The following is a 284068-nucleotide window of genomic DNA, read 5'->3' on the forward strand; positions in this document are numbered from 1 at the left end:
GTTGAACGAGGCGGGCTTTCGTTTCCCGCCTTGCTCTGTTGGCCCAATAGGAAGCTGCTTTTTGTCTCTACTCGAGCCAATCAGGAAGGAGAAGGCGGGAGTTATTGAAACAATGAAGTGACAGAGCAGGAAAAGATTGGATTAATTCCTGCTAGGCCGATTTCTAAAGGGATTAATGGCAGCAATCAAGGAATGTCCGGGTTTCTGTCACGTATACAGATTTTAGATATGCCTTGGGGTGTCAGGGGTGGAAGTAGTGATGGGTGGTGATGAGCCATAATTGACAGGCTCTGCAGGGCGCCTTCCTGAGGTGTTCTGGTTTTTCCTTTGGGTGAGATATGACAATGTTTGCCTTGGGGGCGAATCACCTTTAGGTCAATACTCCGAATTCGGCGACTCAAGCCCTATATTGTCCATGCAATCTGAATTTGATTGGGTTAAGCGGTGGCGGATTATCCTTTTGTTTTTGGGAAGGGAAGCCTGGGTCATAGGAACTGGGGTTCAGGTTGAGTTCAAAATATTTCCTATTTGATTTCATGACTTGGCAATTATATGAAATAAAATGAAAAATAAAATAAAGTTGGAATATAAACCCTGCTGGGAAAAATACATATTTTCCGGGGATCCCAAAGAGTACAAATACATATAGGCAGATAGATAGATTTCATGGAAATAAGGGAGAATCCATAAAAGTGAGTTACATTGCATAAGGGGGAATCATGAATGATATAAACAATTGAAAATATTTGATAAGAACGAAGTTCATAACATCTGGAGAACCCAGCATGGAAATTCATAAAAGTGGAGTTTTAGCAGCATGATTTTACAATTCATGAAGTTGTTATCTCTTGCCTCAGAGTGCAGGGATAATCCACAGTAAACTCCAGTAAAAAGTCTCAATCACCTTCTACTATAAATATATGGAATATAGAACATAAAGTCTTGATTTTTGAACTATCTTTTACAAAGTCCTGGGGGGGAGGGTGGTCACCTCGATCACAGTACCCTAGATAACCCAGCCCCAAATACAAAACACCTGAATGAGGTTTGCTATAGCTCCCCCTCACCTGGTTCCTTTCCAAATGTTAACCCCACACCTGGAGTAAATCCCCCTTTGCCCATTGAGTTACTCTACCTCCCACCCATCCTGAGCCAGGGCATTGGGCTACCGTACCTGCAAAGGTAGGCAGGTCTTTAACTTACCTGGGAAGGTAAGGTTTGAAGGGGCTTTATTGGGTGTGGGTTAGTTGGAGGGAGGGGGGCTCCAACCGAAAGAAGAGGAAGGAGCAACATTGGTTTTGACAGAGCTTAACTTCTTTGCTGCCTAAGTTTGGTACTTCTGGGGTGAAGTGGCACCCAAAGGAGCTCAGGAGTGTGACAAAAAGTACCATTGTTGGGGATATTTTGCAATCTCTTCTGCCCTTCTGTCAGAAGACAGAAGTTCAGCAGGTAGGTACAAATGATAGCTCCTGGTGTTTTATTAGGGCCAAATTATTGTTGTTCTTTGAATTCTCCTTCTCTGGAGGGTTTCTAACAGTGCTTGGATGGCCATCTGTTAAGAGTGCTTTGGTGGTGTCTTCTTGCCTGACAGAATAGGGTTGGACTGAATGGCTTCTTGGCATCTCTTCCAGCTCTAGCATTTCATGATTCTGTTTCACTTTGAAATGCTGTGATTCCACTTTTTGGAATCCTGCGATTTGCTGGGGTATGATGTTGAGAATTCTAGATGGCTTTCCCTGTCCTGCAATTCTAACACATTTTGGTGCTTTCTGCATTTATTTGTTTGGTTTTTGCCTGTGCACTCAAACCTGGGGTGTATCTATACTATAGAATAAATGCAGTCTGAAACCCCTTTAACTGCCATAGCTCAGTGTTATTCATCTTGGAAGCTGTGGCTTTAAAAGAGCTTTTTCTACCAAAGGGTGTTGGTGGCCCCCAAGACTACAGCTCTCAGGATTGCATTAGCAGTTAAAGTGGTGTCAAACTGCATTCATTCTACAGTGTAGATGCATCCCAAATTAGAGATAAACTATTGCTCTCTGTAACTGCCAAGGCTCAGTGCTGTGGAATTGTACGATTTGGTGAGGCACCAGCATCCCTTTGGCAGAGGAGGTTCTGGACCTTGCAAAAGTAGTACAACTCCCATATTTCGATAGCATGGAGCCTTAGCAGTTAAAGTGGTGTCAAACTGCATTAATTCAAAGGCAAGCTCACTATTAATGACTTATGCCCCACTTTCCCCCCCAGGACTGGGACCCAGAAGTGGCTCCCAATCTAAAACTATACAATTTTTAAAACCTGTGCAATATAAATGTTAAAGTAGAATTAAATTTTAAGTATTACTAAAAAGCTGTTAAAAACAATCTCTTAAACAGCACTACCTGGCCCATTCTTAAAAGCCTGTTTGAATGAAAAGGGTGCAAGAGCCGCTTTGACTTTCCTTGTGGAGAGAAAAACTGGGGTATTGTGAAGAAGTGTATAATTATATTTTGTTTATAGATGACATGTTTATTGGATTTTGTTTAAACAGTCAGGTTTGGCTAAAGTTTAAAATGGTGAGTATTTGAATTGATGATGTGTGGGGGAAAGTAGCCATCTTAGAATGCTAAGGCAGGTTACCATAGCAACAGGGGCGGAGCCAACCGCCGCCTGGAAAGGAAAAGGGGGAATATTTAAAAACCCAGGCAGTCTGTGATTTCCATTCACAGTGAAGGAACTGATTCTTGTGTAGAGGATCAGGGTGACTCAAAAGAATTTGAGTCAGGTCTAAAATAAAAAGAATTATTTTAGACAGTCTGTGATTTTCTAGTCACAGTGGAGGATCTGATTCTTGTGAGGAGAATTAGGTTGGCTCAAATAGAAGGATTTGAGTCAGATCTAAGTTGGACCAGACTAGGCAAGTTAGGTGACTTGTCTAGGGTCATTTATAGAGCCTGTGGATTAGGGAAAATTCATAGAATCATAGAATCATAGAATAGTAGAGTTGGAAGAGACCACATGGGCCATCTAGTCCAACCCCCTGCTAAGAAGCAGGAAATCGCATTCAAAGCACCCCCGACAGATGGCCATCCAGCCTCTGCTTAAAAGCCTCCAAGGAAGGAGCCTCCACCACGGCCCCGGGGAGAGAGTTCCACTGTCGAACAGCTCTCACAGTGAGGAAGTTCTTCCTGATGTTCAGGTGGAATCTCCTTTCCTGTAGTTTGAAGCCATTGTTCCGTGTCCTAGTCTGCAGGGCAGCAGAAAACAAGCTTGCTCCCTCTTCCCTATGACTTCCCTTCACATATTTGTACATGGCTATCATGTCTCCTCTCAGCCTTCTCTTCTGCAGGCTAAACATGCGCAGCTCTTTAAGCCGCTCCTCATAGGGCTTGTTCTCCAGACCCTTAATCATTTTAGTCGCCCTCCTCTGGACGCTTTCCAGCTTGTCAACATCTCCCTTCAACTGCGGTGCCCAAAATTGGACACAGTATTCCAGGTGTGGTCTGACCAAGGCAGAATAGAGGGGGAGCATAACTTCCCTGGATCTAGACGCTATTCCCCTATTGATGCAGGCCAGAATCCCATTGGCTTTTTTAGCAGCCGCATCACATTGTTGGCTCATGTTTAACCTGTTGTCCACGAGGACTCCAAGGTCTTTTTCGCACACACTGCTGTCAAGCCAGGCGTCCCCCATTCTGTATCTTTGATTTCCATTTTTTCTGCCGAAGTGAAGTATCTTGCATTTGTCCCTGTTGAACTTCATTTTGTTCGTTTTGGCCCATCTCTCTAGTCTGTCAAGATCGTTTTGAATTCTGCTCCTGTCTTCTGGAGTGTTAGCTATCCCTCCCAGTTTTGTGTCGTCTGCAAACTTGATGATCGTGCCTTCTAACCCTTCGTCTAAGTCGTTAATAAAGATGTTGAACAGAACCGGGCCCAGGACGGAGCCCTGCGGCACTCCACTTGTCACTTCTTTCCATGATGAAGACGACGCATTGGTGAGCACCCTTTGGGTTCGTTCGCTTAGCCAATTACAGATCCACCTAACCGTAGTTTTGTCTAGCCCACATTTTACTAGTTTGTTTGCCAGAAGGTCGTGGGGGACTTTGTCGAAGGCCTTACTGAAATCCAGGTACGCTACATCCACAGCATTCCCTGTATCGACCCAACTCGTAACTCTATCGAAAAAAGAGATCAGATTAGTCTGGCATGACTTGTTTTTGGTAAATCCGTGTTGACTATTAGCAATGACCGCATTTGTTTCTAAGTGTTCGCAGACCACTTCCTTAATGATCTTTTCCAGAATTTTGCCTGGTATTGATGTGAGGCTGACCGGACGGTAATTGTTTGGGTCGTTCTTTTTTCCCTTCTTGAAGATAGGGACCACATTCGCCCTCCTCCAATCTGCTGGGACTTCTCCCGTTCTCCAAGAACTCTCGAAGATAATTGCCAGTGGTTCTGAAATAACTTCCGCTAGTTCCTTCAGTACTCTTGGGATACATCCGGATTGAGATACATCCGAGAGCCCATTACTCTCCCAAGGATGTTCCTGTTGCTCCTGGTCTATGATTGGGGATGGAGCATTTGCATGATTACATAAGTGTGACTGTGGTGATGCACTGTCCCCGTCAGGGCTATCCCCTGCGCATTGATCCAGGGTGGTCCACTGAGTGGTATCTAAGAAACTGTGGTCCTCCACAAGATGTGTTTCCTGATTGTATGTTAATGATGTAAGAATTTCAAATCTGTTGTGTAAATGCAGCTGAGCAGAGGAGTTCTGCGGAGGCTGCTTGGTCCTGCGTCTCCTTCTATGGGTGACCTCCTTCCAAGCCTGAGGGTTGTCTACCTTTGAGTTGATCTCCCCATAAGGTTCCTGATCATGGTCTTGGTGGTGTTGGTGTGATGCAGGCTGCTGATCTACAGCAGCGTGTTGTGCAGTGTCCAAGAAGAGCTCGAGTGCCTGAATGTCCTTAAGGGTCTTAATACGGTGCTCGAGCTGTTGGATCCTCTGCTCCATCAGAGTCATCTGTTTGCATTTGGAGCAGAGGATCCAGGAGGATCAGGGTTTAGTGTAATCCAGAGAAAGAAATATTTTGAAAGTTTGACCACCTCATATCCGTTTGTAACCATTAAGCGAAGTGCCTTTAACAAGTTATATGAAACCATCAAGCTCTGTACCTGCAATAAACTTGTTTTGATTTTATTCTAACTAAGCCTCTGTCATACACTTATATTAAGTTAAGTAACAACAACATCTGGAGTGGAGCAAATAGAGAAAGCTTAAAAGAACCAGTGCCATCTGCCTGACGTCTCCTCCATTGGTGGCAGCGAAGAAGATAGTCAAACAAATAATTAATTAACATCATCTCTCATAAAACATCTTTATTAATTGGTGGTATCTGTGTGTGTGTGTAGGATCAGAGGGATTCCATCTCTGTCACACATTCCTGTCAGACACCTCACCTCTGTACATATTGGGGGCAAGCGGAGGGGATCAAAAGGATTCCATTCCCTGTCACCCTCAGTTCTGTACAGGTATAAATAAACAACAATAAGAGTCCTCGGAACAAAAAACCCTCCCCTCCATCCTATAGTGGCAGGTCCACTTCTGCTGTGACCAAAATAGTGTTTCTTGTTCTATATTTTAATAAAGTTGAGTTTACATAATGCATGTGTTGTCTCTGAAGTGTATTGAGAGAAGACTGCAGAAAATTTGGCTGCTTAATGGGGTCCATATTAACTGCAGGTTAATATGGTTAAGACACACACTCTCAGCCTCAGGGTTTTGTCACAAGTCCAGACTCAAAGCTAGACCTACTGGAGCTCTTATCATTACTGTGATCGATAGTATTTGTCTTCTCCTATATATGCAGCTGGTTTTACATTTTCCCCATCTGTTACTCCAAGGATATCAAATGTTGCGAGATACTTTCAGGACCTTTTATGTTTGGCATAAATGAGGCAAGTGAGACAAAGCATGTACTACCAAATGAGAAAATAAGCCCCTTCTACACAGCTGTATGAAATCCACATTATATGCTTTGAACTGGCTATGTAGGCTTAGGATCTCTTCACACGGGGCAAAAAATGACTTCTATGTATGGTTTTGGATGGGGCCTGCTGTGCTCCATCATGTGTAGCTAAGACTGAGTTATCCACAGTTTTCTCCCCATTTTGCCGTTTGATGGCAGAAAGGGTGGCAGGGCAACACGTGTTGCCACCCTTTTTGCCATCTGATGGAGGGAGGGAAAGGGGTGCCATGAGCTGCCCGGTGCTGCTTTCACCAGCAACTATAGGCACAACTGCATGGCACTTAAGAACCGTGTGAATAGGTCAAATCAGATAATGTGGATTTTCTGGTTTGATAACCCAAATTATCTGGCAGTGTAGAAGGGGCCAAAGAGCACACTGCACACCTTTATGTCAATCTCTTTCCTTCCTTTTCATTATTTTGGCCTTCACACAAAAATTGTCCAATCGAGACAACACAGAAAAAAAGCAAAAGCAACCCCCCTTTGAACATATCTTGAGAGGAAAATCCTTAAGGGTGTTAAGGTCACCATAAGTTAGAAAAAAAATTGAAGTACAAAAGGAGGAGAAGGAGGAGGAGATATAAATTAAAATTCCCATTAAGAAGAATTGTCCAATCAACACAACACAGAACAAAGCAAAAGCAACATATGTTAAGGTCACAATAAGTAAGAAAGAAATCGAAAGTACAGAAGGAGGAGAAGATTCAAATTCTCATTAAGAAAATTTATTTATTTATTTATTTATTTACAGCATTTATATTCCGCCCTTCTCACCCCGAAGGGGACTCAGGGCGGATCACATTACACATATAGGCAAACATTCAATGCCTTTTAACATAGAACAAAGACAAACAAACATAGGCTCCGAGCGGGGCTCGAACTCATGACCTCCTGATTCAAGATAATGTTTTGTCTCTTCCCTTCTACAGATACAGGAAAGCACTTCACACACTCCTTGGGGGCTTTGGGGTATTTGCTGTCTGCTAACACAGTGGTCATGCCGATGTGTCTGAAGCTTAGAGGATTCTTCAGATGTTGTCCTGCAGCTTTGCCATGATAGTAACTTGCAGAATTAGCTGGGATAGAAAAATGACTTTGCTGATAAAGGAGAAACTTTTAATATTTTCAACCCGTTCATTAACTTTCCACAACAGTGTCAGGGGCATTTTTCAACTGTAAGATTCATGAATTAGCAGAGTGTTGCCAAAAGTAGAAGCATGGCAGTATGATATCACAAAAGGGAACAGATATAAAAACCATCCTATAGGAAGCAGGAAATTTGTAGATCTATTTTTCTTTTTTTAAAATGTGAATATGTATGTGCCATGTATGTTGTTTTTAATAGTCATTTAGGTATAGTCTTGTAGTAGTGCGTAGAGGGTACTATTACATATACAAACTTGCTTGTGTGTTTTATTTTGGTTTTGTAACAAACCCTTAGAATACTCAACAAAGGAGGACCATCAAAGGCAGGGGTCCCCAAACTTTTTAAACAGGGGGGCCAGTTCACGGTTCCCCAGACCGTTGGAGGGCCGGACTATAGTTTTTTTTTTTTAAAAAAAACTATGAACAAATTTCTTTGAACACGGTACATATCTTACCTTGAAGTAAAAAACAACAACAAAACAAAATGGGAACAAATACAGCCTCAATGTTAATAATAATCATAATCATAATAAAAATAATACAGAGGGTTGGAAGAGACCCCTTGGGCCATTTAATCCATCCCCCTTCTGCCTTTGTGCACAAAAAGCACAAGCAAAACACCCCTGACAGATGGCCACCCAGCCTCAATGTTGTTGTTAATATTATAATATTATAAAATATATATAATATATTAATATGACAAAGTTCTGGAACACAACACACCAGACATTACAGTTGTGGAAAAGAACAAGGTTTGGATCATTGATGTCGCCATCCCAGGTGACAGTCGCATTGACGAAAAACAACAGGAAAAACTCAGCCGCTATCAGGACCTCAAGATTGAACTTCAAAGACTCTGGCAGAAACCAGTGCAGGTGGTCCCGGTGGTGATGGGCACACTGGGTGCCGTGCCAAAAGATCTCAGCCGGCATTTGGAAACAATAGACATTGACAAAATTACGATCTGCCAGCTGCAAAAGGCCACCCTGCTGGGATCTGCGCGCATCATCCGAAAATACATCACACAGTCCTAAACACTTGGGAAGTGTTCGACTTGTAATTTTGTGATATGAAATCCAGCATATCTATCTTGTTTGCTGTGTCATAATAAAATAATAAGCTGATGACCCAAAATGCAGACTGTGCAAGGAAACCAGCGAAACCTTAGCTGCTGTAAGAAAATCGCACAGACAGACTACAAACAGAGGCACAACTATGTGGCCCAAGGGATTCATTGGAACGTATGCCTCAAGTACCACCTCCCAGCAGAAAAGAACTGGTGGGATCACAGACCTGCAAAATTATTGGAAAATGAGCATGCAAAGATACTGTGGGACTTCCGAATCCAGACTGACAAAGTTCTGGAACACAACACACCAGATATCACAGTTGTGGAAAAGAAAAAGGTTTGGATCATTGATGTTGCCATCCCAGGTGACAGTCGCATTGAAGAAAAACAACAGGAAAAACTCAGCCACTATCAGGACCTCAAGATTGAACTGCAAAGACTCTGGCAGAAACCAGTGCAGGTGGTCCCGGTGGTGATGGGCACATTGGGTGCCATTCCAAAAGATCTCAGCCAGCATTTGGAAACAACAGACATTGACAAAATTACGATCTGCCAACTGCAAAAGGCCACCCTACTGGGATCTGCGCGCGTCATCCGAAAAAACATCACACAGTCCTAAACTCTTGGGAAGTGTTTGACTTGTGATTTTGTGATACGAAATCCAGCATATCTATCTCGTTTGCTGTGTTATACTGTGCCTTTGTGTCATTAATAATAATAATAATAATAATAATAATAATAATAATAATAATAATAATAATAATAATAAAAAAGAGGGTTGGAAGAGACCATTTAGTCCAACCCCCTTCTGCCTTTGTGCATCACCAGGGGCTTTGAGGCAAGAGGCAGCCCTTGTTTCTTTGTTGCCTCTGGCTCAGCTCCTGGAACTCAGTCCTCCAGAACTGAGGCCCAGGCCCTGTGACTCTGCAAAGCCAGGCCCAGCAAGAACATTTGCCTGTCTCCAGAGGCTGGGGCAGAAGAGGACCACGCCTGTGGGGGTCTCAGCCATCCAGGGCCTCCACCATCTTGCTCCCTGGGGGATATAAAGAAAGGTTGAAACTCTATGGAGAGGGAGATGGGTGGTGGTGGAGGAAAATAAGGGATCTATGTTCATTGCTGTAATAACATGTTTCATGCATATGTCTATGTTTGATGTTTTGGTAGTTTGAATTGAATTGAATTAAATCTACAGTTGCATGTTTTTGATTTAAATATGTGATAATATTTTTATATATATGTAAGGCATTGAATTTTGCCATTTATTATGTTGTAAACCGCTTTGAGTCCCCCCAGGGGTGAGAAAAGCGGTATAGAAATGCAGTTAATAATACAGTAGAGTCTCACTTATCCAACATAAACGGGCTGGCAGAATGTTGGATAAGCGAATATGTTGGATAATAAGGAGGGATTAAGGAAAAGCCTATTAAACATAAAATTAGGTTATGATTTTACAAATTAGGCACGAAAACATCATGTTATACAACAAATTTGACAGAAAAAGTAGTTCGATACACAGTAATGCTATGTAGTAATTATTGTATTTACGAATTTAGCACCAAAATATCACGATATATTGAAAACATTGACTACAAAAATGCGTTGGATAATCTAGAATGTTGGATAAGTGAGACTCTACTGTAATAATAATACAGTAGAGTCTCACTTATCCAAGCTACTGTATATACTCGAGTATAAGCCTAGTTTTTCATCCTTCTTTTTAAGATGGAAAAAGCCCCCCTCGGCTTATACTCAGGTGAAGGTCCTGGTTGTCTTATATTTCAGTCAGCTTATACTCGAGAATATATGGTACATGTATTATTTTTCTCTATTATTGGTATTATTACATTTATTATTTTTCTCTATTGTTGCTACTATTACATTTATTTTACTCTATATTTATTATTATTAATACATTATTTCACACTGATATTATTATTATTGCATTTATTATTTTACTCTATTTATTATTACATGTATTATTTTCCTGTATTTATTATTATTATATGTATTATTTTACTCTATTATTATTAAAAGGATACATAAGCACATTTACATTGAAGAAGATGAGAATAATGATTTGATCAAAGTTGGACAGTCTTATCTTAAATTTGAGCTTTATGTAAATATTCAAAAACATTTAACCTACTGATGCCTCAATTAATGTAATTTTATTGGTATCTGTTTTTATTTCTGAAATTTACCACCCTCGGCTTATACTGGAGTCAATGTTTTTCCAGTTTTTTTGTGGTAAAATTAGTTGCCTTGGCTTATATTCGGGTCAGCTTATACTCAAGTATATACGGTAAACTGGCCGGCAGAACCTTGGATAAGCAAATATCTTGGATAATAAAGAGGGATTAAGGAAAAACCTATTAAACATGAAATTACATTATGATTTTACAAATTAAGCACCAAAATATCATATTTTACAACCAATTGACAGAAAAAACAGTTCAATACACGGTAATGTTATGTTGTAATTACTGTATTTACAAATTTAGCACCAAAATATCATGTTATATTGAAAACATTGACTACAAAAATGCCTTGGATAATCCAGAACCTTGGATAAGCGAGTCTTGGATAAGTGAGACTCTACAATAATAATAATAATAATAATAATAACAACAACAACAACAACAACAACAACAACAACAACTGTGGGAGGACAAGAGCTTGTCCTGTGGAGTGCATGTTTCAAGAGGATTTGCACCAAACAGGAAACGGCTGGGAATCAGGACCAGGCTTTCCTCTAAAGCACCAATCTATGGTCCACCAGATACTGTAGGGTGCATCCCCAGTTGCTCAGTGGGTTAAACTGTTGAGCTGCTGAAGTTATTTATTATTTATTTATTTATTTAAAACATTTATATTCCACCCTTCTCACCTCGAAGGGGACTCAGGGCAGAGCACAACATATATACGGCAAACATTCAGTGACTGAGCATAAAATAAACCATAAATATTAACATAAACACTCCATGGGCAAACTCCTGATGCATTCCCCCAGAAGAAACCACTAGTCAGGTTTCAAGGGCCTTGTTCAAACTCTTCTCTCCTATCAGTGACAAATGCAAGGAAAATCTATGTCTCCAGCAACTCTCTCTGAATTATTTCTTGTTTGTGATTCCAGAAAAACCATGCCCAAAAGGAGAACCATTCCCACATTGGAGAATCTATGCCTGGATAATGTGGCTGAGAATATGAAAAGCCTATGGGTTAAGTTTTACTCGATGGAAGCCAAGCTAGCCAGAAATCATGACCACGACACCATCACAGGACCCTTCAGCATGCTGGGTGAGAAGTCACACCATACTCGTGCCCTCTGTTTTTCCCTCTTGCTTTAATCCCAACCACTTTTTTGATTGGCTCTTCTTGGAACAAGGACTTCATATGTAGTAAAAAAAAAAAAAAAAGAGCAACTAGCTTGTATTTTCAAGAGGGTGTAAAACCTATGAGCAGCTACTGCAAAGGTTCTCTCCCTTGTCTTGACCTGTCAAAATTAGTAGTCTCAACCAAATTATCACCCATTCCATATATCCTTGGGCCCTATATTTAACAGCCTAGTTTACCAAGTATAGAACTTGGGGAACATCTACACTGTAAAATTAATGCAATTTGACACCACTTTAACTCCGTATGGAGGCCCCATCTATACTGCCATATAAAATCCAGATTATCTGTTTTGAACTAGATTATATGGCAGTGTAGTCTCATATAATTCAGTTCAAAGAAGATAATGTGGATTATCTGCTTTGATAATCTAGATTGTATGGCAGTATAGAAGGGGCCAGAATCATGAGAATTTTACAAGGTCTTTACTGTAAGCCATTTTGAACAACCCCCATTGAAATGAGAGATACCCTGGAGGATCTTGAGGATCCCGAGAAATTTGCAAGGTCTCTGGGATGACACCATTATAATGCCTGGTGGATGGATACCATAAAATGGAGCTAGAGGACCTAGAAAATTCCTAGGGAGAATGAAACTACAGGTAAAGGTCCTTTTGACATGGGAGGGTGTAGTGTAACCTCTTTGTGGCAGTCCTAGTCTCTATGTTGTCTTTTGACTCCAACCTTCTGGGCCACTTAACATCTGAGTAAAGTCTCTCCCTTCCTCACCCCAGCTGGTTCCCTTCTCGAGGAATTGCTTGAGACCCTGCAAGAAAGTAGACTTCTGACCCCATCCATACTTCACATTCTCCTTTTGCCACAACTAAGGTCACTGGATTTGAATGACTGTGCATCTTATGTTGGCGACACTCTTACCCACACCATCACAGTACGCTGCAAGGTAAATGGGATGGGATGAACTGGAGAGAGAAATCTCTTGTGGACATACTGTCTCCAGGATTGGGGTTGGGAAGGTTCTGAGAAGTGTAGTTCTCTAAAGTAACATCTTTTAAACATCTGCATGAAACCGCTGGGCGAGGCCATCCAGAGTTTTGGAGTTCGGTGCCATCTGTACACAGATGACACCCAACTCTACTACTACTTTCCACCGAACTCCAAAGAAGCCTCCCGGACTCTAAACAGTGTCTGGCAGCTGTGATGGACTGGATGAAGGTTAACAAGTTGAAACTTAATCCAGACAAGACAGAGGTCCTCCAGGTCAGTTGTGGGCTCGATTGAGGTATTGGGTGGCAACCTGTTCTCGACGGGGTTACAGTCCCACTGAGGACACATGCTCTGAAGCTTGGGGATCCTCCTGGATTCAGCACTGATGCTTGGCCTGGAGGGCCTCTGCATAACTCAAGCCTGTGCACCAGCTGCGACTATACCTCGTGAAGTCTGGCTTGGCCCACACCTTGGTTACATCCAGATTGGATTTGTGCAACGTGCGCTATGTGGGGCTGCCTTTGAAGATGGCCCAGAAATTTCAATTGGTACAATTGGGAACGGACAGCACCCCTATTAAAACAGCTCCACTGGTTGCCGATAAGTTGCTGGGCTCAATTCAAAGTGCAGGTTATGACCTATAAAGCCCTAAATGGTTTGGGCCTTGCCTATCTCTGCGATTGCATCTCCCCCTATATACCAGCGTGATCTCTTTGATCTTCCAGGGAGGCCCTCCTCTTGCTCCCTCCACTGTCTCAAGCACGGTTGGTGGGGACGAGGGAGAGGGCCTTCTTGGTGGTGGTTCCCCCATCTTTGGAACATCCTATCCAAAGAGATAAGGCAAGCCCTGTCACTATCCTCCTTCCGGAGGGACCTGAAAACCTGGTAGTTCCATCGGGCCTTTGCAGATGATTAATTTCCAGTTTCTACCTTGGCTACCAGTTAGGACCCTGCTTGCAATTTGCCCACTTCCCTGCATTAGTCTAACCCTCTTATAGCTGCTAAACAGGCCTTGAGACTGAGTAACCCAGGCTCTATCCTGGCCACCAGTTTGCACTTTACCCACCCCCATCTCTATGTCACTTCGCTGCACTAGCCCAGGCCCATCCTGGAATTTGTCCATTGGTAGCTGAATCTCACCCAATAGCTTAGCACTGAAACTGGTTTTAATTTAAATGACGGGAGAATGTGTTGGGGAGAGCATACATTCAGGGATGACCAGTGTTGAAATCCAAATGAGCCTGTTTTTCCTCACTTCATGCTCTTTCTCTTTCTGGAGACAGAATCTTTCCTCGCTGACTCTTCGTTACTGCAACCAGATTCATGCGGATGCTTTGGTCGAGCTTGTGAAAGCTTTGCCGTTCCTCGCCAAACTAAATCTTTCATCCACTCAGTGCAACACACAAGTACTTTCCACCATTCGTTCTTTCTGTCCTGAAATTAAAGAACTGGATATCATGAAGTGTAAGAAACTATCCCCAGATTCCCTCCTTCACTTGGTCTATGACCCTGTTGCAGGATCATACTGTTGCCAGTCATTGCAGACGCTCAAAGCTGATGGACTGATGCCCACCACTGATGCGCAGAGCTTGCTTTCGGTTCTGGTCTTTGTGCTTCTAGCATTGCCCAGGCTGACATATTTGTATCATAAGTTTGTTCCACAGGCTGTATGTCTCATCTATGACCAGGAATTTCCTGGTGCCCGGATGCCTGCTGAGTTTCCATCCCTAGAGGAAGTTGCACAATACAGGACATCTACTCACCCAAATGAGGGAAGTGGCAGATTCACACTTCCACTCAGAGAAATTGAATTAGTTCCGTCTTCCTTGTTGCCTAAGATTGGTGCTGTGTGCCCTCACCTCTCGGTAATCTCCATGACTCTTAGAGATAGCTGGGACTTGGATCAGTATGTCTTGCCATGGCGCAATCTTACCTTTCTCAATCTTGGTACCGATGAAAGGATGGACTTGAAGGAGCTTTTACCTGTGACAGCTAACATTGGGACCCAGCTTAAATGTCTTTCACTTCGAGGATTTATCTTTAAAGATGAGCTGACCTTCCACACTTTGCTGAGCCAGTGCCCAAATCTCCTGAAATTTCAATTCCTCTTCCCCTCTCCCGGGAGGAATGGTTGTCAGAGTCAGCCATGGAATGAAGCCAGAGCACGAAACTTGCGCTTCCCTCCTCTCCAATTTCCTGACCTTGTTAACTTTTTCCTGATGTACCATGAGTTTGGTACTCCACTGCCTTCCCTATATAAAGTGGTTTTGGGAAATATCCTGGAATCAGTGTTCAAATATTCCCCATGCCTGGAGATCTTGCATCTTTTTTTCCTGCCATTCCCTCTGGATGAGGCATTTCAGAAAGCACTAAAACCACCTAGTACTGCCCTGCAAAGTCTTCAGGAGCTTGAACTGGTTCGGGCTCGGATATCAATTCGTACCATCGGTTTGCTGGTTTTCTCTGAGAATCAGCTGTGTATACTCTCCTTGAAGAAATGTTTCCACATAAGGCGGGCAGACTGCAATGAGCTCCTCCAAAGAGTCAAGGAGGAGAACTTGCAAGTAATTATTATGCAGGAATGAAAAAAAAACCCAACCCTCTCCACTTGCTCGGAATGGCAGTTCCATTGCTCATAGGGCCAGGACAGTATGTTTATTGTTTAATAAACCTTATGTTATATTACTCAAACTTTTGTCTCTGGATTCTGTTGTGATAAAAACACAGGAAGAATTGGGTGTTCTAGAGGGACTGGAACATTTGAGGGACAAAATGGGTATGTTAGGTACTCTCACCTAGATTCTTACCATCTGCTCCCCCGACATTAAAACAGGAAGAAAATCATGGCAAGTTCCTTTGGTCTACCACCTTATTCTGTTCATAAGTAGCACTACTCCCACCCCTAATAAACAAGGATTTTTTGGTTAGGGATTTAATAATTTTCCAATGGCTCCCAGGCCTCCCTCTCCCCTCTACAAACTATATGTTATTCCACTTTAATTCCTATAAATCTGTTTTAAATGTCCTGTTTTACTTCTGGGCGGTGATGGGATGACATCTTGCTCATGTGTCATCAACTTATAAATACAAAGAAGGTGACTTGCTTTTGTTCACTGGTGCTCTTTTTGTTCCTTGTCATAGAATTTTATCTTTGCTGAATCTCAGCGGCTGTACCCAGATCCCTGCAGATGCTCTAGTTGAAAATTTTGCCACAAAACTAGACCTCTCAAAGACTCAGTGCAATACAGAAGTATTATCAGCTGTGGGCTCCTGCTGTTGCGGGCTTCATGAGCTTGACATCTCTGTGTGTGAGGAGGTGACCCAGGAATCACTGCTTCATCTCATCTGTGATCCTGCCACTGGTGCTCTCTGTTGCCAAGAATTGCAAACCCTTCAGCTTTGTACCCTAAAGTCCACCACTAATGAACATGAGTTGGTTTGGGTCTTGGTCTTTGTGCTGTTTGCATTGCCCAGCCTGAAGTACCTGATTCACGATTCAGTGGTAGAAGCTGTGTGTCTGATCTACTACCAGCACTTGAGCAGTACCCTCATAATCCCTGGGTTTCTTTTTCTGGCAGAGTTAGCAAGATTCAGGGTGCCTGGCTGTATGAATGAGGGTGGTTCTAGCCTCTCACTAGTTATCAAGGAAGTCTCTGCACTGGATGAGTATTCCTGGCCTATGGCTTGTACTGTGTGCCCCCACTTGGAAGAAGTATCATTGTTCCTAAGAGACAGTCCTGATTTGGGTCAGAGTTTCACATCATGGGGCTCTCTTGTTCATCCCACTATCAAATGCAAGGAAAGGAGGGCCTTGAAGGAGCTTTGGCCTGTGACAGGAAACCTTGGGGGCCAGCTTCGTATTCTTGCCATCAAAGGATTCTCCTTGGATAATGAGGTGTTGGAGGATAAGAGCTTGTCCTGTGTAGCGCAGGTTTCAAGAGGATTCGCACCAAGCAGGGAGTGGCTGCGAATTAGGACCAGGCTTTCCTCTTACTTACTTACTTAGGTGATCCCTCGTACCTCAAGGATGATGGTCCTCCAATTGTAGTGTCTTGGCAGTGGATGCGTAGGTGTCTGTAGAGGCCTATTCTTGACCCACATGTTTTTCCGCAGTGAGGACATTGGTTTCCAGGTGAAAGGTGGGCCAAGTCAGGGTTGGCTGATCATGCCTTCCTCTTGGCATGTTTCTTCCTTAAGCCCTCCATTCGTGCCTCTTCGTGCCACTGTAAAATTAATGCAATTTGACACCACTTTAACTCCCTATCAGGGCCGGTCCAACGTGGAAGCGGATTAAGCCGCCACGTTGAGCGCACGTCAAGGGGGGCACTGTTGAGGCCTCGACAGCGCCCCCGTGTAAATTTAGCACCGGTGTTCGTCCAGGTGCCGCCGCCGGGGACCATCGCTCGCCAAAAGGCCGAACAAGGAAGGACAGGTTCCAGGAAAGCCTAGCTTTTCTAGGGAAGGTCTAGCTCTTCTAGAGAGACCTTGTATGTGTGTGTGTGGGGGGGGGGGGCAAAGATTTGGTTCGCCTACCCCACAAAATTACCTAGGGCCGGCTCTGTGTAAGGGAAATGTCTCATCTTGGAAACAAACACAAAAATAGCCCAGCGAGGGTTGAACATGCTCAGTAGGCTCACTATGGCACCTGTTTGGGGAGAGGGGCGACATTTATTTATTTATTTACAGCATTTATATTCCGCCCTTCTCACCCCGAAGGGGACTCAGGGCGGATCACATTTCACACATAAAGGCAAACATTCAATGCCATGACAGAGAACAGAGACAGAGACAAGACGCAGGCACCGGGCTGGCCTCGAACTCATGACCTCTTGGCCAGAGTGATTTGTTGATTTGTTGCAGCTGGATTGCTTTCCAGCCTGCGCCACAGCCTGGCCCTTTCCAGCCTGCGCCACAGCATGGAATAAGCTTTAAAAAGTACACTTCGTACTTTCTGAATACCCTTCAACTGGGGCCCTTTCACACACACATTTCAAAAATGGAACAAAACATAGCTTGGAAGTTCTGGAGAGAATGAAGCAATCACTTGAAAGGTTCTGATCCATTTAGAACTATTTTGTGATGGCAGTGTAAGACAATTACCTTCAAAGGGTACTGGCTCAGGAGTGAAATCAGGCAGAGAAACTCAGTCTTGTGAGAGATGCAAAAAGCAAAGTTTATTTTCACCACAGCTGTGAGAAGGCGGGACACCCGTACATATCCCAGAGGGCTGTATAATGCAAATGGCTGCTGCAAGGGCATGTCGCAGCAAACAAAGAATTTATACCTTTCGCTTATCTAAAATTGACCAATGGCTGAGGGTCTTCCTCACCTTTCACAGCCACTTGGCATTAATCATACCTGTGACCTCACTTGTTAATTTCAAGCTAACTTTTGGTCTTGGAGCTTTCTGGAGAAAGGTACCAGCTCACAGGAAGGGAGGGGCATATATCTATATAGGCAAAGCTACATAGGCAATAGTTTATTATTTTCTGGCTTATGGTCCCTTCAGCAGAAAGTGAGGTCCTTGAAAAGATAGCTGTAGAGCAACAGGTTTGCATCTGACAAAAGAGGCTGAAGGTGTGCATCTGAGAAAAGCAGCTATCGAATGATGAGAGCTGTAGCTTTACATGGTCCTTAGTCATCTCTGCTAGAGTATGGTCCCTCACCAAACTACAAATCCCAAAGCTCCATATCATAGACATGTTAAACTACATTAATTCTACAGTATAGTTGCGCCCCAAGACATCTTATGTGCACAAGGATACTGTATATACTCATATATAAGTAAATTAGCTATGCCCGGCCACGCGTTGCTGTGGCGAAGTATGGTGGTATGGGAAATAAAGTATTGAGGTATTGGTGGTAGTTAAGGTAAAGGGTAAAGGTTTTCCCCTGACGGAGCTTCGCCTTCTAACTGGCAGCAATTGGATAAAAACAATTACAGTAGAGTCTCACTTATCCAACATAAACAGGCCAGCAGAATGTTGGATAAGCGAATATGTTGGATAATAAGGATAATAAGGAGGGGTTAAGGAAAAGCCTATTAAACTTCAAATTAGGTTATGATTTTACAAATTAAGCAACAAAACATCATGTTATACAACACATTTGACAGAAAAAGTAGTTCAATACATAGTAATGCTATGTAGTATTTACTGTATTTACGAATTTAGCACCAAAATATCACAACATATTGAAAACATTGACTACAAAAATGCGTTGGATTATCCAGAACGTTGGATAAGCTGCACGGCCTCTGAGGATGCCTGCCATAGATGTGGGCGAAATGTCAGGAGAGAATACTTCTGGAACGTGGCCATACAGTCCTCCAGTTTTCCTTCAATGATTTCCACTTTGTTCCTTCTGAGTCCGTAATAACATTCATTAATTCAAGGAAGATCTGCAGCCTTTAGGCCAACACAACTCAGGGGGTCAAGGCATTTTACCACAAATTAAAACAGAATGTATCTATATGTGCATTTACACTGTAAAATAACAATACTACTACTACTACTACTACTACTACTAATAATAATAATAATAATAATAATAATAATAAAATTTATTTCTAGACCACCTTCTCTCCCGAAGGGACTCAGGGTGATTTACAGACAAAAAACGAAGCCAAACATTCAATGCCTCAAATGAGTACAAACACATCAAAATAATACAAGAAAATGTAACACTAAACAGTAACACTAAACTTACAACAAAAAATTAAGCATTGAGATGAAAATAATCAATTAAAATTAATTGGTATTTTTTAAAATTGTTGCATTCCCTCAAACTTCTTCTGACTTTTGGCAGTCCTAGTGTGAACTGCCACTTGACTGTTCTTTGGATTGGGGGAAGAGACTAACATAGCCATTGCGGCATTCACCAAAGCAGATTTTTGTGTGGCAGCTTCACTTGGCATGGATTCTCTGATGTAAAGTAAGGTTGTTACTTTGGCTGAAGCTCTTTCCGCACTCCAAACAGATGTATGGTTTCTCTCCGGTGTGGATTCTCTTATGTCTGATGAGGGTGGACTCGACTGTGAAACTCTTGCCACATTCGGGGCAAGTATACGGCTTCTCTCCCGTGTGTATCTGTTGATGAGTTCTAAGGTTTCTTGGGTGGCTGAAACTCTTTCCACGCTCTATACATTTCCAGGGCGTCTCCCCCATGTGCACTCTTTGGTGCTTCATGAAGCTCAACTTGTTTGAGACAGATCTAGCTGTCTATGTAATACTGTCTCTGAAGAAATAATGTCAATTTTACTTCGAACAATATATACTTCAAACATATATACAGTATTGTTTATTCATCAACTGTAGTATGATGTATTCAAATATAATGCTGTCTCATAGTCTTAACTGCACGTGTTTGGCTCTGCTACAATTCAATGTGTGTCAGTACTACTTGTATACTAAACATAAACACAAGCACATCATAAACACAACTGTAATCAGTTCACCAAAATAGATATGTATGAACACCCCATATGTTTTACAAACCCTCAGTCTATTACAACGAAAATTAATTAATTGGCTTACATGTCATCAAATATACATAGCTCTGTTTGTCCCTTCAGTTTGCAAGCACCATATGACTTACACCCTGTCTTAAAATACTCTGCTCATCTATAGATAACAGGTGAAGTCAAGTCTATCATTTAGTCCTTTGGGGAATAAAGAGTTCAACTTAAAGGTCTAGAAGATCTCCCTTTGTAAAAGCTTCTCCCCCTTTGGATCCTGTATACAGTGCACACTTTCAGGAAAAAACACATTCCTGTGATAGTTTTAAGTTTTTTGCAATCGAGAAAGTAAAGCCCCCTGCTGACATTAAAAGGTTGCTTTTATAAAGGGTAAATTGTCCTTGTTTTGGAAATTCTTCTTCTGGACCTTTGAGTTGAACTCTGCATTCCCCAAAGGACTAAATGATACACTTGACTTCACCTGTTATTTATAGATGAGCAGAGTATTTTAAGACAGGGTGTAAATGTAAGTCAATTAATTCATTTTCTTTGTAAGAGACTGAGGGTTTGTAAATCAGATAGGGTGTTCATACATATCTATTTTGGTGAACTGATTACAGTTGTGTTTATGATGTGTTTATGTTTAGAATACAAGTAGCACTGACACACATTGAATTGGAGCAGAGCCAAACATGCAATTAAGGCTATGAGACAGCATTACATTTGAATACATCATACTACAGTTGATGAATGAGAAAAATTATAGACTACTGCCAAAAGAAGAGAAAACTATATTTAAATGAACACAACCTGAAGGACTTCCCGAAACAAGGACAATTTACCTGGGATTACCTGTTATTGTGTTGTACTTATACTAGAGATTATGGACAATTTTGCCTTTTGACATCCATGTATGCTGTGCTACATGTGTTTATTATATAGACGAATGAGTACCCAGTTGGGTATGTAAGAGAGAGGTTCTCTAACATTTTGACTAACACAGCCTAGAAATATACATGTCTATATATCTTTTATGATAATATATATACCGTACTCATGTTTGAATTGTGAACTTGACATTATTTCTTCAGATACAGTATTACATAGACGGCTAGATCTATCTCAAACACAATAGTGGGAATTTACAAATCGTTTTGATATTTTATTTCTACTTTACACCATTAAAACATAGTTATTTCGATGTGCATTCGAATAAATAGTTCCGGTTAGTTATTAGTTGCCACAACTACTGCACTTTATCACACTCCACTCTTATTGATTGAACTCTGTAATGAGATCCTTCCAGTCTGCTGAATTTTAACTTATAGTTTGTATATTTGTTCAGATTCTAATGTTTTAATGTTGATGTTTTATGCTGGTTTGTATGTTTATACTATTTTACCGGGCTGTGGCGCAGGCTGATGAGCAGCCTGCTGCAATAAATCATTCTGACCATGAGGTCATGAGTTCGAGGCCAGTCCCTGGCGGGGGGAGCAGCCATCAATTAAAAAATAAAAAATAGCCCTTGCTGTTGCTGACCTAGCAACCCAAAAGATAGTTGCATCTATCAAGTAGGAAATAAGGTACCACTTATAAAGTGGGGAGGCAAATTTAACTAATTTACGACATTGGAATGAGGAAATGCGGTCACAGTGGATGAAGCAGCTGCTCCCCCCTGTGGCCAGAATCAAACATCCCCTCAGGAGAAGGTTAAATTGCCTCTGGGTCTGTCTCTGTCTGTGCATATGGGCATTGAATGTTTGCCCTATATGTATATAATGTGATCCGCCCTGAGTCCCCTATATAAATTTTATATTGGTTTAATTATGTTGTATTTTATTGTATGTTGAAACTGGGCTTGTCCCCATGTGAGCCGCCCCGAGTCCCCTCTGGGGAAATGGGAGCGGGATATAAAAATAAAGTTGTTGTTATTATTATTATTATTTTCCTTGGACGAGGCTTTAAATCTTGCGATTATATTGGGAGGCGTCTATTTTGTTTTAGGCCTCATGGAGAGGCAGAAGACTAGTACACCTTTATATATATTCTCGCCTAGATATTGAACACCAACTTCAGCCTGTGGAAATTGTGTGTGATGGGTTATAATATGTTTATTTAAGTTCAATTATGTATTGTTTTTATTTAGTTTAATAAGTTTATTTTGAGATTGTTTTATCCACTGTTTTGATTTGTCTGTTTTTGGCACTGAATATTTGTCATTTTGTTACTTTTGTTGGAAACTCATAGAATCATAGAATCATAGAATAGTAGAGTTGGAAGAGACCTCAAGGGCCATCTAGTCCAACCCCCCGCTAAGAAGCAGGAAATCGCATTCAAAGCACCCCCGACAGATGGCCATCCAGCCTCTGCTTAAAAGCCTCCAAAGAAGGAGCCTCCACCACGGCCCGGGGGAGAGAGTTCCACTGTCGAACAGCTCTCACAGTGAGGAAGTTCTTCCTGATGTTCAGGTGGAATCTCCTTTCCTGTAGTTTGAAGCCATTGTTCCGTGTCCTAGTCTGCAGGGCAGCAGAAAATAAGCTTGCTCCCTCCTCCCTATGACTTCCCCTCACATATTTGTACATGGCTATCATGTCTCCTCTCAGCCTTCTCTTCTGCAGGCTAAACATGCCCAGCTCTTTAAGCCTCTCCTCATAGGGCTTGTTCTCCAGACCCTTAATCATTTTAGTTGCCCTCCTCTGGACGCTTTCCAGCTTGTCAGCATCTCCCTTCATCTGCGGTGCCCAAAACTGGACACAGTATTCCAGGTGTGGTCTGACCAAGGCAGAATAGAGGGGGAGCATAACTTCCCTGGATCTAGACGTTATTCCCCTATTGATGCAGGCCAAAATCCCATTGGCTTTTTTAGCTGCCGCATCACATTGTAGGCTCATGTTTAACTTGTTGTCCACGAGGACTCCAAGATCTTTTTCGCACACACTGCTGTCAAGCCAGGCGTCCCCCATTCTGTATCTTTGATTTCCATTTTTTCTGCCGAAGTGAAGTATCTTGCATTTGTCCCTGTTGAACTTCATTTTGTTAGTTTCGGCCCATCTCTCTAGTCTGTCAAGATCGTTTTGAATTCTGCTCCTGTCTTCTGGAGTGTTAGCTATCCCTCCGAGTTTGGTGTCATCTGCAAACTTGATGATCGTGCCTTCTAACCCTTCGTCTAAGTCGTTAATAAAGATGTTGAACAGAACCGGGCCCAGGACGGAGCCCTGCGGCACTCCACTTGTCACTTCTTTCCATGATGAAGACGACGCATTGGTGAGCACCCTTTGGGTTCGTTCGCTTAGCCAATTACAGATCCACCTAACCGTAGTTTTGTCTAGCCCACATTTTACTAGTTTGTTTGCCAGAAGGTCGTGGGGGACTTTGTCGAAGGCCTTACTGAAATCTAGATATGCTACATCCACGGCATTCCCTGTATCGACCCAACTCGTAACTCTATCGAAAAAAGAGATCAGATTAGTCTGGCATGACTTGTTTTTGGTAAATCCGTGTTGACTATTAGCAATGACCGCATTTGTTTCTAAGTGTTTGCAGACCACTTCCTTAATGATCTTTTCCAGAATCTTGCCTGGTATTGATGTGAGGCTGACCGGACGGTAATTGTTTGGGTCGTTCTTTTTTCCCTTCTTGAAGATAGGGACCACATTCGCCCTCCTCCAATCTGCTGGGACTTCTCCTGTTCTCCAAGAACTCTCGAAGATGATTGCCAGTGGTTCTGAAATAACTTCCGCTAGTTCCTTCAATACTCTTGGATGTAGCTGATCTGGCCCTGGGGACTTGAATTCGTTTAGAGTGGCCAGGTGTTCCTGGACAACTTGTTTCCCTATTTGGGGTTGGATTTCCCCCAATCCTTCGTCCATTCCATGTTGCTGAGGTTGAAGATGGCTTTCTTTTTGTGAGAAGACCGAGGCAAAGAAGGCATTAAGCAGTTCTGCCTTTTCCCTATCCCCTGTCACCATCACCCCATCTACTCCTTGCAGTGGCCCTATCGCCTCCTTTTTCTTCCTTTTTCTACCAACATAAGCAAAAAAACCTTTTTTGTTGTTTTTTATGTCCCTGGCAAGCCTGAGCTCATTTTGCGCTTTAGCCTTGCGAACCTTTTCCCTACAGGAGTTGGCTATACGTTTGAATTCTTCTTTGGTGATTTCTCCCCTTTTCCACTTCTTGTGCATGTCACTTTTGAGCTTTAGCTCAGTTAGAAGTTCTTTGGACATCCATTCTGGCTTCTTTGCACTTGTCTTATTTTTCTTCTTTGTTGGCACTGTTTGCATTTGCGCCTTGAGTATTTCACTTTTGAAAAACTCCCATCCATCCTTAACTCCCTTGTTTTTTAATATCGGCGTCCATGGAATGCCGCTCAGTAATTCCTTCATTTTTTGGAAGTCAGCTCTCTTAAAGTCCAGAATGCGTGTTTGACTTGTCTTAGTTTCAGCATTCCTTTGTATTGCAAACTGCAGGAGCACATGGTCACTTGCCCCTAAGGATCCAACCACTTCAACTGTATTGATCAGGTCTTCCACATTTGTTAAGATTAGATCAAGAGTTGCTGATCCCCTTGTTGCCTCTTCTACCTTCTGGACCATAAAATTATCTGCAAGGCAAGTGAGGAATTTGTTGGACTTTGTACTCTTGGCTGAGTTTGTTTTCCAGCAGATATCGGGATAATTGAAATCGCCCATGACTACTATATCTCTTCTTTGTGCCTGTTTGGTCAGCTGTTGACAGAAGGCTTCATCAAGTCCTTCATCCTGACTCGGAGGTCTGTAGTAGACACCCACGACAAGATCTTTTTGAGTCCCGGTTCCCTTGATTCTTATCCAGATGCTTTCAAGCTGGTTTCCCGGATTACAGTCTTGTATTTCTTCTGCAACGTAACTGTTTTTGACATATAAAGCTACTCCCCCTCCTCTCCCCTTTGTTCTATTTATGTGAAAGAGGTTATAGCCCTCAATGGTTAAATTCCAGTGATGGGAGTCATCCCACCAGGTTTCAGTGATGCCTATGACATCGTATGTGTGGTGCTGTGCTAGGAGTTGGAGTTCGTCTTGCTTATTTCCCATGCTCTGAGCATTAGTGTAAAGACATGTAAGCCCCTGTGACCTCCCCTCGAACTGTTTATTTGGGATTATTGTGCTCTCTGTACTTGGTCCTTGCTGTGTTTGTGCAGCCCTCCGTTTAGCCTTACGGCGGTTCCCTGTGGTCGTGGGTAATATAGTGTTCGCCAGGCTGTTGTTCCCCTCCCCCAGTGGATTTAGTTTAAAGTGCGCCTGATGAGGTTTGTGAGTCTGTGTGCAAAAAGATGTTTTCCTACTTGTGTGAGATGCACCCCATCGCTTGCCAGTAGTCCATCCTCTTGGAAGAGTAGACCATGGTCAAGGAAGCCAAAATGCTCCTCTTGACACCATTTTCTGAGCCAGTTATTGACCTGTACTATTTTTCCGGCCCTTGTAGAGCCATGTCCTACAACGGGGAGGAGGGATGAAAAGATCACATGTACATTATACAGTTTTAGCTTTGTTCCCAGAGCTCGAAAATCATTTGTGATCTTTTGAAAAGTATGCCTAGCGGTGTCATTGGTACCTACATGAATCAACATAAGGTGGGGAGGGTGATGGGGCTTTAGGAGCCTGCTGAGCCTCTGAGTGATATGGTGTATTTTTGCCCCCGGGAGGCAGCATGTTTCTCGAGCCATCCCATCCGGTCTGGAAATGATGGCTTCCGTTCCTCTAAGGAGGGAGTCACCTACTACCAAGACCTGTTTCCTTTGAGGATTGACAGGGTCCCTTTTGTGCAAGACAGTGTGTATGTCCCCTGAAGAGTGTTCCTGTTGAAGTGAATCATGTAGGTGTAAAGTGTTGTCCTCCTCCTCAACATCCCCAGTGCATTCATCAATGACAATCCATTGAGATACATCCGAGAGCCCATTACTCTCCCAAGGATGTTCCTGTTGCTCCTGGTCTATGATTGGGGATGGAGCATTTGCATGATTACATAAGTGTGACTGTGGTGATGCACTGTCCCTGTCAGGGCTATCCCCTGCGCATTGATCCAGGATGGTCCACTGAGTGGTATCTAAGAAACTGTGGCCCTCCACAAGATGTGTTTCCTGATTGTATGTTAATGATGTAAGAATTTCAAATCTGTTGTGTAAATGCAGCTGAGCAGAGGAGTTCTGTGGAGGCTGCCTGGTCCTGCGTCTCCTTCTATGGGTGACCTCCTTCCAAGCCTGAGGGTTGTCTACCTTTGAGTTGATCTCCCCATAAGGTTCCTGATCATGGTCTTGGTGGTGTTGGTGTGATGCAGGCTGCTGATCTACAGCAGCGTGTTGTGCAGTGTCCAAGAAGAGCTCGAGTGCCTGAATGTCCTTAAGGGTCTTAATACGGTGCTCGAGCTGTTGGATCCTCTGCTCCATCAGAGTCATCTGTTTGCATTTGGAGCAGATGTAGTTGTCTAGTTTTTGTGTGAAAAAGCGGAACATGCCACAGCTGGTGCATGTGATGGGAATGTTTTGCTTTTGTTGCATCTCTTGGTGAGCGTGGTGGCCAAGTGGGATCTTTGTACAGTTAAGTAATATGCACGAACTTTATGTGCAGACTGCAACAAACCACGTCTTTGTGTATTTGTTTATGTTGCTTTGTTTCCTGTATGTACTGCAAAGGATAGTTAGTAAAGGTGCCAAGCCCAAACTCAGTTTAAAATCTTAGCCAAATCTTAGCCAAATCCTACCTGAAGCCAGGGAGCAAAAATGTCCTCCTGCTTCCTCTGCTTCTGCGAGAACCAACTGCCCTTCTGGGATCAGGCTCTGGCAGAAACTCACACTGGCAAATAAAGCTTTCCCAGAAACTCAATTAACAGGGGACAATGCCTGCTGTCAATCAACTTAAGTACCTGGCTCTCTTTCAACACAACAGTCACACAACAGTTAGACTTTGACCACAGGAGCCAAGCCCAAACTCAGTTTAAAATCTTAGCCAAATCTTAGCCAAATCCTACCTGAAGCCAGGGAGCAAAAATGTCCTCCTGCTTCCTCTGCTTCTGCGAGAACCAACTGCCCTTCTGGGATCAGGCTCTGGCAGAAACTCACACTGGCAAATAAAGCTTTCCCAGAAACTCAATTAACAGGGGACAATGCCTGCTGTCAATCAACTTAAGTACCTAGCTCTCTTTCAACACAACAGTCACACAACAGTTAGACTTTGACCACAGGAGCCAAGCCCAAACTCAGTTTAAAATCTTAGCCAAATCTTAGCCAAATCCTACCTGAAGCCAGGGAGCAAAAATGTCCTCCTGCTTCCTCTGCTTCTGCGAGAACCAACTGCCCTTCTGGGATCAGGCTCTGGCAGAAACTCACACTGGCAAATAAAGCTTTCCCAGAAACTCAATTAACAGGGGACAATGCCTGCTGTCAATCAACTTAAGTACCTGGCTCTCTTTCAACACAACAGTCACACAACAGTTAGACTTTGACCACAGGAGCCAAGCCCAAACTCAGTTTAAAATCTTAGCCAAATCTTAGCCAAATCCTACCTGAAGCCAGGGAGCAAAAATGTCCTCCTGCTTCCTCTGCTTCTGCGAGAACCAACTGCCCTTCTGGGATCAGGCTCTGGCAGAAACTCACACTGGCAAATAAAGCTTTCCCAGAAACTCAATTAACAGGGGACAATGCCTGCTGTCAATCAACTTAAGTACCTGGCTCTCTTTCAACACAACAGTCACACAACAGTTAGACTTTGACCACAGGAGCCAAGCCCAAACTCAGTTTAAAATCTTAGCCAAATCTTAGCCAAATCCTACCTGAAGCCAGGGAGCAAAAATGTCCTCCTGCTTCCTCTGCCCTGAGTCCCCCCCGGGGAGATAGAGCGGGGTACAAATAAAGTATGTTTATGTTCAGCCCTAACATATGCAGTCATGCCAGCCACATGACCTTGGCGGTGTCTACGGACAACGCCGGCTCTTCGGCTTAGAAATGGTCACAACTGGACTTAACGTCAGGGGAAAACCTTTACCTATGTTCAGCTTTATAGCCTTTGCCAATATATTAGGAAGCCTTCATTTGGAGGTCTCCATTTTGTTTAGACTTTATGTCGGGCTTCATGCCTTGGGCTGTTGTTGCCTCAGCCTGGGGCCATTCTGAAAGAGGCCACGCGGACTTCCTCTGTATCTGAGAGGCCTTCCAGCTTCCACCTGGTCAGGCTCATAGCCTAATAAACTAGAAGGCATCCGATCTGGTCTATTCTTGAAGCTGTGCAGTCATACTCTCTTGGCCTCAGAGAAAGACATGGAGACACTCTTGTAAGTATAAACCTTCATTATGTAGCTGACTGCCTGGTTCAGGGTGGGTATCCTAGCTGTGGCCTTCAGGCTTGTATTATCACCTCGTACTAGGACACATGTTGGGTTCTTCTTGGAAGAGGCTGTTTGGATTGCTGCCATGTGGGGTGACATTTTCTACAGAGTTTGAGAGGAGGTGCCAGGTCCTGCTTGCTCAGGCTCATAGTCTAGTCCCCTGAAAGGCACAGAAGTTAAGCAGTCACATTCTCTCAGCCATACACACTCAGATTAAATATAAATATTTATTACCATATTACTTATATTCATTATGGTGAGTATCCTGGCAGTGCCTTTTAGGGCTGTGTTTTTGTCTTATGCCAAGCCTCATTCGTTTGGTGGATTTTAATCCCAAAAAAAACTCCATAAGAAAAATGTATACACTTTATGTTGTTTCCAGGTACAGTAGAGTCTCACTTATCCAACATAAACGGGCCGGCAGAACATTGGATAAGCAAATATGTTGGATAGTAAGGAGGGATTAAGGAAAAGCCTATTAAACATCAAATTAGGTTATGATTTTACAAATTAAGCAGCAAAACATCATGTTATACAACAAATTTGACAGAAAAAGTAGTTAAATATGTAGTAATGTTATGTAGTACTTACTGTATTTACGAATTTAGCACCAAAATATCACGATGTATTGAAAACATTGACTACAAAAATGCATTGGATAATCCAGAACGTTGGATAAGCGAGTGTTGGATAAGTGAGACTCTACTGTATATAACAAGTGTGATAATTTGTGCTTGCTTTAAAAGTTTAGGTACCAAATTAAAGATATTTTATGTAGCTTCTAAAAATTTGATTTTTTTTTTCATGTCAGTCGCTTCTGGTGTGAGAGAATTGGCCGTCTGCAAGGACGTTGCCCAGGGGACGCCCAGATGTTTTGATGTTTTTACCATCCTTGTGGGAGGCTTTTCTCATGTCCCTAAAATATATATATAATAAATATTTGTCATTGATTTTTAGATATGCCAATTTAAAATGTGTGTGTGTATAGGTCATTCTGAACTCTTAAATGTTTGAAAACATACATAAGACACACAATGGGGCAAGAAAGACTGACTGGGCTTTCACTCTTGAGTCTCAAGTTTATCATTGGAGCCAGATTTCTGTCAAAATGTATTGACACAGTTTTCAAGTGTTTCCAACAGATGTGATATACATGACTATACATTACCAATTAACACTCATTTTCAGTTATTTTAAAACTTAAAACTGTGTAACTAAAATTGAAAATTGATTTAAATAAGTTTATATAAAAGTATAGAATGAACCATACTATTTAAATTATTTTGTGTTATGGAATTACTTTTATGGTTCACTAAAATAAGTGTCAAACCCACCCACCCCTGAAATTTATTTCTGGTACAGCCCTGCATCTATAGCAATGGTTCTCAACCTCTGAGTCCCCAGATGTTTTGGTCTACAACTCACAGAAATCCTAGCCAGTTTACCAGCCATTAGGATTTCTGGGAGTTGAAGGCCAAAACATCCGGGGACCCACAGGTTGAGAACCACTGATCTATAGAAAAGCAGTTGCAACTCTCCTGCTCTTTCTCATCCTGCTCCCAAAGGAGGAGGGGGTAATATTTCTCATTAGACCAGCCTTTCCTTCCCTTTCCTTCCTCTGTCTTCGTTCACGTTCATCCCTCCAGTTTCTTCCATCTAAATCCTCTGAGGATGCCTGCCATAGATGTGGGTGAAACGTCAGGAGAGAATGCTTCTGCAACATGGCCACACAGCCCGTAAAACTCACAGCAACTCAGTAATTCCGGCCATGAAAGTCTTCAACAACACATTAAATCCAAGAACTTCGGCTCAGATGTTTCTCCTTTTCCTCCAAAGAAAGAAAAGCAAAAGGCACGAGGTTCCCAAGAAGCCGCTTTTGTAGAAGAAGCCGAACCAGGAAGAGGAAGACACACTCCAAAACAAAACACTGTAGGAAGTCCTCTCTAGCCACCTGTATTTTGAGACCTTGGAAGTTTGCCTTCAAGCAGGAATTCCGAGAATTCCGAGAATTCCTGCTCCTTTTTCAAGGAAGCGGAGGCTTCTGGGAGTTGAAGTCCAAAAGGCTGGAGGACCAAAGGCTGTTTGAAGGCAAACCTTCGAGATCTGGAACTACAGCTGGCTAGAGAGGACTTCCGGCAGTGTTTGTTTTCAAGGATGTGGCCTGTGTCGTCCCCTTCCTGGTTCGGCTTCTCCTCCCAAAGCGGCTTCTTGGGAAACTTGTGCCTTTTGCTTTTCTGTCTTGGAGGTTTTGGAAGAAAAGGAGAAACACCTGAGGCGGAGTTCTTGGATTTAAAGGGAAGAAACTGGAGGGAGGAAGGTGAGGGAAGGAAGGCCTGGTCTGATGGGAAATGTTTCATCTCTTTTGGGAGCAGGATGAAGAAGAGCAGGAGGGCGGCAAGGGGAGTGTTGTGGGGTTCATCTCCACTGGAGAAGGAATGCACTTCACACCCCTGACTCTTCCCTGGCTCCATGCAGGGGATGCTGGGAATTGCAGTTTTCCAAGGTCTTTCCCTTCTCTGCCTCCTCAAACTACAGCTGCCCAGATCCTATAGCATTGAGACTGGCAGTTGAAAGGCGTAGCAAACTGCATTCATTCGGCAGTGGAGATATACCCACAGTTTTTGTGACCAGTTTCATTTCATTTTAAAATGTTCTTTTTGCCTGTTTTTAGTTGTCTGGCTTTTTCAAGTTGTGTCCCAATTATGGGAGGAAAAGAGGGATAATAAGTACACAAACAGAAAAGTGGATGTATTTGTCATCATTTGTCACCCGGGCTGTGGCGCAGGCAGGAGAGCAAGCCAGCAGCAATTAACTGCAGTGAATCACTCTGACCAGGAGGTCATGAGTTCGAGGCTGCTCGGAGCCTATGTTTGTTTGTCTTTGTTTTATGTTAAAAGGCATTGAATGTTTGCCTATATGTGTAATGTGATCCACCCTGAGTCCCCTTCGGGGTGAGAAGGGCGGAATATAAATACTGTAAATAAATAAACAAATGAATTAGACATCAGGACTAGAGCTGATGGGAGTTGAGATACAGTAACAGCTGGAAGGCTGCTGTTTGCTCAGTTTAGTCAGGATAATTGGGTTGGATTTAGCGAGAAGGCTTGTTGATATGATGACTGGCGTTACAATTCCCTGTAATCTTTTCCAAACCTCAGAGCCATAAATGCTCTTGGGCTTCTATTCCTACTGAGTGGTCAGTTTTGTCATTCAATAACATCTGGGGACCCAAACTAGATAAAAACTAAAGAGCAACTGATGCTCTGTAAAATAATTATGACAGCCCCTCTGTTTCCACAGATTCTCCATCCATGGTCCAATGGCCCTTTAAAAGTAACCATAAGGCTGGTATGGCCTTTGATTAAAATGGGCTTGACACTCCTGGTCACTTGATTTTGTAGCTCTTCCTCTTTAAAATGTGTATGTTGTGTAATCTTTTTTTCTTCCAGTTATCCAGATAAAAATCTCCACGTGGATGTTTAGACGGCTGCAGTATACTCTAGCATTCCTCACCATTTAAGGTTACTATCCAAGGATGGAAATGGAGACCCGAGAAGATGTTACAAGTCTTATACAAGGGCAGTTGTCACAGGAAGTGAGAGGGAGTTGTCATTTTGGGATGACAGAGGGATTCCTGCCAAGGAGACCAATGGAGGTGAAACAGGAGCCTGACAAAGACTCGCTTCAGCAGTGGGAAACCCAATGGCAGGAGTTCCTGAAGAGCCTGGAAGGCCCTCACCCAAACTGGGGCACCTCTCAGTCGAGGGAGGAGCCGTGGGACGACGCCAAAGCCTTCCTGACCTCCTTTGAGCAAGTGGCTCAAGCCTGCCGGTGGCCCAAGGAAGAGTGGGTGCCCCGGCTTCTGCCAGCATTGAGCGGAGAGGCCAAGCGGGCCTTCACCAGCCTGGAGGCCGAAGACAGAGAGGATTATGGGAAAGTAAAGGCTGCAATCTTGCACAGGAACAGCATGCAGCGGGAAGAGCAGAGGCAATGTTTCCAGCCTTCAGCTGAAAGACATTCGAAGAAGCAGATTCTGGAGCTGCTTGTCTTGGAGCAATTTTTGGCCGTCCTGCCTCCAGAGATAGAAGCCTGGGTCAAGGAATGTGGTCCAGAGACCTGCTCCCAGGCGGTGGCCTTAGCGGAGGACTTTCTTCAGAGGCAGCGAGAGGCCAGGAGGCAGGCAAACCAGGTGAGGAATGTTTATTGGGTTCCAGGTTTCCCAAAGGCCTGCTTTGTGCAAGGTGCCAGCAGATCCCCTTCATTTATCAATAATAATAATAATAATAATAATAATAATAATAATAATAAATTTATCCTTATATCCCGCCCCATCTCCCCGAGGGGACTCGGGGCGGCTCACAACAATAATAAAAACAGTGACAAATTACACATTGTCAAGCCAGGGCAGCAGTGTGTTTAGGTCTGGAGTAAGTAAAAAGTTGCCTTTATGAGGCTATTTTAAGCCTTCTGTCTCCCAGCATCCCTTCTGCCACAATGGTTAACCCTCGGTTTACATTTTGGTTTTAAAAAGACCTCTTTTGTGCCGGAAACAGCCATGGAAGAAGAAAAATATGGCAAAATTGCATCACAAATTCCCATAAGGAGATGAGGGATACTGAGATTTTAAGAAAAAGTTGAAATACGGAGAGGCTGAGGAGTGCCCTACAAAGAGAAAACACAGCCCCCATCACATTCCCAGGCAGTAGGTTTAATGCTGGATTGTGATTTGCAAGATGTTGCTTCAAGTCCGTTCTGGACTAAAAATGCATTCTGTGACCATGGGGCAGTCATTTTTTCCGGTCATGACCTACCTCACAAATACTTTGAGGACTTTGCAAAACAGAGGAAAGCTGTATACGTGAGATATACATTTGGCTAACATCTGATAAATATTTAAGGTGCTGTTAGAAGAGGAGGAGAATGAAGGTGGCCAAACCATGCATGAGATTGAGCAGAAGAAGCTTATTGTGGAGATCAAACAGGAAGATGACGGCGGGGATGCTGGACTCTTGGGTGAGAAAAATTAGCTGTTTGTGTCCTTGGATGTTGGGGACTGTTCTTCCTAGACTAAGCACAGAACTGTGGCTGCTTCTCCCCCTGAGTAGGGCCTTCCCTTCTTCTTTTGGATAGTCTAAGCCCAAGGATCTGCTAGGTACATGGGGTTCCCAGCTCCTGTAATGCTTTTTCAGAAGGGATTGAAAGTTGTAGTATCTAACAGACCAAAGATTCTCCTCCTCTGGGTTAAGTTAAGGGACTGCATGGGCAGATCCCTGGCCTGAAAATCCTCATCATCTCTGGTCAGTCCTCACCTGGTTTATTGTATCCAGTTCTGGCCATCAAAGTTCAAAAACATCCAGGAAAACATACCATAGAATCACAGTGTAAGATGTAGAAAATGCCTAATGAGAGATTTTCCCTTAATTATAAGTAAATTATAATTCAAATCCTGGGAGTGGAATGAGCACCCGCTGTTAGCCCCAGCTCCTGCCAACCTAGCAGTTCGAAAACATGCAAATGTGAGTAGATCAATAGCTACCGCTCCGGCGGGAAGGTAACGGCGCTCCATGCAGTCATGCTGGCCACATACCCTTGGAGGTGTCTACGGACAACGCCGGCTCTTCGGCTTAGAAATGGAGATGAGCACCAACCCCCAGAGTTGGTCACGACTGGACTTAACGTCAGGGGAAAACCTTTACCTTTACCTATAAGTAAATGAAATCAGACCCCTGAGTTCCGGAGGAAGATTCAGAAACCTTCTCATACTATGTAATTTTCATTGGTTAGTGAAAAGAAAGAAATATGAGACAATCCTAACTTCGCCAGGGAAGAATTTCCAAAAACCTGGGAGCCACCACTCTGTGTTTTTGCCCTTAAACTTTCCTGGTGGTATTGTGAGAATGAGTCTTAATTTTCCTTATCCTTTATTTCCAGCAGGTGATGAATGGAAAGGTGAGAATAAGGGGCAACTAGGTGATGATTCCTCAGAAAGAACAGAGTGTGAAGCATTGAAGCAGCATATGTGGAGCCAAGTTGGCCTAGCGAGTCAATATGGAAGCCTCTTGGAAGCCAAATCCTTCCCATTTCAGGAGGGAGGTTTTCAGACAATCTCAGTACAACAGGAAAGTGAGAAAGAAAAAAAGAGAATTGCTTTTCCCTGTGAGAACGAAACAGATGTAATGTTTGCAAAAACTTTCCATCAGAGTGGAAACCTCACTGAATGCGAAACGCTTTATGAAGGGATGAGTTCCAACATATACCTGAATCAAAGTATTTCTGCAGATGAGAGACAGTATATGAATTTGGATATCAGTAAGATGAAGCTTTCAAGGATCCAAAAGGAGAAGGTTTATAAATGTTTGGAGTGTGGGAAATGCTTTGGTTGTAAGACCCACCTCTCGACACACCAGGTAATCCACACTGGGGAGAAGCCGTATCAGTGTTTGGAGTGTGGGAAATGCTTTGCTTGGAAGACCCACCTCTCGAGACACCAGATAATCCACACTGGGGAGAAGCCGTATCAGTGCTTGGAGTGTGGGAAATGCTTTGGTCAGATTGCCTATCTCAAGTCACACCAGATAATCCACACTGGGGAGAAGCCATACCAATGCTCCGAATGTGGGAAAAGCTTCAACTCCAGCACCCACTTGCTTAGACATCAGAAGATTCACCAGGGAGAGAAGCCATACCATTGCCCGGATTGCAGCAAAAGTTTCGCTGATGAGTTGAGCTTCATGAAGCACCAAAGAGTGCACATGGGGGAGACGCCCTATAAATGTACAGAGTGCGGAAAGGGTTTCAGCCACCCAAGAAACCTTAGAACTCATCAACGGATACACACGGGAGAGAAGCCATATACTTGCCCCGAATGTGGCAAAAGTTTCACAGCTGAGTCCACCCTCATCAGACATAAGAGAATCCACACCGGAGAGAAACCATACATTTGTTCAGAGTGCGGAAAGAGCTTCAGTCAAAGTAACAGCCTGACTTTACATCAGAGAATCCATGCCAAGTGAAGCTGCCACACAAAAATCAGCTGTGTTAGTTTTTCCCCCCAATCCAAAGAACAGTCTAGTGGCAGTTCACACTAGGACTGCCAAAAGTCAGAAGCAATTTGAGGGAATACAACAATTTAAAAAATACTAATTAATTGTACAAGAGGAGGAGGGGGAAGACTAGGACACTTTAACCCATTGGAACGCTGGCTAATGTAATTGCATCTTAATTGCTTTTAGGATATGTGTTGTAATGTTGTGCTCATGTTTTAGTTGACTATGTCTTATTGGATTATTTTTTATTATTTTCATCCCCATGCTTAATTTTTTGTTGCAAGTTTACTATTGTTACTGTGCATTATCTTGTATAATTTTGATGTGTTGGTCCTCATTTGAGGCACTGAATGTCTTCCTTTTTGCTTTGTGCCTGTAAACAACCTGGAGAGAGAGGGTGGTCTAGAAATAAAGTTTTTAAATTATTATTATATTAAAGTATCCATACATGCAAAGATACTTTGTTTTAATTTGTGGTAAAATGCCTTGGGTCCCTGAATTCTGTAGGCCTAAAGGCTGTGGATCTTCCTTGAATTAATAAATGTTATTACGGCATTGGACCAGGGCTTTGGAAGGTGAAAATATCAAAATCAGAGGTTCTTACAACATTCTAAACAAAGGTTCAAAATATTTAAAGCAGAGAGTTTAGGATATGCTACCATCGCATTTGGCTTCATGTAGGACACTTTAATCTGTGAATATAGATATTAAAATGCATTATCCACTAAAATCATTTCCAATCTAACTCCTTAATTTTATAGTTGTCGCACAACGCTCTCTAATCCTGGGAGCTATGCTAGTTAATGCTTGGATGGGCGATGTACAACTAATCCCTCGTGCCGGAGGCTATGTAGTCCTTCAGAGGAAAGAAGTAGCCAAACCGCCCCAAGTATGTCCTGCCAAAGGAAACTACAAAATGACTGAGGCCAGCATAAGTTGACAGGTGATCTGAATGCACATTCACATACAAGTGCAGACTTGACAAGTAGTTGTTGATGATAATAATAATCCTTTATATATACCGCTCTATTTCCTCAAGAGGACTCAAGAGGTGGTTTCCAACATGTGTGCCAAAAATCAGTCAATAGTCAAAACATCAAACAAGCTAGTCAAATGTGGGCTAGACAGAACTATGGTTAGGTGGATCTGTAATTGGCTAAGCGAATGAACCCAAAGGGTGATTCTCCCCAATGCTTCCTCTTCATGGTGGAAAGAAGTGACAAGTGGAGTGCCATAAGCAGGGTTCCGCCCTGGGCCCGGTTCTGTTCAACTTCTTTATTAACGACTTAGACGAAGGGCTAGAAGGCAGGATCATCAAGTTTGCAGACGACACCAAACTGGGCAGGAGAGCTAACACTCCAGAAGACAAGAGCAGAATTCAAAACAATATTAACAGATTAGAGAGATGGGCTGAAACTAACAAAATGAAGTTCAACAGGGACAAATGCAAGAGACTCCACTTAGGCAGAAAAAATAAATGCAAAGATACAGAATGGGGGATGCCTGGCTCAACAACAGTACATGTGAAAAAGATCTTGGAGTCCTAATGGACAACAAGTTGAACATGAGCCAACAATGTGATGCTGCGGTGAAAAAACCCAATGGGATGTTGGCCTGCATACATAGGGGTATAGCATCTAGATCCAGGGAAGTCATGCTCCCCCTCTATTCTGCCTTGGTCAGACCACACCTGGAATCACACTGTGTCCAATTCTGGGCACTGCAACTGAAGGGAGATGTTGACAAGCTGGACAGTGTCTAGAGGAGGGCGACTAAAAGGATCAAGGGTCTGGAGAACAAACCTTATGAGGAGCGGCTTAAAGAGCTGGGTATGTTTAGCCTGCAGAAGAGAAGGCTAAGAGGAGACATGATAGCCATGTACAAATAAGTGAGGGAAAGTCATAGGGAGGAGGGAGCAAGCTTCCTTTCTGCTGCCCTGGAGACTAGGACGTGGAACAATGGCTTCAAACTACAGGAAAGGAGATTCCACCTGAACATGAGGAAGAACTTCCTCACTGTGAGAGCTATTTGGCAGTGGAACTCTCTGCCCCGGAGTGTGGTGGAGGCTCCTTCCTTGGAGGCTTTTAAGCAGAGGCAGGATGGCCATCTGTCGGGGGTGCTTTGAATGAGATTTTCCTGCTGCTTGCAGGGGGTTGGACTGGATGGCCCACGAGGATGCTTCCAACTCTATGATTCTATGATCACACAGCAGCATGGACATAACAAACATAGTAAAAACAACATAAGACAACAGTAAAAACAGTTCAATTAAAATGGACACAGTTACAGTTCCAATCAGTATATTCCATCAAGGAGCCAAATACCAGTAATCAGGGCTGTGAGTTAGACATAGTCAATTATAAGGGATAGATAAAGACTTGTACATCAGTGTATCATAAGGCCTGGGGGTGAATAGGGTGCAGAGCAGGGTCAGCATGTTAAACAATTGAACTCCTCTTGCTCAAAGACTTGCAGGAACCACCAGATGTGATCACGGAGACAGGCAGGGCCGGAGCCGTATAGGGCTTTATAGGTCAAAACCTGCACCTTGAATTGGGCCTGGTATTTATTTATTTATGGTATTTATATTCCGCCCTCCTCACCCTGAAGGGGACTCAGAGCGGATCACAATGTACACATACAAGGCAAACATTCAATGCCATATGAACATAGAGACAGAGACAGAGGCAATTTTACCTCCTCCAGCCTCCTGAGGGTATGCTAAATTCCAGCCACTGGGAACAGCTGGTTCATCATCCACTGTGTTGCTGAGTCCTTGGATACTTCCTTATTCCAAATGCTGCTAGATGATTTTTATGATTTAAATTGATTAAATTAGCCTCCCCACATAAGTGGTACCTACTTGATAGATGCAACTACCTTTCAGGTTGCTTAGGTCAACAACGAGTAGGGCTATTTTTTATTTTAATGGTTGGGTGCTCACTCCGCCACGGGCTGGCCTCAAACTCATGACCTAGCTGTGCCCGGCCACGCGTTGCTGTGGCTTATGCTTTCAGTGTGTTACTCTTTATTTACTGTCCTGATTTTAGAGATTATATTGTTCTGTATTATTATATGATAGTAATTACAGTAGAGTCTCACTTATCCAACATAAACGGGCCGGCAGAATGTTGGATAAGCGAATATGTTGGATAATAAGGATGCATTAAGGAAAAGCCTATTAAACATCAAATAAGGTTATGATTTTACAAATGAAGCACCAAAACATCATGTTAGACAACAAATTTGGCAGAAAAAGTAGTTCAATACACAGTAATGCTATGTAGTAATTACTGTATTTATGAATTTACGATATTTACGAATTCACGATATATTGAAAGCATTGACTACAAAAATGCGTTGGATAATCCAGAACGTTGGATAAGCGAGTCTTGGATAAGTGAGACTCTACTGTAAATACTACATAGCATTACTGCGCATGGAACTACTTTTTCTGTCAAATTTGTTGTATAATATGATGTTTTGGTGCTTAATTTGTATAACGATTACCTAATTTGATGTTTAATCGGCTTTTCCTTAATCCCTTCTTATTATCCAACATATTCACTTATCCTGCCGGCCTGTTTACGTTGGATAAGTGAGACTCTACTGTATATTTCTAATCTTATATTATCTGCTCAGAACTGGATTATCTGAGGCCCCTTCTTCACAGCTGTATAAAATGCACACTGAAGTGGATTATATGGTAGTGTGGAGTCAAGATAATCCAGTGCAAAGCAGATAATATAAGATTATAAATGGGTTATATAGCTGTGTGGAAGGGCCTTGAGTCTACACTGCCATATAATCCAGTTCAAATCTGATAATTTTATAGGCAGTGTGAAAGAGGCCTAAGTGAGGCCTAACTCTGCCTGTCACCTGGGCTGAGTGGCTTGCTAGGAGACCAAGTGGGCGGAGCTTAGCCTTCTAACTGGCAGCAATTGGATAAAAACAATTATTCCTCTCCCTCTAATTAGGACTTTATTTTTCTTTTCTTTTTGTTGTATGAACGTAGAGGCATGGATGAGGGGTTGTGATGCCAAGTTTAGTGTTTCTGGGGTGTGTAGTTTTGTCGTTTTGTCCTAGGCTGAAATTTCATTACCCTTTTATACATATAGATAGATAGATAAATAGATAGATGAGAACGATGATGTTAACAAAAATAAAAATGAAAAAAAAATAAATACAGTCATTTAAAAAAACAGTCCTTATTTGCACTTCTCATGGGTAAGATGGAAAAACGACTTTATTAAACATTTATCAGAGGAATTTCTTCCCCGTAAAGAAAAACATTTCCTCTCAGCTTTAAGCGCCAAGTACTTCCCAAGGCAGTTTGGGAAACGGCCCTTCCAGGCAGTTTGGGACTTCAGTTCCCAGAATTCCTGCTCCTTATCCAAGGAAGCGGAAGCTTCTGGGAGTTGGTCCTCCAGACCAACGGCGGATTGAAGGCAAAACCATCGAAATCTGGAACTCCAGGTGGCTAGAGGGGACTTCCTGCAGTGTATTTGTTTTGGGCGGATGTGTCCTGTGTCCTCCTCTTCCTGGTCCGGCTTCTCCTCCAAAAGCGGCTTCTTGGGAAACTCGTTTCTTTCTCGGAGGTTTTTGGAGGAAAAGGAGAAACGTCTGAGGCGGAGTTCTTGGGTTTAAGGTAAAGGTAAAGTTTTCCCTTGACGTTAAGTCCAGTCATGTTCGACTCTGGGGGTTGGTGCTCATCTCCATTTCTAAGCCGAAGAGCCGGCGTTGTCCGTAGACACCTCCAAGGTCACGTGGCCGGCATGACTGCATGCAGCGCCGTTACCTTCCCGCCGGAGCGGTACCTATTGATCTACTCACATTGGCATGTTTTCGAACTGCTAGGTTGGCAGGAGCTGGAGCTAACAGCGGCCACTCATTCCGCTCCCGGGGTTTGAACCTGGGACTGTTTGGTCCGCAAGTTCAGCAGCTCAGCACTTTAACACACTGTGCCATCAGGGGCCCCTGCAAAACTCTACTGTAGTTTAATTCCATATTAAAATTTATTTTTTGGCTTGTTTTTAGTTATCTGGTTTATTTAAGTTGTGGGCTGCTTTGGGTTCCAATTATGGGAGGAAAAGAGGGATAATAACAAAAACGTTGGTCTTTCGGCATCTTTGGAGACTGTTCTCAGTTCCGGCCACTGGGCAGTGCAGTCGCTCCATCTCCCTGCCGAAGAGCTTTCTTTCTTCATAAACTTCCTCCTGTTTTCTGATCAAATGCCAAGCCTAAACACCTCCCCTTTAATGCAGTTCCTATTTATCAACTTACATTTGTTTTCAAACTGCTAGATAGGCAGAAGCTGGGCTAAAGGTCAGGAGCTCACACTGACCTGGGCTTCGAACTCTCAACCTTCTAGTTGCAAAATGTATTGCAGCTTGCTGTGCTAAAGCCCGGCCCTATAGCAATTTTCTTCTCCATTTTGGAGGCATCACTTCTTAGCTCCAGTTTTCAAAGTGGCTACTTCTTTCAAAATGACAGTTGCTGCTCACTGGGAAGAGCTATCATTCATATATCAATGTTCTTCTCCATTTTGAAGGCCACTCCTCATGGCTCCAATTTTCAATGGCCATTTGACAGCAACCATGAAGCTAATGTGGCCCTTGATGGAAATCGGCTTGACATTCCTAGCCTAGCTTCTCCAGGACAGCTTTGTGCTGGCAGAGCCTTTCATTTCAATAAGGTTTGCTATAATCCATAATTTCCTGTTTTTGCAGTAAATTCAGGAAAGTATGCCCCATGGATACAGTAGTCAGAGTGTACTGTTTTAACCTTTTCATGATTCCCTATTTAAGGTACCAGTTCCATTCCAGCCCTGCATCTTTGCTTTCATAACTCTTCCTCTTTAAAAACTGAATGTTGTATAATAGTCTTTTTTCTTTCAGTTTTCCAGGCGGTAAGCTCCAGGCAGATGTTTCAACTCGTGCAGTAGACTCTAGAATTTCCCACCATTTCAGGCTGGTATTGTCTAAGGATGAAAATGGAGACCCGAGAAGACCTTACAAGTCATATACCAAAGCAGTTGTCACGGGAAGTGAGAGGGAGCTGCCATGTTGGGACGATGGAGGCATTCTTGCAAAGCACACCAAAGGAGGTGAAACAGGAACCTGACAAAGACTCGCTTCAGCAGTGGGAAACCCAATGGCAGGAGTTCCTGAAGAGCGTGGAAGGCCCTCACCCAAACTGGGGCCCCTCTCAGTCGAGGGAGGAGCCGTGGGACGACGCCAAAGCTTTCCTGGCCTCCTTTGAGCAAGTGGCCCAAGCCTGCCGGTGGCCCAAGGAAGAGTGGGTGCCCCGGCTCCTGCCAGCATTGAGCGGAGAGGCCAAGCGGGCCTTCACTGGCCTGGAGGCCGAAGGCAGGGAGGATTATGGGAAAGTGAAGGCCGCTATCTTGCACGGAGATGCCATGTGGAGGGAGGAGCAGCGGCAGTGTTTCCGGCGTTTCCGCTACCGGGAGGCTGAGGGTCCGAGAGGGGCTTACGGCCAGCTTCAGGAACTGTGTTGCCAGTGGCTGAAAGCTGAAAGGCATTCGAAGGAGCAGATCTTGGAGTTTCTGGTCTTGGAGCAGTTCTTGGCCGTCCTGCCTCCAGAGATAGAGGCCTGGGTCAAGGGATGTGGTCCAGAGACTTGCTCCCAGGCCGTGGCCTTGGCAGAGGACTTCCTCCAGAGGCAGGGAGAGGCCAAGATGCAGGCGAACCAGGTGAGGACCCTTCATTGGGTTCAGGCTTCCCAAAGGGCTGCTTTGTGCAAGGCTCCAACAGGTCTTCTTCACTTATCTAGCCAGGGTAGCAGTAACTGAATTTAGACTATATGGGGCTGTCTTTGAGCCTTCTTAGGTCTCCCAGCATCCCCTCTGCCCCAATAGTTAACTCTCAGTTTATTTTGTGATTCTGAAAAGGCCTCATTTTGTGCCCTAAACAATCATGGAAGGAGAAAAACATGAAAAAAATGCCTCACACATTCCCATGAGCGAGTGGGCATACTAAGATTTTAATTTAAGAAAAAGTTGAAATAGAGTGTGGGTGAGGAGTGCATTGCAAGGAGCAAATACAGCCCCCATCAAATGCCCAGGCAGTTGTGTTTAATGTGGGATTGTGACTTGTGAGATCTGGGTTCAGGTCCCTTCTGGACCGTTAAACTCATTGTGTGATCCTGGGCCAGTTATTTTCTCTGGCACTGACCTATCTCACAAATACTTTGAGGACTATGTAGAGCAGAGAAACGCCATATAGGTGAGATATACATTAGGTTAACAAGTGATCAATGTTTTAGGTGCCGTTAGAGGAAGAGGAGACGGTGGGTTCCCCTGAAGGTGTCCAAGCCCTGCCTGAGATGGAGCAGAAGGAGTTTAGTGTGGAGACCAAAGAGGAAGATGACGATGGGGATACTGGACCATTGGGTACAAAGAACGGTCTGTTTGTTTCCTTGGATGTTGGGGATGTTTTTCCTAGACTAACCACAGCACTGTGGCTGCTTCTCCCCCTGAGTAGGGCCTTCCCTTAGAATCATAGAGTTGGAAGTGACCTTGTGGGCCATCCAGTCTAACCCCCTGGCAAAAAGCAAGAAAATTGCATACAAAGCACCCCTGATAGATGGCTATCCAGCCTCTGTTTAAAGGCCCCCAAAGAAGGCTACTCCACCTTACTCTGGGGCAGAGAGTTCCACTGCTGAATAGCTCTCAAAGTTAGGAAGTTCTTCCTAATGTTCAGGTGGAATCTCCTTTCCTGTAATTTGAAGCTATGGTTCCTGGACCCCAAGATCTGTTGTGCCAAGTATCCCCCATTCTGTCTCTTTGCATTTCATTTTTTCTGCCTAAGTGGGGTCTCTTGCATTTTTCCCTGTTGAAGTTCATTTTGTTAGCTTTGGCCCATCCCTCTAATCTGTTCAGATTGTTTTGGATTCTGCTCCTCTCTAGTATTAGCTCCCCCTCCCAATTTGGTGTCATCTGCAAACATGATGACCATACCTTCATTTAAGTTATCAAGAAAGTTGTTGGACAGAACCGGGTCCAGGGCGGAACCCTGCTTATGGCACTCCACTTGTCACTTCTTTCCACCATGAAGAGGAAGCATTGGTGAGCACCCTTTGGGTTTGTTCACTTAACCTTAGACCAGTCGTTCTCAACCTGTGAGTCCCCAGATATTTTGGCCTTCATTTCCCAGAAATCCTAACAGCTGGTAAACTGGCTGGGATTTCTGGGAGTTGTAGGCCAAAACACCTGGGGACCAAAAGGTTGAGAACCACAGCCTTAGACCTTTAGATAGTCTAAGCCCCAGAGTCTGCCAGGTACATGGAGCTCCAAGCTGCTGTGCTACTTTGCTAGAAAAGATTGAAAGTTGTAGTATCTGGAAGGCCAAGGTTTCCCTTTCCTGAGGTAAGTCAAGGGACGGCATGGGCAGACCCCTGGCATGGAAATCCTCATCCTCAATGGTCAATCTTCACCTGAATGATTGTATCCAGTTCTGGGCATCAAAGTAAAAAATCTGAATAAATATAATGAAGCTTGTTGAACCACAGAATGTTATGTTGCGTGAGGAACAGAAGGAAATGAAAAATAGAAAATCGATATAGGTTTCAATTTTTCTTTTGACTCTTATTCAAAGTTCAGAAACTTTCTCAGGCTATGAAATTTTCATGGTGAAAATGGGCCTTAATTTGCCTTCTGCTCTATTTCCAACAGGCGATGAAAGGAAAAGTGAGAATGAGAGGCAACCAGGTGAGGATTCCCCAGAAAGAACAGAGTGTGAAGCATTGAAGGAGAATTTTTGGAGCCAAGACGGAAGTCTCACAGAAGAGCCGGAAGAAAAGTCCTTCCCCTTTCAGGTGGGAGACTCCCACGAAATCTCAATCCAGCAGGAAAGTGAAGAAGAAAAAAAGGGGACCGCTTTCTCCAGTGTTCGTAGTAGGAGAAAGTGTATGAATTCGAAACTTGGTGAGATGAACCATCCAAGGATCCCAAAAGGGAAGAAGAAGAGGGCCCATCTTAAGTCACACCAGATAATCCACACAGGGGAGAAGCCGTATCAGTGCTTGGAGTGTGGGAAATGCTTTGGTCAGAAGGCCAATCTCCATAAACACCAGAAAATTCACACTGGGGAGAAGCCGTATCAGTGCTTGGAGTGTGGGAAATGCTTTGGTTGGAGTTCACACCTTACTTCCCATAAGAGAATCCACACTGGGGAGAAGCCGTATCAGTGCTTGGAGTGTGGGAAATGCTTTGGTCAGAGTGCCCATCTCAAGAAACACCAGACGATTCACACTGCAGAGAAGCCGCATCAGTGCTTGGAGTGTGGGAAATGCTTTGGTCAGAAGGCCAATCTCCATAAACACCAGAAGATTCACACTGAGGAGAAGCCCTATAAATGTCTAGAGTGTGGAAAGAGTTTCATTGACCAGTCCACCTTTGTCAGACATAAGAGAATCCACACCAGAGAGAAGCCCTATCAGTGCTTGGAGTGTGGGAAATGCTTTGGTCGGAGTGAGTATCTCAAGAAACACCAGAACATTCACACTGGGGAGAAGCTTTAGAAATGTACAGAATGCAATAAGAGTTTCAGCAACGGGTCGACCTTTGTCAGACATAAGAGAATCCACACCAGAGGGAAACCGTACTCCTAATCAGATTGCGGGAAGGGCTTTAGCGAAACTACTAGCCTAACTTTACATCAGAGAATCCATGGAGAGAGAATATGCCAGACAAAAATCAACATTTGCTGGATGCTGGCATGGCTGTGTTAGTCCTTTCAATGAATGGAACGGACAGTCTAGTGGCATCTTAAAAAGGAACACCCTATACCAGCCATCCTCAAACCTTTTAAGCAGAGGGCCAGTTCATGGTCCCTCAGAGTGTTGGGAGGCTGCAACTACATTGGATTCACAAACAACAGTTAGATTGGCTAACAAACGAACGAAGGGAGAGGTTACATTTTCCCTCAGCATTCACACACAGGTACATGTATCCATCTTCATGCATACAAACCTTACAATCTCTTTTCTCCCTCCTTGGAGAAGCACCTGCTTAGGCCAGGCCCTGCTTTTCCTGCAGCTGCCAGCACAAAACTCCAAAATGGATCTTTTTTCCCTAAGAACAATGCCAAGGATCAGACCCCTATTTCCATACAGCAGAACTGACTCTCTGCAACGCATATCGTGACTCCAGAATGCACTCCTTCCTCTTCCCATGAGAAAAGGAGGCCCCAAAAGGGACCAGACTGCTTCCCTGGAAATCTGCCACTTTCCCATCATCTCCACTGAGCATGGCGAGTGAACAGCGTTGCTGTCTGTCACACTTTCTGGATCGTCATAAGGTCACCTATATAGCAATATTTTGCTGATGTTGTCCTAAGGTTGTAAATGAATGATCGACATCTTCCATCCTGGCTCCATCTCAGTTTCCTGCCCAGATGTTGACTCTTCTTCATTGGTGTTGGCCTTGTGTTGACTTCCTTCTTAATAGTTGTAAATGTTTCCTCAACTTGATGTAAACATTTCTCTTATCATTGTCACAGTTCTTATCACAGACGACCAGGCAGGTCAACTACTTCAGCTCTCATTAGCAGCAAGGCCAACACCAATGAAGAAGAGTCAACATCTGGGCAAGAAACTGAGATGGAGCCAGGATGGAAGATGTCGATCATTCATTTACAACCTTAATTGATGCCCAATAGCAAATCTAATATACCGAAAACGGGTGCCACATTTCAAATGAGGTGATTTGTAGTTCTTTTCTCACGCCTCAGTCTTTCAGCCGGAATGGAGATCCACCTCTCGTTCACCCCCTCCCGCCACAAATGCTCTTTGGTCTAAATGCCTCCGCCTGATGTAGTTCTCATAGGAAGTTCTGTCTTGAGCTGAGCATCAGTCTTGGCCGTAACCAGGGGCTGAGCATGAACTCCAAAGCTCTTGCCGAAAGCCTGGGGTAGGAAGTGTGTGATCTTAGGGAGCCTCCAGTTGGGACAAATGTGTGGGGAGTGAATATTTGGGAAGGATTTCAGAAGTGGGACCAGGGTTCAAATCTCCACTCAGCTGTGAAACTCAACTCAGTGACCTTGGGCAAGTCACACTCTCTCAGCCCCTGTAGAAGGCAGGGCAACTCCTCCCGCAAAACAAAGATTGCCAGGAAAACCTATGCTAGGTTCACTGTAGGACGGGCAAAAGTCATAAACAATTGGAGGGAACTAAAAGATTTTAAAAATACAAATGCCCTAAAGCACCAGATCCCATCTGCCCTGGAAAGCTAAGCAGGGTCAGCCCTGGTTGGTACTTGGATGGGAGACCCCAACACACCCCAAGTGTCCTGGGCTGTATCTCAGAGGAGGAACTGGGAAAGCCACCTTTGATTTCTTACTTTAAAAAGGCCCCTAGTAATTCATGTGGCCACAGAAACCCAACAGTGAATAGAAGGCAGAGGGTGCACCTTAAGACTACATAGCGTGAAGGCAGTTGATGCAATCTTGGAAGCTAAGCAGAGTCAGCCTTGGATAGCACTTGGATGGGAGACCGACAAGGGGTCCAAAGTGCTGGAGGCTTCACTGCAGAGGAAACCCCCATCTTTGCCCCAGAAACCCCTTTGCAATCCAGGAGGAACATCATCCATCTGCAGGCAAGTTCAGCAGCACACCTTGGATAACTTAGGCGATCCCTCGTAGCTCGAGGACGATTGTCTTCCATCCTTGGTGTCTTGGGGTGGGTTCTTAGGTGTCTGAAGAGACCTTTTCTTGACCCACATATTCTCCCGCTGTGAGGACATCAGTTTCCAGGTGGAAGGCGGGTCCCGGTCGGGGTTAGCTTGACGCTCCTTCCTCTTGGCACGTTTCTCCCTTAAGCCCTCCGTTCGTGCCTCTTCAAACTCCGCAGCACTGCTGGTCACAGCTGACCTCCAATTAGAGCGCTCAAGGGCCAGGGCTTCCCAGTTCTCAGTGTCTATGCCACAGTTTTTAAGGTTGGCTTTGAGCCCATCTTTAAATCTCTTTTCCTGCCCACCAACATTACGTTTCCCATTCTTGAGTTCGGAGTAGAGTAACTGCTTTGGGAGACGGTGATCGGGCATTTGGACAACGTGGCCAGTCCAGCGGAGTTGATGGCGTAGGAGCATCGCTTCAATGCTGGTGGTCTTTGCTTCCTAAAGCATGCTGACATTTGTCCGCCTGTCTTCCCAAGAGATTTGCAGGATTTTCCTGAGGCAACGCTGATGGAAACGCTCCAGGAGTTTGGTGTGACGTCTGTACACAGTCCACGTTTCGCAGGCATAGAGCACGGTTGGGAGGACAATGGCTTTGTAAACAAGCACCTTGGTATCTCTACGGATGTCTTGGTCATCAAACACTCTCTGCTTCATACGGAAAAATGCTGCACTCGCAGAGCTCAAGCGGTGTTGTATTTCAGTGTCGATGTTGACTTCTGTGGAGAGGTGGCTGCCAAGGTAGCAGAAATGGTCAAGGTTTTCTAATGTTACACCGTTAAGCTGTATTTCTGGCATTGCAGAGGGATTACCGTGTTTCCCCGAAAATAAGACCTCCCCAAAGAATAAGACCTAGCAGGGGTTTGGGGGGATTGCCAAATATAAGGCCTCCCCTGAAAGTAAGACCTAGCAACTAAGGCTGCAGCAGAGTTTCATTGGGAAGCATGGCTGCAGGGCTAAAGCAGCACTCATACACACACCGGAGGGAGGGAGGGAGAGAAGGAGGGAGAGAAAGTGCTTGCTTTCTGTGCCTCCCTCCCTGCCTTGCCTTTCCTGTCCCCCAGCCGCGGCTTGAAGAACCTTCCGTGGCTGCTGCTGTGCTGCCGTTTCTTCCTTCGGAGACAAGGCCACGCTGGCCATGCTCCCTTCTTCCCAGAGGCTTCTGATTGGCTCCTGGAGCCCGGGCAAGGGAGGGTGGGAGGGAAGGAAGAGGGCTTTCCACTCGTCCTGCTGCTTCAGCTCCTTAAAGGTACAGGACGCATTGGGATTCTCCTCTCATCCTTATTCCTATCCTATGCCCTGAAACATTGTTTTATACCATTATTCTATTGCCATATTATTATCATCATATTCTGTTACTATTATTATATCCCATTATTATATTATCCTATTAATATATTTTATATCATTATATTATATTTTTCTATTATTATTATTATATCATTATATTATTATTCTATTTTCATATTATATTATTATTCTGTTATTATAATATTCCATTTTATATTATCCTATTAATATATTTTATATCATTATATTCTATACTATGATTCTATTATATTATCATATTATTTTATCATTATTAGCATATTCTGTTATTATTATATTCCATTTTATATTATGCTATTAATATATTTTATATCATTATATTCTATACTATTATCCTATTATATTATCATATTATTATTTTATCATTATTAGCATATTCTGTTATTATTATATTCCATTTTATATTATCCTATTAATATATTTTATATCATTCTATTCCATTCTATTATTCTATTATATTATCCTATTATTATATTATTATGCTATTCTGTTATTATATCCCATTATTATATTATCCTATTAATACCTTATTATTATCATATTCTGTTATTATATCCTATTATTATATTATCTAATTAATATATTGTATATCATTATATTATTATTATATTATCATATTATTATTATAGTATATTATATTATTCCTCATTCATGACTACATTGAAACTAGAATAGAGAGAAATCAGCGTGGAAACCTTGTGAAACCTAAACTGCAAGAGGTACCATAGATTGTTGCACATGTAAATAATGGTAGTAACAAGAAATTCTTGATAGGATTCACAGTTTGTCTGGTTATGCTGGTTTGTGATGACAACTACTTTACAGTATATAATAAATGTTCATTTTGTTGTTCAACAATAAATGTGAGCTCTTCTTCATGGAAAAATAAGACATCCCCTGAAAATAAGACCTAGTGCATCTTTTCTTGGAGCTGTCGTGCAGTGAAGATCATGTCCACTGTTCCTCTGGAGGAGTGGAAGCCGTTCTGGGATTCTGGGAGGATGTCTTCTGAGACAGGGAGAAGGCGGTTTGCAAGGATTCTTGCGAGGATTTTCCCGGCAGAGGTTAGAAGGGAGATACCACGATAGTTCCCGCAGTCTGTTCTGTCCCCTTTCTTGAAAAGGGTGATGATGGTGGCATCCTTGAAGTCTGCTGGGATTTTCTCGGTCATCCACACCTTTTCAATGAGCTGGTGGAGTTGGTGTATCAGCTCAGGTCCACCCTCTTTGAAGATTTCAGCAGGAATCCCATCAGGTCTGCTGGCTTTGTTGGTTTTTTTTGTTGGCTGATGGCATTGCTGACTTCTTCCAAATTAGGCAGTGCTGCAAGCTCATCCCTGGTTTGTTGTTGCGGGATTTGTGAGAGGGTCTCTTCGGCCACATTGGAGTTGCGATTCAGCAGGCTCTGGTAGTGCTCTTTCCAATGTAGTGCAATCAATGTTTTGTCCTTCAGAATTTTGGTTCCATCTGATGAGCGTAGGGGCTGTATGCCATGGTTTCTTGGTCCGTAGATGATCTTTGTGGCATTGAAAAATCCCTGAGCGTCATGGGTATCTGCAAGGTGTTGGATTTCTTCAGCCTTCTTTGTCCACCAGATGTTCTTGAGTTCTCTGGTCCTTCTTTGGACCTCAGCTTTTGCACTGGCATAGATCTTTCTCTTGGCAGCACAGTTGGTGTCTCTCTGCCATGTTTGGAAGGCTTTCCTTTTGTTATCAATTAGCTGTTGGATCTCTTTGTCGTTATCATCAAACCAGTCTTGATGTTTCTTAGTTTGGTATCCAATGGTTTCTTCGCAGGCTGTGATGATGGAGGTCTTCAGTCTTCACCTTGGATAAAGAACAAGCTGACAGCCTGGGGACTGAAAGGACGATGAAAGAGGAATTTATAAAAGACTTTATAGAACATAAGAACGATGGAGAGTTTAATCAAAATACAAGAATAAATAAAACATAATAATAGATAAAAAGTCTAGAACACATAATTGGAAAAAACCAGTCCTGATTTGCACTTCTTCTTATGGATAACATGGGGAAAGTACTTTATTAAAACCTGGTCAGAGGAATTTTCTCCCCGTTAAAAAAGAGTTCCATCTCAGCTTCCAAACCCACGTGTTTCCCAGGCCCGGCTCTTCCAGGCATTCTTGTCCAAGGGAGCGGAGGCTTCTGGGAGTTGAAGTCCAAAGCCTGGAGGACCAGAGGCGACTTGAAGGCTAACCTCCGAGATCTGGAACTACAGGTGGCTAGAGAGGACTTCCTGCGGTGTTTTGTTTTGGGCGGATGTGGGCTGTGTCCTCCTCTTCCTGGTCCGGCTTCTCCTCCAAAAGCGGCTTCTTGGGAAACTCGTGCCTTTGGCTTTTCTTTCTGGGAGGATTTTGGAGGAAAAGGAGAAACACCTGAGGCGGAGTTCTTGGGTTTAAAGGGAAGAAACCGGAGGGAGGAAGGTGAGGGAAGGCAGGGGAAGGGAGGGCAGGCGGGTCTGGTGGGCCCTGTTTCCTTCTTTCCCGCCCCATGCAGGGGATCCTGGGAGTTGCAAAGGTCTTCCTCCCCAAACTACAGCTGCCCTGATTCCATAGCCTTGAGCCTGGCCGTTAAAAGGGGCACCAGACTGCATTCCCTCACCAGTGTAAACATACCCTCGATTATTGTGACTACAGGAGAGTCTCGCATATCCAGCCTTCGCTCATCCAACGTTCTGTATTATCCAACAGAGTCGGCCTCCTCCCCTGATCCACTGCTGTTTTTCTAGGCAGCAACGCGCAGTGCGCCAACACACCCAACAGCAACACAAGTGCGGCCACGCTCCCAAATAAGGGGCAGGCCTCTTGCAAAACATCATGTGCTGCTGCTTCATTTGTAAAATCATAACATAATTTGATGTTTAAAAGCTTTTCCTTAATCCCTCCTTATTATCCAACATTTTTGCATATCCAGTGTTCTGCTGCCCCGTTTATGTTGGATAAGTGAGACTCTACTGTAGTTTAATTCCATATTAAAATGTATTTTTGCTTCTTTTTAGTTGTCTGGGTTTTTTTAAGTCATGGGCTGCTTTGGGTTCCAATTATGGGAGGAAAAGAGGGATAATAACAAAAACGTAGATCTTTCAGCATCTTTGGAGATTGTGCTTGGATCCGGCCACTGGGCGGTTCTGTCACTCCATCTCCCTGCCGAAGAGCTTTCATTCTTCATAATCTTCCTCCTGTTTTCTGACCAAATGCAGAGCCTAAACACCTCCCTTTTAATGCAGTTCCTATTTATCAACTCACATTTGTTTTCAAATTGTTAAGTAGGCAGAAGCTGGGCTAAAGGTCAGGAGCTCACACTGACCTGGGCTTCGAACTCTCAACCTAGTTGCAAGATGTATTACAGCTTGCTGTGCTAAAGCCTGGTCCTATAGCAATGTTCTTCTCCATTTTGGAGGCATCACCTTTCGGCTCCAGTTTTCAAAATGGCTGCTACTTTCAAAATGACAGTTGCCGCTCACTGGGAGAGCTATCATTCCTATAGCAATGTTCATCTCCATTTTGGAGGCCACTCCTCATGGCTCCAGTTTTCAATGGCCATTTAAAGGCAACCATGAAGCTGATGTGTCCCTTGATGAAAATAGGCTTGACATTCCTGGCCTAGGTTCTCCAGGAGAGCTTTGGGCTGGCGGAGCCTTTCATTTCAATAAGGTTTGCTATTATCCATACTTTCCTGTTTTGCAGTACATTCAGGAAAGTTTGCCCCATGGATGCAGTAGTCAGAGTGTACTGTTTTAACCTTTTCATGGTTCCCTATTTAAAGACCAGTTCCATTCCAGCTCTGCATCTTCGCTTTCTTTATTCTTCCTCTTTAAAAACTGAATGTTGTATAATCTTTTTCTTTTTTCTTTCAGTTTTCCAGGCGGTAAGCTCCAGGTGTATGTTTAGATTGCCGCAGTAGACTCTACCATTTCCCAGCATTTCAGGCTAGTATTGTCCGAGGATGAAAATGGAGACCCGAGAAGACCTTACAAGTCTTATACCAAGGCAGGTGTCATGGGAAGTGAGAGGGAGCTGCCATGTTGGGACGACGGAGGCATTCCTGCCAAGGAGACCAATGGAGGTGAAACAGGAACCTGACAACTCGCTTCAGCAGTGGGAAACCCAATGGCAAGAGTTCCTGAAGGGTGTGGAAGGCCCTCACCCAAACTGGGGCACCTCTCAGTCGAGGGAGGAGCCGTGGGACGACGCCAAAGCCTTCCTGGCCTCCTTTGAGCAAGTGGCCCAAGCCTGCCGGTGGCCCAAGGAAGAGTGGGTGCCCTGGCTCCTGCCAGCATTGAGCGGAGAGGCCAAGCGGGCCTTCACCGGCCTGGAGGCCGAAGGCAGGGAGGATTATGGGAAAGTGAAGGCCGCCATCTTGCACAAGGATGCCATGCGGCGGGAAGAAGTGCGGCAGTGTTTCCGGCGTTTCCGCTACCGGGAGGCCGAGGGGCCGAGAGAGGCTTATGGACAGCTTCAGGAACTGTGTTGCCGGTGGCTGAAAGTTGAAAGGCATTCAAAGGAGCAGATCCTGGAGCTGCTGGTCTTGGAGCAGTTCTTGGACGTCCTGCCTCCAGAGATAGAGGCCTGGGTCAAGGAATGTGGTCCAGAGACTTGCTCCCAGGCAGTGGCCTTGGCGGAGGACTTCCTCCAGAAGCAGCGAGAGGCCAAGAGGCAGGCAAACCAGGTGAAGACCGTTCATTGGGTTCCAGGCTTCTCAAAGGGCTGCTTTGTGCAAGGCTTGACTCATCTAGCCAGGGTAGCAGTAACTGAATTTAGACTGTATGGAGCTGTCTTTGAGCCTTCTTAGGTCTCCCAGAATCCCCTCTGCCCTAATATTTAACTCTCAGTTTATTTAGTGATTCTGAAAAGGCCTCTTTTTTTTGTGCCCAAAACAGTAATGGAAGGAGAAAAACATGGCAAAATGGCCTCACAAATGCCCATGAGATTTTACTTTAAGAAAAGTTGAAATAGAGTGTGGGTGAGGAGTGCACTGCAAAGGGCAAATACACCCCTCATCAAATGCCCAGCCAGTAGGTTTAATGTAGGATTGTGACTTGTGAGGTCTGGGTTCAGGTCCCTTCTGGACCATTAAACTCATTGTGTGATCCTGGGCCAGTTATTTTCTCTGGCACTGACCTACCTCACAAATACTTTGAGGACTGTGTAGAGCAGAGGAAAGCCATATAGGTGAGATATACATTCGGTTAACAAGTGATCAATGTTTTAGGTGCCGTTAGAGGAAGAGGAGACGGTGGGTTCCCCTAAAGGTGTCCAAGCCCTGCCTGAGATGGAGCAGAAGGAGTTTAGTGTGGAGACCAAAGAGGAAGATGATGATGGGGATACTGGACACTTGGGTACGAAGAACGGGCTGTTTGTTTCCTTGGATGTTGGGGATGTTTTTCCTAGACTAACCACAGCACTGTGGCTGCTTCTCCCCCTGAGTAAGGTCTTCCCCTTAGAATCATAGAGTTGGAAGGGACCTCATGGGCCATCCAATCTAACCCCCTGGCAAGAAGCAGGAAAATTGCATACAAAGCACCCCTGATAGATGGCTATCCAGCCTCTGTTTAAAGGCCTCCAAAGAAGGCTACCCCACCTTACTCTGGGGCAGAGTGTTCCACTGCTGAACAGCTCTCAAAGTTAGGAATTTCTTCCTAATGTTCAGGTGGAATCTCCTTTCCTGTAATTTGAAGCTATGGTTCCTGGTCTCCAGAGCAGCAGAAAACAATCTTACTCCCTCCTCCTCCAGATTGTTTTGGATTCGGCTCCTGTCTTCTCTAGTATTAGTTCTCCCTCCCAATTTGGCGTCATCTGCAAACGTGATGGTCATTCCTTTATTTAAGTTATCAATAAAGATGTTGAACAGAACCAGACCCATAACAGGACCCTGATTATGGCACTCCACTTGTCACTTCTTTCCAGCACGAAGAGGAAGCATTGGTGAGCACCCTTTGGGTTTGTTCACTTAACCTTAGACTAGTGGTTCTCAACCTGTGAGTCCCCAGATATTTTGGCCTTCAGTTCCCAGAAATCCTAACAGCTGGTAAACTGGCTGGGATTTCTGGGAATTGTAGGCCAAAACACCTGGGGACCCAAAGGTTAAGAACCACAGCCTTAGACCTTTAGATAGTCTAAGCCCCAGAGTCTGCCAGGTACATGGGGCTCCAATCTGCTGTGCTACTTTGCTAGCAAAGATTGAAAGTTGTAGTATCTGGAAGGCCAATGTTTCCCTTCCTGAGGTAAGTCAAGGGACTGCATGGGCAGACCCCTGGCATGGAAATTCTCATCAACACTGGTCAATTTTCACCTGAATTATTATATCCAGTTCTGGGCATTGAAGTAAAAAATCTGAATATAATGAAGCTTGTTGAACCACAGAATTTTATGTTGTGTGAAGAACAGAAGGAAATGAAAAATAGAAAATCGATATAGGTTTCAATTTTTCTTTTGACTCTTATTCAAAGTTCAGAAACTCTCAGGCTATGAAATTTTCATGGTGAAAATGGGTCTTAATTTGCTTTCTGCTCTATTTCCAACAGGCGATGAAAGGAAAAGTGAGAATGAGAGGCAACCAGGTGAGGATTCCCCAGAAAGACCAGAGTGTGAAGCATTGAAGAAGAATTTTTGGAGCCAAGATGGAAGTCTCACAGAAGAGCCGGAAGAAAAGTCCTTCCCCTTTCAGGTGGGAGACTCCCACGAAATCTCAATCCAGCAGGAAAGTGAAGAAGAAAAAAAGGGGACTGCTTTCTCCAGTGTTCGTAGTAGGAGAAAGTCTATGAATTCGAAACTTGGTGAGATGAACCATCCAAGGATCCCAAAAGGGAAGAAGAAGAGGGCCCATCTTAAGTCACACCAGATAATCCACACAGGGGAGAAGCCGTATCAGTGCTTGGAGTGTGGGAAATGCTTTGGTCAGAAGGCCAATCTCTATAAACACCAGAAAATTCACACTGGGGAGAAGCCGTATCAGTGCTTGGAGTGTGGGAAATGCTTTGGTCGGAGTTCACACCTTACTTCCCATAAGAGAATCCACACTGGGGAGAAGCCGTATCAGTGCTTGGAGTGTGGGAAATGCTTTGGTCAGAAGGGCAACCTCACGTCACACCAGAATATTCACACTGGGGAGAAGCCGTATAAATGTCTAGAGTGTGGAAAGAGTTTCAATGACCGGTCCACCTTTGTCAGACATAAGAGAATCCACACCAGAGAGAAGCCCTATCAGTGCTTGGAGTGTGGGAAATGCTTTGGTCGGAGTGAGTATCTCAAGAAACACCAGAACATTCACACTGGGGGGAAGCTTTAGAAATGTACAGAATGCAATAAGAGTTTCAGCAACGGGTCGACCTTTGTCAGACATAAGAGAATCCACACCAGAGGGAAACCATACTCCTAATCAGATTGCAGGAAGGGCTTTAGCAAAACGACTAGCCCGACCTTACGTCAGAGAATCCATGGTGAGAGAAGATGCCACACAAAAATCAACATTTGCTGGATGCTGGCATGGCTGTGTTAGTCCTTTCAACGAATGGAACGGACAGTCTAGTGGCATCTTAAAAAGGAACACCCTATACCAGCCATCCTCAAACCTTTTAAGCAGAGGGCCAGTTCATGGTTCCTCAGAGTGTTGGGAGGCTGCAACTACATTGGATTCACAAACAACAGTTAGATTGGCTAACAAACGAACAAAGGGAGAGGTTACATTTTCCCTCAGCATTCACACACAGGTACATGTATCCATCTTCATGCATACAAATATTACCATCTCTTTCCTCCCTCCTTGGAGAAGCACATGCTTAGGCCAGGCCCTGCTTTTCCTGCAGCTGCCAACGCAAAACTCCAATATTGATCTTTTTTCCCTAAGAACAATGCCAAGGATCAGACCCCTATTTCCATACAGCAGAACTGCCTCTCTGCAACGCATATCGTGACTCCAGAATGCACTCCTTCCTCTTCCCATGAGAAAAGGAGGCCCCAAAAGGGACCAGACTGCTTCCCTGGAAATCTGCCACTTTCCCATACTCCATCTCCACTGAGCATGGCGAGTGAACAGCGCTGCTGTCTGTCACACTTTCTGGATCGTCATAAGGTCACCTATATAGCAATATTTTGCTGATGTTGTCCTAAGGTTGTAAATGAATGATCGACATCTTCCATCCTGGCTCCATCTCAGTTTCCTGCCCAGATGTTGACTCTTCTTCATTGGTGTTGGCCTTGTGTTGACTTCCTTCTTAATAGTTATAAATGTTTCCTCAACTTGATGTAAACATTGCTCTTATCATTGTCACAGTTCTTATCACAGACGACCAGGCAGGTCAACTACTTCAGCTCTCAAGAGCAGCTTTTAATCACAGTTCAGCAAGCAGGTAGTAAGTCATTGTAGGCCTTAATATTTTAGACTGGTGTCTCCAAAATGTAGCTCTCATTCATTCATCTTCCATTCGGTTCATTCATACCTACACATAATATCAAATCCACATTTATCAAATCTGCACTTCATGTTTTGTAACGTAGAAGGGCCCTTAGTCATGCGGCCTTCCCATTTTCCTCTCAACTTTCTATGCACCAAGTATAGCTGTCTTTTCCAGTGAATCGCCATCTCCATATTAGCCTTTGAGACTTCTAGTGATGGTTCACACTGGATTTGCTATTGATGCCCAATAGCAAATCTAATATACCGAAAACGGGTGCCACATTTCAAATTAGGTGATTTGTAGTTCTTTTCTCACGTCTCATTCTTTCAGCCACACTGGAGATCCACCTCCCGTTCACCCCCTCCCGCCACAAATGCTCTTTGGTCTAAATGCCTCCGCCTGATGTAGTTCTCATAGGAAGTTCTGTCTTGAGCTGAGCATCAGTCTTGGCCGTAACCAGGGGCTGAGCATGAACTCCAAAGCTCTTGCCGAAAGCCTGGGGTAGGAAGTGTGTGATCTTAGGGAGCCTCCAGTTGGGACAAATGTGTGGGGAGTGAATATTTGGGAAGGATTTCAGAAGTGGGACCAGGGTTCAAATCTCCACTCAGCTGTGAAACTCAACTCAGTGACCTTGGGCAAGTCACACTCTCTCAGCCCCTGTAGAAGGCAGGGCAACTCCTCCCGCAAAATAAAGATTGCCAGGAAAACCTATGCTAGGTTCACTGTAGGATGGGCAAAAGTCATAAACAATTGGAAGGGACTCAAAGATTTTAAAAATACAAATGCCCTAAAGCACCAGATGCCATCTGCCCTGGGAAGCTAAGCAGGGTCAGCCCTGGTTGGTACTTGGATGGGAGACCCCAACACACCCCAAGTGTCCTGGGCTGTATCTCAGAGGAGGAACTGTTGAGACCACCTCTGAGTTACTCCTGACCTAAGAAGACCCCTCGTGATTCATGGGGCCACAGAAACCCACCAGTGAACAGAAGAAGGCACATGAAGCACCTTAAGACTAAATACCCTGAAGGCAGTTGATGTGGTCTATCTTGGGAGTTAAGCAGGGTCAGCCTTGGTTTGCACTTGGATGGGAGACCGAGAAGGGGTCCAAAGTGCAGGAGGCTTCACGGCAGAGGAAACCCACCTTCTTTGCCCCAGAAACCCCTTTGCAATTCAGGGGAACAACATCCATCTCCAGGCAAGATCAGCAGGATAAAGAACAAGCTGAAAGCCTGGGGACTGAAAGGACGACGAAGGAGGAAGTTATAAAACATTTCATAGAACATAAGAACGATGGAGAGGTTAATCGAAATGCAAGAATAAATAAAACAAAATAATAGATAAAAAATCTAGAACACATAATTTGAAAAAAGCAGACCTGATTTGCACTACTTCTTATGGGTAACGTGGGGAAAGAACTTTATTAAAACTTTGTCAGAGGAATTTCCTCCCCGTTAAAAAAGCATTTCCTCTCAGCTTCAAAACCCACGTGTTTCCCAGGCTCGGCTCTTCCAGGCATTCTTGTCCAAGGGAGCGGAGGCTTCTGGGAGTTGAAGTCCAAACCCTGGAGGACCAGAGGCGTCTTGAAGGCAAACCTCCGAGATGTGGACCTACAGGTGGCTAGAGAGGACTTCCTGCGGTGTTTTGTTTTGGGCGGATGTGGCCCGTGTCCCCTCTTCCTGGTCCGGCTTCTCCTCCAAACGCGGCTTCTTGGGAAACTCGTGCCTTTGGCTTTTCTTTCTGGGAGGATTTTGGAGGAAAAGGAGAAACGCCTGAGGCGGAGTTCCTGGGTTTAGAGGGAAGAAACCGGAGGGAGGAAGGTGAGGGAAGGCAGGGGAAGGACAGGGAAGGTGAATCTGATGGGAAATGTTTCATCTCCTCCTTTGGAGCAGGATGAGGGAGAGCCGGAGGGCGGGAAGGGGAGGGTCCTGGGTTCATCTCCACTGGAGAAGGAATGCGGTTCACACCCCTGACCCTGCCTGGGGGATCCTGGGAGTTGCAGTTTTCCAAGGCCTTTCCCTTCTCTGCCAGAGAGTGCTGGTGCCTCCCCAAACTACAGCTGCCCTGATTCCATAGCCTTGAGCCTGGCAGTTAAAAGGGGCACCGAACTGCATTCACTCGCAGTGTAAACATACCCTCGATTGTTGTGACTACAGTAGAGTCTCGCTTATCCAGCCTTCACTCTTCCAACATTCTGTATTATCCAACGCAGTCGGCCTCCTCCCCTGATCCTCTGCTGTTTCTCTAGGCAGCAACGCGCAGTGCGCCAACACACCCAACAGCAACACAAGTGCGGCCACGCTCCCAAACAAGGGGCAGGCCTCTTGCAAAACATCATGTGCTGCTGCTTCATTTGTAAAATCATAACATAATTATATGTTTAATAGGCTTTTCCTTAATCTCTCCTTATTATCCAATGTTCTGCTGGCCTGTTTATGCTGGATAAGCGAGACTCTACTGTAGTTTAATTCTATATTAAAATGCATTTTTGCTTCTTTTTAGTTGTCTAGTTTTTTAAAGTCGTGGGCTGCTTTAGGTTCCAATTATGGGAGGAAAAGAGCAACAATAACAAAAACGTTGATCTTTCAGCATCTTTGGAGACTGTGCTTGGATCCGGCCACTGGGTGGTTCTGTCACTCCATCTCCCTGCCGAAGAGCTTTCTTTCTTCATAATCTTCCTCCTGTTTTCTGACCAAATGCAGAGCCTAAACACCTCCCTTTTAATGCAGTTCCTATTTATCAACTCACATTTGTTTTCAAATTGTTAAGTAGGCAGAAGCTGGGCTAAAGGTCAGGAGCTCACACTGACCCGGGCTTTCAAATATCAATCTTCTGGTTGCAAGGTTTATTGCAGTTTGCTGTGCTAAAGCCCGGCCCATTTTGGAGGCATCGCTTCTCAGCTCCAGTTTTCAAAATGGCTACTACCTTCAAAATGATTGGTGCCACTCACTGGGAGAGCTACCTTTGCTATAGCAATGTTCTCCTCCATTTTGGAGGCCACTCCTCAGAGCTCCAGTTTTCAATGGCCATTTGAAGGCAACCATGAAGCTGATGTGGCCCTTGATGAAAATGGGCTTGACATTCCTGGCCTAGGTTCTCCAGGACAGCTTTGTGCTGGCAGAGCCTTTCATTTCAATAAGGTTTGCTATAATCCATAATTTCCTGTTTTTGCAGTAAATTCAGGAAAGTATGCCCCATGGATACATTGGTCAGAGTGTACTGTTTTAACCTTTTCATGATTCCCTATTATTTATTTATTTATTTATTTACAGTATTTATATTCCGCCCTTCTCACCCCGAAGGGGACTCAGGGCGGATCACATTATAACACACATAGGGCAAACATTCAATGCCCATAAACACATCAAACAGAGACTGAGAGACACACACGCAGAGGCAAGTTAACCTTCTTCTGAGGGGATGTTCGATTCTGGCCACAGGGGGGAGCAGCTGCTTCATCATCCACACTGACGGCACTTCCTCATTCCAGGTCGTAAATTAGTTAATCTTGCCTCCCCACTTATAAGTGGTACCTTATCTCCTACTTGATAGATGCAACTATCTTTCGGGTTGCTAGGTCAGCAACGAGCAGGGGCTATTTTTTATTTTTAATTGACGGGTGCTCACCCCGCCACGGGCTGGCCTCGAACTCATGACCTCATGGTCAGAGTGATTTAAGGCAGCTGCTCAACAGCTGCGCCACAGCCCGGCCCCTATTCAATGACCAGTTCCATTCCAGCCCTGCATCTTTGCTTTCACAACTCTTCCTCTTTTAAAAACTGAATGTTGTATAATACTCTTTTTTCTTTCAGTTTTCCAGGTGGTAAGCTCCAGGCAGATGTTTAGACTGCTGCAGTAGACTCTAGAATTTCCCACCATTTCAGGCTGGTATTGTCCGAGGATGAAAATGGAGACCCGAGAAGACCTTACAAGTCATATACCAAAGCAGTTGTCACAGGAAGTGAGAGGGAGCTGTCAAGTTGGGACGACGGAGGCATTCTTGCAAAGCACACCAAAGGAGGTGAAACAGGAGCCTGAAAAAGACTCGCTTCAGCAATGGGAAACCCAATGGCAGGAGTTCCTGAAGAGCGTGGAAGGCCCTCACCCAAACTGGGGCACCTCTCAGTCGAGGGAGGAGCCGTGGGACGACGCCAAAGCCTTCTTGGCCTCCTTTGAGCAAGTGGCCCAAGCCTGCCGGTGGCCTAAGGAAGAGTGGGTGCCCCGGCTCCTGCCAGCATTGAGCGGAGAGGCCAAGCAGGCCTTCACCGGCCTGGAGACCGAAGGCAGGGAGGATTATGGGAAAGTGAAGGCCGCCATCTTGCACAAGGATGCCATGCGGCGGGAAGAAGTGCGGCAGTGTTTCCGGCGTTTCCGCTACCAAGAGGCCGAGGGGCCGAGAGGGGCTTATGGCCAGCTCCAGGAACTGTGTTGCCGGTGGCTGAAAGCTGAAAGGCATTCAAAGGAGCAGATCCTGGAGCTGCTGGTCTTGGAGCAGTTCTTGGCTGTCCTGCCTCCAGAGATAGAGTCCTGGGTCAAGGAATGTGGTCCAGAGACTTGCTCCCAGGCAGTGGCCTTGGCGGAGGACTTCCTCCAGAAGCAGCGAGAGGCCAAGAGGCAGGCAAACCAGGTGAAGACCGTTCATTGGGTTCCAGGCTTCCCGAAGGGCTGCTTTGTGCAAGGCTCCAATAGGTCTTCTTCACTTCTCTAGCCAGGGTAGCAGTAACTGAATTTAGACTGTATGGAGCTGTCTTTGAGCCTTCTTAGGTCTCCCAGAATCCCCTCTGCCCTAATATTTAACTCTCAGTTTATTTTGTGATTCTGAAAAGGCCGCTTTTGTGCCCAAAACAGTCATGGAATGAAAAAAACATGGCAAAATGGCCTCACAAATGCCCATGAGATTTTACTTTAAGAAAAGTTGAAATAGAGTGTGGGTGAGGAGTGCCCTGCAAAGAGCAAATACAGCCCCCATCAAATGCTCAGGCAGTAGGTTTAATGTGGGATTGTGACTTGTGAGGTCTGGGTTCAGGTCCCTTCTGGACCGTTAAACTCATTGTGTGATCCTGGGCCAGTTATTTTCTCTGGCACTGACCTACTTCACAAATATTTTGAGGACTATGTAGAGCAGAGGAAAGCCATATAGGTGAGATCTACATTAGGTTAACAAGTGATCCATGTTTTAGGTGCTGTTAAAGGAAGAGGAGACGGTGGGTTCCCCTGAAGGTGGCCAAGCCCTGCCTGAGACGGAGCAGAAGGAGTTTAGTGTGGAGACCAAAGAGGAAGATGATGATGGGGATACTGGACACTTGGGTACGAAGAACGGGCTGTTTGTTTCCTTGGATGTTGGGGATGTTTTTCCTAGACTAACCACAGCACTGTGGCTGCTTCTCCCCCTGAGTAAGGTCTTCCCTTAGAATCATAGAGTTGGAAGGGACCTTATGGGCTATCCAATCTAACCCCCTGGCAAGAAGCAGGAAAATTGCATACAAAGCACCCCTGATAGATGGCTATCCAGCCTCTGTTTAAAGGCCTCTAAAGAAGGCTACTCCACCTTACTCTGGGGCAGAGTGTTCCACTGCTGAACAGCTCTCAAAGTTAGGAAGTTCTTCCTAATGTTCAGGTGGAATCTCCTTTCCTGTAATTTGAAGCTATGGTTCCTGGTCTCCAGAGCAGCAGAAAACAATCTTACTCCCTCCTCCTCCAGATTGTTTTGGATTCGGCTCCTGTCTCCTCTAGTATTAGTTCTCCCTCCCAATTTGGCGTCATCTGCATACGTGATGATCATGCCTTTATTTAAGTTATCAATAAAGATGTTGAACAGAACCAGACCCATAACAGGACCCTGATTATGGCACTCCACTTATAACTTCTTTCCAGCACGAAGAGGAAGCATTGGTGAGCACCCTTTGGGTTTGTTCACTTAACCTTAGACTAGTGGTTCTCAACCTGTGAGTCCCCAGATATTTTGGCCTTCAGTTCCCAGAAATCCTAACAGCTGGTAAACTGGCCTGGGGACCCAAAGGTTAAGAACCACAGCCTTAGACCTTTAGATAGTCTAAGCCCCAGAGTCTGCCAGGTACATGGGGCTCCAATCTGCTGTGCTACTTTGCTAGCAAAGATTGAAAGTTGTAGTATCTGTAATTTGAAGCTATGGTTCCTGGACCCCAAGATCTGTTGTGCCAAGTATCCCCCATTCTGTCTCTTTGCATTTCATTTTTTCTGCCTAAGTGGGGTCTCTTGCATTTTTCCCTGTTGAAGTTCATTTTGTTAGCTTTGGCCCATCCCTCTAATCTGTTCAGATTGTTTTGGATTCTGCTCCTCTCTAGTATTAGCTCCCCCTCCCAATTTGGTGTCATCTGCAAACATGATGACCATACCTTCATTTAAGTTATCAAGAAAGTTGTTGGACAGAACCGGGTCCAGGGCGGAACCCTGCTTATGGCACTCCACTTGTCACTTCTTTCCACCATGAAGAGGAAGCATTGGTGAGCACCCTTTGGGTTTGTTCACTTAACCTTAGACCAGTCGTTCTCAACCTGTGAGTCCCCAGATATTTTGGCCTTCATTTCCCAGAAATCCTAACAGCTGGTAAATTGGCTGGGATTTCTGGGAGTTGTAGGCCAAAACACCTGGGGACCAAAAGGTTGAGAACCACAGCCTTAGATCTTTTGATAGTCTAAGCCCCAGAGTCTGCCAGGTACATGGGGCTCCAAGCTGCTGTGCTACTTTGCTAGAAAAGATTGAAAGTTGTAGTATCTGGAAGGCCAAGGTTTCCCTTTCCTGAGGTAAGTCAAGGGACTGCATGGGCAGACCCCTGGCATGGAAATCCTCATCCTCAATGGTCAATCTTCACCTGAATGATTGTATCCAGTTCTGGGCATCAAAGTAAAAAATCTGAATAAATATAATGAAGCTTGTTGAACCACAGAATGTTATGTTGCGTGAGGAACAGAAGGAAATGAAAAATAGAAAATCGATATAGGTTTCAATTTTTCTTTTGACTCTTATTCAAAGTTCAGAAACTTTCTCAGGCTATGAAATTTTCATGGTGAAAATGGGCCTTAATTTGCCTTCTGCTCTATTTCCAACAGGCGATGAAAGGAAAAGTGAGAATGAGAGGCAACCAGGTGAGGATTCCCCAGAAAGAACAGAGTGTGAAGCATTGAAGGAGAATTTTTGGAGCCAAGACGGAAGTCTCACAGAAGAGCCGGAAGAAAAGTCCTTCCCCTTTCAGGTGGGAGACTCCCACGAAATCTCAATCCAGCAGGAAAGTGAAGAAGAAAAAAAGGGGACCGCTTTCTCCAGTGTTCGTAGTAGGAGAAAATGTATGAATTCGAAACTTGGTGAGATGAACCATCCAAGGATCCCAAAAGGGAAGAAGAAGAGGGCCCATCTTAAGTCACACCAGATAATCCACACAGGGGAGAAGCCGTATCAGTGCTTGGAGTGTGGGAAATGCTTTGGTCAGAAGGCCAATCTCCATAAACACCAGAAAATTCACACTGGGGAGAAGCCGTATCAGTGCTTGGAGTGTGGGAAATGCTTTGGTCGGAGTTCACACCTTACTTCCCATAAGAGAATCCACACTGGGGAGAAGCCGTATCAGTGCTTGGAGTGTGGGAAATGCTTTGGTCAGAGTGCCCATCTCAAGAAACACCAGACGATTCACACTGCAGAGAAGCCGCATCAGTGCTTGGAGTGTGGGAAATGCTTTGGTCAGAAGGCCAATCTCCATAAACACCAGAAGATTCACACTGAGGAGAAGCCCTATAAATGTCTAGAGTGTGGAAAGAGTTTCATTGACCAGTCCACCTTTGTCAGACATAAGAGAATCCACACCAGAGAGAAGCCCTATCAGTGTTTGGAGTGTGGGAAATGCTTTGGTCGGAGTGAGTATCTCAAGAAACACCAGAACATTCACACTGGGGGGAAGCTTTAGAAATGTACAGAATGCAATAAGAGTTTCAGCAACGGGTCGACCTTTGTCAGACATAAGAGAATCCACACCAGAGGATTGCAGGAAGGGCTTTAGCTAAACTACTAGCCTAACTTTACATCAGAGAATCTATGGAGAGAGAATATGCCACACAAAAATCAACATTTGCTGAATGCTGGCATGGCTGTATTAGTCCTTTCAATGAATGGAATGGACAGTCTATTGGCATCTTAAAAAGGAACACCCTATACCAGCCATCCTCAAACCTTTTAAGCAGAGGGCCAGTTCATGGTCCCTCAGAGTGTTGGGAGGCTGCAACTACCTTGGATTCACAAACAACAGTTAGATTGGCTAACAAACGAACAAAGGGAGAGGTTACATTTTCCCTCAGCATTCACACACAGGTACATGTATCCATCTTCATGCATACAAATATTACTATCTCTTTTCTCCCTCCTTGGAGAAGCACCTGCTTAGGCCAGGCCCTGCTTTTCCTGCAGCTGCCAGCACAAAACTCCAAAATGGATCTTTTTTCCCTAAGAACAATGCCAAGGATCAGACCCCTATTTCCATACAGCAGAACTGACTCTCTGCAACGCATATCGTGACTCCAGAATGCACTCCTTCCTCTTCCCATGAGAAAAGGAGGCCCCAAAAGGGACCAGACTGCTTCCCTGGAAATCTGCCACTTTCCCATACTCCATCTCCACTGAGCATGGCGAGTGAACATCGTTGCTGTCTGTCACATTTTCTGGATTGTCATAAGGTCACCTATATAGCAATATTTTGCTGATGTTGTCCTAAGGTTGTAAATGAATGATAGACATCTTCCATCCTGGCTCCATCTCAGTTTCCTGCCCAGATGTTGACTCTTCTTCATTGGTGTTGGCCTTGTGTTGACTTCCTTCTTAATAGTTATAAATGTTTCCTCAACTTGATGTAAACATTTCTCTTATCATTGTCACTGTTCTTATCACAGATGACCAGGCAGGTCAACTACTTCAGCTCTCATTAGCAGCTTTTAATTACAGTTCAGCGAGCAGGTAGTTAGTCATTGTAGGCCTTAATATTTTAGACTGGTGTCTCCAAAATGTAGCTCTCATTCATTCATCTTCCATTTGGTTCATTCATACCCACACATAATATCAAATCCACATTTATCAAATCTGCACTTCATGTTTTGTAACGTAGAAGGGCCCTTAGTCATGCGGCCTTCCCATTTTCCTCTCAACTTTCTATGCACCAAGTATAGCTGTCTTTTCCAGTGAATCGCCATCTCCATATTAGCCTTTGAGACTTCTAGTGATGGTTCACACTGGATTTGCTATTGATGCCCAATAGCAAATCTAATATACCGAAAACGGGTGCCACATTTCAAATTAGGTGATTTGTAGTTCTTTTCTCACGCCTCAGTCTTTCAGCCACACTGGAGATCCACCTCTCGTTCACCCCCTCCCGCCACAAATGCTCTTTGGTCTAAATGCCTCCGCCTGATGTAGTTCTCATAGGAAGTTCTGTCTTGAGCTGAGCATCAGTCTTGGCCGTAACCAGGGGCTGAGCATGAACTCCAAAGCTCTTGCCGAAAGCCTGGGGTAGGAAGTGTGTGATCTTAGGGAGCCTCCAGTTGGGACAAATGTGTGGGGAGTGAATATTTGGGAAGGATTTCAGAAGTGGGACCAGGGTTCAAATCTCCACTCAGCTGTGAAACTCAAGTCAGTGACCTTGGGCAAATCACACTCTCTCAGCCCCTGTAGAAGGCAGGGCAACTCCTCCCGCAAAATAAAGATTGCCAGGAAAACCTATGCTAGGTTCACTGTAGGATGGGCAAAAGTCATAAACAATTGGAAGGGACTCAAAGATTTTAAAAATACAAATGCCCTAAAGCACCAGATGCCATCTGCCCTGGGAAGCTAAGCAGGGTCAGCCCTGGTTGGTACTTGGATGGGAGACCCCAACACACCCCAAGTGTCCTGGGCTGTATCTCAGAGGAGGAACTGTTGAGACCACCTCTGAGTTACTCCTGACCTAAGAAGACCCCTCGTGATTCATGGGGCCACAGAAACCCACCAGTGAACAGAAGAAGGCACATGAAGCACCTTAAGACTAAATACCCTGAAGGCAGTTGATGTGGTCTATCTTGGGAGTTAAGCAGGGTCAGCCTTGGTTTGCACTTGGATGGGAGACCGAGAAGGGGTCCAAAGTGCAGGAGGCTTCACGGCAGAGGAAACCCACCTTCGTTGCCCCAGAAACCCCTTTGCAATTCAGGGGAACAACATCCATCTCCAGGCAAGATCAGCAGGATAAAGAACAAGCTGAAAGCCTGGGGACTGAAAGGACGACGAAGGAGGAAGTTATAAAACATTTCATAGAACAAGAACGATGGAGAGGTTAATCGAAATGCAAGAATAAATAAAACAAAATAATAGATAAAAAATCTAGAACACATAATTTGAAAAAAGCAGACCTGATTTGCACTACTTCTTATGGGTAACGTGGGGAAAGAACTTTATTAAAACTTTGTCAGAGGAATTTCCTCCCCGTTAAAAAAGCATTTCCTCTCAGCTTCAAAACCCACGTGTTTCCCAGGCTCGGCTCTTCCAGGCATTCTTGTCCAAGGGAGCGGAGGCTTCTGGGAGTTGAAGTCCAAACCCTGGAGGACCAGAGGCGGCTTGAAGGCAAACCTCCGAGATGTGGACCTACAGGTGGCTAGAGAGGACTTCCTGCGGTGTTTTGTTTTGGGCGGATGTGACCCGTGTCGTACTCTTCCTGGTCCGGCTTCTCCTCCAAACGCGGCTTCTTGGGAAACTCGTGCCTTTGGCTTTTCTTTCTGGGAGGATTTTGGAGGAAAAGGAGAAACGCCTGAGGCGGAGTTCCTGGGTTTAGGGGGAATAAGCCGGAGGGAAGAAAGTGAGGGAAGGCAGGGGAAGGACAGGAAAGGTGAATCTGATGGGAAATGTTTCATCTCCTCCTTTGGAGCAGGATGAGGGAGAGCCGGAGGGCGGGAAGGGGAGGGTCCTGGGTTCATCTCCACTGGAGAAGGAATGCGGTTCACACCCCTGACCCTGCCTGGGGGATCCTGGGAGTTGCAGTTTTCCAAGGCCTTTCCCTTCTCTGCCAGAGAGTGCTGGTGCCTCCCCAAACTACAGCTGCCCTGATTCCATAGCCTTGAGCCTGGCAGTTAAAAGGGGCACCGAACTGCATTCACTCGCAGTGTAAACATACCCTCGATTATCGTGACTACAGGAGAGTCTCGCTTATCCAGACTTTGCTCATCCAACATTCTGTATTATCCAACGCAGTCGGCCTCCTCCCCGGATCCACCACTGTTTCTCTAGGCAGCAACGCGCAGTGCGCCAACACACCCAACAACAACACAAGTGCAGCCACGCTCCCAAACAAGGGGCAGGCCTCTTGCAAAACATCATGTGCTGCTGCTTCATTTGTAAAATCATAACATAATTTGATGTTTAATAGGCTTTTCCTTATTCTCTCCTTATTATCCAATGTTCTGCTGGCCTGTTTATGCTGGATAAGCGAGACTCTACTGTAGTTTAATTCTATATTAAAATGCATTTTTGCTTCTTTTTAGTTGTTTAGTTTTTTAAAGTCGTGGGCTGCTTTAGGTTCCAATTATGGGAGGAAAAGAGGGATAATAACAAAAACGTTGATCTTTCAGCATCTTTGGAGACTGTGCTTGGATCCGGCCACTGGGCGGTTCTGTCACTCCATCTCCCTGCCGAAGAGCTTTCTTTCTTCATAATCTTCCTCCTGTTTTCTGACCAAATGCAGAGCCTAAACACCTCCCTTTTAATGCAGTTCCTATTTATCAACTCACATTTGTTTTCAAATTGTTAAGTAGGCAGAAGCTGGGCTAAAGGTCAGGAGCTCACACTGACCTGGGCTTCGAACTCTCAACCTTCTAGTTGCAAGATGTATTACAGCTTGCTGTGCTAAAGCCTGGTCCTATAGCAATGTTCTTCTCCATTTTGGAGGCATCACCTTTCGGCTCCAGTTTTCAAAATGGCTGCTACTTTCAAAATGACAGTTGCCGCTCACTGGGAGAGCTATCATTCCTATAGCAATGTTCTTCTCCATTTTGGAGGCCACTCCTCATGGCTCCAGTTTTCAATGGCTATTTGAAGGCAACCATGAAGCTGATGTGGCCCTTGATGAAAATGGGCTTGACATTCCTGGCCTACGTTCTCCAGGACAGCTTTGTGCTGACAGAGCCTTTCATTTCAATAAGGTTTGCTATAATCCATACTTTCCTGTTTTGCAGTAAATTCAGGAAAGTTTGCCCCATGGATGCAGTAGTCAGAGTGTACTGTTTTAACCTTTTCATGGTTCCCTATTTAAAGACCAGTTCCATTCCAGCCCTGCATCTTTGCTTTCTTTACTCTTCCTCTTTAAAAACTGAATGTTGTATAATCTTCTTCTTTTTTCTTTCAGTTTTCCAGGCGGTAAGCTCCAGGTGTATGTTTAGATTGCCGCAGTAGACTCTACCATTTCCCAGCATTTCAGGCTAGTATTGTCCGAGGATGAAAATGGAGACCCGAGAAGACCTTACAAGTCTTATACCAAGGCAGGTGTCATGGGAAGTGAGAGGGAGCTGCCATGTTGGGACGACGGAGGCATTCCTGCAAAGGAGACAAATGGAGGTGAAACAGGAACCTGACAACTCGCTTCAGCAGTGGGAAACCCAATGGCAAGAGTTCCTGAAGAGCTTGGAAGGCCCTCACCCAAACTGGGGCACCTCTCAGTCGAGGGAGGAGCCGTGGGACGACGCCAAAGCCTTCCTGGCCTCCTTTGAGCAAGTGGCCCAAGCCTGCCGGTGGTCCAAGGAAGAGTGGGTGCCCCGGCTCCTGCCAGCATTGAGCGGAGAGGCCAAGCGGGCCTTCACCGGCCTGGAGGCCGAAGGCAGGGAGGATTATGGGAAAGTGAAGGCCGCCATCTTGCACAAGGATGCCATGCGGCGGGAAAAAGTGCGGCAGTGTTTCCGGCGTTTCCGCTACCGAGAGGCCGAGGGGCCGAGAGAGGCTTATCGACAGCTTCAGGAACTGTGTTGCCGGTGGCTGAAAGCTGAAAGGCATTCGAAGGAGCAGATCCTGGAGCTGCTGGTCTTGGAGCAGTTCTTGGCTGTCCTGCCTCCAGAGATAGAGGCCTGGGTCAAGGAATGTGGTCCAGAGACTTGCTCCCAGGCGGTGGCCTTGGCGGAGTACTTCCTCAAGAAGCAGCGAGAGGCCAAGAGGCAGGCAAACCAGGTGAAGACCGTTCATTGGGTTCCAGGCTGCCCAAAGGGCTGCTTTGTGCAAGGCTCCAGCAGGTCTTCTTGACTTATCTAGCCAGGGTAGCAGTAACTGAATTTAGACTGTATGGAGCTGTCTTTGAGCTTTCTTAGGTCTCCCAGAATCCCCTCTGCCCTAATATTTAACTCTCAGTTTATTTTGTGATTCTGAAAAGGCCTCTTTTGTGCCCAAAACAGTAATGGAAGGAGAAAAACATGGCAAAATGGCCTCACAAATGCCCATGAGATTTTACTTTAAGAAAAGTTGAAATAGAGTGTGGGTGAGGAGTGCACTGCAAAGAGCAAATACAGCCCTCATCAAATGCCCAGGTTTAATGTGGGATTGTGACTTGTGAGGTCTGAGTTCAGGTCCCTTCTGGACCATTAAACTCATTGTGTGATCCTGGGCCAGTTATTTTCTCTGGCACTGACCTACCTCACAAATACTTTGAGGACTGTGTAGAGCAGAGGAAAGCCATATAGGTGAGATCTACATTAGATTAACAAGTGATCAATGTTTTAGATGCCGTTAGAGGAAGAGGAGACGGTGGGTTCCCCTGAAGGTGTCCAAGCCCTGCCTGAGATGGAGCAGAAGGAGTTTAGTGTGGAGACCAAAGAGGAAGATGACGATGGGGATACTGGACCCTTGGGTACGAAGAACGGGCTGTTTGTTTCCTTGGATGTTGGGGATGTTTTTCCTAGACTAACCACAGCACTGTGGCTGCTTCTTCCCCTGAGTAGGGCCTTCCCTTAGAATCATAGAGTTGGAAGTGACCTCGTGTGCCATCCAGTCCAACACCTTGGCAAGAAGCAAGAAAATTGCATTCAAAGCACCCCTGACAGATGGCTACCCAGCCTCTTTTTAAAGGCCTCTAAAGAAGGCTACTCCACCTTACTCTGGGGCAGAGAGTTCCACTGCTGAACAGCTCTCAAAGTTAGGAAGTTCTTCCTAACGTTCAGGTGGAATCTCCTTTCCTGTAATTTGAAGCTATGGTTCCTGGTCTCCAGAGCAGCAGAAAACAATCTTACTCCCTCCTCCCTATGGCTTCCCCTCACATATTTATATGTGGCCCTGATCATGTCTCCTCTCAACCTTCTCTTCTGCAGGCTAAACATGTCCAGGTCTTTAAGCCACTCCTCTTAGGGCTTGTTCAACAGACCCTTGATCATTTTAGTCGACCTCCTCTGGAAACATCTCCCTTCAATTGTGGTACCAAGAACTGAAGACAGTGTGATTCCAGATCTGGTCTAACCAAGGCAGAATAGAGGGGGAGCATGACTTCCCTGGATCTAGACACTAGACTCCTATTTATGCAGGCCAAAATCCCATTGGCTTTTTAAGCAGCCACATCACATTGTTGGCTCACGAGGACCCCAAGATCTGTTGAGCCAAGTATCCCCCATTCTGTATCTTTGCATTTCATTTTTTCTGCCTAAATGGTGTCTCTTGCATTTGTCCCTGTTGAAATTCATTTTATTAGTTTTGGCCCATCCCTGTAATCTGCTCAGATTATTTTGGATTCGGCTCCTGTCTTCTCTAGTATTAGTTCTCTCCCCCCCCCCCCCCCCCCCATTTTGGTGTAATCTGCAAACGTGATGATCATGCCTTTATTTAAGTTATTAATAAAGATGTTGAACAGAACGAGACCCAGAACAGGACCCTGCTTATGGCACTCCACTTGTCACTTCTTTCCAGCATGAAGAGGAAGCATTGGTGAGCACCCTTTGGGTTAAGAACCACAGCCTTAGACCTTTAGATAGTCTAAGCCCCAGAGTCTGCCAGGTACATGGGGCTCCAAGCTGCTGTGCTACTTTGCTAGCAAAGATTGAAAGTTGTAGTATCTGGAAGGCCAACGTTTCCCTTTCTAGAGGTAAGTCAAGGGACTGCATGGGCAGACCCTGGCATGGAAATTCTCATCATCACTGGTCAATTTTCACCTGAATTATTATATCCAGTTCTGGGCATTGAAGTAAAAAATCTGAATATAATGAAGCTTGTTGAACCGCAGAATGTTATGTTGTGTGAGGAACAGAAGGAAATGAAAAATAGAAAATCGATATAGGTTTCAATTTTTCTTTTGACTCTTATTCAAAGTTCAGAAACTTTCTCAGGCTATGAAATTTTCATGGTCAAAATGGTCTTAATTTGCTTTCTGCTCTATTTCCAACAGGCGATGAAAGGAAAAGTGAGAATGAGAGGCAACCAGGTGAGGATTCCTCAGAGAGAACAGAGTGTGAAGCATTGAAGGAGAATTTTTGGAGCCAAGATGGAAGTCTCACAGAAGAGCCGGAAGAAAAGTCCTTCCCCTTTCAGGTGGGAGACTCCCACGAAATCTCAATCCAGCAGGAAAGCGAGGAAGAAAAAAAGGGGACCGCTTTCTCCAGTGTTCGTAGTAGGAGAAAGTGTATGAATTCGAAACTTGGTGAGATGAACCATCCAAGGATCCCAAAAGGGAAGAAGAAGAGGGCCCATCTTAAGTCACACCAGATAATCCACACAGGGGAGAAGCCGTATCAGTGCTTGGAGTGTGGGAAATGCTTTGGTCAGAAGGCCAATCTCTATAAACACCAGAAAATTCACACTGGGGAGAAGCCGTATCAGTGCTTGGAGTGTGGGAAATGCTTTGGTCGGAGTTCACACCTTACTTCCCATAAGAGAATCCACACTGGGGAGAAGCCGTATCAGTGCTTGGAGTGTGGGAAATGCTTTGGTCAGAAGGCCAGTCTCCATAAACACAAGAAGATTCACACTGGGGAGAAGCCCTATAAATGTCTAGAGTGTGGAAAGAGTTTCAATGACCGGTCCACCTTTGTCAGACATAAGAGAATCCACACCAGAGAGAAGCCCTATCAGTGCTTGGAGTGTGGGAAATGCTTTGGTCGGAGTGAGTATCTCAAAAAACACCAGAACATTCACACTGGGGGGAAGCTTTAGAAATGTACAGAATGCAATAAGAGTTTCAGCAACGGGTCGACCTTTGTCAGACATAAGAGAATCCACACCAGAGGGAAACCATACTCCTAATCAGATTGCAGGAAGGGCTTTAGCAAAACGACTAGCCCGACCTTACGTCAGAGAATCCATGGTGAGAGAAGATGCCACACAAAAATCAACATTTGCTGGATGCTGGCATGGCTGTTAGTCCTTTCAACGAATGGAACGGACAGTCTAGTGGCATCTTAAAAAGGAACACCCTATACCAGCCATCCTCAAACCTTTTAAGCAGAGGGCCAGTTCATGGTTCCTCAGAGTGTTGGGAGGCTGCAACTACATTGGATTCACAAACAACAGTTAGATTGGCTAACAAACGAACAAAGGGAGAGGTTACATTTTCCCTCAGCATTCACACACAGGTACATGTATCCATCTTCATGCATACAAATAGTACCATCTCTTTCCTCCCTCCTTGGAGAAGCACATGCTTAGGCCAGGCCCTGCTTTTCCTGCAGCTGCCAACGCAAAACTCCAATATTGATCTTTTTTCCCTAAGAACAATGCCAAGGATCAGACCCCTATTTCCATACAGCAGAACTGCCTCTCTGCAACGCATATCGTGACTCCAGAATGCACTCCTTCCTCTTCCCATGAGAAAAGGAGGCCCCAAAAGGGACCAGACTGCTTCCCTGGAAATCTGCCACTTTCCCATACTCCATCTCCACTGAGCATGGCGAGTGAACAGCGCTGCTGTCTGTCACACTTTCTGGATCGTCATAAGGTCACCTATATAGCAATATTTTGCTGATGTTGTCCTAAGGTTGTAAATGAATGATCGACATCTTCCATCCTGGCTCCATCTCAGTTTCCTGCCCAGATGTTGACTCTTCTTCATTGGTGTTGGCCTTGTGTTGACTTCCTTCTTAATAGTTATAAATGTTTCCTCAACTTGATGTAAACATTGCTCTTATCATTGTCACTGTTCTTATCACAGACGACCAGGCAGGTCAACTACTTCAGCTCTCAAGAGCAGCTTTTAATCACAGTTCAGCAAGCAGGTAGTAAGTCATTGTAGGCCTTAATATTTTAGACTGGTGTCTCCAAAATGTAGCTCTCATTCATTCATCTTCCATTCGGTTCATTCATACCCACACATAATATCAAATCCACATTTATCAAATCTGCACTTCATGTTTTGTAACGTAGAAGGGCCCTTAGTCATGCGGCCTTCCCCTTTTCCTCTCAACTTTCTATGCACCAAGTATAGCTGTCTTTTCCAGTGAATCATCTTCTCCATATTGGCCTTTGAGACTTCTAGTGATGGTTCACACTGGATTTGCTATTGATGCCCAATAGCAAATCTAATATACCGAAAACGGGTGCCACATTTCAAATTAGGTGATTTGTAGTTCTTTTCTCACGCCTCAGTCTTTCAGCCGGAATGGAGATCCACCTCTCGTTCACCCTCGTCCCGCCACAAATGCTCTTTGGTCTAAATGCCTCCGCCTGATGTAGTTCTCATAGGAAGTTCTGTCTTGAGCTGAGCATCAGTCTTGGCCGTAACCAGGGGCTGAGCATGAACTCCAAAGCTCTTGCCGAAAGCCTGGGGTAGGAAGTGTGTGATCTTAGGGAGCCTCCAGTTGGGACAAATGTGTGGGGAGTGAATATTTGGGAAGGATTTCAGAAGTGGGACCAGGGTTCAAATCTCCACTCAGCTGTGAAACTCAACTCAGTGACCTTGGGCACGTCACACTCTCTCAGCCCCTGTAGAAGGCAGGGCAACTCCTCCCGCAAAACAAAGATTGCCAGGAAAACCTATGCTAGGTTCACTGTAGGACGGGCAAAAGTCATAAACAATTGAAAGGGACTCAAAGATTTTAAAAATACAAATGCCCTAAAGCACCAGATGCCATCTGCCCTGGGAAGCTAAGTAGGGTCAGCCCTGGTTGGTACTTGGATGGGAGACCCCAACACACCCCAGGTGTCCTGGGCTCTGTTTCGGAGGAGGAACGGGTAAAGCCACCTTTGAGTTACTTTTTACTTTAAAAAGACCCCTTCCAATTCATGTGGCCACAGAAACCCAACAGTGAATGGGAGGCAGAGGGTGCACCTTAAGACTACATAGCGTGAAGGCAGTTGATGTAATCTATCTGGGGAGCTCAGCAGGGTCAGCCTTGGTTTGCACTTGGATGGGAGATCGACAATGGGCGCAAAGTGCAGGAGGCTTCACGGCAGAGGAAACCCACCTTCTTTGCCCCAAGAAAACCCTTTGTAATTCAGGGGGAACATCATCCATCTACAGGGAAGTTCAGCAGCACACCTTGGATAAATAAGAACAGGCAGAGAGAAAGCTTGGGGACTGAAAGGGGAATTCATAAAACACTTTATAGAACACTAGCTGTGCCCGGCCACGTGTTGCTGTGGCGAAGTCTGGTGGTATGGGAAATAAAGTATTGAGGAATTTGTGGTAGTTAAGGTAAAAGGTAAAGGTTTTCCCCAGACATTAAGTCCAGTCGTGTCTTACTCTGGAGGTTGGTGCTCATCTCCATTTCTAAGCCGAAGAGCCGGCGTTGTCCGTAAACTCCTCCAAGGTCATGTGGGATGACTACATGGAACGGCGTTACCTTCCCGCCGGAGCAGTACCTATTGATGCACTCACATTTGCATGTTTTCAAACTTCTGGGTTGGCAGTAGCTGAGGCTAACAGTGGGGGCTCTCTCCGCTCCCCCAATTCAAACCTGTGGCCTTTCGGTCCAGAAGTTCAGCAGCTCAGCGCTTTAACATGCTGCGCCATCAGGGGATATTATTTCCTAAAGGTTGTGAATATACAATATTTCTGATTGGTTTTTTTTGTTTGTTGGAGGCAAGTATGAATGCTGCAATTAGGAAAAATGATTAGGATGTAATGGCCTTGCAGCTTTAAAGCCTGGCTGTTTCCTCCCTGAGTGAATTTTTTGTTGGGAGGTGTTAGCTGGCCCTGATTGTTTCCTGTCTGGAATTCCCTTGTTTTCAGAGTGGTGTTGTTTGCGATATTTTATGTGCTTCTACTGTCTGTGGCCCTGAGAAAACAGAGGATTTTCCAGACTTTGATGATGGGAATACTTTGTTGGGAGGTGTTAGCTGGCCCTGATTGTTTCCTGTCTGGAATTCCCTTGTTTTCAGAGTGGTGTTGTTTGCGATATTTTATGTGCTTCTACTGTCTGTGGCCCTGAGAAAACAGGATTTGCCAGACTTTGATGATGGGAATACTTTGTTGGGAGGTGTTAGCTGGCCCTGATTGTTTCCTGTCTGGAATTCCCCTGTTTATTTACTGTCCTGGTTTTAGAGATTATATTGTTCTGCATTATTCTATCCCAGTAATTATTTCATATTAAAGAAAAATCTCACTTATCCAACATTCGCTTATACAATGTTCTGGATTATCCAACGCAGTCTGCCTTTTCATAATGTTTTTGTAGTCAGTGTTTTAAATTCATTGTGATATTTTAGTGGTAAATTTGTAAATACAGTACAGTAGAGTCTCACTCCAACATAAATGGGCCGGCAGAACGTTGGATAAGCGAATATGTTGGATAATGAGGAATTAAGGATAACCCTATTAAACATCAAATTAGGTTATGATTTTACAAATTAAGCACCAAAACATCATGTTATACAACAAATTTGACAGAAAAAGTAGTTCAGTACACAGTAATGCTATATAGTAATTACTGTATTTATGAATTTAGCACCAAAATATCACGATATATTGAAAGCATTGACTACAAAAATGTGTTGGATAATCCAGAACGTTGGATAAGCAAGTGTTGGATAAGTGAGACTCTACTGTAAATACTACATAGCATTACTGCGCAAGGAACTACTTTTTCTGTCAAATTTGTTGTATAACATGATGTTTTGGTGCTTAATTTGTATAACGATTACCTAATTTGATGTTTAATTGGCTTTTCCTGAATCCCTTCTTATTATCCAACATATTCACTTATCCTGCCGGCCTGTTTACATTGGATAAGTGAGACTCTACTGTATATTGATAATCTTATATTATCTGATCAGAACTGGATTATCTGAGGCCCCTTCTTCACAGCTGTATAAAATGCACACTGAAGTGGATTATATGGTAGTGTGGAGTCAAGATAATCCAGTGCAAAGCAGATAATATAAGATTATAAATGGGTTATATAGCTGTGTTGAAGGGCCTTGAGTCTACACTGCCATATAATCCAGTGCAAATTAGATAATCTGTGGAAGAAGCCTCAGTGAGGCCTAAATCTGCCTGTGCCCTAACTGAAACCTGGCTGTCCCTTGGTTGCTAGGCAACCAAGTGGGCAGAGATTAGCCCTCTAAACTGGCAGCAATTGGATAAAAAAAATTATTGCTCTCCCTCTAATTAGGACTTTATTTTTATTTTCTTTTTGTTGTATCAACCTTGAGGCGTGGATGATGGGTTGTGTTGTCAAATTTTGAGGTTGGGGGGCCTGTACTTTTGTTGTTTTGTGAATTGCCGTGATGCCATCACTCTTTTATATATATAGAAGAAGATAAGAACGGTGAAAAGGTTAATCGAAATACAAGAATAAATAAAATAAAATAATAAATTAAAATTCTAGAATACATCATTTGAAAAAAACAGTCCTGATTTGCACTACTTCTTATGGGTAATATGGGGAAAGGTACTTCATTAAAACTTTGTCAGAGGAATTTCCTCCCCGTTAAAAAAGCATTTCCTCTCAGCTTCAAAACCCACGTGTTTCCCAGGCTCGGCTCTTCCAGGCATTCTTGTCCAAGGGAGCGGAGGCTTCTGGGAGTTGAAGTCCAAAGCCTGGAGGACCAGAGGCGGCTTGAAGGCAAACCTCCGAGATGTGGACCTACAGGTGGCTAGAGAGGACTTCCTGCGGAGTTTTGATTTGGGCGGATGTGGCCCGTGTCCCCTCTTCCTGGTCCGGCTTCTCCTCCAAACGCGGCTTCTTGGGAAACTCGTGCCTTTGGCTTTTCTTTCTGGGAGGATTTTGGAGGAAAAGGAGAAACGCCTGAGGCGGAGTTCCTGGGTTTAGAGGGAAGGAACCGGAGGGAGGAAGGTGAGGGAAGGCGGGGGAAGGACAGGGAAGGTGAATCTGATGGGAAATGTTTCATCTCCTCCTTTGGAGCAGGATGAGGGAGGGCAGGAGGGCGGGAAGGGGAGGGTCCTGGGTTCATCTCCACTGGAAAAGGAATGCGGTTCACACCCCTGACCCTGCCTGGGGGATCCTGGGAGTTGCAGTTTTCCAAGGCCTTTCCCTTCTCTGCCAGAGAGTGCTGGTGCCTCCCCAAACTACAGCTGCCCTGATTCCATAGCCTTGAGCCTGGCAGTTAAAAGGGGCACCGAACTGCATTCACTCGCAGTGTAAACATACCCTCGATTGTTGTGACTACAGTAGAGTCTCGCTTATCCAGCCTTCACTCTTCCAACATTCTGTATTATCCAACGCAGTCGGCCTCCTCCCCTGATCCTCTGCTGTTTCTCTAGGCAGCAACGCGCAGTGCGCCAACACACCCAACAGCAACACAAGTGCGGCCACGCTCCCAAACAAGGGGCAGGCCTCTTGCAAAACATCATGTGCTGCTGCTTCATTTGTAAAATCATAACATAATTTGATGTTTAATAGGCTTTTCCTTAATCTCTCCTTATTATCCAATGTTCTGCTGGCCTGTTTATGCTGGATAAGCGAGACTCTACTGTAGTTTAATTCTATATTAAAATGCATTTTTGCTTCTTTTTAGTTGTCTAGTTTTTTAAAGTCGTGGGCTGCTTTAGGTTCCAATTATGGGAGGAAAAGAGCAACAATAACAAAAACGTTGATCTTTCAGCATCTTTGGAGACTCTGCTTGGATCCGGCCACTGGGCGGTTCTGTCACTCCATCTCCCTGCCGAAGAGCTTTCTTTCTTCATAATCTTCCTCCTGTTTTCTGACCAAATGCAGAGCCTAAACACCTCCCTTTTAACGCAGTTCCTATTTATCAACTCACATTTGTTTTCAAATTGTTAAGTAGGCAGATGCTGGGCTAAAGGTCAGGAGCTCACACTGACCCAGGCTTTCAAATATCAATCTTCTGGTTGCAAGGTTTATTGCAGCTTGCTGTGCTAAAGCCCGGCCCATTTTGGAGGCATCGCTTCTCAGCTCCAGTTTTCAAAATGGCTACTACCTTCAAAATGATTGGTGCCACTCACTGGGAGAGCTACCTTTGCTATAGCAATGTTTTTCTCCATTTTGGAGGCCACTCCTCAGAGCTCCAGTTTTCAATGGCCATTTGAAGGCAACCATGAAGCTGATGTGGCCCTTGATGAAAATGGGCTTGACATTCCTGGCCTAGGTTCTCCAGGACAGCTTTGTGCTGGCAGAGCCTTTCATTTCAATAAGGTTTGCTATAATCCATAATTTCCTGTTTTTGCAGTAAATTCAGGAAAGTATGCCCCATGGATACATTGGTCAGAGTGTACTGTTTTAACCTTTTCATGATTCCCTATTCAATGACCAGTTCCATTCCAGCCCTGCATCTTTGCTTTCACAACTCTTCCTCTTTTAAAAACTGAATGTTGTATAATACTCTTTTTTCTTTCAGTTTTCCAGGTGGTAAGCTCCAGGCAGATGTTTAGACTGCCGCAGTAGACTCTAGAATTTCCCACCATTTCAGGCTGGTATTGTCCGAGGATGAAAATGGAGACCCGAGAAGACCTTACAAGTCATATACCAAAGCAGTTGTCACAGGAAGTGAGAGGGAGCTGTCAAGTTGGGACGACGGAGGCATTCTTGCAAAGCACACCAAAGGAGGTGAAACAGGAGCCTGACAAAGACTCGCTTCAGCAATGGGAAACCCAATGGCAGGAGTTCCTGAAGAGCGTGGAAGGCCCTCACCCAAACTGGGGCACCTCTCAGTCGAGGGAGGAGCCGTGGGACGACGCCAAAGCCTTCTTGGCCTCCTTTGAGCAAGTGGCCCAAGCCTGCCGGTGGCCTAAGGAAGGGTGGGTGCACCGGCCAAGCGGAGCGGAGAGGCCAAGCAGGCCTTCACCGGCCTGGAGACCGAAGGCAGGGAGGATTATGGGAAAGTGAAGGCCGCCATCTTGCACAAGGATGCCATGCGGCGGGAAAAAGTGCGGCAGTGTTTCCGGCGTTTCCGCTACCAAGAGGCCGAGGGGCCGAGAGGGGCTTATGGCCAGCTCCAGGAACTGTGTTGCCGGTGGCTGAAAGCTGAAAGGCATTCAAAGGAGCAGATCCTGGAGCTGCTGGTCTTGGAGCAGTTCTTGGCCATCCTGCCTCCAGAGATAGAGTCCTGGGTCAAGGAATGTGGTCCAGAGACTTGCTCCCAGGCGGTGGCCTTGGCGGAGGACTTCCTCCAGAAGCAGCGAGAGGCCAAGAGGCAAGCAAACCAGGTGAGGACCCTTCATTGGGTTCCAGGCTTCCCGAAGGGCTGCTTTGTGCAAGGCTCCAATAGGTCTTCTTCACTTCTCTAGCCAGGGTAGCAGTAACTGAATTTAGACTGTATGGAGCTGTCTTTGAGTCTTCTTAGGTCTCTCAGAATCCCCTCTGCCCTAATATTTAACTCTCAGTTTATTTTGTGATTCTGAAAAGGCCGCTTTTGTGCCCAAAACAGTCATGGAATGAGAAAAACATGGCAAAATGGCCTCACAATTGCCCATGAGATTTTACTTTAAGAAAAGTTGAAATAGAGTGTGGGTGAGGAGTGCCCTGCAAAGAGCAAATACAGCCCCCATCAAATGCTCAGGCAGTAGGTTTAATGTGGGATTGTGACTTGTGAGGTCTGGGTTCAGGTCCCTTCTGGACCGTTAAACTCATTGTGTGATCCTGGGCCAGTTATTTTCTCTGGCACTGACCTACTTCACAAATACTTTGAGGACTATGTAGAGCAGAGGAAAGCCATATAGGTGAGATCTACATTAGGTTAACAAGTGATCCATGTTTTAGGTGCCGTTAAAGGAAGAGGAGACGGTGGGTTCCCCTGAAGGTGGCCAAGCCCTGCCTGACACGGAGCTTAGTGTGGAGACAAAACAGGAAGATGACGATGGGGATACTGGACCCTTGGGTACGAAGAACCGGCTGTTTGTTTCCTTGGATGGTGGGGATGTTTTTCCTAGACTAACCACAGCACTGCGGCTGCTTCTCCCTCCAAGTAGGGTGTTCCCTTAGAATCATAGAGTTGGAAGGGACCTTGTGGGCCATCCAGTCCAACCCCCTGGCAAGAAGCAGGAAAATCGCATTCAAAGCACCCCTGATAGATGGCTATCTAGCCTCTGTTTAAAAGCCTCCAAATGATACTCCACCTTACTCTGGGGTAGAGAGTGCCACTGCTGAACAGCTCTCCAGTTAGGAAGTTTTTCCTAATGTTCAGGTGGAATCTCCTTTCCTGTTATTTGAAGCTATTGTTCCTAGTCCCTAGAGCGGCAGAAAACGATTTTGCTCCCTCCTCCCTATGGCTTCCCCTCACATATTTATACATGGCCCTGATCATGTCTCCTCAGGCTTCTCTTCTGCAGACTGAACATGCCCAGGTCTTTAAGCCGCTCCTCGTAGGGCTTGTTCTCCAAACACTTGATTATTTTAGTCACCCTCCTCTGGACACATTCCAGCTTGTCAACATCTTCCTTCAATTGTGGTACTGAGAACTGGATACAGTGTGATTCAAGGTGTGGTCTGACCAAGGCAGAATAGAGGGGGAGCATGACTTCCCTGGATCTAGACACTAGACTCTTATTTATGCAGGCCAAAATCTCAATGGCTATTTAAGCTGCCGCATCACATTGTTGGCTCATGTTTAACTTGTCCACGAGGACTCCAAGATCATTTTCACACGTACAGCTGTCGGGTCAGGCATTGTCACCCATTCTGTCTCTTTGCATTTCATTTTTTCTGCCTTGCATTTGTCCCTGTTGAACTTCATTTTGTTAGTTTTGGCCCATCTCTCTTATCTGTTCAGATCGTTTTGGATTCTGCTCCTTTCTTCTCTGGTATTAGCTCTCCCTCCCAATTTGTTGTCGTCTGCAAACGTGATGATCATGCCTTCATTTAAGTCATGAATAAAGATGTTGAACAGAACCGGGCCCAGGGGGAAGCATTGGTGAGCACCCTTTGGGTTCGTTCACTTAACCTTAGACCAGTGGTTCTCAACCTGTGGGTCCCCAAATGTTTTGGCCTTCAACTCCCAGAAATCCGAACAGCTGATCAACTGGCTGGGATTTATGGGAGTTGTAGCCCAAAACACCTGGGGACCAAAAGGTTGAGAACCACAGCCTTAGACCTTTAGATAGTCTGAGCCCAAGAGTCTTCCAGGTACATGGGGCTCCAATCTGCTGTGCTACTTTGCTAGAAAAGATTGAAAGTTTTAGTATCTGGAAGGCCAACGTTTCCCTTTCCTGAGGTAAGTCAAAGGCTTCATGGGCAGACCCCTGGCATAATTTGCTTTCTGCTTTATTTCCAACAGGCGATGAAAGGAAAAGTGAGAATGAGAGGCAACCAGGTGAGGATTCCTCAGAAAGAACAGAGTGTGAAGCATTGAAGGAGAATGTTTGGGGCGAAGATGGGCCAGTGAGCCAAGATGGAAGTCTCACAGAAGAAAAATCCTTCCCCTTTCAGGTGGGATACTCCCACGAAATCACAATCCAGCAGGAAAGCGAGGAAGAAGAAAGGGGGACTGCTGTCTCCAGTGTTCATAGCAGATATTGCCCTGAGAATGAATCAGATTTAATGTTTGTAAATACATTAAATCAGAGTGGAAAGCTGAATGAATGTGAAAGGCCTCATGAAGGGACAAGTTCCAACATATACCTGAATCAAAGTATTTCTGCAGATAGGAGACAGTGTATGAATTTGGATCTTGGTAAGATGAACTATCCAAGAATCCCCAAAGGGAAGAAGCCGTATCGGTGCTTGGAGTGTGGGAAATGCTTTGGTCAGAGGGCCCATCTTAAGTCACACCAGATAATCCACACAGGGGAGAAGCCGTATAAATGTTTGGAGTGCGGGAAATGCTTTGGTCGGAATACACACCTTACTTTACATAAGAGAATCCACACAGGGGAGAAGCCGTATCAGTGTTTGGAGTGTGGGAAATGCTTTAGTCAGAAGGCCAATCTCCATAAACACCAGAAAATTCACACTGGGAAGAAGCCTTATCAGTGCTTGGAGTGTGGGAAATGCTTTGGTCAGAGTACACACATTACTTCACATCAGAGAATCCATGGAGAGAGAAGATGCCTCACGAAAATCAGCATTTGCTGAATGCCGGCATGGCTGTGTTAGTCTTTTTACCAAATGCAACGGACAGTCTAATGGCATTTTAAAAAGGAATACCCTATACCAGGCGTCCTCAAACATTTTAAGCAGAGGGCCAGTTCAGTCCCTCAGACTGTTGCGATGACACACTATAATTTGAAAAAATGATGACCAAATGAATGGAATAGAATAACTTTATTGTAAAACGAAATTAAATGCTTTCCCCAGCACACATCACAAGCACAACACACCCATCCATCCACCACCGCACAGACCCCAGTGCCACATCAATGCAAAACCATGGAGTTCAATGTCGTTACAGCTCTAGGATAAAAGCTGTCTCTCAGGCTGTTTGTCCTTGTTTTTGTCAACTTGTACCGTCTGCCAGATGGTAATAATACAAAAAGAGAGCGAATATGCCGGGTTAAATGGGTCCTTCAAAATGTTCTGAGCTCTCTTAAGGCTTCTAAATTTCTTTCAAAGAGGGGAGAGTCAAGTTAATTAGGATTGTTGTACTTGTGTACCTTCAAATCATTTCAGATTGAAGGTGGCCCTGAAACCAAAGTTTGGGGGCAGGGGCTGGGTAACTGACTTCGGAGAGCCTCATCCAGCCCCTGGGCCTTACTATGGGGACCCCTGCCCTATATAGTCGCATATAAGTAGAAATCCTGGTAAAAAAAACCAACCCCAAAACCTAGGTAGAGTATACGTAATCAAAGGTCAATGCAAGAAGTGTACCCTTATTCTTATTTTTTATAAAGGGCCTATCTCTGTATCTGAGTAGAGTGGCAAAAGACAACACCTTATCCATCTTGGAAGAACCTAAAAGAAACATTAACCCTTCTCTCAACCACAGCATTGCTAATGCCATTTGAATACTTGGGTCGGAGGCCTCTTAACCACAGAGAGGGTGTTAAAACCCAACATTTTGGCCCCAAAAGTTGCCCACAACGTATATATGATGTTGACCTGTATATGAGTTCTAGCTTGGCCTTGTTTGTTTTTGGATGTGAGATAATATCTATTTGGTCCTATGTTACACTGTTTCTTACAAAAAAAAAACCCCTCAGTCTTGGCTTTTGTTTTTTTATGAATGTTTCCATAAGATAATGCATAAGGATGTGGGTGAACTACAATTCCCAAAACTTTTGCGTCAATCCTCCAAAAATGCCCCCAGTCTTCACAGTTGGCCATGTTAGGTCTGTGGTCCAGATCTGACATTGGCTGGGTTCAGTGTTTTCTGAATATGGGTGAACTGTAACTCCCGGATGCCAAATTCAATCACCCCCAATCCTTGCCAGTAGACAAAGTAGGCAGTGTTAGGTCTGTGTGGCGTGTTTGGTCCAGATCCGTTATCAGCTGGGTTCAGTGCCCTCTGGATAAGGGCAAACTACAACTCCCCGATTCCCATGGCAATCTTCCTGAAATACCTGCCCGGATTCACAGTTGGCTATGTTGAGTCTGTGTGGCAAGTTGGTTGATATCCATCATCAGCTGGATTCAGTATTCTGTGAATATGGGTGAACTATAACTCCTGGATGTCAAGGTCAGTCAGCCCCAAAGTACACCAATGTTCCCAGTTGGCCATGTTGAATTGGTGTGCCAAGTTTGGTCCAGATCCGTCTTCAGGTGGGTTCAGTGTTCTTTGAATACAGGTGAACTATAACTCCTGGATGTCAAGGTCAATCACCCCCAAACCTGGTCTGTTTGCTATTTTGGCCATGTTGGGTCTCTGTGCCAAGTTAGTTCCAGGCCCATCGTTGGTACAGTTCAGATTGCAGGTGAACTCTTAGATTGCAGGTGAACTAAACTCCTGTATGTCATGGTGAATTCTCCCCAAACCTCTCCAGTATGTTCAGTTGCTGATCAATTCCTCTGCTTGCGGTGTGCCATAGGAAAGGGTTAAGAGAGAGGCAGTGGGCGGGGTCATGCAAATGAAAGAGAAAGGAACACTGGGATATGCTCGCTGTGACCTGCAGTGTCTTGGGAGAGAGTAACTTGGTGGCTCCTCAGCACTGGGAACTACAGCCTGTTTGTGGAGGCCTGGGGTTGTCTGTGTGAATGGATGCCTGTGCCACATACAGATTTTCTCTTTTATTATGGAGAGGCTAATCAAAATACAAGAATGAATAAAACAAAATAATAAATTAAAATTCTAGAACACATAATTTGAAAAAGCAGACCTGATTTGCACTTCTTCATATGAATAAGATGGGAAAAGGTACTTCATTAAAAACATTTGTCAGAGGAATTTCTTTCCCGTTAAAAAAGCATTTCCTCCCAGCTTCAAAACCCACGTGTTTCCCAGGCTCGGCTCTTCCAGGCATTCTTGTCCAAGGGAGCGGAGCCTTCTGGGAGTTGAAGTCCAAAAGCCTGGAGGACCAGAGGCGGCTTGAACGCAAACCTCCGAGATCTGGAACTACAAGTGGCTAGAGAGGACTTCCGGCGGTGCTTTGTTTTGGGCGGATGTGTCCTGTGTCCTCTTCCTGGTCCGGCTTCTCCTCCAAACGCGGCTTCTTGGGAAACTGATGCCTTTTGCTTTTCTTTCTGGGAGGATTTTGGAGGAAAATGAGAAACGCCTGAGGCGGAGTTCTTGGGTTTAGAGGGAAGAAACTGGATGAAGGTGAGTGAAGACTGAGAAAGGACAGGGAAGGAGAGAAGAGGTGGGTCTGATGGGATCTCCATGGAGAAGGAAAGCATTTAGCACTCTTGACACTGCGCTGGCTCCATGCTGGAGGATGCTGGGAATTGCAGTTTTACAAGGTTTTTTACTCCCCAAACTACAGCTGCTCAGATTCTATAGTATTGAGCCTGGCAGCTAAAAAGGGCACCAAACTTCATTCATTTGCCAGTATAGATGCACCCTCGATTGTTGTGACCAGTTCAATTCCATTTTAAAATGTACTTTCTGCATGTTTTTGGCTTGCTTTTTAAAGCTGTGATTAGCTTTGGGTCCCTATTACACAAGCCAACAAAACCAAATGTTTTGTAATCATCAGAAATGAAAGTACACAATTTCATTTAATAGCACAATTTAAATCATTTTTATGCTGATTTTTAAAAAAATTCCATCACATCAACTTTTTTTCAGTATGTCGAATGGTACATTACAGTGGACTACTGTAAAGTCTGCACATTTCGCATCGTATTTGTATAACACAAGCCAACAAGTATTTTTCATCAGATATCATTTTAGATCATTCTCGTAGTATTATTTGCACTGAATTCAGATCTGTGTTTATTTTTTCTCTATCGCGTGTAGTTTTTGCAATGAGGCTAATCAAATAATGCATTTACGCACAATATAATAATAATAATAATAATAATAATAATAATAATAATAATAATAATATAACTCAACCGCTATCAGGACCTCAAGATTGAACTTCAAAGACTCTGGCAGAAACCAGTGCAGGTGGTCCCGGTGGTGATCGGCACATTGGGTGCCATGCCAAAGGATCTCAGCCGGCATTTGGAAACAATAGGCATTGACAAAATTACGATCTGCCAACTGCAAAAGGTCACCCTACTGGGATCTGCGCACATCATCCGAAAATACATCACACAGTCCTAGACACTTGGAAGTGTTCAACTTGTGATTTTGTGAAACGAAATCCAGCATATCTATCTTGTTTGCTGTATCATACAATAATAATAATAACTTTATTCTTGTACCCTCCCTCCATCTCCCCGAAGGGACTCTGGGTGGCTTACATAAGAAAAACAATCCATAAATTTAAAACGCAATATAATATCATAGTTATAAAACAACATAATACAACAATTATTAAAACCAAGAACAATAGCTATGTACAGAGGGTGATTAGTGCAAAACTCTGAGTAAAGTCCATGAGTAAAATAGAGAGGGTTCACGGAAGTTTGGCCCAATTCTATCATTGATAGGCTTCAAGGGGCTCTTTGATTGTAAGTGAACTATAAATCCCAGCAACTACAACTCTCAAATGTCAAGGTCTGTTTTCCCCAAACTCAATTGAATTTAATTAGCTAATTACAATCCAAACAGAGTAATCAAATAGAAATGGTACAACTGCAATATGCTTGCAAGTTCTAATGTCGGTCAGTAGGCTTAAGCTATCTATGTTTGATCAGAAATGTTTTGCAATTGATTTTCTGGCATATATGATTTCCCGATTTTCATGGTACAACATCCAGCAGTAGTCTCCCATCATTCTTGCATTCCACGAATGTTGGTAGCGCCACTCCATCAACTGAATATCTTGGTGGGAGATATTCCTGCTCATCACACACCATGCCAAGATTTTCAGGAAAGAATTCAAGGTGGGAGTGCAAGAAATGCTTTTTCAGCGACATGTTACAACCTTGTTTCTGGTAAGCATTAAGTAGATTCTGGCCTCCTTCTTTATATGCTGGAGACCTGTGATTACCAAGAAAATTTTCTTTCACAAAGCCACTTGAATGTTGTCCAAGACTGAAGGTAAAGTATCTAGTCTGCAGCAAGTTATATAGAACTATAACTTCTTACTTAGCATTGCACCATCAGTAATAAGCTATTGTGCAGTCAAGTTCCTATTGGTCATTGGGTATTGCACAACAGGGATGCAATCATCTAGACCTACCCCTGGTTGGAGTAAGATAATATGCTGACATAGGCAACTTACTTAGGCAGGCATATAATTAATTAATTATGCAGGATTAATGACAGCCCTATATAACATGATATGGTACAAAACATAAGAGCAGTCATTGATATCAGTGTGTCAATGTATTAATTATTCGATTAGCCTCATTGCAAAAACTACACGTGATAGAGAAAAAATAAACACAGATCTGAATTCAGCGCAAAAATAACTCAATACAATGACCTAAAATTATATCTGATGAAAAATACTTGTTGGCTTGTGTTATGAGAGGAAAAGAGGGATAATAAATGAATTCCTATGCACACTGCACATATCCTATGGTGAAAAAACCCATGAAACAACATTACGATTTTTAAAATTAAGTACAATTTTAACCAACATAAACATATCAGTATTTCAATGGGAAGTGTAGGCTTACTTTTGGCTGATAAAGTAGTCAAGTGAATCAGGATTGCTGATGTGGTGGTTGTGTGTCTTTTCAGACTTAGGGTGACACTGAGACTATTGTTTTTACCTTTTTATGGTTACTTGTTCTATGGCCTGTTTCATTCAGGTCCTGTATCTTTGTTTTCGTAACTCTTACTCTTTAAAATGTGACTTCTGTGTAATATTCTTCATTTTTTTCTTCCAGTTTTCCAGGTAAAAAGCTTCATGCAGATATTTCAAATGCTGTGGTAGAGTCTAGCATTTACCACAGTGACAGGCAACTATCCAAGGATAAAAATGGAGACCCAAGAAGCCCTTACAAGTCTTATATCAGTGCAGGTGTCACGAGAAGGGAAAGGGAGCTGCCATGTTGGGACGACGGAGGCATTCCTGCCAAGGAGACCAACAGAGGTGCAACAGGAGCCCAACAAAGACTCGCTTCATCAGAGGGAAACCCAATGGCAGGAGTTCCTAAAGAACATGAAAGGTCCTCAAGCAAACTTGGGGAACTCTCAATCGAGGGAGGAGCCGTGGGATGATGCCAAAGCCTTCCTGGCCTCCTTTGAGCAAGTGGCCCAAGCCTGCCGGTGGCCCAAGGAAGAGTGGGTGCCCCGGCTCCTGCCAGCATTGAGCGGAGAGGCCAAGCGGGCCTTCACTGGCCTGGAGGCTGAAGGCAGGGAGGATTATGGGAAAGTGAAGGCCGCCATCTTGCACAGGGACGCCATGCGGCAAGAGGAACAGCGGCAGTGTTTCCGGCGTTTCCGCTACCGTGAGGCCGAGGGGCCGAGAGGGGCTTACGGGCAGCTTCAGGAACTGTGTTGCCGGTGGCTGAAAGTTGAAAGGCATTCGAAGGAGCAGATCCTGGAGCTGCTGATCTTGGAGCAGTTCTTGGCTGTCCTGCCTCCAGAGATAGAGGCCTGGGTCAAGGAACGTGGTCCAGAGACTTGCTCCCAGGCGGTGGCCTTGGCGGAGGACTTCCTTCTGAAGCAGCGAGAGTCCAGGAGGCAGGCAAACCAGGTGAGGACCATTCTTTGGGTTCCAGGCTTCCCAAAGGGCTGCCTTGCGCAAGGTGCCAACAGAGCTTCTTCATTTATTAAGCCAGGCTGGAAGTATGGTTTTGTCTGGAGTAAGTAAAATGTTGCCTTTATGAGGCTATCTTTCAGCCTTAGGTCTCCCAGCTCCTCTCTCCCCCAGTAGGTAATCCTCAGTTTACTTTTTGGTTTTAAAAAGGAAGGAGAAAAACATGGCAAAATTTCATCACAAATTCCCATAAGGAGATGAGGGATGAGTTTTTAATTTAATAAAAAGTTGAGAGGCTGAGGGGTGTCCTGCAAAGAACAAACACAGCCCCCATCAAATGCTCAGGCACTAGGTTTAATGTATGATTATGATTTGTGAGATATGGATTCAAGTCCCTACTGAACAATGGAGTGCATTTTGTGATAATGGGTCAGTTATTTCCTCTGGCTGTGACCTACTTGTCAAATATTTTGATGACAGTGTAGAGCAGAGGAAAGCCATATATGTTGAGATATACATTTGGGTAATAACTGGTAAATATTTTAGTTGCCATTAGAGGAAGAGGAGACAGTGGCTTCTCCTGAAGGTGTCCAAGCCCTGCCTGAGATTGAGCAGGAGAAGCTTCGTGCGGAGAACAAACAGGAAGATGACAACGGGGATGCTGGACTCTTGGGTAAGAAGAATGGCCTGTTTTTGTCCTTGGATGTTGGGATGTTCTTGCTAGACTAACCACAGCACTGTGGCTGCTTCTCCCCTGAGTAGGGAGTCTAAAGGTCTGGCTAGTCTAAAGGTCTGCCAGGTACATGGGGCTCCCAGCTCCTACAATGCTGTGCCAGAGGGGATTGAAAGTTGTAGTATTTGGAAGGCCAAAGTGTTTCCTTTTGTGGGGTAAGAGAAGGAACTGCATGGGCAGGCCCATGGCCTTGGAAATCCTCATAATCTCTGGTCAATCTTCTCTTGGATTATTGTATCGAGTTCTGGCCATCAAAGTTCAAGAACATTCAGGGGAAATATACCATAGAATCACACTGGAGGATCTAGAAAATGTCTAAAGAGATAAGTAAGTGAAATCGGACATATGGATTCAGCTGTTCTGGAAGCCATAAAATACTTCTAATATTGTGGGTCATAGGGGAGACTCCATATTTCCTGAAAAAGTTGTGTGGGCACAGTTGTTCTCTTAGTTTGTGACACAGTCTTGTACCCTTTACATAATCCATGTTGTGTGTGAGTCATTATTTGTTTTAGTTCATGAAAGAGCTGTATAAGGGAAATGATCTGAATAAATAAACATGAAGCTTCTTGAGCCACATAAATGGATTCTTAGCGAGGAACAGAAGGAAATGAAAAAAATAAAAAAACAGTATACAATCCCATTTCTCTTTTGGATTTTATTCAAGATTCAGAAACATTTTCAGACTCTATAATATTTATTGGTCAAAAGAAGAAAAGTAACAATGTGTCTTATTCTCCCTAAACCTTTCTGGGAATCTTCCTGGTGGCATTGTGAGAATGAGCCTTAATTTGTGTTCTGTTTTATTTCCAACAGGAGATGAATGGCAATCTGAGAATGAGTGGCATCTAGGTGAGGATTCCTCAGAAAGAACAGAGTGTGAAGCAGTGGAGGAGAATGTTTGGAGCCAAGATGGGCCATTAAACCAAGACGGAAACCATGCGGAAGAGCCAGAAGCCAAATCCTTCCCATTTCATGTGGGAGACGTCCACAAAATTTCAGTCCACCAGGAAAGGGAGAAAGAAAAAAAAGGAATTTGTTTCCCCCGTTTTCATTGGAGAATTCCCCCTGATGACGAATTAGATTTAATGTTTCAAAAGACCTTCAGCCAAAGTGGAAACCTCACTGAATGTGAAATGCTTTATGAAGGGACAGATTCCAACATATACCTGAATCAAAGTATTTCTGCAGATGAGAGACAGTTTATGAATTTGGATCTTGGTAAGATGAAGCATCCAAGGACCCAAACACGGGAGAAGCTGTTTAAATGTTTGGAGTGCGGGAAATGCTTTGGTCGGAGTACACACCTTATTTCTCACCAGATAATCCACACGGGAGAGAAGCCGTATCAGTGCTCCGAATGTGGGAAAAGCTTCATCCAGAGCGCTCACTTGCTTAAGCATCAAAATATTCACAAGGGGGAGAAACCACACTGCTGCCTGGATTGCGGCAAAAGTTTTGTCGACAAGCCGAGCCTCATTCAACACCAAAGAGTGCACACGGGGGAGAGGCCCTATCAATGTACGGAGTGCGGAAAGAGTTTCAGCTACCGAGGAAACCTTAGGGTCCATCAACGGATGCACACAGGGGAGAGGCCGTTTTCCTGCTCCGAATGTGGCAAGGCCTTCCGCGACCAGTCCAGCCTTGTCAGACATAAGAGAATCCACACCGGAGAGAAACCGTACACCTGTGCAGAGTGCGGGAAGGGCTTCAGTCAAAGTACCAACCTTACTTTACATCAGAGAATCCACACCGAGAGAGGCCGTCACACGATTCTCTGATGCATTTGCTGCATGCCAGCATGGGTGTGTTAGTCTTTTCTCCCTACCCATTGAACAGTAATGGCATCTTAAAAATAAATACTCTATATCAAGCATCCTCAAAATTTTTAAGCAGAGGGCTGGGTTCACGGTCCCTCAGACTGTTGGGGGGCCGGACTTTAGTTTGTAGTGCAAATAAATGAAAAAATACAATATTTAAAATGAAGAACCATATTAACCAACATAAACTTAGCAGTATTTTGATGGGATGTGTGGACCTATTTTGGGCTGATGAGATGGTTACATTAATTAGAGTTATTGTTGTGTATCTTCAACTCATTTCAGATTTAGGGCAGCCCTGAGACTAAAGTTTAGGCCGGGGGCCGTGTAATTGAACTTGGAGGGCCACATCCAGCCCCTGGGACTTAGTTTGGGGACCCCCGGCGTATCTATAAGACCAGAAATCATAGTAAAAAGAATTAACACAAAATTCTTGGTTTGAATTATCCGCGGGTCAATTTAAGAACTGCATCCTAATTCTTAATTTTTTTTAAAGGACCCATCTCTTTATCTGAGTAAAGTAGCATAAGGCAAGAGATTATCCATCCTGGGAAAACCTAAAAGAAGCACTCACCCTCCACTCTCAACAATGGCATTTCTTATGCCATTTTTAATGCTGTGTAGAAAATGCCTGTGGAGCCACAGAGAGGGTATTAAAATCCAAAGGTTTGGTCCTAAAATCTGCCCACAATGTTTACATGAAGTTGACATATATGAGTATATACAGTATCCTTCTTGTGCATATCAGTTATCTTAAGGCCCAACTACACTGCTGAATTAATGTAGTTTAACACAATGTCTCTGTGATATGGAGCCTTGGATTTGTAATTTGGCGAGGCACCAGACTCTGGCAGAGATGGCTGAGAACTATGTAAAACTACAACTCGCATTTTTCCATAGGTGTGAGCCAAAGTGGGGTCAAACAGTATTAATTCTACAGTGTAGCTGCACCCTTGTCCTTCAGCCCCTTTTGTCAGATGCACACCTGTTGCTCTACAGCTCTTTTTTACAAGGACCCCACTTTCTGCCATCACAAAATTGTTATAAACGTATCGGTACCTTTCAAGCGGTTGTGTCATTCTTTCCAGAACTTCTGGTCTCCTTTTTGTTCATGTGTGTTCCTATCTTGACTGTGTATTTCAGTGGGATGCTTTGCATATTTTAGTTATAACAATAACAATAATAATATTTTATTTATAAAGTCCCATCTCACTCGGGGCAGCTTACAACAAAATTTTATTTGTGTATGTCAAGGATCGGTGTAAAAAATAGTAAAATTATTAATAAAATAATAATAAAATTACATAAAGTAGCAGCATGGGAATGAAGGCCCCAATTGCAGCCATTGTGAAATGTTCATGAAGCCACAGAGGAGAAGCAAATGGATGCTGTAACAAAAATGTACCTAGGTAAGCTTCTTGCATGTCTCCTCTCTCCCCAAACATCCCTGCCTTAAACCCGTAGTTGTCTTCTTTAGCTCTGGACACAGGTCAAACTGATACAATAATCTCATCTGTTCCCCTTCCTTTTCAGTCTTTCACTGCCTCTGGACTTTTCTGATCTTTTGTTTGTCTTTTTTCCAGTTTTTTCTTTTCTTTTTTTTTTCTTTTTTTGCTTGTGGGTGATTTAAAACTCTGAAAAAGTGCTACATGTTTTGGCCAGCAAAACCATTTTCCTTCGTTTTTGGAAAAAGAGATGTTCTCCACTATATTCTATCCCTGTCTGTCCCACAGCAATTTTTTTTAACTCAGGAAGGAGGTGTGCTCTGCTATGATAGCTTTTAATTTTTTTATTTTTGCCTCTGTCTCTGCTAAATAAAAGTGTTTTTCTCCCTACCCCCTATTCCTTTGTCTTGGAAAACGAAGGTGGAAAAGTTCCCAAGTGACTTGGGGAAGGTTCCCAAATACCAACAAGAAAGGAATTCTCTTTCCATGGCCTGAGGGACCATCTGCAAATTTAAAGTTCCTCTGCCTTCTCCCAAACTTTTCAGTGTGTTGTTTCATTTTATAGAACTGCTCATAGACCTTACTATAACTAAAAAACATTTCCTCTCCTTTCCATGCAAAAGGATATTGTCATTCTCTCTCTTTCTCTCCTTTTCTTTTTTGCTACAGCCAGGCAGCTGAGATCCTTGTTTTTTTAAAATGTTCTTATACCTGTCTCCTCTCCAGGCTGAAAAAAAAAACTTTTAAACGTTTTCCCTAAGACCTCGTGTCAAAGGCACACTGAATTTCTCTGATAACATGTCTATTTCTGGTTTATTAAAACTTCCCTTCTTTTGGTGTGTGCATGTATGTCTGTGAAATTACTCCATGGTGGATGGGTTTTTCTTTTATACAGTAGAGTCTCACTTATCCAACATAAACGGGCCGGCAGAACGTTATATAAGCGAAAATGTTGTATAATAAGGAGGGATTAAGGAAAAGCCTATTAAATGTCAAATTACGTTATGATTTTACAAATTAAGCACCAAATCATGTTTTACAACAAGTCTGCCACTTGTATGGAAGTGTGGCTGCACTTGTGTTGTTGTTGGATGTGTTGGCCCACCGCACGCTGCTGCCTAGAGAAACAGCTGTGGATCCGGGCAGGAAGCAGACTGCGTTGGATAATACAGAATGTTGGATAAGCAAGACTACTGTAGTTGCATTAGCCCAGCTGCACACCAATAGCATCAGTATGAGGAGGGAGACTTCAAAGGGAGGGAGAAGTGTTGAAAACATAGGAAACACTGGTTGGCTTTGACCCTTTACATGTTTTCCCCTCTACACCCAATATAAAGCCCACCTTCTGCCTTAATGAATGACTAGGTGCCCCGAGGATTTGGGAGGATTTTTCTAGAATAGCAAAGAAAAGAGCATTGGGGCTGATCCTACCCCAAGGACCGCAGATTCACCATCCGGGCCCAGACCTCCCTTGCTAACAACACCAGACCAGACTGCAGGACCCATCCTCCACCCCAACCTTGGTGAACTGCTCTAAGATGTCAAAACTGGGTGATATTGAGCTGAGAGTGCCCGATGAGCCATTTCTCTTGGCAGCTGGAGCCCAGACAACATGGATGACCAGCAAGCGTAGTGGACACTGTGGTAAGCCAAGACTCAAGAAAGATGGCCCTCACACTGGTCTAAAGAAAGGTGGCCAACATCTTCAGGAACTCGGACTTACAGCAGTCTTTCTATCCAAGAGGCTGCCTGGATGGAGGAGACTCCTCATGACCAGAAAAATCCCAAGAAAGATAAGCAAAAACTCTGTTGGCTGTTACCATCCAAGGAAGGATTATTGGAGCCTCCGCTGCCATGCCTTAGCATGCTCATCAGCCAGCCCCCCACCCCACCACCACCACCAGAGCTGTGACAAGATTTTCCCAAATAACTGAAAGCCTTGCTACTGGGTGGCATAAAAAAGATAATTTTGCCTTCCCTAAAAGATACAAAATTCAAGGATATCAAGCCTTGGACCTATCATCCCAGGCTAGGTACATCAAAAACCCCTTGTGCCAATCACAACCAACAGAAGAAGATTGGTTCCCAGAATCAGGAAGACCCCCCAAAACCCTGTTCAGGAGGTGCCCACTTAAGCCTGCACAGACCTAACAGCAGAAGACACCTCTCCAGGACCAGCCCAGATCATGCCCTTCAGCTCCTGACCACACTTGATGTTGTCTCCCTGTCATTTTAAAATGGTGGCCACAACAAAAAAAATCAGCTCCTATAGCTCAGAAAAAAGACAACTTTGTTACAGCTATCTGCAATTAAGTTGAGGCAATAGAGAGATGAATTGCATCATATCCTTTTGCCTCAAAGAAGGGGGTAACGTTATTGAAAAATTGACTCCGATCTAATAATAACTATGAATTGCAGTAGAGTCTCGGTTATCTGACCTCTGCTTATCCGACACTCTGTACTATCCGATGCGCCAGTTGCATCTCGCCCCTCCTGGCGGGCGCCTGGCACTTGGAGAGGCCCGCTGCACATTGCTGAGAAACAGCTAGTTTTTTAGGCAGCAATGCAAAGCGGTCCTCTCCAAGTCGGGTGCTTGCTAGGAGGGATGAGACTCAGCCGGCGCAGACTTTTCCCTTCCAGCAAGCACCCAACGCTTGGAGAGGCCTGCTGTGAGTTGCTGCCTAGAAAAACAGCTGTTTTTCTAGGCAGAAACATGCAGTGGGCCTCTCCAAGAACTAGGTGATGGCTGGGAGGGATGAGACTTTTCTCTCCTGGCAAGCACCCAATGCTTGGAGAGGCCTGCTGTGTGTTTCTAGACAGCAACATGTAACGGGCCTCTCCAAGAGCCAGGTGATGGCCAGGAGGGACAAGACCTTTCCCTCCAGGCAAGCACCTGGCGCTTGGAGAGGCCCACTGCACATTGCTGAGAAACAGCTGTTTTTTTAGGCAGCAATGTGCAGCGATCCTCTCCAAGTCGGGTGCTTGCTGGGAGGGACGAGACATGGCTGGCACAGACTTTTCCCTTTTAGCAAGAACCCAGCACTTGGAGAGGCCTGCTGAGCGTTGCTGCCTAGAAAAACAGCTGTTTCTCAGCAATGCGCAGCTTTTCCTGAATCCCTCACTATCCAACATTTTTGCTTATCCAACATTCTGCCAGCCCCTTTATGTTGGATAAGCGAGACTCTACTGTAAAAATGTATTTTTACAGATCTTAGCTGGGTCTAAGCCCCAGCCCAGCCCTAAACATTCCTAGGAAGATTAAGCTAATCATTTACCAAGCCTGAAATTGGTTTGGCAGGAAACCCCTCAGGCTAACCCATGATCTGCTTCCTCTACCTCTTTTCCTCTTTTCCCTCTTAAGATTGCAACACCTCAGGATTGACCTTTTCCTCACCTCCTGAGCTCTACACTTGACCTCAAGATAAATAAAAAGATAACATTCCCTTATTCCTGTTGCCAAGGTTCTCAAATATCATAGTTTTAGATGATGTAGTGCTTATGTGACTTTGGACTATGTGATTGTCTTGAGAAACAACATTTCAGTTGACCCCCTGTTGAGAGATTGACTGCCAGAAACCTCCAGGACTCCTCAAGGACTTTGTCTACTCACTTGATTGACCTTCCAGTTTCCCAAGCCCCACTCTTTGTGTATAGATTATTTCAAGCTTCCAAAGTTGATTAGTGATAATATTATCCATTCTTTCTAAACTGAACAATGGGGCCCACACCCTCAGAAGTGGGCACAGCAACAAACTTTTAAATTTTCAACCTCACCCATACCAGCTGTTGTCTCTTCCTCTATGCTAGTCTGTGACATCAGGAGGAAGTTTCAACAAATGAGAAGGCGGATCCGCAAAATACAGGAAAGGAGATTCCACCTGAACATGAGGAAGAACTTCCTAACTTTGAGAGCCGTTCAGCAGTGGAACTCTCTGCCCCAGAGTGTGGTGGAGGCTCCTTTCTTGAAGGCTTTCAAGCAGAGGCTGGATGGCCATCTGTCAGGGGTGCTATGAATGTGATTTCCCTGCTTCTTGGAAGAATGGGGTTGGACTGGATAGCTCATGAGGTCTCTTCCAACTCTATGATTCTATGTGGCACATCTCTGAGCTTCATTTGTTTCTCCTCTGTGGCTTGATTCATACACATTTCTGAATAACCTTTCTCACACACCACATTTCAAGATAATTTAATTTTTTTACACAAATCCTTGACATACAAGAATACAATTACAACCAAAATACGTAAAACATCCCACTAAAACACACAGTCAAGGTAGGAACACAGAGCAACAAAAAGTAGATTGGACGTTCTGGAGATAATGAAACAACTGTTTGAAAGATTCTGATCAGTTTATAATTATTTTGTAATGGCAAAGTGGGGCCCTTGAAAAAAGAGCTGTAGACCAACAGGTGTGCATCTGACAAAAGCGGCTGAAGGTTATGGGCTATGGGTACATCCACACTGTAAAAGTAATGTTGTTTGGCTCACGGCCAGCTCCCTTTGGCTCACGGCTATGGAATAATGGGAGCCGTAGCGTTACATGGCCCCTAGCCATCTCTGCCAGAGTCTGGCGCCTCACCAAACTACAAATCCCAAGGCTCCATATCATTGAGCCATGGTGTTAAACTGAATTAATTCCACAGTGTAGTTGGACCCTAAGGCATCTTATATGCACAAGAAGGATGCTGTATACAGTAGAGTTCCGTTTAATCCAACCTACCGTATTATCCGATGTGTATTATCCAGGGTGCTTGCTGGAGGGATGGGATGCGGCTGGAGCAGACAACCAGTTTAGGCAAGCAATCGGTTTAGAAAAGCCCACATAAACATGCCGCAGGGTTTCTCTAAACCGGTTGCTTGCTTGCCAGGAGGGATGAGGCTCATCCTTCCCGGCAAGCAAGCACCCAGCCCTTTGGAGAAGCCCTGCTGCATGTTGATAGGCAGCAACATACAGCGGGGCTTCTCTAAACTGGTTCCTCCTGGCAAGCACCGGGCTTGTCGGGATGGATAATAGAGTCTCCCTATTATCCAAAGTTTCGGTTATCCGACTTTTGGCCCGCCCATTTATGTCCGATAACCAGAACTCTACTGTATATCAATATATAAGTCAACTTCATGTGTAAGTTGTGGGTACATTTTGGAGCCAAAATTGTGGGTTTTGATATGATCCATGGATAAGTTATTGTGCACAAAGGGTAAACACCCTCTCTGTGACTTTCACATATTCTACCCAAGAATTCAGAAAAGCCAGAACCAACGACATGGTCGGGAGTAGTAAGGGTCAGTGCTTCTTTTAGGTTCTCCTGCGATGAACTAAGCTCTTGCCTTTTGTTTTTTTGTTTTTAATATATATTTTTATTGAAGTTTTACCTTATAAGATAGAGTAAATTAACATTGAAAGAGTGAGAACATTTGATTGTATAGAAAGTGGGAAAACTGAGATTTAAAAAGGATCAAAAAGGGAGAGAGAGAAAACCAAAAACAAAGCTAAAATGTCCATATTTATATAAAAAAGAAAAAAAATCTGAACAAATGGCGATATAAAAATGCAAAGTACTTGGCAAAGAAATACACCAAAAAGCAAAAGCAAAAAGCTCACTGTTTCACAACCTGTTCACAAGCCACCAGCAATTGCTCTTGCCTTTTGATACTCTACACAGCGAAGGGTATGAATAAGAATTAGGTCAACCCAGGATATTTGGGCTGATTTTTTGACTAGTATTTCTAGACTTATTCATGAGTATGTAGGGTACAAGGGTTGAATGAAAAGTAATGCCTCCACCTTCGTAACTCAACAGATGGCAGCACTGGTATGCGGCAGGTACTGGCTTGTTTAGTAGACTCTCCTCTACATTTCCATTTAGCGGGAATCCTTAGCATTGAATGGCTGTGTTGTTAAAGTGTGAAGTATGGAACCCTGTGCAGACGGTCGGTCAATGCGACTTAAGCAACGTGCAGTCACTGAATTCTTGACAGCAGAAGGTGTCACCCCAAAGGAGATTCATCAGAGAAGGCAAGCTGTTTATGGAGATTGTGTTGATGTGAGTACTGTGTGTCATTGGGCGAGTAAGTTTAAAGATGTTGAGGTGGGAACATTTGACTTGCGTGACAAACAAAGAGTTGGACGTCCTGTGACAGCAACCACTGAGTTTCACAAGCAAAAGGTGGACAGATTCATTCAGGACGATCAGGCCTGTGGCGCAGGCTGGAGAGCAGCAGCAATAAATCACTGCAATGAATCACTCTGACCAGGAGGTCATGAGTTCGAGGCCCGCTCGGAGTCATGTTTGTCTTGTCTTTGTTCTATGTTAAAAGGCATTGAATGTTTGCCTATATGTGTAATGTGATCCGCCCTTCGGGGTGAGAAGGGCAGAATATAAATGCTGTAAATAAATAAAATAAATAAATTGTATCACTCAGAGAGAAATTTCAAGCATAATCGGCATTTCACAAGAACGTGTGGATCACATGATTGCTTTGCTTGGCTATCAGAAGATCTGTGCACAATGGGTATCCAGGATGTTGATGCTTGAAATGAAAGCACACAGACTTGAAATTTGCCAGGAACTCTTCTCGCATTACGAGAATGAAGGTGATGCCTTTCTCCTTTGGGGTGACACCTTCTGCTGTCAAGAATTCAATGACTGCACATTGCTTAAGTCACATTGACTGACCATCTGCGCAGGGTCCCATACTTTGCACTTTAACAACACAGCCATTGAATGCTAAGGCTTCCTGCTGAATGGAACTGTAGAGGAGAGTCTACTGAACATGCCAGGACCTGCCGCAGACCAGGACCGCCATCTGTTGAGGAGTTATGAAGGTGGAGCCATTACTTTTCATTCAACCCTCGTACTTATTTTTAAGATGCCACTAGACTGTTTGTTGTATTGGATGAAAAGACTAACACAGCCATCCCAGAATCCAGCACATGCTGAGGTTCGTGTGACAACTTCCCTTCGATGTGGATTCTCTGATGTAAAGTCAGGTTGGTACTTTGATTGAAGCTCTTCCCACACTCTGAACAGGTGTACGGTTTCTCTCCGGTGTGGATCCTCTTATGTCTGATAAGACTTGATTGGTCACGGAAGCTCTTGCCACATTCGGAGCAAGTGTACGGCCTCTCCCCGGTGTGCATCCGTTGATGGGCGCTGAAGCTTCCTCGGTGACTGAAACTCTTTCCGCACTCCGTACACTGATAGGGCTTCTCCCCAGTGTGCACTCTTTGGTGTTGAAGGAGGCTCTGCTTGTCAGCAAAGCTTTTGCTGCAATCCAGGCAGCGGTGTGGTTTCTCCCCCTTGTGGATCTTCTGATGCCTCAGGAAGTTGGTGCTCTTGTTGAAGCTCTTCCCACATTCAGAGCACTGGTATGGCTTCTCTCCCGTGTGGATGATTTGGTGTGACGTGAGGTGGGCGCTCTGGACGAAACCTTTCCCACACTCCAAGCACTGATACGGCTTCTCCCCAGTGTGGATTATCTGGTGTGAAGTAAGGTGTGAACTCCGACCAAAGCATTTCCCACACTCCAAACATTTATACAGCTTCTGCCCTTTTGGGATCCTTGCATGCTTCATCTTACCAAGATCCGAATTCATAAACTGTTTCTCATCTGCAGGAATACTTTGATTCAGGTATATGTTGGAACTTGTCCCTTCATAAAGCATTTCACATTCAGTGAGGTTTCCACTCTGGCTGAACGTCTTTTCAAACATTAAATCTGATTTGTCCTCAGGGTGAATTCTCCAATGAACACTGGGGAAAGCAATCCGCTTCTTTTCTTTTTCCTGTTGGACTGAGATTTTGTGGAAGTTTTCCACCTGAAACAGGAAAGATTTGGCTTCCGTCTCTTCCGTGTGGTTTCCGTCTTTGCTCGCTGGCCCATCTTGCCTCCAAACATTCTCCTTCAATGCTTCACACTCTGTTCTTTCTGAGGAATCCTCACACAATTGCCTCTCATTCTCATCTTTCCATTCATCATCTGTTGGAAACAAAAAAGAAGGAAAATTAAGACCCACTCCCCCAATGTTACCAACTTCCCAGGAAGACTTAGGAGGAGCAAGACACTACGTCTTCCCAATGGTTGCTTCCAAGTCTTTGGAAAAAGTTTATGAATCTTAAATAAGAGCCCAAAGAGAATATGAGTCAAACATTGTTCTTATTAACGTTTCATTTCCTTTTTCAAATCTTCTGTTTCTCTCACACATGTGTTTCTGTGGTGCAGGAAAAAGGCATCTTCTAGGCATGTCAACTTGAAAATATCATCAATTCACAGAGTTGGAAAGAACCATAAGAGCTATTGAGTACAACCCTTGTAATGCAAGAAAACAGTTAAACCACTCCTGTGATGTGGCCATCAAAACTGTGTCCAAATAGAGTTCACCACTTCTGAGGCAGTCTGTTCCACTGTCAAACAGCTCTGATCCTCAAAAACATCTTCCTATTATTACAGCTTTCAACTCCAGCTCTATCAAGTCAGCATTGTGAGGATTTGTAAAAGAGACACCATTATGCGATGAGTTGACTGGAAAGGGCATGTGTCGACAGCTGATTGGCTGAGCCAGTCAGGAGACAGAATTCCGATTGGCTGCTGTCTCTAGCTTGGTGCTGAGACAAACGGTTTTAACTGCCACTTCCATCTCGGAGAGGGAGGAGAGCAGCTGACTGGAAATGGTCAAGAAGGAAATGGTTGCTATACTCTCCAAAGCCTGATTGTTTATAAAGCAAATGAGGCATATTTAAAGACTGTTTAAAGGGACTATTTATTCCCTATCTTCTCTATGTGAATTCAGAAAGATTACTATATATATTGCTGCCCTGTTTGATCTTTTGAACTGAAATAAAGATACTGTTACTTGTTACACAAGCCTGATTGATACTTTATTATACTGCAGGGTTTATCTTGATTCAGAAGCTGTGATAAAGCTTCTATTTATTTATATGTACAACCCCCAACAAGCATGACCTCCAGCAAAGATGTGACCGCTACACTTAGACCAGGGATCACCAAACTTTTCAAGCGGAGGCCGATTCATGGTCCCTCAGACTGTTGGAGGGGATGAACTATAGTTTGAAAAAAAATGAACCAATTCTTATTGACACTGCCCATATCTTATTTGTAGTGTAAAAAACCATGAAAGCACAACATACTATTTAAAATGAAGAACCATTTTAACCAACACAAAATTATCAGTATTTCAATGAGAAGTGTGAGCCTGATTTGGGTGATGAGATGGTCAAGTTAGTGAGGATTGTTGTTGTGTGCCTTTGTTTCAGACTGAGGGCAACCTTAAGTCTAAGGTTTTGTGCGGAGGCCGGGGAAATGACCTTGGAGGACTGCATCTGCTCCATGGGCCTTAGTTTGAGAACCTCTGACTTAGACTATCCAAAGGACTAGAGAAGGCCCTACTCAGGGGAGAAGCAGCCACAGTGCTGTGGTTAGTCTAGCAAGAACATCCCCAACATCCAAGGAAACAAACAGCACAGTCTACTTACCCAAGGGTCCAATATCCCCGCTGTCATCTTCCTGTTTGGTCTCCACACTAAGTTTCTTCTGCTCGATCTCAGGCAGGGCTTGGTCATCTTCAGGGGAATCCACGGTCTCCTCTTCTCCCTCAGATTGCACCTATAATATTTATCACTTGTTAGCCAAATGTATATCCCATGTATATGGCCTTCCACTGCTCTACATTGTCCTCAAAATAATTGTAAGGTAGGAGAAAATGACAGTCACACAATCACTTGATGACCTTAGTAGCCCAATTTCCCAAATCATAATCCTACACTCAACTTGCTCACTGGCCACTTGATGGGGGTTGCATTAGCCATTTGCAGGACACTTCTCACCCCAACTATGTTCCAAGGTTTTATAAAATGAAAAGATAAGTATGCCCAACTCCTCATGGGGGTTTGGGAAGCAATTTTGCCATGTTTTTCTCCCCACTGGGCTGTTTCGGGCCTTTTCAAAAGCAAACTGAGAAAGATGTTATTGGGCCAAGGAGAAAGATGGGAGTCCTCAGAGGGTTCAAAAATAGCCACACACTAACTTTATTTTGCTCACTCAAAACTATGGTGCCACATTAGCTTGATAGTGAAAGGAGATCTTTAGATATAGGATTGTTTTGTGTTTTCCGGGCAGTATGGCCATGTTCCAAAAGTATTCTCTCCTGACGTTTTGCTCACATCTATGGCAGGTATCCTCAGAGGTTGTGAGGTATATACCTCACAACCTCTGAGGATGCCTGCCATAGATGTGGGCAAAACGTCAGGAGAGAATACTTTTGGAACATGGCCATACTGCCCGGAAAACACAAAACAACCCTGTGATCCTGGCCATGAAAGCATTCAACAACACATTGATCTTTAGAAACCTCACACTATCCCTTTGAGAAACCTGGGACCTAAGAACATATAGCAATGTTTTAGTATCTTTTAGAGTTGAAGCCAGATTAAAAACCCAAAGTTATTCTGGCTCAATGATTATACTAGATGTGGAAAAGGTCAACAAAAATTTAGAGTTGCCAAAATGAAAATTTTCAGCTGGTTCAAATCCCAGCCCATACTGAACCACAGGATCGAGACAGTGTGAGCTACACAACACTGAGACAATGAACGGTCCTCACCTGGCTTGCTTGACACCTGGACTCTTGCTTCTGGAGGAAGTCCTCCGCCAAGGCCACCGCCTGGGAGCAAGTTTCTGGACCACATTCCTTGACCCAGGCCTCTAACTCTGGAGGTAGGACGGCCAAGAACTGTTCCAAGACCAGCAGCTCCAGGATCTGCTCCTTTGAATGCCTTTCAGCTTTCAGCCACCGGCAACACAGTTCCTGAAGCTGCCCGTAAGCCCCTCTCGGCCCCTCGGCCACTCGGTAGCGGAAACGCCGGAAACACTGCCGCTGTTCCTCCCTCCACATGGCATCCCTGTGCAAGATGGCAGCCTTCACTTTCCCATAATCCTCCCTGCCTTCGGCCTCCAGGCTGGTGAAGGCCCGCTTGGCCTCTCCACTCAATGCTGGCAGGAGCCGGGGCACCCACTCTTCCTTGGGCCACCGGCAGGCTTGGGCCACTTGCTCAAAGGAGGCCAGGAAGGCTTTGGCGTCGTCCCACGGCTCCTCCCTCGACTGAGAGGTGCCCCAGTTTGGGTGAGGGCCTTCCACGCTCTTCAGGAACTCCTGCCATTGGGTTTCCCACCGCTGAAGTGAGTCTTTGTCGAGTTCCTGTTTCACCTCAGTTGGTCTCCTCTGCAGAAATGCTTCCATCATCCCAACATGGCAGCTCCCTCTCACTTCCCGTGACACCTGCCCTGGTATAGTACTTGTAAGGGCTTCTCGGGTCTCCATTTTCATCTTTAGACAATATTAGCCTGAAATGGTGGGAAATGCTAGACTCTACTGCAGCAGTCGAAACATCCACATGGAGCCTTCTGTTTGGAAAACTGGAAGGAAAAAAAGAAGAATTTTGCATGACATTCACATATTAAAGAGGAAGAGTGATGAAAGCAAATACGCAGGGCTGGAATGAACCTGGACATTGAACAACTAACCATGAAAGGGTAAAAACAGTACACTCTGACCCCTGTGTCCATGGAGGATACTTTCCCGAATTTACTGAAAAAACAGGAAACCATGGATAATAGTGAGAAGTATTGAAATGAATGACTCAGCCAACATACAGTTGCACTGGAGAACCTAGGCAAGGAGTATATTCTCCCTGACTATCAGTGCATGGACTACTCCAGCACCCTTTTTCCTCATTAGAGACTCTAATTCTTTACTAACTATGTTATCACACTTAGGCTTTATTGTGGTCAGACCTGCACTTTGGGCTACAATATGAAGCAGAAATTTAAAATTTTAAGGACCGTGGATACCGTGGATACCATGCCTGGTGAGGCCCTCTAACCGCCAAAGTTCAGCTACAGATGTCCTCGGCTTCTTAAACTACATTTCTCAGAATCTGGAGCCGCAGTGGCGCAATGGGTTAAACCCTTGTGCCATCTGGACTGCTGATCTGAAGGTTGGTTTGCTCGGCCTGACGGTTGCTGGTTTAAATCTGCGAGATGGAGTGAGCTTCCATCTATCAGCTCTAGCTTGTGGGGACATGCGAGAAGCCTCCTGGCAGGATGATAACACATCCCTGGGCAACGTCTCTGTAGATGGTCAATTCTCTCACACCAAAAGCAACTTGTAATATGTTGTCAAGTCCCGTCCCCTTGATCAGGTCATGTAAGTGTTATTTATTGCTATAATTGTATTATTTTACTTTGCTTAATCATGTGTTATTATGTTGCTATGTAATGTTTGTGTTGTTTTTATGATTGGAAACCGCCCTGAGTCCCATCTGGGAGATAGGGCGGTATATAAATAAAGTTTTATTAGTATTATTATAAGTCACTTCTGACACGATTTTAAAAATTCCCAGAATTTTACAGATGGTGGAAGACTTCCAAAATGCGGAGCTGCCTGCTTTAAAACCCTAAAGCAGTTTATCTCCTTAAACAACCATTTCTTTGTTCCTGATTAACTTTTAAAATTTCTTTATTATCCATCTTTTGCTCCCATAATTGGGATCCAAAGCAGCTCACAACTTTAAAAAGACAGATAACTAAAAGCATACAAAAAGTACATATTAAAATGGAATTAAATAACGGAGGGTGCATCTCCAACAGGCATGGGCAAACTTCGGCCCTCCGGGTGTTTTGGACTTCAACTCCCACAATTCCTAACAGCCATGATCTACACTGTCGAATGGATGCAGTTTAGTGCTGCTTTGTCAGAGAAGGGAAAAGACCTTGTAAAACTACAATTCCCAGGATCCTCCAGCATGGGGCCAGGGCAGTGTCAGGGGTGTGAAGTGCATTCTTTCTCCAGTGGAGATGCATCCTATACAGTAGAGTCTCACTTATCCAACATAAACGGGCCGGCAGAACATTGGATAAGCGAATATGTTGGATAATAAGGAGGGATTAAGGGAAAGCCTATTAAACATCAAATTAGGTTATGATTTTACAAATTAAGCACCAAAACATCATGTTTAACAACAAATATGACAGAAAAAGCAGTTCAATATGCAGTAATGCTATGTAGTAATTACTGTATTTATGAATTTAGCACCAAAATATCACAATATATTGAAAACATTGACTACAAAAATGCGTTGGATAATCCAGAATGTTGGATAAGTGAGACTCTACTGTAGTTGCAACCCTTCTGCTCTTTCCCATCCTGCTCCCAAAGGAGGAGCTGCAACATTTCCCATCACACCCACCTTGCCTTCCCTTTCTTTCCTCTGCCTTCCCTCACCTTCATCCTTCCAGTTTCTTCCATCTAAATCCAAGAACTCCGGCTCAGATGCTTCTCCTTTTCCTTCAGAAATCTCTAAGAATATATATAAATCAGTTTTCCAAAAAGACACTTCCTAGAGGAGGAGCCAAACCAGGAAGAGGATGACACAGTCCGCTCTAGCCACCTGTAGTTCCAGATCTCGGAGGTTTGCCTTCAAGCCGCCTTTGGTCCTCCAGGCTTTTGGACTTCAACTCCCATAAGCCTCGGCTTCTTTGGACAATAATCAGGAACTCTGGGAAATGAAGTCCAAAACTGCCTGGAAGACCATTGCTTGGGAAACACTGTTGCTTTTTAAAGCTTTTAGGAAATGATTTCCTTAAGGAGGAGGAAATTCCTCTGATGTTGCAAGGAGGTTTTTTAATAAAGTAATTTTTCCAGCTTATTCATAAGGAAAATTACAAATAAGGATTTGTTTATATACAGTAGAGCAGGGGTCCTCAAACTTTTAAAGCAGAGGGCCGGTCCACAATCCTTCAGACTGCTGAGGGGCCAAATTATCATTTGGGGGAAAAAATTCCCATGCACACTGCACATATCTTATTAGTAGTGCAAAACAACAACAATAACAATGAAAGAACAATACAATATTTAAAAATGAATATAATTTTAACCAACATAAACCTATCAGGATTTCAATAGGAAGTGTGGGCCTGCTTCTGGCCAATGAGATAGTCAGGTTAATTAGGATTGTTGTTGTTGTTGTGTGTCTTCAAGTCATTTCAGACTTTGGGCAAGCTTAAGTCCAAAATTATTTATTTATTCATTTACTACATTTATTTACTACATTTATATCCCACCCTTTTCACCCTGAAGGGAACTCAGAGCAGCTGTATGTACATACAGTATATTATATTATTAGCATAGCACAATATTAGCATTATATGTTACTATATTGAACTATATCACTATACTGTAATATTATATGTAATATATAACATATAATTAATATTATATGGTATTAGTATTATATTGTATAAAATAATATTATTATCAATATAATATGTATATACAATATATTATATTATTTAAACAGATATAAAAATATTATATTATAAATGAGGGCGGGGGCCAGGTAAATGACCTTGGAGGGCCGCATCCGGCCCCCGGGCCTTAGTTTGGGGACCCCTGCAGTAGAGTCTCACTTATCCAACATAAACGGGCCGGCAGAAGCTTGGATAAGCAAATATCTTGGATAATAAGGAGGGATTAAGGAAAAGCCTATTAAACATCAAAGTAGGTTATGATTTTACAAATTAAGCACCAAAACATCATGTTATACAACAAATTTGACAGAAAAAGCAGTTCAATACGCAGTAATGTTATGTTGTAATTACTGTATTTACGAATTTAGCACCAAAATATCACGATATATTGAAAACATTGGCTACAAAAATGGCTTGGATAATCCAGAAACTTGGATAAGCGAGGCTTGGATAAGTGAGACTCTACTGTATATATAATTGCATTGGTATTTATTTACAGTAGAGTCTTACTTATCCAACATTCTGGATTATCCAGCGCATTTTTGTGGTCAATGTTTTCAAAACATTGTGATATTTTGGTGCTAAATTCGTAAATACAGTAATTACTACATAGCATTACTGCGTATTGAACTACTTTTCTGTCAAATTTGTTGTATAACATGATGTTTTGGTGCTTAATTTATAAAATCATCACCTAATTTGATGTTTAATAGTCTTTTCCTTAATCCCTCCTTATTATCCAACATATTAACTTATCCAACGTTCTGGATTATCCAACGCATTTTTGTGGTCAATGTTTTCAAAACATCGTGATATTTTGGTGCCAAATTCATAAATACAGTAATTACTACATAGCATTACTGCGTTTTGAATTACTTTTTCTGTCAAATTTGTTTTATAACATGATTTGGTGCTTAATTTGTAAAATCATAACCTATTTTGATGTTTATTAGGCTTCTCCTTAATCTCTCCTTATTATCCAACATATTCGCTTATCCAACGTTCTGCCGGCCCGTTTACGTTGGATAAGTGAGATTCTACTGTAATTGCATTGGTACTGTATTTATTTATTTATTTTTCATGTCTCCATGAGAATCAATCGTTCTTATGTTCCATATAATGTTTCAAAAATGGCTTTTACATAGTTAACTCAATATCCAAGTTTTCTCTCTGCCAGTTCTTTATCAAACTGCTACTCAAATTGCCTGTGGATTGATGATGTCCCCCCTGAGTTGCAAAGAGTTTTTTCGGGCAAAGAAGGTGAGGTTCTGTTCTATTTTCCAGGCAGACTCCAAAAGAGGGTTTAGACAGAGAAGGATAATCCATTATGTTAGAATTGTCTAAACAGATAATACACAATATCTGCTTTGAACTGGATCATATGAGTCTACACTGCCATATAATCCAGTTCAGAGCAGATAATCCGGATTTTATATGGTAGTGTAGAGGGAATGCAGTCTGGCACCACCTTAGCTCCCATGGCTCAGTTGGGGAGTTGTTGTTTCACAAGTTTCTCTTCCTACAAAGAGTCTGGAGGCCCTTCCACACATAATAATAATAATAATAATAATAATAATAATAATAATAATACTTTATTTTTCTATCCCGCCACCATTTCCCCAAAGGGACTTGGGGCGGCTAACATGGGGCGATGCCCAAAACAAAACAGAATAAAGCAATTACAACGAATATCAAAACAAAAACTGTAATAACATAAATCAAATCAAATAAACAATTTAAACATTATAAAAATACAATAAAACACATAAAATCAGAACAAATGAGTAATAATAATATTAGGTAAAGGGTAAAGGTTTTCCCCTGATATTAAGTCCAGTCGTGTCTGACTCTGGGGGTTGGTGCTCATCTCCATTTCTAAGCCGAAGAGCCGCCGTTGTCCGTAGACACCTCCAAGGTCATGTGGCCGGCATGACTGCACAGCCATAAAACCCACAACACAGCCATTTTTTCTCCCGTGTCCGGAGCAACTTGAGTCGCTTCTGGAGTGAGAGAATTGGCCGTCTGCAAGGACATTGCCCAGGGGACGCCTGGATGTTTTGATGTTTTGACCATCCTTGTGGGAGGCTTCTCTCATGTCCCTGCATGGAGCTGGAGCTGCTAGAGGGAGCTCATCTGCACTCTCCCCAGGTGGGATTCGAACCTGGCAGCTTTCAGGTCAGTAACCCAACCTTCAAGTCACTTAGTCCACTATGCCATCTGGGGTGCAACACAGCCATAAAACCCAGAATATCAAGGCAACCCCCCCCCCCCCCACACAACAATATCTGCTTTGAACTGGGTTATCTGAGTCCACACTGCCATGTATTCCAGTTCAAAGCAGATAATGTGGGATTTTATTCAACTGTGTGGAAGGGACCTGGGTGCCTCATGAAACTACACAACTCCCAGGCGTTGAGCCACGAGCAGTTCCTGTTACAGCCTTATCTGCCTTTGGACAAAAGGCCAAGGCTGTGTATTTCAAGAGCTGGCCTTTTAAAAGCTTGGGACTTCATTTCCCAGAATGCCTAGCCATAGGACGAAGCGGCTGAGGCTTCTGGGAGATGAAGTCGGACAAAAAAAAATCTAGCGGTTGGAACGTCACGGGGTCTGTGCTCGGGAGACGGGAAAGAAGTGAGGCTTGCGCATGTGCGTGCGTTCGTGCGAGTGCTTCCGGATTGCCTGTTTTCCCGCGTGAGGGAGGTTGTGGGGCTCGTCATGCCGTGGTCAGAGATGGCTATCAGGCCTCACGGGCCCCTCGGGAAGGAGGACGCCATTACAGGAGCCGAGAGCGACAGGGAGGAGAAGGAGGAGGTGAGTATCCTCATAATGTAAACCACTATGGGGGCTTTGTTTCCCTAAGGAGGCCTCGAGGCCTTGACAAAGGGGCGGGCGGTGGCCCTTCTTTTGTTGAGAGAAGGGTTTGTAATGTATATTGTATTACAGGGAAAGGGCCTGAGAAAATGAATCATGTTCTACTTTCAACAGTGAAAGCTAGAAAGGATGCTATCACAATTTTTTCCTGCAACTTCCGAATTATAAAGTCTACTATTTAAACATATTTTGTTTTTTAAACTCATGCTATAACATAGAATCATAGAATCCTAGAGTTGGAAGTGACCTTGTGGGCCATCCAGTCCAACCCCATTTTGCCAAGCAGCAGGAATAAACAGCGTTTAAAGCATCCCCGACAGATGGCCATCCAGTCAAAGACAGAGGTCCTCCTGGTCAGTTGCAGGGTATAGGGTGGCAACCTGTGCTGGAAGGGGTCACACTCCCCCTGAAAACACTGCTCTGCAGTCTGGGGGGTCCTTCTGGACTTATCACTAAGCCTGGAGATCCAAGTGTCAGCGGTGGCCAGGAGGGCCCTTGCACAATTAAATCTTGTGTGCCAGCTGCACCTGTACCTTGAGGAACCAGACTTGGCCATGGTGGTCCATGCCTTGGTTACATCCCATCTAGATTACTGTAATGGGCTCCACATGGGGCTGCCCTTGAAGAATGCCCAGAAACTTCAGAGCTGCAGCCAGGCTACCAACAGGTTCTGGACCCCAGGGAGCACACAACTCCTCTGCTACAGCATCTACACTGGCTGACAATTTGTTTCCGAGCCCGATTCAAGGTCCTGGTTTTAACCTTCAAAGCCCTAAACCAGGGGTCCCCAAACTAAGGCCCGGGGGCCACATGCGGCCCATCGAAGCCATTTATCTGGCCCCCACGGCACAAAGGCAGAAGGGAGTTGGGCTAACCCAAGGGTTCTCTTCTTCTCTTCCAATTATTATTATTATTATTATTATTAACATTGAGGCTGGGGGCCATCTGTCAGGGGGTGCTTTGCTTGTGCTTTTGGTGCCCAAAAGCAGAAGGGGATTGGACTCAATGGCCCAAAGGGTCTCTTCCAATCCTTATTATTATTATTATTATTATTATTATTATTATTATTATTGCTTGGTGGCCAACTATAGTCCGGCCCTCCAACAGTCTGAAGAATCGTGACCTGGCCCCCAGTTTAAAAAGTTTGGGGACCCCTGCCCTAAATGGTTAGGGTCCAACTTACTTATCTGACTGCATCTCCTCTTACCAACTGATCTGTTCTTTAAGATCTTCAGGGGAGGCCCTGCTCTCACTCCCACCAGCGTCACAAACGCGGTGGACATCGACGAGGGAGAGGGCATTTTTGGTGGCTGCCCTGAATCTGTGGAACACCCTCCCAAAAGAAATTAAAACAGCTCCCTCCTTGCTTCTTTCAAGAACCAATTAAAAACTTTCCTGATTAGACAGGCTTTCAATGAGGGAAATTAATCTGAGTGATAAAACTGCCATGACGTGGAGCAGAGTGTAGTATAACTTGACATGATGCCACACAAATGTGACTGTATATTGTAGTTTGGTTTTTTAAAAGACTTATTTTATGATATTCATATTTAGTATGGATGTATTTGGTATTTTGTTTTTATGATTTTAAGATGTTGTAAGCTGCTTTGGGTCCCGTGAGGGAGAAAAGCAGGGTATAAAGATTTATATTATTACTAGCTGTGCCCGGCCACGCGTTGTTGTGGCGTTGTCTGGTGGTGTTGGTGAGAAATTGTTGAGGTAGTGGTGGTACTGAATGTCTGTTGTATGGTTGTCTTTATGTTTAGTATGCACACTGAAGTGGATTATATGGCAGTGTGGAGTCAAGATAATCCAGTTCAAAGCAGATAATATAAGATTATAAATGGGTTATATAGCTGTGTGGAAGGGCCTTGAGTCTACACTGCCATATAATTCAGTTAAAATCTGATAATCTGTGGAAGAGGCCTAAGTGAGGCCTAACTGTGCCTGTCCCCTGGGTGAGTGGGTTGCTAGGAGACCAAGTGGGCGGAGCTTAGCCTTCAAACTGGCAGCAATTGGATAAAAACTATTATTTCTCTCCCTGTAATTAGTACTTTATTTTTCTTTTCTTTTTGTTGTATCAACCTAGAGCCGTGAATGATGGGTTGTGTTGTCAAATTTCGAGGTTGAGGGGCCTGTAGTTTTGTTGTTTTGTCCGCTGCCCTGATGCCATCACTCTTTTATATATATAGATTAATATTATTATTATTATTATTATTAGGCAGGGGTGGGTAAGAAATAAAATATACTATGTATTATTTCTATTATTATTATTACTATTATTCCTTTGGAGGATTTTTTGACAGTGGAAGGGCAACCTTTTGCCCTTGAAGAGCTGCTGCTTATTCACCTAGGATGCAAACTGCAGTGTTCTAGCTATTGTAGAAGTGGAGTGCCCAGCATTCCCTTGCCATTATTTGTGCTACTTCTGAAAGAGACAACTTTGGATGGCTCTTTTTCAAGAGTAATTTCATTGTGCATTTCTGCATGCCCTGAGGTTGGACTAGATTTCTATTGTGGACTCATCCAACTATGGCTGCACAGGTCACTCCCCTGCCCTCCATACTAATCAATTCTGTAATCACAGACAGAAAATATTACAGGAAAAAAAATCCAAAAAAGCAAATGATGATCTTGCTATTTTATACAAGGATCACTATTTTACTACACTATTATATATAATGGAATTTGAGCATCCACAGATTTTAGTATCCATGAGGGGGGTGGTCCTGAATCCATAGATTCAAAAGTCCTGCTTTACAATTAACCGTTTAAAAAAGTGGTTCTATTAAAAGTTATTCAAAACATAGGAAGAAGGTTGAAATATTGCAGTTCCCCCATTAAAAGACCTTCCTGCCTCAGCCAGTCTTGCTGTCTTTCTTCTGCTCCATGGGTTGTAATCTAAAGAGAGCTACATATGCCACCTTGAAGATATTAGAGGAGAAGCAGGGCATGGATGTAAAAAAATAGTCTGTCTATTCCTAGGTCAACATTCTCTTAAAATGTTTCATTATTTGGTCACCCCCTCACTGGGTTTATAACTACAACTCCCATTATCCCCAAGCACCAAGGACCCATTAAACTTAGGCAGAAAAAGATCTTCCCTAGTAAGCTGTGGAAACATTCGCTGTGAATATATTTTCCTTCCCTTCTGCCCAAATAAATTCATTTGTTACTTTTTTGCTTTTTTTGGTTGTGTGTTTCCTCTTTTTCCAGGAAAGTAATCAAAAAGAACATCTCGCCAGCAGTGCCATTGAGAAAACGATGTCAGGTCAAAAAGGTGGGTCTCTTGCTGTTATTTAGATTCTTTCTCCCAATATGGGATTCAAGCAGTTTACAAGGATTAAATCAGATGTAGAATTCAAATGAATGTAGTTTGACACCATTTTAGCTGCTGTGGCCCAGTGGCATGGAATAATGGAATTGTAGTTTTACAAAATCTTTGACCTTTACTGCCCAAGAGTGCTGGTGCCTCACCACCTACAGTTCCCATTAGCCCATAGCATTGAGCTACGGCACTTAAAGTGGTTAAAAACTGCATTCATTCTGCAGTGTAGATATATCCTAAGGTTGCAGGAAATATATTTTTGTAGTGGCATGTCTTTATCCTTGGCAGTTTAAAGACATGGTTCTTCCGTTTAACAGCTGAGTTACCTGTGTGCCATTACATGAATGCTTATGAATATCACTTGTTCAAAAGGTTGACTTCTAACAAGGTCATCCTTTTCTTGACTAGTGGTTTTCAAAAGGTGGTCTCCATATGTTCATGGAGATTTACATTTGACAAGCAGATATGACATCATTTTTCTTTTTCAATAAGGTTATGATTACCATTTATTTCCAAAAGAATATGTGGCCAGAGGCTGGGTGCAGTTACTTCTGATATTCAGCAACTCAGGGAAGCATCTATGTACAGAGACAGTGTATCTAGATGTTAGGCCATATACTTTCTTACCTTCTGCTTGTAAACTCTCCAAAGGATTCTGGTTGGCGATTTGGGAATAACTGAACAATGTGGACTAAATTTAGCTGTGATGGGTATGTTTATATTCTTAGATACACTGATAGGAGAATCCCAGGATGAAGATAGTGGCAGTCCATTCCCCGCAGCAGCACAATCCAGGGGTCCTGAAGGAACCACCAAATATTTTGGAAATTGCCCCGTAGTGAAGGAAGAACCTGAAGAAGCCCCCGCCCAGCAATGGGAAACGCAGTGGCAGGAGTACCTGAGTTCAGTGGATGATTCTGCTTCCCTGCCAGAAGCTCCCCACTTTCCACAGGAGCCGGCCCCTTGGGATGACACGCCAGCCTTCCTGGCCTCCTTTGAACAAGTGGCCAAAGCCTACCAGTGGCCCGAGGAGGAGTGGGCGGGCCGCCTCCTCCCGACTCTCAAGGGGGAAGCCGAACTGGCTTTCAGCAGCCTGGAGGATGAAGAAAGAGAGGATTATTGGAAAGTGAAGGCAGCCATCCTGAGAGGAGACACCCTGAACCAAGAGAAGAGCCGCCAGTGCTTCCGGCGTTTCTGCTACCAGCAAGCGGACGGGCCAAGGGGCACTTACAACCAACTCCAGGAATTTTGCCGACAGTGGCTGAAGGCCGAGAGAAACTCCAAGGAGCAGATCCTGGAGCTGCTGATCCTGGAGCAGTTCCTGACAGTTCTTCCTGCAGAAATCCAGGGCTGGGTCAAGAAGCATCACCTGGAGAGCGGCGCCCAGGCCGTTTCCCTGGCAGAGGATTTCCTGCTCCAGCAAGGGTTGCCTCTGGTGAAGGAGGAACGGGTAAGCAAAAATATTGTTGTTGTTGCTGCTCTTCTATTTTAATCCTGGGCTGTGATCGGAAACAAACGGTTGCTTAGAATAGTGAGCAAATGAATCCATATTCTACAGAGAGCTCCCAAACAACCTCTGTTGCCTTTGGTCTTTCAGCTGCCAGAAGCTCCCCACTTTCCACAGGAAATTTTGAATGACTTTGACTGTCTTTGAAATGGGCAAAGTTCAGCCCTCCAGATGTTTTGGACTTCAACACCAACCATTCCTAACACCCGGTTGGCACTCACTCACGGCTTATCCTACTCATAGGATTTGTGGGAAAGCAGATTAGATGTGTCGGAAGAGAAGAATGTGTTTTGCCATCTTTGCTGGTTTGTGGCCCTTGTGGGAAATATGGGCTTTCTGAGGAAGGTACATACTGTTGGGCGAGTGGGCTTATCAAGAAAAGACCTTCCTCATAAATATATAGCAGAGTAACTTATTAGGAGCATCATGACCCAGCACCAGTAGCCAAAAGTGATAAAAAGAACAAAAACACACAGACCAATGTTATCTCTTCGTTAGGAGGCTTTTCTTTGTAGCAAAATAATATGGTTGCACAATTTACAAAAACAAGGTTTCCATAACACAAATAAAGTTTATTATACTTCCTTTTGTTTTCACTCTTCTCAGGGCAACGCTAGCTTATTTAACCCTTTCAGTGTTTGACTCACATTTTTGTAATTAAAAATACCTTGTTAAGTTTTAATATTCCTGACACATAATAATAAGAATACTTTATTTATATTCTGCCCTATCTCCCCGGAGGGGCTCAAGGCAGATTCCAAACATAAAAGGCAAATATTCAATGCCCAAACACAACAACAATACACCATAATAACAAAATTTGAGAACCCAACATATAAAAAAATATGACTTAACAGTTAAAATTAAATTAAAAATTCAACCTGTTATATTGGACAAAAAGCAAAACATTAAACAGAAGCCTTTGAAACATTTTTTTTTGCAAGGAGATCCCATTTGAGTGATCTGAAAACATAGAGATCTGGTGAGGTGTAACAGTTGGAACAGGACTGGGATGATACTAGTTTAAACCTTTACTGATGAAGTTTCCTCTCCCTCTTTTGTGGGGTTCATTGCTTCCTTTTGGATACATTTGTATCCAATTACAGTAAGAACCCCATCACCATGTATCTGTGGTTTCACTTACCCACACCAGAGAAAAATGGCCTCTAGGAATTTGCTACATCTTCCAGTTAAGGTTTCTGTATCTATGGGAGGTACGTTCCCAATTGGATTGTGATTACCTAAAACTGTATTCCTGTTACGTTTCCGTGGAAGTTTCTATAGAGTTGCCTTGGAGGACCTAAAACCTCACCAAATACTTCTAGGTCCTCCAGGGTAACTTTATGCTCACTGAAAGTCAGATTATTTCATGGTGTTCAGTCAGATACAGTTTTAGGTAATCATGGTCTACTTGATAATGTAGTTTTCCCATAGTTACGAGTGTCTTAACTGTCAGAAATAACATTAATAAAAACAGTAAAACCTAGTGATGTGGATTTTTTTCTGGATCATTACTAAAATTCAGGGCAACACACAGCCCATGTGCTGCATCTGCTTTAGGAGCCTTGCTTGTTCCTGTTTAACTGTTAAAATTGCATAATCAGTTTTTGTTTCAAAGGAGATGTGTGTCATGTTCTACAAGCCTAGCTCACAAGCTTCCTGTGCAGCTTGTTTTAAAGCCACGTTAACAAATGTGTTCTTAGATTAAACCCACACAAGTGTCAGGTCCCAGGCTGCAGAGCACCAATAACCATGCGCAGAGACCAGAATCTATCTAATATCTTTATTAAAGAAATATATAAAGTCAATAAAAACAAGTGAAGAATATAGTTCAGAAGCAGACCTTTCAGATGAGGTCAAATATAGTCCAGAAATATATTGTCCAATATAAGATATTAAAGTCCAAAGTTATAATCCACTTGACCGAAACACACACCTTGCCAAGCAATGGTGTGGGGAATGACAGGATCTTTAAAGTCCAAGGAAGCTTGACAACAAGGCTGGAAAATAGGCTTGAATCTTGGCTAGATCAAACTTGAAACAAGGCAAACATGAAACATGAACTGAGTCCATAGAAGTCTGTGAAACAAGGCAAGGCTGGAAACTTGATCCGTGAAACAAGGCTAGATTGGAAACTCGATCCGGGAAACAAGGAACTGGGGTTTGAAGTCCACACACGATCTCTCTCCTCAAACTGAACAAATTGACTCCGCAAGGTTCCCCTTGCGGCAAAACCCCTATATAGGGTCTTGTTTTCCTGCCAACAGTACACTTTCCCTGGAGAACAAGAAATGAAACCCAACTCTGTCCAGATGCATGACTCCTTAGAATTTCCCAAGGGAAGCAGACCTATTCAGCTAATTGTCTGGCAGCGATTCTGAGGCTCCGGCGATTAGCCTCCTTGGCTCCTCTATCTCTATTATAATTATCCTTTCGGGAAAACGGGGGAGAATTCTGCCCAAGGCTTGTTTGGTTAACTTCCTGAGGACAAACATCCTCCAGGTGGCGAGGCTCCGATTCAAGCTGAACCGGTGGAAATCCCAAATTTTCCTCCTCATCAGCCACAATAGCACTAGGAACGGGACTACAAGGCCCATGAGACATCACAACAAGGCTGCTTTTGCAGCCTTGACTTCCTGAATTATTCTCTTTATTTTGCAAGGGGGAAAAGGGTTTCTTCTGGAAGTCCCCAGGAGAGGCAATTTAAGCAGGTTGCAGGATTCTGTTCTTTAAAAAAATCATTTAGTGGTCATTCCCATTTTTTTTATTTCTATTGTACTTTTTGGCACATTTATTTTGAACATGTTCTGCTTCCTGTGGGAAGTTTCAGCTCCACGTGGGGGAGTTTCCTAGTCTTAAAAATCACTCTTGTCTCAGTTCTTGACTGTTGCACAAAATTATCTGCTGTGGGATATGGAACATTGTCTTACAGTTTTCTTTGTTAATAATAAAGGTTATTGATTCTAAACATAGTGTAATGTTTCTCATAATAATAATAATATCAATTTTGTTTTTAACTCACCCTCTCCCACAAGGGGACTCAGAGCAGCTTCCAAAATAAAAATGGCAAACATTCAATGCCATTACAAAACATAATAGACAATTAAAAGTAAATCAGTCAAAAATATCATAAAACATAGTTGCTAAACTAATTGATAGAATTCAAGGGTAAGCCAAAGTTTGCACAAATCACTTACCGGTAAGCCTTCTGTTGGATAAACTGGTCCCTTGCATCTCCACTTAGAGACAATTTCCCCTACAGATACTGTATATTGTAGTAATCTTCCATGTTTCCTTTCTAAGTGTTTGTCTAATATCCCCAAGAAATAATCTTCTGTTGTTCTTGTAGACAATTGAGTCCCAAGGGGAAGGATCTGTGATTTTGTCAGAGCTGGAGGAAAGCCTGTCGGATGCTGGGCCAAGGCCACAGCTGTGCAGGGTATCTGAAATGGAGGAAGACACAGACTTCTCTGATACTGACTTGTTGGGTAAGGATTCTTTAAAACTTAGAGATGTGATAGCCTTAAAGGCAGGGCCTTGCAATAGAATCTTGTACCATGGAGTACGTCTAATATGGCCACGTTGAGCGTTGGACCATGAGTCTGGACACCAGGGTTTCAATCCTTACTCTGCCACAGAAACCTAAATCATATGCTCTCTGCCTCAAAGAAAATCAATGGCAAACCTCCCATGTGATAAGATTGCCTTAATGTTAACCCTAAATCAGCAAGAGAAGAACACGGAGTGGGAGAGTACAAAAGTATATTTTGGCTGCAGCAAAAAGTGTCTGGGGATTCAAGCCCATCAAATAAACTGAACTAGATGAAAGGACTAATTTTCTATACATTTCTATAGTATGGAAATCACAAAACATACAGTAATACATCAGGTAGATCACATTTCTTGTTCCGTGTGTTATTTGCAGACCATGTAAGTACACTCCATGATGTTTATTTGTTTAATTACACTTGCTACATTATTATGGTAACTCTATATCTAGAGGTGTTCATTTTTTGAGGGTAATGACCATAGAAATCATAGAGCTGGAAGGAAATCCCCTCCTCACTGTGACATCGTTTCAATTATTTAATCATACACACAGGCTATCAGGACTCAGCATGATTTCTAGCCCAGAGGACAAACACATTCTAGCAGACACTGCTCTCCAAAAAGCTCTCCATCTTTTTATGCTGCTCTTTACAGCTGCATCCCATTTCACCAGGCCTCCCAAATGATCACTGTGAATAATTACTTGGAAGGGGAGGCCAACCTGACCACTTACAAACAGGAGGGAGATTAACCCCATCCGACAATTCTCTGGCAGCTATACTAAAACCACCAAACACTTAGTCATGGCAGCAAAGACCAGTGGGACTAATCTATACCTGTGTGTCACAAACTCTGGGCTTCCAGGTGTTTTGGTTTCCAAAATCCCCCATGATTGGCCAAAAGAAGCTGAGGATTCTGGGAACTGAAGTCCAGTGCACATGGAGGACTAGAGCAGTGGTTCTCAACCTGTGGGTCCCCAGATGTTTTGTTCTTCAACTCCCAGAAATCCTAAAAGCTGGTAAACTTGCTGGGATTTCTGGGAGTTGTAGGCCAAAGCATCAGGGGACCCATAGGTTGAGAACCACTGGACTAGAGTTTGGAAATCACACATTATTGTATTCCTATTGATTCATCCTAGAACCCCCTTACTTTTTAGCGTTCACAATTGGCATGCAGTTAGATTTGCTTAACTCATTGCTTATCTATATACTAGATCCAGTTGAGATTGATTCAGGCTGATTAGCTTTGTGGGTCATAACAATTAGATATTTGCCATAATAAAACATATAGACTTTGCCCCCTTTAAAAATGTACTGACAACTAATCACTAATGATTAAGACAAATTCTGAATTAGAGATCTGTTTGTCATTTCAGCAGATGGTGAGGATGAGGAGAATCACCTACAAGAATACCCTGAACACCGGAGAACCCACTCGGGAGAGCACCCATATCGATGTTCTGATTGTGGGGAAGGTTTCTTATCAAGACTCTCACTGGAGGCACACCAGAGGGTGCATATGGGACAGAAAGCGTCTTTGTCTCCTCCCGAAGTGACAGTTTATATTTGTGGCGAGTGTGGGGAAACCTTCAACAGTACTTTGGATCTTAACGCACATGAGAGAATCCATGCAGGACAGAAGTCTTGCACGTGTAAAGAGTGTGGGGAAAGTTTCTCCCAGATGTTGGACCTGAGGGAACATCAGAGAACCCATAGTGGCTTCAAAACGTCTGGCTCTGGAGAGAATAACTTGTGGGCTTCATCTCATAAAAACCACAGAGATATCCATAGCGGAAATACTAACACTCTGACTTTACGTGAAGAAACCCGAACAAAGAAGAAAACCCTTTCGTGCCCAAGGTGTGGGGAAGTCTGTACTTGCACATGGAAGCTTAGATGGCAACTAAAAAATAAATCCAGTTTGAATGTGAGCCGCACACGAAGGAATTCCTACAAGTGCTCCAAGTGTCAGAAATGTTTTGCCAGTGAGATCACCCTAAGCATACATCAGTGCATCTATATTGGGGAGAAAAGGAAGCAATTGAACACTCCTCTGCGAAGGGAGATTGTGCCAAAGAGGAAGGACTTTGCCAACCAGAGCCTCCGCAAAGAGAAACCTTACCGGTGCACTGACTGTGGGGAGAGTTTCCTGTGGGCAGTGTCTCTTAAAAGGCATAGAAAAAAGGCCCACAAAGGGAAGAAATCGGTTCCTGTTTTAGAAAAGGTGCCTGGTATCCAGGGGAAGCGCTACGCATGTCAAGAGTGTGGAGAAAGTTTTGAACGCCAGGGGCTTCTCAAAATCCATCAATGTGTTCGTGCTAAAAAGAAACCTTATTCGTGTGCTATCTGTGGGGATCGTTTCCAGTGGGGTGTATCCCTCTACAGGCACAGAAAGGAGGTCCACAAATGGAAAACATTTCCCCAGCATTTGCAAACGGTACCGGGTAGGAAGGAAAAAATCCACACGTGCAAAAAGTGCGGGAAGAACTTTAATCGACCCTGGCGCCTCATGGCCCATCGGTGCAACCCTGTGGCAGAGAATCCCCACCCCTCTCCAGAGCACGGACAGACCCTCCCACAAAATATATCTGGTGCTGGAACGAAATGTTTTTCATGTCCGGTGTGTAAGAAGAAGTTTGCCAGAGAAAATCACCTAAACGCACACCAGCACATCCACACGGGAGAGGAGCCCTACCAGTGCGGCAGCTGCGGAGAGCGTTTCATGTGGAGGCCCTCTTTTTACAGCCATAGGAGGAAGGTGCATAAAGGAATTGCGCGTCTTACAAGAGCGACGCCATGTGTGAAGGGGAAGTGCACTGTCTGTGGGAAGAGTTCCATGTGGGAGGCCACTTTTGAAAAACTCACAAAGAACCACAGGAGAGAGAATCCAACCTTCAGTCATAAGAAAAAGGGAACAAGACTCCAAGGTGACCCGAATACGTGTAAAGTGTGTGGGAAAACCTTTAGTGACCGATCCTATGTAGCAAAACATCAGCGCATCCACACTGGAAATCAACCCTATCAGTGCTCAGACTGTGAGCTAACCTTCAGGTGGCGTACATCTTTTATAAACCACAGAAAGATTCACAAACATCATAAGCCAAGCAAGTTAATTCAGAAATTATCTGGCACGGAAAAGACATCAATGAAATCTTATAAATGCTCGCACTGTGGAGAAAGTTTCTTGGGGCTCGCAGCTCTCGACTTGCATCAAATGACGGACCATATCGGAAAGAAACTGGTCCCTCTTTTGGAAAGGATCCCCAATACACAGTACGTGATGGCTTTTAAAACTGGCAAAAGGAGCCATAAGCAGACGGAAGGACTAATGCAGAAACCCACTCAAAAGGACAGCAAAAGCTACGCCTGTAGCCAGTGTGGGAAAAGCTTTGCGTATCCGTCAAGCCTTTGGAGGCACCAGTATGTCCATCTTCCGGTGAAGCTGTTTCAATGCCACCTGTGTGGGAAGAAGTTCATGCTCAAGGAATACCTTGCAAAACACATGAAGCGCCATGCTGGCCTCCAGTAGATCTGGTTAAGTCACAAAGAGCAGCGCGTGCCCAACATAGGCCAGCATAATGGGCACGTGAAAAATTGCATCATTATGGCTCGTGGAAGGGATCGCTGGGAACAATTTTGGCATTGATGGCTATGGGGAAACCCAGAGAAATCTCCATATGCAGCTCAGGAATCAAAAAAATTGAGATCTCAGGAGAGGAAGCTATCATTGGACTCCAGAGCGGGAAATAAATGTAGATGTTGTTTCAGAAAATGTGTATAATGTAGGGGGAGATTCAAAGAGTTGTTCATACTTGGCCTCAAGACAAAGACAAGGAAAGGAATCCCAGTGCTAGGCAGACCCTAAACAAGTTAACTTGAATATTATTAATTGACAATATGCTTTTCATCGAATATTTGTCCCCAAATATACCTCCAATGCCTTTTACAGGTGTGAGGAAATTTTGTGATGTTATACTCTCATTCATAGAATCATAGAATTGGAAGAGACCTCATGAGCCATCCAGTCCAACCCCATTCTGCCAAGAAGCAGGAAAGTCACATTCAAAGCACCCCTGACAGATGGCCATCCAGCCTCTGTTTAAAAGCCTCTACCACAGTCCGGGGCAGAGAGTTCCCCTGCTGAACAGCTCTCAGTGAGGAAGTTCTTCCTCATGTTCAGGTGGAATCTCCTTTCCTTTAGCTTGAAGCTGTAGTTCTGTGTCCTAGTCTCCAGGGCAGCAGAAAACAAGCTTGCTCCCTCCTCCCTATGACTTCCCTTCACATATTTATACATGTACCTCATTATACTCCTCTCAGCCTTCTCTTCTGCAGGCTAAATATGCCCAGCTCTTTAAGCCACTCCTCATAGGGCTTGTTCTCCAAACCCTTGATCATTTTAGTCGCCTCCCTCTGGACACATTCCAGCTTGTCAACATCTCCCTTCAATCACGGTGTCCAGAATTGGACACTGTGATTCCAGGTATCACATTTTTGGCTCATGTTTAATTTGTCCATGAGGACTCTCACACATATTGCCATCAAACCAGACATCCCTCATTCTGTATCTTTGAATTTCATTTTTTCTGCCTAAGTGGAGTATCTTGCATTTGTCCCTGTTGAACTTCATTTTGTTAGTTTCAGCCCATCTCTCTAATCTGTTAATATCATTCTGAATTCTGCTCCTGTCATCTGAAGTATTAGCTCTCCCTCCCAATTTGGTCCTGTCTGCAAACTTGATGATCATGCCTTCTAGCCCTTCATTTAAGTCATTAATAAAGATATTGAACAGAACCGGGCCCAGGACAGAACCTGCTTATGGCACTCCACTCATCACTTATTTCCAGAATGAAGAGGAAGCATTGGTGAGAATCACCCTCTGGGGTTCGTTCTCTTCACCAATTCCTTTTTTTTTTCTTTACTAACAAGAAGTGATTTGGAAATTGACCTGACAATTTCCTGGTGGAAAATGGCCTCCAAAGGGCCTGAAACATTATTAAATATCACCCCATATCCCTGAGTCAAATATTGGCTTGCATTTGGTGGAAATAAAATACTATTGTACCTGAAGGCCAAGGCAGCCCACCTCATTTAGAAAACACTGGATTGGATCCAAATATAGGTGCCTCCATCTCAGCTGGTAGAGGCAGATTTCTCCTTTCCTATATTTCTTCCAACAATAGATCTGCCGTTCCCTATAAATGGAATAGGGGACATTTTTGGCATGAGTATGAAACTCAAGACAGGTTTTTTGCAGGGAAAATATATGTAATGTGCTGTACTACTTTGAAAAGTTGTATGATGCCATTTTAGAGAGTGAGATGTAGGATTATATGTATCTGTAACCCCGGGAGACAATAATTGCAAGCCCCTTTCTATGTGTCATTTTCTATATTTCACTCGATTTTGTTATTCTTTCCTTCTTTTATATATTTTTTAATGGTTGTAACATTTATCGTTTTTGAGAAGTTCTCAATAAAAACCATTTGTTTGTTTTTTAAATGTAAATTCCTCCTTTAATCTTTGCTTGCCACCAGAAAAGACATTAAAACCAGCCTCAGGTAGTTATGCCCAGGAATGCATTTTGGTTGCTTTGGGGAAAGGTTCTAGGAATTAGTGGCCCAAAAGTATCAATTCCAGAGGATTCAGAGGGGCTAGTATTAGTAGGACTCCAAAATATATTTGTCTTGCATCAAGTCTTTTCTCTTTAGTGTCTCTCATGGAAGGACACATGAAGACACACTTCTGGGTATTTCAGGTAAAGGTAAAGGTTTTCCCCTGACGTTAAATCCAGTCGTGACCGACTCTGGGGGTTGGTGCTCATCTCCATTTCTAAGCCGAAGAGCCGGCATTGTCCGTAGACACCTCCAAGGTCATGTGGCCGGCATGACTGCATGGAGCGCTGTTACCTTCCCGCCGGAGCGGTACCTATTTATCTACTCACATTTGCATGTTTTCGAACTGCTCGGTTGGCAGGAGCTGGGGCTAACAGCAGGGGCTCATTCCACTCCTAGGATTTGAACCTAGGACCTTTTGGTCTGCAAGTTCAGCAGCTCAGCGCTTTAACACACTGCGCCACCACCAGGGGCCCAAGGTTGAAGGAAATTTTTTAAATCAGAAGCAACTTGAGAACATACTGCAAGTCGCTTCTGATGTGAGAAAATTGGCCATCTACAGAGACATTACCCAGGGGATGCCCAGATGTGTTACCATCCTGCTGGGAGACTTATCTCATGTTCCCACAAGCTAGAGATGACAGACAGGAGCTCACCCCGTCTTCCGGATTTGAACTGACAACCTTCAGGTCAGCAGTTCAGCCGGCACAAGGGTTTAACCCATTGTGTCACCATGGCTCCTTGGTAGAAGGAATGTAAAATAAATATGTGTATGTGATAATGTCATGATCACTCATGCCATGCAACTATCAGCTCCCTAGTACTGATATAGATTACATGGCAAGTGGCTGAAAGGGAGGACAGGATGCTGCAAGGACACATGAACCGGCCATAAAAGTCAATTGCCCTGGGCTCTGGTATGTGGGAAAGGGCAAGCACCAGAGATTTTGCGTGATTGACGACATTGTAGCTAAGGACAGTAGTGCTAGACTCCCGAACAATCAAGATGTATTTTCAGGTCCTGTGTGTCTTGGCGTATTCTTTCAAGAGATTAAACCCATAGCAATGCAGTTGGAGCAAATAACCCTTAAAGATAACAAGCATCTATTAATTCTTTGGAGAAGTCACATACTCTCAGCCCAGCAAATGTGAGGGACTGACTATATTAGAAATTAGGCCCGTTTTGCTTGGACAAGTGAGACTCTACTGTAGTCTCATTTAACAGGAAATTCTTCATTTCAAATGACCACATGGCGTAATTGCTGGCAATCAATCTTTCAAAAGGCAGTCCACTTGCTTGAAATGCTATTGCCATGTTTCTTCAGCCTCAATTTAGTCTGTACTGGGCTAGACTGGGTTATACTGTTCTATACTGTGGCCATCTTGGGCTCATAACCTTTGTTGGGTGAGTGGGCTTAACAACAAAAGACCCTCCTCATAAATGTATAGCAGGGCAACTCTTCAGCAGCGGCACGATCCAGCACCAGTAGCCCAAAGTGATGAAAGAAACATCCAATGGAAGATTTTTTTCCCCCGGTCTCAGAAACAGCCCTTCTGTTGGCTGAGAGGCCAGCTGAGATGTCGGTCAATCACAGCAGGAGGACGGCTTTTGGTGGGAGGATTTGCCGCCTGTTTCCAAAAAGGAAGGACAGGGGAGAGATCTTCAGCCTTCTCTGCCAAAGGGGTCCCTAAGACCATCAGAAATGTGTTTTCTCATGGGTCTTGGACACTGACCCCCAGGTTGAGAAACACTGGCTTGGAGGAAATCTTGCTTTTTAAGAGAGCTTCTTGGACATTCTGCCCAGAAAGGCCACAAACAACAGGATGTCTGGAAGGTAGAAAAGTCTCACATTTTCAAATCCTTGCAGTCGGGACTGGCTCTAAAGTTTATAATGTGTGCTTATTCTGTGTGCACTTTATTGCTTTTAGGCAAAGAACATGGGGGAAAAATACAACTTCCACAACCCTTATATACCTTGGTGCCATCAAATCATAGAGTGAAAAGGGTAACTTCATTACGACGCTCCTAGAAATTGTTAGATGGGAAATGCAGAGCCAGAGGTTTTGGGTTTTTTTGCTATCAAGTCAGCTTCCACTTATGGCAACCCTATGAATGCAAACTGTCATTGAGTCTCAGTCATCAGCAGCAAAAGTCAAAGGAAGCTGGACAGAATAGAAGTAGTCTGGTTAAATGGAAATGAAAGAAAAGAGCTGGTTTTTAATATACAGTAGAGTCTCACTTATCCAAGCTAAACGGGCCAGCAGAAACTTGGATAAGCGAATATCTTGGATAATAAGGAGGGATTAAGGAAAAGCCTATTAAACATCAAATTAGGTTATGATTTTACAAATTAAGCGTCAAAACATCATGTTATACAACAAATTTGACAGAAAAAGTAGTTCATTACGCAGTAATGTTACGTTGTAATTACTGTATTTACGAATTTAGCACCAAAATATCACGATCTATTGAAAACATTGACTACAAAAATCCAGAAGCTTGGATAAGCGAGACTTGGATAAGTGAGAGTCTACTGTACAGCAATGGTTTTTAACTTCTGGTCCTCCTAGTGTTTTGGACTTCAGCTCCCACAATTTCCATCAACTGCTAAGCATTTATCCTACTTTACCTCTCATAGTTGCATCCTGTGGAATCCTGGGATTTGTAGTTTGATGACAATGTTATAAAATGAATCACAGCAAAAAGCTTAGGGATGTATTCTACAACACTCAACATGTGTTGAAAACGAACATGGCACTTGTGGGGAAGGAAAGCCAAGAATGGTAAAAATGACACAGAGATCTTTGATGACTTAGAGCAAGCCAACTTGTCAGTGGAAAGGGGTCGAAATTAGGTTGGCTGCAAATAGGATTGTAGCACCTCATTTCCCAAGTAACCTTTAATTAATGACAAAGTAGGTTTGTTGTGTGTTTTCAACTCGTTCCAGATTTAGGGCAACCCTATCAGTTTACTTCTCAAGGTGTTGTCTAAGGCTTTCATGGCCAGAATCACTGGGTTGCTGTGAGTTTTCTGGGCTGTATAGCCATGTTCCGGAAGCATTCTCTCCTTGCATTTTGGCCACATCTATGGCAGACATCCTCAGAGGTTGTGAGATCTGTTGGAAACTAGGCAAGTGGGGTTTATATATCTGAGGAAGATGGGAGAAAGAACTCTTGTCTGCGGTCAGTGGTTCTCGGGATGTCTGGTAAGAACACTTTTCCTCTGGGTGGATCTTTGTCTTTACTTTGGTGGCTTGTTCTTGGCCTTGCAGCTCTTCCGATATCTGTGGTGGAGTCCCCATTGGCCTGGAGAGCGGTTTTCTTGTCAAGATTTATTCAAAGGGGATTTGCCTTTGTCTTCCTGAGGCTGAGTGTCACTTGCCTAGTCACCCAGTGGGTTCAGAGACACAGTCCAAGATTCAAACCACTACAACACGCTTTCTGAATTCTTTACCTCTTTGCTTTCTACCAGCCTTTCTTTTTCCTCTCTTCCCTCCATCCTTCCCTCTTCTTTGTCCTTTTCTCCTTCCTTCCCTTCCTCTATTCATTCCTTTCTTCTCTGGCATGGAGGAAGCAGCAAATAGGTGCACAAAGGTAGTGAACAGGCTCGTGGGCAAAAAGAGCAGCTGGGAGGCCTGTTAGACAGAAATGGCACAGCATTTCTAATCATATAAAAATACTGTTTGATGAACATGTGATTGAAAGCACCCTATGGGAATGTGGCAATGGTGGAGTCACCATGTGAGGTGAGGTATATTACAAAAGAGTTGCATCAGCCAGTGTCCCTCACTGATGACCTATCAGCAGGTGGCTATATAAGTTGAAAGAATCCATCTTTCTCTCTCCTGTGTGACTTGGTATGAGTATCTGCCTACGTTGTATGTGACCATTTGATGACTGTTTGCAAGTACAAGGAAAGCAGACCTGTGAATCCCGTTTGTACATCTGTATACAATGCAATGGCACAGATTAAAGCCTCTTGAGATATTGGATGAAAACGTGAATCCATGAGTTAACTAAAACAGTGTAGATAAGATCAGATGCTGACAATTGGACTCTGCTGATAAGATGGGGTGAAGTACATGTTTTTCCTATGAAAGGACTCTGCTGTATTTATGCTTGCTTCTGGGACATTTGCTATCCAGTTTGCAGCAGTTCGGGGTTATGATTTGGAGAATATAAATTACTTCACAACCAGCAAATCCTGCGACCAAGGGCTTTTGCAGGCCACATGTTGTGCAGGTCTGGCTTGGGAGAACCCTTTTCTTCCAGGTCCCCACTGGGGCATGAGATCACTGGGTGGGCTCAAGGATCCTGTTATACTATTTCAATTTTCAGTGTTGAGGATGTATAATGTTTTTCATTCACTCAAATATAAGTATACACCCCCATTATATACTTGGGTCTATCTTTTCAGGGTATACCACAAAATGGTTTTTCATGGGAGGGTTGTGTGTTGTGATCAGGGGCAAATCTCACCAATGGCCAAAGAGGGACTCGGTTTAATACTCACATTTAACCTCAGGATAAGTCCACCCAGGAGCTTTGGGCTCATTTTTTTTAAACTAAAAATTCTACACAAGTATACGGAATAAGTAAATGATAGTTTGAAAAATTAAGAGAAAATTCACCTTGGAGTACCAGGTTGCTTCTTGCAAGCTTTCAATAATCAACTTTTCCAGTTTGATTTTAGTCATGGACTGGGGTTGCAAAGAACAAATGGAACAAACTCTTTTGGATAAAATGCATTTTATTGGGGTTTCCCTTGTTGAACTACACTAAAACAGCAACTGATAATCATATCCATAAAAGAGGGGAAAACAGTACAGTACACTATTAAGTAAAACTTTGTAAGTAATCCCACCCATTGACTTTCCACACTATGTGGGAGGTTACTGACAATGATCAACAGCAATATGTAATATATCTTGATGAACACATTATTTCAAATTTATCTGGGATCAGATACATGTTGTTCTCCTGGAATTTTAAGTTTTAAACAAGCAATATAAAAAATGAAAGCTACAGACGTTCCTATCAAACTTTGGGGAAAATACGTACATCTATTTTAAATCATTACCTAATTTAATGCCAACTCTAAAGCAATAGTATTTGTATTTCTTAAAGGTATAAAAACTTTCAAATATTTTCCACAGCATAGATTCTGGAATCAATTTTTTTTTCGGCAAACAAGGTTTTCCTCAAACTTCTCCTGGGTCTTCAGGATTGATTGATTTCAGCTCGCCTTCATCCTGGTGACTCAAGGGTGTTAGAAAGGGTGTTAGAGACTCCTCTTCTGACATCTGCTCGCCTTCATCCTGGTGACTCAAGGGTGTTAGAAACTCCTCTTCAAACATCTGCTCGCCTTCATCCTGGTGACTCAAGGGTTGTAGAGATATCTCTTCAAACATCTCCTTGCCTTCATCCTGGTGACTCAAGGGTTGTAGAGACATCTCTTCGGACATCTGCTCGCCTTCATCCTGGTGACTCAAGGGTTGTAGAGATATCTCTTCAAACATCTCCTTGCCTTCATCCTGGTGACTCAAGGGTTGTAGAGACATCTCTTCGGACATCTGCTCACCTTCATCCTGGTGACTCAAGGGTTGTAGAGACATCTCTTCGGACATCTGCTCGCCTTCATCCTGGTGACTCAAGGGTTGTAGAGATATCTCTTCAAACATCTCCTTGCCTTCATCCTGGTGACTCAAGGGTTGTAGAGACATCTCTTCGGACATCTGCTCACCTTCATCCTGGTGACTCAAGGGTTGTAGAGACATCTCTTCAGACATCTGCTCGCCTTCATCCTGGTGACTCAAGGGTTGTAGAGACATCTCTTCGGACATCTGCTCGCCTTCATCCTGGTGACTCAAGGGTCCTAGAGACTCCTCTTCGGACATCTGCTCGCCTTCATCCTGGTGACTCAAGGGTCGTAGAGACTCCTCTTCAGATATCTGCTCGCCTTCATCCTGGTGACTCAAGATTTGTAGAGGCTTCTTTTCAGACATCTGTACAGACATCTGTTGCAGTTCAGAGTGAGGGCTCTCACCTTTCTCAAGACTTTCCTTAAGAATGGAACTGCTTTGATACTCGTATTTGCACATCTTTGCCCTGAGGTGGACTTGTCGGTGTCTTGTAAGATTTGCTTCCTTCCAGAAACATTTTCCACACTCAGAGCAAAGGTAGGATTTCTCCTGGTTACATATGCCCAGCTCCTTTAGTAGATACAACTGCCCTTTGTTGGGTTTTTCAGACCTGGAATCTTTCTGGGGTTCCTCCCCATCAGCTGATCCCCTTTGCAGAAGTGGCTGGGGTTTTGTTCTTTTATGGATCTTCATTGTATGTCGATAAAGACCCGAATTCCACATGAATCTTTCCCCACATTCAGAGCATTGAAATGGCTTATCTCCAGAGTGGAGGCGGCTGTGTGTTCTTAGTTTTGACGCTTTGTTGTAGCATTTCCCGCACTTGGCACATACATATTTTTGCACCTGCTTAACAGCGCCTCCTGCTTTCCCAGTGTCATGATCTTCAGACCTCTCTTCACTATTAGCAGACGGATTGGGTTTCTCTCTTGTGTGGGTTCGTTGGTGTTTTTTCAGTTGTGATGGATAGTCAAAGCTTTTCCCACACTCTGAACAGGCATTGGGTTTATTTCCAGTGTGAGCCTTCATTCTGTGGCTATCAAGCAATGAGCTCCATGTGAAACATTCCTCACAGTCGGGGCACTGAAAGGGCTTTTCTCCGCTGTGGACCCGCAGGTGTCGTCGCAGTTGTGAGGCCCACTCAAAACTCTTCTTGCACTCAGAACACGTGTGGGCTTCCTTCTTCTTATCAGCGCTCCTTGACAGCTCCGCTTTCTTTCTCTCACCGTCCTTTCCCAGAGACAAAGGTGATATGAAACTCTCCTCAGAGTCGGTGTGTTTATACGGTTTCTCTTTGATGCACCCATCTGAAGGTCTTGTTACGTGTTTTGCCTGGTTGACTTTTTCCCCCATCTCAGACCATAGAAGGAATTCCCCTGGAATTACGGTTATTCTTTGCAAAACAGGGACCAGTTTCTTCCCCTTATGGAAGTTTTTTCTATGCAGACCAAGAGACTTACTCCATGTGAATCGCTCCCCGCAATCAGTGCACTGATAGGGTTTTTCGCCTGTGTGGATGCGTTGGTGCTTTTTTAGGTCGGATAACTGATTAAAGTTCTTCCCACATGTGGGACATGTAGTGGAACCAATGTGGACTTGCTGGTGCTGGGCCAGATAGCTTGCCCCGCTGAATGTCTTCCCACACTCAGGAGACACAAAAGTATTCACCTTCTTATGAGACACTTTCTTTCGTTTATGGGTCTTCTTTCTGTGAGAATTAAGTGATGAAGTCCACATGAATCGCTCCCCACAGTCAGTGCATTGATAAGGTTTCTCGCCTGTGTGAAGTCGTTGGTGCTTCCTTAGGTTGGATCCCTGACTGAAGTTCCTCCCGCATATGTTACATGTAAAGGATTTCCTGTCCTTATGGCCCACTTCAGAGAGAGAAGGAACCAGTTCCTTCCCATCATGGACCTTCGTACTGTGCAAATCAAGTGACGAACCCCCCGTGGTACTTTCTCCGGGGTTGACATCTTGAGCGGGTTTCCCTCTGGTGTGGGCACGCTGGTGCTGGGACAGATAGGTTGGCCCGCTAAATGTCCTCCCACACTCAGAGCACATACAGGATTTTGACTTACTATAACTTTTATTTTGTTTATGGAATCTTTTTTTGTGAACATCAAGTGATGAAGTCCACAGGAACCTTTCTCCACAGTCAGTGCATTGATACGGTCTTTCTCCGGAATGGATGAATTGGTGTTGCTTTAAGCGTGAGGGCCGGTCAAACGTTCTTCCACACTCTAAGCACTTGTGCTTATGTGGGCTTTTCAGAAGAGGTCCTTGATTCTTTTCCTCACGATTTGTTCTTTGACTTTCAAAGGATAAACTCAACATGAAACTCTCCCCAATATTGACAGACCCACTCGGCATTTCTTGAGTGTGGACATGCTCATGCTGACTTAGATGTGATTGGAGAAGAGGTGCCGAGTTCTTTTTGTTATGGATCATCTTTTTATGTTCCTCAAGTGACAAACTGTCAGTGAACCTCTCTTCACAGATAGTGCACTGATGGGTTTTTTCTCCCCTGTGGATATTCTGAAGTGTTTTAAGTTTCTCTGGACTAGGGTAGGGATTTTTATTCATTTCTTTTTGGATACATGTATCTGAAAGCAGAGCACCAGTGCTGGTCTTATTCCCACAATGGTTCCTCCGATGTTTATTACATGATGTCATCCATACAAAACGCTTTCCACAGTCGATGCATTCAAAGGGCTTCTCTAGAGATTGTGTTTCCTGATGCTTTCTCAGGTCTGTCTCTTGACTGGAATTTTTTCCACGCTCAGAGGGGTTTTGTCCTTTGTGGATTCTCTGGTGTGCATCAAGATCCAAGGTGCTGTTGAAGCTTGCCTCACAAATACCACACAAATACACCGTTATTTCAGGGGGCGGCAGAGATAATTTGCCGTCTGCGTGGTTTTTCTGATGGGAAAATCTTGTCATGAAACCATCTCCAGAACCGATATTCGGCTTAGCTCCTGTATGGGTCTTCTGGTGCCTTCTGAGGTTCTTCTTGTTACAGAAAACCTTCTCACAAACCAAACATTTGAGGGTCTTCCCTGATGAACTAGACTGCCTAAACGGCACTGAGCCTTTTTGACACTGGGAGCATCTGTACAATTTTCCCCTTTTGTGGATTCTTTTATACAAGTGAAGTGGTAAGTTGTAAGTCTTCCCACATACATAACAGCTTTGACTCTGGTGTGTTTTCTGATTGTCCACGGTTTGATTAGCTTTCATGCTGTCCTTTTTGCTTTTCTCTCCATCCCAGCTCTCAGATACTTCTTCCTGATGAGAAAACCCATCGCCTGTTTCTGGAGACACATCTTGCAACTGCTTTTGTTTGGAAATCCCACCACCTGTAGAAAATAATTTTCCAATTTAGAATTTGCCTCGGTCAAACAAGTAAGTTTACCTTTACCAGCGGACAATTTGGGAGTAAGATAGGGGAAAGAAACAGTACATTTAATCAGTATCAAGAAAAGGTAAATTTTGCGATCCACCCAATTCAAGCTGTTAATTTTACACTACTGTAGTTGTCTGCATATTCATCGAGCAGCATACATAAATGCTCTTTTTAAATATGAGATTCCCTCCTCTCCTTTAAAGGACAGACGCCACAGTGGGCCCTTCAGATCTATAAGATGGCTGAGAGAGTGACACCTTTGGTCTCTGATGGTTCAATGGACACTAACCTTGTTTCATGTGAATCCAAACCTGTGATTTCCAGTGACCGGGGAGCACTGCATCTTCATATTAGTAAATTGTGGCGAACAAGGCCGTATTATAGTGCTCATTCACTCACTGCCAATTAATGGTGTGTGTGTGTGAGAGAGAGAGATTTTCCACCTTTTTTAAGTATCTGTGGTGGGTCCTGGATCCAAAATCCCAATGTTACAGCTAGCCCGTTGTACACTTTGAAATTCTTCTCGATGGACCTCTACCAAAGGCAAAAAACTTACCAGATTACACCATGTGTCAATGTATTTATATCTCTTGTTTTAAGGTTTAATAACTTGTCCTTTTTATTAAAAAGGTTAAAAATCTCAATTGTCCCTGAACATTTGAAGTTTTAACTTTTGCAAATTCGATTATTCACAGATTTGACTAAAAATGTTCCCACTAGGAATCTCTAAGTTCTCTAATGCGGTGCTATTGTAAGAGTCATGCTGGAAGATCTAGAAATACTCGAGAGGTTAAAAAATAGCCTCTTAAATATTTAAATTTTATTTTTTCACTTTCTTTGGGCTCTTGTGCTCCTAATTCCAGCAAATGTGGGCAGCTGGCTGTATAGTTAAAATAACGTTGTCTTGACAAAACTCCTGAAAAAGGACAATTCATTTGTGCATGGGCCAAAAGCTGTAGGGCTTTAAAAATTAATTTCATTTATCTAGAAGCATGTGAAGACGACTTTCCTTTTTTTGGTAGTGGACTCCAACACCCAACACTTCTTCCTATTAGGTATGCAAGCTAGGTCTGCTGTGAGATGTAGCCCTGCATCATTTAGAGCAGTAATTCCCAAAGTCTAATCCTCCAGAAATGTGGTGTCAGGATCATCATATCAGCTTGAAATTGGCTGCTTCATTTTTCCACCATAAATAAGGGAGGTAGGTGCGGGGAGGGAGGCTGGGAACAATTGGGGACAGTAATGTAAATAAGACATCTGTTTTGTGAGGGAAACTGAAACTGCAGTTAACAGACTGTGGGCACAGCCTTTACCCAGTAGGAGGCAGGATGGGAACTGGGGTCTGATATACACAGGAGGTTTGGGCAGGAAAGCTTTAGAACCGTCTTCTTAGGATCGTGGAAAGACTGAATAAACAACTTGTCTCTAGCAATTTATTGTTGTGAGCTTAATTTTAACTCCAAGATCTTCCAGAGTTTGACATTTGGGGCTTCAATTCCCAGAAGCCTCAAATGCCTTGGTGGATTATCAGGAATTAGGGGAACTCAAGGTCAAAACACTTGGAAGACTAGCCTTTGGAAAACACTGATCTAGAGCAGGGCCTCTAAAACTGTTTCCACTTACCCGATTCAGCCCCCACTTGCTCTCATATTACACATTCCCATTTCAAGGAATCCTTACCCGACCAGTCAGTATCAGAGAGGTCTGTATCTTCCTCCATCTCAGATTCCCAGGATGGAGGTAATCTCTGCCCAGCGTCCGATGGGGTTTTCTCCAGCTGTGACAAATGGGGGGATCCTTCTACTTGGGACACGGGTGTCTGCAAAGAAAGGAATGCAATCTCTTATTTATCCCTATCTGCTGGAAAGACTTTATACAATAATAATAATAATAATAACTTTATTTTTCTATCCCACTTCCATCTCCCCATGGGGACTCGGGGCGGCTAACACAGGGCGAAGCCCAAAAACAATAGAACAAATAAAACAGATAAAAACAGCATATTCAAGCAAGTAAAACACAATAAAATCAGACATGAATACAAATACAATACAATACACAGCTTTGAATCTTTAAGTTTAGAGAGCATTTCCCCCTCCAAAATCCATGCCACAGTAGCCAAGGGGTGAACTACACTGCTGTTAGAAATAGCAACCTTCCAAACCTTCACTATTTATTTGTTAATGTATATATTTGCTAATCTGTATTGTATGTATATGTTGCTTTGCCAGTTTGATGACCTCTTTGGTGTGGGAGGGGCTACAGAATGTGATTGTACTGAGCATGTTCCATTTTTGTTATAGGTTTTTTGGACTTCAATAGAAGCAGTTTGCATTTGGACTTATACAGGGACAGTTTACTATATGTTTGCTTTGAGTACAATTATACTTTGAACTATTGATTAAGAACGATATCCTGTGTTCACAACACAGAGAAACCACATCCTATCTATAACCGAACTTCAATAAGAAATGTGTCTGTATGGTGAATTGATACAAGTAAACAGATATGCTATTTTTGTAAAGAAGACTTTGTATTTTATCTCTTGAGTGAAATTTCAAGGGAAAGTATATCATTTTTGGTAACTGCAACTAAAATTTCAATTTCAAAGAAACAACTTTAAAACTCTGCTAGCCATATATAGTTTTGTAGTGGCATATCTTCGTCCTTGGCAGTTCAAAGACATGGTTCTTCAGTTTAACAGCGGAATTACCTGTATGCCATTACATGAATGCTTTTGAATATAACTTGTTCAAAGGGCTGACTTCTAACAAGGTCATGCCTTTTCTTTTGACTAGTGGTTTTCAAAAGGTGGTCTCCATATGTTCATGGAGATTCACATTTGCCAAATGGATATGACATCATTTTTCTTTTCCAATAAGGTTATGATTGCCATTTCCCCCCCAAAAATTGCTGCACTGAAAATGACATGTCTGGCGGACTGATGGGGCTTTTTCTGCCCGTAATGTGCCAGAGAATCACAGAAGTAAACCAGGACCCAAGGGCCATCCAGTGCAACCCTGTTCTGCCATGCAGGAAGACACAATCAAAGCCCTCCCGACAGATAGTCATCCTGCCTACGCTTAAAAACCTCCAGAGAAGGAGACTCCACCTCCACTCCGAAAAGGCAGAATATTTCACTGCCAAACAGCTCTTACCATTAGGAAGTCTTCCTAATGTTTAAGTGGAATATGTTTTCCTATAATTGGAATCCATTATGTCCTAGTCTCCGGAGCAGAAGAGAAGCTTCTCCTCTCCTTAATGGGACATCCTTTCAAAGACCCTTCAGAACAACTTTATGGTTCTTGCCAGAAGTAGTTTGTTCCTTCAGATTTGCTATAATATCTGATTTTTTGCTAAGAATGGGAATATATTCTCTGAGTCTGAGAATACAGGAGCCATGCTGTATTTCAATTGTAGGCGTTACCACCAAAAAGACCAGTTTTTCAATCACCCATTTCTGTTACACATCCCATATATAGACACAAACTCTGACAAGAAATAGTGAAAAACTGAATCTATATCCCAGAAAGCAGTAGCTCCTAACCTTTGGTTCTGATTCTTAGAAGCCTTAGCCAGTTTGGCCAAGACTCACAAACCCTAAGAGTTGAAATCGCAAACATCTGTGAAGTTCGGGAACCCCTGCTCTACAATCCGTTGCTCACTACTTCATACCATTCAAACCCATACCCATATTACTCTGGAATATCACTATGCATATTGGACTTGAAACATTTTAGAGTGCATCTAGACTGTAAATTAACACAGATTAACACTCCTTTATCTGCCATCTCCCAATGCTGTGGAATCCTGAGAGTTGTAGTTTGACGAAGCACCAGCACACTTCTTTTGGCAGAGAAGGCTAAAGACCTTGCAAAACTACAATTCCCATGATTTTATAGCACTGAGCTATAGCAGCTAGTAGTATCAAGTGCCAATTCTACAGTGTAGATCAGGCATGGGCAAACTTCGGTCCTCCAGGTGTTCTGGACTGCAACTCCCACAATTCCTAACAGCCTCAGGCCCCTTCCTTTCCCCCCTCAGGCACAGAAAATAAAGGGGCCTGAGGCTGTTAGGAATTGGGAGAGTTGCAGTCCAACACCTGGAGGTCTGAAGCTTGCCCTTGCCTACTAAAGAATCACTGTGTTGGAAGAGAACACAAGGACCATTCAGTCCAACCTCCACCTATACAGGATCAAAATCAAAGCACCCTCAACAGATGGTTTGTGCCTAAGACGGAAGTAAAGCTGGGTGGAAGATATTCCTTCTTACCTGCTCTTCTTTCACCGCAGGCTTCCAACTGAGCACGTAATCTTCCGCCAGGGAAACAGCTTGGGCGCCGCTCTGCAAATGATGCTTCTTGACCCAAGCCTGGATTTCTGGAGGCAGAACGGTCAGGAACTGCTCCAGGATCAACAGCTCCAAGATCTGCTCCTTGGAGTTTCTCTCAGCCTTCAGCCACTGCCGACAAAACTCCTGCAGCTGGTTGTAAGCGCTCCTCGGCCCGTCTGCTTGCTGGTAGCAAAAACGCCGGAAGCACTGACGGCTCTTCTCTTGGTTCAGGGTGTCGCCTCTCAGGATGGCTGCCTTCACTTTCCGATAATCCTCTCTTTCTTCATCCTCCAGGCTGCTGAAGGCCAGTTCGGCTTCCCCCTTAAGAGTCGGAAGGAGGCGACCCGCCCACTCTTCCTCTGGCCACTGATATGCTTTGGCCACTTGTTCAAAGGAGGCCAGGAAGGCCGGAGTGTCGTTCCAGGGGGCTGGCTCCTGCGGAAAGTGGGGGGCTTCTGGCAGCGAAGAAGAATCCTCCACTGAAGTCAGGAACTCCTGCCACCGCGTTTCCCATTGCTGGGCGGGGGCTTCTTCAGGTTCCTCCTTCACTACGGGGCAATTTCCGCAGTATTTAACTATTCCCTCAGGACCCCCAAAATGCACTACTGTGGGAGGTTGACCGCCACCATCTTCATCCTCGGATTGTACCACCAGTGTACCTAAGAACACAAACACATTTGCCCCTATTAGTTTTGTCCACATTTCACAGGGTGTCTGTCTGCTATGACAATTTTTCAAAATTAGAACTGGACTTCATGCCACTGCATTAGGGGATTTAGAAGAGTATTTGAAAACCCCCAAAGAGCTCAAGGAATACAAAATTTCTGCACTCTCCTACCACAGTGTAAGTTAGGTAAAGGTTTCCCCTGACGTTAAGTCCAGTCATGTCCGACTCTAGGGATTGGTGCTCATCTCCATTTCTAAGCCGAAGAGCTGGTGTTGTCCGTAGACACCTCCAAGGTCATGTGGCCAGCATGACTGCGTGGAGCGTCTTTACCTTCCCGCCAGAGCAGTACCTATTCCCTTTATCTTTCTCACCCAAGTTTTTATCTTTGTACTCATGCGGCCGGCCCTGTTTTTACTGTTTCTTTGATTTGCGATGCAGTGTATATTGTATATTATTACTTATTGTATTGTTTAATTGCTCTATGTTATGTTGTATTTATACTTGTTATATTGTTTGCTCTGGGCATGGCCCCATGTAAGCCGCCCCGAGTCCCCGTAGGGGAGATGGTGGCGGGGTATAAATAAAGTTTTATTATTATTATATTATTATTACCTATTGATCTACTCACACTGGCATGTTTTCGAACTGCTAGGTTGGCAGGAGCTGGAGCTAACAGCGGGCATTCACTCCGCTCACCGATTCGAACCCAAGACCTTTTGGTCCGCAAGTTCAGCAGCTCAACTCTTTAACACACTGTTCCACCGGCCTGAATTATATCAAATATACTCATATATAATTATAATTATTTTATTTGTAGACTGACATATCGTCCCTAAAGGACACAGGGTGGTTTCCAATGTAAATGGCAAACATTTAGTGCCAGCAAGGAGAAAACATAAAAACAAATAAAACAGAACACATCAAACAAAATAAGGAGCCTAATTTTAAACTAAATGACAAACAAAATTAACCAAAGATAAGATTTAATAGAACCCACACCGACATAATTTACCACAGGGTGAAGCAACTATATATAACATCTATATATAAGTTGATCTCATGTATAAATTGAGGGCAGGTTTGGGGCCAAAATGATGGATTTTGATATGCTCCATGGATAAGTCAAGAGAGGGGAAAGCACCAATGCTGCCACAGCAGGGAAGCTGTCCTTGGCCATTCTTGACACAGACATTCAGAAAGTCCAGAAGGCAATGCCACAATGGAGAGAGGGTCGGTGCTTCTTTAAGGACTTCCTAGGATGGACTGGCCTCTTGCCTTTCGCCACTCTATTCAGACAAGTATCTGGTTTGATTTTTAGTAAGAGTCAACGTAGAGCAGTGGTTGACAACCTCTGGGCCTCCAGGTGTTTTGGACTTCAACTCCCAGAACTCCCAGCCAGCTTACCAGCTGTTAGGAATTGTGGGAGCTGAAGTCCAAAACATCTGGAGGCCCAAAGGTTGGCAGCCACTATGAAGAGTATTCAAAATGACCTGTGGATAAATTGACTTTTTTTTTGAGGGGGGGGGGGTTATTGGTTCGGTTTTTTGATAAAATATCTAGACTTATAGATGAGTATATACCTGGCATGGGTAAGCTCCGTCCCTACAGGTGTTTTGGACTTCAACTTCCAGAAATATCAGCCGGCTGTTAGAAATTGTGGGAGTCCTAATAACCTTGAGTGCCCATGTCTGGTATATGCTGTAGTAGAGCTTTCCAAAAATTTCATTTTGATGACATACTTTTTAGACATGCATCATTCCACAACACAGTAACTCATTTACCAAAGATTATCAAAGTTCAGCCACTATACCATTCTAGATCTCCCATTTACAAGAATTCATGTTGGCTTGGATCCTAGGATTTACGATCCCCTCAAAATAATTTTTGCAAGCTATACCAGGCATGAACAAATTTTGGCCCTCTGGGTGTTTTGGACTTTAACTCCCACAATTCCTACCAGCCGGTAAGTTGGCTGGGATTTCTTTTTAAAGGGTTCCCAGACCTTCCCAAACTCCCATGGGACTTTTGACTGAAGAATAATAACTGCTGCGGGAATTGGAAACTGGAAGAAACACCAAAAGTGGAGGAATGGACTGCAAAAGTGGCGGAGGTGGCTGAGATGGACATTCAGATGGGATATCGTCAGTCAAAAGATACCTTCACCTCCCTCTCTATAAGTGGCTTTCCTCCTCTCCATTGTCACCAGCTGACTGTCCACCTGTACATTCTGATTTTACTTTTATGTATACACTGTACAGAAGGCCCCTAGAACTATAAGAAATGTAGAAAAGTCACTCTTAATAATTCATTCTCAAATTGTCCCCCTTAAAATCAAATTACTCCACATTGGGAATAAGGTACCTAGATTCTTAGAAGGAAGGTTTTTAATTGAATCTGCGAATAATCACATCTGTAGAGTCGGCTGTAGTCTGATGTTGCTCATGTTCACCAGGTAAAGCTTTAACTTCTTGACCAAATACCCACATGGGGAAAATATTACCTCTTATCGTTGGATCTGTCATGCACTCAGCACAAGGCCCCTTACAAGGTGATGTCAGGGTGCCGCCTTTTCCATTCAACACAGCCTTTCCAATTGCGATGCCACCGCAGGTAGAAATATGATTGTTTCCTTTCCTCACCTGGAAATTTTTGATTTGTGAAAAAAGTAATATGATTAAAATTAAATGATTTTTTTTAAGCGTGATGGCAGTTTTCATGATGGTCATTATAAATGGGGATTCTCAGGAGAAACGTTCTCATATGTAAAGACAAAAATTATTTTAATTCTACTTAGAATGTTATGGTGTGAAGCTTCCAAATAAGCAAATCAATTTACAATACACGTATCTGCAAGAATCTGCAATTCCAACAAAAAATGTCTCTGTTAGGCATTTCTAGGTTCTTCAGAAAGTGCCACTCTATATTATTCTTGGGCTAGAAGTCCTTTGTTTCAATAGGGTTCATTATCATCTGTGATTTCACGTATCCACACAAAATTTTAAAATACATCACCTGTTATTACATAGAATGGAATGCAGATTTTTTCCATATGTAACAGAGGGTACATCTACACTGTAAAAATCGTGTAGTTCGACACCACTTTGAATGCCATGGCTCAATTCTACAGAATTCTGGGATTTGTAATTTGGCGGGGCACCCATACTCTTTGGCAGAGAAGGCTTGGAAAACTACTACTCCTAGGATTCCATAGCATTGAAGCCATGGCAGTTAAAGTGGTGTCAAACTACATTATTTCTACAGGTTTAGATACACCTTAAGAATATCAATGATATGAGATACTTATGTGGTCTAAAGACTGCCCACTAGATTTGTGCAGAGGCATCCTAACAAGGTTTAGGAAGTAAATGCAAACTATTGTTGCTGATGTTACTATCATTTATTTATACCTCACTTTTTATCTAGTAAAGGAGACTCAAAGTGGTTGTACACATTAATTAAGTCTGTATGAAATTCCTTCAAATATGTTGCTTTAAAATGCCAATATTACTAGTAATCAAATTAGGTTATGATTTTACAAATTAAGCACCAAAACATCATGTTATACAACAAATTTGACAGAAAAAGTAGTTCAATACACAGTACTGTTATGTTGTAATTACTGTATTTACGGATTTAGCACCAAAATATCATAATATATTGAAAACATTGACTAAAAAAATGGCTTGGATAAGTGAGACTCTACTGTATATGCTGGATTTCATATTACAAAATCACAAGTCGAACACTTCCCAAGTGTTTAGTATTGTGTGATTTTTATTACTATTATTATTATCAACATTGAGGCTGGGTGGCCATCTATCAGGGGTGCTTTACTTGCGCTATTGGTGCACAAAGGTAGAAGGGGGTTGGACTAAATGGCCCAAGGGGTCTCTTCCAACCCTCTTTTTTATTATTATTATTATTATTATTATTATTATTATTATTATTATTAATAACATTGAGGCTGTATTTGTTCCCAGTTTGTTTTTTTACTTCAAAATAAAATATGTGCAGTGTGCATAGGAATTTGTTCATAGTTTTTAAAAAAACCTATAGTCCGGCCCTCCAACGGGCTGAGGGACCGTGAACTGGTCCCCTGTTTAAAAAGTTTGGGGACCCCTGAGTCAGTCCTACACATTCACTGGAGTTAGGGGAGCAGGACCTCTGCAAAGTGAAAGAAAAATTGCATTTTTTTTAAAAAAAACAAAAACAAACTTTTTTGACCTTTTTTGGGAACCTTATTTCAAAAATCACATTAAGGTAAAGGTTTTCTTCTGACATTAAGTCCAGTCGTGTCTGACTCTGGGGGTTGGTGCTCATCTCTATTTCTAAGCCAAAGAGCCAGCGTTGTCCGTAGACACCTCCAAGGTCATGTGGCCGGCATGACTGCATGGAGCGCTGTTACCTTCCCGCCGGAGCGGTACCTATTGATCTGGAGCTAACAGCGGGCGCTCATTCCGCTCCCGGGATTTGAACCTGGGACCTTTCAGTCCGCAAGTTCAGCAGCTTAGTGCTTTAACACGCTGCATCACTGGGGGCTCCAAAATCACATTAACCAATTTTTTAAAAATTAAAATTGTGTTCAAGTTTGGGTGAAATCATCTAACCATGCCAACAAAATCTGCTCCATCATTTCTATGTGCACGTGCCTTCAAAAGGCCTGTCCGCATGCAGCAATCTTTTGAATTTTTAAAGCTATCCTAGGCAAGAAACACCCACAGAGGGTTTTGCAAGTTCCTTCCTCCGAAATATAGCCCACGGTTCCTGGTGTTCCTTAGTGGTTCCCCCCTCCAAGCACTAACCGGGGCTGGCCCTGCTTGGTTTCCAAGATCAGATGGGACTGCATGTTTTTATTTTGCTTGCTCAAGTTTCCTTTGAGGTGAGAAAAAGCTGTTGTATTGTCATAGACTTTCACAGCCAGAATCACTGGGGTATTGTGTGGTTTCCAGGCTGTATAGTCATGTTTCTCCTTAAGATGCCAGCCATAGATGCACATGAAACAAGAACAAGGCCATATAGCATGGAAACCACACAACACCCTACTACCCTGTTTCCCTGAAAATAAGACATCCCCAGAAAATAAGACCTAGTAGAGGTTTTGCTGAATTGCTAAATAAAAGGCCTCCCCCGAAAGTAAGACCTAGAGAAGTTTTTGTTTGGAAGCATGCAGGATCGGTAAATGTACATACCATAGATTGTTGTACATGGACATAAAGGTAGTAACAAGAAATAATAATAATAATATTATAATAACTTTATTCTTGTATCCCACCTCCATCTCCTAGAAGGGACTCAGGGCAGCTAACACAGGGACAAGCCCAGCAGCAACATAAATTTACATATGAACAGAAATTCAAAAGCGTAATTTAAAAACAGTATACCAATAAAATATAATATAGAAATTCTTGAAAGGATTCACAGTTTGGCTATGCTGGTTTGTGATGACAACTACTGTACAGTAGATAATAAATTTTCATTTTTAAAAAATTCAACCATAAATGTGAATTCTTCTTTGTGGAAAAATAAGACATCCCCTGAAAATAAGACCTAGTGCATCTTTGGGAGCAAAAATTAATATAAGACACTGTCTTATTTTCGGGGAAACATGGTATTATTGTTGTTGTTTTTATTATTATAATAGGGTATTTAATCAGGCTGTGAAGTCATTTAGGGACTCAGAAACTCCCCCATAAAAATTCATAGCATAGCTTCAGATAGGAAATTTGCAATGCACTCCTATACATATTTATTCAGAAATGGGTCTTTATGGGACAGAACAATAAGTGTGTGTATATGTGCTTTAAAATTATATTGGTCCTTGAATTATTCATACGGTTTTTAGGCAAGGAATACAAGAGTTGGTTTTGCCCTTTCTCTGAAACAGACCCTGCAGCACCTGGCATTCATTGGTCTCCTATCCAAGTACTAGCCAGGGCTAATCTTGCTTAGTGTCCAAGGTCAGACTGAATCAGATGCCTTAAGGCAGTGGTTCTCAACCTTTGGTCCTGCAGTTATTCTGGACTTCAACTCACAGAAATCCCAGCCATCTTACCAGTTGTTAAGAATTGTGGGAGCTGGAGGACCAAAGGCCAAGAACCACTGCTTTAAGGTATTTAAGCTCCTTAGGGCTTTTTAAGAGTACATCTATGCTAACGGAGTAATACAAAATGAAAGCGGCAAACACAGCAGTGACATCTATATGATCACACAGAATGCCCTGAAACCTGGTTAAGGCAGTGCTTATCAGTGGCTTCACAGTTGTAATAGAGGATTCGGGATTTTTAAAACTGGATTACCCAACGCATTTTTGTAGTCAATGTTTTCAATACATTGTGATATTTTGGTGCTAAATTCATAAATACAGTAATTACTACATAGCATTACTGTGTATTGAATTACATTTTCGGTCAAATTTGTTGTTAAACATGATGTTTTGGTGCTTAATTTGTAAAATCATAACCTAATTTGATGTTCAAAGGGCCGGGCTGTGGCGCAGCTGGCTAGTAATCAGCTGCAATAAATCACTACTGACCGAGAGGTCATGGGTTCGAAGCTCGGGCCGGGTTAAACCCCCGACCATTAAATAGCCTGGCTTGCTGTTGACCTATGCAGCCCCGAAAGACAGTTGCATTTTTCAAGTAGGGAAATTTAGGTACTCTTTATGAGGGAGGCTAATTTAACTAATTTACAACATCATAAAACTGCCAGCAAAACACGAGGAAAGGAATGAGGAAGTACAGCCACTAGTGGACAGTGAAGCAACAGCTCCCCCTGTGGCCGGAATCGTGAAGCTGGAAATAGAAATGTTAAATGTCTCTGTGTCTGTCTATATATGTTGTTTGTCTGTTGGCATTGAATGTTTGCCATATATGTGTTCATTGTAATCCGCCCTGAGTCCCCTTCGAGGTGAGAAGGGCTTAATATAAATATTGTAAATAAATAAATAAATTTTCCTTAATCTCTCCTTATTATCCAACATATTCGCTTATCCAACATTCTGCCGGCCCGTTTACGTTGGATAAGCGAGACTCTACTGCAGGGATCCCCAAACTTTTTAAACGGGGCCAGTTCACGATCCTTCATACTGTTGGAGGGCTGGACTATAGTTGGCCACCAAGCAATAAATAATAATAATAATAATTTAAAAAGAGGGTTGGAAGAGACCATTTGGGCCATTGAGTCCAATCCCCTTCTGCCTTTGTTCACCAAAAGCACAAGCAAAGCACCCCTGACAGATGGCCACCCAGCCTCAATGTTAATTTTAATAATAATAATAATAAAGAGGGTTGGAAGAGACCCCTTGGGCCTTTTAATCCAACCCTCTTCTGCCTTTGTGCACCAAAAGCACAAGCAAAGCACCGCTGACAGATGGCCACCCAGCCTCAATGTTAATAATAATAATAATAATAATAATAATGGTTGTAAGAGAAGAAGAGACCCCTTGGGTCATTTATCCCAAACCCCTTCTGCCCTTGTGCCGTGGGGGGCCGGATAAATGGCTTCGATGGGCCGCATCCGGTTTTCAGTGTTTGCCACTTTTCAAGAGAAAAGGCAGAAAATAATAATGTTCATATGTCTTTTAGTGAGAAAAAAGAAGAAAATGGTAATAATGATAGTGATGCTGATTAGGTTCCTTGAGTTGTAAAGAAAGGAACGGTCAAGGGCGGCTTTCGCCAGCAATTTCCTCTGAAAAGGAGCCTCCAATATCGGGCCTCCCATTCAAATACTAACCAGGGCAGGCCCTACTTAACTCCGAAGGTCAGGCAAGACCAGAGGCCTTCACTGAGGCTGATTTCCCAGCAAATCTCTTCAGCATCCGCGCCTGGATGGGGCGCCCATTCTGAGGAAAATCGGGAAAGGTTTTGCGCGCGCAATGGCTGCGCCTCAGGAGAGGCCTGCTGTAATCCGGATTAAAAAAGCCTCCCTGGAAGGGAACCAAAAGCCTTTTCTGGACCCCATCCAGCAGAGAAAAGGTCCCTCTATGCTTTGACTATCGAATTTCCCAGTTTCTCCCCTCAGAATGGGCCTTTTCTCGGCCTTTGGACCAACTCACCCGCTCCTCCATCGTGACCTCCTTCCTCCCGCGATGGCGCACAAAAGCCAACCGCCCTTCCGGAAACCTGGCCTGAAGGGAGGGAAGAAGGATTCAAAATTGTGTGTGTGTTTTTTTAAAAACAGGAAATACGTCAGCGGAAGGAAGCTTTCCCCTTCCGACTTCTCTTTTTTTTCCCCCTACAACTCTATGACCTTTATGTATTTACACACACACACACATTATAAGTCAGAGGCGCTTTGGAGAGTTCAGGTACTAGAAGTGCAAAAAGAAGTTGAGATTTCATTGCAGTTCCCTTTCTTCCTAGGCTGCATCTGCACTGTACAGTTAATGCACTATTGGCACCCCTTTAATTGGCATGGCTTTATGCCAGGGATTGGTGGGAATTGTAGTTTGCTGAGGCTGTAGTACGAGCATGGGCAAACTTGGGCCCTCCAGGTGCTTTGGACTTCAACTCCCACAATTCCTAACAGCCGGTAGGCTGTTAGGAATTGTGGGAGTTGAAGTCCAAAACACCTGGAGGGCCCAAGTTTGCCCATGCCCGCCTTAGTACTTTTCAGCAGAAAAAAAGCTTATTATTATTATGTTTATTGGGTTGCTCTGACTTTTCCGGCCCGTATGGCCATGCTCCAGAAGCATTCTCTCCTGACGTTTCTCCCACATCTGTGGCAGGCATGCTCTGAGGTTGTGAGGTCTGTTGGAAACTAGGCAAGTGGAACGATGTCCAGGGTGGTAGAAAGGACTCTTTTGTCTGCTGGAGGAGGCAAGTGTGAATATTGCAATTGGCCAACTTGATTAGCACTGAATAGCTTTGCAGCTTGAAAGTCTGGCTGCTTACTGCCTGGGGGGAGCCCTTATTGGAAAGTTTTATATTTATGCCCTGCAGGTTTCTCTCCATAGGGAGAGTCAAAGCAGCTAACTTTAAAAAAAAATTACAATGCAATCTAATTTTTAAAACAGTACTGAATATCGTTAAAGGTAAAGGTTTTCCCCTGACGTTGAGTCCAGTCATGTCTGACTCTGGGGGTTGGTGCTCATCTCCATTTCTAAGCCGAAGAGCCGGCGTTGTCCGTAGACACCTCCAAGGTCATGTGGCCGGCATGACTGCATGGAGCACCGTTACCTTCCCGCCTGAGTGGTACCAATTGATCTACTCACATTGGCATGTTTTCGAACTGCTAGGCTGGCAGGAGCTGGAGCTAACAGCGGCCGCTCCTGGGGTTTGAACCTGGGACCTTTCGGTCTCCAGCTCAGTGCTTTAACGCACTTCGCCACCGGGGTTCCTGTATTGAATACCGTTAGTATTTAAAAAACAATTCAGATTAAATACTGTACATGAAAACATAGAAACCCACAACTCAGCAGCCCCTGTCATGATCTTAAAAGCCTTCTTTAAAAGCCTTCCTGGATAAAAAGGATTTGGTCTTTTTGTGTATTTATAGAATTTATACAATGTTTATGTCTTAATTATGCTATAATCCACCTCGAGCCACAAGGACAGGCAAGTAAGACTTACCATTGTTGTTGTTGTTCATATTATTATTAAGGACTTGGGAAATGACAGCTCCATGATTTCATAACATATGGCATTAAGACCGAGGTATTCTTGGTCCAGTGGTTCTCAACTTGTGAGTCCCCAGGTGTTTTGGCCTACAACTCCCAGAAATCTCAGCCAGTTTACCAGCTGGGAGTTGAAGGCCAAAAACATCTGGAGACTCCAGGTTAAGAACCACTGTAGTCAAAAGGCAAATCATGGTGTGGGGTTACAAGCTATGTTGGATGGGAGCAGCAGAAAACAAACACGAACAGAGGAAAATGAGACAATTTCACGTCAAATTATAATTTCTTTTTTTTAAAAAAGAGAGAAAGGGCAGAAGATACATTGAGTCCTCAATTTTCCAATTATATATATATGTGCATACATATATATTGGTTGTCATAAAGTAAGATCATTTAGTACAAGACCAACTAAGTGAGTTTTTACTGCTGGGAGAAAACAGGTGAGGAGCAAGGAAGGGGGGTCAAGGCGAAAGAAAGAGGGAGCAAGTGCTTCGAAATGCAATATATAAATATCATCTACATAGGTTTTACATACAGATAGCGCTATTCGGAATGCAGCGGAAAGGAAATAAGCCCAACTGTTATACAAAACAAGTCAAAATTTCAGATATTTTCTCAGCTTACAGTTAAAAGAAAGCGAGTTTGTAGAAGCTGGCCAAAGCCTTGGTTCTCGGGACTTGGAAAAGTTACTTTTTACAGGGTCAATATAATAACCTGAATCCATTCCAAGGGAGCATTCTGAATGTCAGAAATAGGAAGAATTTTATGCCATAGATGGCTAAACTTTTTAAAAAATGACTTTTCCAATGATGTATCTATACTGTAGAATTAATGCAGTTTAACTCCACTTTAAGTGCTATGGCTCAATGCTATGGAATCTAAGAGTTGTGGTTTTACAAGGTCTTTAGCTTTGGGTTGCTGTGAATTTTCCAGGCCGTATGGCCATGTTCTAGAAGCAATCTCTCCTGACGTTTCACCCGCATCTATGGCAGGCATCCTCAGAGGTTGTGAGGTCTGTTGAAATCTAGGCAATTGGGGTTTAGAAATTTGTGGAAAATCCAGGATGGGAGAAAGAACTCTTGTCTGTTTGGGGCAAGTGTGAATGTTGCAGTTGGCCAGGTTAATTAGCATTTAATGGCCCTGCAGATTCAAAGCCTGGCTGCTTCTTGCCTGAGGGAATCCTTTGTTGGGAGCTGTTAGCTTCCTCTGCCAGAGAGTGCTGGTGCTGAATTGCATTAATTCTACAGTGTAAGCCCTAAGTCCTGTACCTATTCCCTTGTCCATCTTTATGTCTTAGGCTGCTTCTACACTGCCATGTAATCCAGATTATCAAATCAGGTACAGTAGAGTCTCACTTATCCAAGACTCCCTTGTCCAAGGTTCTGGATTATCCAATGCATTTTTGTAGTCAATGTTTTCAATATATCGTGATCTTTTGGTGCTAAATTCGTAAATACAGTAATTACAACATAACATTACTTCGTATTGAACTACAGTAGAGTCTCACTTATCCAGCACTCACTTATCCAACGTTCTGGATTATCCAACGCATTTTTGTAGTCAATGTTTTCAATGCATTGTGATATTTTGGTGCTAAATTTGTAAATACAGTAATTACTACATAGCATTAATGTGTAATGAACTACTTTTTCTGACAAATTTGTTGTATAACATGATGTTTTGGTGCTTAATTTGTAAAATCATAACCTATTTTGATGTTTAATATGCTTTTTCTTAATCTCTCCTTATTATCCAACATATTCGCTTATCCAACATTCTGCCGGCCCATTTATGTTGGATAAGTGAGACTCTACTGTACTTTTTCTGTCAAATCTGTCGTATAACATGATGTTTTGGTGCTTAATTTGATGTTTAATAGGCTTTTCCTTAATCCCTCCTTATTATCCAAGATATTTGCTTATCCAATGTTCTGCCGGCCCGTTTATTTTGGATAAGTGAGATTCTACTGTAATTCACATTATCTGCTTTGAACTGGATTATAGGAGTCTACAATGTCATATAATACAGTTCAAAACAGATAATCTGGATATGATATGGCAGTGTAGAAGGCGCCTTAAACTGTAGAATTAATGCTGTCTGACACCACCTTAATGTTTTGGATTCTGGGATTTGTAGTTTGGTGAAGCACTTGCACTCTTGAGCAAAGAAGGCTAAAAGCCTTGTAGAAATACAGCTCCCAAGATTCCTTAGCACTGAGCCATGGCTGCTCAAGTGGGGTCAAACTACATCAATTCTATAATAGAGGCACCGTATTTCACAGCAAGGAAAACACAATAATAGGTGGAAATGAAGGCGTTTCCATTTCCCTTTAGTTCTCTTTTGGCCTGGCCCTTTTCCCTCTATAATTTAAATTTTAAGCGTTCCAAGTTTCTTGGGGCAGGGAAAACACCAAAATACTGTTATATCAGATCCAAAGCCTATCTCCGTTTCAAGAAAGTCCTTTTTATAACCAAACCGCCAAATCAGAAGTTACCCAATTGGACCTAGGTGGGAAAAGATATACATTTATAATGAAAGACGTCCGAATGGTGTAGTGGTTTGAGCAGTGGACCTAGGCCCCATCTACACTACCATCTAATCCAGTTTCTGAATCCAGATTATAATCTTCTTTGGACTGGATTATATGGCAGTGTAGACTCATATAATCCAGTTCAAAGGAGCTCCTGCTGATGCAATGGGTTAAACCCTTGCGCCGGTAGGACTGCTGGCGATTCGAATCCGGGGAGCGGGGTGAGCTCCCATCTGTCAACTCCAGCTTCCCATGTGGGGACATAACAGAAGCCTCCCACAGGATGGTAAAACATCCAGGTGTCCCCTGGGCAACGTCTTTGCAGACGGCCAATTGTCTCACACCAGAAGTGACTTGCAGTTTCTCAAGTCGCTCTTGACATAAAAAAAAATCCAGTTCAAAGCAGATAATCTGGATACAGAAACTGGACTTAATGGCAATGTAGATCCAGTCTTAGACACTGGAAAGTAGGATGCAAATTCCCCTTCAGCCATGAAAACCCACCGGGTAACCTTTGAGTGGTCGCATGCTCTCCGCCCCATAAAATCCCTTGATAAGGAAGCCTTGGATGGCTATTAAATCAGAAACACAAAAGTAGATTTTTTTAAAAAATGAGGATGGTTTGACTACAACTGTGGAGACCAGAGTTCGACTCAGCTGTGGAAACCCAGTGGGCGACTACGGGCAAGTCTCACACTTTCACCCTCAGAGGGAGGTTAAGGCAAACCTCTCTGAACCAATCTCGCCATGAAAACCCCATGACAGGATCACCATAAGCCGAGAATGACTTGACCGCATAGCACAGCAAAACAAAATTGAATTTGCAAGCTTTCCGTTTTAAAAACCAAATAATCCTATCCCTGAAAATCCCTGGATTTTGCTCCTTTCCAGCAGTACATCATTTTGGGCAGGATGCCGTTATTTATGTGAACCGGAAAGGCAGAAATCTTTGCCGATCTACGACAAATCACACCGAGACCGACTGGGAGAGCCAGAACCACCTGCCGCCGAACCCAGCAGGAAAGAGTTTTAGTATGAAGCGAAAGGAGACTGCGTCCATCCAGCGTGGTTGCTCTAATTCTGGTGCACTTCTTGCCTCTCTGAAGTGCAGACAAACACCGGGCGTAAACATCAGATCAGACGTTTCCAGTCTAGTCTCCTACATCTTCTTTGCAGCAACTGATCCAATGCTCCTGGAAAGCCCATAAGTGAGACATGAGAGATGTAACCTTTCCGAGCTACTGATTGTTGGGGAAATATAGTGGGCGCAGCTGGGATATCAAGAGATTTGATGTAGGCTCTACCCCAATCCCAAAAAGACCCAAATTGGAGAAGGCAATGGTCACAAACCAGGACATTCTTTACCCTCCCCTGCCCTCTCCAATTCTGCCGTTCCCCCATGCCAAGCATTGCCCTGTTCATTCCCCCATGATGTGGGTTTTCTTGTGGGCAACTAGGTAGAGGCCCCGGGTGAAGCTCTTCCCGCAATCCAAGCACTTGTAGGGCTTCTCCCCCCGATGAGTACGTTCATGCGCCGTCAGGTTAGAGCTGCGCCGGAAGGCCTTGCCACAGTCGGCGCAGCTGTAGGGCTTCTCCCCCGTGTGGGTCCGCTCGTGGACGATGAAATCCGAGCTCCAGCGGAAGCTCTTCCCGCAGTCAGCGCAAGTGTAGGGCTTCTCCCCCGTGTGGGTCCGCATGTGGGTGGTGAGGTTGGAGTTGCGGTTGAAGCTCTTGCCGCAGTCGGCGCACTGGAAGGGTTTCTCCCCCGTGTGGATCTTCTTGTGGCGGATGAAGTGGGAGCGGTGGTCGAAGCTCTTCCGGCAGTCCTGGCACTTGTAGAGCCGCTCCTCCGAGTGGATCCGCCGGCGGAGGACCACGCAACGCTTTGGGCGCTGTCCCTCCGGCATCCGCCCTTGGAAGAGGATCTCGCCAAGGTTCGCGTAGTCCACACGGCACGGCACGGGCTCCGGGGCTCTCTTTGAAGGGTGGATCCCCTGTGGACGCTCCACCCGGGACTGGTTTTCAGAGGGCTTGCTTAGATCCCGGTGCTGAGAGAGATTCTCCCGGGGTTTGGACAGCAACATCCTTCCAGGTGGCTCTCGTTCGAGATATTCCTGATGCCCCAAAACATGCCTCTCCGGGTCATTCAGAAGTCTGCTCCCTGCTGAAACAAGAGAATTATAGTTATTATTATGGTTGTTGTTGGAATTCAACCCCACACTACCCAAGTCTCCAGTCCTCAATGAGGAGTAATTAGTTAGCTTAGAATAGACTGAAGGTGCCCTTCCCGCCTTTCTCCTGAAAGACAGGTAGAATGTACATTAGAGTATTACTTATCCAACATAAATGGACCGGCAGAATGTTGGATAAGCGAATATGTTGGATAATATGGAGGGATTAAGGAAAAGCCTATTACACATCAAATTAGGTTATGATTTTACAAATTAAGCACCAAAACATCATGTTTAACAACAAATTTGACAGAAAAGTAGTTCAATACGCAGTAATGCTATGTAGGAATTACTGTATTTACAAATTTAGCACCAAAATATCATGATGTATTGAAAACATTGACTACAAAAATGCATTGGATAATACAGAATGTTGGATAAGCGAGACTCTACTGTATCTATTTCTTCTTTCCTCTATGTTCCTGCTTTCATTCTGACTGGTTATGTAAAATGCAAACTTTGCAGATGCATGCCTTTTCCTTCTGACTTTCTTAGTGTGTGCTGTGTTTATTGAGACTTCTCTCTGCTTGTGTGTCAGAAAGATGTGTGCTTTGAGATTTTCCCTCTCCTCTGAACCCTTAGAGAGATGGAGTTACACTGAAGCTAGGACCCAGTTATTTAGTATCAATAAATGTAGTTATTATTTTTGTAAATACAAACCTTTTGTAATTTGAAAGACTGAACTCTGGATCTTTGCCTCCTAAGCTCTAAATTCTTTACAGCAGTGATTCTCAACCTGGGGTCTCCAGATGTTTTTTGCCTTCAATTCCTAGAAATCCTAACAGCTGGTAAACTGGCTGGAATTTCTGGGAGTTGTAGGCCAAAAACATCTGGGGACCCCAGGTTGAGAATCACTGCTTTACAGCCACATGGCACTGCACATTCTGCTTGTTATGAGCTAAATGCTCAACTATAAGTATCTTGATTTTGCATATTTTGGATCCTACCAATTACTACTACTACTACTACTACTACTACTACTACTAACATCGTTATCATCATACATTATAACCAGCCTTAAGGGGACTAAAAGCAGCTAATAACAGATTTTCAAGTGATACAGGTTAAAAGCTATACACAAATTGCTAAAATAGTTGAAACTATTTAAAAAACCATCTATCTCAGAGGTGCCAAACTCATTTTCATTCAAGGCCACATCAGCCTTATAGTTTCCTTCAGAGGGCCACTAAATCTACGGAGGGATATGGATTGCGTGCATGTATATCAACAGATGTGAACAAGAGGTAGGTTGGCCTGGGTGCATTTCAGGCACATGGCTCCCTCTGCAACCCGGGAACCTTTTAAATGAGAGTTATGGATCTCAAAAACACCTCAATTCAGGGAAAAAAAGGGAGTCAAGAGAGTATATTCTGCTACTTGAAGCTGCAAGCCAATCATACCAGCATGAATGAGAAATATTGAATATTTAGCCAAGATTTAATTCTTTATGCAAAAATAAACAAGTACATCCATTTCATTAGTGTGCAAATTTGCTTTCATCTTTTTTTAAATGGTAAAATTAGATGTATACCAACACCGGTTCTTAAGTTAAAAGGTTCTTACAAGGATCATCAGGAACAGAAAACAGAAGCAATCCAATAACATTTGGAAAGCTATATGTTCCCTATCTCGGCATTACATCTAGATATATCTTCTGCAGAATCCTGAGTAATGTTGCTCTTCCCTGAAGAGGAGTGAATGCAAAAGGAGCAGACAAATCCACCGAGGCAATAAAAATACAACATAAGCTCTTCTTTACCTTGCTTCCGAGAAGCACCCAGGCAGGCCTGCTGCGCCCGGGGGAAATTCACCGCCATCTCTTTGAAGGAATCCAGAATCTGGAGCGGCAAAAGAAAAGTGTCAGTGTCATACAAAAATGCGTGAGATCAAATCAAAAGGAAAGATTGGATTACTTAATTTGAACACGAGAATTCTTTTCTTGAATGCTGTAAAAAAATCCTTTAGTGACAGACATACATACAGTACAATACTACAAGTTGAGCAGAAGGCAAAGGCCAATGTGATGCTAGGCTCTATCAAGAGGGAATGTAAATAAGCCTGCCTCACCAGCCAGCCCAGGCATGGGCAAACTTCATCTCTCCCTCCAGGTGTTTTGGACTGCAGCCCACACAATTTCTAACAGCCAGTAGGGTGTTAGGAATTGTGGGAGTTGGAGTCCAAAACACCCGGAGGGCCCACGTTGGCCCAGGCCAGAACCAGCCCTTCCAGGTTAAAAAAAACATACAGGAAAGATGGCAATGAATATATCATCATCATCATCTTATGTCTATATGTCTTAATGGTCTTTTGTATTTATCTATGTATTTTAACTGTTTTGCACCTGGCCTGAAGCCTTGAGAAGAGGTGGTAATGAATATAATTTATCATCATCATCATCATCATCATCATCATCATCATCATCATCACCAGAAGAGAGTAATCCCTCTCAGGTCCCGTCTCAGTGTCAATCTGTTTTTCTGATGCACTTTATTTCATCCCTCAGTTGAGCATAAATTTATTGTTTCCCACCCCGAGTCTCTTATTAAATGCAGCACTTTGTCTATCTACCTCATACCATGGGTTTTATTATTTTCACTCCATGCACTTTGGCCCAGTTCACTCTCGTTTATGTTTTGTACTGTTTTTATATTATGTTTTATCATGCTATTGTTACTAATTTATTGTTTTACTATGTTAGTCTTGTATGCATTTTATTTTGTTTTATTGTAATTTTTTGGGCCTGGCCCCATGTTAGCTGCCCCAAGTCCCTTTGGAGAGACAGAGGCAGGATACAAAAATAAAGTTGTTGTTGTTGTTATTAAGTACAGTAGTTCTCTTTAGGAATCTCTAAGGGCCCTACTACACTACCCTATAATCCAGAATATCAAGGCAGATAATCCATATTATCTGCTTTGAACTGAATCTACACTGCCACATAACCTAGATTTAATACATCTGTGTAGTCAGATGTCTAAGTCAGAAGGCAGCTTAAGCAAAGATCCCATAAATCCCAGGCCACAAAAGTTTAGACTTCAGCTTTCAAAACCCTCATACAGCACCTTTACGGATATTGTTGTTATTCCATCTCTAGGTTCTCCAGTGTGACTCTAAGGTAATTTTCCAGCAAATGTTGGTCATAGAAAAAAATAGTGATTTTATTTCCCCCTTTCCCCCTACTTTTGTGGGATCCTGCACCCCACAAAGGTGGAGGCAACACAGTAGTTTGAAAAAAGAAATCTGCAACTTACTGAACTGTTTTCTTTCTTTCTTTCTTTCTTTCTTTCTTTCTTTCTTTCTTTCTTTCTTTCTTTCTTTCTTTCTTTCTTTCTTTTGTGGTATAGGAACAAATCCCTATTCTTTCACATTATTCCTACCTCCGGTACCAATTTTTTGATTAAAGAGAGAATGTCCAGTAACACATTTATTGTGTTAACCAAGGAATTTTTTGTGTTAACCACAATGCCCTGCCTCATGCACGGAGGAGAAGTTGTTCAAAGCCACGGACAATGCGGTCGCTGTTGCCTACTTTTGGTCTAAAACTATTTAGCTGCGTGTGATTTCCTTTATTTTATCACTTTTAAACTTATTTATTATGCAATGCTTTTGACACGAAATAAATAAAATAACCAAGGAATATCTGTGTTGACAGACTAGAACTTGTCCAGAAGAAGTAAAATGATAACAAGTCCAGGAACCATAAATCCCTTTGAGGAACAGCTGAGGGATTGGGTATGTTTAGCCTGGAGAAAGGAAGCCTAAGAAGATACATGAGAGCTGTCTTTAAATATCTGAAGGGCTGTTATGAAGATCTGTTCACTGACAGTCCCTGAACTTCTGGCCGTTGGTCACTGGGAAGTTTTAGGAAAATAATAGTATCCAATGGACAGCGATAGGAATTCACTTTTTGGACTGGATAATTACTTGTCCCCAAGGAACGTATTAATCAAATCTGCAAAATTAAACCACCAAATGTGGAGGGCCAACTGAACAAGAAATAAGATTCCATCTCAACATTAGGAAGAAATTCCGAGTTTTGAACATATAATAGTTGGAATGCTTTAGCCCTGGATTCTAGCAAAGCAGGCAATCAGACTAGGTGGACTCAAAAATTATTCTATACCAGGCTTGGGCAAATTTCAGCTCTCCATGTTGATAGGAATTCTGGGAGTTCAAGTCCAAAACACCTGGAAAGCCCAGGTTTCCCCATGCCTGTTATATATAAGCAATATGATGCTTTCCAGGTATTTTGGAATACAACTCCACAATCTGCAGTTATTGGTCACTGGGAGTTGTAATCCAAGGCATCAAGGGAGCAGCGTGCAATCCCATCTCATACTTAGCATCCTCTTAGGGATAGCCGTTTCCAAATTAAAAGACGTTTGCCATCCATTTGAAAAGACATCTGTCTTGAGCAGCGTTTCTCAACCTGGGGATCAGGACCCCTGGGGGGGGGGTTGCGAGGAGGGTGTCAGAGGGGTCGCCAAAGACCATCAGAAAACATATATTGGCAAAGAAAATTGGATGTAGGTGAACTACAACTCCAAAACTCAAGGTCAAGGTCAAAGCCCACCAAAATCTTCCAGTATTTTCTGTTGGTCATGGGAGTTCTGTGTGCCAAGTTTGGTTCAATTCAATCGTTGGTGAAATTCAGAGTGCTCATTGATTAGATGTGAACTATACATTCCAGCAACTCCCAAATGAAAAAAATCAATCCCAACCTCACCAGTATTCAAATTTGGGCATATGGGGTAGGCCGGGCTGTGGCGCAGGCTGGAAAGCAAGCCAGCTGCAACAAATCACTCTGACCAAGAGGTCATGAGTTCAAGGCCAGCCCGTGCCTGTCTCTGTCTCTGTTCTATGTTATGGCATTGAATGTTTGCCTTTATGTGTGCAATGTGATCCGCCCTGAGTCCCCTTTGGGGTGAGAAGGGCGGAATATAAATGCTGTAAATAAATAAATAAATAAATAAATAAATAAATTTGGTCCAGTGAATGAAAACACATCCTGCTTATGAGATATTTACATTACGATTCATAACAGTAGCAAAATTACAATTAAGAAGGAGCGACAAAAATAATTTTATGGTTGGGGGGTCACCACAACGTGAGGAACTGTATTAAGGGATCACGACATTAAGGACTGTTGAGAACCACTGGTCTAGAGTGCTTTGATTGGCAGAATGGATGGCCTTTGGGGTCTCTTCCGACACTATGATTCTAAGCCGGAGGAACAAAGCAAACTACATAGTGTCCTTACCAATTGCCGTGGCCTCTCGGCCTCTTGCTGCCGGAGCAGAAAGCCCTCGGCCAGGGCCACCGCTTGGGCACAGGTCTCTGGGCCTCGCTCCCGGACGCAGCCCTGGATCTCTGGTGGCAAGATGGCCAGGAACTGCTCCAGGATCAACAGCTCCAGGATTTGCTCCTTGGTGTGTCTCTCGGGCTTGAGCCACCGGTGGCAGAGCTCTCGGAGCCGGCTACAGACCTCCCGGGGCCCCTCGGCCTCCTGGTAGCAGAAATGGCGGAAGCGCTGGCGCTGGGTCTCCGGGCCGGTGGCTTCTTCTTCCAGGGCCTCCTCCTTCACCTTCCAAGCCAAGGCTGGTGACTGAGCCGTCTTGCCCGAGATGTGGAGCCCCTTTGGGCTGTTGAAAGCCACCAACTCGGGGTTCCCCCAGCCGGCATGCGGGGACTGGACCACCTTCAGGAACTCCTGCCACTGGGTCTCCCAGCGCTGTGCCAAGCCTTCGTCCGGCTCCTGCTTAATCTGCTCCGGTGTCATCAGCCTCAGGATCTCCTTGGCACTGTCGGCCTGGACACCCCGCGGGACCTTCTTTGCCCCTTCAGATGATTTGGCACACATGGGGTTCTTCTCCTCCATTTTCAGCCTTGGTTCCCGGACGGCTTGGAAGTGGAGACGAAGGCTCGGTGGTGCACAGCCCTCTTTGAAAAGCGCTTTCTTAGAGGCCATAGAGTGTCCTTATCCCATCTCACTCCTGGATCCAAGTTTCTCCTTGGCCGGCTGGTTGTCACTCCAGCAGAATAAGTTCTGTTCAGTCTCCGGGTTGCAGGTGAAGTTCCGGTTGCGATCAATGCAAATGTTGCAGAGCGCAAATCTGGGAAGTTACAATTTTTTACAGGTGCCACAGGTCAGTGGGTGTTCGTCAAAGAGCTTCTCCAACAAACATGAAGATCTGTCCACTATGAAAAGAAAGAAATGACCATGCGGGAGGGAGGGAGAAAAGGAAAGAAGAAGGGAAGGAAGAGACGGAGGGAAGAAGGAATTATTTATTGATTTGCCACACTTGTACCCCACCTTTCTCACCCTGAAGGGGACTCAGAGTGGCTGTACAAAGGTAACAATTTGATGCTGCATATATATATAGATAGATAGATAGATAGATAGATAGATAGATAGATAGATAGATAGATAGATAAACAAAATCCAAACTAATTAAAACATAAACATTAAAACATCAATTAAAATCACACAATCCAGGTCATATTCCAGGGCCGATCCAAGTCGTCATTATATTATTTATAGTCTATTATTGCACTGTTCCCATTTACTGACCAAAAACTTGGTCCCAAAGCCATGTTTTTAGTTTACCTCTGTAGGGGTTTCAGCCTGACTCTCCCAGCCCCAATGATCACTACACCACACTGGTTTTCAGTAGGAGTGCCAAATCTGGATAGCCAGATGCTCCTAAAACATGGAAAACAGAATTTCAGTACGTGTCGTTGGCATAAAATGCTATTAACAGCATGGCAGCCCTGCCCTCTTTTGGATGCGTCAACCTGACTTTACCTGCACATTTATGCCTGTGTCAAATGCACACTTATTATGTAACCAGTTGGTCAGAATTATCCAGAACTATTCCTTATCCAGAATTCCAAAATCTGAAATACTTCAAAATTATCCACATTCTCTAATGAGATTGTAAAGCTGAGAGCGGGGAATTGTTTTGTTGTTCTTTAAAATAGTATAGTGATAACACTAGTAAATAGAAATTATTGTTGTTGTTGTTGTTATTATTATTATTATTATTTATATAGTGCTATTACTATAGCTGTGGTGGCGCAGCGGGTTAAATCGTTAAGCTGCAGATCTTGCTGACTGGAAGGTCAGCGGTTCGAATCCGTGGACAGAGTGAGCTCCCGTAGTTAGTCCCAGCTTCTACCAATCTAGCAGTTCAAAAACATGCAAATGTAAGTAGATCAATAAGTACTGCTTCGGCAGGAAGGTAATGGCACTCCATGCTATCATGACCTTGGAGGTGTCTACGGACAACGCCGGCTCTTCGGCTTAGAAATGGAGATGAGCACCAACCCCCAGAGATAGACTCAACTAGACTTAATGTCAAGGGAAAAAGTTACCTTTATTACTATAGCACTTGCCAGGTCTTAGCTATTATTTTCCCAGTAACAAAACCAACAACCTATCGATAACAAGAAACACACCAGACCTTCTCTAGTATTTCTCAAATAATAACAATAATTTTATTTCTTACCCACCTCTCATCGTAGCTCGAGGCAGGTTACAGAATAATTAAAACACATACACCTTGTAAAAAGTACACATATTAAATTGTATTTCTATAAAAGATATATATTATGCCTCAAATAGTAATAATTATTACTATTATTACATCTTCTAAACAAATCTTAACACAAAAATCCAGGGACAGAGTCACCATAAGTCTGAAACAACCTGGACGCACATACAAAAATATTATTATTGGGTTGCTGTGAGGTTTCCGGGATATATGGCAATGTTCCAGAAGCATTCTCTCTTGAAGTTTCGCCCACATCTATGGCAGGCATCCTCAGAGGTTGTGAGGTCTGTTGGAAACTAGACAAGTGGGGTTTATATATCTGTAGGCTCAGAGGCTGGATGACCATCTGTCAGGGGTGCTTTGAATGTGATTTCCTGCTTCTTGGCAGGGAGTTGGACTGGATGGCCCATGTGTTCTCTTGTAACTCTATGATTCTATGTACTGTATGTAAACAGAGGAATTCCAGGCATAAATCAATCAGGGCCAGCTAACACCTCCAAACAAAGAATTCCCCCAGGCAGGAAGCAGCCATTAAATGCCAATCAAGGTGATTAATTACAACATTCACACTTCCCTCCAACAGACAAGAGTTTTTTCTTCCACCTTGGAACTTCCATAGAGATATACTGTATAAGTCCAAAACACCCGGAGGGCCCAAGTTTGCAAATGCCTACTATAGAACGAATGCAGTCTGACACCACTTGAACTGCAATGTGTCAATACTATGGAATTCTAGGATTTGTAGTTTGGGAATACCTTGCAAAAAAAACAACAACAGGATTTCACAACACAAGAGTGTCAAACTGCATCTATTCTGCAGTGCAGATGCAACCCTTGGGAGCCTTGTTTTCCTTCTTTCCATCATTGGAATTGCATGCAATATATATTTTAAAAGAACCATCATCATCATCATCATCAAAACTCAGTACTATTTTGCATATTATTGTTGTTGTTGTTGTTGTTATTATTATATGGTATTAAGAACCATCATCATCATCATCATCATCAAAACTCAGTACTACTTTTGCATATTATTATTATTATTATTATTATATGGTATTAAGAACCATCATCATCATCATCATCATCAAAACTCAGTACTACTTTTGCATATTATTATTATTATTATTATTATTATTATTATTATATGGTATTAAGAACCATCATCCTCATCATCATCATCAAAACTCAGTACTATTTTTGCATATTATTATTATTATTATTATGGTATTAAGAACCATCATCATCATCATCAAAACTCACTACTATTTTTGCATATTATGATTATTATATGGTATTAAGAAACATCCTCATCATCAAAACTCAGTACTATTTTTGCACATTATTATTATCATTTTATTGTATGACACAGCAAACAAGATAGACATGCTGGATTTCAAATCACAAAATCACAAGTCAAACACTTCCCAAGTGTCTAGGACTGTGTGATGTATTTTCGGATGATGCGCGCAGATCCCAGTAGGGTGGCCTTTTTGTTGTTGTTGTTATTATTATTATTATTATTATTATTATTATTATTATTATTATTATATGGTATTAAGAACCATCATCATCATCATCATCATCATCAAAACTCAGTACTATTTTTGCATATTATTATTATTATTATTATTATTATTATATGGTATTAAGAAACATCCTCATTATCATCATCAAAACTAAGTACTATTTTTGCATTTTATTATTATTATTATTATTATTATTATTATTATTATTATTATTATTATTATTATTATTATATGGTATTAAGAACCATCATCATCATCATCAAAACTCAGTACTATTTTTGCACATTATTATTATCATTTTATTGTATGACACAGCAAACAAGATAGACATGCTGGATTTCAAATCACAAAATCACAAGTCGAACACTTCCCAAGTGTCTAGGACTGTGTGATGTATTTTCGGATGATGTGCGCAGATCCCAGTAGGGTGGCCTTTTATTTTTTTATTATTATTATTATTATTATTATTATTATTATTATTATTATTATTATATGGTATTAAGAACCATCATCATCATCAAAACTCAGTACTATTTTTGCATATTATTATTATTACAGTAGAGTCTCACTTATCCAACATAAATGGGCTGGCAGAACGTTGGATAAGCGAATATGTTGGATAATAAGGAGGGATTAAGGAAAAGCCTATTAAATATCAAATTAGGTTATGATTTTACAAATTAAGCATCAAAACATCATGTTACACAACAAATTTGACAGAAAAAGTAGTTCAATACGCAGTAATGCTGTGTAGTAATTACTGTATTTATGAATTTAGCACCAAAATATCACGATATATTGAAAACATCGACTACAAAAATGCGTTGGATAATCCAGAACGTTGGATAAGCGAGTGTTGGATAAGTGAGACTCTACTGTATTTTAAAAGAACCATCATCCTCATCATCATCACTCAGTACTATTTACAGCAGATTATTAATATTATTATTTTTAGTATTATATGGTATTAAGAACCATCATTATCATCAAAACTCAGTGCTATTTTTGCATTATTATTATTATTATTATTATTATTATGGTATTAAGAGTCATCATCATCATCACCATCATCAAAACTCAGTGCTATTTTTGGATTATTATTATTATTATTATTATTATTATTATGGTATTAAGAACCACCACCACCATCATCATCATCATCAAAACTCAGTGCTATTTTTGCATTATTATAATTATAATTATATTTTTGCAGTATTATTATTATATAGTATTAGGTTGGGAGTTATTTTCTACTCACTTGAGCAATGCAATCCCAGACTTGATGGGTCTCCTGCACCTCTGGATGCAGCTTCACCACCCAAAAAAAAAGGGGGGGCTATGGAAATGAAATGGGAAAGGAAGGAAGGAAAGAGCCCACTTTCTGCAAAAAGGGAGCAAAGGAATGGAAGGGGACTGAAGGCGGAAGAGGAAAGGAAGGGAGGAAGGAAAGGGGGGGACTTTGCTCCCTTGGCTGTCTCCCCCTGCTTTCCCCCTTCCTCTCCCCCAAAGGCCTCTCTATGCTCCAGCATCTCTATAGGCTTAACCCTTTGAGAGCCCCACATTCTCCCCAGATACATTTCCCTCGTCCTTTTGCAGGAAAGGGATGCCTTTGCAATTCAAGCAATGCTGTACTGCAGCTCCCACCATCCCCAGGCAACCCAGGAATATGATGGGAGTTGCAACCTTCATGCACCACTATGCTGCAATTTCACAGAGTCTTCTAGGTTGGTGCAGATTATAGGGGCATAGTGGTGCATGAAGGTTGCAACTCCCATCACCTTTCTGTGTTGCCTGGGGATGATGAGAGTTGCAGTCCAATAATACACGAAGGTTCCTATCATCTACACCCAACCTAGAAGGCTCAGTGGAATTGCAGCTTAGTGGTGCATGAGGGTTGCAACTCCCATCATATTTCTGTGTTACCTGGGGTTGATGGGAGTTGTAATCCAATAATGAAAAAATCTCCTATAATCTCCAGTCGACTTAGAAGCCTCAGTAGAATTGCAGCATAATGGTGCATGAAAGTTGCAATTCCCATCATATTTCTAGCTTGTCTGGGGATGATGGGAGCTGCAATCCAATAATGCACGAAGGCTCCTATAATTTGCACCTAATCTAGATGGGTCATTGGTGCTGCAGCACAGTGGTGCATGAAGGTTGCAACTCCCATCATATTTCTGTGTTGCCTGGGGATGATGGGAGCTGCAATCCAATAATGCACGAAGGCTCCTATAATTTGCACCTAATCTAGATGGGTCATTGGTGCTGCAGCACAGTGGTGCATGAAGGTTGCAACTCCCATCATATTTCTGTGTTGCCTGGGGATGATGGGAGCTGCAATCCAATAATGCACGAAGGCTCCTATAATTTGCACCTAATCTAGATGGGTCATTGGTGCTGCAGCACAGTGGTGCATGAAGGTTGCAACTCCCATCATATTTCTGTGTTGCCTGGGGATGATGGGAGTTGCAATCCAATAATGCACGAAGGCTCCTATAATTTGCACCTAATCAAGATGGCTCGTTGGTGCTGCAGCACAGTGGTGCATGAAGGTTGCAACTCCCATCATATTTCTGTGTTGCCTGGGGATGATGGGAGTTGCAATCCAATAATGCACGAAGGCTCCTATAATTTGCACCTAATCAAGATGGCTCGTTGGTGCTGCAGCACAGTGGTGCATGAAGGTTGCAACTCCCATCATATTTCTGTGTTGCCTGGGGATGATGGGAGTTGCAATCCAATAATGCACGAAGGCTCCTATAATTTGCACCTAATCTAGATGGGTCATTGGTGCTGCAGCACAGTGGTGCATGAAGGTTGCAACTCCCATCATATTTCTGTGTTGCCTGGGGATGATGGGAGTTGCAATCCAATAATGCACGAAGGCTCCTATAATTTGCACCTAATCAAGATGGCTCGTTGGTGCTGCAGCACAGTGGTGCATGAAGGTTGCAACTCCCATCATATTTCTGTGTTGCCTGGGGATGATGGGAGTTGCAGTCCAATAATACACAAAGGCTCCTATAATTTGCACCTAATCAAGATGGCTCGTTGGTGCTGCAGCACAGTGGTGCATGAAGGTTGCAACTCCCATCATATTTCTGTGTTGCCTGGGGATGATGGGAGTTGCAGTCCAATAATACACAAAGGCTCCTATAATTTGCACCTAATCAAGATGGCTCATTGGTACTGCAGCATGGTGGTGCATGAAGGTTGCAACTCCCATCATATTTCTGTGTTGCCTGGGGATGATGGGAGTTGCATTCCAATTATGCACAAAGGCTCCTATAATCTGCACCCAGTCTAGATGGCTCAATGAAATTGCTGCATAGTGGTGCATGAGGATTATAACTCCCATCATATTTCTAGCTTTTCTGCATTATTGGATTGCAACTCTCATCATCCCCAGACAAGCTAGAAATATGATGGGAGTTGCAGCCTTCATGCACCACTATGATACATTTCCACTGTGCCTTCTGGGTTAGGTGCAGATTCTAGGAGCCTTTGTGCATTATTGGATTGCAACTTCCATCATCCCCAGACAAAATAGAAATATGATGGGAGTTGCAACCCTCATGCACCACTATGCTACAATTCTACTGAGCCTTCTAGGCTGGGTGCAGATTATATCAACCTTTGTGCATTATTGGATTGCAGCTCCCATCATTCCCAGTCAACACATAAAGGTGATAGGAGTTGTAACCTTCATGCACCATTATGTTGCAATTCCACTGAGCCTTCTAGGTTGGGTGACTTTTATAGGGGCTTTTTTGCATTATTGGATTGCAACTCCCATCATCCCCAGACAAGCTAGAAATATTAAGGGAATTGCAACCTACATGCACCATTATGCTGCAATTCTACTGAGCCTTCTAGGTTGGCTGGAGATTACAGGTTTTTTTTTTGCATTATTGGATTGCAACTTCCATCATCCCCAGTCGACACAGAAAGGTGATGGGTCTTGTAACCTTCATGCACCACTATGCTGCAATTCCACTGAGAGTTCTAGGTTGGCTGGAGATTATAGGGGCTTTTGTGCATTATTGGACTGCAACTCACATCATCCCCAGACAAGCTAGAAATATGATGGGAGTTGTAACCTTCATGCACTATTATGTTACAATTCCACTGAGCCTTCTAGGTTGGGTGCAGATAATATAAGCCTTCGTGCATTATTGGACTGCAACTCACATCATCCCCAGACAAGCTAGAAAAATGATGGGAGTTGCAACTTTCATGCACCACTATGCTACAATTCCACCAAACTTTCTAGGTTGGCTGGAGAGTATAGAAGCCTGTGTGCCTTATTGGACTGCAACTTCCATTATCCCCAGACAAGATAGAAAAATGATGGTAGTGGCAGCCTTCATGCACAACTATGCTGCAATTCCTCTGTGCCTTCTAGGTTGGCTGGAGATTATCGAAGCCTGCGTGCATTATTGGATTGCAACTTCCAACATCCCCAGGCAAGCTAGAAATATGGGAGTTGCAGCCTTCATGCACCACTATGTTACAATTCTACCGAGCCTCCTAAATTGGCTGAAGATTATAGGGGCTTTTTGGCATTATTGGATTACAACTCCCATTATCCCTAAACAAGCTAGAAATATGATGGGAGTTGCAACTTTGATGCACCACTGTGCTGTAACTCCAATTAGCCTTCTAAGCTAGCTGGAGATGCGGGGAGCCTTAATGCATTACTGGACTGCAACTCCCATCATCCCTATGGGTTAATTAGGGGGTGATGGGGGTTGCAATTTGACCTGGTGGAAAAATCTACATAGAGATAAGAGCTTTTATGTATTGTCAAACTGCAACTCCCATCATCCCTCCGGGTCAGTTGTGGATGATGGGAGTTGCAATTCAACCCAGACAAGTGATTTGTTTACGTGTTTTTGCAAAGCATGCTGAAACTCAATATGGGCATCACTGGACTATGACTCCCATCATCTCTCTGGTTTAGCTGGGGATGATGGGCACTGCAGTTCAAACACAGAAGGGTCAGGTTAGGCTTTTTTAACAAAACAAAATCTGTTGTTGTTAAAAATTGCACACTGAATCCACATATTGCAAACATGATAATACACAGGTTGGGTATCCTATGTTTGTCTGGCATTCCAAAATATTTCAGCCCTCATCATCCCTAGGCAGCAAAGTCAATGGTTAAGCATGCTGGGAGTTGCAGTGCAATTGAACTAGGGAGAGCCATGTGAAGCCCAGCCCTTCCCACCCATAACCTGCTGTTAACATCCTTAGTAAATGTGAATGGATCAATTAATGAATGAATTAACCCACATGTGATAACCTCAGGGCAATGGCATTTAATCAGTCCAAGCAAGGGAAACTTAAGGCAAAAGAAAGGAAGCAAGTAAATGCAGAGGAGGCAGGAAAGAAGAGTTTATTGCCTTCCTAATTTGCATTGAAAAATTATTTTTGTAGCTACAGTAGAGTCTCACTTATCAAAAACTAATTATCTGTCAAATTTGTTGTATAACATGATGTTTTGGTGCTTAATTTGTAAAATCATAACCTAATTTGATGTTTAATAGGCTTCTCCTTAATCCCTCCTTATTATCCAACATATTTGCTTATCCAACATTCTGCCGGCCTGTTTATGTTGGATAAGTGTGACTCTACTGTATTTCATAAATGTAATTTTGCTATTGTTATGAATCGTAATGTAAATATCTGATGTGCAGAATGTATTTTCACTCAGTGGACCACATTTGGCACAAATCCCTGATGCACCCAAATACTGCTGGGATTGGAGTCGACAACTGGTTTTGTCATTTGGGAGTTGCAGTTGCTGGGATTTATAGTTCACCTACAATCAAAGAGCATTCTGAACTCCACCAAGGATGGAACTGAACCAAACTTGCGCACAGAACTCCCATGACCGACAAAAAATACTGGAAGGGTTTGATGGGCATTGACCTTGAGTTTTAAAGTTGTAGTTCACCTACATCCAGAGAACACTATGGACTCAAACAATGATGGATCTGGAGCAAACTTGCCACGAATACTTAATATGCCCAAATTTTAATACTGGTGGAGTTTGTGGAAAATAGACCTTGACATTTGGGAGTTGGACCTGATAAGTAAAGGTAAAGATTTTCCCCTGACATTAAGTCTAGTTGTGTCCGACTCTGGGGGCTGGTGTTCATCTCCATTTCTAAGCTGAAGAGCCAGCGTTGTCCATAGACACCTCCAAGGACATGTGGCTGGCTTGACCGCCGGGACAGTATCTATTGATCTACTCACATTTGCATGTTTTCGAACTGCTAGGTTGGCAGGAGCTGGGGCTAACAGCGGGCGCTCATTCCGCTCCTGGGATTTGAACCTGGGACCTTTCGGTCTGCAAGTTCAGATAGCAGTACCTATTGATCTACTCACATTTGCATGTTTTCGAACTGCTAGTTTGGCAGGAGCTGGGGCTAACAGCGGGCGCTCATTCCGCTCCCGGGATTTGAACCTGGGACCTTTCGGACTGCAAGTTCAGATAGCAGTACCTATTGATCTACTCACATTTGCATGTTTTTGAACTGCTAGGTTGGTAGAAGCTGGGGCTAACAGCGGGAGCGCACCTCCCCCCTCGGATTCGAACTGTCGACCAAGTTCAGCAGCTCAGTGGTTTAACCCGCTGCGCCACCGGAGACTCCAGGGGACCTGATAGCCATGTTTAAACATTTGAAAGGATTTAATATTGAGGAAGGAGGGCAAGCTTGGTTTCTGTTGCTCCGGAGACCAGCTTCAAAGGAAAAGGAATCCCACCAAAAACATTAGGAAAACCTTTCTGACAGTAAGAGTAAGATGTTGCTTGAGAAACTGCTGGATTCTCCTCCTTTTGGGTGGCCATCTGTAGGGAGGGCTTTGATGGTTTCTTCCTCTTGCAACAGATGGCCCTGGGGGTTGCATCTTCCAACACTAAGGTTGTATTAATGCAGTGTCAAATTGATTCAGTTCGATGCCACTTTAGCTACCAAGACACAATGCTGTGGAGCCGTAGTTTTGCAAAGTTTCTCGAAAGTGCTGGGATTTTTCCAAACTAATAATTCTGATGATGTAATAACAATGAGCCATGGCAGTAAAGACATGTCAGAGTGTATTCAATCAGGCGTGGGCAAACTTGGGCCCTCCAGGTGTTTTGGACTTCAACTCCCATAATTCCTAACAGCCTAGCGGCTGTTAGGAATTATGGGAGTTGAAGTCCAAAACACCTGGAGGGCCCAAGTTTGCCCACGCCTGGTGTAAACGCACCCAAACTTAAATTCCATAAATTCAACAGATTTGCTCCATTTGGACTTAGATTCCAACCAGTAGGCAACTATCTCAAAGAGGTTTGACTAGATGATCTCTAAGGGTCCCTTTTCAATGGGAAGATGCTGCAGCTGAGCTTCCCACCCTTGCACCTTGAATACAGGCCTATAATGCAACCTGGAGAAGGCAAATGCATGGAAACCTAACCTTTTAAGTATCAACCTATCAGACCCATTTCCCAAATGCTAAATACCCCATTACGATGGCCCATTCCCTCCTGATCACTTTTCAATGGGTTTGCAAGGGTTCCAGCTGGAGGGAAGGGGGATTTTAGTTCTTTTAATTTTCTCTTCTTCTTGGAAGGACAAATCCTGCCAAGGCCTCAAGCAGGAGGAACCTCCCAGTTTGCTTGAAAAAGAGGAGGGTCCCAGCTTGCAAAAGAGCAAACCCCTCCCTTTTGAAATATTATTATCCTGGGTTATTTATTCCCTTTGCAAGCTGCAAGTTGGGAGTCTTCTTCGCCTTGGAGGTGAGTTGCAAGTGGGAACATCAAGACACGTGTATACTGCAAAGGTGGGCCCTTTTTTGGAAGCGTGCATCTGCATTGTGCATTCAGTACAGGTTGATATCTCTTTAACTGCCTTGGGTAAATGTGATGAGATCCTGGGATTTCTAGTTTGGGCAGAGAAGGCTAAAGTCCTTGGAAAACTACAAACCCTGGTATCTTATTCCTGTTAGTGGTGCCAAACCGAATTAATGCTGCAGTGTAGATGCAACTCAGGAGAAGGTGGGCTGAAAACACTTACTGCAAGTTCTTGAGTAAGCCAGAGGGAAGAAAAACTTTTCCATATGTGTGGTTTTTATATATTATTGTTGTTGTTGTTGTTGTTGTTATTATTATTATTATTACTGTTTTATTGTTTTAATATTATGTCCTATTTATAACCCAGAGGGAGGAAGAACTTTTCCTTATGTTTAGTTTTTATATATTATTATTATTTTTATTATTACATTACTGTTTTATTATTTTAATATTATGTGTTATTTATAAGCCAGAGGGAGGAAAAACTTTTCCATATGTGTGGTTTTTATATTGGTATTATTATTATTGTTGTTGTTTTATTTTAATATTATGTGTTATTTATAAGCCAGAGGGAGGAAAAACTTTTCCATATGTGTGGTTTTTATATTGGTATTATTATTATTATTATTATATTACTGTTTTATTATTTTAATATTATGCGTTATTTATATGTGTTATTTATAAGCCAGAGGGAGGAAAAACTTTTCCATATGTGTGGTTTTTATATTATTATTATTATTATTATTATTATTATTATTATTATTATTATTATTATTATTATTATATTACTGTTTTATTATTTTAATATTAACTATGTGTTATGTGTGTGTGTGTGTGTGTATATCTCCCCCCAAAGGAGACTCAAAATGGCACTATAAATCACAAGTATAATGCCACTGCTTATGGAGGTTTGAATCCTTGTCATAGGGTGCATCCACACTGTAGAATTAATGCAGTTTGGTTCCACTTTAACTGCCTTGGTTCCATGTTATGGAATCCTGGGTTGCTGGGTCACTGGCAAGTGAAGGCCAGAGACTTTGCAAAACTGCAACTCCCAAGAATTCATAGCATTGAGCTATGGCAGGCAAGCTGGAGCCAAAATACATTAATTATACGGTGTATGCAACCTGAATTGTTTTGCTGGACTTTAACCCATTATGTATTGGTCTTTTAAGATGCCAGAAAATTTCCCTTATTGTTTTGTGCAATGGTTTTCAGCTGCATGGCCCAAATGAAGCCTCCATGGGTAGGAGCAGTATATCTTTAAATGGCTGTTGAAGCAGAGTGTTGCTTTCTTTGTCCAGCTTTTTGGAAACACTCCGGTATCCATCTTGGGCTTCGGCTTGTGCCAAATACATATTGGAAAGTCCTATATTCTTAGCCATGTGGGCAGTTTTCAGATTTTGGGGGTATTTTTTTATGTCAGAATCCAGGATAAGGGATGCTGAACTTGTAATTGAAAGCACAAAAAGGCCTGGAGTAAAATGCAGGGAGAACATAACTTTGCATTTTGTTGAGGCTCTTATCAAGATATATCCATGCAAATCCTACACGTTACTAGAATAGTGTGGTGGTCTAACAGTTTTGAATGGTGTTATGTGATTTTAACTATTTTAGCTATTCTATATTTAAGGCTATATACATATTAAAATTGTTTTAATGCTGTGAGCAGCATTGAGTCTTAAGAGAGGAAAGGAGGGTAAAATATTATTAATAATAAATATTATTTATTCTAATTCTGAAACAGTTAATAATAATAAATATTATTTATTCTCAGAAGACAGGGGAATTCTAGACAAGAAACAATCAGGGCCAGTTAACACCACCCATCAAAGGATTCCCCAGGCAGGAAGTAGCCAGGCTTTGAAGCTGCAAGTCTATTCAGTGCTAATCAAGGTGGCCAATGACAACATTCAGACTTGCCTTACCTTCGACCTTCCACAGATATATAAACCCCACTTGCCTAGTTTCCAACAGACTTCAGAACCTCTGAGGATGTCTGCCATAGATGTGGGCAAAATGTCAGGAGAGAATGCTTCTGGAACATGGCCATATAGCCTGGAAAACTCACAGCAACCCATTATTGATTCTAATTCTTAAATAATATTTTCCTTTTCCATTTTGCCTTGAACTAAATTCAAAGGACGGGCTGTTCTGCACTATGAAGCCCTGGGACTTATAGTTTTGACAAGATCTGCCCAAGTGTGTGTCCTCGAAGTACAGCTTCCATATTCCACAGCCATAAGGGGTATCAAACTGGGTTAGTTCCATAGTGTAGACGCACCCAGAGTTAGACTAAAAATAATATGTATTTCCACTGCACCCAAATAATAAGCTTTAAAACCAGCAGCCATTTAGGTTGTAAAACACAATCCCTGAATTAAAAGTTTGTTCCCAAGTAAACTGCTCCTGTTAAGGATGCAAGGAGACTATGGCTCCCTTTTTTGCCTTTAATGCCACTCCCATCACCCATAACACTTGGTCTAAATCTCCAAAGATTTGCTAATATCTGTTGTGAAAACCAATTAGGGTGGAACGTCAAGTGTGCTTAGGGAGACGAAAGAGAGCCTTTGCTTGTAAACTCACATCGGGATCATCCGCAAATCCATTTAAAGGTGTCCTTGATAAAGTGAGAGGTCTTAATCTTTGCCTGGGAGGCAGGGAACCTTCTTAAACTAGCTACTATTTGAGCACTCTCTCAGCCTCGGAGGAAGGCAATAACAAGCCCCCTCCCCTTAAATAAGAAAACAGGAAAGCAGTCAAAGCCAGAAAAGGTGCATCTATACTACATTGTAGAACAGGCATGGGCACACTTGGGCCCTCCGGGTGTTTTGGACTTCAACTCCCACCATTCCTCACAGCCTCAGGCCCCTTCCTTTCCCCCCTCAGCCACTTGCTTCCTTCCTTCTCTTCCTTTTCTTCCTTCTCTTCCTTCCTTCTCTTGCTTCCTTCCTTCCTTCTCTTGCTTCCTTGCTTCTCTTACTTCTCTTCCTTCTCTTCATTCTCTTCCTTCCTTCCTCTTGCTTCCTTCCTTCCTCTTGCTTCCTTCCTTCCTTCTCCTGCTTCCTTCCTTCCTTCTCTTCCTCTTCCTTTGCTTACTTCTCTTCCTTCCTTCTCTTCCTTCTCTTGCTTACTTCTCTTCCTTCCCTTCCCTTCCTTCCTTCCTTCCTTCCTTCCTTCCTTCCTTCCTTCTCTCCCTTACTTCCTTGCTTCCTTGCTTCTCTTCCTTCTCTTCCTTCCTTTGCTTCCTTCTCTTGTTTGCTTGCTTCCTTCTTTTGCTTGCTTGCTTCTCTTGCTTTCTTCCTTCTCTTGCTTCCTTCTCTTCTTTCCTTCTTCTCTTCCTTCCTTCTCTTCCTTCCTTCCTTCTCTTCCTTCCTTCTCTTCCTTCTCTTCCTTCTCTTCCTTCTCCTACTTCCTTCTCTTCCTTCCTTCCTTCCTTCCTTCCTTCTCTTCCTTCCTTGCTTCCTTCTCTTCCTTCTCCTACTTCCTTCTCTTCCTTCCTTGCTTTTTTCCTTCCTTCTCTTCCTTCTCTTGCTTCCTTCTCTTCCTTCCTTCTCTTCCTTCTCTTCCTTCTCCTACTTCCTTCTCTTCCTTCCTTCCTTCCTTCCTTCCTTCTCTTCCTTCCTTGCTTCCTTCTCTTCCTTCTCCTACTTCCTTCTCTTCCTTCCTTGCTTTTTTCCTTCCTTCTCTTCCTTCTCTTGCTTCCTTCTCTTCCTTCCTTCTTCTCTTCCTTCTCTTCCTCCCTTCCTTCCTTTCCTTCCTTCTCTTGCTTCCTTCCTTCTCTTCCTCTTCCTTTGCTTCCTTCTCTTCCTCTTCCTTTGCTTCCTTCTCTTCCTTCCTTCTCTTCCTTCTCTTCCTTCCTTGCTTCCTTCCTTCTCTTCCTTCTTTTCCTTCTCCTACTTCCTTCTCTTCCTTCCTTGCTTTTTTCCTTCCCCTCTTCCTTCCTTCTCTTCCTTCCCTTTCCTTCCTTCCTTCCTTCCTTCCTTCCTTCTTCTCTTCCTTCCTTCCTGCCTTCCTTCCTTCCTTTTTCCCTTCCTTCCTTCCTTCCTTCCTTCCTTCCTTCCTTCCTTCTTCTCTTCCTTCTCTTCCTTTCTTTCCTTCCTTCCTTCTCTTCCTTCCTTGCTTTTTTCCTTCCTTCTCTTCCTTCTCTCGCTTCCTTCCTTCTCTTGCTTCCATTCTCTCTTTCTTTTCTTTTCTTTTCTTTTCTTTTCTTTTCTTTTCTTTTCTTTTCTTTTCTTTTCTTTTCTTTTCTTTTCTTTTCTTTTCTTTTCTTTTCTTTTCTTTTCTTTTCTTTTCTTTTCTTTTCTTTTCTTTTCTTTTCTTTTCTTTTCTTTTCTTTTCTTTTCTTTTCTTTTCTTTTCTTTTCTTTTCTTTTCTTTTCTTTTCTTTTCTTTTCTTTTCTTTTCTTTTCTTTTCTTTTCTTTTCTTTTCTTTTCTTTTCTTTTCTTTTCTTTTCTTTTCCTTTCTTTCTTTCTTTCTTTCTTTCTGTTTCTTTTCCAGAAAGAGGTGCCACTCATTTTAATGTCATGGAGCCTCCGGTGGCCTAGGGGATAAAAGCCTCGTGACTTGAAGGTTGGGTTGCTGACCTGAAGGCTACCAGGTTCGAATCCAACCTGGGGAGAGTGCTGATGAGCTCCCTCTCTCAGCTCCAGCTCCATGCGGGGACATGAGAGAAGCCTCCCACAAGGATGGTAAAAACATCAAAACATCCGGGCGTCCCCTGGGCAACGTCCTTGCAGACGGCCAATTCTCTCACTCCAGAAGCAACTCTGGTTGCTCCTGATACGAAAAAAAATAAAATTTAATGTCGCTGCCTGACTTTTCCAAAAAGTATATATTCGCAACGGTGTGTTTTGCAGGTGAAACATGGCCACGGCTCTGCAAGAGAGGAAGGCAACCTTTGGCCCGCAGCTCCTCTGTGTTTCTGCGCAGACCAGTCCGGTGAAGTCCTCCAATGGTTTGGAGACCACGCCAGAGGCCCGCCAGGCCCCCGCCCCAGACGGGCACCCAAGCGCTCTCCTCTGGGAGTCTGAGTTCGAGGACTTTCTGGAAGTGTCGGAGCAGGAGGAGCGGCTCTTGGAGCAGATGACCCCGTGGGCCAATGCCAGGGCTTTCTTGGCCGCCTTTGAGTACGTGGCCCTGGCCTGCCGCTGGCCCCGGAAAGAGTGGGTGGTCCGGCTCCTGCCCTCCCTCAACGACGACGCAGAGAAGGCCTTCTTGGCCCTGGCGGCCCAAGACCAGGGAGACTTCTGGAAGGTCAAGGGGGCCATTTTGCGGCGGGAGGCGGCCGCCCGAGAAAGGAAGCGGCAGGAGTTCCGCCGCTTCTGCTACCAGGAGGCCAACGGCCCCCAAGAAGTCCACGCTCGGCTCCGTGAGCTGGGCCGCCAGTGGCTGAGCCTGGAGAAGAACAGCAAGGAGCAGCTCTTCGACGCCCTCATCCTGGAGCAGTTCCTCAACGTCCTGCCCAAGGAGATGCAGAACTGGGTCAAGGAACGCTCTCCGGAGAGCAGCCAGACGGCCGCCACCCTGGCGGAGAACTTCCTCCGAAGGCTGCAAATCATCGAACGAGGAGAAGAGCCGGTGAGGAGGATGTCTTGGGTGGGTGGCATACAGTCTCCACCACCACCACCCCAGCCCCCCGTCCTTGTTGTAGGATTAGGGTTTCTGTATTGAAAATTAGACCGTATCTCCCACTATAAACCTGCCCGATCTCTCCGATCATCTGGGGAGACCCTCCTTTCGCCACTGCCTATATCCCAGGCCCGCCTTGTGGGTACTAGGGAGAGGGCCTTTTCTGCTGTGGCCCCTCGACTATGGAATTCACTGCCCATTGAGATTAGGCAAGCTCCCACTCTATTAGCTTTTAAAAAAGATTTAAAAACATGGCTCTTCCGCTGCACTTTTGGAGAGTAACTGTTATTTATTCCTTTTCTGCTCCTCTCCAATATCTTTCCTCTAGACCAGGGGTCCTCAAACTTTTTAAGCCGAGGGCCGGTCCACAATCCTTCAGACTGTTGAGGGGCCGGATTATCATTTGAAAAAAATACAAGCAAATTCCGATGCACACTGCATATGTCTTATTTGTAATGCAAAAACAACAACAACAACAACAAGAACAATGAAAGAACAATACAATATTTAAAAATAAAAACAATTTTAACCAACATACATTTATCAGGATTTCAATGGGAAGTGTGCTCCTACTTCTGGCCAATGAGATAGTCAAGTTAATTAGGGTTGTTGTTGTTGTTGTTGTTGTTGTTGTTGTTGTGTGCCTTCAAGTCATTTCAGACTTTGGGTGAGCCTAAGTCTAAAATTTATTTATTATTTATTTACTGCATTTATTTACTACATTTGTATCACACCCTTCTCACCCCAAAGGGGACTCAGAGTGGCTTACAAATTATATGTACATACAATATATTATATTATTAGCATAGCACAATATTAGCATTATATATTACTATATTGAACTATACCACTATACTGTAATATTATTAGTAATATTATATCTATATATATAAAATGATAAAGTTGTTTGCGCAGTGACTATAACAACAAAACTAAACATCCCAGAAATACGAAACTTGGCAACACAATGCAAAAGGCTTGCCTCCAGGTTACAACAACACAACCACACCACAAAACCACACAGGACCCACAAAACTCACAACAACGCATCATGACTCTAACAACACAACTAAACGCCCCAGAAATACAAAACTTGGCAACACAACGCAAAAGCATTCCCTCCCGATTGTAACAACACAACCACACCACAAAACCACAATCCGGACCCACAAAACTCACAACAGTGCATCGTGACTATAACAACACAACTAAACGCCCCAGAAATACAAAACTTGGCAACACAACACAAAATCCTTGCCTCTCAGTTGTAACAACACAACCACACCACAAAACCACAATCTGGACCCACAAAACTCACAACAACGCATTGTGACTATAACAAATACAAAATTTGACAACACAACTCATCCACCTCCCCAATCCCTACATTCACACTTGGCCTCCAAAAAAACAATTACAATAATAACAATGACAACAACAACAACAATAAGAATCAACACCATCACAGGCAAGAAACAGCCAGGCACTGAGGCTGAGAGGCCAGTCAGTGCTACACTGGGCCTCCAAAAAACAATACAGTAGCATCTAACTTATCCAACCTTCATGGCCACAACAACAACAATAATAATAAACAGCTACACAGGCAAAACAAAAAAAAAGACTATTGTACCACAATAAAAATATAAACCGCACTCAGCAGAATCAGACATTACAATTAACAACAAACCAAAGACAACAGGGATCTCAAGCAATTATCAATCAACACAAAAACTGAAGAAGGTAACAGACTTCAAATACTACTACTAATGTAGTAGTATTTGAAGGGTGGAGGTCACAGCATATTTATGGGATGAACCTAATGTAGACTGACCAACACCACCAGACTAAGCCACAGCAACGCGTGGCCGGGCACAGCTAGTGTAATATAGAATATATAATCAATATTATTATATGGTATTATTATTAGTGTTATATTGTATTACATTATAATATTATTATCAATAATATATGTATATACAATATATTATATTATAAAACTGAGGGCGTGGGCCAGGTAAATGACCTTGGAGGGCCGCATCTGGCCCCCGGGCCTTAGTTTGGGGACCCCTGCTCTAGACAGTTCCACTTTCGTATGTCCCTGCTCCCCGTGGTCTCCATTCCCTTTATCTTTCCCACCCGAGTTTTTATCTTTGTATTCATGCGGCCGGCCCTGTTTTTTACTGTTTCTTTGATTTGCATTGTAGTGTATATCGTATATTATTACTTATTGTATTGTTTAATTGCTCTATGTTATATTTGTATTTATATTTTGTTATATTGTTTTGCTCTGGGCATGGCCCCATGTAAGCCGCCCCGAGTCCCCGTTGGGGAGATGGTGGCGGGGTATAAATAAAGTTTTATTATTATTATTATTAGGGAAGGCTGAACCTTTAAGGGTAGTGTTGAAGAGGGAATTGTGGGTTGTGCCATAGACAGTCCCAGCTATTTATTTATCATGTGAGAAGCGAATTGATAATACAGTTCTAATGTATAGAAAAAAACCACAACAGAGTTAAAAACTTGACATTATACTAAATATTCTTTAACCAGAAGCTGGCCACTTGGAGTGGCTGTGGTGTCGCTGGGAGACGGTCCTCCATTGTGCATGTGGCAGGGCTCAAAATACAGTAGAGTCTCACTTATCCAAGCTAAACGGGCCGGGAGAAGCTTGGATAAGCGAATATCTTGGATAATAAGGAGGGATTAAGGAAAAGCCTATTAAACATTAAATTAGGTTATGATTTTACAAATTAAGCACCAAAACATTATTTTATACAACAAATTTGACAGAAAAAGTAGTTTAATATGCAGTAATGTTATGTTGTAATTACTTTATTTACGAATTTAGCACCAAAAATGTCCTTTGTTTTGGAATAGGAAAATACCAAATTCCTACCAAATGTGAGTACAGTAGAGTCTCACTTATCCAAGCTAAACGGGCCGGCAGAAGCTTGGATAAGTGAATATCTTGGATAATAAGGAGAGATTAAGGAAAAGCCTATTAAACATCAAATCAGGTTATGATTTTACAAATTAAGCACCAAAACATCACGTTTTACAACAAATTTGACAGACTGCAGTTCAATACGCAGTAATGTTATGTTGTAATTACTGTATTTATGAATTTAGCACCAAAATATCACAATATATTGAAAACATTGACTACAAAAATGGCTTGGATAATCCAGAACATTGGATAAGCGAGGCTTGGATTAGTGAGACTCTACTGTACTTAAAGCCCAATTTTAAAGCTATTTTTATGCCCAACAGCTAAATGTATTAATCTGGGGCAGCATTCAATTTACTCCTAAATGTATCTTTGTAATGATCACAAGCTGCAAAACCTGATTTGCATCCATAGGTGGACACAAAGAGGAGCTCAGAGCTTGGATAGTTTTTCTGACTATTGATAGGTGTACCTACCTAATGGTCATTCAGTGGCACAGATTCAAATTTTAAAGGAGAGGCACACTGACTTTCAATAATATCTTCATATTTTGGTTTGGTTTGGAATTTTTTTTTACGATTTTTTTCTCGAAACCCCTGCAGTGTTTTAGTGGAACTCAGGTGTTTCCCGGAATATATTTTGTATTTTTGTATTCTCTTCATGTTGCATCCTTTTGCTTTTTTAGGAACCAGAAGAGCCGACTGTGAGCCTCAAGAGTCAGGAAGTTCATATGGAAGGTCTCACCAACAAGACCGTGGCAAAGCGAGAAATGTATGAAATGCCTGCCTTTCCACGGAAAGCTGTTCCAGGTAAGGAGTGTTTCAGAAATGACCTTAAATTATGAGTCATCTTTTCTTGATGGGAGATTTTTGCTTTCTAGAGTGTCAAATGTTATACAAGAAGTAGTTACATTTAGTTAGTTGAGAGATATGTATATACCTGTATATACTTGAGTATAAGCCGACCCGAATATAAGCCAAGGCACCTAATTTTACCACAAAAAAACTGGGAAAACACTGACTCCAGTATAAGCCGAGATACCAATAAAATTACATTAATTGAGGCATCAGTAGTTTAAATGTTTTTGAATCTTTACATCAAACTGTAATTTAAGATATGACTGTTCAACTCTGATTAAATCATTATTTTTATCTTCTTCAATGTCAATGTACTTATGTATTCTTTTAATAATAATAGAGTGAAATAATAAATGTAATAATAATAATAATAAATGCAGTAAAATAATAAATGTAATAATAGAGTAAAATAATAAATGTATTAATAATAAAAATATAGAGTTAAATAAATGTAAAAGTAACAATAATAGAGTAAAATAATAAATGTAATAATATTAATTAATAGAGTAAAATAATAAATGTAACAATACCAATAATAATAGAGAAAAATAATAAATATACCATATATAATTGAGCATAAGCTGACCTGAATATAAGCCCACCAGGACCCTCACCCGAGTATAAGGCAAGGAGGTTTTTCTCAGTCTTAAAAAAGGGCTGAAAATCTAGGCTTATACTTGAGTATATACAGTAAGTTTACCTGTTTTAGTTTTGTTGTTTTCTGCTTATTATATGTGGCTTATGTAGTTTTCTTGGAGCCCCCGGTGGTGGAGCGGGTTAAATCGCTGACCTGCTGAACTTGCTGACTGAAAGGTTAACAGTTGGAATCCGGGGAGTGGGGTGAGCACCCACTGTTAGCCCCAGCTTCCGCCAGTCTAGCAGCTTGAAAACATGCAAATGTGAATAGATGTATAGGTTCTGTTCTGGCGGGAAGGTAACAGTGCTCCATGCAGTCATGCTGGCCACATGACTTGAGAGGTCTCTTCCAACTCTATGATTCTGTGAATCTATGATTCATTTGAGCTGCTGAACTTGCAGACCGAAAGGTCCCAGGTTCAAATCCCAGGAGCGGAATGAGCGCCCGCTGTTAGCCCCAGCTCCTGCCAACCTAGCAGTTCGAAAACATGTGAGTAGATCAATAGGTACCCCTCCGGCGGGAAGGTAACGGCGCTCCATGCAGTCATGCCGGCCACATGATCTTGGAGGTGTCTATTGACAATGCCGGCTCTTTGGCTTAGAAATGGAGATGAGCACCAACCCCCAGAGTCGGTCACGACTGGACTTAATGTCAGGGGAAAACCTTTACCTTTACCTTTACCTTTATGATTCATTTCTTGGGGCTCCATGAGAAACCTTTGCTCAGTGGCTGAAAAAGTATGAGAACCCCTACTCTAGAGGGAAAAAACTCAATTTATTTATTTATTTTTATTTTTATTTTCTATTTTTTTAATTGAAGTTTTACCTTATAAGATAGAGTAAATTAACATCGAAAGAGTGAGAACATTTGATTGTATAGAAAGTAGGAAAACTGAGATTTAAAAAGAATCAAAAAGGGAGAGAGAGAGAGAGAGAAAAAAAAAAAACCAAAACCAAAATGTCCATATTTACAGTAGAGTCTCACTTATCCAAGCCTCGCTTATCCAAGCTTCTGGATTATCCAAGCCATTTTTGTAGTCAATGTTTTCAATATATCGTGATATTTTGGTGCTAAATTCGTAAATACAGTAATTACAACATAACATTACTGTGTATTGAACTACTTTTTCTGTCAAATATGTTGTATAACATGATGTTTTGGTGCTTAATTTGTAAAATCATAACCTAATTTGATGTTTAATAGGCTTTTCCTTCATCCCTCCTTATTATCCAAGATATTCGCTTATCCAAGCTTCTGCCGGCCCGTTTAGCTTAGTGAGACTCTATTGTATATAAAAAAGAAAAAAAATTCTGAACAAATGGCGATATAAAAATGCAAAAGTACTTGGCAAAGAAACACACCTCGTAATAATAATAATAATAATAATAATAAGAAGAAGAATCATCATCATCATCATCATCATCATCATCATCATTCAGACTGACAAAGTTCTGGAACACAACACACCAGACATCACAGTTGTGGAAAAGAAAAAGGTTTGGATCATTGATGTCTCCATCCCAGGTGACAGTCGGATTGATGAAAAACAACAGCAAAAACTCAGCTGCTATCAGGACCTCAAGATTGAACTTCAAAGACTCTGGCAGAAACCAGTGCAGGTGGTCCCGGTGGTGATGGGCACACTGGCTGCCGTGCCAAAAGATCTCAGACATTGACAAAATTACGATCTGCCAACTGCAAAAGGCCACCCTATTGGGATCTGCACGCATCATCCGAAAATACATCACACAGTCCTAAACGCTTGGGAAGTGTTCGACTTGTGATTTTGTAATACGAAATCCAGCATATCTATCTTGTTTGCTGTGTCATAATAAAATAATAGTAATAGTAGTAGCAATACTAATAGTCAGGATTTCCAAGCTGTATGTCATCATTTGGTTAACAGAGAGATATATTTATTATTTATTTATTTACAGTATTTATATTCCGCCCTTCTCACCCCGAAGGGGACTCGGGGCGGATCACATTATACACACATAGGGCAAACATTCAGTGCCCATAAACACATCAAACAGAGACCGAGACAGACAGATGCAGAGGCAATTTAACCTTCTCCTGAGGGGATGTTCGATTCTGGCCACAGGGGGGAGCAGCTGCTTCATCATCCACTCTGATGGCACTTCCTCATTCCAGGTCGTAAATTAGTTAAACTTGCCTCCCCACTTTTTTTATAAGTGGTACCTTATTTCCTACTTGATAGATGCAACTATCTTTCGGGTTGCTAGGTCAGCAACGAGCAGGAGCTATTTTTTATTTTTAATTGACGGGTACTCACCCCGCCACAGGCTGGCCTCGAACTCATGACCTCATGGTCAGAGTGATTTATTGCAGCTGCTCAACAGCCTGCGCCACAGCTCGGCCCCTTATAGAAGAATAATATAGAACCCGGCCCCTTATTATAGAAGAACAATATAACGTGTATTTACGATAAGTCTATATTTCATTAAGACTAGTAATAAATCGTGTTCTTACTCCTCCAAGGAGCAAGGGAAAAAAACTCACTTTGAAGAAAAAAATGTTTTTGAATTTTTTTAAAAGCAGAGAAAGCCCTGCAGCCAAGGACATTCCCTGTATGAGAGTGTCGTTTTCTCTCCCAATAGGTTACAAAAAGCGCATCGTGAAGAAGAAGGGTTACATCCAGTGGGTCCAGATTGGGGACACCAAGCTGAAAGCCAGGTTCCCTGGAAGAGTGAAAAGGGCGCTCACCTACCACAGGAAAAAAATAGAAACCACCCTGGAAAGCCGTCGTTCGGAGAGGCTGCGGAGAGGCCGTTTTCTGCCGCAGGTCAAGGCTTCCTCCTTGCCGCCTTCTCCGCTTCCTCCTCCTTCCTCACCTGAAGGCAAACCGAAACCCAAGAAGCCCGCTCTCCTCCCAAAGCCGCCCAAGAGTCAGATCAGAAACTGCCCCGATTGCGGCCGGGATTTCAGCGGGGTGTCGAGCTTCGCCCGGCACCGGTTGGTCCACACCGGGGAGAAGCGCTACGAGTGCTGCTTCTGCGGGAAGGGCTTCATCTGGCGCTCGGATCTGGTCCGCCACGAGTGCATCCACACGGGGAAGATGCCCCACGAGTGCCCCTTCTGCGGGGAGGGCTTCGACCGCAAGTGGAAGCGGGTCAAGCACGAGATGATACACCGGAGAGGCAAAGCCAGCCTGTGATCCGGAGGAAGGAAATAACGGGAGCGTGTTCTTGAAGGATGGGGCAGGTAGAGTAGCATTCCTGATTGCGGCGAATGTCATTTGCAAGGAAAACAAAAGGTCTCCCTTTTGTGCATTTCTTTTACTCTTCTTGGTTCAGTGTTTTTGGAGAAGCGAAATTAGCATTACAGTCCGTAATGCAGGCACGGGCAAACTTGGGCCCTCCCGGTGTTTTGGACTTCAACTTCCACAATTCCTAACAGCCGGTAGGCTGTTAGGAATTGTGGGAGTTGAAGTCCAAAACACCGGGAGGGCCCAAGTTTGCCCATGACTGTATTAATGTGTTAGTGTAGATTTCACACAATCAGTATGGCAAGGAAATCGTTCTCTGTGTCCGAGTTTCGTTATTGGAAAATGTGGGTTGCAAAAAGTTACACCTTGTGATGCCATTTCAGATCACACAATTACATAATTTGAATAATAATCATTTGAATAATAATAATCTGGGTTGCAAAAAGTTACACCTTGTGATGCAGTTTCAGATCACACAATTACATGATTTGAATAATAATAATGTGGTTTGCAAAAAGTTACATCTTGTGATGCAATTTCAGATCATACAATTACATAATTTGAACGCTGCTCATAACTACCATGGCTTCATCCTGCAGCATCCTGAGGTTTTTTGCATGATCAGGGCTTCCAGAGTAACTCACCGAACTACAAATCCCAGGATCGAGTAGGAAGGAGCCAAGGTAATTAAGGTGATACTCAGGGTGCCAAATAATTGATAATCAGGTTGCCATAATTGTGCTGTGTCAAAGACATCTCAAGATGGACATAGTATGTCTCTCCAGGTGTTTTTGGACTGTCGCTTCCATCGTCCCTCACTGTTGGTTGTCTACAGACAATGGGAATTGTAGTCCAAACACATTTGGATTTAAAGAGCCTTCTTTGTGGCAAATTCGCCATAACAAAGTGCCCGACTTAGTGCCAAATGTGCCCTATGTCACCCCTATTTTCCAAGAGGTCCCAAAATAAAGCCTTTGGGAGTAAACTTGATTGTATAGAAATGTTTCAAGCTCATTTTGGATTTTTTGAAAGCCTTTTGCACCATCTCAGGCGAGGATTTACAAAAATGGAAGAGACAAAGAAACACCAAAGTTTGTTGAGACACGTTATTGAATAATCACTGAAGAATTCCAAAGTGGGCAAAAGATGTGGATTGTATCACCTCTGTTTAAGGAAAGGCATCCCGTGTCTTCGGAAGTTCTGATATTTTAACAAAAAAAATAACTTTGGAAGTAAAATAACTGAAGCAAAAATTGGGGAGCTTTGCTATGCCCGTTGTATACCTTCATGCCTTTGGTGTGCATGTTAAAAGGGAGTTTCCAAACTTGAAAGTTGATGTTTCCTACTGCACTTAACAATATTATTATCGTTATGCTTTAGTCTAGGCCTGGGCCAACTTCAGCCCTCCCTCCAGGTGTTTTGGACTTCAACTCCCACAATTCCTAACAGCCGGTAGGCTGTTAGGAATTGTGGGAGTTGAAGTCCAAAACACCTGGAGGGCCTGTTCTGAGTTTCCATTTCATACAGGGCTCCTTACTAAGAAATAGAACAATTTTTTTGGATATTGTTGGGTGACTAATGGTTTTGGAGTCTTTTATAGCTTTTTCAAACATATATAGTGTTCTTTGTTTTTCTAAAAAAAAGTTTTATAAAGTTTATTCTGTGTTTCACTCACGTTTGAAAACAAAGGCACTGCCTTTTAAAAAGAGTATTACAGATATTTGTAACTATTTCAGTTTATACTATTAAAAGTTATTGGTTCAATAAGACTCTGGGTTGTTGTTTATTCTTAAAGACAGATACTTCTGAAATGGTGTTATATTTTGGCTGCAGATTCAATTGTATTTGGTTGATGTGGAGGAACATGGTGTGGCTTTGTGTTGTCAAAGGCTTTCATGGCCGGAATCACTGGGTTGCTGTGAGTTTTCCGGGCTGTATGGCTATGTTCCAGAAGCATTCTCTCCTGACGTTTTGTCCACATCTATGGCAGGCATCCTCAGAGGTTGTGAGGGCTGTTGGAAACTAGGCAAGTGAGATTAGTATATCTGTGGAATAATGTCCAGGGTGGGAGAAAGAACTCTTGTTTGCTGGAGGCAAGTGTCAATGTTGCAATTGGCCACCTTGAATGGGCTTTCAGTTACAAAGCCTGACTGCTTCTTGCCTGGGGGAATCCTTTGTTGGGAGGTGTTAGCTGACCCTGATTGTTTCATGCCTAGAATTCCCCTGTTTTCTGAGTGTTGTTCTTTATTTACTGTTCTGATTTTGGAGTTTTTTAATACTGGTAGCCAGAGTTTGTTTATTTTCTTGATTTCCTCCTTTCTGGTGAAATTGTCCACAGGATCGGAGAGACAGGCAATTTACAGATGTAATAATAATAATAATAATAATAATAATAATAATAATAATAATAATAATAACAACAACAACAACAACGACAATTGTCTACATGCTTGTGGATTTCAGAGGCTTCTCTGTGCAGTCTGGTTCAAATCATATGCGTGTTTCCTCAAGTGCTCTGCTATGTCTTGACTTCTTTGGTTGAGTTAGTCTGCAGTGTCGTTCTTGATTCATGTTTTGGGAGAAAGGTTGCATACAAATAATAATAATATTTTTATAACTTTTAGTATATGATGATGATGACGATGATATTTGATTATTCTGGGAGAAAGGTAGCTTACATATAATCATCTTGGGAAACAGTTGGCATACAAATGCAATGAATAATAATAATAATAATCATTTCTTTGTTATATTTGATCTCACATTGGGAAAAGGTCTGTAACGTGATGATGATGATTTCATATCTAGAACAATTGTGGCTTAATAATAGTAATAATAATAATTTTATTTTTAATGATTGGGTCCTGCTCTGAGACAGGCAACTTACAGATGTAGTAGTAGTAGTAGTAATAATAATAATATTTATAATAATAATAATAGTAATAATTTATTGATCCTGCTATGGAAGACAAGCAGCTCACAAATACAACAACAACAACAACAACAACAATAATAATACAGTATCCAACATTCATTTATCCAATGTTCTGGATTATCCAACGTAGCCTGCCTTTTAGTAGTCAATGTTTTTGTAGTCAATGTTTTCCATACATTGTGATATTTTGGTGCTAAATTCATAAATACGGTAATGACTACATAGCATCATTGAACTACTTTTTCTGTCAAATTTGTTGTATAACATGATGTTTTGGTGATTAATTTGTAAAATCATAACCTAATTTGATGTTTAATAGGCTTTTCCTTAATCCCTTCTTATTATCCAACATATTCGCTTATCCAACATTCTGCTGGCCCATTTATGTTGGATAAGTGAGACTCTACTGTAATAATAATAATAATAATAATAATAATAATAATAATAATAATTTTAATTATTGGGTCCTGCTATGGAAGACAAGCAGCTACAATTATAATTATTGGGCCCTGCTATGGAAGACAAGCAGCTTGCAAATATAATTATGATGATGATGATGATGGTGATAATAATAATATTTTTAATTATTGGGTCCTGCTATGGAAGATATGGTGGATTATTATTATTATTATTATTATTGGGTCCTGCTATGGAAGATAAGCAGTTTGCAAATAATAATAATAATAAACACTTGGGAAGTGTTCGACTTGTGATTTTGTGATATGAAATCCAGCATATTTATCTTGTTTGCTGTGTCATACAATGTCATTGTGTCAATAAAAATGATGATGATGATTTTAATTATTGGGTCCTGCTATGGAAGACAAGCAGCTTATAAATATAATAATAATGCTAATGATATTAATAATGATCATGATAATAATAATAATGGCAGAAACCAGTGCAGGTGGTCCCGGTGGTGATGGGCACATAGGGTGCCGTGCCAAATGCAGGTGGTCCCGGTGGTGATGGGCACATAGGGTGCCGTGCCAAAAGATCTCAGCCGGCATTTGGAAACAATAGACATTGACAAAATTACGATCTGCCAACTGCAAAAGGCCACCCTACTGGGATCTGTGCGCATCGTCCGGAAATACATCACACAGTCCTAGACACTTGGGAAGTGTTCGACTTGTGATTTTGTGATATGAAATCCAACATATCTATCTTGTTTGCTGTGTCATAATATAATAATAATAATAATAATAATAATAATAATAATAATAATAATAATAATAATAGGGTCCTGCTATGGAGGACAGCTTAGAGATGGGTCCTGCTCTAGGAGAGAGGAAGCTTACTCATGAAATAGTAATAGCAACAGCAAGAACCATCACATAATTAATATAGTAGAAAAATATATGATAGGATACAAGAATAATAATTTACTTAGAAAACATGGCGAAGCGAAAAATAACACCCCCTCCCCCTCCCTCCCCGTTTCCTTGTCTTTGGCGCCACCTTTTGGCTGCGCTGCGCTTTGCACCTATAAGACTAACAAGAAGGACTCACAGGGTTAAGGCAAGGCAGCGAGCGCCTGGGGGCTAGAGTGGCCCAGCAGGAAGTGCCCGGATGTGGAAGAAGAGGAGCGTGAGGACACTTCCGCTTCCGGTACTGCCTCTTCCCCCCCCCCTTTCCTCCCTCCTCCTTGCCTTTTTCACTAATTGGGAATGCTAATTCTGCTAAAGATCAGGCCTGGGCCAATTTGGGCCTTCCAGGTGTTTTGGACTTCAACTCCCACCATTCCTTAAGCGGCTGAGGGGGAAAAGGAAGGGGCCTGAGGCTGTCAGGAATGGTGGGAGTTGAAGTCCAAAACACCTGGAAGGAGGGCCCAAGTTGGCCCATACCTGTGAGAGCTTGATTTTATTCTATTACAACTGCTATGTTGTTTATAACTGTTGTTGTTTTATTCTGTCTTATGATACTATGTGGAGACCCTGCTGGCGCAGCGTGTTAAACCACTGAGCTGCTGAACTTGTGGACTGAAAGGTTGCAGGTCCGAATCCGGGGTGCAGCGTGAGCACCTGCCATTAGCCCCAGCTTCTGCCAACTTAGCAGTTCGAAAACATGCAAATGTGAGTAGATTAATAGGTACTGCTTCGGCGGGAAGGTAACAGCGCTCCATGCAGTCATACTGGCCACATGACATTGGAGGTGTCTACGGACAACGCTGGCTCTTCGGCTTAGAAATAGAGACGAGCACCAACCCCCAGAGTCGGACACGATTAGACTTAATGTCAGGGGAAAACCTTTAACTTTACCTTTTATGATACTGTGTATGTATTTCAATGTGATTATATTCTATGATGCTGACCGGGCTCGTCCCCATGTAAGCCGCTCTGAGTCCCCTTGGGGAGATGGAGGCGGGATACAAAAATAAAGTAGTAGTACAGTAGAGTCTCACTTATCCAAGCTAAAAGGGCCAGCAGAACCTTGGATAAGCGAATATCTTGGATAATAAGGAGGGATTAAGGAAAAGCCTGTTAAACATCAAATTAGGTTATGATTTTACAAATTATGCACCAAAACATAATGTTATAGAACAAATTTGACAGAAAAAGTAGTTCAATATGCAGTAATGTTATGTTGTAATTACTCTATTTACGAATTTAGCACCAAAATACCATGATATATTGAAAACATTGACAACAAAAATGCTTTGGATAATCCAGAACCTTGGATAAGCGAGTCTTGGATAAGTGAGACTCTACTGTAGTAGTAGTAGTAGTAGTAGTAGTTGTTTTTATTATTAGTACCATGTTATTTCTAGTACCCACCTTTTGTTTAATAGTTAAGCGGTGCTTATAGGTCAGAGTATGGTCCAGTGAAATTTCTTCTGGAGCATTTCATCTGGAATCCCACTGGAGCATTTCGTCTGGTACCGCCTCTTGATATTAAATTCCTTGAAAATAGCCACAGTCTCTTGGCAAGTTAGGCAGACACAGTTATTTTATATTTCAGTGAAAAAATACTCCAATTTCCACTTGTCCTGGAAGTTGTGCCCCCTCGTTGTTAACTTTCCTTTTTCCCCCCCGGTTACATCCGCCATTTTAGAATTGGGCTGGAAAAAGATCACACAAGGGTTATGCAGAAAAAGTGCAGTCACATGTCTGCTGCCATCTTCTCATGAAATATAAAATAGCATTTTTGTATGTGTGTATTTTATACTAGGATCAACAGTACTGGTGGGCTGCATATTATTGGTTTTATGACTGTGACTGCAGGCTGGTTGAAATTTGAACACTGGCTACAATTGGCCCCTGGACCGGACTTAAGTATTATGCCTGGTATAATAAATATCCAGATGAAGTTGGCCATAGAGTTGCACTGAAGAGCCAGAAGATTCTTAGACAAAATATTTTAATCTTTTGTATCACAAACTCCAGGAGCACATGGTCACTCCCACTTAAGGATCCCACCACTTCCACTCCATTGACCAGATCCTTACTGTTGATTAGGATCAGATCCAGAATAGCTGATCCTTCTTCTACCTTCTGGACAACAAAATTGTCTTCAAGGCAAGTGAGGAATCTGAAGGACTTTGTACTCTTGGCAAAGTTTGTTTTCCAAAAAATATCAGAGTAGTTGAAATCCTCTGAAATCCTCCATTACTACTCCATCTCATCTTTCTGCATGTATAGTCATCTGGTCAAGGAAGGCTTCATCCAGGTCTTCCGTCTGTCTTGGAGGTCTGTAGTAGATCCCCACAAATACATATTTTCCAGTCCTTTCGCCTTAATTCTTATCCAGGCGCTCTCAACCTGGTTTCCAGGATTGAAGACTTGTATTTCTTCACAGGTGTAAATATTTTTGACGTATAATGCTTTCTCTGAAATAGGTTATACCCCTCCATTGTTATATTCCAATTATAGGACTCGTCCTACCAGGTTTCAGTTATGCTTATTATATCGTAACTGTTTTGATGTGCTAAGAGTTCGAGCTCATCTTGTTTATTTCCCATGCTCTGGGCATTAGTGTTAAGACTTCTAAGCCTGTGAGTTATTCCACTTAGTTGTTTATTTGAGGTTATTGTCCTCTTGCTGCTTGGTACTTGGTATTATTAAAATAATACACACGGTGTAACGCCTTTTTAAAACATTCATTTAAGTAGGGAAGTTCATAAAACAAGGAGAGCCCATGCATTGCCCTGGGAAAAGCAGAACAGATCTTCCCCCCTTTTTCCTTGCAAGAAAAAATATTCCACTTAACACTAATCACTTATCAGAGTGATTAGATATTAAATTACAATTGGTTGAATGAGTAAAGCTACCTACTTGAGGTATAGGTCCACCCTCTGAAATGTCAGTATATGTGTTATATGACTTGGCAGTGATAAATCTATTTTCCTTCCCAAGAGCTGTGTAAAGATGTGTATGTTACCGATTCAAATACTGTAAATATTTTTTAAGCTGCTGGCCTTTTCTCCCTTGTTAAATATTGTGAAATTCCAGGATTTAAGATTATTTAAGGGGAGTGTTGCTGCTGCCTATTTGGACAGCCCACATACGAGTCTTTGGATGCAGATACACTATAGAATTAATGCAGTTTGACACCACATTTATTGCCATGGCTCAATGCTGTGGAATTTTGGGAGTTGCAGTTTGGTGAAGCCTCAGCACTATTTGGCAGAGAAAACTAAATACCTGGTAAAACTTTTAACTCCCAGGATTTAACACCATTGAGCCATGGCAATTAAAATGGTGACAAACTGTGTTAATTCTCCTGTGTAAATGGGCCCGTGTAGTCTCATCAAAGTGTTTCTATGCCAGAATATTTCCATACTATCCAGTTACTACTGGCTTCCTACCACTTTAGCTACATTCTGTTTAATTCTGAGAGTTGTCTATGCTGTCGAAGGCTTTCATGGCCGGAATCACTGGGTTGTGCATTTTCCAGGCTGTATGGCCATGTTCCAGAAGCATTCTCTCCTGACGTTTCACCCACATCTATGATAGGCGTACTCAAGAGGTTGTGAGTACGTCAGGAGAGAATGCTTCTGGAACATGGCTATATAGCCCGGAAAATGCACAACAACATTGAGAGTTGTAGTTCGGTGAGAGATTTATAACTGTTTACTATGGTGCTCTTACTAACACCTATATGGCAATCTAACTCCCTCACCAAACTACACATTCCAGCATTCCTAAGACTGATCTTTGACAGTTAAAGTGATATGAAACTGATAGAGCGATGCAGTATAGATACACCTTCAGTTAATTGGAACACTAGCGTTTATTAGTCAACCAGCCAAAAATGTCTCAATATATGCACAATAGAGTAGGAACACAAATACACATTTTGCCGTGGTTTTCTCGCATGACTGAAAATAAGAGGCATTGATTCATTTTAAGTGTCCATTTTTATTTCAAAACAAATTCAAGAAGACAACAGTGGCACAAAAACAGAGCATTGCCTGGCAATACAAGACTGAATAATCAGGAATTCCTTTTTCTAATAAGAACATTTGCACTGAAAAGAAAGCTTTCTCAGTTTTCCTTGTATTCATTAAAGAGGGGTAACATTTTACTGTTGACCCAAAGAAATATGAACAATTCACTGATTACCATATATACTCGAAGATAAGCTGAGTTTTTCAGCTCTTTTTATGAGCTGAAAAAGCTTCTCGGCTTATAATGGGGTCAAAGCTGGGCAGCGGAGCCTGGAGGCCATTACTTGCAATATATGATATATTTCTCTCTCCTCTTCCCCTCCCTTAACAGTGTGTTTTCTTTTCCAAAGCCTCCCTTGCTCTTAACCAAGGGAATATTTTGAAAAGGGAAAGGAGGGCGAGAGAAGCCCTTGCAAGCCAAGAAGAAAAATATATATCCATTGATCTTATAAAAGCATTTTCCCCTGAAATATTTATTATTCTCTCCTACAGATATACATACAGACATTTTCCCCTTCAAGCCTTTGTAATCCCTATGTACCTAATCTGTATCTATCTATATACATTAATTTTGTATATGAATTTTCCTCTCTTATGTTTGCAGGTCTTTGCAAATTCTATATACATATAGATACCTAGATACTTCCATGAACCTGTATATCTGTATCTATATGTATACATTATTTTTATATATTAATTTTCCCCTCACATGTTTGCAAGTTTCTGCAAATCCTATATAGATATAATTATCTATATATATATAGACATGTCTAGATAGATATGAATATAAATATATAGAGCTTGCAAATATTGCAGGGGAAAAACACGCACACATAGAGATGTCTGGATAGATATAAACATAGATATATAGGGCTTGCAAATAGTGCAGGAGGGAAATGCACACAGAGAGGATTTGCAAATGTTTCAGGGGGAAATGTACATGTGAACTTAGTATATATAATTATAGATCTTATGGAGCCCCCGATGGCGCAGTGGGTTAAACCCTTGTGTCGACAGGACTGATGATTTGAAGGTTGAGTTGCTGACCTGAAGGTTGCCGGTTCCAATCTAACCCGGGGAGAGCGCAGATGAACTCCCTCTATCAGTTCCAGCTCCATGTGGGGACATGAGAGAAGCGTCCCACAAGGATGGTAAAGCATTAGGGTGTCCCCTGGGTAACGTCCTTGCAGATTGCCAATTCTCTCACACCAGAAGCGACTTGTAGCTTCTCAAGTTGTTCCTGACACGAAAAAATAAATAAATTATAGATCTACAGTGTTCCCTCACTACTTCGCGGTTCGCTTCTTGTGGATTCGCTGTTTTGTGGTTTTTCAATAAACTCTAAAATAATATTATAAATCATAAAAAATTACAATTTACAGCCTAAGGAAGGGAGGAAGGAGAAGCCAAAGGGAGAGAAAGGGATCCTAAGCGGCAACAGGAGAAGGAGGCGATTGATCAACACACGATTGATAAAGACTTAAAATAGTATATAACTACTAAAATAATGTATAAATATATAGCGTCCCTACTTCACGGATTTTCACTTATTGCGGGTGGTCCTGGAACCTAACCCCTGTGATAAGTGAGGGAACACTATATATCTAGCTCTGCATTGCTTATATAGGCATTGAATGTTTGCCTGTTCCTATGTTGGAAGCTGGCCTGAGTCCCCATGGGGAAATAGGGCGGAATACAAATGAATTATTATTTTATTGTATGATGCAGCAAACAAGATAGATATGCTGGATTTTGTATCACAAAATCACAAGTCGAACACTTCCCAAGTGTCTAGGATTGTGTGATGTATTTTTGGATGATGCGCGCAGATCCCAGTAGGGTGGCCTTTTGCAGTTGGCAGATCGTGATTTTGTCAATGTCTATTGTTTCCAAATGCCGGCTGAGATCTTTTGGCATGGCACCCAAAATGCCGATCACCACCGGGACCTGATAGCGGCTGAGTTTTTCCTGTTGTTTTTCGTGAATGCGACCGTCACCTGGGATGGCAACATCAATATTCCTTTTTCTTTTCCACAACAGTGATGTCTGGTGTGTTGTGTTCCAGAACTTTGTCATCATTATTATTATTATTATTATTATTATTATTATTATTATGTTGTTGTTGTTGTTGTTGTTGTTGTTGATACCATAAGGTTTTTGTTGACCCTACATTTCCACTAACAGAGCTAGTTTACAGTTTTTCTTTGAAATACGGTAAATATTCAAAAACATTTACCCTACTGATGCCTCAATTAACATAATTTTAATGGTATCTATTTTTATTTTGAAATTTACCCATAGCTGCTGCATTTCCCACCCTAGGCTTATACTCGAGGCAATAGGTTTTCCCAGCTTTTTGTGGTAAAATGAGGTGCCTCGGTTTATATTCAGGTTGGCTTATACTCGAGTATATACGGTAATTTGATTACTCAAATCCATTAGCATTATATTAAAATAATCAACGTTACACTAAAAACTAACCAAGTTAATACCCTCTAACTTCTCAAAGGAAGGGTGACAAAAGAGACGCTAAAATGGTTGAAACATGTTTCAGCCCAAAATAATATTGCTAATATTCTAAACCTCACACCTGTCCTTTTTAAGGAGAACCCCAATTCAGATTCTCTTCATTTGAACATCATTTACAAAGGAAGCACGAAAACTTCGTTTTCACAACTAAAACCCTTCTTTCTAACACAGGAATGAGACTTGGGCTGTATGTCAACTGTTTGGTGAATGCTGGGAGTTAGATGTTCAACGGTATTTGGAAAACTAGATGGGACCAGATATTCTGCACATGTTCTAAGAAGTACAAGGTTTCTTTGTGATATTTTTATGTTGTGGAAGGCTTCAGTCATTTCTTAATTCATTGCTGAGTTACGCATGAAATCCTGCATCTCATAAGACTCTTTAAAAGGAGTGCTCTCACTTTCTGATCCTAGCAGTGTGGAGCTTGCTCAGAAAAAGGGTTTGATCAGTTAGCCAAATAATTACAAGGGTCTTAATGTGAAGGATTTTCAAGGAAGCATTGATGAAAGCTTGCAGCATGTAAAAGAATCTAATCAGATATCCCAAAGAACCAGAGTTGAAACTCACGGCAGTTGTGTAAACAGAAGGAATACCAAGGAGCTGAAGAATCCACCCGCAAAGCAAATGTTAGATGGAATAACTCAACAAATGAGTAAAGAAAGTGAAATCCAAGAAATATTGGACATGGAAACTGAACACAATGCGATACCAGAAGTTGAAATATTCTTGACTTGTCAGAAGAGACAGTTCTTAAAAGTGGAAGGAGTCTCCATTTGTTGGGTTGCTTTGATTGGGTGTTCTTGTCTGGCAGAATGGGGTTGGATTGGATGGCTCTTGGGGCCTCTTCCAGATCTAGGCTCCTATGATCCTAACTATTTCTTAATATAGTCAAATTAGGTTTCCTCTTCCTCATTCCTATGGATCATCTTGTGCTTCATCAGGTGCGAGCGGTTTGTGAAGGTATCTCCACAGTCCAAGCATTTATACACCTTGAAGCCTTTGTGGGTGTTCAGGTGCTGGGTCAGTTGGGACCTCTGGTTGAAGGTCTTGCCGCAGGTTTGGCATGTGTACGGCTTCTCCCCCGTGTGGATCTTCTCGTGCCTGTTGAGGTTCGAAGACTGGATGAAGGTCTTGCCGCACGTGGAGCACGTGTAGGGCCTCTCCCCCGTGTGGGACAATTTGTGCTTCATGAAGCTCGACCGGTTACGAAAGAGTTTGTCGCAGAAGGGGCACCGGTAAGCATTTGCCGGCGCATGGGTCTTCTTGTGGTCGTAAAGGAGCGAGAGCCGATCAAAGGTCATCCTGCAGCGAGGACAAGGGTAGGTCTTCCCCTTCAGGTGGGTTTTCTTATGCTGGCTGAACTTGGCATGCTGCTTGAAGCTTTTCCCACATTCAGAGCATTTGTAGGTGACGCTCCCAACATGCATCTTTTGGTGCGTCAGTAAGCGGGTAGACTGGCGGAAGCCTTTGCCACAGTCCTTGCACTTGTATGGAAACTCTCCTGTGTGTGTCAGCTTGTGCCTCAAAAGGTGGAAGCGTTCCCGGAAGTCTTTCTCGCAGTAAGAGCATTTAAAGGGTTTCTCTCCAGTGTGGATTCGGTGGTGCTGAGAAAGGTAGGAACTCCGACAGAAGCTCTTCCCGCACTCAGTACATTTAATGGGTTTCTTTCTGGACTGAATGGGGGAATAAGAGGGATCTTTTTCTTTTAAGCTCTTGCCTTTTGAAGAAGAGGCTGTTGCTTTCTTGGTTCCCCCATTTTCCTGCTTCAAATAATTCAGTTTCTTGACAGCTTTTTTGGGCGGGCTTTTCTTTGTAGTCGTTGATGGCTCATTACAACTTCCAGAAGCTTCTGACTGTTGCAAAGTTGGGGAATGTTCTGTCCTTTGTGGTGAGGGACTTGGGGGCTCCAAAGGACAATCTTGCTCATTGCTGTCATTTTCATCATCTGTCACTGGCTCATACAGAATTGGATCCTCTGGAATAAATAAAGAGAGAGTAAGCACTAAGTCCACGTGGTAGAGGCAGAAAACACATAGAAAAAAAAGAGATAATTCCCACAGTTCTATATGTTCCTGCAAACCTTTTAATTCAGAATAGTACACACTTGTGAAAAGAAGCAACCAGGTCAGGGATGCCTTGTATAAGAAAAACATAAGAAGACTTCTTCCAAAATGCATCAAGACTTGTACTTTGGACCTAAGGGTTCCTAGAGGTATTTTCTCTAGGAATATCAGGGCCTCTAGTCGACCATAGTGTTGTGCTGGAGGACCTAGAAATTCTTAGAAACAGCATGTCAATTAAACGTGAGAATGTGAAGGGCTGACTGTACTTTATTTACTGGGATATATTTGTACCAGGTTTTCAGAATCAAAGACTTCTGACCACTTCTAGATTTTGCAAGCTTTTTGGCTAGTCTGTGTGGCCTTAGATAGTCTCAGAAGTAGACAACTGCCTTCCAAACCTGAAATGTTGGATTGGTGCCTGTGTATGTCACAAACAGGATGCCATCTTGTTTTAAAATTATGTTTTGTCTGTGTCTTTTGCCTATATATATTGGGGTGGGTGTTGTGGAACATAAACAATGCAGAATGGAACCATACCCAATAAAACGCCAGTGTTGTCAGGATTGCTGGTTTCCCCGCTGCCCTCTTGGCAACTCTCTGTCAGCTCTGAGAGCTGGAGTTGTTCCTCTGCTGTAGGTAAAATCACACTCACTCTGCTGGGCTCCTGAAAGCCATTGAAAGGTTTAGTACCAACCTCAATAAACAAAATGTATTTATTTTAAACAAAATCAAATTGAAAATACTCTGTGTTCTCAGGCAGTCGTTTTTTTTTTCTCCCCAGGCTGTTTCAAGTTCATAAAACAGGACATTAACTGGGAGTCCCAACTTTCACTTTACTTGGTGGCAGGATTGCCAGATTGAATTTGGAAACAAGCTCCTACAACTTTAATCCTTGGAGCAAGATGTAGTACCATAAATCTCCATCAAGTGGGATTCAGGTATCTGTTTTCAGTCATCCAGTTTTCAACCTGGCACTCCCAATTAAAGGTACATGAGTATCCTCCAGTTTTCTGTCTGGCAATTGTAATTAAATACTAACGAAAGGTGCCAGAGTCTCCTCCAGTTTTCAACTTGGCAATCCCAATTACGTATGGGACCGTCCTCCAATTTTCCGTTAGCAATATTAACTAGAGTTTTGAATATCCATCATAAACTGGCGGGCAGAATGTCGGATAAGCAAAATTCTTGGATAATAGGGAGAGTGGCAGAAGAAGGGGCCTCTTCCCCTGTTGATGGGGAAGAGGCTCCTCCTCCTTATCCTTGGCAGGAAGAGGAGGAGGAAGCTTCTGTCGTCGCTGCTGCTTTGTTGCCTGCCTGCCCTACCTCACTGGCTGGCTCACTCACTGGCCCCGGAGGGTGAGTGAGTGAGTGAGTGAGGGAGGGAGGGAGGGCGGGCGGGCGGCCCCGGGCATCAGATAATACGGAGTTTCCGGATGAGCGGAAGTCGGATAAGCGGGACTCTACTGTAAATTGTTTAGTCCCCAAAGGAGCCCATCTGTGGTCCATAAGCCCCACTCCTGCTCTTCCCCTAACACTGGCATATTTCTTGACATCTTCAGGGTTGAACACAATCCCATACCTGTTGTTCCCATTTCTCCTGCTGCATCAGTAGGAAATCCTCGGCCAGAACCACTGCCTGGATGCAGGTCTCTGGGGCGTGTTCCCTGACCTGGCTCTGGATTTCTGGAGGCAGGACGGCCAGGAGCTGCTCCAAGATCAGCTGCTCTAAGATCTGCTCCTTAGAGCATCTGTCGGCTTTGAGCCAGTGGTTGCAAAGCTCCTGGAGGTGCATGTGAGCCCCTCTCGGCCCCTCTTCCTGCTGGTAGCTGAAATGCCTGAATTGTTGTCGCTTGTGCTCCCTGCTGAAGGTGTCCCTGCGCAAAATGGCCACCTTGACTTTCCCGTAATCTCTTCTATCTTGGGCCTCCAAGCTTCTGATGGCCTCCTTGCCTTCGTCTCCAAGAGCTGGCAGGATTCGGGCTGCCCACTCTCCCTTGGGCCACCGGAAGGCCTCGGCCACTTGCTCAAAAGAGGCCAGGAAAGTCGGGGCATCGTCCCACGGGTTGGGCTCTGCCTGCGTGAATTGTGGGCCCTCCCAGACCAGACCAGGAGACTCCAGCGTCTTCAGGAATTCCTGCCACTGGGTCTCCCAGTCCTGAAGGAGCCCTTCACCCGGAGTCTCAGTAAACTGCTTTCCTGAGGCCTGGTGGAGGAACTCTTTAATACTCCCAGCCTGAATGACGTGAGGAACCTCTTCAGATCTCATCCTGGGTTCAAGGAGCAGCCCTTCCTCCATTTTAATAGTTGTCTCCACTTCTAATTCAGTCTCTAGTTGGCCCAGTGGGACAGCAATTATGCCTGACACTTCTGCCATCCCCTTCTCCATCTTGTACTTGAAAGGTGCAGAGAACAAAGCCCTGTCTGGAACCTTGGGAAGGGGGCAATGGGCCTGAGCTACACAGATTAAGAAGACCTTGATTTGGATGTCATGCGGCAAACTGTCTCATCTGGGGTCTCACAGGGAAAGGTACAAAGCCATGAAATCTTCAAATGATAACTCACAAGGGATTTCTGTGGAAAAGAAAACAGCAAACTAGAAATCAGATGTTCAAAGTAACTAAACTAATCAGTAACTAGTGAGTAGGTCAACAGATACCACTATGTTGTTGTTGTTGTATGTCTTTCGGGCTGTGTGGCCATGTTCCAGAAGTATTCTCTCCATGCCTCACAACCTCTGAGGATGCCAGAGAGAATACTTCTGGAACATGGCCACACAGCCCGAAAGACATACAACAACCCTGTGATTCCGGCCATGAAAGCCTTCGACAACACATCGATACTACTATGGCGGGAAGGTAACGGTGCTCCATGCACCACATGACGCCACATGACTTTGAAGACATCTACGGACAATGCCGACTCTTTGGCCTAGAAATGGAGATGAGCACCAACCCCCAGAGTCAGATACGACTAGACCTAATGTCAGGAAAATCTTTGCCTTTACCTTTTATTTAAAATATATAAAATATTTGTAAAAGAATAATGTATTATTTCCAAGATCTTTTTCATTTCTCATTACATTTACGTGGCACACCAACAGCTGGCAAACAGTTTGAAAAACCACGGCTTTGATCAATCCCATGAAGGTCTAACTAAAGCTGAGAGCGGACTTCACCATCCCTACTGACACAGAAGCCATATTTCAATCTGTTTTCAGTATATCGGTTATCAGCCCTACCATTTGCACACAGGACTGAAGTAGCCATAGGACCAAGGAAACAGAAACAGAAGCAGAAAAGATCTGTCTATCCCTTCATCCATCTAGCTATTTATTCGTCTATCCATCAACCAATCTACAGACAGTCCCTGACTTGCAGATTATCTATCTATCCATCTATCTATCTGCTTGTTTGCTTGCTTGCTTGCTTGCTTGTTTTGGATAGCATAGGGAAGGGTTAACACCCCTATGGTGTTTCTTTTGCTCTCTGAGCCCCTGTTCAGAAGAGTTCACCTCACTTTCTGTCCCCGTGATAATTGGATTTTGAAAAAAAAAAATGCTTGTGGAAACAAAGATTGGGGATAAGGCTTCAGTGGAGATACTTTTCCTCATGATAACTCTTCTAGGAGTGGATTTCCCTTCCTTTCTGTTGTCTCACTCCAACATCCAGATTCACCACTGAACGTAAAAGCTCTCTGCAGAACTGTCTTTGTGTTTTGTTCCCATTTTCATTAGCACTATTGTCAGGTTTTTCTTTCTCTCTGTCAACTCACCAGACAGCTTCGGCGGGACGCAGCAATCCCTGCTGGGAAAAAGACACTCCTTCTTTTGGTGTAAGGGGAGAGAGGTTCCGGAAACGGAAAGGAGGAGCTTTGATTTTTTTTTAATGTCCCGTGCCCTGTCAAAGGGATTCCTCTCTAGGAATGGCACATTTGTCACTTTAACCCTTATAGACACACAGAGCTGAAAGAGACCACAAGGGCCGTCCCAGTCCAATCCCATTTTGCCCTGCAGGAGCACACAACCCATGCAAGAGCTAGAGAAAAATAAAATATATATTTCCCAAGTTTAAATTATCCTTCCTTTCCCTTTTTTAAAGAAAGTAGTTTTGTTTAGGCATTCTTGAAGCTATATTCACTTTCACTTGCATCATCACTCAAGTAAGAAGATATTTTTCAGCTATTGGGAATCTGAAAGACAGTAGTCATTTAATAGGAGTTGCGGAGGATTCAAATCTCAGCTTAGGCATGGGAACTCACTGGGTAACCTTTGGCAAATCACTCTCTCTCAGCCTGAAAGGGAGACAAACCGATGTCAATCCTACCCTAATAACAACAACAACTACTTCAGTTTTTTTACTCCGTCTCCAACTCCCCGCAGGGACTTGGAACGGCTAGCATATGGCCAAGCTCAGATTTCCACATTAAACAAAATAAAATACAATTCACAATAAAAACAAACATCATTGATATTTAACACAAACTACCATTTTAAATAATAATACAATGGCAAATAGAACCGTCAAATAAAAGCAATAGCGCGGTTAAAATAGTAAAAGGCTATTCATAAAAATTAAGCTTTGGTTTAGATCCATGATGGATCTGAACCAAACTTGACAGACAGACCCATCATGATCCAACTTAAAATACTAACAGGGTTTGGAGAGGAGAGCTGATAGAAGGTGATAGGGGTTGAAGTCCAGCCACATCCGGAGAGCCATGTGAATCCCACCCACGATAGATCTAGAATAAACATGGTACACAGACCCTTCATTATCCAACTTAAAAATACTGTTGGGGTTTGGAGGTGGTCTGACAGAGGATGTTGGGAGGTGGAGTCGAGCCACATCCCAAGACCTACATCATTGGGTGGCTGTCCGTATCTAGGGTGGATGGGATGTTCACCCTGTCAGATCCAGCCCTGATGGGATTTGCAGCTGTTCATATCTAGAATCAATAGGAGTTTCAGCACTTTGCCTTCCCATTGCCAACCCTTCGCTTACCCACCGCCAACCCTTCCCCTAACCAAAGCCAACCCTTCGCCTACCCATTGCCAATCCTAATCACAGCCAACCCTTCGCCTAACTACAGCCAACCCTTCTCCTCACCACGGCCAACCCTTCACCTCTCCACAGCCAACCCTTCTCTCCACGGCCAATCCTTCACGTAACCACAGCCAATCCACTTTGTTTCTTTTCTTTCTCTCTCATCTGGGTGCAAAATGGGTGGATTTTTTAGATCAAATCTCTCCCTCCCCCCCCCATTATTTTGAGATGAACAATGGAAGGTTTCATATTGGAGAGGAACCAGAAGATATTTATTTAAGTGTACTTGATAACTTCTCCTGCCTCCCAAAAACATGATAGAAACATCATAACCAAAAGTCATTTAGTCATTACAACTATAGGCAAAGAGAGCCAGCCACTTAATGCTGCCTTGAGCTCCTTGCAGAAAAAGCAAAATATTAACAAAATACATGGCACAAAAATTGTGACTGGGATTCTCTATGTTATTAAATCCTGGGAGTTGTAGTTTTGCAAGGCCTTTAGCCATCTCTGCCAAAAACTGCTGGGACTTCATCAAATGACAAAACCCAGGATTCCACTGCATTGAGCCATGGCAGCTAAAGTGGTGTCAAATTGCATTCATTCAATGAGTGTAGACGCACTCTAAAAAACACAGCAAAATTCTTCAAACCAAAGCTGCTGTTTTCAATTTTCTGGAGAGAAAAGGGTACTTTTAAAAAAGAAAATGGGATTGATCCTTCTCTTCTCTTCAAAAGGGATTGGGGGACCTGCACCCCAATCAAAATCACACCCTTCCAGCCACTATGGTGGCCTTCATGATGTACCTTCAAGACTTCATGCAAATCCCAGAGTTTGGGTGGAGCCAAAGTAGCAATGCTAGCCCAAGCAAATATTTTAAATTATTAAGCATTGCAGATCATTTCCCCTGAAAGACAGATGATCAGGGTTTTTATGCAATCTTTGATTAATAGATTCACAGCATGAGAAAAATCACAATGGATTTCCCATCCAATGAAAGCATCTTTCCATAGGTCCAAATGTAACTATGGACATTCCTTGCTGTCATGGATGAAATTATGAAAAAGAAAACACATTGACAAGAAAATGAGCTCTCATCAGTCATTCCTATCATCCCCATAAGTAGAGCAAATGTTGACACCTATTTAGTCCATAGTGTAGTCAAAGCGAAACCATCCAAAAGGCCAAAACGAATACAAGTAGACTATCTACAGTTGAACACCTGTATTTGTATATATGTCCATAATAAGATATCTTGTAGATGGGACCCAATTTAAACACTAAATTTATTTATGTTTCCAATACACATTATACACATAGCCTAAAGATAATTTCACCCAGAACAGTTTGTGCATGACACAAAGTTTGTGTACACTGAACCAACAGAAAGTAAAAGTGCCACTATCTCAACTGCCCCAATTTCAAATTGTGGAGTATTTTGGATTTGGGAATTACTATCTGCATTGTTATAGGAGCAATATCTAAACCAACCTTAAATCAAACCAAATAATGGTATCTATCTAGCCCATAGTGGAGGGATATCTAAGCCAAACAGAAAGCCATAGCAATTATTTATATTTATCTTAGTCCATACTAGAGCAATATCTAAGCTAACAAAAAAGCTGAAGCAAATATGGATATCTGTAAAGAGCATATTGAAGGAATATCTAAATCAAGCCTGCACAACTTGGAAGTAGAAAGGGGGCAAAACTAAAATACGATAATAATAATAAAAATTTACTTTATTTATATTCCACTTATCTCCGCAAAGGGACTCCGAGTGGATTGCAGTACACATATAAGGCAAACATCCAATGCCTTTTATACCACAATGACATACAATACACGTACACAGACAAAAGTAAAGGTTTTTCCCTTTTTCATCTCCAGCATCTGGAGGCAATGCTCAACTCCAGTCATGGGGAAGCGTTCTTGTGCCGTTTTCCATGCCGAGGAGCCTGTTGTCCCTAGACATCTCTGATAAATCTCTTGGTGCCACAGATACCATTTTTGGTGTCTCAGTCAGGGTTTATGAAAGGATGCCTTTGTTTCAAAGTGAAAGAGTTTCAATTTCCTGCCTTAACCTCATCAGAGTGATAAGTTGCAGTCCTTCTGAGCAAAATAAGAAGTGCCTCAGTTCCTGCTTCAGCTACCCTTACTTTTTTTTCCCCCTCTGGGCTGCCTCTGTCATCTCCTCCCCCTGAGGGAAAGACCGCCAAGGCTGCACCATTCATTTCCCCTGTTTGTGACCCTGCAACAACTTAATGGTGAAACTAAACATTAGGAAGAACTTCCTGACCATACAGGCTGTTCAACAGTGGAACTTTCTGCCTCGGGTGTGTGGTGGAAGCTCCTTCCTTGGAAACTTTTATACAGAGGCTGGATGGCCATCTGTCAGGGATACTTTGATTGTGCTTTTCCTGCATGGCAGGGGGTTGGATTAGATGGCCCACGTGGTCTCTTCCAACTCTATTATTCAATTATTCCATGATTCTATAAAAAAGGGAAATGAACGATGTGGAGTCAGTGGTTTTGCCACCAGATGAAAAGAAGATGACACAGGCAGCCCAGAGGCAAGGAAAAAGGAAGAGTCCACCTCCTTTCCCCTCAAAAACAACCAATTGAATGTCAATTTTAAGGTAACCTGGAGATTCTACTTTACTTGACTTCCGATTTATATCCCACCTTTTTCCCCAACGGGATTCAAGGTGGCTAACGGTCACACACTTTGATCAATTCAAAATAAAGCAAATACAAAAATTAAAAAACAGCAATTAAACAGTACTGTGTGTTAGGTTAAAAATATAGTTAAAATACAATAAACATAATTGAAATGCATTTTAAAACACGCAAACCCCTCATTCCACCCACAACTTTCCCGGCAACGTGCCCCTTATCCTTTTCCAAATTCCTCTTCAAAAAAGGTCTGATACCATTTAAAATTTCATCCCTGCTCCCCACTACTCTAACCCCAGCACTTTCAGTATCCTGACCTGCAGCCCCTTTTTACCACAGGTTATTTTGGTAGCTTTGTTGCATAAAGAAAGGAAATGCCCAGAGGTAAGACCCCTGGAAGGGCAAACAATGGATTCTGATGGCTCCTCTGCTGAAGTGCTGCATGTGACTTCCCTTTCTAAGGTTAGGCCCCTTCTACGCTGCCATATAAAATCCAGATGATCTCCTTAGAACTGGATTATATGGCAGTGTAGACTGGAATTATATGTATTCAAAGCTTGTGTGTGTGTGTGTGTGTGTGTATATTATATGGGACTGGAGATTGGAGTTTACACTTAAGAAATGGGTTGTTAACCCTTCCCTATGCCATCCAAAGCTTGCATATATATAATATATACAGTAGAGTCTCACTTATCCAACATAAACGGGCCGGCAGAATGTTGGATAAGCGAATATGTTGGATAATAAGGAGGGATTAAGGAAAACCCTATTACACATCAAATTAGGTTATGATTTTACAAATTAAACACCAAAACATCATGTTTAACAACAAATTTGACAGAAAAAGTAATTCAATATGCAGTCATTCTATGTAGTAATTACTGTATTTACAAATTTAGCACCAAAATATCACGATGTATTGAAAACATTGACTACAAAAATGCGTTGGATAATCCAGAACGTTGGATAAGTGAGACTCTACTGTACATATATGGCTGTGGCTACACTGAAGAATTCTCCCTGTTCCGACTTACATACACATTCAGCTTAAGAACAAACCTACAGAATCTATCTTGTTCGTAATTTGGGGGCTGCCTGTATTGATATTATCTGTCAAGTCTCTATTGGTGCTAGACTTTTGATAGGTTTTAATAATTTGAAAGACTATTTTAATTGATATATATATATATATATATATATATATATATATTACAGTTTTATAATATTGTGTTGTCTGATAATATTATTGTCTGAATCTGGCATTGACTTATTGCCACTGTTTGTAAGCTGCCTCGAGTACTGTATATGTACAGTAAATAAAGAAATAAATATTGGAGCAATATTGAGTACATCCTTTAAAAAATCCTAAAACTGAAAGCTAATATTCATATCTAACTAGCAAGATCTAAGCCAGTCAAAAAACCACAGGCAATACTGTTATTTATTCCATTTTGGAGTCACACCTAAGCCAGCTAAAGAGACAAAGGAAGCATTTTATCCTCATGTCACCCATATGTCATAACCAAAATATCAAAATCCTAAGCAAATGTGGATGTCTATAGTGAAGTCATTTCTTTGTTAAGGCACCTTCTCCAAATGCCATCTGCATACAACGTAAATATACCTGCATTTGTGCCTAACTCTGTTCCTTCAGATGCTACAGACCTAGGCCTGGGTCTCAATCCAGGCCACCTCCCGTCCAGGTGAGCTCTTTTCCCTCAGCACTCACCTGGCAACAGCAGAAAGGTGATTTCCGCCTTGTCAGTTCCCTCCTAGAACAGGACTGAAAGGCTAAAGCCAGGGAGTCCCACGTCCCAGAGCGACCTCTAGGAAGCGGAGGAGCAGGCCACTTCCTTTTCCGGCTCCACCCAGTGTTAGTCCTCCAGTGACGTCAGGCTACTTGGGCCGCGTTCTAAGGGGCGTGGCCAAGCCAGGAAAGGCTAAAGGAGAGCCTTGCTTGCAGGATTGGAAATCACAGCGTCCCATGTGCTTTGAGCCCTGGCATTTCAAAGTGGTGTCAAACTGCATTCATTCTACAGTGTAGATGCACCTTAAGGATTTTTCAAACCAATCATGGGGCTGTCAGGATAAAGGTCTTTGTGTTAAAATTGACTTGAAATTTATTTCCCCAAAATAATGATTGGAGTTACAATTGAGTTAAAATTGACTTGACATCCTTTCCCCCAAATAAGGCTTCTGCAGGACTACAATTCCCAGAACAAACCCAAATGCCTGGGGATGCTGGGAGTTGCAGTCCAACATTTCTCTGAAGATGTGAGAAGGAAGAAAAAGAAGAGATATAGGAAACAATGGGTTGAAATAAGAGAACACAAAAAAAGTATAAGTTTATTTATTTATGGGATAATTGTTTTATTGCTCTGTTACTGTTATTTGTTTGTTTTATCGGGCCAGGCCCCATGTAAGCTGCCCTGAGTCCCTTCGGGGAGATGGGGCGGGGTATAAAAATAAAGTTATATTATTATTATTATTATTATTATTATTATTATTATTATTATTATTATTATTATTTATATTCCACCCTTCTCACCCCGAAGGGGACTCAGGGTAGATCACATTGTACACATATAAGGCAAACATTCAATGCCATATAACACAGAACAGAGACAGAGACAAACACAGAGGCAATTTAAACCTTTTCCAGCTTCCTGAGGGTATTCTTGATTCTGGCCACAGGGGGAGCAGCTGCTTCATCATCCACTGCGACGGCAACTTCCTCATTCCAATGGCGGCTGGATGATTTTTTATGGTGTTGTAAATTAGCCTTCCCACATATAAGTGGTACCTAAATTTCCTACTTAATAAATGCAACTATCTTTCGGGTTGCTTAGGTCAGCAATGAGCAGGGGCTATATTTTATTTTTAATTGTCAGGGGCTATATTTTATTTTTAATTGTCGGGTGCTCATCTCAACACGGGCTGGCCTCAAACTTATGACCTCTTGGTCAGAGTGATTTCTTGCAGCTGGCTGCTAACCAGCCTGCACCACAGCCTGGCCCTTATTTACTTTACTTACTTATTTACTTTACCTCATAGCCTGAGGATGATGGCCCTCCAAGGATAGTGTCTTGGCAGTGGATGCGTAGGTGGCTGTGGAGCTAAATAAATATTTATTATTTGTTTACGTCATTTCTATCCTGCCTTTCTCACCTGAAGGGACTCAAGGCGGCTTACAGATCTGGCAAAAAATCAATGCTAATAAAAACAACAATACAGTTAAAACACAACAGTTAAAAATGATTTTTTTAAAACTGACCTATTCTTGACTTGCATGTTCTTCCGCAGTGAGGACATAAGTTTCCAGACGGAAGGCGATCCCAGTCAAGGTTGGCTTGATGCACCTTCCTCTTGGCACATTTCTCCCTTTCGCCCTCCATTCGTGCCTCTTCGAACTCCTCAGCACTGCTGGTCACAGCTGACCTCCAGTTAGAGCACTCAAGGGCCAGGGCTTCCCAGTTCTTGGTGTCTATGCCACAGTTTTTAAGGTTGGCTTCAGGCCCATCTTTCAATCTCTTTTCCTGCCCACCAACATTACGTTTCCCATCCTTGAGTTGGGAGTAACTTCTTTGAGATGTGGTGATCGGACATTCGGACAACGTGGCCAGTCCAGCGGAATTGACGGCGTAGGAGTATCGCTTCAATGCTGGTGGTCTTTGCTTCTTCCACCATACTGACATTTGTCCGCCTTTCTTCCCAAGAGATTTGCAGGATTTTTCGGAGGCAACGCTGATGGAATATTTCCAGGAGTTGAGTGTGATGTCTGTAGACAGTCCATCTTCTTGATGGTAAGCTTCCCACCGGAGTGGAAGTCATCTATCAGAGAGATGGCAAGCTATTCAGCCTCAGCAGACTGAAAGCCAAAACCAGGGTCACAGCAACGTCTGTTATAGAACTCCAATATGCCGATAACAACGTAGTGTGTGTGCATTCAGAAGAAGACCTACAAGCCACTCTAAACACCTTCGCAGAAGCATACGAGAAGCTTGGCCTCTCACTGAACATTGAGAAAACCAAAGTGCTCTTCCAACAGGCACCAGCTAATCCCTCTGCAAAGCCAGGAATACAGCTTAATGGTGTAACATTAGAAAATGTTGACCATTTCCGCTACCTTGGCAGCCACCTCTCCACAAAAGTCAACATTGACACTGAAATACAACACCGCCTGAGCTTTGTGAGTGCAGCATTTCTCCGAACGAAGCAGAGAGTGTTTGAGGATTGGGACATCCATAGGGATACCAAGGTGCTTGTTTATAAAGCTGTTGCCCTCCCAACCCTGCTACAAAAGAGACAAAACTTCAATTCCTGAGTATACTAAAGCTATCAAATATTAGAAGCATTTGGTAGGCAGCAAGGCACCCCACTTGCTGATGTGCAGCAAGGCACCCAGTTGCTAAATTTGTAATCCTACAATTCCCTTGAAAGTTATCATGGGAATTAAAGTGGAAGCATAGCACTATAATCAGCACCTAGCCTTGAGTCTTCAGTTTCCACAGATGCAAATAGTATACTTTTGCAGGGCTCAACTCTGGGCAAAAGGAAAAGAGTTCTGTCCATATACACAGCTCAATGCAATTAGCAAGTTGCTCCAATTTTCAATAATAATAATAATAATAATAATAATAATAATAATAATAATAACAATAAATAAATAAATACTGTATTAATATAATAATAATAATAATAATAATAATAATAATAATAATAATAATAATAATAATAATAAACAACTTTATTTGTATCCCACCCCATCTCCCCGAGGGGACTCGAAACAGCTCACAACAATGTAATTATACAATCATCTCAACAACGCACATAAATATATCCAATTTAAATTGGAAACCGAAGGAATCCTATTACAAAATGATAGGTTAACCCAAAGATAAACATTCATAGTAAATCAGACATTCATGACTCATGAAAGTATCATGACACTTCATTTTTGTCTTGGTAACAGTGTAAGCACTGTGTTCCTTGGGTATTATTCAAGGCTTCGTTGATTTTTCTGTATCTTACGAACATGTTTTAAGCAGAAAGGTGGGCTGCAAAGCAGGATGTAAGGTGAGTCCTGGCAAGAAGAGAAACAAAAGCAGAGTTGTATGCCATATGAATACCTACTTGTTGAATTTCCAGGTCTCACCCTCCTTTTGCTCTGCATCTGCCTTCTGATTAAAAGTTGAATAGGTAGGTAAAGTTTTTCCCCTGACATTAAGTCCAGTTGCGTCTGACTCTGGGGGTTGGTGCTCATCTCCATTTCTAAGCCAAAGAGCCGGCATTGTCCATAAACACCTCCAAGGTCATGTGGCCGGCATGACTGCATGGAGCGTCATTACCTTCCCGCCGGAGCGGTATCTATTGATCTACTCACATTGGCATGTTTTCGAACTGCTAGGTTGGCAGAAGCTGGAGCTAACAGCGGGTGCTCACTCTGCTCCCTGGATTTGAACCTGGGACCTTTCGGTCTGCAAGTTCACCAGCTCAGCGCTTTAACACACTGTGCCAACGGAGGCTCCTAAAAGTTAAATAGGTTGGGTTAAATGGTGATTGTTGTGTTTTCATAAGTCAGTGGGAAGGGATTATCCCTTCATTTAATCCATGGGTTGGGAAGAAACTCAAAGATGTTTGACTTAAGTTATCCAAATGTTTGTTTTTGAAAGACAAGAGACTGTGGTTGGTAGTGAATACTGATCGGGTGGTGTGCCTTCGGAAAGAGCTTCAGCCAGCATCAACTCGCTGTCCAACAAAGAATCCACACATGACCTTTATTTTTTAATTTTTATTATTATTATTATTTATATATATAGCTTCTCTTCAATGTAGATTCTTTGATGTACAGCAAGGCACCTCCTTCCGAGTAAAGCTCTTTCCACATTAGGACTCAAAGGTGCAATACATGGTTTGTCCTGTGTGCAGGTTCTTTGATGTGAAATAAAGCTACTATAGCTTGAGTATCCCTTATCCAACATGGAGCCATCAATATTTTTGATTTTGGTTATTGTTTCACATTTTGGAATATGTATACAGTAGAGTCTCACTTATCCAAGATAAACGGGCTGGCAGAACACTGGATAAGCGAAAATGTTGAAAAATAAGGAGGGACTAAGGAAAAGCCTATTAAACATCAAATTACGTTATGATTTTGCAAATTAAGAACCAAAACGTCATGTTTTACAACAAATTGATAGAAAAAGCAGTTCAATGCACGGTAACGTAATGTCGTAATTACTGTATTTACGACTTTAGCACCAAAACATTGCAATGTATTGAAAACATTGAATACAAAAACATTGACTACTAAAAGGGAGACTGAGTTGGATAATACTTGTATATTAATAATATAATAATTGTATATTTATATTACATGTAATATTACTAATATTGCAATATAGTCATATAGTACAATATAATAATATATAATGTTTATATAGTGCTTATATTGTGCTGCACTAATAATATAATATATTGTATGTATATATAACTTGTAAGCTGCCCTGAGTCCCCTTCGGAGTGAGAAGGGCGGGATATAAATGTCGCTAATAATAATAATAATAATAATAATAATAATAATAATAATAATATACAGAATGTTGGATAAGAAAAGGTTGGATAAGTGAGATTCTACTATATATAAATCTCGAAATATTTTGGAGATTGGACCCAAGTCTGCACATTGCATTTATTTATGTTTCAAATACAATTTATACACCAAGAGGCATAGAGCTGGAAGAGACCACAATCAATTCTGTCAGGCAGAAAAACAAATCAAAGCCTTCCCAACAGATGGCCATTCAGCCTCTGCTTAAAAGCTTCCAGAGAGGAGACTCCACCATACTCCCTGGGCTGGGTGCAAATCCAGACGGTTCTCCCTGTGTTTTAGCCCCAGTGCATATTCAATAGATCTGTATCTCTCCAAAATGACATACAGCCTTTGCAACAACAATAATAATAATTGTATTTGTTATCCTCCTCTCCTCACAGCTTGAGGTAGGATACAACATACCTAAAATACATAGATAAAAATACGTATCTTACAAAACATAGATTAAAACACCAATGCTAATCAAATGTACATTGAAAATTCAAAATTTTTAAATTCATTGGAGAGGCCTGCTGGAAGAGATAGGTCTTTGATTGTGTTTTAAATATCGGCGGCTTGTTGAGTTGTTGAACCTCATCCCACAGTATAGAGCAGTGGTTCTCAACCTGTGGGTTTCCAGGTGTTTTGACCTACAACTCCCAGAAATCCCAGCCAGTTTACCAGCGTCGGATTGAGCGTCTGACCATTAAAATAGCCTAGCTCATTGTTGACCTAAGCAACCCGAAAGATAGCTGCATCTATCAAGTAGGAGATTTAGGTACCACTTATGAGGGGAGGCTAATTTAACTAATTTACAACACCATAAAAATCATCCAGCTGCGTGTTGAAAGGAATGAGGAAGTAATCCATCAAGGACTCAGATGTCACAGTGGACGATGAAGCAGCAGCTTCTCCTGTGGCAGGAATCGAGCATGCCCTCATGAAGCCAGAAGCTGGACAATATTAAATTGCTTGTGTCTTCCTCTCTGTTTCTGTCTGTATGTTGTATGGCATTGAATGTTTGCCATGTATATGTACATTGTGGTTCCGCCCTGAGTCCCCTTTGGGGTGAGGAGGAAGGGCGAAATATAAATACTGTAAATAAATAAATCGTGGTATATGTTTTAGCAAAGGATGGATGGCCATCTGCTGGGGGTGCTTTGATTGTGTCATCCTCCCTGGCAGAATGGGGTCAGTCTGGATGGCTCTTGGGTTCTTTTCCAGCTCTAGGATCACTATGGTAAAGAAATGCTGTGACTCAGCTGGCTATGTGAGCTTTTCCTGGTTGATCTCTTTCACTATGTCTCCGAACTCACTGCCAAAATGAATCATCAAGTCGCAAAGGCCTGGCAGTTTGTAAATTGAATTTGTTCAAAGAGAAGATCCTCTGGAGCCAAGTTAAGCCTGTGGCACGACCAAGGGAGGGAGGAATCACGTTACATACGTTTCCCTTCAAGAACAAAAGTGTATTCAGAGTCAGGCAAGGAGCGTACAAATTGATTCCAGATGTTTTGCAAACAGATTCATGACACAGATCGGAAAGGGTTTCAATGTCGCACCTTTCAATGTTGAAGGAGTTGATGTACGACGCAGCATATTCCATTTAATACTTTTTCACAACAACGTTGGGGGCAAACGTCAATCACAGGCTTTATGAATCAGACAAATGTTATTAAAAGTAGACGTGGTAGCACAGTACCATCTATTCAAAAGCAAGTAGAGTAAAAGGGGTAAAAAAAAAAACCCAGACGAGCGTGAGATTTCTGGAATTGTCCTTGTAGTTGCATGTTTGTAAGTGTAGTTTGTTGTAGGGCATGCATGGGCAAACTTCAGCCCTCTGGGTGTTTTGGACTTCAACTCCCTATCAGCTGGACCTGAATATACTGTATAACACTCATCTATCCCGAAATGGTTTATAATAATAATAATAATAATAATAATAATAATAATAATAATAATAATAATAACAACTTTATTTTTATATCCCGCCCTATCTCCCCGGAGGGACTCGGAGCGGCTTACATGGGGCCATGCCAGACAACAATACAATAACAGCAATAAAACAATAAAACAAGATTGGCAATAAAACAATGTCGCATCAATAAAAACATAACATCAATAAACAGTTATAAAAGTCAGTGCATGGCATAAAATGGTTAAAAACAGGGCTAAAAACACGGAGCTGGGCCAAGGGGAAAAACTTTATAAATGTTAATATACTTGGCTATTGCCCCCGTCCCCTTGATCAAGGTTGCTGTAAGTGTTATTTATTGCTTATTTAATTGTATAGTTTTATCTGTTTTAATAATATGTTTATTATACTGTTATGTAATGCACTTGTTGTTCTTATGATTGGAAACCGCCCTGAGTCCCTTCTGGGAGATAGGGCGGTATATAAATAAAGTTTTACTATTATTGTTGTTGTTGTTGTTGTTGTTGTTGTTGTGGTGGTGGTGGTGGTGGTTAGGAATTGTGGGAATTGAAGTCCAAAACACCCGAAAGGCCAAAGTTTGCCCATTGCCTATTGTAGGGGCTCATTAAATAGCTGCATAGTTTTAGTGCACTCCTTGGAAGACATCAAAGAATACACGCAAGAAGGAATCTTGTAGATTTCATAAGTGGCAAAAATGGGAGAATATCCATGGGTTTATCTATCTGGACTCGAGGTCTCTTTAGAAAGGCTTTTTGCTTTCACCCAGCCTGTCCCATTCTTCCTCATCCACTGTGTAGCTGAAAGAGTTTAGCAGCATCAGCAATGGGAGGATGTTAAACAAGAGATAGAGCAGCATAGGTTTTGATTGTTGGGTTGCAGCAGTGTTTCTGCAGTAATAATAATATAATATTATTTACAGCATTTATATTCTGCCCTTCTCACCCCGAAGGGGACTCAGGGCGGATCACATTGCACATATAAAGGGAAACATTCAATGCCATGACATAGAACAGAGACAAAGACAAGACGCAGGCACCGGGCTGGCCTCGAACTCATGACCTCTTGGTCAGAGTGATTTGTTGATTTGTTGCAGCTGGCTTGCTTTCCAGCCTGCTTCACAGCCCGGTAAAGTTATTATCTATATATATATATATATAGTAGAGTCTCGCTTATCCAACATAAACGGGCCGGCAGAACGTTGGATAAGCGAATATGTTGGATAATAAGGAGAGATTTAGGAAAAGCCTATTAAACATCAAATTAGGTTATGATTTTACAAATTAAACACCAAAACATCATGTTATACAACAAATTTTACAGAAAAGGTAGTTCAATACACAGTAATGCTATGCAGTAATTACTGTATTTTCGAATTTAGCAGCAAAATAGCACGATGTATTGAAAACATTGACTACAAAATGTGTTGGATAATCCAGAACGTTGGATAAGTGAGTGTTGGATAAGTGAGACTCTACTGTATATAAAAAAGTGATGGCATCACGGCGACCCACAAAACAACAAAACTACAGGCCCCCCAACCTCGAAATTTGACGACACAACCCATCATCCACGGCTCTAGGTTGATACAACAAAAAGAAAAGAAAAATAAAGTCCTAATTAGAGAGAGAGAGAAATACTTGCTTTTATCCAATTGCTGCCAGTTAGAAGGCTAAGCTCCTCCAACTTGGTCTCCTAGCAACCCAATAAAAATAATAAAAAACACTAAAAAATAATTAAAAACACTAAAAAAATTAATACAATAAAATATAATAACAGAAAATAACTAAAAATAATACAAGAAAATAATAAAATATAATAAATAAAAAGATAACTTACAATAAAATTAATTAAAAAATACAAATAATGTCAAATAAAAATTACACAACAATTTTTAACCAATACCACCACCACTTTGCCACAGCAACACGTGGCCGGGCACAGCTAGTTATTATATAATAATATAATAATAATAACTAATTTTTTATTTTGGTAAAGGTTTTCCCCTGACGTTAAGTCCGGTTGTGACTGACTCTAGGGGTTGGTGCTCATCTCCATTTCTAAGCCGAAGAGCCGGCGTTGTCCGTAGACACCTCCAAGGTCATGTGGCCGGCATGACTGCATGGAGCGCTGTTACTAAAAGAGTTTTGCATGAGAAATAAAAGGACACAATCTTCCCAGTGTGCAAAAGGATTGAAGAGGACATCAAAACCGAGTTTACTTGGAACAACATACAAAGGAAAGGCACTATTTAAATGCCCTGAGTGTGGAAGGAGCTTCACTTGGAGGGTACATCTCATTGCACACCAAAGATCCCACATAGTAAGGAAACTGTTCAAATGCTCACAGTGTGTAAAGAGCTTTAGAAAGAGCGGGAGTCTTGCTGCCCATCAAATAATCAACACCGCAGAGAAACCATATAAATGCTCAGGATGTAGAAAGAGTTTTGGAAGGAGCAGCAGCAGCAGAGAATCCATACTGGTGAAAAACCATTTAAATGCTCAGAGTGTGGAAAGAGTTTCCGTCAAATAGGCAACCTTACATATCATCGAAGAACCCACGCAGGGGAGAAACCATTTAAATGCCCAGAGTGTGGGAAGAACTTCACTACCTTGCTTTGCATCGAAGGATCCATACTGGGAGAAGCCATACATATGCTCAGATTGTGGGAAGAGGTTCAGTCATAGCAGCAGCCTTGCTGACCATAAAAAAAATCATGCTGAGGAGAAACCATATAAGTGTACAGAGTGTGGGAAGGATTTCAGCTAAAGCAGGGGCCGGGCTGTGGCGCAGGCTGGTTAGCAGCCAGCTGCAATAAATCACTCTGACCAAGAGGTCATGAGTTCGAGGCCGGCCCATGTTGGGGTGAGCACCCGACAATTAAAAATAAAAAAAATATATAGCCCCTGCTCGTTGCTGACCTAAGCAACCTGAAAGATAGTTGCATCTATCAAGTAGGAAATTTAGGTACCACTTATATGTGGGGAGGCTAATTTACAACACCATAAAAAAAAATCATCCAGCCTTGCTTACCATAAAAAAAATCATGCTGAGGAGAAACCATATAAGTGTACAGAGTGTTGGAAGGATTTCAGCTAAAGCAGGGGCCGGGCTGTGGCACAGGCTGGTTAGCAGCCAGCTGCAATAAATCACTCTGACCAAGAGGCCATGAGTTCGAGGCCGGCCCATGTTGGGGTGAGCACCCGACAATTAAAAATAAAAAAATATATAGCCCCTGCTCGTTGCTGACCTAAGCAACCTGAAAGATAGTTGCATCTATCAAGTAGGAAATTTAGGTACCACTTATATGTGGGGAGGCTAATTTACAACACCATAAAAAAAAATCATCCAGCCGCCGTTGGAATGAGGAAGTTGCCGTCGCAGTGGATGATGAAGCAGCTGCTCCCCCTGTGGCTGGAATCAAGCATACCCTAGGAAAGCTGGAAGCTGGAGAAGGTTTAAATTGCCTCTGTGTCTGTCTCTGTCTCTGTTCTATGTTATATGGGCATTGAATGTTTGCCTTATATGTGTACAATGTGATCCGCCCTGTGTCCTCTTCGGGGTTAGAAGGGCGGAATATAAATACTGTAAATAAATAAATAATAAGTAAAGCAGCGCTCTCAATAATCACCAAAGAACCCATATAAGGAGAAACCCTACAAATGCTCCAAATGTAGGAAGAGTTTTAGCCAGAGCAGTAGCCTTACCAAACATAAAAGAACCCACACGGGAGAGAAACTATATAAATGCTCTGAATGTGGAAAGTGCTTCACTGAGAAGAGGAATCTGGCTTCCCATCAAAAAATCCACACAGGCAAAAAGCCATTTAGCTGTACTCAGAGTAGCAGCCTGACATATCACCAAATGGTACATACTGGTGAGAAACCATTTCAGTGCTCGGAATGTGGAAAGAACTTCAGTTCCGGCAAACACCTTGCTTTACATCACAGGATCCACACTGGGGGATTGTGGGAAGGATTTGTGTTGTCGAAGGCTTTCATGGCCAGAATCACAGGGTTGTTGTGTGTTTTCCGGGCTGTGTGGCCATGTTTCAGAAGCATTCTCTTCTGACGTTTCGCCCACATCTATGGCAGGCATCCTCAGGTATATTGGAAAAAACCAAGCAGGGAAGACTTATCTATCTGTGGAAGGTCCAGGGTGGGAGAAGGAACTCTTGTGGCCTGTGGTGTTTTTTCCATGTGTACATGTGTATGTGAATTAAGAAGAAGAATAAATTCAAAATTAGAAAAGAAAAATTGCTTTTTCTATAAGAAAACTGATAGTATTGTTTTATGGAGTTCCATAATCTATTTGTGCAGTTGTATGCTCCAAGATAGATGCTTTTGAACTCTGATGCTGGAGGAAAATCCTGAGAGTGCCTTGGACCGCAAGAAGATCCAGCCAGTCCATCCTCCAGGAAATAATGCCCAATGGCTGCTCACTGGAGGGAAGGATATTAGAGGCAAAGATGAAATACTTTGGCCACGTCATGAGAAGACAGGAAAGCTTGGAGAAGATCACGATGCTGGGGGAAATGGAAGGAAAAAGGAAGAGAGGTTGACCAAGGGCAAGATGATGGATGGATAGTATCCTTGAAGGGACTGGCTTGACCTTGAAGGAACTGGGGGCGGTGACGGCTGACAGGGAGCTCTGGAGTGGACTGGTCCATGAGGTCATGAAGAGTCGAAAACGACTGCGTGAATGAAGAAGAAGAGATAGATTCTGTTGCTTGTACATGTGTATATGACTTAAAAAAAAGAATAAAGCAAAATTAGAAAAGAAAAATGGCTTTTTCTATAAGAAAACTGATAGTATTGTTTGATGGAGTTCCATAATCTATTTGTGCAGTTGTATGCTCCATGGGCACTTTTAGTATGTGCCCAGACTCTGCTTAGGAAGTACTGGAACACAACAAGAGGCATGAAAGAGTTTTTTTGTCATTTGAAGCTGGGAAAAGATATGAAGACTAAGAATCAAACTGCAGTGTTAATAACTTCATCACACTTAATAGGAAGATGATACATGTCAGCTTTGTTTGTTACTCTGCTGCATAACCCTTAGAAGCCCATTTTCCATCGGCATCAGCTTGGAAGGGAGAGTGTAACGCAACCCACATGTCTTATATGTCCAACGATAGGAATTTGAGTTGACTGTTGGGTAGGAAATGATTTGAGGATCTAATTCCACCACTGGGTGAGTGGAGGCTGCAGGACCCCATCAAGCAAAGGGCTGGGATACTTCTCTTTTGTGCACCATTTCCTGTATCATTTACTACGAGGGTTGAATGAAAAATAATGCCTCCACCTTCGTAACTCCTCAAAAGATGGCAGTCCTGGTCTGTGGCAGGTACTGGCTTGTTCAGTAGACTCTCCTCCACAATTCCATTTGGCAGGAAGCCTTAGCATTGAACGGTTGTGTTGTTAAAGTGCGAAGTATGGAACCCTGCGCAGACAGTCAGTCAATGCGACTTAAGCAACGTTCAGTCGTTGAATTATTGACAGAAGAAGGTGTCACTCCAAAGGAGATTCATCAGAGAATGCAAGCTGTTTGTGGTGATTGTGTTGATGTGAATACTGTGCGTTATTGGGTGAGTAAGTTTAAAGATGTTGAGGTGGGAACATCTGACTTGCGTGACAAACAAAGAGTTGGACGTCCTGTGACAGCAACTACCGAGTTTCAAAAGCAAAAGGTTGACAGATTGATTCAGGACGATCATCGTATCACTCAGAGAGAAATGTCAAGCATAATTGGCATTTCACAAGAACATGCGGGTCACATTCTTGCTTTGCTTGGCTATCGGAAGATCTGTTCACGATGGATCCTGTGAGATGCTGGCTGCGGAAACAGAGTGCCGACTTCTTCTGTGACGGCTTCAGAAAACTTGTTTATTGTTGGCAGAAATGTGTCCAATTGTCTGGTGATTATGTGGAAAAGTGAATAGAGGTAGTTAAAAAGCACATTCTAAGGATTTTTTTTCTGTGTTTGATTTATTAAAATATTCCCATCCAAACCCAAGTAACGAAGGTGACAGCATTACTTTTCATTCAACCCTCGTATCAACAAAAGCTATGCTATAGCAGCAACATGTGCTATTGTTTGGCGCTAGAAGACGTTTTGCAGAAGCTTGGAAGAACAGCCAGTTCTGGATCAAGGCAGGTGATTATGACCTATAAAGCCTCAACCAAACTCTTAAAAGTTAGGCAAGAGTTGGTTCTCTTAGTCCAAACAACTTCACCAGGACATTTGGTGGGAACAAAGTAAATTTCTCTCACTTTCTGTTGTCTCACCCCCATTCTTAATTATGAGTAGTTTGTAAGTCAGATATTTGTAACTTGGTGACTGCCTGTATTGAGCACATGTGAGGAGTGCAGAAGAAAAGGGGGGAAAACACATTAGCCTACCTCACTAGATATCTTCGCATGTTGATACATCTATACATTATGCCACCATGGAAATTGGGGTACAAAATTATGTCTGATCTTGGAAGCTACGCAAGGTTAGCCCTGGTTAGAACTTGAGTGGGAGGCGATCAAAAATACGTAGGTTGTAGGTTGGAGGAAGGACCTGGTAAAACCAGCATTCCTTACTTATGAAATGCACAGCATCACCATATGTCAACAAGCATCGTCACAGGATCCAGCCACAGATGCAGGCAAAACATCAGGAGAAAATGCTGCTAGAACATGACCATTAATAATAATAATACAGTAGAGTCTCGCTTATCCAACATAAACGGGCCAGCAAAACGTTGGATAAGCGAAAATGTTGGATAATAAGGAGGGATTAAGGTAAAGCCTATTAAACATCAATGTTATGATTTTACGAATTAAGCACCAAAACATCATGTTTTACAACAAATTGACAGAAAAAGAAGTTCAATACACAGTAACATTAGGTAATAATTACAGTATTTATGAATTTAGCACCAAAATATTGCAATGTATTGAAAACATTGACTACAAAAACATTGACTACTAAAAGGCAGACTGCGTTGGATAATACAGAATGTTGGGTAAGCAAAGGTTGGATAAGCGAGACTCTACAGTATACACATAAACACACATTGAGTTAAAAAAACATTATCCCAGGATGTGTTTCTCATTCAACAGCATCTGGGGATCCAAACTGGGTAAGAACACCGGCCACTCTGTAAAAAAAACCATATAGTTAGGATTTGTTTTGTTTTGGGTTTTTTTTTTACAGTTGGGTCCAAAATGTCCTAATGCACATATAAGACATTTATGCAAATTTTTGTTTCTCTGCTGTGTGGATTTTCTGAAGAAAAGCCAACAAACCCGTCTGATTGAAACTCTTTCTTCACTCTGAACATTGATAGGGTTTCTCTGTTACATCTGAAGCTTATTCCACACACTGAGCATTTATAAGGTTTCTCTCCTGTGTGAGTCCTTTGATGAGCAAAAAGGTTGGCTCTATGACCAAGTCTTTATATCAGTCATGGGCAAACACCCGGAGGGCTGAAATTTGCCCATGACTGATTTATATGGCTTCTCTCCTGTATGGGTTCTTCTGTGGTTCTAGAGAGCACCCATCTGTCTAAAGGTCATATTTACAAGGTTCTCACCATGTCAAATCTTTGGTGGTGAGCAAGATGAATCCCCTGGGTGAAGCTCTTTCCACACCCTGAGCATTTATGTGTTCTCTGGCTGATGTTGACCATAGGATCCTCTCCTGTGTGGGTTCTTTGATGAGCAAAAAGGCTGGATCTAACCCTAGCAAATGTGGATGGCCACCTGTAGTTGTAGCTTAGCTCAGTGGTATATGATATGCATTCTTTTTTTTTCAGTGTTATGTAAACAAAAAATAAGTCAATTTATGGTGCCCCTATGAATGAGACATGCTCAAGATGTTCACCCTATTCTCAACCAGTCTTGCAGACTCAGCAGCTCAGGTTTTATAGACTGTGACTTCCTTGGTTGATTATTTCCCTCTATACCAGGCTTGGGCAAACTTCAGTCCTCCAGGTGTTTTGGACTTCAACTCCCACAATACCTAACAGCCGGTAGGTTGACGTCCAAAACACCTGGAGGGCTGAAGTTTGCCCATGCCTAACCTACACTGTAAAATGAATACAGTTTGGCATAAGAGTGCTGGTGTCTTACCAAACTAAGACTCCCAGGATTCATCCATGGGAATACAGAAATACAAATGTATATGTCCTAATGCACAATAACGTCCAAATACAGAAATAGCTAGTTACTCAATTTGTATTCACTTATGTTTACAAGTACATGAAGATCCCTTTATCCACCTTTTTGCTTATCCACACTCTAAAACTATTCTCTCCAATGCTATTCTATGGCATGCTTCATCAAAATATTTGGTTCTCTATCATTCATGGTTTCAAAGTAGCCTTGGCAGATAAAGAATGGTTATGTATACCACAATTAATGAAGTACAGTACAGTCTCACTTATCCAACATAAACAGGCCAGCAGAACATTGGATAAGCAAAAATGTTGGATAATAAGGAGGGATTAAGGAAAAGCCTATTAAACATATTACATTATGATTTTACAAATTAAGCACCAAAACATCATATTTCACAACAAATTTGACAGAAAATGTAGTTCAATATGCAGAAATGCTATGTAGTAATTACTGTATTTACAGATTTAGCACCATAATATCACGATGTATTGAAAACATTGACTACAAAAACATTGAGTACTAAAAGGCAGACTGCGTTGGATAATACAGAACATTGGATAAGTGAAGCTTGGATAAGTGAGACTCTACTGTGGATGTGTCTCCCCTAGGCAGTACTTCTTTAATTTAATAATAATTTAAAAAAACGAGAGCTAGAGGCAGAAATTACATGGAACAAACAGGGTTATTATTCTATTTATTTATATCTCACTTCTTCCCAAGATGGGGACCCCAAAGCACCTCACAACTTAAAAAGGACACAATTTAAAACATACAAAAAGAAACACTACAATAGTATTAAACTATTCAGTGTAAAATCTGAATAAAAGGCTAAAATGCAATTGTAAAAAAAGTTAAAACAATATAGCACCTCTTTAAAAAGAGTTCCTAAACTAGAATAAAAAGGAGAGCATCTTCACACACTTCAACAAACTTTTATTCAAACAGTATGCAAGTGGGAATTGAAACCACACACATCAGGAAAGTAAAACTAATCAAGCACATTCTGGCCTCTTTCATAATAGCCACCCCTTCACACTTATGAATGTTATTAAAATGTTATTGTGCTAGAGCAGGCATGAGCAAACTTGGACCCTCCAGGTGTTTTGGACTCCAACTCCCACAATTCCTAACAGCCTACCGGCTGTTAGGAATTGTGGGAGTTGGAGTCCAAAACACCTGGAGGGTCAAAGTTTGCCCATACCTGCTCTAGAGCGATAACATTTTAATAACATCCATAAATGTTATTTAATGGCTCCCGAAACAGCCATTTTCATCAGCACTGAGCATCCAATTCAGCAGGCATCACCATCACTCCGTTATACGTTTGAGTCCGGTGATGAGTTAGCTGTCTGGACGTCGGTACTTGGACCTTCACTGATGAAGCGAACACTGTGAATTCTGGCCCGTTTCTTGAACTTGTGGAACCATCCGCGGGAAGCCACAAATGTCTCTGTTGCGCCTCCATGTCCTTGGGCCTTTAACTGGTGAAAGAGGCTTAAGGCTTTGTGCTGTATGGCCAGCTGGCTGACCGGCACCCGGTGCTGCCTCATTTCCTCCACCCAAATGCTCAGCAGCCTCTCCATCTTCTCGATGACACTGTGCCGGGTGCGCGTCAAGATGCCCACCGTCACGGCGCTGCAGTTTTGTACTGAGGACTTGATCTTGTCCGACTGGTTTAAGATAGTCTTCAGAGTGGACTGAGCCAGCCCCAGAGACTGGGCCACCCGGCTTTTCCTCTCACCGGCCTCCACTCTTTGTATGATTTCCATTTTGGTGGCTAAACTTATCGATCTGCGCTTTTTCGACATGCCAGGAGTAGCCAATGAGGGGATATTACCAGCCATTCCAGCTTCGGTCAAGATATTCCCACACTGCAAACACTTGTACAGTTTCTCTCCCGTGTGGGTCCTTTGGTGGTTTGGAAGGATGTTCCCGCTTCCGCACTCAAAGCATTTGTACAGGTTTTCTCCCGAATTGATTCTTGGATGGACAGCGAGGCCATCTGCCTGTATGAAGCTTTTCCCCATGAATTTATATGGTGCTTCTCCTGACTGAGTTCTTGTATCAACAGCAAGTTTACAACTCTCTCTGAAGCTTTTTTCACACTCATTATATTGGTAAGGTTCCTCTCTGATATGCATTCGCTCTCGTTCAATAAGCATATCGCTCTCTCTGAAGCTTTTTTCACACTCATTATATTGGTATGGTTCCTCTCTGACATGTGTTTGCTCCCGTTCAATAAGCATATCGCTCTCTCTGAAGCTTTTTTCACACTCATTATATTGGTATGGTTCCTCTCTGACATGCGTTCGCTCCCGTTCAATAAGCATATCGCTCTCTCTGAAGCTTTTTTCACACTCATTATATTGGTATGGTTCCTCTCTGACATGCGTTCGCTCCTGTTCAATAAGCATATTGCACTCTCTGGAGCTTCTCTCACATTCTAAGCATTTATACAAATTCTCCCCCATGTTGGGTGTTTTACAGGTAGTCAATCTATTGTCTGGTATGAAGCTCTTTCCACAGTCCGAACATTCATATGGTTTGTCTCCTTCATGGTTTATTTGGTGTTCAGTAAGGCTTTGGCATTGACAGAAGCTCCTTCCACACCCAGGGCACGGGAAATACTTGCCTTCCGTATCAGCTCTTTGATGGACGACAGCATCTACCCTCCATTTGAAGGTCTCTCCACATTCTGAGTCTTGAAATAGTTCCTTCGTTTCGTGCTCTCCTGTAGGTACGCCAGCACTCGATATCCCAGTTAGGTTTTCTGCCCAGCAAAGGAATATATTGTTTTCCCTTCCTGTGCAACATTCTTCCAGCAGAGATATTTTGTGGGAGCCAACACTTTCAGGAAAACCGCATTTCTGCATCCCTGTTTGTTCTGATGTACTTTGCGGTCTCTCCTGTTCATCCTTTGATTTGTTCTTTCTCATAGCACCTGAAAAAAAGGAAAAGTTAATGTTATGTGATCCAGAATGAAAGAAGTCTCAAAGTCAGAGAACAATCCCAAATACAGTGAGGATGAAGGAGACCACATAGGAATGGTCACTGTCAGCTTTGCCACCGAGATGCCGTCCTCCAAAGCAGGATGGGATGCTCTTGTCCTCACAGGTCATCATGGCCAACTATCCATCAACAGAAGAGGAGATAATACAATCAGAGTGATGTAGGAGACCCTCCCCACAAGGAGCTATCTAATTCAACTCACAAAGTCTGAGGATGCCTGCCATAGATGTGGGTGAAATGTCAGGAGAGAATACTTTGGAACATGGCCATACAGCCCGAAAAACACACAACAACCCTGTGATTTCGGCCATGAAAGCCTTCGACAACACGATCCAACTCCCTTCTGCACAAGCGGGAGGCCATTCAGCCAGTTTAAAAACCTCCAGAGAAGGAGGCTCCAAAACTCTCCCAGGCAGCAATGTATTCCACTTGTGAACAGAAGTTTTTTTAATGTTTAGATGGAATAACTTTACCTATAGTTTGTTTCCATTACTGTCTCCAGGGCAGAAGAAATCAAGTCTACTCCCTCTTGCATGGGACATTCATTCAGATATTTAAACATGGTTATCATGTCCCTCCTCAGCCTTCACTTCTCCAAGCTAAACATGCCCAGTAGCCTAAGATAATCTTCCAAAGGGCTGAGCTTCCTGATTGTTGTATGTTTTCCGGGCTGTATGGCCATGTTCCAGAAGTATTCTCTTCTGACATTTTGCCCACATCTATGGCAGGCAACCTCTGAGGATGCCTGTCATAGATGTGGGCGAAACGTCAGGAGAGAATATTTCTGGAACATGGCCATACAGCCCGGAAAACACACAACAACCCTGTGATCCCGGCCATGAAAGCCTTCGACAACACATTAAGCTTCTTGACTTTCTACGATTGTCTCTTCTCTTGTAACAGTCCAGTTTGCCAATCTGGCAAAATCTAGGGGACTTAAACTTGCCCAGAGACATATTATCTTGGGCTAAAGAAAGAAATTGCAAACTGTTATTTAGATTCACTATTTTCATTTTCCTGGGGACCTAGGCACCTAACTTCTAGAAACAAGGAGAGATTACTATATTTAAGAAATCTGAAATTTAAGAGGACTGAAAAGACAATGTGGTGGATCATCCCATTGCATAATAAATAAGACACTGTTGCATATTAATCAATAGCTGTAATTGGCAGCCGGTATAGTATTATAACAGTATTTCTGATGCTTTGCTTGCATCAAAGGGAGAGTTTATCCTCAGCATTTCTGCAGAAAGGAACCCAAACAGAGATCAGAAGACCACCAAAACTCTGGTCAAGTATAGTATGGTCTGCCCTACACATCTATGGATTTGACTTCTGCAGATATGATTATTTACGGATTTGATTGAAATGTTCTCTCCAGGAATCTCTAGCTTCTACAGTGACAACCTTTAGGACCTCCAGTGTAATTCTATAATCAACATCTGGTGAAAGTTGGCCTTAGAATCATGCTGGATGTCCTAGAGAGTGTGTGACAGGGTCCAAGATCACTCAATGGCTTGCTGTGGCCAAATGGGAGTTTCAAATCCTCTGTTGTAGTTCAACTCAAAATACTACAATACACTAGCTACGAGAAAAATATAGAGGTGGGGAAAGCATTTAAATGCTGGGAATGTGGTAATACCTATAGTATGAAACTCTTCTTTATTTGGTATTAAAGCAGTGATTCTCAATTTGTGGTTCCCCAGATTTTTTGGCCTTCAACTTCCTGAAATCCTAACAGCTGGTAAACTGGGAGTTGTTGGCCAAAACACCAGGGGAATCCACAGGTTGAGAACCACTGCCCTGGAGATTTCTAAAGAGGGAAAAAAATAACATTTTACAAATATGTGGTTTTTCACTTCTGTGAAGGTCATCTACACCTAACCTCAACAAATGTGGAATATTGGATATAGGCAATGCAGGCAAGATATATGTAAAATGGCAGTTGTGTGTTTATGTGTTTAATAAGACAGGTTCATCCATGGGCCTTTCCCCCACAATTTGAACAGAAATAATCCAGAACTTTATTCTTTATTACCAGACATCAGTAAAGTCCTTTTTTATGGGGACTACAACCCTTATAATGCCCCATCCAAAATATCTGGTATGCTCAGCATGGGAAACTCTCAAACATTGATACAAAGCAACAATATGAGCATTTCCTAACTCTAGAATCAGCCAAAGCACAGAAGGGTTCTTACCCAGAGAGGCCACGATCCCTCTAGTCTCCTCAATGACGTCCCTGTGAAGAGCTCTCTGGTCAGCATCCAGCAGAGCCCACTCCTCTTCTGAGAAACGCACAGCCACCTCTTCAAAGGACACCAGGCCCTGAAACAAGGACATAATGCTGTTGAGCACTTTGCAAGTTCTCTTCCAGAATCAAAGCAAAACCCACGTGAAGAGCGATAATGATGATTATCGCTATTTATACCCCACTTTCCTATCTTAAACAACATTCAGTGAAGCTCACTAGGATCATGACAAAAAGGAGTTGTTGATAAAACTTCCAGTATTTTAACAAATTCATGGTATTACCCCCCTATCCACAAGAACAGGGAAGCAGGCCTCCCTACTCAACATGACTGACAGATAAACTCCTTCTTGCTCTCCCCTCTTATTTTGAACACTTTCTAATTCCATTTTAAAGTATTTTAGGAACTGTAAACCTGAGGCCAGAGAATGTAGCCTTTCAGTTGAAGAATTAGTTTTACAGCTTATAAATAAACAAGCAAAAAAAAAAGCAGCAGATACAGTAAGAGCCCCATAACCCTGGGGATATATTCCTGGCCAGTCCAATTCAAGAACAATTGAAACCCTGTAGAGCAGCCATGGGCAACCCTCGGCCCTCCAGGGGTTTTGGACTTCAACTCCCACAATTCCTAACAGCCTACTGGCTGTTAGGAATTATGGGAGTTGAAGTTCAAAACACCTGGAGGACCAAAGGTTGCCCATGCCTTGGTCACCTACTTCATTCTCTAGTTTACAATAGTCACTCCATGCACTTTTGGCCTAGTTCGTTTTATGAGCTTGCTCAGGTTTTTTAACTATTTGTATTAACCTTGACATGATTGTTATTTTACTATGTTTAACATGTAGAACTGTATTGTATTTTGATGTATTTTATTTTTTAATTTGATTATAATCACCTGGGCTTGGCCCCATGTAAACTGCCCCAAGTCCCTTCGGGGAGATGGAGGCAGGGTATAAAAATAAAGTTGTTGTTGTTGTTATTATTATTAGAAAAATGTAAACATCATAGCCTCTATTCAGCCTATCTAATTTGATTAATCACAGTACAGCATCCTAGACTGCTGTGGATAACCATATACAAAGAGAAAAATATATGAAAAAAAGGAATATCACCTCTCTTTAGAAAAAGGACATCCAGAGAAACCTCTCCTCCAGCCACATGTAACAGAGCTCCCCTCCCATTGAGTTTTTCTTACCTGATCTGGCTGGATTACAATCCTCTCTATTGCGTCAGGAGAAGCCCTTGAACAAGGCCAGAGGTTCATTTCATCACCTGTGTAGGAGAGGGAGATAGGTGCACATAGCTCTTAATTGGGGGGAGATTATACAAACAAAAATTAATAAACACTGAATCCTATTGGAGTGATACATGCATTCTCTAAGAGGCTGTTTTGGTGAAAAATAAGAATTTAAGATTCAATTACATGCTGACCTGTTTCAGTGAGTCTTGACCTGTATTTAGTGTTATTTGTGTTATGCTAGAAATGCAGTCATCGCAATAATATGCACTCAGGGCCAACAAACAGAATTTAAGGCATACAGTGCCAAACCTTGGAAATATCCTCATTAAAAATGAATTCTTGATACATGCTATTCTGGTCATCTAGACCTCAGGTAAAGATTGCCATGTAGAGTCATCTTTCCATATTTGTTGGGGTTAGGGTCACAGAACCCCTGTAAAAGTGGGAAAACTGTCAATAAAAAAAGGCTTTTTTTCATCCGAGAGAACACCTTGACCACAGGATGATGCTGAAAGACCTACAGATGTCTAGAGAAGCATTTTCTTTAGGAATCTCTAGGTCTTTCAGCACAACTATGGAAGAATTGGCCACAGAGGAGGGCTGAGAGATTTCTCAAGACCTAATAAAATCTGGTAACAATCAAAGCTGCAAATGTGGAGGGCCAATTGTATGTATTTACTACTGCTTACGCACAATTTGTGGTTGTCTGCATAAGTACGATGTTCTATAAAATACTGATGCCTGAAATATACTCTATCTTGACCAGTACTGTAAGTAGTCTTGGTACATTCCTTGGACAAAGTTATGGTTTGTTGTCTGTCTTCCTGCTCAGTTTCAGGGCTCATCCCAGCTTTGTGCCCCACCTAGTCAGGCTGATATTTCATTTGTAGCTTCTGAAATCTTGTACAAAGAGGCATCCAACATCTTGACCCTTGCAGGTCCTTGTCTCTGGATGTGCTAGTATATCTTTTCACAGATGATGCTCCTCCACCCATATTCTTAAGTGCAACCAGTCATGGCCATCACATCATACAAGCATTTCAGGCCATGTTCTGGCCCGAGTAAAAGATTCAAACCCTTGTTTTAATACTGAGTATTAAACCACAAAAGAGTGCTGGCTCTTTTCCACATTCAAGAGAAATATAAAGATAGCACAGGAATTCAAGCAGTACTCCACAAAAAGGAAGTCCAGACTACATGGGGGACACACAACTCCATACTGAGACACTGGACCTTTGTCACTCTCCTGCATGATCCACTGCATCTCTGTGCTCTGCTGGATGTCAAGTGGAGACTCTTCTGGTTCAGCATATGCAGTAGTTCTTTTGTCTAATTCCATCTCAACCTAAAAGAAGAGTGAAGAAGAAGAGCAAGGATAAGGGCAATGAAAAAAGGAAACACACTGTACAGGCCAAGGGCATGAACACGCTGAAAGGACTATACAGTGTTCCCTCACTACTTGGCGGTTCACTTTTCACGGATTTCCTGTTTCGCGGTTTTTCAATAAACTCTAAAAGACTATTATAAATCATAAAAATTTACAATTTACAGCCTACGTAAGGGAGGAAGGAAAAGCCAAAGGGAGAGAAAAGGAGCCCAAGTGACAACGGGAGGAGGCGGCGATTTATCAACACACAATTGGTTGATAAAGACTTAAAATAGTGTATAACTACTAAAATAATATATAAATATTAAAATAAATATAGTGTCCCTACTTCACAGATTTTCACTTATTGCGGGTGGTCCTGGAACGTAACCCCCGCGATAAGTGAGAGAACACTGTATTGGTTATGTACTTGTGCTGGGCCCAACTCAATGTACTGTTTGCCTTTCATGGTCTCACTGAACAGGATCCACTTTTCCCCAAATATCCAGTCCTTGCATTAGGATGAAGATAAAGCACTTCATTGAGCACCAAGAGTGGGAGAAGTGCAAGGCTCTCCGATGGGGAAAAGCAAAGTCAGGAAAGGGGAAGGGGCTGTTAGGAATTGTGTGAGCTGAAGGCCAAAACATCTGGAGGACCGAAGTTTGCCATGCCTGGCTTAGGGCATCCCTCCCTGTTTTCTGCCCCTTGGAATGATTGCACTGAGATGCTCTCACCTCTCTGTGCTTCTGCTCCTCTGTGTGGCTGAGGAGGAATCCTTCTGCCAGGGCCACGGCCTGGGAGCTGCTCTCTGCCCCGCACTCCCACACCCAGCGCTCCATCTCCACAGGAAGGATGGCCAGGAACTGCTCCAGCACCACCAGGTCCAATATCTCAGCTTTGGTGTGTCTTTCTGGCTTCAGCCATTGCCGACAAAGAGCATGAAGCCGGCTGCACACTTCTCGGGGTCCTTTGGCATCCTGGTAGGAGAATCCTCTAAAGCACCGAAGCTGGGCTTTGGAGCTACCGGTGTCCTCTTCCGCCAGGTTTTCCCACGCTCTTCTCTTCCAGAAGGATCCAGGTCTCTCTGCCCAAGAGACATCAGAATATCCTCTTTCTGTTTCAGGCTCAGCTAGATCTGGTTCGTTCATCTCCTTACAGGGCTGCCAAATTCCTTTCGGGGATTTAGTTGGAAAGGGGGGATGTTGCTTCAGAAATACATATTGTAGCGATTGACAGCACTTCAGTCTCCAACTAATTTACTCTCTGAACAGAGTCAACTTTAAAAAAATCAGCTTCTTCCTGGAAGAGAAACCGATGACAAGGTTAAAAACAACAGTAGAACTCACAGTATTGGGACATTTCGTGATCTATGGTGGCCTTGCAGAAAGGTCCAAAAATGATGAAAACTTAGGGGAATGCTACAATATATGATAACGGCTGGAAGAACTGTGTATGATCAGAGATGGAAGGCACCAGTTATCCCAATACAAGCAGGGTCTGTGAATACCTGAGATGGACACATTGACTTTTCTCACTCGTGATTCCCTTTCCAACAAAGATATTTTTATGTGACCCCAGGTATAGAGGTATATAAAAGAGGTATATAAACCAAACATTTACTGATCATAAACCATCATTCCCAAGGCTTGCTAAATGGACTGATTTTCCTTTTTTTGTGGAGTATAGCTGAAGCATGCTCCATAGAGTCCAGTGTAAACACTGCACTTTGTTACTAACAGATTTGCATAAATAGATGGCATTCAGAAACCTTTTACTGTTGCTAATTTTTTCATGACCCCAACACTGAGCTAAGGGGACCCCATTTGCAGTGTTCTAGAAAACATCTCCACTAACAGTTCCACCAACTCAAAGAAAACTCTGTCTTTCTGTTTTCTTGACAATAAAAGACATTGGAAACAGAGGCTGAGAGAATGTGACTTGCCCATGGTCACCCAGTAGGTTTACATAGCTGAGTGGGGATTCAAACTCTCTCCCAAACTTTCAGCTAAACAAATGACAAAGAGCTTGGGTCTGGTTTGGTCTAAGAAGACTTTGTAAAATTGAGGTTTTTTTTGAGGAACTGAGACATGTAATGTTACAGGAAAAACACATTTAGACTTACTGACAAATTTAACAACAAACCAGTTCTTGGGTCCTGATAGTCCAGAGTCCTTAGCAGACACCCAAACCAACCATAGCTCCATTTATGTAGTCCTGGGATTTGCAGTTTGGTGACAGACTGAAAATTTTGGGTGGCCTTGAGTGAGTCACACTCTTTCAGCCTCAAAGCTACAAAAAACCTCCCCAAATAACTAAACAATTTTCATGGAGGGTCACATCAGTCTGATGGTTGCCTTCAATGGGCCGTTGAATCCATGGATATGGAGGGCCAAACAACTCTCTCTCTATACACACACACACATACATATATAGATACATACACATACACACACACACACATACATACACACACATATATATATTCTATCCTATCCTATCTTATCCTATCCTATTTGTTGTCGATCCATTCTTTTGGGCTTCATGCAAATCTACCATTTGCCAAAATATACGATCCCGTGCTTTTATTTTCCATTTCTGGCTGAATAGCTTAACCATTGGTTTGTCCCATCAAGTGCAAGATTTGCCCAAGGGCTGCGTGTAATCTCTTGGTATCTAGCTTGTAAGCCTACATGTCCATCAACTATCTTGTTTTCATGCTCCATGCCCTGCCCATCTTCTTTTTGCCTCATAGACTTCATTGACCACATCACGTGCCCCAGTTCTTTGATGCAGCTCTTTGTTGCTGACTTTATCTCTTATTGTCACACCACATCCTGCTCTCTTAGATACATATCCATTCATACACACACATTGTGGTTGGTGCTCTTTAGTTTTTACCCACTTTGGATCCACAGATGTTACTGAACAAAAAACTCTGAAACACTTTTGATTATCTTTCAAATAAACTGGGATATAGGAACAGTGTGGAAGGGCCCTCAATCCAAACCAGTCCATACCAGGCACGGGCAAACTTTAGCCCTCTCTCCAGATGTTTTGGACTTCAACTCTCCATTAAATGTATGTACCCTGGGTTCGAATTCCTGCACAACACTGACCACATCACGCAGCCTCAGAGACAAGAATATGGACTGCATTTCTTATCTGGCAGAATAGGGTTGGACTGAATTGCCCTTCTATACAGCCATGTAATGCAGTATCTGATCCCAAATTATCCACTTTGAACTGGATTATATGGCAGTGTAGATCCAGCCACAAAGTCCCTCTGAGACTGAGAGTGTGTGACCCAGTGGGTTTCCAGGGCTGAGTGGGGATTTGAGCCTGTTGAACTTACTTTACTCTGGCTCAGTGCTTTCAATTCTAGGAGTTGCAATTTTACAAGGCACTCAGCTTTTTCTGCCAAACTACAACTCCCAGGGCCCCATAACATTGAGCCAAGGCTGGGGATTTGAGCCTGTTGAACTGACTCTGTCTTGGCTCAGTGCTTTTCAGTCCTGGCAGTTGTTGTTTTACAAGGCCCTCAGCCTTCTCTGCCAAACTACAACTCCCAGTGCCCCATAACATAGAGTCAAGGCTAGGGATTTGAGCCTGTTGAAATGACTCTGCCCTGGCTCAGTGCTTTTCAGTCCTGGGAGTTATAGTTTTACAAGGCCCTCAGCCTTCTCTGCCAAACTACAACTCCCAGTGCCCCATAACATTGAGCCAAGGCTGTTAAAAGTGCTGTCAAAGTGCACTCACTTCTACTATAGTATCTCATTCAACAAACCACCTGGCCCAAAGCACCACCAACTTAAGCGCCAGCTTAACCCATTCCTTGCTACCTTATTCTGCAGATGAATCAGCTCCATGGGCACTACAAACACCTTGGGTGGGAGGACTTCCGGGGCGGGAAAAAGGAAGCAAACCGGAAGTGGGTTTTGCCATGCAGCCTTTCTATCTTTCTAGGAAGTGAGACTTTCTGGTTTTAACCCTGAAGTGGCCGCTCTTCTCCCTCCCAAAGTACAGTATCTGCATCCTAAAGCTACTAGCTTCAAACTGCATTCAATGGTTTACACTCAAAGCTGCATAGTATGCATTACAATGTATGTTCAGTTTGAAAATACAGTAGAGTCTCACTTATCCAACATAAACGGGCCGGCAGAACGTTGGATAAGCGAATATGTTGGATAATAAGGAGAGATTAAGGAAAAGCCTATTAAACACCAAATTAGGTTATGATTTTACAAATTAAGCACCAAAACATCATGTTATACAACAAATTTGGCAGGAAAAGTAGTTCAATACGCAGTAATGCTATGTAGTAATTACTGTATTTATGAATTTAGTACCAAAATATCATGATATATTGAAAACATTGACTACAAAAACGCGTTGGATAATCCAGAACGTTGGATAAGTGAGACTCTACTGTAGTTTCAAACTGCATCCAATGGTCAGTGCAGAAACATAGAGACCCTCAAAGGCCATCCAATCCAACCCCTTTCTGCCATGCAGGGAGATACAATCAAAGCACTCCTGACAGATGGCCATCCAGCTTCCATCTATACCCTGGTGCGGCTTGGAGGACGATGGCCCATGGATGATGTGAATTGCAATACCTTCACTCACTTCCAAAGACCACTGCGACCCCCACCAATGACTGATCAAGACCAAACGTGAAGGTAACGGCGCTCCGTGCAGTCATGCCAGCCACATGACCTTGGAGGTGTCTATGGACAAGCCGGCTCTTTGGCTTAGAAATGGATATGAGCACCAACCCCCAGAGTCGGACACGACTAGACTTAATGTCAGGGAAAACCTCTACCTTTACTAACCATACCCATCTCCAAACAGTGTCTCCTGTCTCCACAATGGGATGATGTGGAAACCCCTGCAAGGTTTCCCTATGCGGCAGAAGACGCCGTGAAGCTGGTGCCCAACATCCTTCTGCCTTTCTTGAAAGTTGAACCCAGCTTTGATCACCAGGGAGAAAAATATGGTACCTCACTTCTATAGACATAATAAAACTAAAAATATTTATGTGTGTTGCTGGGGTGTCCACTTACACAGTCAAGCTCCCACTTCCACAAACAGCTATAGCTCCCACTACTCAGGAGACACCAATGACCCTCCCTCCAATGACATTACAGGTTATAGAGAGTGTGTTAACATGTCCAAGAGCCCTGCCAATGTACTTCATAAACACAATACTGCCCACCACCCAACTGAAGGCTTCCATTTGGGGACGATTTCATCCTAAATTTTCTGGTTTTCCTCCACCACAGACATCCCAGTGTTTCTGACTCTCTATTGGTGTGGAATTTGCATGACTCTGCCCACTGCCGCTCCCTTAACCCTTTCCTATTCTTTTCTATGGCACACAGAAAACAGAGGGATTGACCAACAACTGAACATACTGGAAAGGTCTGGGGAGAATGCACCATGTTTTATAGGAGTTGTAGGTACTGGGATGTATAGTTCACCTGCAATCAATGAGCACTCTGAACTTCACCAAAGATGGAATTGGACCAAACTTGGCACACAGAGCCCCCATGACCAGCAAAAAATACTGAAGGCCTTAGGGGAAAATTGACCTTGATTTGGGGGAGTTGTAGTTCACCTACATCCAGAGAGCACTGTGAACCCAAACACTGAAAGATCTGGGCCAAACTTGGCACACATACCTGATATACCGAAATTTGATTACTGGAGGAGTTTGGGGGGAACTGGCCTTCCTTTCTGGGACTTGTAGTTCACCCACAACCAGGGAAACTGTAACCTCCACCGATGATGGACCTGGACCAAACTTGGCACACCGAACCTACATGGCTAACTCAACCTACTGGAGGGGTTTGAGGGGGCTGACTCACCATAGTGGGAGTTGTAGTTTACCTTACAACCATGGAGCACACTGAATCCCACCAATGATGCATCTAAACCTGCCCAACATAACAAACTTTAAGTACTGACAGAGTTTCTCGGGCTTCACCTGGTATGATGTGTTGCAGTTCACCCACAAGCTTATGCATTTTGTATAATTAAAACACTGACTTTTTCCAAACAACCCGGGCAACACCAGGTACCCAAGCTAGTTAGCAATAAAAATGAAATGCAGATATAAGATGAGTGAGACCTGAGTTGGAAACAGTCCATGTGATGCAGGCATGGGCCAACTTTGGCCCTCCAGGTGCTTTGGACTTCAATTCCCACAATTCCTAACAGCCGATAGGCTGTTAGGAATTGTGGGAGTTGAAGTCCAAAACACCTGGAGGGCTGAAGTTTGCCCTTGATTCTAAGCTGGAACGTGTCCAGCAGTTTAACTGAATTGAACTGCATCCTATAAATTTACACTGATCGTATAATGCAGTTCAACTGTATTAGATGGCAGTGTAAAAGGGGCTTCTGTTGGTGGGAAACTATTTTAAGGGGAAAGCGGAAGAACAAATCAGAAAGCAGGACTTTTTCATTTATATCTTTAATGCATGATAGAAATAAACAAGGACAGTTCTTAGTTAGATACAGGCAGTCTCCAAGTTATGAACAAGATGAATCATAGAATCGTAGAGTTGGAAGAGACCTCATGGGCCATCCAGTCCAACCCCCTGCCAAGAAGCAGGAAATCGCATTCAAAGCACCCCCGACAGATGGCCATCCAGCCTCTGCTTAAAAGCCTCCAAAGAAGGAGCCTCCACCACACTCTGAGGCAGAGAGTTCCACTGTCGAACAGCCCTCACAGTTAGGAAGTTCATTTTGATGGTTCCCAGGAACCCAATCTATGCCTTGCCATCAGCACGCAGTGGCTGTTGAAGACCCGCCCACCTGGCTAATGTCACCAAGTTTCCGGGGGGGGGGGGGGGGCTCTGCGCATGCATGGTTAGTATTTTTGGTTTTGTGGGGTTTTCCTGCAATTTGGACCTAAGCTTAAGCGGCTGAGTAGGAAAAGGAAAGGGCCTGAGGCTGTTAGGAATGGTGGGAGTTGAAGTCCAAAACACCTGGAGGGCCCAAGTTTATTTATTTACAGTATTTATATTCCGCCCTTCTCACCCCGAAGGGGACTCAGGGCGGATCACATTGCACACATATAAGGCAAACATTCAATGCCTAACATAGAACAGAGACAAAGACAAACGCAGGCACGGAGCTGGCCTCGAACTCATGACCTCTTGGTCAGAGTGATTTGTTCCAGCTGGCAGCTCACCAGCCTGCACCACAGCCCTGGGTGAAGAAAATTAACAAAACATTTAGGCCTCATTTTGGGTCTATTTCCATTCTACCCATTCAGAAACAGAGGGCTCAAGTGTAGTGGCCCAAGCCTATTCTCTACTCTGGGCACTCACTCTGTTTTTCTCCTGCATGGATTTTTTTGGTGTTTATGAAGGCCGCTCCTTTCCGTAAACGTCTTTCCACACCCTGCGCATTTGAAGGGCCTCTCTCCCGTGTGGCTTCGTTGATGGCTCGCCAGGACATTGCTATACATGAAACTCTTTCCGCACTCGCATCGATACGGCCTCTCTCCCGTGTGGGTTCTTTGGTGGCTAGTGAGTCCACCTTTCTGGGTGAAGCTTTTTCCACAATCCGAACACTGATATGGCTTCTCTCCCGTGTGGGTCCTTTGGTGTTTTGTGAGGCCGCTCCAACTTCTCAGGCTCTTTCCACAAGCCGAACATTTGTACGGCCGTTCTCCCGAGTGGGTCTTCTTATGCTCGAAAAGATTACTGTTGCGCCTGAAGCTCTTTCCGCACTCCGAGCACTTATACGGCCTCTCTCCTGTATGAGTGTTTTGATGATACACAAGGCCGGCTTTTTCCGTGAAGCTTTTGCCGCATTCTGAGCATTTGTATGGTTTCTCTCCCGTGTGGATACTCCGATGCCTAGTAAGTGCGCGGCTCTCTCTGAAACTCCTTCCGCACTCTGAACATTTGTACGGCCTCCTTCCTGCGTGGTTGTTTTGATGATACAACAGGCTTGATTTCTGCCTGAAATTCTTCCCACACTCTGAACACCCGTAGGGTTTTTCTCCTGTGTGGATCCTCTGATGTTTTGCGAGAATGCCGCTGTCACCAAAGCTCTTCCCACACTCCGAGCATGAGTACGGCTTTTCTCCCGTGTGGGTTCGTTCGTGTTTAGCAAGGACGCCTCTCTGTCGAAAGCTCTTCCCACACTGTGAACATCGATATGGTTTCTCTCCTGTATGGATTCTCTGGTGGTTAACAAGGACGTTGCTGTGCCCAAAGCTCTTTCCACACACTGAGCATTTATAAGGTCGCTCGCCTGTGTGGATTCTTTGATGGTCGATAAGGCTACTTTTCTCGGTGAAACCTTTCCCACACTCCGGGCATATGAATGGCTTCTCTCCCGTGTGGATTCTTTGATGTTTGGCAAGGCCATTTGCGTATTTGTAGCTGTTTCCACACTCTGAGCATTTGTATGGCCTCTCTCCTGTGTGCGTCCTTTCGTGTTCAAGGAGGGAACTGCTGTGTCTGAAGTGCTTTCCACACTCCAAGCATCTGTATGGTTTCTCTTTTCTGTGGAGCCTTTTGTGTACAAGAAGGTTGAAGCTCCACTTGAAGCTTTCCCCACAATCCGAGCATTTGTAAACTTTGTTTGCAGCTCGAATCGTTTGATTTTTAGTCTGACTTTTGCACTCACTCAAGTTCTTTTCGCACACTGAATGTCCAATACATTTCTCTCCAATGTGGGTAATTTGAGGTGCAATAGTATTAACTTTCCACTTGAATTGCTTTCCGCCCTCTGGGTGCTTAAATGATTCCTTGATCCCACACAGTCCTGTTGGCTCATCAGCACTTGATATTCTAGTTAGAGTTTTTGCCTGGGAAAAGAATATATTATTTTCTTCTCCTGTGAAACTCTCTTCAAGCAGTGCAGGTTTATGGGAGTCTTGAGAAAAATATAATGTCTTCCTCCACTTTTCTTTTGCTTCAGTTTCTCTTCTCTGCTGTTTATCCTTTGCTTCACTCTTTTTCACAGAAGCTGCAGGATGAAAAGCAGAATATTTCAAATATACATAATAATTACTCTGTATTTCCAGAGCATGCAAATATCTTTTTGAGGTGGCTGTGAATTTTTTTGGTTGTATGGCCATGTTCCAGTAGCAGTCTCTCCTGGTGTTTCGCCTGCCTCTCTGGCTGGCATCTTCAGAGGTTTGTTGGAAATGAGGCAAGTGAGGTTTATATATATCTATGGAATAATGTTCAGGTTGGGAGACAGAACCCTTGTCTGTTTGAAGCAAGTGTGAATATTGCAGTTAGCAAGCTTGAATACCATTGAGTAGCCATGAAGCTGAAAAATCAATCAATGGGAGTATCTGCATAGAGGTAGCCTGGCCACTGTTGCCTGAAGGCATCCTCTGTTTGGGAGGGGTTAACTGGAACATGATTGTTTGCTGCCTGCAGTTCCCCTGTTTCTGAGTGGTGTTCCTTATTTCCTACAACAGACATCAGAAGCATTGCAAGACTCGAGAGTAAAGACAAAGATCCACCTAGAGCAGTGGTTCCCATCCTATGGTCCGCGAACCACCAGTGTTCCCCAAGAACTAAAATATGGTCCGTGGCCTCATTGTTGCAAAGAGGGTGACCAGTCTCACAAAACGCTCTTATAGTGCTGAGGCAATGGGTATGTTGGGAGGGGAGAGGATGACTACCCACGAAAGGCGCAAAAACAAGCCTCCTGACTGCTGCTTCTCCTCCTTCCTCTCCCTGAGCGAAGCCATTCCATGTGGTGCCTGGAAGCGGGGGCGCCTTGGGGTTTTTGTTTTTAGACCTGTTTCTGGGGTTATTTGAAGTGCTGATTCAGAAAATTGCATTAGATAGACCATATCAGCTCTGGATTGTTAAATATGGTTTTCTATGGGCAAGCGGATGGTGACTATTGGGTGGCATATTTTCTGTATCAGAAACTACAGCTGATGTGATATATCTATTGCAGTTTTCGGAATCAGCAACTCAAATAACCAAACCAAATCTAAAGCTGACCAAAAACTGATTTGTAACCCTTTTGGTACTAAAGTTGGAGAGTGGTCCCTGGTCAAAGCAGTCCCTGGTCAAGTGGTCCCTGGTCAAAAAAAGGCTGGGAACCATCGACCTAGAGGAAAAGTGTTCTTACCATACATCAAGGGAACCACTGACCACATAGGGAAGCCGATGAAGACACGTAACCTACAATCTACAGACGCACTAAGAAAATTTTCATCTAAGGAAAAGAGGGATCCTTTCACCTCTGCAGGAGTCTACCGTATGCCATGCAGCTGTGGACAAGTCTACATAGGGACCACTAAATGCAGCAGCATTGCCCAGACACGAATCAAGGAACATGAAAGGCACTGCAGGCTAATTCAACCAGAGAAGTCAGCTAGAGCAGAGCACTTGGATACAGAATATTATTTGAGAACACAGAAATTCTGGACCACTCTGACAGCTATTATATCCGACTACACAGAGAAGCCATTGAAATCCACAGACATGTGGACAATTTCAACAGAAAGAAGGAAACCATGAAAATAAACAAAATCTGGCTACCAGTATTAAAAAACACCAGAATCAAGACAGTAAATGAGGAACACCACTCTGAAACAGGAGAACTCCAGATAGTAAACAATCAAGTGCGAGTTAACACCTTCCAAACAGAGGATGCCTTCAGATACCTCTATGCAGATACCCATACAGATTGACTTTGCAGCTTCATGGCTACTCAATGCTATTCAGGCTTGCTAATTGCAACATTCATACTTGCTTCAAACAGACATGAGTTCTTTCTCTCACCATGGACATTATTCTACATATATATAGACACTCCACTAACATCACTTCCAACAGTCCTCTGAAGATGCCAGCCACAGATGCAGGTGAAACGTCAGGAGAAAATACTGCTGAAACATGGCCATATAGCCTGAAAACCTCAGAGCAACTCAATGATTCTGGCCATGAAAGCCTTTGACAACACATTCCTTTTTTGGACTATCCTCTGTCCAGAATATCTGGCAGGCCCAAAAGAGAATAATCAAACACTAGTGCAGACTGACTTACAGTACAACCTATGGTTTCATTTAACCATGCCCAACAAAGTGGGGTCTTTCAAGGTCCTGCAGCATGATTCTATGGTATTCTTGGGCAAAAAATCCTTCATTTCAGTGGGGTTCACTATTACCTGTGGTTCCATACAAATGCTAGAAAAGTATCCCCCACAGATGCAGGAGTTACAATGTATAAGCATCTCCTGATAATAGGATTGCTCAGCTAAGGTGTAAAGGGATCCTTACCCACAGAAGCCACAATCCTACAAGTTTCTTCCATGACTTCCTTATACAGTGCTCTTTGGCCCGGATCCAGCAGAGCCCACTCCTCTTTTGTGAAATGCACAGCCACTTCCTCAAAGGTCACCAGGTCCTGAGAAGAAGGAAGAAATTGGCTTCGGTTATGTGGTTGCTTTATTCCAAAACATCCCTGAAAGCTGTCAAAGCAACTTCCATGTGAATATAAAGACAAAAGGAATTGGGGAATAAAACGTCCAGTATATCAACTCATTTGAGATGCCATACTAGAGAAAAGTTCTACAGATACCACTAAAAAGACAAATGCATGGCTCCTGGGGCAAATCAAAGCTGAACTCTCTCTAGAATCCAAGATGACTTTTTGTCATATCATTATGAATGACAATAATGCTTGGAAAGGTAGAGGGCATTAGGACGGGCATGGGCAAACTTCTGCTGCTAAGCCTAACTGGAATATACCCATTGAATTGATGAGCCTTATATATGTGTTAGCTTATCATTTTATTTTATAATTGAAAGAATATTAAGGAAAACTAATCAGGAGAAAATAATCCTACAACTGTTGTACTGAATGTGGTAGCATTGGGTTTATGTAACATAAAGCTGTAATTATTTGCATGTATACATTTAAATACAGTAGAGTCTCACTTATCCAACATTTGCTTATCCAACGTTCTGGTTTATCCCATGCATTTTTGTAGTCAATGTTTTCAATACATTGTGATATTTTGGTGTTAAATTCATAAATACAGTAACTACTACACAGCAGTACTGTGTATTGAACTACTTTTTCTGTCAAATTTGTTGTTAAACATGATGTTTCGGTGCTTAATTTGTAAAATCATAACCTAATGTACATGCAACTGTATGGAGCCCCCGGTGGTGCAGTGGATTAAACCACTGAACTGCTAAACTTGCTAACCAAAAGGTCAGCAGTTCTAATTCGGGGAGTAGGGTGAGTTCCAGCTGTTAGCCCCAGCTTCTGTCAACCTAGCAGTTTGAAAACATGCAAATGTGAGTATATCAATAGATACTGCTCTGGCGGGAAGGTAATGGCAATCCATGCAGTCATGCTGGCTACATGATCTTGGAGGCGTCTACGGATTCTTCGGCTTAGAAATGGAGATGAGCACCAACCTCCAGAGTTGATCACAACTAAACTTAATGTCAGGGGAAAGCCTTTACCTTTACTATACGTTTTAAAAAGTGATCCTATATGCAGAATATGCTAGGATTATATGTAAAAACAATACCATATTCAAAGTCAAATTTAGAATTATTAATTTTAAAAAGAGAAGACGGAGTTAGCATACTAATTGGAAGTACTCATGTTTATTTAATTGAGTGTGACAGGTGTAGCTTTAGTTTTAATGTATTCTACTTCAATCTTCCATCTTCTGTTAGTGGTACAAACATTTACACTTGTTACTCTCACTGATTTTGAGCAGTCTGATTGTTGCTTGATGTTGTCTAAAATTTATATGTTAAATACTAACAACAATTAAATATATATATTAAAAAGTCACCCACTTAGGCCCCTTCTACACAACTGTATAAAACCCCACATTATCTACTTTGAACTGGATTGTATGGCAGTTCAAATAACCCAGTTCAAAGAAGATATTGTGGGGTTTTCTGCCTTGATATTCTGGGTGATGTGGCTGTGTGGAAGGGCCCTTTGTTTCCATGGCTGAGTGTGAATACAAACCCTGGTCTTCAGGAGCTGCAGCCCAATGCTCTCAAATGAAGACACCATACTTGCTCTCCTGGATTAGAATACAGTAGAGTCTCACTTATCCAATACTCACTTATCCAACGTTCTGGATTATCCAAGGCATTTTTGTAGTCAATGTTTTCAATACATCATGTTATTTTGGTGCTAAATTCGTAAATACATAGCATTACTGCATATTGAACTACTTTTTCTGTCAAATTTGTTGTATAACATGATGTTTTGGTGCTTAATTTGTAAAATCATAACCTATTTTGATGTTTAATAGACTTTTTCTTAATCCCTCCTTATTATCCAACATATTCGCTTATCCAACATTCTGCCGGCCCGTTTATGTTGGATAAGTGAGACTATACTGTACTAGTATGTTACAGAGAAAAGGATGCCACTGTTCTTATATTTTGCTTGAAGGCTCATATTACAATCTGTTAAGAGCTGTTTGACAAGGGAAAATGCTGCCTGGGAGTGTGGTGGAGTCTCCCTCCCTAGAGGTTTTTAAACAGAGGTTGGGTGGCCATCTGTTAAGAATGTTTTGATGGTGTCTTCCTGCGCAACACAAATGGGATCCGATAGGATGGCCCCTGGAAGTCTCTTGCACATCTATTATTGTTAGATACAATGGGGATGTGATCCAGAAGGCTTTGGCATTCAGCATTCGTCCCTTACCAATTTTCTGGAGACTCACCTCCCATTCTTCTTTTAATACCCGATCTGGCTGGACTGCATCCATTTCCCTTCCAATAGGAGAAACCCTTGGACAAGACCAGATGCTCAATCCTCCATCTGTGGAAGAAACAAAGGAAGCTGATAGAGTTGTTGTGTGTTTTCTGGGCTGTATGGCCATGTTCCAGAAGTATTCCTGCCTGACATTTCGCCCACATCTATGGAAGGCATCCTCAGAGGTTGTGCGGTATATACCTCACATATACCTCACAACCTCTGAGAATGCCTGCCATAGATGTGGGCGAAATGTCAGGAGAGAATACTTCTGGAACATGGCCATACAACAACCCTGCGAATCCAGCCATGGAAGCCTTCAACAACACACAAAGCTGAGAGATAACATGTGCCTGAGAGGGGCTTAGCAACTCTGTCACAATCAGTCACAAGGAATGCCTTTTTTAGCTCAATGATGGGGGTCACAAAAATTTGACAGCAGTAAAAGCTTTCTGAATGCCACCCATTTACACAAATCCGTTAGCAACAACATGCAGTGTTTACAGTGGACTCTGCAGAAAATGCTTCACGAAAAAGAAAATCAGCCTGTTTAGCAAGCCTTGCAAATGCTGATTTATTATCAGTAAAAAATTATGATTTTACACCTATTTTTTCCAAATAATTTTTATTAAACATTTTCTTAGGAAAGTGGGGGGTTGGGGGACAAGGGAAGGAAAAATAATTTGGGTATAATAGTTATTGGTTAATTGCATCTTTACAAATATCTAATACATTGCAAGAAGAAAACAAAGAGGGTGACAATTGTTGAGGTATGGGAAGTTCTTACACAAAGTTATAATTGTTACAACTAAGTCTTTGTCTCTCAAACTTCTCTTTCTCAAGGTTTTGTTCCCACTAGCCCATCTTGCCTTCTTTTATATCAATCTGTCTCTATCTTTTTCTCTTTATATATACATACATAAACACATTCATATATGTAAAAGGTAAAGGTTTTCCCTTGACATTAAGTCGTCGTGTTTGACTTGGGGGTTGGTGCTCATCTCCATTTCTAAGCCAAAGAGCTGGCGTTGTCCATAGACACCTCCAAGGTCATGTGGCCAGTATGACTGCATGGAGCAGCGTTACCTTCCTGCTGGAGCAGTACCTATTGATCTACTCACATTTGCATGTTTTTGAACTGCTAGGTTGGCAAAAGCTGGGGCTAATAGCGGGAGCTCCCCCCACTCCCTGGATTTGAACCGCCGACCTTTCGTTTAGCAAGTTCAGCAGCTCAGCGGTTTAACAAGCTGCGCCATAGGGGGCTCAATTAATATATAAACATATATACAGGGTGTTTGAAAAAACTCCCTAGTTTTAATGTATTTATACTTAAAACTAGGTAGTTCTTTTTCAATATATATGTGTGTGTGTGTTTATATATATTTGTGTGTGTATGTGCTTCTATAATTTCTATATCATTGATATTGTGCATTTTTTCTATTATAGTTTCTTAACAAGTGACCCATCGGATTTTATACCTATTTTATATACTTGGGGATCATATAAAAAGCAGCTGAGGTCTCCTATGGAAAAATTTTTAAGAAGCCCTGGCATAGACCGCCACTGCCGTCTAGTGTTCACTTATTGTTATAGCAGCACACCTAGTGCTGATTTTGCAGCCTGAGGCTATATTAAAAAGACTAAAAGATTCTGTTGGTTCTCCTTGAGACAGAAGAACACTATCCACATCTTATATTTCTTGTTTTTTTTTTTTACCAGCATGGAAGATATTTTAAAAGATCAAGGCAATTTGGAGGCGAGGTTGTCTTAGGCTTTCATGGCAGTTAAAATGGAATCAAACTACATTAAATCCAGCGACTACTCTTTCTCCATTTTCCTTTGCAGATCAGAAAAGCAAAAATAATAATAATAAATGGATATACAAACACACAAAGCAGAGAGAGATTCCAATAAATCAACAGAGAGTAAAGAAAGAGGCAGCAGAAGGAAAAATGGAAGGTACCACTTCAAAATACAGGGGTGTTTTTTGCCACCCTAGCTCAAAACTCACCTATTGTTTTCATGGAGGGAGCAGCTTTAACCACCTCTTCCCCCTCTCCTGGCCAAATGGTTTGTTCCAAGCTTGGCTGCTCTGCCCGGAGCCCTGCTGCTTTCAAAAGAGGAGGGGGACTTCCGGGAGAGACAGGAAGTGGCTGTTGCCATGGCATTTTTTTAATAACAAGGAAAGGGAGAGGAAGGAAAGGGAATGCTGGAACCAGCTTGAGGCCTATCTGGAGATGACACAAACCAAGGAGTGCTGATGCGCATTAATGGCTTTCTTTCCCACCATTTTCTGGGGCTTCGTTGCTTGGCTGTTGCATTTTGAAACTATTTTCCAGCTGTATCAAATTGTCAGTGTAGATGGGGCTCCAGTTAGCAATTAAAGCCAGAGGAGCAGACTCTTTAAAAGCCTGCCAGGAGATGTTTCAGCACTTTCTATGGAAATGGACCGTTATTCAGCAGCTCATCGTGTGCTCAAATAATAATTATTATTATTAATAAATAATAATAATAATAATAATAATAATAATAATAATAATAATAATAATAATACATCACGCAGTCCTAGACACTTGGGAAGTGTTCGACTTGTGATTTTGTGATACGAAATCCAGCATGTCTATCTTGTTTGCTGTGTCATACAATAAATAATAATAATACTTTATTTTTCAATCCCGCCACCATCTCCCCGAAGGGACTCGGGACGGCTAACATGGGACTGAGCCCAACACAGAAACAAAATAGGACAAGTTAAAACCAATATCAATAACTAAAAAACAATGATACAACAATCAAATAAAATAAGCAATTATAACACAACATACAGCAAAACACACAGTGACCATACAAAATGAGGTAATGATACAAACACCAACCACTATGGATAAAAAGGGGTCGGACATATATAAAATACACAATTTTAAGACCATTTAATAAAGTGCATGGACAAGTGTCAGAGATAATGGGATAATGCGTAATAGGATAAATAGGAAAGGAAATAATGTAAGGACGCCGCTAATTTACAATGTAATGTTGTTATGTTGCAATTTGATATGTTTATTTGGTTTTGTACAATAGCCATAGCAATATATACAGTAGAGTCTCATTTATTCAATATAAACGGGCTGGCAGAACGTTGGATAAGCGAATATATTGGATAATAAGGAGGGATTAAGGAAAAGCCTATTAAATATTAATAGGTTATGATTTTACAAATTAAGCACCAAAACATCATGTTATACAAATTTGACAGAAAAAGTAATGCTATGTAGTAATTACTGTATTTACAAATTTAGCACCAGAATATCACGCTGTATTGAAAACTTTGACTACAAAAACATTAACTACTAAAAGGCAGTCTGTGTTGGATAATCCAGAACGTTAGATTATTGAATGTTGGATAAGTTGTTGTCGACCGCGTTTGGGGGATCGGGCCCCTTTAGAAGGAAGCCGATCCGGTCCTGAGGGAACGGACCTTGGCGAAGCCAAAAGAGGAATATAAGCCGCAATACAACCTGAAGCCTGAAATGAAGAAGGTCCGCCAAGTTGAAGGAAAATCCGCCAAGGAGTTTTTTATTGAGCAATTCAGCTGAAAAGGACGCTAATAGTGATCATTCAATCTACTAGCGTAACATATGTTTCAAATAAAGCCATATTTATACAATGTTTTGGTCTGACAGCCCTTTGAATTTCCCGCCCCGCTTCCCTGCCCATCTGATCGCGGATAGGCTGAGAGGTTGTACGAGGCGGGCTTTCGTTTCCCGCCTTGCTCTGCTGGCCCAATGGGGAGCCGCTTTTTGTCCCCTCTCGGGCCAATCAGAGAGGAGGAGGCGGGAGCTATTGAGACAATGGGGTGACCGGACAGGAAATATCTGATTAATTCTGGCCCAGCCGATTTCTAAAGGAATTAATGACACCCATCAAGGATGTCCGGGGTCCTGTCACGTTCACAGATTTTAGATATGTCTTTGGGGTGTCAGACGGGAAGTGGTGATGGGTGGTGATGAGCCATCATTGACGGCCCCACAGGGTGCCTTCCTGCGGCGCCCTGGCCTGAGATGTGACAATGTTTGCCTTGGGGGCGAGTCACCTTTAGTTTGGTGACTCGCCCTATATTGTCCATGCGATCGGAATGAGATGGGATTAAACTGTGGCAGATTATCCTTTTGTTTTTGGGAAGGGAGGTCTGAGTCATGGGGCTAGAGTTCAGGTTGGGGTCATAATATTTCCCATTTGATTTCATGATCTGACAATTATATGGGATAAAATGAAAATTAAAATAAAGTTGGAACATAAACCCTGCTGGGAAGAATACATATTTTCCGGGGATCCCAAAGAGTGTAAATACATATAGGTAGATAGGTAGATAAAGGAGAATCCATAAAGGTGGGTGACATTGCATAAAGGGGAATCATGAATGATATAAACAATAGAAATAAGCAATAGAAAACATTTGATAAGACAACATCTGGGGAATCCAATATAGAAGTGGGGTTCAAGCAGCATGATTTCACAATCCATGAAGTTAGCCCAACGATTTGAAATTCATACAACAGTGAGTCATGTACATAGAATATGAAAATTCACAAATACATGAGGAGAAAGAGTTCATAAGGAATTCATAGAGATGGCATGGGGAAGGGACACATGTATGCTGTAGTCTTTGGAAGTATAGGATTTCATAAGTTCCAGGGGTAGGTGTGGGGAAGAATGTTCTTCTCTTTCATAAAACCATGAAATTATGAATGAAACGTGGAGGGCCCCCGTCCGGGCATCTCCTGGCAGCTGTAGAGGGTGAGGGTCCTTGGAGAACTATGTCTCCCCAGCGAGGGAGCGACCCCCCATCCCCAGTTCACAGAAAGGGGGGTTGGTATCTCTTAAACCCATTCCGCGGGCCGTGGGGAGAGGAAAATCCGGGATAAGGCAGTATTTTAGCTTGGAAGGAGCCGTCCGTCCCGTTTGACAGTCAGCTGTTGAGGTGCCGAAAACTGGACCGATTCCGGTTCTGCTGGTTGCCTTCGAGTCAGGAGCCTTAGAAAGGGTTAGGACTAAAAGAGGAGCGTTCTAGGGGTAATTTTGATAGAGATATGAGCCAATTTATATCGACCGCCATGTTAATCTATGGCAGAGAAACCTCAACCGGAGTTTAAAGGGACGGGAGGGAGAGAAAATGCATGCAAGGGAAGGAGTCAGAGAGAGATACAAAATAACCAGATAGAGAGTGTTATTGTTAAAATAAATGCTACTTTTATTGGGGGGATTTGTTACATAGTTCAGGGAAGGGGAAAATGAAGAGAAAAAAGTCTTTTAATAATAGTCTGCTGCGGTCCCGTTCCGTTCCTTTGGTGAGCAATCTATGGAACTTTCTGCGGCGTTTTCAAATCAATTTGAAAGCTGGGGTGATGGTCATCATATTCCCCACTCGGTAAGGGCGGGGCGAAGATGGGAGGAGCCCACTTCGCCCCTGCCCTACCGCATAAGCATTATAACCTCTTAGCGGCAGCATGGCCATCTGCTGAGAGGGGTTTGAATGGTTCTTTTTGCGACAAATTTGGAACAGAGCGGGCAAATGTGACCAACAGCAGCTTATTATTAGAAGGAGAAGGATGACAGCTAGAAAGAGGAGAAAACCTTTCCTTTAGCATCTTCTAGGGTTAGGGTTAGGGTTAGGGTAGTACCTTGGACAGCTCTTAGTGGAAAAGATAGGGAAAGAACAGGGAGAAAAAAATAGAAGGGAAATTAGAACTCACGGCTCCTGATTCAGCACGCCGGACAGCTCCTAGTGGGATCGCAGCGTTAGTTCTTCCGAGCGGGGGGGGGGGGGTTGAGGTGAGGGCCGATTTGACAGCTGTCAAAGCGAGCTGTCAAATGTTTGTAGGTCCAAATGGGGGTGTTCCCGTGGTGCTAGAAGGATGGAATTTGGAGAGGTCCTTGGAGAGGGTCTTGTGCTTTGGTCTCTGGCTTTTGGTCTTTCCCCGGGCCTCGGGAGGGTGTGGGTCAGGACAACTTGCGGGCGGCAGGCCCTGAGGAGGTGTTTTCCGGAACAACACCTTCAGGTCGTCTCCCAGCTCAGCTGTCCACAGATCTTTGTCTTCCTCACCGCTGGTGGGGGCTGGTTCTGGTTCAGGAGCACTCTTGATGGATCCTGGCATGGATTCCAGCACCTTGCAAGCGATGTAGGAGGTCAGGAGGGCTTCGAGGAGGTTGTGATGCCATCTCCACCAGGCGCCTCCTAGTGTCCACAGCCAGGTCCAGCACCTCCACCCGGGAGGAGGTCCAAGGGATAGAGAATGCCTCAAGACAGCAAAGAAAAAAGATCACGTGTCCCCTCCCCACTCCCCTTCCCCCAAGACCCTAAGAGTGGAGGGTTAATTTTATAAGGAAGAATAAAGGAGGGAAAAAAATGGAAATAAATCATTCATACCTTCTGGGACATTTTCAATACTGAAGGTTCCTCTGGCACCCTCGCAGCCATGTTTGGGCTCCCCACTCGCGCCTGACCCAGCGACCAACAGCGTGGGTCCTGTTTGTGACTCCATGGGGACGCGCCTTTAGCCTCTGCCACCTCTTCTTCAGGTGAGGAGGGGTCGCCCTTACCTGCCAGCCTTCTCCTGGTCTCGTGGGGGCGCCCTTTCCTCCCTGCAGTTGAAGGGGATGTTCTTCTGCTCAGGGTCAGCCTTACGACCCCTGCCAGGGGTTGGAGCCAGCTTGTGGGTGGGGGCCTCATCACCGTGATGGCACCCCACTGGTTGCTCTCGCCTTATCTGAGCTAGGTTTCTCAGAGTCCCTTTATAGCCACAGGAGCGGATGATGGTCCTGGTAGTCCAGGTCGGAGTGGGGTGCCTTCCATGTGGGGTGCCAGGATCCCCATCCTACAATTCCCAACGGTCCCTTTTATACTGAGAGAGTGTTAGTAAAACCCCTAGCCCATTGTATACACAGTCATTCAAGAGATAGCAAACAAGAGGGAGAGAGAGAAACAGAGAGGATAGCTCAAGGAAGAAAATCATGAGGAAAAGGAACAAAACTTGGTTCCCCACATTTAAAGGACATACAGAAGCTCCAAAGTCAAGACAACAAACAAAGAATACTACTCAGAGAACAGGGAAGCCCCAGGCAGGACTCAGCCAGTCTCTGAAGATGGAAGGTTTTCCAAAGATACACAATATCCCCCAGAGAGAAAGGGGGGGGGGGCTGAGAGAGAAAGATTCAAAAAAAAGGGGGGGTTTTGCAGGGTTGCCCAAAGGGATTGGGTGAGGAAAAAAGAAAAAGGGAAAGGAGTCTTTGAAGACACAGGATCCTTTGGCTTGAACAAATTTCAAGGTGTGACCTGATGCTCTGGAAAGAATGCCAGATCAAAGGTCCCACTTACAAATTGTAACCAACAAAAATGCAAATTTACAGTCTAAAAATTTATGTTCCTCTGGGATCTTTGGGGAGTTTCTAGAGATTTTGGGTAAAGTTTTGAAAGCAAACAGAAAAGGAGAGGGAAAAAGGGAATTGAACTGTGACTCAAAAATTCAGAAGCAGATTGCTTTGAAAAGGAGGGAGAGAGGGGAAAATAATTCTTTGGAGAACTATTGACCCAATTTTCAGGCTTCAGATAAAACAGAGGATGGCAATGAACGTTCTTTGGTCTCTGAACAGTCAATTCCTCCTTCCTCTGAGGTCTCATCCCCCCATGGCCCCTCCTTTCCCCCTGTTCCTCTGGTCAAAAAGGACGAGCGAGAGGAAGAGAGGGAGAGATTAAGGGAGGGGGGCTGCAAGGGGGAAGAAGTCTTGGGGTGGAAGGGAAAAAGGCTTGAGAGGGATTCGGTTGGGGAGGGGTGGAGAGGGAATAGGAGGTTGGGCAACGGAGGGGAAATGGGGCTGAGAGAGAATAGAGGGCTGGGAAACGGAAGGGAGACGGGGGGAAATGGCAGAGAATTGAGAGAGTGAGTCTGGGAGAGTGGGATCCCGGGAAGCAGAGGTTCCCTTGAAGGGTCGATTTGGGGGTTCTGGGTCGGTGCAAGACTCAGAACAAGGGGGAAAACGGGGGATGAGGTGAGGCAAGGGATGGGGGTCGGGTTTGGTAAGGTGGGGGGTAAGCAAATGTCTCCAGAAGTTCCTCTTCTGGTGGAGGCGGGAAGGGAAGTAGGTCTAGAGAGGAGCTTCTGAGGGTAGGTTTTGGAGCCCACGTCCCTGCATGGGAAGACTTGGACCCCCCCTCCCTCCTTCCACTCTCCCTCTGGCTTGAGACTATGAACATCGCAGCATAAGCAAGTTGGGACCACTTGCCCTCCCCATGGTGAGTCACCTTAGGTCAACACTCCGAATTCGGTGATTCAAACGGGGGGGGGGCAAGCTGTTCCCCCTTCAAGGGCCCCAGGGGGCCACTTATGTGCTCTGAGTTAGCCCAACCTGGCCTGCACCATGTTTTTCGATGCAAAGCCCACCCCAATTGGCCAGGATCTTTCCCAATGGAGAATCCCTGGGGATGTCTGCTGGGGTGGGACACCCTAGACGTGCTTGAACAAACACCCATCCTTGGCTCAGCCCCTGCCCAGTACCTGACAGTTAATGGAGTAACGACTCACCCACCGGCGGGATGCACTCGTCCTTTCAAGAGTTCTCCCTACACCAAGGCTGAATGGCTGGCGTTCGTAGAATCCGCAGGTGCCCCGGGAACACAATCGTTCCCCTACCCCACGATCCTAGAACCTGTAATCTTACAAGCCAGACTGTTCTCACACACCACCGGGCGCCAGATGTTCCCGCGTTTCACCAGGAATTTGTTACCGAGCCCTGATCCGAAGTGCAATACCTCCAAGGCTCCGCCCACCTGGGTCTCAACAACGGGGCCGGTTCCCTTTTATTTTTACAGGGCGTCCCCTGTTTCACGTTGGCGCCTTTCCTTCGAGGAGCTAAAAATCTGCTTCCTCCTATCTGGCTCCTTTGTTCAGTACCCTGAATCAGATCTAGAGAGAGAAAGGGGCTGCCAGAGAAATTTGGATGTGAAATGAGGTCAAATTGTTGGTCGGAGGGCCCTCCTTGCAGCCGTTTCTCTCCCCAACCTGTCCCAGAATATCTGGACCAAGGTCGCCGCTTGGAATTTTAGCCTAAAAAATTGATTTTTGGAACTTCCAAGCGAGTCCCTTCGTGGTAAAGCCAAATTATGTTGTCGACCGCGTTTGGGGGATCGGGCCCCTTTAGAAGGAAGCCGATCCGGTCCTGAGGGAACGGACCTTGGCGAAGCCAAAAGAGGAATATAAGCCGCAATACAACCTGAAGCCTGAAATGAAGAAGGTCCGCCAAGTTGAAGGAAAATCCGCCAAGGAGTTTTTTATTGAGCAATTCAGCTGAAAAGGACGCTAATAGTGATCATTCAATCTACTAGCGTAACATATGTTTCAAATAAAGCCATATTTATACAATGTTTTGGTCTGACAGCCCTTTGAATTTCCCGCCCCGCTTCCCTGCCCATCTGATCGCGGATAGGCTGAGAGGTTGTACGAGGCGGGCTTTCGTTTCCCGCCTTGCTCTGCTGGCCCAATGGGGAGCCGCTTTTTGTCCCCTCTCGGGCCAATCAGAGAGGAGGAGGCGGGAGCTATTGAGACAATGGGGTGACCGGACAGGAAATATCTGATTAATTCTGGCCCAGCCGATTTCTAAAGGAATTAATGACACCCATCAAGGATGTCCGGGGTCCTGTCACGTTCACAGATTTTAGATATGTCTTTGGGGTGTCAGACGGGAAGTGGTGATGGGTGGTGATGAGCCATCATTGACGGCCCCACAGGGTGCCTTCCTGCGGCGCCCTGGCCTGAGATGTGACAATGTTTGCCTTGGGGGCGAGTCACCTTTAGTTTGGTGACTCGCCCTATATTGTCCATGCGATCGGAATGAGATGGGATTAAACTGTGGCAGATTATCCTTTTGTTTTTGGGAAGGGAGGTCTGAGTCATGGGGCTAGAGTTCAGGTTGGGGTCATAATATTTCCCATTTGATTTCATGATCTGACAATTATATGGGATAAAATGAAAATTAAAATAAAGTTGGAACATAAACCCTGCTGGGAAGAATACATATTTTCCGGGGATCCCAAAGAGTGTAAATACATATAGGTAGATAGGTAGATAAAGGAGAATCCATAAAGGTGGGTGACATTGCATAAAGGGGAATCATGAATGATATAAACAATAGAAATAAGCAATAGAAAACATTTGATAAGACAACATCTGGGGAATCCAATATAGAAGTGGGGTTCAAGCAGCATGATTTCACAATCCATGAAGTTAGCCCAACGATTTGAAATTCATACAACAGTGAGTCATGTACATAGAATATGAAAATTCACAAATACATGAGGAGAAAGAGTTCATAAGGAATTCATAGAGATGGCATGGGGAAGGGACACATGTATGCTGTAGTCTTTGGAAGTATAGGATTTCATAAGTTCCAGGGGTAGGTGTGGGGAAGAATGTTCTTCTCTTTCATAAAACCATGAAATTATGAATGAAACGTGGAGGGCCCCCGTCCGGGCATCTCCTGGCAGCTGTAGAGGGTGAGGGTCCTTGGAGAACTATGTCTCCCCAGCGAGGGAGCGACCCCCCATCCCCAGTTCACAGAAAGGGGGGTTGGTATCTCTTAAACCCATTCCGCGGGCCGTGGGGAGAGGAAAATCCGGGATAAGGCAGTATTTTAGCTTGGAAGGAGCCGTCCGTCCCGTTTGACAGTCAGCTGTTGAGGTGCCGAAAACTGGACCGATTCCGGTTCTGCTGGTTGCCTTCGAGTCAGGAGCCTTAGAAAGGGTTAGGACTAAAAGAGGAGCGTTCTAGGGGTAATTTTGATAGAGATATGAGCCAATTTATATCGACCGCCATGTTAATCTATGGCAGAGAAACCTCAACCGGAGTTTAAAGGGACGGGAGGGAGAGAAAATGCATGCAAGGGAAGGAGTCAGAGAGAGATACAAAATAACCAGATAGAGAGTGTTATTGTTAAAATAAATGCTACTTTTATTGGGGGGATTTGTTACATAGTTCAGGGAAGGGGAAAATGAAGAGAAAAAAGTCTTTTAATAATAGTCTGCTGCGGTCCCGTTCCGTTCCTTTGGTGAGCAATCTATGGAACTTTCTGCGGCGTTTTCAAATCAATTTGAAAGCTGGGGTGATGGTCATCAAAGTGAGACTCTATAGAAATTAGGAAAAAGAGCCAGCAATGCAAAATGACTTCAATAATGCCGCTCAGGCATGAGCCAACTTCAGTCTTATCTCTAGGTGTTTTGGATTTCAACACACACAAGAAATTTAGAAATTGTGGGAGCTGTAGTCCTGTAGGGGCATGGGCTCACCAGCACTTCAAACAAACTCTGCACAAGCTTAGGGGTCACTTAAAGGCCCGGGCTGTGGTGCAAGGTAGTGGCCACAAGTTGGAATCTTACTACAAAGATTATTTCTTGCAAGCCAAACAATAAGGAGACAGTAAGGTGCCCATTGCACAAAAGGTTACTCACAACTTTAAATAGGCCTTCTCCAACAACCCCTGGGAGACACTCCCACCCCTGGGAGACACTCCCACCACTGACATTCAACTGACCTGTGAGTGGGAGGGAGACAGCCAACCAACAAACCAACCAGGCCTTCTCCAACAGCGCTGAAAGGTCCTCCCACCTCTTTAACTGTCATTTCACTGACCGGTGAGTAGGAGGTAGCCAACATACCAACCAGGCCTTCTCCAACGACCGCTGAGAGGCCCCCCTGCCATCTTTAACTGATATTCCACTAACAGTTAAGTGGGAGGGAGCCAGCCAACCAACCAGGCCTTCTCCAACAGCTCCTGACAGGCCCTCCCGCCATCTTTAACTGATATTCCACTGAACGGTAAGTGGGAGGGAGCCAGCCAACCAACCAGGCCTTCTCCAACAGCCCCTGACAGGCCCTCCCACCATCTTGAACTGACATTCCACTGACCAGTGAGTGGGAGGGAACCAGTCTGCCAACCAGGCCTTCTCCAACAGCCCCTCTCAGGCCCTCCAACCATCTTTAACTGACATTTCACTGACCAGTGAGTGGGAGGGAACCAGCCAACCAACCTGGCCTTCTCCAATAGCCCCTGACAGGCCCTCCCACCATCTTTAACTGACATTCCATGGACCAGTGAGTGGGATGGAACCAGTCTGCCAACCAGACCTTCTCCAACGGCCCCTGCCCATCTGCCATCTTTAATTTACATTCCAGTGACCAGTGAGTGGGTGGGAGCCAGCCAACCAAACAGGCCTTCTCCAACAGCCCCTGACAGGCCCTCCCGCCATCTTTAACTGATGTTCCACAAACCGGTGAGTGGGCGGGAGCCAGCCAACCAACCAGGCCTTCCCCGACAGCCCCTGACAGTCCCTCCCGCCATCTTTAAATGATATCCCACTGACCGGTGAGTGGGCGGGAGACAGCCAACCAACCGGGCCTTCTCCAACAGGCCCTGACAGGCCCTCCCGCCATCTTTAACTGATGTTCCACTGACCGGTGAGTGGGCGGGAGCCAGCCAGCCAACCAGGCCTTCTCCAACAGCCCCTGACAGGCCCTCCCGCCATCTTTAACTGATATTCCACTGACCGGTGAGTGGGCGGGAGCCAGCCAACCAACCAGGCCTTCTCCAACAGCCCCTGACAGGCCCTCCCGCCATCTTTAACTGATACTCCACTGACAGGTGAGTGGGCGGGAGCCAGCCAACCAACCGGGTCTTCTCCAACAGCCCCTGACAGGCCCTCCTGCCATGTTTAACTGATATTCCACTGACCGGTGAGTGGGCGGCAGCCAGCCAACCAACCAGTCCTTCTCCAACAGCCCCTGCCAGGCCCTCCCACCATCTTTAACTGATGTTCCACTGACCGGTGAGTGGGCGGGAGCCAGCCAATCAACCAGGCCTTTTCCGACAGCCCCTGCCAGGCCCTCCCGCCATCTTTAACTGATGTTCCACGGACCGGTGAGTGGGCAGGAGCCAGCCAACCAACCAGGACTTCTCCAAAAGCCCCTGACAGGCCCTCCCGCCATCTTTAACTGATATTCCACGGACCGGTGAGTGGGCGGGAGCCAGCAAACCAACCAGGCCTTCTCCGACAGCCCCTGACAGGCCATCCTGCCATCTTTAACTGATGTTCCACGGACCGGTGAGTGGGCGGGAGCCAGCCAATCATCCAGGCCTTCTCCAACAGCCCCTGACAGGCCCTCCCGCCATCTTTAAGTGACATTCCACTGACCGGTGAGTGTGCGGGAGCCAGCCAACCAACCAGGCCTTCTCCAATAGCCCTTGACAGGCCCTCCCGCCATCTTTAACTGATATTCCACTGACCGGTGAGTGGCAGGGAGCCAGCGAACTAACCGGGTCTTCTCCAACAGCCCCTGATAGGCTATCCTGCCATCTTTAACTGACATTCCATTGACCGGTGAGTGGGCGGGAGACAGCCAACCAACCGGGTCTTCTCCAACAGGCCCTGACAGGCCCTCCCGCCATGTTTAACTGATGTCCCAGTGACTGGTTAGTGGGCGGGAGCCAGCCAACCAACCAGGCCTTCTCCAACAGCCCATGACAGGCCCTCCTGCCATCTTTAACTGACACTCCATTGACCGATGGGTGAGCGGGAGCCAGCATATAAACCAGGCCTTCTCCACCGACTGCTGAGAGGCCCCCCTGGCATCTTTAACTGACATTCGACTGACCAGTGAGTGGGAGAGAGCCAGCCAAGCAACCAGGTCTCCTCCAACAGCACCTGACAGGCCCTCCCACCATTTTTCACTGATGTTCCACGGACCGGTGAGTGGGCGGGAGCCAGCCAACCAACCAGGCCTTCTCCGACAGCCCCTGCCAGGCCCTCCCGCCATCTTTAACTGATGTTCCACGGACCAGTGAGTGGGAGGGAGCCAGCCAACCAACCAGGCCTTCTCCGACAGCCCCTGACAGGCCCTGCCACCATCTTTCACTGATGTTCCACGGACCGGTGAGTGGGCGGGAGCCAGCCAACCAACCAGGCCTTCTCCGACAGCCCGTGACAGGCCCTCCCGCCATCTTTAACTGATATTCCACTGACCGGTGAGTGGGAGGAAGCCAGCCAACCAACTGGGTCTTCTCCAACAGCCCCTGACAGACCATCCTGCCATCTTTAACTGATGTTCCACGGACCGGTGAGTGGGCGGGAGCCAGCCAATCATCCAGGCCTTCTCCGACAGCCCCTGACAGGCCCTCCCGCCATCTTTAAGTGACATTCCACTGACCGGTGAGTGTGCGGAAGCCAGCCAACCAACCAGGCCTTCTCCAATAGCCCTTGACAGGCCCTCCTGCCATCTTTAACTGATATTCCACTGACCGGTGAGTGGCAGGGAGCCAGCGAACCAACCGGGTCTTCTCCAACAGCCCCTGACAGGCTATCCTGCCATCTTTAACTGACATTCCATTGACCGGTGAGTGGGCGGGAGACAGCCAACCAACCGGGTCTTCTCCAACAGCCCCTGACAGGCCCTCCTGCCATCTTTAACTGACACCCCATTGACCGGTGAGTGAGCGGGAGCCAGCATACAAACCAGGCCTTCTCCACCGACTGCTGAGAAGCCCTCCTGCCATCTTTAACTGACATTCGACTGACCAGTGAGTGGGAGAGAGCCAGCCAACCAACCAGGTCTCCTCCTACAGCACCTGACAGGCCCTCCCACCATCTTTCACTGATGTTCCACGGACCGGTGAGTGGGCGGGAGCCAGCCAACCAACCAGGCCTTCTCCGACAGCCCCTGACAGGCCCTCCCGCCATCTTTCACTGATGTTCCACGGACCGGTGAGTGGGCGGGTGCCAGCCAACCAACCAGGCCTTCTCCGACAGCCCGTGACAGGCCCTCCTGCCATCTTTAACTGATATTCCACTGACCGGTGAGTGGGAGGGAGCCAGCCAACCAACTGGGTCTTCTCCAACAGCCCCTGACAGGCCATCCTGCCATCTTTAACTGATGTTCCACGGACCGGTGAGTGGGCGGGAGCCAGCCAATCATCCAGGCCTTCTCCGACAGCCCCTGACAGGCCCTCCCGCCATCTTTAAGTGACATTCCACTGACCGGTGAGTGTGCGGGAGCCAGCCAACCAACCAGGCCTTCTCCAATAGCCCTTGACATGCCCTCCCGCCATCTTTAACTGATATTCCACTGACCGGTGAGTGGCAGGGAGCCAGCGAACCAACCGGGTCTTCTCCAACAGCCCCTGACAGGCTATCCTGCCATCTTTAACTGACATTCCATTAACCGGTGAGTGGGCGGGAGACAGCCAACCAACCGGGTCTTCTCCAACAGGCCCTGACAGGCCCTCCCGCCATGTTTAACTGATGTCCCAGTGACTGGTTAGTGGGCGGGAGCCAGCCAACCAACCAGGCCTTCTCCAACAGCTCCTGACAGGCCCTCCTGCCATCTTTAGCTGATATTCCACTGCCCGGTGAGTGGGCGGGAGCCAGGCAACCAACCAGGCCTTCTCCGACAGCCCCTGACAGGCCCTCCCGCCATGTTTAACTGATGTCCCAGTGACTGGTTAGTGGGCGGGAGCCAGCCAACCAACCAGGCCTTCTCCAACAGCTCCTGACAGGCCCTCCTGCCATCTTTAGCTGATATTCCACGGACCGGTGAGTGGGCGGGAGCCAGCCAATCATCCAGGCCTTCTCCGACAGCCCCTACAGGCCCTCCTACCATCTTTAACTGACATTCCACTGACCAGTGAGTGGGAAGGAGCCAGCCAACCAACCAGGCCTTCTCCGACAGCCCCTGCCAGGCCCTCCTGCCATCTTTAACTGATGTTCCACGGACCAGGGAGTGGGCGGGAGCCAGCCAACCAACCAGGCCTTCTCCAACAGCCCCTGAAAGGCCCCTCCGCCATGTTTAACTGATGTTCCACTGACCGGTGAGTGGGCGGGAGCCAGCCAATCAACCAGGCCTTCTCCAACAGCCCCTGCCAGGCCCTCCCGCCATCTTTAACTGATGTTCCACGGACCAGTGAGTGGGCGGGAGCCAGCCAACCAACCAGGCCTTCTCCGACAGCCCCTGACAGGCTCTCCCGCCATCTTTCACTGATGTTCCACGGACCGGTGAGTGGGCGGGAGCCAGCCAACCAACCAGGCCTTCTCCAATAGCCCTTGACAGGCCCTCCCGCCATCTTTAACTGATATTCCACTGACCGGTGAGTGGCAGGGAGCCAGCGAACCAACCCGGTCTTCTCCAACAGCCCCTGACAGGCTATCCTGCCATCTTTAACTGACATTCCATTAACCGGTGAGTGGGCGGGAGACAGCCAACCAACCGGGTCTTCTCCAACAGGCCCTGACAGGCCCTCCCGCCATCTTGAACTGACATTCCACTGACCAGTGAGTGGGAGGGAACCAGTCTGCCAACCAGGCCTTCTCCAACAGCCCCTCTCAGGCCCTCCAACCATCTTTAACTGACATTTCACTGACCAGTGAGTGGGAGGGAACCAGCCAACCAACCTGGCCTTCTCCAATAGCCCCTGACAGGCCCTCCCACCATCTTTAACTGACATTCCATGGACCAGTGAGTGGGATGGAACCAGTCTGCCAACCAGACCTTCTCCAACGGCCCCTGCCCATCTGCCATCTTTAATTTACATTCCAGTGACCAGTGAGTGGGTGGGAGCCAGCCAACCAAACAGGCCTTCTCCAACAGCCCCTGACAGGCCCTCCCGCCATCTTTAACTGATGTTCCACAAACCGGTGAGTGGGCGGGAGCCAGCCAACCAACCAGGCCTTCCCCGACAGCCCCTGACAGTCCCTCCCGCCATCTTTAAATGATATCCCACTGACCGGTGAGTGGGCGGGAGACAGCCAACCAACCGGGCCTTCTCCAACAGGCCCTGACAGGCCCTCCCGCCATCTTTAACTGATGTTCCACTGACCGGTGAGTGGGCGGGAGCCAGCCAGCCAACCAGGCCTTCTCCAACAGCCCCTGACAGGCCCTCCCGCCATCTTTAACTGATATTCCACTGACCGGTGAGTGGGCGGGAGCCAGCCAACCAACCAGGCCTTCTCCAACAGCCCCTGACAGGCCCTCCCGCCATCTTTAACTGATACTCCACTGACAGGTGAGTGGGCGGGAGCCAGCCAACCAACCGGGTCTTCTCCAACAGCCCCTGACAGGCCCTCCTGCCATGTTTAACTGATATTCCACTGACCGGTGAGTGGGCGGCAGCCAGCCAACCAACCAGTCCTTCTCCAACAGCCCCTGCCAGGCCCTCCCACCATCTTTAACTGATGTTCCACTGACCGGTGAGTGGGCGGGAGCCAGCCAATCAACCAGGCCTTTTCCGACAGCCCCTGCCAGGCCCTCCCGCCATCTTTAACTGATGTTCCACGGACCGGTGAGTGGGCAGGAGCCAGCCAACCAACCAGGACTTCTCCAAAAGCCCCTGACAGGCCCTCCCGCCATCTTTAACTGATATTCCACGGACCGGTGAGTGGGCGGGAGCCAGCAAACCAACCAGGCCTTCTCCGACAGCCCCTGACAGGCCATCCTGCCATCTTTAACTGATGTTCCACGGACCGGTGAGTGGGCGGGAGCCAGCCAATCATCCAGGCCTTCTCCAACAGCCCCTGACAGGCCCTCCCGCCATCTTTAAGTGACATTCCACTGACCGGTGAGTGTGCGGGAGCCAGCCAACCAACCAGGCCTTCTCCAATAGCCCTTGACAGGCCCTCCCGCCATCTTTAACTGATATTCCACTGACCGGTGAGTGGCAGGGAGCCAGCGAACTAACCGGGTCTTCTCCAACAGCCCCTGATAGGCTATCCTGCCATCTTTAACTGACATTCCATTGACCGGTGAGTGGGCGGGAGACAGCCAACCAACCGGGTCTTCTCCAACAGGCCCTGACAGGCCCTCCCGCCATGTTTAACTGATGTCCCAGTGACTGGTTAGTGGGCGGGAGCCAGCCAACCAACCAGGCCTTCTCCAACAGCCCATGACAGGCCCTCCTGCCATCTTTAACTGACACTCCATTGACCGATGGGTGAGCGGGAGCCAGCATATAAACCAGGCCTTCTCCACCGACTGCTGAGAGGCCCCCCTGGCATCTTTAACTGACATTCGACTGACCAGTGAGTGGGAGAGAGCCAGCCAAGCAACCAGGTCTCCTCCAACAGCACCTGACAGGCCCTCCCACCATTTTTCACTGATGTTCCACGGACCGGTGAGTGGGCGGGAGCCAGCCAACCAACCAGGCCTTCTCCGACAGCCCCTGCCAGGCCCTCCCGCCATCTTTAACTGATGTTCCACGGACCAGTGAGTGGGAGGGAGCCAGCCAACCAACCAGGCCTTCTCCGACAGCCCCTGACAGGCCCTGCCACCATCTTTCACTGATGTTCCACGGACCGGTGAGTGGGCGGGAGCCAGCCAACCAACCAGGCCTTCTCCGACAGCCCGTGACAGGCCCTCCCGCCATCTTTAACTGATATTCCACTGACCGGTGAGTGGGAGGAAGCCAGCCAACCAACTGGGTCTTCTCCAACAGCCCCTGACAGACCATCCTGCCATCTTTAACTGATGTTCCACGGACCGGTGAGTGGGCGGGAGCCAGCCAATCATCCAGGCCTTCTCCGACAGCCCCTGACAGGCCCTCCCGCCATCTTTAAGTGACATTCCACTGACCGGTGAGTGTGCGGAAGCCAGCCAACCAACCAGGCCTTCTCCAATAGCCCTTGACAGGCCCTCCTGCCATCTTTAACTGATATTCCACTGACCGGTGAGTGGCAGGGAGCCAGCGAACCAACCGGGTCTTCTCCAACAGCCCCTGACAGGCTATCCTGCCATCTTTAACTGACATTCCATTGACCGGTGAGTGGGCGGGAGACAGCCAACCAACCGGGTCTTCTCCAACAGCCCCTGACAGGCCCTCCTGCCATCTTTAACTGACACCCCATTGACCGGTGAGTGAGCGGGAGCCAGCATACAAACCAGGCCTTCTCCACCGACTGCTGAGAAGCCCTCCTGCCATCTTTAACTGACATTCGACTGACCAGTGAGTGGGAGAGAGCCAGCCAACCAACCAGGTCTCCTCCTACAGCACCTGACAGGCCCTCCCACCATCTTTCACTGATGTTCCACGGACCGGTGAGTGGGCGGGAGCCAGCCAACCAACCAGGCCTTCTCCGACAGCCCCTGACAGGCCCTCCCGCCATCTTTCACTGATGTTCCACGGACCGGTGAGTGGGCGGGTGCCAGCCAACCAACCAGGCCTTCTCCGACAGCCCGTGACAGGCCCTCCTGCCATCTTTAACTGATATTCCACTGACCGGTGAGTGGGAGGGAGCCAGCCAACCAACTGGGTCTTCTCCAACAGCCCCTGACAGGCCATCCTGCCATCTTTAACTGATGTTCCACGGACCGGTGAGTGGGCGGGAGCCAGCCAATCATCCAGGCCTTCTCCGACAGCCCCTGACAGGCCCTCCCGCCATCTTTAAGTGACATTCCACTGACCGGTGAGTGTGCGGGAGCCAGCCAACCAACCAGGCCTTCTCCAATAGCCCTTGACATGCCCTCCCGCCATCTTTAACTGATATTCCACTGACCGGTGAGTGGCAGGGAGCCAGCGAACCAACCGGGTCTTCTCCAACAGCCCCTGACAGGCTATCCTGCCATCTTTAACTGACATTCCATTAACCGGTGAGTGGGCGGGAGACAGCCAACCAACCGGGTCTTCTCCAACAGGCCCTGACAGGCCCTCCCGCCATGTTTAACTGATGTCCCAGTGACTGGTTAGTGGGCGGGAGCCAGCCAACCAACCAGGCCTTCTCCAACAGCTCCTGACAGGCCCTCCTGCCATCTTTAGCTGATATTCCACTGCCCGGTGAGTGGGCGGGAGCCAGGCAACCAACCAGGCCTTCTCCGACAGCCCCTGACAGGCCCTCCCGCCATGTTTAACTGATGTCCCAGTGACTGGTTAGTGGGCGGGAGCCAGCCAACCAACCAGGCCTTCTCCAACAGCTCCTGACAGGCCCTCCTGCCATCTTTAGCTGATATTCCACGGACCGGTGAGTGGGCGGGAGCCAGCCAATCATCCAGGCCTTCTCCGACAGCCCCTACAGGCCCTCCTACCATCTTTAACTGACATTCCACTGACCAGTGAGTGGGAAGGAGCCAGCCAACCAACCAGGCCTTCTCCGACAGCCCCTGCCAGGCCCTCCTGCCATCTTTAACTGATGTTCCACGGACCAGGGAGTGGGCGGGAGCCAGCCAACCAACCAGGCCTTCTCCAACAGCCCCTGAAAGGCCCCTCCGCCATGTTTAACTGATGTTCCACTGACCGGTGAGTGGGCGGGAGCCAGCCAATCAACCAGGCCTTCTCCAACAGCCCCTGCCAGGCCCTCCCGCCATCTTTAACTGATGTTCCACGGACCAGTGAGTGGGCGGGAGCCAGCCAACCAACCAGGCCTTCTCCGACAGCCCCTGACAGGCTCTCCCGCCATCTTTCACTGATGTTCCACGGACCGGTGAGTGGGCGGGAGCCAGCCAACCAACCAGGCCTTCTCCAATAGCCCTTGACAGGCCCTCCCGCCATCTTTAACTGATATTCCACTGACCGGTGAGTGGCAGGGAGCCAGCGAACCAACCCGGTCTTCTCCAACAGCCCCTGACAGGCTATCCTGCCATCTTTAACTGACATTCCATTAACCGGTGAGTGGGCGGGAGACAGCCAACCAACCGGGTCTTCTCCAACAGGCCCTGACAGGCCCTCCCGCCATGTTTAACTGATGTCCCAGTGACTGGTTAGTGGGCGGGAGCCAGCGAACCAACCGGGTCTTCTCCAACAGCCCCTGACAGGCTATCCTGCCATCTTTAACTGACATTCCATTAACCGGTGAGTGGGCGGGAGACAGCCAACCAACCGGGTCTTCTCCAACAGGCCCTGACAGGCCCTCCCGCCATGTTTAACTGATGTCCCAGTGACTGGTTAGTGGGCGGGAGCCAGCCAACCAACCAGGCCTTCTCCAACAGCTCCTGACAGGCCCTCCTGCCATCTTTAGCTGATATTCCACTGCCCGGTGAGTGGGCGGGAGCCAGGCAACCAACCAGGCCTTCTCCGACAGCCCCTGACAGGCCCTCCCGCCATGTTTAACTGATGTCCCAGTGACTGGTTAGTGGGCGGGAGCCAGCCAACCAACCAGGCCTTCTCCAACAGCTCCTGACAGGCCCTCCTGCCATCTTTAGCTGATATTCCACGGACCGGTGAGTGGGCGGGAGCCAGCCAATCATCCAGGCCTTCTCCGACAGCCCCTACAGGCGCTCCTACCATCTTTAACTGACATTCCACTGACCAGTGAGTGGGAAGGAGCCAGCCAACCAACCAGGCCTTCTCCGACAGCCCCTGCCAGGCCCTCCTGCCATCTTTAACTGATGTTCCACGGACCAGGGAGTGGGCGGGAGCCAGCCAACCAACCAGGCCTTCTCCAACAGCCCCTGAAAGGCCCCTCCGCCATGTTTAACTGATATTCCACTGACCGGTGAGTGGGCGGGAGCCAGCCAATCAACCAGGCCTTCTCCAACAGCCCCTGCCAGGCCCTCCCACCATCTTTAACTGATGTTCCATGGACCAGTGAGTGGGCGGGAGCCAGCCAACCAACCAGGCCTTCTCCGACAGCCCCTGACAGGCTCTTCCGCCATCTTTCACTGATGTTCCACGGACCGGTGAGTGGGCGGGAGCCAGCCAACCAACCAGGCCTTCTCCGACAGCCCGTGACAGGCCCTCCCGCCATCTTTAACTGATATTCCACTGACCGGGGAGTGGGAGGGAGCCAGCCAACCAACCGGGTCTTCTCCAACAGCCCCTGACAGGCCCTCCTGCCATCTTTAACTGATATTCCATTGACCGGGGAGTGGGCGGGAGACAGCCAACCAACCAGGCCTTCTCCGACAGCCCCTGACAGGCCCTCCCATCATCTGTCACTGATGTTCCACGGACCGGTGAGTGGGCAGGAGCCAGCCAACCAACCGGGTCTTCTCCTTCAGCCCCTGACAGGCCCTCTCGCCATCTTTAACTGACATTCCATTGACCAGTGAGTGGGCAGGAGCCAGCCTATCAACCGGGTCTTCTCCAACAGCCCCTGACAGGCCCTCCTGCCATCTTTAACTGATATTCCATTGACCGGTGAGTGGGCGGAAGACAGCCAACCAACCGGGCCTTCTCCAACAGGCCCTGACAGGCCCTCCCGCCATGTTTAACTGATGTTCCAGTGACCGGTGAGTGGGTGGAGCCAGCCAACCAACCAGGCCTTCTCCAACAGCCCCTGACAGGCCCTCCTGCCATCTTTAACTGATGTTCCACGGACCGGTGAGTCGGTGGGAGACAGCCAACCAACCAGGCCTTCTCCGACAGCCCCTGACAGGCCCTCCCGCCATCTTTAAGTGACATTCCACTGACCGGTGAGTGTGCGGAAGCCAGCCAGCCAACCAGGCCTTCTCCAATAGCCCTTGACAGGCCCTCCCGCCATCTTTAACTGATATTCCACTGACCGGTGAGTGGCAGGGAGCCAGCGAACCAACCGGGTCTTCTCCAACAGCCCCTGACAGGCTATCCTGCCATCTTTAACTGACATTCCATTGACCGGTGAGTGGGCGGGAGACTGCCAACCAACCGGGTCTTCTCCAACAGGCCCTGACAGGCCCTCCCGCCAAGTTTAACTGATGTCCCAGTGACTGGTTAGTGGGCGGGAGCCAGCCAACCAACCAGGCCTTCTCCAACAGCCCCTGACAGGCCCTCCTGCCATCTTTAGCTGATATTCCACTGCCCGGTGAGTGGGCGGGAGCCAGCCAACCAACCAGGCCTTCTCCGACAGCCCCTGACAGGCCCTCCCACCATCTTTCACTGATGTTCCACGGACCGGTGAGTGGGAGGGAGCCAGCCAACCAAACGGGCCTTCTCCAACAGGCCCTGACAGGCCCTCCTGCCATCTTTAACTGATGTTGCACTGACAGGTGAGTGGGCGGAAGCCAGCCAATCAACCAGGCCTTCTCCGACAGCCCCTGACAGGCTGTCCCGCCATCTTTAACTGATGTTCCATGGACCGGTGAGTGGGCAGGAGCCAGCCAACCAACCAGGACTTCTCCAACAGCCCCTGACAGGCCCTCCCGCCATATTTAACTGATGTTCCACCTACTGGTGAGTGGGCGGGAGCCAGCCAACCAACCAGGCCTTCTCCAACAGCTCCTGACAGGCCCTCCCGCCATCTTTAACTAATATTCCACTGAACGGTAAGTGGGAGGGAGCCAGCCAACCAACTAGGCCTTCTCCAACAGCCCCTGACAGGCCCTCCCACCATCTTTAACTGACATTCCATTGACCAGTGAGTGAGATGGAACCAGTCTGCCAACCAGACCTTCTCCAACGGCCCCTGCCCTTCTGCCATCTTTAACTTACATTCCAGTGACCAGTGAGTGGGTGGGAGCCAGCCAACCAAACAGGCCTTCTCCAACAGCCCCTGACAGGCCCTCCCGCCATCTTTAACTGATGTTCCACTGACCGGTGAGTGGGCGGGAGCCAGCCAACCAACCAGGCCTTCTCCGACAGCCCCTGACAGGCCCTCCCGCCATCTTTAACTGATATTCCACGGCCCGGTGAGTGGGCGGGAGCCAGCCAACCAACCAGGGCTTCCCCAACAGCCCCTACAGGCCCTCCTTCCATCTTTAACTGACATTCCATTGACCGGTGAGTGGGCGGGAGACTGCCAACCAACCGGGTCTTCTCCAACAGGCCCTGACAGGCCCTCCCGCCAAGTTTAACTGATGTCCCAGTGACTGGTTAGTGGGCGGGAGCCAGCCAACCAACCAGGCCTTCTCCAACAGCCCCTGACAGGCCCTCCTGCCATCTTTAGCTGATATTCCACTGCCCGGTGAGTGGGCGGGAGCCAGCCAACCAACCAGGCCTTCTCCGACAGCCCCTGACAGGCCCTCCCACCATCTTTCACTGATGTTCCACGGACCGGTGAGTGGGAGGGAGCCAGCCAACCAAACGGGCCTTCTCCAACAGGCCCTGACAGGCCCTCCTGCCATCTTTAACTGATGTTGCACTGACAGGTGAGTGGGCGGAAGCCAGCCAATCAACCAGGCCTTCTCCGACAGCCCCTGACAGGCTGTCCCGCCATTTTTAACTGATGTTCCATGGACCGGTGAGTGGGAGGGAGCCAGCCAACCAACCAGGCCTTCTCCAACAGCCCCTGACAGGCCCTCCCACCATCTTTAACTGACATTCCATTGACCAGTGAGTGAGATGGAACCAGTCTGCCAACCAGACCTTCTCCAACGGCCCCTGCCCTTCTGCCATCTTTAACTTACATTCCAGTGACCAGTGAGTGGGTGGGAGCCAGCCAACCAAACAGGCCTTCTCCAACAGCCCCTGACAGGCCCTCCCGCCATCTTTAACTGATGTTCCACTGACCGGTGAGTGGGCGGGAGCCAGCCAACCAACCAGGCCTTCTCCGACAGCCCCTGACAGGCCCTGCCACCATCTTTCACTGATGTTCCACGGCCCGGTGAGTGGGCGGGAGCCAGCCAACCAACCAGGGCTTCCCCAACAGCCCCTACAGGCCCTCCTTCCATCTTTAACTGACATTCCACTGACCAGTGAGTGGGAAGGAGCCAGCCAACCAACCAGGCCTTCTCCGACAGCCCCTGACAGGCTCTCCCGCCATCTTTCACTGATGTTGCACGGACCGGTGAGTGGGCGGGAGCCAGCCAACCAACCAGGCCTTCTCCGACAGCCCCTGACAGGCCCTGCCACCATCTTTCACTGATGTTCCACGGACCGGTGAGTGGGCGGGAGCCAGCCAACCAACCAGGCCTTCTCCAACAGCCCCTACAGGCCCTCCTTCCATCTTTAACTGACATTCCACTGACCAGTGAGTGGGAAGGAGCCAGCCAACCAACCAGGCCTTCTCCGACAGCCCCTGACAGGCTCTCCCGCCATCTTTCACTGATGTTCCACGGACCGGTGAGTGGGCGGGAGCCAGCCAACCAACCAGGCCTTCTCCGACAGTCCCTGACAGGCCCTCCCGCCATCTTTAACTGATATTCCATGGACCGGTGAGTGGGCGGGAGCCAGCAAACCAACCAGGCCTTCTCCAGCAGCCCCTGATAGGCCCTCCCGCCATCTTTAAGTCACATTCCACTGACCGGTGAGTGTGCGGGAGCCAGCCAACCAACCAGGCCTTCTCCAATAGCCCTTGACAGGCCCTCCCGCAATCTTTAACTGATATTACACTGACCGGTGAGTGGGCGGGAGACAGCCAACCAACCGGGTCTTCTGCAACAGGCCCTGACAGGCCCTCCCGCCATGTTTAACTGATGTCCCAGTGACTGGTTAGTGGGCGGGAGCCAGCCAGCCAACCAGGCCTTCTCCAACAGCCCCTGACAGGCCCTCCCACCATCTTTCACTGATGTTCCACGGACCGGTGAGTGGGAGGGAGCTAGCCAACCAAACGGGCCTTCTCCAACAGGCCCTGACAGGCCCTCCCGCCATCTTTAACTGATGTTCCACTGACAGGTGAGTGGGCGGAAGCCAGCCAATCAACCAGGCCTTCTCCGACAGCCCCTGACAGGCTGTCCCGCCATCTTTAACTGATGTTCCATGGACCGGTGAGTGGGCAGGAGCCAGCCAACCAACCAGGACTTCTCCTACAGCCCCTGAAAGGCCCTCCCGCCATCTTTAACTGATGTTCCACGTACCGGTGAGTGGGCGGGAGCCAGCCAACCAACTAGGCCTTCTCCAACAGCTCCTGACAGGCCCTCCCGCCATCTTTAACTGATATTCCACTGAACGGTATGTGGGCGGGAGCCAGCCAAACAACCAGGCCTTCTCCAACAGCCCCTGACAGGCCCTCCCACCATCTTGAACTGACATTCCACTGACCAGTGAGTGGGAGGGAACCAGTCTGCCAACCAGGCCTTCTCCAACAGCCCCTCTCAGGCCCTCCAGCCATCTTTAACTGACATTTCACTGACCATTGAATGGGAGGGAACCAGCCAACCAACCTGGCCTTCTCCAATAGCCCCTGACAGGCCCTCCCACCATCTTTAACTGACATTCCATGGACCAGTGAGTGGGATGGAACCAGTCTGCCAACCAGACCTTCTCCAACGGCCCGTGCCCTTCTGCCATCTTTAACTTACATTCCAGTGACCAGTGAGTGTGTGGGAGCCTGCCAACCAAACAGGCCTTCTCCAACAGCCCCTGACAGGCCCTCCCGCCATCTTTAACAGATGTTCCACAAACCAGTGAGTGGGCGGGAGCCAGCCAACAAACCAGGCCTTCCCCGACAGCCCCTGACAGTCCCTCCCGCCATCTTTAACTGATATTCCACTGACCGGTGAGTGGGCGGGAGACAGCCAACCAACCGGGCCTTCTCCAACAGGCCCTGACAGGCCCTCCCGCCATCTTTAACTGATGTTCCACTGACCGGTGAGTGGGCGGGAGCCAGCCAGCCAGCCAACCAGGCCTTCTCCAACAGCCCCTGACAGGCCCTCCCGCCATCTTTAACTGATATTCCACTGACCGGTGAGTGGGCGGGAGCCAGCCAACCAACCAGGCCTTCTCTAACAGCCCCTGACAGGCCCTCCCGCCATCTTTAACTGATACACCACTGACAGGTGAGTGGGCGGAAGCCAGCCAACCAACCGGGTCTTCTCCGACAGCCCCTGAAAGGCCCTCCTGCCATGTTAAACTGATATTCCACTGACCGGTGAGTGGGCGGCAGCCAGCCAACCAACCAGTCCTTCTCCAACAGCCCCTGCCAGGCCCTCCCACCATCTTTAACTGATGTTCCACTGACCGGTGAGTGGGCGGGAGCCAGCCAATCAACCAGGCCTTCTCCGACAGCCCCTGACAGGCTGTCCCGCCATCATTAACTGATGTTCCATGGACCGGTGAGTGGGCAGGAGCCAGCCAACCAACCAGGACTTCTCCAACAGCCCCTGACAGGCCCTCCCGCCATCTTTAACTGATATTCCACGGACCGGTGAGTGGGCGGGAGCCAGCCAATCATCCAGGCCTTCTCCGACAGCCCCTGACAGGCCCTCCCGCCATCTTTAAGTGACATTCCACTGACCGGTGAGTGTGCGGGAGCCAGCCAACCAACCAGGCCTTCTCCAATAGCCCTTGACAGGCCCTTCCGCCATCTTTAACTGATATTCCACTCACCGGTGAGTGGCAGGGAGCCAGCGAACCAACCGGGTCTTCTCCAACAGCCCCTGACAGGTTATCCTGCCATCTTTAACTGACATTCCATTGACCGGTGAGTGGGCGGGAGACAGCCAACCAACCGGGTCTTCTCCAACAGGCCCTGACAGGCCCTCCCGCCATGTTTAACTGATGTCCCAGTGACTGGTTAGTGGGCGGGAGCCAGCCAACCAACCAGGCCTTCTCCAATAGCCCCTGACAGGCCCTCCTGCCATCTTTAGCTGATATTCCACTGCCCGGTGAGTGGGCGGGAGCCAGCCAACCAACCAGGCCTTCTCCGACAGCCCCTGACAGGCCCTGCCACCATCTTTAACAGATGTTCCACAAACCGGTGAGTGGGCGGGAGCCAGCCAACAAACCAGGCCTTCCCCGACAGCCCCTGACAGTCCCTCCCGCCATCTTTAACTGATATTCCACTGACCGGTGAGTGGGCGGGAGACAGCCAACCAACTGGGCCTTCTCCAACAGGCCCTGACAGGCCCTCCCGCCATCTTTAACTGATGTTCCACTGACCGGTGAGTGGGCGGGAGCCAGCCAGCCAGCCAACCAGGCCTTCTCCAACAGCCCCTGACAGGCCCTCCCGCCATCTTTAACTGATATTCCACTGACCGGTGAGTGGGCGGGAGCCAGCCAACCAACCAGGCCTTCTCTAACAGCCCCTGACAGGCCCTCCCGCCATCTTTAACTGATACAGCACTGACAGGTGAGTGGGCGGAAGCCAGCCAACCAACCGGGTCTTCTCCGACAGCCCCTGACAGGCCCTCCTGCCATGTTAAACTGATATTCCACTGACCGGTGAGTGGGCGGCAGCCAGCCAACCAACCAGTCCTTCTCCAACAGCCCCTGCCAGGCCCTCCCACCATCTTTAACTGATGTTCCACTGACCGGTGAGTGGGCGGGAGCCAGCCAATCAACCAGGCCTTCTCCGACAGCCCCTGCCAGGCCCTCCCGCCATCATTAACTGATGTTCCATGGACCGGTGAGTGGGCAGGAGCCAGCCAACCAACCAGGACTTCTCCAACAGCCCCTGACAGGCCCTCCCGCCATCTTTAACTGATATTCCACGGACCGGTGAGTGGGCGGGAGCCAGCCAATCATCCAGGCCTTCTCCGACAGCCCCTGACAGGCCCTCCCGCCATCTTTAAGTGACATTCCACTGACCGGTGAGTGTGCGGGAGCCAGCCAATCATCCAGGCCTTCTCCGACAGCCCCTGACAGGCCCTCCCGCCATCTTTAACTGATGTCCCAGTGACTGGTTAGTGGGCGGGAGCCAGCCAACCAACCAGGCCTTCTCCAATAGCCCCTGACAGGCCCTCCTGCCATCTTTAGCTGATATTCCACTGCCCGGTGTGTGGGCGGGAGCCAGCCAACCAACCAGGCCTTCTCCGACAGCCCCTGACAGGCCCTGCCACCATCTTTCACTGATGTTCCACGGCCCGGTGAGTGGGCGGGAGCCAGCCAACCAACCAGGGCTTCCCCAACAGCCCCTACAGGCCCTCCTTCCATCTTTAACTGACATTCCACTGACCAGTGAGTGGGAAGGAGCCAGCCAACCAACCAGGCCTTCTCCGACAGCCCCTGACAGGCTCTCCCGCCATCTTTCACTGATGTTGCACGGACCGGTGAGTGGGCGGGAGCCAGCCAACGAACCAGGCCTTCTCCGACAGCCCCTGACAGGCCCTGCCACCATCTTTCACTGATGTTCCACAGACCGGTGAGTGGGCGGGAGCCAGCCAACCAACCAGGCCTTCTCCAACAGCCCCTACAGGCCCTCCTTCCATCTTTAACTGACATTCCACTGACCAGTGAGTGGGAAGGAGCCAGCCAACCAACCAGGCCTTCTCCGACAGCCCCTGACAGGCTCTCCCGCCATCTTTCACTGATGTTCCACGGACCGGTGAGTGGGCGGGAGCCAGCCAACCAACCAGGCCTTCTCCGACAGTCCCTGACAGGCCCTCCCGCCATCTTTAACTGATATTCCATGGACCGGTGAGTGGGCGGGAGCCAGCAAACCAACCAGGCCTTCTCCAGCAGCCCCTGATAGGCCCTCCCGCCATCTTTAAGTCACATTCCACTGACCGGTGAGTGTGCGGGAGCCAGCCAACCAACCAGGCCTTCTCCAATAGCCCTTGACAGGCCCTCCCGCAATCTTTAACTGATATTACACTGACCGGTGAGTGGGCGGGAGACAGCCAACCAACCGGGTCTTCTCCAACAGGCCCTGACAGGCCCTCCCGCCATGTTTAACTGATGTCCCAGTGACTGGTTAGTGGGCGGGAGCCAGCCAGCCAACCAGGCCTTCTCCAACAGCCCCTGACAGGCCCTCCCACCATCTTTCACTGATGTTCCACGGACCGGTGAGTGGGAGGGAGCTAGCCAACCAAACGGGCCTTCTCCAACAGGCCCTGACAGGCCCTCCCGCCATCTTTAACTGATGTTCCACTGACAGGTGAGTGGGCGGAAGCCAGCCAATGAACCAGGCCTTCTCCGACAGCCCCTGACAGGCTGTCCCGCCATCTTTAACTGATGTTCCATGGACCGGTGAGTGGGCAGGAGCCAGCCAACCAACCAGGACTTCTCCTACAGCCCCTGAAAGGCCCTCCCGCCATCTTTAACTGATATTCCACGGACCGGTGAGTGGGCGGGAGCCAGCCAATCATCCAGGCCTTCTCCGACAGCCCCTTACAGGCCCTCCAGCCATCTTTAACTGATATTCCACTGAACGGTGAGTGGCAGGGAGCCAGCGAACCAACCGGGTCTTCTCCAACAGCCCCTGACAGGCTATCCTGCCATCTTTAACTGACATTCCATTGACCGGTGAGTGGGCGGGAGACAGCCAACCAACCGGGCCTTCTCCGACAGACCCTGCCAGGCCCTCCCGCCATGTTTAACTGATGTCCCAGTGACTGGTTAGTGGGCGGGAGACAGCCAACCAACCAGGCCTTCTCCGACAGCCCCTGACAGGCCCTCCCGCCATCTTTCACTGATGTTCCACGGACCGGGGAGTGGGCGGGAGCCAGCCAACCAACCAGGCCTTCTCCGAAAGCCCGTGACAGGCCCTCCCGCCATCTTTCACTGATGTTCCACGGACCGGTGAGTGGGCAGGAGCCAGCCAACCAACCAGGCCTTCTCCGACAGCCCCTGACAGGCCCTCCCGCCATCTTTAACTGATGTTCCACTGACCGGTGAGTGGGAGGGAGCCAGCGAACCAACCAGGCATTCTACGACAGCCCCTGACAGGCTATCCTGCCATCTTTAACTGACATTCCATTGACCGGTGAGTGGGCGGGAGACAGCCAACCAACCGGGCCTTCTCCGACAGACCCTGCCAGGCCCTCCCGCCATGTTTAACTGATGTCCCAGTGACTGGTTAGTGGGCGGGAGCCAGCCAACCAACCAGGCCTTCTCCAACAGCCCCTGACAGGCCCTCCTGCCATCTTTAGCTGATGTTCCACTGCCCGGTGAGTGGGCGGGAGCCAGCCAACCAACCAGGCCTTCTCCGACAGCCCGTGACAGGCCCTCCCGCCATCTTTAACTGATGTTCCACTGACCGGGGAGTGGGAGGGAGCCAGCCAACCAACCGGGTCTTCTCCAACAGCCCCTGACAGGCCCTCCTGCCATCTTTAACTGATATTCCATTGATCGGGGAGTGGGCGGGCGCCAGCCAACCAACCAGGCCTTCTCCAACAGCCCCTGAAAGGCCCCTCCGCCATCTTTAACTGATATTCCACTGACCAGTAAGTGGGCGGGAGCCAGCCAATCAATCAGGCCTTCTCCAACAGCCCCTGGCAGGCCCTCCCGCCATCTTTAACTGATGTTCCACGGACCAGTGAGTGGGCAGGAGCCAGCCAACCAACCAGGCCTTCTCCGACAGCCCCTGACAAGCTCTCCCGCCATCTATCACTGATGTTCCACTGACCGGTGAGTGGGAGGGAGCCAGCCAACCAACCGGGTCTTCTCCAACAGGCCCTGACAGGCCCTCTCGCCATCTTTAACTGACATTCCATTGACTAGTGAGTGGGCAGGAGCCAGCCTATCAACCGGGTCTTCTCCAACAGCCCCTGACAGGCCATCCTGCCATCTTTAACTGATATTCCATTGACCGATGAGTGGGCGGGAGACAGCCAACCAACCGGGCCTTCTCCAACAGGCACTGACAGGCCCTCCCGCCATGTTTAACTGATGTTCCAGTGACCGGTGAATGGGCAGGAGCCAGCCAACCAACCAGGCCTTCTCCAACAGCCCCTGACAGGCCCTCCTGCCATCTTTAACTGATGTTCCACTGACCGGTGAGTGGGTGGGAGCCAGCCAACCAACCAGGCCTTCTCCGACAGCCCCTGACAGGCCTTCCCACCATCTTGAACTGACATTTCACTGACCAGTGAGTGGGAGGGAACCAGTCTGCCAACCAGGCCTTCTCCAACGGCCCCTGACAGGCCTTGCTGCCATCTTTAACTGATATTCAATTGACCGGCGAGTGGGCGGGAGCCAGCCAACCAAGCAGGCCTTCTCCGACAGCCCCTGACAGGCCCTGCCACCATCTTTCACTGATGTTCCACGGCCTGGTGAGTGGGCGGGAGCCAGCCAACCAACCAGGGCTTCTCCAACAGCCCCTACAGGCCCTCCTTCCATCTTTAACTGACATTCCACTGACCAGTGAGTGGGAAGGAGCCAGCCAACCAACCAGGCCTTCTCCGACAGCCCCTGACAGGCTCTCCCGCCATCTTTCACTGATGTTCCACGGACCGGTGAGTGGGCGGGAGCCAGCCAATCAACCAGGCCTTCTCCGACAGCCCCTGACAGGCCCTGCCACCATCTTTCACTGATGTTCCACGGACCGGTGAGTGGGCGGGAGCCAGCCAACCAACCAGGCCTTCTCCAACAGCCCCTACAGGCCCTCCTTCCATCTTTAACTGACATTCCACTGACCAGTGAGTGGGAAGGAGCCAGCCAATCAACCAGGCCTTCTCCGACAGCCCCTGACAGGCTCTCCCGCCATCTTTCACTGATGTTCCACGGACCGGTGAGTGGGCGGGAGACAGCCAACCAACCAGGCCTTCTCCGACAGCCCCTGACAGGCCCTCCCGCCATCTTTCACTGATGTTCCACGGACCGGGGAGTGGGCGGGAGCCAGCCAACCAACCAGGCCTTCTCCGACAGCCCGTGACAGGCCCTCCCGCCATCTTTCACTGATGTTCCACGGACCGGTGAGTGGGCAGGAGCCAGCCAACCAACCAGGCCTTCTCCGACAGCCCCTGACAGGCCCTCCCGCCATCTTTAACTGATATTCCACTGACCGGTGAGTGGCAGGGAGCCAGCGAACCAACCGGGTCTTCTCCAACAGCCCCTGACAGGCTATCCTGCCATCTTTAACTGACATTCCATTGACCGGTGAGTGGGCGGGAGACAGCCAACCAACCGGGCCTTCTCCGACAGACCCTGCCAGGCCCTCCCGCCATGTTTAACTGATGTCCCAGTGACTGGTTAGTGGGCGGGAGCCAGCCAACCAACCAGGCCTTCTCCAACAGCCCCTGACAGGCCCTCCTGCCATCTTTAGCTGATATTCCACTGCCCGGTGAGTGGGCGGGAGCCAGCCAACCAACCAGGCCTTCTCCGACAGCCCCTGACAGGCCCTGCCACCATCTTTCACTGATCTTCCACGGACCGGTGAATGGGCGGGAGCCAGCCAACCAACCAGGCCTTCTCCAACAGCCCCTACAGGCCCTCCTACCATCTTTAACTGACATTCCACTGACCAGTGAGTGGGAAGGAGCCAGCCAACCAACCAGGCCTTCTCCGACAGCCCCTGCCAGGCCCTCCTGCCATCTTTAACTGATGTTCCACAGACCAGTGAGTGGGAGGGAGCCAGCCAACCAACCAGGCATTCTACGGCAGCCCCTGGCAGGCCCTCCCGCCATCTTTCACTGATGTTCCATGGACCGGTGAGTGGGCGGGAGCCAGCCAACCAAACAGGCCTTCTCCAACAGCCCCTGAAAGGACCCTCCGCCATGTTTAACTGATATTACACTGACCGGTGAGTTGGCGGGAGCCAGCCAATCAACCTGGCCTTCTCCATTAGCCCCTGCCAGGCCCTCCCGCCATCTTTAACTGAAGTTCCACGGACCAGTGAGTGGGCGGGAGCCAGCCAACCAACCAGGCCTTCTCCGACAGCCCCTGACAGGGTCTCCCGCCATCTTTCACTGATGTTCCACGGACCGGTGAGTGGGCGGGAGCCAGCCAACCAACCAGGCCTTCTCCGACAGCCCGTGACAGGCCCTCCCGCCATCTTTGACTGATATTCCACTGACCGGGGAGTGGGAGGGAGCCAGCCAACCAACCGGGTCTTCTCCAACAGCCCCTGACAGGCCCTCCTGCCATCTTTAACTGATATTCCATTGATCGGGGAGTGGGCGGGCGCCAGCCAACCAACCAGGCCTTCTCCAACAGCCCCTGAAAGGCCCCTCTGCCATCTTTAACTGATATTCCACTGACCGGTAAGTGGGCGGGAGCCAGCCAATCAATCAGGCCTTCTCCAACAGCCCCTGGCAGGCCCTCCCGCCATCTTTAACTGATGTTCCACGGACCAGTGAGTGGGCAGGAGCCAGCCAACCAACCAGGCCTTCTCCGACAGCCCCTGACAAGCTCTCCCGCCATCTATCACTGATGTTCCACTGACCGGTGAGTGGGAGGGAGCCAGCCAACCAACCGGTTCTTCTCCAACAGGCCCTGACAGGCCCTCTCGCCATCTTTAACTGACATTTCACTGACCAGTGAGTGGGAGGGAACCAGTCTGCCAACCAGGCCTTCTCCAACGGCCCCTGACAGGCCTTGCTGCCATCTTTAACTGATATTCAATTGACCGGCGAGTGGGCGGGAGCCAGCCAACCAAGCAGGCCTTCTCCGACAGCCCCTGACAGGCCCTGCCACCATCTTTCACTGATGTTCCACGGCCTGGTGAGTGGGCGGGAGCCAGCCAACCAACCAGGGCTTCTCCAACAGCCCCTACAGGCCCTCCTTCCATCTTTAACTGACATTCCACTGACCAGTGAGTGGGAAGGAGCCAGCCAACCAACCAGGCCTTCTCCGACAGCCCCTGACAGGCTCTCCCGCCATCTTTCACTGATGTTCCACGGACCGGTGAGTGGGCGGGAGCCAGCCAATCAACCAGGCCTTCTCCGACAGCCCCTGACAGGCCCTGCCACCATCTTTCACTGATGTTCCACGGACCGGTGAGTGGGCGGGAGCCAGCCAACCAACCAGGCCTTCTCCAACAGCCCCTACAGGCCCTCCTTCCATCTTTAACTGACATTCCACTGACCAGTGAGTGGGAAGGAGCCAGCCAATCAACCAGGCCTTCTCCGACAGCCCCTGACAGGCTCTCCCGCCATCTTTCACTGATGTTCCACGGACCGGTGAGTGGGCGGGAGACAGCCAACCAACCAGGCCTTCTCCGACAGCCCCTGACAGGCCCTCCCGCCATCTTTCACTGATGTTCCACGGACCGGGGAGTGGGCGGGAGCCAGCCAACCAACCAGGCCTTCTCCGACAGCCCGTGACAGGCCCTCCCGCCATCTTTCACTGATGTTCCACGGACCGGTGAGTGGGCAGGAGCCAGCCAACCAACCAGGCCTTCTCCGACAGCCCCTGACAGGCCCTCCCGCCATCTTTAACTGATATTCCACTGACCGGTGAGTGGCAGGGAGCCAGCGAACCAACCGGGTCTTCTCCAACAGCCCCTGACAGGCTATCCTGCCATCTTTAACTGACATTCCATTGACCGGTGAGTGGGCGGGAGACAGCCAACCAACCGGGCCTTCTCCGACAGACCCTGCCAGGCCCTCCCGCCATGTTTAACTGATGTCCCAGTGACTGGTTAGTGGGCGGGAGCCAGCCAACCAACCAGGCCTTCTACAACAGCCCCTGACAGGCCCTCCTGCCATCTTTAGCTGATATTCCACTGCCCGGTGAGTGGGCGGGAGCCAGCCAACCAACCAGGCCTTCTCCGACAGCCCCTGACAGGCCCTGCCACCATCTTTCACTGATCTTCCACGGACCGGTGAATGGGCGGGAGCCAGCCAACCAACCAGGCCTTCTCCAACAGCCCCTACAGGCCCTCCTACCATCTTTAACTGACATTCCACTGACCAGTGAGTGGGAAGGAGCCAGCCAACCAACCAGGCCTTCTCCGACAGCCCCTGCCAGGCCCTCCTGCCATCTTTAACTGATGTTCCACAGACCAGTGAGTGGGAGGGAGCCAGCCAACCAACCAGGCATTCTACGGCAGCCCCTGGCAGGCCCTCCCGCCATCTTTCACTGATGTTCCATGGACCGGTGAGTGGGCGGGAGCCAGCCAACCAAACAGGCCTTCTCCAACAGCCCCTGAAAGGACCCTCCGCCATGTTTAACTGATATTACACTGACCGGTGAGTTGGCGGGAGCCAGCCAATCAACCTGGCCTTCTCCATTAGCCCCTGCCAGGCCCTCCCGCCATCTTTAACTGAAGTTCCACGGACCAGTGAGTGGGCGGGAGCCAGCCAACCAACCAGGCCTTCTCCGACAGCCCCTGACAGGGTCTCCCGCCATCTTTCACTGATGTTCCACGGACCGGTGAGTGGGCGGGAGCCAGCCAACCAACCAGGCCTTCTCCGACAGCCCGTGACAGGCCCTCCCGCCATCTTTGACTGATATTCCACTGACCGGGGAGTGGGAGGGAGCCAGCCAACCAACCGGGTCTTCTCCAACAGCCCCTGACAGGCCCTCCTGCCATCTTTAACTGATATTCCATTGATCGGGGAGTGGGCGGGCGCCAGCCAACCAACCAGGCCTTCTCCAACAGCCCCTGAAAGGCCCCTCCGCCATCTTTAACTGATATTCCACTGACCGGTAAGTGGGCGGGAGCCAGCCAATCAATCAGGCCTTCTCCAACAGCCCCTGGCAGGCCCTCCCGCCATCTTTAACTGATGTTCCACGGACCAGTGAGTGGGCAGGAGCCAGCCAACCAACCAGGCCTTCTCGGACAGCCCCTGACAAGCTCTCCCGCCATCTATCACTGATGTTCCACTGTCCTGTGAGTGGGAGGGAGCCAGCCAACCAACCGGTTCTTCTCCAACAGGCCCTGACAGGCCCTCTCGCCATCTTTAACTGACATTCCATTGACTAGTGAGTGGGCAGGAGCCAGCCTATCAACCGGGTCTTCTCCAACAGCCCCTGACAGGCCATCCTGCCATCTTTAACTGATATTCCATTGACCGATGAGTGGGCGGGAGACAGCCAACCAACCGGGCCTTCTCCAACAGGCCCTGACAGGCCCTCCCGCCATGTTTAACTGATGTTCCAGTGACCGGTGAATGGGCAGGAGCCAGCCAACCAACCAGGCCTTCTCCAACAGCCCCTGACAGGCCCTCCTGCCATCTTAAACTGATGTTCCACTGACCGGTGAGTGGGTGGGAGCCAGCCAACCAACCAGGCCTTCTCCGACAGCCCCTGACAGGCCTTCCCACCATCTTGAACTGACATTTCACTGACCAGTGAGTGGGAGGGAACCAGTCTGCCAACCAGGCCTTCTCCAACGGCCCCTGACAGGCCTTGCTGCCATGTTTAACTGATATTCAATTGACCGGCGAGTGGGCGGGAGCCAGCCAACCAACCAGGCCTTCTCCGACAGCCCCTGACAGGCCCTCCCACCATCTTTAACTGATATTCCACTGACCGGTAGGTGGGCGGGAGCCAGCCAATCAACCAGGCCTTCTCCAACAGCCCCTGACAGGCCCTTCTGCCATCTTTAACTGACACTGCCATGACCAGTGAGTGGGAGGGAACCAGTCTGCCAACCAGGCCTTCTCCAACAGCCCCTAACAGGCCCTCCCGCCATCTTTAACAGACATTCCACTGACCAGTGAGTGGGAGGGAACCAGTCTGCCAACCAGGCCTTCTCCTTCTGCCCCTGACATAGCCTCCTGCCATCTTTTACTGACATTCCACTGACCAGTGAATGGGCGGGAGCCAGCCAACCAACCAGGCCTTCTCCGACAGCCCCTGACAGGTCCTCCCGCCATCTTTCACTGATGTTCCACGGACCGGTGAGTGGGCGGGAGCCAGCCAACCAACCAGGCCTTCTCCAACAGCCCCTGAAAGGCCCCTCCGCCATCTTTAACTGATATTCCACTGACCGGTAGGTGGGCGGGAGCCAGCCAATCAACCAGGCCTTCTCCAACAGCCCCTGCCAGGCCCTCCCGCCATCTTTAACTGATGTTCCACGGACAAGTGAGTGGGCAGGAGCCAGCCAACCAACCAGGCCTTCTCCAACAGCCCCTGACAGGCTCTCCCGCCGTCTTTCACTGATGTTCCACGGACCAGTGAGTGGGCAGGAGCCAGCCAACCAACCAGGCCTTCTCCGACAGCCCGTGACAGGCCCTCCCGCCATCTTTAACTGATGTTCCACTGACCGGTGAGTGGGAGGGAGCCAGCCAACCAACCGGGTCTTCTCCAACAGGCCGACAGGCCCTCCTGCCATCTTTAACTGATATTTCATTGACCGGGGAGTGGGCGGGAGCCATCCAACCAACCAGGCCTTCTACGACAGCCCCTGACAGGCCCTCCCGCCATCTTTAACTGATATTCCATTGACCGGGGAGTGGGCGGGAGCCAGCCAACCAACCAGGCCTTCTCCGACAGCCCGTGACAGGCCCTCCCGCCATCTTTAACTGATGTTCCACTGACCGGTGAGTGGGAGGGAGCCAGCCAACGAACCGGGTCTTCTCCAACAGGCCCTGCCAGGCCCTCCCGCCATCTTTAACTGATGTTCCACGGACCACTGAGTGGGCGGGAGCCAACCAACCAACCAGGCCTTCTCCGACAGCCCCTGACAGGCCCTCCCGCCATCTTTCACTGATGTTCCACGGACCGGTGAGTGGGCGGGAGCCAGCCAACCAACCAGGCCTTCTCCGACAGCCCGTGACAGGCCCTCCCGCCATCTTTAACTGATATTCCACTGACCGGTGAGTGTGCGGGAGCCAGCCAACCAACCAGGCCTTCTCCAATAGCCCTTGACAGGCCCTCCCGCCAACTTTAATTGATATTCCACTGACCGGTGAGTGGCAGGGAGCCAGCGAACCAACCGGGTCTTCTCCAACAGCCCCTGACAGGCTATCCTGCCATCTTTAACTGACATTCCATTGACCGGTGAATGGGCGGGAGACAGCCAACCAAGCGGGTATTCTCCAACAGCCCCTGACAGGCCCTCCTGCGATCTTTAACTGACAATGAGTGGGCGGGAGCCAGCCAACCAACCAGGCCTTCTCCAACAACCCCTGACAGGCCCTCCCGCCATCTTTAACTGACATTCCACTGACTGGTGAGTGGGCGGGAGACAGCCAACCAACCAGGCCTTCTCTGACAGCCCCTGACAGGCCCTCCCGCCATCTTTAACTGGTATTCCACTGACCGCTGAGTGGGCAGGAGACAGCCAACGGACCAGGCCTTCTCTGACAGCCACTGACAGGCCCTCCCGCCATCTTTAACTGACATTCCACTAACCGGTGAGTGGGAGGGAACCAGTCTGCCAATCAGAACTTCTCCAACAGCCCCTGACAGGCCCTTCCGCCATCTTTAAATGATATTCCACTGACCGGTAAGTGGGGGGGAGCCAGCCAACCAACCAGGCCTTCTCCAGCAACCCCTGACAGGCCCTCCCACCATGTTTAACTGATGTTCCAGTGACCGGTGAGTGGGCGGGAGCCAGCCAACCAACCAAGCCTTCTCCAACAGCCCCTGACAGGCCCTCCCGCCATCTTTATCTGATGTTCCACGGACCGGTGAGTGGGCGGGAGACAGCCAACCAACCAGGCCTTCTCTGACAGCCCCTGACAGGCCCTCCCGCCATCTTTAACTGGTATTCCACTGACCGGTGAGTGGGAGGGAGCCAGCATACCAACCAGGCCTTTTCCAACGACGGCTGTGAGGCCATCCTGCCATCTTTAACGGACATTCCCCTGTCCGGAAAGTGGGAGGGAGCCAGCCAACCAACCAGGCCTTCTTCAACAGCCCCTGACAGGCCCTCCCGCCATCTTTAACTGATATTACACGGACCGGTGAGTGGGCGGGAGACAGCCAACCAACCGGGTCTTCTCCAACAGCCCCTGACAGGCCATCATGCCATCTTTAACTGATGTTCCACGGACCGGTGAGTGGGCGGGAGACAGCCATCCAACCAGGCTTTCTCCGACAGACCCTGCCAGGCCCTCCCGCCATCTTTAACTGATATTCCACTGACCGGTGTGTGAGCGGGAGCCAGCCAACCAAACAGGCCTTCTCCAACGATGGCTGAGAGGCCCTCCGCTATCTTTAACTGACATTCCACTGACCGGTAAGTGGGAGGGAGCCAGCCAACCAACCAACCAGGCCTTCTCCAACAGCCCCTGACAGGCCCTCCAGCTATCTTTAACTGACATTCCACTGACCAGTGAGTGGGAGGGAACCAGTCTGCCAACCAGGCCTTCTCCTTCTGCCCCTGACAGGCCCTTCTGCCATCTTTAACTGACACTGCCATGACCAGTGAGTGGGAGGGAACCAGTCTGCCAACCAGGCCTTCTCCAACAGCCCCTAACAGGCCCTCCCGCCATCTTTAACAGACATTCCACTGACCAGTGAGTGGGAGGGAACCAGTCTGCCAACCAGGCCTTCTCCTTCTGCCCCTGACATAGCCTCCTGCCATCTTTTACTGACATTCCACTGACCAGTGAATGGGCGGGAGCCAGCCAACCAACCAGGCCTTCTCCAACAGCCCCTGACAGGCCCTCCTGCGATCTTTAACTGACAGTCCATTGCTCAATGAGTGGGCTGGAGCCAGACAACCAACCAGGCCTTCTCCAACAACCCCTGACAGGCCCTCCCGCCATCTTTAACTGACATTCCACTGACTGGTGAGTGGGCGGGAGCCAGCCAACCAACCGGGCCTTCTCCAACAGCCCCTGCCAGGCCCTCCCGCCATCTTGAACTGACATTCCATTGACCAGTGAGTGGGCAGGAGCCAGCCAACCAACCGGGTCTTCTCCCAAAGCCCCTGACAGGCCATCCTGCCATCATTAACTGACATTCCATTGACCGGTGAGTGGGCGGGAGACAGCCAACCAACCGGGCCTTCTCCGACAGACCCTGCCAGGCCCTCCCGCCATTTTCAACTGATGTTCCACTGACAGGTGAGTGGGCGGGAGCCAGGCAATCAACCAGGCCTTCTCCAACAGCCCCTGCCAGGCTCTCCCGCCATCTTCAACTGATGTTCCACTGACCAGTGAGTGGGAAGGAGCCAGCCAACCTACTGGGCCTTCTCTAGCAGCCCCTGACATGCCCTCCTGCCATCTTTAACTGATATTCCATTGACCAGTGAGTGGGAGGGAAACAGTCTGACAACCAGGCCTTTTCCAAGGGCCACTGAGAGGCCTTCACGCCATGTTTAACTTACATTCCACTGACCGGTGTGTGAGCGGGAGCCAGCCAACCAAACAGGCCTTCTCCAACGATGGCTGAGAGGCCCTCCGCTATCTTTAACTGACATTCCACTGACCGGTAAGTGGGAGGGAGCCAGCCAACCAACCAACCAGGCCTTCTCCAACAGCCCCTGACAGGCCCTCCAGCTATCTTTAACTGACATTCCACTGACCAGTGAGTGGGAGGGAACCAGTCTGCCAACCAGGCCTTCTCCTTCTGCCCCTGACAGGCCCTTCTGCCATCTTTAACTGACACTGCCATGACCAGTGAGTGGGAGGGAACCAGTCTGCCAACCAGGCCTTCTCCAACAGCCCCTAACAGGCCCTCCCGCCATCTTTAACAGACATTCCACTGACCAGTGAGTGGGAGGGAACCAGTCTGCCAACCAGGCCTTCTCCTTCTGCCCCTGACATGCCCTCCCGCCATCTTTAAAACTGGTATTCCACTGACCGGTGAGTGGGAGGGAGCCAGCATACCAACCAGGCCTTTTCCAACGACAGCTGAGAGGCTCTCCCGCCATCTTTAACTGACATTCCACTAACCGGTGAGTGGGAGGGAACCAGCCAACCAACCAGGCCTTCTCCGATAGCCCCTGACAGGCCCTCCCACCTTCTTACCTGATATTCCACTGACCGGTGAGTGGCAGGGAGCCAGCCAACCAAACGGGTCTTCTCCAACAGCCCCTGACAGGCTATCCTGCCATCTTTAACTGACATTCCATTGACCGGTGAGTGGGTGGGAGACAGCCAACCAACCGGGCCTTCTCCAATAGGCCCTGACAGGCCCTCCCGCCATGTTTAACTGATGTTCCAGTGACTGGTGAGTGGGCGGGAGCCAGCCAACCAACCAGGCCTTCTCCAACAGCCCCTGACAGGCCCTCCCGCCATCTTTAACTGATGTACCACGGACCGGTGAGTGGGCGGGAGACAGCCAACCAACCAGGCCTTCTCTGACAGCCCCTGACAGGCCCTCCCGCCATCTTTAACTGGTATTCCACTGACCGGTGAGTGGGAGGGAGCCAGCATACCAACCAGGCCTTTTCCAACGACGGCTGAGAGGCTCTCCCGCCATCTTTAACTGACATTCCACTAACCGGTGAGTGGGAGGGAACCAGCCAACCAACCAGGCCTTCTCCGATAGCCCCTGACAGGCCCTCCCGCCTTCTTACCTGATATTCCACTGACCGGTGAGTGGCAGGGAGCCAGCCAACCAAACGGGTCTTCTCCAACAGCCCCTGACAGGCTATCCTGCCATCTTTAACTGACATTCCA

General features: G+C 44.8%; 16 protein-coding genes across 28 annotated transcripts; 10 read left to right on the forward strand and 6 right to left on the reverse strand.

The window, feature by feature from the left end:
• The first annotated feature begins 969 nt into the window (after positions 1-969).
• On the forward strand, positions 970-15251 carry LOC103280878 (uncharacterized). The gene is made up of 4 exons (XM_008121163.3): positions 970-1182; positions 11357-11520; positions 12350-12516; positions 13844-15251. The coding sequence occupies exons 2-4, from the start codon at positions 11364-11366 to the stop codon at positions 15143-15145; spliced, it is 1626 nt and encodes a 541-aa protein (XP_008119370.1). The 5' UTR covers positions 970-1182; positions 11357-11363; the 3' UTR covers positions 15146-15251.
• Positions 15252-30505: 15254 nt separating this feature from the next.
• On the forward strand, positions 30506-35872 carry LOC103280880 (zinc finger protein 397). Of its 2 annotated transcripts, none has more exons than XM_062973429.1 (4): positions 30506-30688; positions 31821-32560; positions 33270-33384; positions 34303-35872. In XM_062973429.1, exons 2-4 carry the CDS (start codon positions 31907-31909, stop codon positions 35382-35384), a joined length of 1851 nt encoding a protein of 616 aa, XP_062829499.1. In that variant the 5' UTR covers positions 30506-30688; positions 31821-31906; the 3' UTR covers positions 35385-35872. The 2 variants fall into 2 exon arrangements, with proteins under 2 accessions (XP_062829499.1, XP_008119373.3); XM_008121166.3 differs by having other exon boundaries at positions 34306-35872.
• A 4040-nt stretch (positions 35873-39912) lies between these two features.
• LOC103280879 (zinc finger and SCAN domain-containing protein 31) lies at positions 39913-45801 on the forward strand. The gene is made up of 4 exons (XM_062973463.1): positions 39913-40065; positions 41315-42129; positions 42702-42840; positions 44110-45801. The coding sequence occupies exons 2-4, from the start codon at positions 41404-41406 to the stop codon at positions 44955-44957; spliced, it is 1713 nt and encodes a 570-aa protein (XP_062829533.1). The 5' UTR covers positions 39913-40065; positions 41315-41403; the 3' UTR covers positions 44958-45801.
• Positions 45802-50556: 4755 nt separating this feature from the next.
• Positions 50557-58642, forward strand: LOC134295839 (uncharacterized). Its single transcript, XM_062969296.1, has 5 exons — positions 50557-50877; positions 52311-53194; positions 53666-53792; positions 54978-55013; positions 58347-58642. Exons 2-5 carry the CDS (start codon positions 52400-52402, stop codon positions 58640-58642), a joined length of 1254 nt encoding a protein of 417 aa, XP_062825366.1. The 5' UTR covers positions 50557-50877; positions 52311-52399.
• Positions 53653-65717, forward strand: LOC134297020 (zinc finger and SCAN domain-containing protein 31-like). The gene is made up of 5 exons (XM_062973464.1): positions 53653-53792; positions 54978-58666; positions 60659-61473; positions 62027-62153; positions 63935-65717. The coding sequence occupies exons 3-5, from the start codon at positions 60748-60750 to the stop codon at positions 64780-64782; spliced, it is 1701 nt and encodes a 566-aa protein (XP_062829534.1). The 5' UTR covers positions 53653-53792; positions 54978-58666; positions 60659-60747; the 3' UTR covers positions 64783-65717.
• A 1804-nt stretch (positions 65718-67521) lies between these two features.
• On the forward strand, positions 67522-73951 carry LOC103280882 (zinc finger and SCAN domain-containing protein 31). 2 transcript variants are annotated; one of them, XM_062973471.1, is made up of 4 exons: positions 67522-67716; positions 69229-70040; positions 70587-70713; positions 72235-73951. In XM_062973471.1, exons 2-4 carry the CDS (start codon positions 69318-69320, stop codon positions 72996-72998), a joined length of 1614 nt encoding a protein of 537 aa, XP_062829541.1. In that variant the 5' UTR covers positions 67522-67716; positions 69229-69317; the 3' UTR covers positions 72999-73951. The 2 variants fall into 2 exon arrangements, with proteins under 2 accessions (XP_062829541.1, XP_062829542.1); XM_062973472.1 differs by having other exon boundaries at positions 67522-67686.
• Positions 73952-77888: 3937 nt separating this feature from the next.
• On the forward strand, positions 77889-83610 carry LOC103280881 (zinc finger and SCAN domain-containing protein 31). The gene is given in 5 exon segments (XM_062973469.1): positions 77889-78076; positions 79599-80003; positions 80006-80406; positions 80960-81077; positions 82473-83610. Coding segments are annotated over 4 exon segments (1632 nt in total). The 5' UTR covers positions 77889-78076; positions 79599-79687; the 3' UTR covers positions 83270-83610.
• Positions 83611-85737: 2127 nt separating this feature from the next.
• On the forward strand, positions 85738-94174 carry LOC134292302 (zinc finger and SCAN domain-containing protein 22-like). 2 transcript variants are annotated; one of them, XM_062973442.1, is made up of 4 exons: positions 85738-85886; positions 88517-89328; positions 89878-90004; positions 90881-94174. In XM_062973442.1, the coding sequence occupies exons 2-4, from the start codon at positions 88609-88611 to the stop codon at positions 91843-91845; spliced, it is 1812 nt and encodes a 603-aa protein (XP_062829512.1). In that variant the 5' UTR covers positions 85738-85886; positions 88517-88608; the 3' UTR covers positions 91846-94174. The 2 variants fall into 2 exon arrangements, with proteins under 2 accessions (XP_062829512.1, XP_062829513.1); XM_062973443.1 differs by having other exon boundaries at positions 85745-85926.
• A 5512-nt stretch (positions 94175-99686) lies between these two features.
• LOC134297012 (zinc finger protein 436-like) lies at positions 99687-106780 on the reverse strand. Of its 2 annotated transcripts, none has more exons than XM_062973410.1 (4): positions 106592-106780; positions 103948-104759; positions 102821-102950; positions 99687-101306 (listed from the first exon to the last, which is right to left on the reverse strand). In XM_062973410.1, exons 2-4 carry the CDS (start codon positions 104668-104670, stop codon positions 100192-100194), a joined length of 1968 nt encoding a protein of 655 aa, XP_062829480.1. In that variant the 5' UTR covers positions 104671-104759; positions 106592-106780; the 3' UTR covers positions 99687-100191. The 2 variants fall into 2 exon arrangements, with proteins under 2 accessions (XP_062829480.1, XP_062829479.1); XM_062973409.1 differs by having other exon boundaries at positions 106627-106779.
• A 3512-nt stretch (positions 106781-110292) lies between these two features.
• LOC103280888 (zinc finger and SCAN domain-containing protein 2) lies at positions 110293-124404 on the forward strand. 2 transcript variants are annotated; one of them, XM_016997624.2, is made up of 5 exons: positions 110293-110462; positions 113739-113802; positions 114579-115300; positions 118707-118845; positions 120285-124404. In XM_016997624.2, exons 1-5 carry the CDS (start codon positions 110367-110369, stop codon positions 122432-122434), a joined length of 3171 nt encoding a protein of 1056 aa, XP_016853113.2. In that variant the 5' UTR covers positions 110293-110366; the 3' UTR covers positions 122435-124404. The 2 variants fall into 2 exon arrangements, with proteins under 2 accessions (XP_016853113.2, XP_016853112.2); XM_016997623.2 differs by having other exon boundaries at positions 110294-110462; positions 120282-124404.
• Positions 124405-129249: 4845 nt separating this feature from the next.
• LOC100567167 (zinc finger protein 850) lies at positions 129250-146747 on the reverse strand. The gene is made up of 5 exons (XM_016997625.2): positions 146615-146747; positions 141062-141200; positions 137835-138553; positions 135243-135381; positions 129250-133515 (listed from the first exon to the last, which is right to left on the reverse strand). Exons 1-5 carry the CDS (start codon positions 146624-146626, stop codon positions 129719-129721), a joined length of 4806 nt encoding a protein of 1601 aa, XP_016853114.2. The 5' UTR covers positions 146627-146747; the 3' UTR covers positions 129250-129718.
• A 1691-nt stretch (positions 146748-148438) lies between these two features.
• Positions 148439-163511, reverse strand: LOC107983568 (zinc finger and SCAN domain-containing protein 31). Of its 3 annotated transcripts, none has more exons than XM_062973491.1 (5): positions 163273-163511; positions 159540-159635; positions 158193-159130; positions 154695-154773; positions 148439-152865 (listed from the first exon to the last, which is right to left on the reverse strand). In XM_062973491.1, exons 3-5 carry the CDS (start codon positions 158898-158900, stop codon positions 152123-152125), a joined length of 1530 nt encoding a protein of 509 aa, XP_062829561.1. In that variant the 5' UTR covers positions 158901-159130; positions 159540-159635; positions 163273-163511; the 3' UTR covers positions 148439-152122. The 3 variants fall into 3 exon arrangements, with proteins under 3 accessions (XP_062829561.1, XP_062829558.1, XP_062829560.1); XM_062973488.1 differs by having other exon boundaries at positions 148439-152868; XM_062973490.1 differs by lacking the exon at positions 159540-159635 and having other exon boundaries at positions 148439-152868.
• A 6012-nt stretch (positions 163512-169523) lies between these two features.
• On the forward strand, positions 169524-184924 carry LOC134297023 (zinc finger and SCAN domain-containing protein 16-like). Of its 5 annotated transcripts, none has more exons than XM_062973494.1 (4): positions 169524-169844; positions 174714-175452; positions 179118-179241; positions 182548-184924. In XM_062973494.1, the coding sequence occupies exons 2-4, from the start codon at positions 174721-174723 to the stop codon at positions 183102-183104; spliced, it is 1413 nt and encodes a 470-aa protein (XP_062829564.1). In that variant the 5' UTR covers positions 169524-169844; positions 174714-174720; the 3' UTR covers positions 183105-184924. The 5 variants fall into 5 exon arrangements, with proteins under 5 accessions (XP_062829564.1, XP_062829565.1, XP_062829568.1 ...); XM_062973495.1 differs by having other exon boundaries at positions 169525-169800; XM_062973498.1 differs by having other exon boundaries at positions 169535-169844; positions 174714-175434.
• Positions 184925-191430: 6506 nt separating this feature from the next.
• On the reverse strand, positions 191431-205668 carry LOC103280883 (zinc finger protein 391). 2 transcript variants are annotated; one of them, XM_008121171.3, is made up of 4 exons: positions 205519-205668; positions 197651-198642; positions 196609-196735; positions 191431-195983 (listed from the first exon to the last, which is right to left on the reverse strand). In XM_008121171.3, exons 2-4 carry the CDS (start codon positions 198455-198457, stop codon positions 194902-194904), a joined length of 2016 nt encoding a protein of 671 aa, XP_008119378.3. In that variant the 5' UTR covers positions 198458-198642; positions 205519-205668; the 3' UTR covers positions 191431-194901. The 2 variants fall into 2 exon arrangements, with proteins under 2 accessions (XP_008119378.3, XP_016853117.2); XM_016997628.2 differs by lacking the exon at positions 205519-205668 and adding an exon at positions 199843-201056.
• A 15488-nt stretch (positions 205669-221156) lies between these two features.
• LOC103280884 (zinc finger protein 397) lies at positions 221157-232311 on the reverse strand. Its single transcript, XM_008121172.3, has 6 exons — positions 232185-232311; positions 229080-229644; positions 228213-228324; positions 226935-227011; positions 225690-225816; positions 221157-223420 (listed from the first exon to the last, which is right to left on the reverse strand). Exons 2-6 carry the CDS (start codon positions 229491-229493, stop codon positions 221796-221798), a joined length of 2355 nt encoding a protein of 784 aa, XP_008119379.2. The 5' UTR covers positions 229494-229644; positions 232185-232311; the 3' UTR covers positions 221157-221795.
• A 2490-nt stretch (positions 232312-234801) lies between these two features.
• LOC100567433 (zinc finger protein 883) lies at positions 234802-244184 on the reverse strand. The gene is made up of 4 exons (XM_008125073.3): positions 244090-244184; positions 242047-242144; positions 239618-239744; positions 234802-237333 (listed from the first exon to the last, which is right to left on the reverse strand). Exons 1-4 carry the CDS (start codon positions 244100-244102, stop codon positions 235676-235678), a joined length of 1896 nt encoding a protein of 631 aa, XP_008123280.2. The 5' UTR covers positions 244103-244184; the 3' UTR covers positions 234802-235675.
• Between the last annotated feature and the right edge of the window lie 39884 nt (positions 244185-284068).

The sequence above is a fragment of the Anolis carolinensis genome, chromosome 2 (genome assembly GCF_035594765.1).
Source record: "Anolis carolinensis isolate JA03-04 chromosome 2, rAnoCar3.1.pri, whole genome shotgun sequence".
In the NCBI taxonomy this organism is placed as follows: domain Eukaryota; kingdom Metazoa; phylum Chordata; class Lepidosauria; order Squamata; family Dactyloidae; genus Anolis; species Anolis carolinensis.

Bases quoted from the DNA above. Each gene is read 5' to 3' on its own strand.
- LOC134292302 (XM_062973442.1), top strand. From the start codon at position 88,609: ATGGAGACCCAAGAAGCCCTTACAAGTCTTATATCAGTGCAGGTGTCA. The intron at 89,329-89,877 runs GTGAGGACCATT...TAAATATTTTAG, and splicing joins CCAGGAGGCAGGCAAACCAG to TTGCCATTAGAGGAAGAGGA. The intron at 90,005-90,880 runs GTAAGAAGAATG...TATTTCCAACAG, and splicing joins CGGGGATGCTGGACTCTTGG to GAGATGAATGGCAATCTGAG.
- LOC103280882 (XM_062973471.1), top strand. From the start codon at position 69,318: ATGAAAATGGAGACCCGAGAAGACCTTACAAGTCTTATACCAAGGCAG. The intron at 70,041-70,586 runs GTGAAGACCGTT...TCAATGTTTTAG, and splicing joins CCAAGAGGCAGGCAAACCAG to ATGCCGTTAGAGGAAGAGGA. The intron at 70,714-72,234 runs GTACGAAGAACG...TATTTCCAACAG, and splicing joins TGGGGATACTGGACCCTTGG to GCGATGAAAGGAAAAGTGAG.
- LOC134295839 (XM_062969296.1), top strand. From the start codon at position 52,400: ATGAAAATGGAGACCCGAGAAGACCTTACAAGTCTTATACCAAGGCAG. The intron at 53,793-54,977 runs GTACGAAGAACG...TATTTCCAACAG, and splicing joins TGGGGATACTGGACACTTGG to GCGATGAAAGGAAAAGTGAG. The intron at 55,014-58,346 runs GTGAGGATTCCC...CGTGTTTCCCAG, and splicing joins TGAGAATGAGAGGCAACCAG to GCTCGGCTCTTCCAGGCATT.
- LOC103280880 (XM_062973429.1), top strand. From the start codon at position 31,907: ATGGAAATGGAGACCCGAGAAGATGTTACAAGTCTTATACAAGGGCAG. The intron at 32,561-33,269 runs GTGAGGAATGTT...TAAATATTTAAG, and splicing joins CCAGGAGGCAGGCAAACCAG to GTGCTGTTAGAAGAGGAGGA. The intron at 33,385-34,302 runs GTGAGAAAAATT...CTTTATTTCCAG, and splicing joins CGGGGATGCTGGACTCTTGG to CAGGTGATGAATGGAAAGGT.
- LOC107983568 (XM_062973490.1), bottom strand. From the start codon at position 158,900: ATGGCCTCTAAGAAAGCGCTTTTCAAAGAGGGCTGTGCACCACCGAGC. The intron at 154,774-158,192 runs GTAAGGACACTA...TTGCCGCTCCAG, and splicing joins CCGAGAGGCCACGGCAATTG to ATTCTGGATTCCTTCAAAGA. The intron at 152,869-154,694 runs GTAAAGAAGAGC...CTCTTGTTTCAG, and splicing joins GGGTGCTTCTCGGAAGCAAG to CAGGGAGCAGACTTCTGAAT.
- LOC100567167 (XM_016997625.2), bottom strand. The intron at 138,554-141,061 runs GTAATATTTTCC...TTGTGTTCTTAG, and splicing joins GACAGATCCAACGATAAGAG to GTACACTGGTGGTACAATCC. The intron at 133,516-135,242 runs GTAAGGATTCCT...TATTTTCTACAG, and splicing joins CTCTGATACTGACTGGTCGG to GTGGTGGGATTTCCAAACAA.
- LOC103280879 (XM_062973463.1), top strand. From the start codon at position 41,404: ATGAAAATGGAGACCCGAGAAGACCTTACAAGTCATATACCAAAGCAG. The intron at 42,130-42,701 runs GTGAGGACCCTT...TCAATGTTTTAG, and splicing joins CCAAGATGCAGGCGAACCAG to GTGCCGTTAGAGGAAGAGGA. The intron at 42,841-44,109 runs GTCTGTTTGTTT...TATTTCCAACAG, and splicing joins ACCATTGGGTACAAAGAACG to GCGATGAAAGGAAAAGTGAG.
- LOC103280888 (XM_016997623.2), top strand. From the start codon at position 110,367: ATGCCGTGGTCAGAGATGGCTATCAGGCCTCACGGGCCCCTCGGGAAG. The intron at 110,463-113,738 runs GTGAGTATCCTC...CTCTTTTTCCAG, and splicing joins ACAGGGAGGAGAAGGAGGAG to GAAAGTAATCAAAAAGAACA. The intron at 115,301-118,706 runs GTAAGCAAAAAT...TTGTTCTTGTAG, and splicing joins CTCTGGTGAAGGAGGAACGG to ACAATTGAGTCCCAAGGGGA.
- LOC103280878 (XM_008121163.3), top strand. From the start codon at position 11,364: ATGCCCAAAAGGAGAACCATTCCCACATTGGAGAATCTATGCCTGGAT. The intron at 11,521-12,349 runs GTGAGAAGTCAC...TCCTCACCCCAG, and splicing joins AGGACCCTTCAGCATGCTGG to CTGGTTCCCTTCTCGAGGAA. The intron at 12,517-13,843 runs GTAAATGGGATG...TTCTGGAGACAG, and splicing joins CCATCACAGTACGCTGCAAG to AATCTTTCCTCGCTGACTCT.
- LOC134297023 (XM_062973494.1), top strand. From the start codon at position 174,721: ATGGCCACGGCTCTGCAAGAGAGGAAGGCAACCTTTGGCCCGCAGCTC. The intron at 175,453-179,117 runs GTGGGTGGCATA...TTGCTTTTTTAG, and splicing joins CGGTGAGGAGGATGTCTTGG to GAACCAGAAGAGCCGACTGT. The intron at 179,242-182,547 runs GTAAGGAGTGTT...CTCTCCCAATAG, and splicing joins TCCACGGAAAGCTGTTCCAG to GTTACAAAAAGCGCATCGTG.
- LOC103280884 (XM_008121172.3), bottom strand. From the start codon at position 229,493: ATGAACGAACCAGATCTAGCTGAGCCTGAAACAGAAAGAGGATATTCT. The intron at 228,325-229,079 runs GTGAGAGCATCT...CTCTTCTTTTAG, and splicing joins AGGAGCAGAAGCACAGAGAG to GTTGAGATGGAATTAGACAA. The intron at 223,421-225,689 runs GTAAGAACCCTT...CCTTTTTTTCAG, and splicing joins AGGGATCGTGGCCTCTCTGG to GTGCTATGAGAAAGAACAAA.
- LOC103280883 (XM_008121171.3), bottom strand. From the start codon at position 198,457: ATGGAGAAGGGGATGGCAGAAGTGTCAGGCATAATTGCTGTCCCACTG. The intron at 196,736-197,650 runs GTATGGGATTGT...AATGGCTTTCAG, and splicing joins AGGAGAAATGGGAACAACAG to GAGCCCAGCAGAGTGAGTGT. The intron at 195,984-196,608 runs GTATGGTTCCAT...TATTTATTCCAG, and splicing joins CAACACTGGCGTTTTATTGG to AGGATCCAATTCTGTATGAG.
- LOC134297020 (XM_062973464.1), top strand. From the start codon at position 60,748: ATGAAAATGGAGACCCGAGAAGACCTTACAAGTCATATACCAAAGCAG. The intron at 61,474-62,026 runs GTGAAGACCGTT...TCCATGTTTTAG, and splicing joins CCAAGAGGCAGGCAAACCAG to GTGCTGTTAAAGGAAGAGGA. The intron at 62,154-63,934 runs GTACGAAGAACG...TATTTCCAACAG, and splicing joins TGGGGATACTGGACACTTGG to GCGATGAAAGGAAAAGTGAG.
- LOC100567433 (XM_008125073.3), bottom strand. The intron at 239,745-242,046 runs GTGAGTCTCCAG...CCTTCTTCTCAG, and splicing joins TATTAAAAGAAGAATGGGAG to GACCTGGTGACCTTTGAGGA. The intron at 237,334-239,617 runs GTAAGGATCCCT...TTCATCCTGCAG, and splicing joins TAGGATTGTGGCTTCTGTGG to CTTCTGTGAAAAAGAGTGAA.
- LOC134297012 (XM_062973410.1), bottom strand. From the start codon at position 104,670: ATGAAAATGGAGACCCGAGAAGCCCTTACAAGTACTATACCAGGGCAG. The intron at 102,951-103,947 runs GTGAGGACCGTT...TAAATATTATAG, and splicing joins CCAGGTGTCAAGCAAGCCAG to GTGCAATCTGAGGGAGAAGA. The intron at 101,307-102,820 runs GTAAGTAGACTG...TGTTTCCAACAG, and splicing joins CGGGGATATTGGACCCTTGG to ATGATGAATGGAAAGATGAG.